This window comes from Ctenopharyngodon idella, chromosome 19 (assembly GCF_019924925.1).
Source record: "Ctenopharyngodon idella isolate HZGC_01 chromosome 19, HZGC01, whole genome shotgun sequence".
NCBI classification, from domain to species: domain Eukaryota; kingdom Metazoa; phylum Chordata; class Actinopteri; order Cypriniformes; family Xenocyprididae; genus Ctenopharyngodon; species Ctenopharyngodon idella.
In genome coordinates this window covers 18,743,765-19,016,562 of record NC_067238.1, presented here as the reverse complement: position 1 = coordinate 19,016,562, position 272,798 = coordinate 18,743,765, and the positions used below count along the sequence as shown (strand labels likewise).

The window sequence follows — 272,798 nt, the reverse complement described above, 5'->3', positions numbered from 1 at the left end:
AAATTATACTTTTTGTTCTTTTTTTTCCCCCCGCCTTTACTCTAACAAAAATAGGACACTACTGTATTAATCTGAAGGAATTTTCTGTACTTATCCGGTGTTTTACCTGTATTTTAAATTTTACACTGCATTGTGTTGTTTTAGATTTAATAGAAATGTCCGTAAAATTAATGGATAATGTCCTGGTATTGAGCTGCCAGTAGGTTATGCTGCCTTCACGTGCTCTCGGAATTATCGCAAATAGTATCCCAGGTAAAATTTGCACATGAACGCCCTCCCATTTCGTCATGACTTCATAATTGGGAATTATCAAATTTCTGATAGCACGTGAAGGAAGCATTAGTCTCAGCCTCAAACGTCATGCCCACAGACCTTCTGAAGCATATGGGACACTTATCTGGAAACACTTCAGGAGTTTCGAAGTCGTCATCTTGTTGGTTGGATTCTACAGGATATCCAGGAGACGTGTGTGTCGCGTTCTTTAACAGTCTGCCTGGAAACAAATGCAGTGACGTGAAGCCAAACCCCCTCATGGAAAAAGAATGCCGTCGTGTTTATAACTTTGACAATGAATGCTTACCAGGATCAACTAAACGCCAGGGTTGCCAGGTTTTCACAAACCCCCCTCCACCCAATTGCTACTCAAAACTAGCCCAAAACTAGCCCAATTGCTTTTCAGTGGGTGTCCCACAGTAAAAATCGCGTTCCAGGGGGTAAAATCCGTGTTTTTGGAGGGGCTTCTCAGGTAAAAGTCGCATTTCAGGGGCTAAATATCATGTTATTTGGGGTCACTTCAACCTGCGGACATGAAAAACAACCAGTGGCAACAGGGTAAAAGTAGCCCAATTCCACGGGAAAAACCACAGACTTGGCAACACTGCTAAACGCTGGATTTTCAAAAGATATGTGAAGTTTGCGGCTCCATCTTTTTTTCCTCTTTTTCTTTCACTTTGCACAGGTTCTGTATTTATTTTTGGAACTGATTGATCACACACTGCAAAAAATGATGTTCTTACTCAGTATTTCTGTGATGTTTTCCAGCACAAACGTGTAAACAGTTTGTACTATACATTTACTGGAGAAGCGAAATTAATTAATATAGGCTATTAAGTCTTGTTTACTAAAAATGGACAAAAATGAAGTGAGTTTATGCTTAAAACAAGAACAAATATCTGCTAATGGGGTCAGAAAAAAAAACTTGGTTTTTTTGAGTTAATATCTTCATTTTGCTTCTCAAGTCAATTGATGTATCTTGATTTAAGAATTTTTAGATATTTTTAATGGAAATCGACAAAGAAAATCTTTTTTTGTAGTGTGTGAACATGTGAATGTGTTGTTATTATATTGAAATATTACCTAGCTCAGGGGGACTCTGGGTCGGTTGTCAAAATTTGGGAATCCCTGAAATAAGTCATTAATCAACACCAGAATGTTACTGAAGTGCTTCAAAGTCTCTTAATATCTGAATTCACTTCTTTTGGTTGATCTGATCAGAAACGTGTGAGTTGAGATGCAGACAGCAGAGGGCAGCAGAGTGTCGCGAGACTCAACTGACTGAACCTGGTCAATCATTGATGAACATGAAACACAAACACCAGAGACTCAGTGAAAGTTCAGACAATACAGTTCCGCGCACTGCTTTATTAAAGTGCTTCTCATGCTGTAATTACATACTCTCATGAATCAATGGTTTTCATGATTTCGCTTCAGAAGCTCATCCGGTTGATCCGCGGGTTTGGCGTGACGTCTTAAAGCACCTGATGATGTCATGCAGGTGAACGTCTAAAACGTCTAGATTTTATCACTTTAATAAGAAAATCTTATTTTCCTAAATAATAACACTTTGGTAATTGATCAAGCAGACTTGCTGGAACATTATATCTCTAGAGAACCCTAACATGTCTTCTAAGTAAAGAGAAATTGCTGAATTTGTTAAGTTTCAGAGGGGGTGTACTCATTTATGCTGTGCACTGTTTGTAAAGTTTGTAAATAGGACGCATGTTAAAATGAACACGAGTCATGTGTCTGGCTATATCTTTAGACTTTTTATATTGACCGAGAGGAGTATTAATATGTACATATAAGCTTGTTTCAAGACTAAATGTATATGTATTCTGCGTCACAAAGCTTGGTTTAATAAAAAAGTCAAGAGTCGTCTTCAATGATAAATGAGTTGTTGCATGTTCTGATCAAATAAACAGCAGTAAAACTGAAATTATGTGTATGTGCAGTTTTTGTCAGAAAACCTGATCATTACCAATGCTAAACTTCATCACAGCTGTAAAAAATTCAGAGATGTTCTCACACTTTCATGGGAAAATGATTTGCGCAAAAGGATTTCATATCAATGACGTGCAAAGCACCATCAGTTTCCTGACTGACTGCATTATGTTTATGCAGCTAAAACCACAAAAATATGAGGTGAGGATGATAACAATCTGACTTGATGACACTAGAAGGGCAAGAGAACAATAATCCAGTCTGCATATAGAACAAGAGTTTGGACACAGAGTTGTGTCACGTGCTCTGATAGGAAGAGCCTGATCTTGGTAATGTTGTATAAGGCAGATTTGCAGGACCGGACTGTTCTATCAATGTGCTCTGTGAAGTTTAACTGATTAATAATCACAACTCCAATGTTCCTGGCTTTCCTAGAAGGAGTTATGGCAGACAAACCCAGTTGAATGGAGAGGTTGTGATGAAGCGTTGGGTTGGCAGAGACCACAAGCAGTTCTGTCTTTGAGAGGTTTAGTTGAAGGTGATGGTCCTTCATCCAGCCAGAAATGTCTGTCAGGGAGGCTGATGTGAGCAGCTACCATTGGATCATCTGGTTGAAATGAGAAGTAAAGCTGAGTGTCACAAGCCATGTTTACGAATGACAGATCCCAGTGTTGACGTGTAGATGGAGAAGAGAAGCGGTCCCAGCACTGAGCCCTGAGGCACGCCAGTAAAGAGATGTTGTGAGTAAGAAATCTCACCCCTCCTGAAGAACCTACTGAGAGGTAAGACTTGAACCACTGAAGAAGGTTCAGGAGGACTAAGAAGCAGGGAAAGATATTTATTACACATGTAAATATACAGACAATAGAATGAACAACTGTATACTGTAACATAAAATATTAATTTTCCCGAATTGAGTACTAGTATAGAATTTACTTTTTTTTATTCTTGCCTGAACTAATGGAGAAATTGCATTTGTTTTTCCATAGTATCTCACCAGAGAATCAAAACAAAGCCCTTCAAATGATGAAGCTGCATAAGCTTTGCTGAAGAAAGGAAGTGGAAGCTCTTTGTGGTTTAGTGTCTCTGCAGTGCATTGAAACCTTCAGTTTGATCAAAGCTGTTACGAATGAAAGACAATGGAGAAGATCTTGTTCTTTTGCGTTTTTTTGTACAGGATTCTTCAGATCACGTCTAGTGGTAAATTTATTCGACTTTACAATTTCACATCATTGACCTTTTTATCCTTAAACATAATTAATGTTTTTATCTAAATCGTTTCAAAGGATCAGTTTATGATTTTTTCCAGATGTTTCAGAACAAGATGCGACTCTGTTAAGATTCCAGCTGAATGGAGAAATCAGTCTGAAGTGCAACATGACCGGCAAATTCGAAATAATAGCCTGGTATCACCAGAATCCTGATTCTGGACAACTAAAGTTACTGATGTCTGTCATGGGCAACATATGGAAAAGCTATCAAATCGATCATCAGAGACTTAATGCAATGGACAAAGTCTCTCTAGTTATTAAAAATCTAACAGAGTCAGATTCAGGTCTTTATTTCTGTGGAACAAGATCAGGATATTCAGTGATGTACTTTGACAAACCCATCAGACTACAGCTCGAGGGTTAGTACTGCTGACAATTCACTTTCTCTCAAATCTTCATAATGTTTTTAATGCTGAGACTGATGAGAATTATTTTACTGCTTCTCAATTTATTTCAATCATCACTAGAATTTTTCACGGCGATGCCATTGAAGAATCATTTTTGTTTCCACAAAGAACCTTCTAGTGATCAGTTCTTAAAAGAAGCATGTTTTCTTAGTGTGAAGAACATTTATATCATCTATAGAACCATTTTCCACTATAAAGAACCTTTTTCCCAATGGAAAGATTCCATGGATGTTAAAGGTTCTAATTTTTATGTGGTGTTTGTGCTCCAGAAATGAATTATTCCTCAAATCATGTGTGTTGTTGAGAAGTTTGCTGCTATAATAATATTGAAACTCCTTGTGTTTGATGGTCATATATTTAAAATATTTTCAGACAAGCTGACAGACAGAGAGGACAAAGTTCATACTGTCACAGAACCGCCAGAAGATGTTGAGATCACAGGTGAGAGTGGAAATCAAGTTATAAGTTATGCCAATTTTAACAACCTAAAGAACATTTTGTCCAGTTGAAAGATTCTGTGGATGATAAAGGTTCATTATTGAACCATCAAAGTGAAATAAAAACCTTTATTTTAAGAGTGTAACTGTTCATAGTTACTGAGCAACATAACTACTATTCATATTATTACAGAATGTGCATCACAGATGTTCCTTTACCACCATTTTATCACAGTTTCAAACCCAGTCAGAATTAGTGTCTGATCTGTCTGTTTCTTTACTCTGTTGATGTAATTGGTTTATGAATGTTTTGTGTCTCTGTGTAGATGGGCTGACAATGCCAGAGCGTGTGCTGATATTCAGTGGTGTTGGACTGGCTGTGTTTGTGTTTTTTCTGGCTTCAGTCGTCACAGGAGGAATCATTTACTGTCACGGCTGGCAGAAAGGATGGGCCGCAGCCAAACTTGCTGGTCTGACTGATCAAAAATCAGCTAAATGACACATTTGTGTGCTTTATTTTACACTTTATCCCAATAATCAGCATTTTTGTATGTACAAACATCTAAACATTCTTAAATCATGGTACATTTACTGGAGAAGCAAAATGACATGCCTGGAGTTGTGTTTCCTGACATTTATATATGCCTGATTTCGATGCTGAGGAAATACATAAAGCAAATTTGCCTGTGAACACATCATAAATACAATATAAATGGGTATAAATCTGGGTTATATCAATATGCATCGATCAGGCATAACATTATGAGCACTGACAAGTGAAGTGAATAACATTGATTATGCCCATGCTGACCCCTGTCTACCGCCGAAAGAGCCAACAGTGGACACGTGAGCATCAGAACTGGACCACGGAGCAATGGAAGAAGGTGACCTGGTCTGATGAATCACGTTTTCTTTTACATCACATGGATGGCCGGGTGCGTGTGCGTTGTTTACCTGGAGAACACGTCACCAGGATGCACTATGGGAAGAAGTCAAGCCGGCAGAGGCAGTGTGATGCTTTGGGCAATGTTCTGCTGGGAAACCTTGGGTCCTGCCATCCATGTGGATGTTACTTTGACACGTACCACCTACCTAAGCATTGTTGCAGACCATGTACACCCTTTCATGGAAACAGTATTCCCTGGTGGCTGTGGCCTCTTTCAGCAGGATAATGCTCCTGCCACAAAGCAAAAATGGTTCAGGAATGGTTTGAGGAGCACAACAACGAGTTTGAGGTGTTGACTTGACCTCCAAATTCCCCAGATCTCAATCCAGTCGAGCATCTGTGGGATGTGCTGAACAAACAAGTCTGATCCATGGAGGCTCCACCTCACAACTTACAGGACTTAAAGGTGCCCTAGAATGTCGATTTCACAAGATGTAATATAAGTCTCTGGTGTCCCCAGAATGTGTCTGTGAAGTTTCAGCTCAAAATACCCCATAGATTTTTTATTATACCATGTTCATGTTAAAAGAGTATAAAATATGCCTTACTCATCGACAATAAAGGCCAGTGTCATGTATATCTGTGGTTTTGTGGGGTATTTTACAAAGGTTTAGAGGAAATTAAAAGTTAATATTTCTCATATTATAAAAGTTAACATTACTCATAAATACTGGTTTTTAAATGTTTTTCCCCAATTATTTCATACAGTATATGTAATTGATTTCACTGCTTTAAATTTCACTCAATATTTTTAAGTGTAAAAATGAGTAAATCATAGTAAAAGTTTTTAGTGTAGTATAGTTTTTTTTGTCAGTGTTTATTTAAAAACATCCAATTATGCAGAATTTAAGATGGTAAATATTAAATTGATGAGTTGTCAATACAATATATAGGGTATGATTTTACCTCAAAATTCAACATACTGACAAATTGATCCAGTTGTTTCTGTGAATTGCAGCGATCCATTGCTTCTCTTTTCTGTAGCTTTCGGCAGTCTGTAAAGATGTACCTCAGATTTCTTGTTAAATCTGTTTGCACAGTCAATCGCAAAGCTCTTGCCATTTTGGATGTGTTTTGTGTGTTTTTCATGGCATTCACACTGATAACCAATGCTGCCACTCTTGGTAACACTGGTTATTTGCCACTCAATGGGTGTAACCACAGTATTTTCGTCACAATCACAGTGTTTTTTTCCATATCGTACGATATCAATAATTTAGTCATTAAAGGGATAGTTCACCCAAAAATGAAAATTATCCCATGATTTACTCACCCTCAAGCCATCCTTGGTGTATATGACATTCTTCTTTCAGACGAATACAATCGGATTTATATTAAATAATGTCCAGGCTAATCCATATTTTATAATGGGAGTGGATGGTGCCCCAAATTCTTAAGACAGAAAAAATGCAGCCATCCATTATAAAAGAAGTTCACACGGCTCCGGGGAGTTAATAAAGGTCTTCTGAAGCAAAGCGATGCATTTGTATAAGAGAAATATCCATATTTAAAACTTTATAACCTGTAATAGCTTCCGCTAGCTGTCATACGCGCGTTCACAAAAGAGTGGCGTCCCAGCTTATGACGTAAGACGCAGGCGCAGCGTGAGCTCCGGTGAGAATATGCTAGTCTTCCGAGAACCAAGTTGTGTACAGCAAAGGAAATCCACGCAAATTGTTTGAGCTATACTCTACATTTTATTAGAGTTAAAATGCTGATTTCTTGTGAATACAAAACAAAGCTAAAGTCTTGTGATTACGTGCGCCGACATCAAAAGATGATGCACCATTTCACAAATTCCCTGTAACGGATCCTGAACGATTGAAGCTATGGCTGCTCGCTATTCGCTAGGATGAAAATACACCCGTGGAAAAATTATATAAATGCGTGCTGTGCATACTGTAATATGATTGCTATATAAAGTTAAGTAATCGCTCATGTAATTGTTGTAAAGTTTTTTTTTAATTATTATTATTTTTTTAATCTCTACACGCAATTTAACATTTAAAACTAGCACAGCTCGGTATTCCACCAACCTGACTGTAAAACAAATATTTACACACACACACAAAAATACTTACTCACAGACTGTGTACCACCAGGTCCTTCAGGCCTTGGTCGACGCCTCCAGTTTATACGAGGTAAGGAGAATACTACTTAGAGTACACTTTGGCGCAACAAATGCAGAAAGCCTTCATATTGTGTTACACAGCAGCGCTCAGTCCTCAAAAACTTTTGAAGCCTCGTTTACACTGCACGCGTCTGCGACGCGGCTACCGGAGCTGATACGCGGCCACTCTAATCAATGCTCGTGTTTACACCAGCCGCGCCGCGGTGCGATTTTAAGCCCCGGGTATACTTCGGCCGTCCGCGTTCGTGCACGAAAATTACTTCATGCGGAGGGCTCGCGGCCGGCCGCACACCCCGTCCGCGTGCAGCCCAAATTTCGAGACCGCGCGGACGGTGCGCGTGCAACAACGCAAGCGCAAGCAGGACAGAAGAGTCCACTAGGTGGCAATACGCACAGTACTGAGCACAATGTGTAGTCGTTGAAGAAGAGACTGTAAATCGCGATTCAAAAACAAGACGAGTAAACTCAGAAGCATGCCTTCTCCATCGTTTTTGTTTCTTGTTCTTTTGGTCTATCTTCTGAACTATGTTGCAATGGTGGATGCACTATTTTTCTTCTCCGATCCTGCCCAGCTAATGTCCCGTTGATGACACGATGTCTGGTAAAGAGTATAGAAAAAATTGTACTGCGCATGTGTCGAACTCGGTCATCTGCGCGCATCTGTGGTTTAGTATATTTTGAAGGATGCGCGGACGCGACTGCGCGCGAGACGCGTCCGGGCGCGGAAATTGAAGTATACCCTGGGCTTTAGAAGCGTCCCAGAAGCGGCTCGCCGCTGCGCTTCGCTAAAGATAGGCGCATCGCCTATTTTTGACAGTCCAAGACATGCAGCTCAAATACAAAATAAAGTCAAAATAATCACCCTGTGTAAACTCCCGCTCATATTTCACATCACTAGGAGGCCAGTAATTGAAGACAAGAGAATAGAAGTTGAAAAACTTGAAATTTTTTTGTTCTTGTCATCCATAACTGGACTTTTAAGTGTATTAACTTCGTCTGTAGGCTACAGCAAAATAAAGTATGGTATAGCAATAAACACAATTAAACCGGACAAAATATAACCATTTAGCCATTAAAAACACGAAAAAATCAAGGGAAAAAACGTCAGACAGGCAAATCTCGTGGTCTCGCAAATCCAGCCGCTTCACTTCTGAAATGCTTCTGGTGTGAGTTGTCACCGCGTAGAGGACGGAACAAAACCTTGCCGGAGCCGTAACGCGCCGCAAACGTGTGCAGTGTAAACGAGGCTTAAAGGTGGCATTCCAATCGCCCATTCGTGGCAGCAAACACTCTCAACCTCTGTTAGTATAGCTTCGCATATCCCGCATGAGCACCACCACGGCGGCGCGTTACGGCTGCGACACGGCTACCGGAGCTGATCCGTGGCCACTCTAGTCAGTGCTTGTGTTTACACCAGCTGCGGCACGTTTCAGAAGCGGCTCGCTTCGCTAAAGATAGACGGCAATTCTATTTTTGACAGATGCCGCAGACACGTGCAGTGTAAATAAGGGGTGAGGGATCATGAACCCTTCGTCTCCTCAGTTCTGTTGTTTGTGCCACTGTTCCGGCAGCCTCCTCCATCTCCCGGAGTTCCTGGTCCGTATTCCAGTTCAAACAAATATGGCTGGGGAAAAAACTCAGTCTCCTCTTGGCTTATATCGAAATCCTCCGACATTTTTCTTTGCAAATCCTAGTTTTGTACTTTTAATTCGTGACTGGTATTTTGTTTTGCTCTCTCCTCTGCACTTCCGCATTCGTCACCGGAGCTCACGCTGCGCCTGCGTCTTACGTCATAAGCTGGGACGCCACTCTCTCGTGAACGCGTATAACGGTTAGCGGAAGCTAGAGATTACAAGTTATAAAGTTTTAAATATGGATAATTTTCTTATACAAATGCATTGCTTTGCTTCAGAAGGCCTTTATTAACCCCCTGGAGCCGTGTGGACTTCTTTTATAATGGATGGGTGCAATTATTTGGACTTCAAATTTTGGGGCACCATCCACTCCCATTATAAAGCATGGATTACCCTGGACATTATTTAATATAACTCTGAATGTGTTCGTCTGAGAGAAGAATGTCATATACACCTAGGATGGCTTGAGGGTGAGTAAATCATGAGATAATTTTCATTTTTGGGTGAACTATCCCTTTAATGGGGAAAGAAATGTTTTCCACATATTTGTTAGACCTTGAGAATGAATGTAAACTTTGTTCACAATTAAACTCCACAGAGCAGCTACCTTTTAATTTAGGGCTCCATGAAATCCGTATTATTTGCACATAAATTCTCTGTTTTCCATTTTATTTTTTGGGGATTCTGTGTTTTATGATTTAATATAAATTTACATAAACTAACAATTTAATCAAGTTTTTAAAATGTAATCAAATGAAAATATAACAGTTAATATATAATAATAAAATATAGTAGGCCTATCGAGTTCGACTGGTAACCCAAAGGTTGCTGGTTCGATTCCAGCACCAACAGGAAATGACTGAGGTGCCCTTGAGCAAGACACCTAACCCCGTCGCTGCTTTGGGTGTGTATCACGGTTTGCAGTGTGTGTGTGTTCACTACTCCTAATGTGCGAGTACTAAGTTGGATGGGTAAATGTGGAGGATAAATTCAGAGTATGGGTTACTATACTTGGCCTTCACGTCACTTTTACATTCACTTTCAATTTAACAGAGATGTTAGAGCTGTTCCTATGCTTTCAAGGGAAAAATTGGGTTCACATCAATGACGTGCAAAGCACTATCAATTTCCTGACTGACTGCATTATGTTTATGCAGCTAAAACCACAAAAATATGAGGTGAGGATGATAACAATCTGACTTGATGACACTAGAAGGGCAAGAGAATAATAATCCAGTCTGCATATAGAACAAGAGTTTGGACACAGAGTTGTGTCCGTGCTCTGATAGGAAGAGCCTGATCTTGGTAATGTTGTATAAGGCAGATTTGCAGGACCGGACTGTTCTATCAATGTGCTCTGTGAAGTTTAACTGATTAATAATCACAACTCCAAGGTTCCTGGCTTTCCTGGAAGGAGTTATGGCAGACAAACCCAGTTGAATGGAGAGGTTGTGATGAAGCGTTGGGTTGGCAGAGACCACAAGCAGTTCTGTCTTTGAGAGGTTTAGTTGAAGGTGATGGTCCTTCATCCAGCCAGAAATGTCTGTCAGGGAGGCTGATGTGAGCAGCTACCATTGGATCATCTGGTTGGAATGAGAATTAGAGTTGAGTGTCATCAGTATAGCAGTGATAAGAAAAGCCATGTTTCTGAATGACAGATCCCAGTGTTGACTTTTAGATGAGGAAGAGAAGCGGTCCCAGCACTGAGCCCTGAGGCACCCCAGTAGAGAGATGATGTGACTTAGAAATCTCACCCCTCCAAGACACCCTGAAGGACCTACTGAGAGGTAAGACTTGAACCACTGAAGGAGGTTCAGGAGGACTACGAAGCAGGGAAAGATATTTATTAAGTTACACATGTATATATATAGACAATAGAATGAACAACTGTATACTGTAAAATATTAATTTTCCCGAATTGAGTACTAGTATAGAATTTACTTTTTTTTCAAATTCTTGCCTGAACTAATGTAGAAATTATGATCAAAATGATGAAGCTGCATAAGCTTTGCTGAAGAAAGGAAGTGGAAGCTCTTTGTGGTTTAGTGTCTCTGCAGTGCATTGAAACCTGCAGTTTGATCAAAGCTGTTACGAATGAAAGACAATGGAGAAGATCTTGTTCTTTTGCATTTTTTTGTACAGGATTCTTCAGATCACGTCTAGTGGTAAATTTATTTACGACTTTACAATTTCACATCATTGACCTTTTTAATCTTAAACATACCAATGTTTTTATTTAAATCATTTCAAAGGATCAGTTTATGATTTTTTTTTCCAGATGTTTCAGAACATAATGTGACTCTGTTAAGATTCCAGCTGAACGGAACAATCAGTCTGAAGTGCAACGTGACCGAGAATCATGAAATAACCTGGTATCACCAGAATCCTGATTCTGGACAAATAACGCTACTGATGTCTCCCAAGGACTACAGAAATCAGCATATGGGGAGCAACACAGTCTCTCTAGTTATTAATAAACTAAATGAGTCAAATTCGGGTCTTTATTTCTGTGGAAGAACATATTCAGGACATTCAGGATATTCAGCGATGTACTTTGACAAACCCATCAGACTACAGCTCGAGGGTTAGTACTGCTGACTTTTCAATTTGTCTCAAATCTTCATGTTTTTAATGCCGAGACTGATGAGAATTATTTTACTGCTTCTCAATTTATTTCAGTCATCACTACTACACTTTTTTTTCACAGCAATGCAAGAACCATTTTTGTTTCTGCAAAGAACCTTCTAGTGATCAGTTCTTAAAAGAAGCATGTTTTCTTAGTGTGAAGAACATTTATATCATCTATAGAACCATTTTCCACTATAAAGAACCTTTTGTGCAATGAAGATGTTAAAGGTTCTTATTTTGTGTTTGTGCTCCAGAAATGAATTATTCCTCAAATCATGTGTGTTGTTGAGAAGTTTGCTGCTATAATAATATTGAAACTCTTTGTGTTTGATGATCATATATTTAAAATATTTTCAGACAAGCTGACAGACAGAGAGGACAAAGTTCATAATGTCACAGAACCGCCAGAAGATGTTGAGATCACAGGTGAGAGTGGAAATCAAGTTAGAAGTTATGCCAATTTTAACAACCTAAAGAACCTTTTGTCCAGTTGAAAGATTCTGTGGATGATAAAGGTTCATCATTGAACCTTCAAAGTGAAATAAAAACTTTTATTTTAAGTGCAACTGTTCATAGTTACTGAGCAACATAACTACTACTCACATTATTACAGAATGTGCATTTTACTGCCATTTTATCACAGTTTCAAACCCAGTCAGAATTAGTGTCTAGTTTCTTTACTCTGTTGATGTAATTGGTTTATGAATGTTTTGTGTCTGTGTGTAGATGAGGTGATGATGACGGAGCGTGAGCTGATATTCAGTGGTGTTGGACTGGCTGTGTTTGTGTTTTTTCTGGCTTCAGTCGTCACAGGAGGAATCATTTACTGTCACGGCTGGCAGAAAGGATGGGCCGCAGCCAAACGTGCTGGTCTGACTGATCAAAAATCAGCTAAATGACACATTTGTGTGCTTTATTTTATGCTTTATCCCAATAATCAGCATTTTTGTATGTACAAACATCTAAACATTCTTAAATCATGGTACATTTACTGGAGAAAATTACTTCATTTATTAAAGGGTTAGTTCACCCAAAAATGAAAATTCTGTCATTAATTACTCACTCTCATGTCGTTCCACACCTGTAAGACCTTCGTTCATCTTCAGAACACAAATTAAGATATTTTTGATGAAATCCGAGAGTTATCTGAACCACACATAGGCAGCAATGTCACTGCACTTTTTAAGGTCCAGAAATGTACTAAATTCATCATTAAAACAGTCATGTGACTGCAGCGCTTCAACCTTAATGTTATGAAGAGACGAGAATACTTTTTATGCACAAAAACAAAACAAAAATAGTGACTTTATTCAACAGTTTCATCTCTTCCCTGTCATTCTCCTACACTGTTTACGTCGTATAGACTCAGTGCAGAGCTTCCAGGTTCTACGTCAGAACGCTGACTCAGTATAGAGGACGTCACTTTCCCGCCGGAACACGACCCCTCAGCCGGAATGAGTGGCAAAAGAGCTGCTGCATGACAAGATTTAATAGGGAAAACTGTGAAAATGCAAGTAAAACAAACAATTATCAGTTTAAACTAAAGGTTGGACTCGATATACTGTTCCTTACAACTTACCAAAGATCCAGTGATCCATGGATATTGACCTGCAGCCAGGAATCGTGTTTCCTGACATTTATGTGTGCCTGATTTCGATGCCGGGAAAATACATAAAGCAAATCTGCCTGTGAACGCTTTTTATAAATACAATATAGGTAGGTATAAATCCGGTTGATCACTTAAATCAATGTTATATATGCCATTCTACAGAACTGGCTCAAAGTCAGAGTTGGAAACGTCTTGAAAAATATGTATTTTTCCACAAATTTTGCAAATTGTATAAAATCAAAGGTACACTTTTCTAGTAATTGTGCAGTTAATTCTCATATTTAACTTTTCATATATAAACTTTTGGAATATTTTTCCTCTCCCCAAATTTGTCACTACCGAAACACAATAATAAATATTTTAATAAGAAGAGTCACATTGACCTATTAAGATTTTGTTTACATCCACCTTGAAAATATATTTTTTGCTATTTTTTTTTTTTTTAAGTTTTCACAGGTAAATTAATAACATTTAACAATTTTAACAATATTTCAAGTGTAATTTATGAGATTTGTTGTATTTTGAATCCAATCTTTCTTTGTAAAAGTCATAAAGTTTATCAAACTGATTTCAAAGTGAAGGATTCATTAGTTTGAAAAAACATTGAACCAAACACTATCATAACATCTTAGTTGATCATTCAATATACTTTATTTTTGACAGAACATCCCATGTTTCAGTCGTGACTGCACATTTTCGGTAGTGACAGTAATGTGTTGGTAGTGACCACATCACATTACACAATTTTAACTCACAAAACATTTTAAAATACTAATGACTGCAAAACTGTAGTAAAATTTCCCCCAAATAAATGATTATGTGTTCCAATGATGTTTCGGTAGTGACAATTTTCAATACTTTTGAGCCGCTCAAAGATGCTAATCAGCACATGGATAGTTAGCACACTTATGAACAGTAGTACACACATAAAAACTAAATATTATGGAATAACACCCAACAAAGTTTGCTTAATTGCAGAAAAAGGTGTTTCTTAGTGACGTTCCTTAAAGTTCCACACAGATTTTCAGACTTCTGAACACATTTAACTCAGAATGATGGACCTATCTACTGTGAAAGAGAGGCTATGAGAGGGAGGAACACAGGAATATTTCCTGATCAGAAATGTAGAAGTGTGTTAAAATCAGTCTCAGACAATGGACTCAAACACACACTGTTTCAGTAGTGATATGAAAATGCGGGACGCATTTTTTTTTTTTATATAAAGTTTCATGATTTAAAAATAAAATATAAAATAAATATATATTTTTTAACCTCACTTTAAAAAAAAAAATCTATATATTTTTAAAAACAACAATGGAAAAGAATTGCAAAAATTATTTCAGTATCATTTTCACAAGTTGAAATTTATGGGTTCGGGACAGCCACCTCCCAACTGAAAGTACTCAATAAATGAAGATTTTATTTATATTAAGCTTAATGATATTTTAAATATTATTGTGGGATTCAATAGATAATAAATGATCTTAGTAAACATCTAAAATGTATTGTTGTGGGACAGCAGTTTACACCAACTCTGTAGAATGGCCCACATCATATTGTCCAGCCCTAAAACTATACTCTCTAAAAAATAATTCAGTGGCCTATATCACAGTAATAATCAACTTTAATAACTTAATAAAATTGCTTGATATCATTTACTTGATAGTTTGGGTTGAACATACCAAAATAATTAACTAAAAATTCAACAGTTAATGTCTGAAAATTACATTTTTTTTCACTAAAAGAATTTAGTATTTGACTAATAAATTCCTTTTTAAAAAAATATACTTAATATATTTGTAAAATTTCTATCAAAATATTTGAGAATGGAGAATTAAACTGATCTGTTTCAAGAACCACAAATATTACTTAATTCAAATCAATATTATTAACAATCTTTAACACACAACGCAGCCCAGAGCAGTTCTCTCTTCTCAGCATTACAGAATTGGTGCATCTCCGCTGTGAAATTCAGGATTGTGTATGATTTATTTTATCTATAAATCATTATCGTGCTTTAAATCATTTTATTTAATGCAAAACAACATATAGGGACGCAATGTGAGTCACCTAAATGAGTGTCGTGTCTGTCTTTTTGCATGATTGAAACGCCTGATGCCTGTTGCATAAAAGGTTTATTTTTAAAGATAATGAATAGAATTAATTTAAATGATAAAATGTTCTCCAAACTGTGCACTGTGTGTTTATTGGCAGGTTATGCAGAAATGTTCAGTTATGAATGAAACGCTCCGGCGGTCTGAAGTTAGAATCCATCTCAGGCACGAGAACCAGCGCTGATACGGTGGAAACAGACCGGTTGATTACACTTGAATTACTTTTAAATGTATAATTTTTACTACTCAAATGTTTGTTACATGAGTTTAAATGTAGGCAATATTGTATACATGTTAAAAGAGTATAAAATATGCCTTACTCATTGACAATAAAGGTCAGTGTCATGTATATCTGTGGTTTTGTGGAGTATTTTACAAAAGGTTAGAGGAAATTAAAAGTTAATATTACTCATAAATACTGTTTTTTAAATGTTTTCCCCCAATTATTTCATTTGGTATATATGTAATTGATTTCACTGCTTTCAAATTTACTCAATATTTTTAAGTGTAAAAAAGTTTTCAATACAATATATAGGGTATGATTTTACCTCAAAATTCAACACATTGACAGTCTGTAAAAATGTACCTCAAATTTCTTGTCAAATCTATCTGTACAGTCAGTCGCAAAGCTCTTTCCTGTTTCAGATGTGTTTTTCACGACATTCACGCTGATAACTAATGCTGCCACTCAGTGAGTGTAACCGCAGTATTTTCTTCACAATCACAGTGTTCTTTTCCATATCACACGATATCAATAATTTAGTCAATAATGGGGAAAGAAACGTTTTCCACATATTTGTTAGACCTTGAGAATGAATGTAAACTTGTTTGTTCACAATTAAACTCCACAGAGCACACTGTAAAAAAGAATTGTTGGTTTAACTTAAAAAAGTAAGTTACCTTGTTGACTTAAAATTTTGAGTTCATTGAAATCAAAAATTTGAGTAAATACAATGAAGGCGATTGATTTAATCAACAGAAACTCAAAATATTATGTAATCTGAACTACATAAATTACTTAAGTTGATTTGACAAAAGAAAAAATGTTGTAATAAATCAGGAAAGGGCTCCATGAAATCCATTTTATTTGTACATAAATTCTCTGTTTTCCATTTTATTTTTTTGTGATTTTTGTGATTTAATATAAATTTACATAAACTAACAATTTAATCAAGTTTTAAAAATGTAATCAAATGAAAATATAACAGTTAATATATAATAATAAAATATAGTAGGCCTGTCGAGTCCGACTAGTAACCCAAAGGTTGCTGGATGAGTAAATGCAGAAGATAAATTCCGAGTATGGGTTACTATATTTGGCCTTCACGTCACTTTCACTTTAACAGAGATGATGTTAGAGCTGTTCCTACGCTTTCAGGTGAAAATGGGTTCACATCAATGACGTGCAAAGTTCCTGACTGACTGCATTATGGTGATGTAAGTTAAAACCACAAAAATATGGGGTGAGGATGATAATCTTGATGACACTAGAAGGGCAAGAGAATAATAATCCAGTCTGCATATAGAACAAGAGTTTGGACACAGAGTTGTGTCCGTGCTCTGATAGGAAGAGCCTGATCTTGGTAATGTTGTATAAGGCAGAGTCAAGAGTCGTCTTCAATGATAAATGAGTTGTTGCATGTTCTGATCAAATAAACAGCAGTAAAACTGAAATTATGTGTATGTGCAGTTTTTGTCAGAAAACCTGATCATTACCAATGCTAAACTTCATCACAGCTGTAAAAAATTCAGAGATGTTCTCACACTTTCATGGGAAAATGATTTGCGCAAAAGGATTTCATATCAATGACGTGCAAAGCACCATCAGTTTCCTGACTGACTGCATTATGTTTATGCAGCTAAAACCACAAAAATATGAGGTGAGGATGATAACAATCTGACTTGATGACACTAGAAGGGCAAGAGAATAATAATCCAGTCTGCATATAGAACAAGAGTTTGGACACAGAGTTGTGTCACATGCTCTGATAGGAAGAGCCTGATCTTGGTAATGTTGTATAAGGCAGATTTGCAGGACCGGACTGTTCTATCAATGTGCTCTGTGAAGTTTAACTGATTAATAATCACAACTCCAAGGTTCCTGGCTTTCCTGGAAGGAGTTATGGCAGACAAACCCAGTTGAATGGAGAGGTTGTGATGAAGCGTTGGGTTGGCAGAGACCACAAGCAGTTCTGTCTTTGAGAGGTTTAGTTGAAGGTGATGGTCCTTCATCCAGCCAGAAATGTCTGTCAGGGAGGCTGATGTGAGCAGCTACCATTGGATCATCTGGTTGGAATGAGAATTAGAGTTGAGTGTCATCAGTATAGCAGTGATAAGAAAAGCCATGTTTCTGAATGACAGATCCCAGTGTTGACTTTTAGATGAGAAAGAGAAGCGGTCCCAGCACTGAGCCCTGAGGCACCCCAGTAAAGAGATGTTGTGAGTGAGAAATCTCACCCCTCCTGAAGAACCTACTGAGAGGTAAGACTTGAACCAGTGAAGGAGGTTCAGGAGGACTAAGAAGAGAGGAAAAAGTTTTGAAAAACTGCAATTTTAGGCTTTTAACACCATCTAAAATGAAAGATGCTCAAAACTTTTAAAGCAGGGAAAGATATAAAGTTACACACGTAAATATACAGACAATAGAATGAACAACTGTATAATGTAATATAAAATATTAATATCCCCAAATTGAGTACTAGTATAGAATTTACTCTTTTTATTCTTGCATGAACTAAATTATTTAATGTAGAAATTACATTACTTCACCACAGGATCAAAACAAAGCCCTTCAAATGATGAAGCTGCATAAGCTTTGCTGAAGAAAGGAAGTGGAAGCTCTTTGTGGTTTAGTGTCTCTGCAGTGCATTGAAACCTTCAGTTTGATCAAAGCTGTTACGAATGAAAGACAATGGAGAAGATCTTGTTCTTTTGCGTTTTTTTGTACAGGATTCTTCAGATCACTTCTAGCGGTAAATTTATTCTACTCTACAATTTCACATCATTGACCTTTTTATCCTTAAACATAATCTTTTTTTTTTTTTATCTAAATCTTTTAAAATGATCAGTTTATGATTTTTTTTTTTTTCCCCCAGATGTTTCAGAACATAATGTGACTCTGTTAAGATTCCAGCTGAACGGAAACATCAGTATGAAGTGCAACGTGACCAGCAGACATGAAATAGCCTGGTATCGCCAGAATCCTGATTCTGGACGACTAAAGCTACTGTTGTTGTCGATCTTCAAAAACCTATGGTCAATACATCCAGACACTCCTATCAGAGTTAAATCAGAGAGGGGGAGCAACACTGCATCTCTAGTTATTGAAAATCTAACAGAGTCAGATTCGGGTCTTTATTTCTGTGGAACAAGATCAAGGGATCAAGATATGCACTTTCACAAACCCATCAGACTACAGCTCGAGGGTTAGTACTGCTGACTTTTCAATTCTCTCAAAGCTTTATTTTTAATGCTGAGACTGCTGAGAATTATTTTACTGTTTCTCAATTTATTTCATTCATCACTAGTACTACACTTTTTTTTTTTTTTTTTCACGGCAATGCCATAGAAGAACCATTTTCGTTTTCCACAAAGAACCTTCTAGTGATCAGTTCTTAAAAGAAGCATGTTTTCTTAGTGTGAAGAACATTTATATCATCTATAGAACCATTTTCCACTATAAAGAACCTTTTTCCCAATGGAAAGATTCCATGGATGTTAAAGGTTCTTATTTTTGCGTTTGTGCTCCAGAAATGAATTATTCCTCAAATCATGTGTGTTGTTGAGAAGTTTGCTGCTATAATAATATTGAAACTCTTTGTGTTTGATGATCATATATTTAAAATATTTTTGACAGACAGAGTTCATAATGTCACAGAACCGCCAGAAGATGTTGAGATCACAGGTAAGAGTGAAAATCAAGTTATAAGTTATGCAAATTTTAACAATCTAAAGAACTTTTTTCCACTATAAAGAACATTTTGTCCAAAGGACATATTTCTGTGGATGATAAAGGTTCATCATTGAACCATCAAAGTAAAATAACTTTTATTTTAAGAGTGTAACTGTTCATAGTTACTGAGCAACGTAACTACTAGTCATATTATTACAGAATGTGCATTTTACTGCCATTTTATCACAGTTTCAAACCCAGTCAGAATTACTGTCTGATCTGTCTGTGTTTCTTTATTCGGTTGTTGTAATTAGTTTATGAATGTTTTGTGTCTGTGTAGATGTATTGACGATGCCAGAGCGTGTGCTGATATTCAGTGGTGTTGGACTGGTTGTGTTTGTGTTTTTTCTGGCTTCAGTCGTCACAGGAGGAAACATTCACCATCACGGCTGGCAGAAAGGATGGGCCGCAGCCAAACGTGCTGGTCTGACTGATCAAAATTCACCTAAATGACACATTTGTGTGCTTTATTTTCACTCTATCCCAATAATCAGCATTTTTGTATGTTACCACCAATGTGGCTCACCAGTGTGACTCAGATGTGGTTCCGGTGGCAAGATCTTCTGTTGTGGCAAAACTCTAGAGCAGTACTAATATGTGCGTATAAGCGGAGTTCTGGAGAAAGTATAAATATCATCTGTTTTATGGCATATAAAACTTGTTCAAATAAAATGTCTTCAATGTAAATGTGTTGTTGAGAGTTCTGATTAAATAAACAGCAGTAAAACTAAGAAATCACATGTGTTGTGCATTTTCTGACAGAAAACCATCATAGCAATGCTAATGATGTCAGATCTGTTCTCACAGTTTTAGAGAAACTGATCATTATTAAGGGTGTCATGTGAAGGTTTCTTGCCTCCGGGAGTGTTGATTGTTTTTGATACAATGTTTCATTGAGGGTTGAACATCAATTGGCAGAATTCCACCACAAGAGATTAAGTCAAATGATGTAGATTAGTTGGCAGTCGGCCACCCTTACACAAAGATAATTATCTCTTGCATAAGCAGCACCTGCAGTTTAATTGGAGAAGTGACTGTAGTGACAATGTTGGAGTACGTGGGAGACTCCAGGAAGAGAAAGGGAGAAGAGCACCTGTAAATGAGATCATGGAAAAGAACTGTAGGGGTGGATCTTACTGTGCCCTGGCTAGAGAGATCCAGATGTGGAGCTGGCATCTCACTTTGTTGCTTGTCAATAAAGTTAAACTCCTGGGACTTGAAAATTTGACTCAGAGTTTTCTTTCAGACCAGAACTGAAGGAACATAGAATTTACCACAACAGTAGCAGCGAGGAGCGCTGGGGTCCAACCCGGGAAGCACAGCATCCCTGAGTAAAGGCGGTTAGTGTGGTGCACTGACCCGGCTCTGTGGGTCCCTGAGGGACTGGGCAGGGAGGAGTGAGGAGGAGTGTGGTCGAGAGTGAGGAAGCAGAGCATCTCTCACTGTCAGCACAGGCCCAGTTTGGCCCAGAGGTTTTGGAAACTGCTCTTTTATTGAGAATGTGGGTACCGCTGGAACAGAAAGAAAACGCTCTCCAGGGGAGCGGTTAAAATTGCTGTTTTCTCTTTTGCTCAGAAACTCTTCTCTTTGTTGAAGGTATTTGGAATGAGCGATCGCTTTCACAACCGCTCGGCTCTGAAGCACATTATGAACGAAGTGAGGATCGGTCCTATTTATTCCCGTATGTCCGGGTACGTGTGACTCGGCATGCAAATCTCACTGGCCAGTGTTCATTGGCTCGTTTTGTTACCACTTGGAGGTGATTGGGCTCCCAGACGAGACCCCATGACGTCAGTCTGATGTAACATCGAACATGACTGACTGAATGGGAACATTAGTTAAAATCACTGTAGAGAAAAATAGAGTTAAAATCACAGAATATATGGAAAGATGAAAGAAGCTGCTCCTTTATGGACACAGTAAAAAAAAAAAAACTCTCTGTCTGCTCACGCAATAAAATGTTTTCAAATCAAGTAAGTAATAGCATTATCAAACATGATAATGTGCAATCAGTTGCTGATCATCATAAAACGAACCTCTTCAGTGTGTTATAAAAGACCTCAGCGCTTCACGTCAGAGTTTATGCTGATTCACTGTATGTTATGCCTCACTTATTCCATGATTTAAACGCGACACGTTCTCTACTTAGTAAAATGATTACAACACAATTTATGTAGTGTTAATCACAAATGATTGACCAGATGAAACTCTTAATGCGAAAAACATGAAAACAGCATCTTGCATCTTATGCAAGCGGTTCAGACGAGTCAATAAGTTGCTTGAAAATGTCTCGATCTTCACAGCTGAGCTGCTCAAACACCATCAATGATTCCTTTCGCCTCAAATCAAAGCGTGACCTCGCATAACATTTACACTCAACAAGGTGTTTGTCATTTATTATAAACTGTGTTGGACTTAATGGAACGGGTATGGATTTATGATGCTATAGGCCATATCTGTAAGATAGGACACTCTTGACCTGTAAACCCACCCTTGTTAAACCATCAGTTCAATCGCTATCAGGTAAATATCACTGTCCTGCTGACAGAGCAGTTTCTCTTCACTCATTCCTGCACTAATGTCCTTGGAATAAACCGTCAGTCATTATATAACTGCATCTTAATCACTGTTTAGTATTAAAACACAACTAAGGTGCCAAAATGAATCTTAAAAAGGTCAAATTTTATGAATATGAATAAATATTTTGAACCCCAAATTCAAAATAAAGAAAAAATATAAATTTTGCATACAGAAAATTAAGTGTTCATTTTTTTTGTGACTTTATTTTCATGCCTATTTAACTGCAATTAACATTTTTCTATGTATTAGTAAAATAATTGAATAATAAATTACTTTCATAATCGGTAAAAACGAAAACAAATTTAGAAAATGAAAAATAAAAATCTATAATAAAATATTAAAATTTGCAGAAATTTAATTTAGCAAATTCAATCCTCCATAAGTACACAAACTTTAAAAAAAAGAATATTACAATATATACACTACTTTTCTAAAGTTTAGGGTCTCTTCTGCTCACCAAGGTTGCATCAATTTGATCAAAAATACAGTGAAAATTGTGAAACATTATTACAGTTTAAATCAGCTGTTTTCTATGTGAATATATTGTAAACTGTAATTTATTCCTGTGATCAAAGCTGAATTTTCAGCATTTATTTGAAATAGAATCTTTTGTAACATTATAAATGTCTTTACTGTCACTTTTGATCAATTTAATGCGTCCTTGATGAATAAAAGTTTTTTTTTTTTTTTTTTGCAAAACATTTTTTGTCTTCCAAAATGCAAGAAAGCACAGATACTAGAATGATTAATTATGACATCTACTAGGATATCTGCCCTTTCCAACCTGACAAACCTTGATCCTACACCTCTCGTCTAACCTGTCAAAATGCCATATGAGAGTGTGTGTGTGTGTGTGTGTGTGTGTGTGTGCGTGTGTGTGGGAGGGGATGTGAGTGCTAAAGGTCACCATGTGAATGTCGTAGCCAGTATTTATGGACATCTCCTGCCATCACTCCATCTCTTCTCTTCTCTTCCATCTCTGAGACCAAACACAGCAGGAATGAAGCTGAAGCTGAAGCTTCCCAACCCGGGTCTGGATGAGCGGATCCCCTCTCATGCCGAGCTGGAGAAGCTGGAGGCGGAGGAGGCTGGAGAGCGGCCGCAGTGGGACAACAAAGCCCAGTACATGCTGACCTGTGTGGGCTTCTGTGTGGGGCTGGGCAACGTCTGGAGGTTCCCCTACCTCTGCCAGAGCCACGGAGGAGGTGAGACTGACAAAATAAGACACCAACAAACATCTGAACATCAGATCGAGCGTCTGTGTCTGCAGGATCTTTAGACCTGCATTTAAGATGGAAGAACTTTAATTGCATATAAAACTTCCATCCATTTGTATCACACAGTTTTAACAAAAACTAACAAACGTAATGTGATGCAAATTTGTCAGTCAAGCTCAGAAAAAGCTAAAAAAAATCATTGTATAGTTTATTATTAACTATCTGCATCTATTTGATTGTATTCAAATAATCATATTTTTAAAATGCATGTATTCAAATTGCTTAGAATCATTATAAATGTGTTCATTGTGAAAACAATTACATGTATTCAGTGGTTAAAATGTATTTGAATGAAACAAAAATTTGATTTATTGATGATAAATATATAAACCTGGTTCTTGTGTATTTAAAACAAATTCAGTTTATTCGTACAATTTCAGAAACCTGTACAAATGTGCATCACATTAAGTTTATTAGTTTATGTTAAAACTGTGTAATTCAAACGGATGGATGCTTTATAGGCAATTCAAATACATAAATCTTAAATATTTCTTGAGTGCACTAAAGTCTCTTTTCTGACGTGTTTGAATCAGTGATTTTTAGTGCACGTATTAAGTTCACGAGCAGCATCATCCACTAACTAACCACAAACACAGACAGACTTCATGCTCAACACGACATCTGTCAGCATTTCAAAGCCAACAGAGGTTGTGTAAAGTGTGTTTGTGCTTCTTAATTTACCATCAAAGACATTTTGCATGATATTTTGCATGTGATATAATGACATTAAGACATGTTTATGATTGTTTTAAAGGAGCGGTGCATTAAAATAGTTGATTTAGAGAAAAAAAAATGGCATGCAATTTTTAAAAAATATACCAGTGTATTTAAAAGCAATTCGTCGAAAAGTGTTTCTGGGAATAATAAAATAATACAACCCATAAACATCATGTTTATTTGTTTTTTAAAGATCGAATGATGTAATTCTGTGTGTTTTCTTACGCATATGATACATCCACAGAAAGACCACCATAAACGCGCCTCATAAAACCCAAAAGCTCGTAATGGACTGAAAGCAGCCACTTAAAACGATTATAGTTAAACATTAATTCAGCTTCAGGAGAGCAACGGATGCTTTCACTGCTTACGAACGCCAGATTGATTACGCTATAAAAACTGGATGGAAGTTTCCATTCAGAAATGCAGCGAACGCATCTCCATGTGTCCGTTTGATAGTTTAATATAGATAAATAATTACTTTACAAGTGGCTTTTGTAGAGTGAGTACAATATATAAATCAAGAGACACTGATTCTATTATATTTTAATTAGTAAAGCTGTTTAAGATGATCCAGCCAGATAAAGTTCCCCCAATTGCATAAATGTAAATATGTTTAGAGGGTAGTTGAGAAACTGACATAACAAAATACTTCTGCGCAGCTGACTTTAACCATGAAATACGCAGGTCAAACTGACCCACAAACATTATAATCGTATGCACATTCCACGACACGTCAGAGTGTCGAAACTTTGCATGTATGTTCATGACCCTAAATGAGAAAACTTCACAAAACTTCAAGAAAAAACATCAGCTCAACAATCGATGCAGGTCAAATTGACCCACAACATAATTTAAGGGAAGACTATGTCTCAAACTGTGCTCAGATTTACTTAAAAACCAAAGTCTAAAATCAAAAGTTATATAGATGTCCATATGAACGCAAACATTTCTCATCAAATGATCTGAGCTTATCCACATTCATTTTATATCTCTGTAGGACAGCTATTGACTCATTCGTCTAGCCTTATTTCTCCCGATGATCTTAAGGAGAAACATATGAGCTATGAAAGCACAATCAATCTTATTTTCCACAAAAACATATTCATCATGACATATTCATTTCACCTTCACATCAGGTTATCGTCATGTGGACTTTCGAAGCGTTGGCCTGATAAGAGTCAAAGGCTCAGATAAAGACTCCGATGTTTGCTTACTTCACTTTGTTTCCAAAACAGCTGCTGCAGTATGACACAGCAAAATACTACGCATTCATTTACACTATATACTAACACTTTACAATAAGGTTCCAGTTGTTAGTTCATGTTAGTTAATGCATTAACTCACATTAACCAATGGGACCTTTTCATAGTGTTACCAAACATTTTAAAGTGAAGGAAAATTTGGTAACATTTTACAATAACATATTAGAATTTATTAATCTTAGTTAATTTCATTAACCACTCTGAGTATTCTAGCAAGCACCGAGATTGTCTGAATTTTTCTGAGACTTAAAACCTTATTAAAACTGATCCAAACTTAAAATTACTTCAAATTTAAATCCTTTAAATTTTTAAAATTGCTTCAGACTTAAAACCATCAAGCTTTTTAAACTCTTTCTGTCGCACTATATCTAAATTATTTCACACTTCAAACCTTCAGGCTATAGGCTTCCCAAGCAAACATCAAGGTTTGTTTACAAACTTCTCATTTCTCCTTATATAGAACCTTTCTGGCATAAAGGGTTCTTTAAAATGGAGTCAAAAACCCTTCAGTTTTATATAGAACCCCAAGAGCACCATAAAATGTAACTCTTTAAAATTGCTATAAAACTATTTAAAATGCTGTTTTAATAATAATTGTGTGCCATAAAATGATTAAACAGGAGTTTGTGTTGCTGAAAATAAATGATCTCACACTTTTCCAGGAGCGTTTATGATCCCGTTCCTGATCCTTCTGGTTCTGGAGGGAATTCCACTCCTGCACTTGGAGTTTGCCATCGGACAGAGACTGAGGAAGGGCAGCGTCGGCGTCTGGAGATCCATCAACCCGTATCTAGTCGGAGTCGGTGAGTGTTATTGCGGGACACTACAGGTTAACTAACAGATCTCACTGTTTCACCAGTTGATTAATCACAACTGTTTCATGTTACAAGTTATGTTTAAATATGCAAATGATGCATTCATTAAACATGAAGTAATTTGCATACCATTCCAGAACGATAACGACACAGAGGAACGATATCGTTGGAATCACTTTCAGAGCGATTTTACCAGCTGTAAACTTTGACAACCAATTAGCTTTAAAGATCTGGAGTATTTAAAGAGGCAGACGACAAAACTGCAGCGCACGATTATAATTAACAGAAGGACATCATGCATTGAGGTGGACGCTGATATAGTGATGGTTCTTGGTGTGAACAAGACTTAAAGGTGATTCTCACCCTCAGGTATCGCCTCCATGCTGGTGTCCTTCATGGTGGGGATGTACTACAACACCATCATCGCCTGGGTCATGTGGTACTTCTTCAACTCCTTTCAGGACCCTCTACCCTGGAGTCAGTGTCCCATCAATGAGAACAAGACAGGTACGGAGCGTCAGGATTCATGTCAATCCACTGTGACGTCACTCGTGTGGCTCTTTAGTCACACAGATCCAGCTGTGCTAATGACTCGCGTGTGTCTGTGAACAGGGTTCGTGTCTGAATGCGCGCGCAGCTCTCCAGTGGACTATTTCTGGTACAGAGAGACGCTCAACACGACGCCAGTGATCGGCGACACTGGCGGTCTGCAGTGGTGGATCGTCTTGTGTCTGTTCTGCGCCTGGACGCTGCTCTGGGTCTGCTGTCTGAGAGGCATCGAGACCACCGGGAAGGTAGAGCGCTCGTGTCCATCACACTTACACTTCAGCCTTCTGTCATCATTTACTGCTCTAAACCTGCAGGACTGTCTGTAGAGTGGAAGTCAGTGGGGTTCAATGGTGTTTTGGACCCCATTGACTTTCATTATATAAAAAAAAAGAGTTCTGGGAAATATTTTCCTTGTGTTTTATTATCAACAATCAGTATTTATCTTTATCAGTATTTTGACTTTTATCTTATAATTTCGACTTAGTATGTCATAATTATGGTGCTGAATGTCTTTGACTTTGAATGTCAGAATTATGACTTAGTATGTAATAATTATGCCATAATTTCAAATTATGATGTCAATTGTTATTTTGATTGTCATAAATTTGACTTTGAATGTCAGAATTATGACTTTGTATGTAATTGACTTTTTACATAATTTCGACTGTCATAATTTTGACTTCAAATATGAATTTGAATGTCAGTTTTGACTTAGCATGTCATAATCTTGACTTTTTGTCATAATTATGACTTTTTATGTCATAATTTCAACTTTTATACCATAATTATGACTTTGTATGTCAATTAAGATTTATTCATATTTTATGGTTAAAGGTAGTTGGCACATACCCAAAATAATTAAAAAAAATGATGTATTTTGTTATACAAATTTCTCAACTACTCTGAGGGAATTTACTTTCATGCATTTGACACTTTTTTTTCAACGAAATATACACTGCACGGAAGACAAACTTTTTATAGATTTATGCATGAACTTTGCTGAGAATCGAATCCATGATCTTGCCGTTACAAGAAACATCTACGGTTTTAACTTAAAGCACAAAAAAAACTTTATAAAAATGTAATAAAAAAATATTTAACATACTGTTTCTAATAATTAACATTTTAAAAAACAAATTTTTTTTTAAAAAAAAAAGAGTTGTTAAATATAATTTTTAAAATAATATGTTCTCATGTTTACTTTTTTGCAATGTGTGAGAAGTATTAATGTTAGAGGTTTACTGTTTTTTTATTATTATTATTATTATTATTTTTGAGTGTGATTTTTGGTGAACTGTTTAATAAATAAAATAAGTAATTAACGCATCACACAAAACTAATATGAATATATGAACTAATATGAACTAATTTGAATGGGAATTGTTGGTGTCAAACCCTCAAACACACTGTAATGTACAATGTCAATCAATGACGTCAAGTGTGTGAACTGGAGTCATGAAAATGCAGTTATTTATTAGAGGGCCGACGTAGCAACATAATAATAACCTCGTAAATGTATGCGAACATTAACCCAGGGTTTACGATGACAAATCTAGAAACCTGCCAACACAAAATCAATTACTAACCCTGAGTAACACATGACCAGTGTGACACATGAAATGAGATAACCTGAGGTTAATCCAAGGCCGGATATCTGGGTGTGGTTGTTCTGGTTAAGCATTAGCTAGCGCACTGACAGTATAGTTAGAAACAGACTGGTAGTTTTGACCAATGCTAAAAAAAAATACTCATAAAACTGATAATGGGAGGAAACTGATACAATGGCTGCACATGTTTTACACTATTATATAAAGAGCACAAAGGGCAGCGAGATTCGGGCTGCTGTAAAGATCCCAAAGGAGACTGATAGCTGTAATGGCATCACTGATAACAGACACTTTTCTGGTAAATTGCAGGATGCAACTGTAAGAACAGGAAGGGAAACTTCCCGGTTATATTTGATGCAAAATCTAAAGAAAATGAATATGAAGTTACAATTGCATAAAGAAAGAGAAATCTTCTTAAAACCGTCATATCTGGAAATCCAAATCTACCACCTGTCAGCTTGACCCTTTACCAACTCACTTAGTGAAAGCCTGTCTACCATATTTTTATTCTTTAGCTACTAAAATGGTTAATTCCTCACTTGTTTCTGGCCTTGTTTCCCCAAGTCTTAAATGAACCCTCTGGTTGAACTTAAACATTTCCAATCAAAATCATCAAAACTCACCACTGGTGTTCCTCAGGGTTCGGTCTTGGGCCCTCTTCTATTCATTATTTACTTGTGTCCTCTTGACTATATATTTTAGAAAATATGGTATCAATTTTCATCGGGCTGCTGTAAAGATCCCAAACGCGACTAATAGCTGTAATGGCATCATTGATAACAGACACTTTTCTGGTAAATTGCAGGATGCAACTGTAAGAACAGGAAGGGAAACTTCCCGGTTGTATTTGATGCCAAAATCTAAAGAAAATGAATATGAAGTTACAATTTGCATAAAGAAAGAGAAATCTGTTTAAAACCGTTAAGATTTTTTGCATTGCGAGATTATTTTCATGATACATTTACAACCAAAATCATTAGTATTGTTTAGAAAAATTGCATTTTCAAAAAAAGCATTTTTCATTAAAAGCAAAAATGTATTTTTATTAACGCATGAAACTTAGTAAAATAATTTCAAATAATTTTAATGACAAATTCTATGAGTACATTTTTTTTTTTTTTTTACATTAAAGTATAGGCAAAGATTTTGGGAGAAATATGGTTTGTGTTCAGGTTATTTTAACCTGTAGAAAATGCTAATTAATGTTATTTGCATTGGACTAAAACAAACTTTTTTTCTCCACCTTGTTACACTTGTGGTGTTATGGGTCAAGAATAACCACCTATAAAAAAAAACTGCTTATAAATCTCTCGTTATGCTCTCGTTTACACACACACCAGTAAGCTGATAACTCACAAATATCAGCTTATTGAAATAACCAGTTTTCCCCATTTACATGCAAACCAGTAAACTGACAACGCAAGTAAACAGCGTTTACATGATTTTATTAATAAATCGGGTTATTTCCCTGTAGGGATGTCAAAAAATAATAATTTTCGTATCTGACTGATAAAGCTTACAACATGTCAGCGGGAAACTTACGGCTCATATATTATTCTCTCATGCAGTTACAGATGCAGCGTTTTGACCGAACCACTTCTACTTCTGTTGCACGAGAGATGAGAACACATTTTTACAATTTTCTGGGTCTTGAAAGAGTCTGCGTTTGCGATATTTCTTTTTTCCTTTCCTGCAAAACGCTCACTCTGTCTGTATGAATTTAAATCTGCACTAAGGATGCATTTCTGTCACGTATCACATGTGTGCGCTTCAATAAGCCAACAGAAAGCAGGTTAATGCGTTTACATGCCGCGCGAAATCAGGGTAAGAGGCAAAAAAAAATACCTGTTCCGACCGGTTTATTCTTAAGCCGTTTATGATCTTACTCCGATAAAAGAAAACAGGTTACCGCGTTTACATGACCACGTTCGTTGTCGGCTGATTAAGCATAATCGGCTTAAGAACGTGCATTTTCATCAATGTTTTCTTTCAGTTAGCACAGCTTTTGTGCTTCTTTTTGGATCTGATTGATCGTAGGCCTCATTGATCTGAACTTCAGTGTTTTTAAGTTTAAGTGTTTTGAAGTTTTTTCACTCAAACACTGAGTGCGTTTACATGCACGTTCTTAAGCCGATTATGCTTAAAAGCCGACACTGAACGTGGTCAGGTAAACGCGGTAACCCATTTTCTTTTATCGGAGTAAGGTCATAAACAGATCTTATTTCCAGACAGGTTTTGGTCAGGTTTCAGATATTGAATGTGGCGTCTCTATCTCCTCAGGCCGTGTACATCACCTCCACTCTGCCATACCTGGTCCTGACCATCTTCCTGATCAGAGGACTGACGCTCAAAGGCTCTGTGAGCGGAATCAAGTTCCTCTTCACTCCAGATGTGAGTTTGACCCGACTACATTCAGTTCAGTTCACTTGTAAATAATTCAGGTTGTGATTCCTTCTATCTAGTTTCTCCTGTGCCTCCACATTCTGTCCTTTCTACTTTCACTCTATCAACTGTTGAGGAGATACTTTGTCATATCTGGAAATCCAAATAATACCACCTGTCAGCTCGACTCTTTACCAACTGACTTAGCTAAAGCCTGTCTACCATATTTGTCTTATTTAGATACTAAAATGGTAAATTCCTCACTTGTTTCTGGCCTTGTTCCCCCAACTCTTAAATTAACTCTCTTGTCGAACTCAGTTCGTTCAACTTAAACATTTCCAATCAAAATCATCTAAAGTCACCACTGGTGTTCCCCAGGGTTCGGTCTTGGGCCCTCTTCTATTCATCATTTACTTGCGTCCTCTTGGCTATGTTTTTTAGAAAATATGGTATCAATTTTCATCTGTCTTCAAAGCCCTCGTGTTCCTTTTCTTCCACCTTCTCTGTCCAGCTGTTTAGCTGAAATTAAAGACGGGCTTTCAGCTAATTTTTCAAAACTCAATAGCGGTAAAACAGGAGGACAACTCTTAAGAACATAATTTTTTGCAGTGTAAAACTGCTCATGAATGTGTTTTGATGCATGTGTGAACAGCAGAAAATGTAAGTGTAGTGAATGATGTGTTTCCTCACTGACCGTGTCTCGTTCAGCTGGACGAGCTGCTGAATCCGGCGACGTGGCTGGACGCAGGAGCGCAGGTGTTTTACTCCTTCTCTCTGGCGTTTGGAGGACTGATCTCATTCTCCAGCTACAACTCTGTGCAGTGAGTCTCAGCTCTTTATGCTTGACAGCTGCAAAGTAAAGCAGTGAGTTTGTGTCAATATAATGATGTCGCAGGGACGATCATTTTAATATAAGCAAAACATGTTCCCCTCTATCTCTGCAGTAATAACTGTGAGCAGGACGCCGTCATCATCTCTATAATAAATGGCTTCACGTCGATTTACGCTGCCATCGTCATTTACTCCATCATCGGCTTCAGGGCGACTGAGAGGTTTGACGACTGCCTCAACGGGTAAATATTCATAGTCCGTGATAATGACAGCAGGAACAGATCTGAAACTGACTTTAATGATATTTAAAAGAATAGTTCACCAAAAAATAATAATTGTCATTATTTTCTCACTCTCATTTCATTTCAAATTTGTACACTATTGTTTATCTCTGTGAAACAAAAGAAGAAAAGCTCCTATGAACAACAGTTTACAGTGACCACAGTTAAAAATAGTCCATATATTTATTTTTAAATTTAATTTAAATGATTTATTTCCTATTATAAAATGTAATATATATATATATATATATATATATATATATATATATATTTAAAAATATATTGAACAGATTACAACATATTTGATATTTTAATTTAACAATATATTTAAAAATAAATATAAAAAAGATATATTTAAATAACACATTTAATAAATATATTAATTATATTAATACATATGTTGTTATATTATTTAATATTATTATATTATATATACATATATATTTTAAACAAGTATATATAAAGCATATATAAATATATGAATTATTTATTATTATTATTATTATTATATTATATATATTAAATAAATATATTTAATACATATATAAAATTCATGTTAAAGCAATACATATATCTATATTTAATAAACATTAAATAGATTACAATATATTTGATATTTTATTTAATAATATATACTTAATATATTAAAAAATATATCTGAAACAAATTTAAATAAGTATATATTTACTAAATATATGAATTATTTTAATACATTATTTTGTTTATATATATATATATATATATATATATATTATATATATATATATATATATATATATATATATATATATATATATATAAAATGCATATAAAATTCATGTTAAATACATATATACAATATGCATGTTAATAAGCATATTAAATAGATTACAATATATTTGATATTTTAATATATTATTTGGTATATTTAATGTATTTTAAAATACACATTATAATCAATTATAATAAATCATATACATGAATATATATATATAATATATATATTATTTTTAAAAATAGATATTAAATACATATTAAAAATAAACAAGTAAATTAATATATTAAAATATGTAATTTTATATTTTTATTGTTTTCCCATTTTGCAAAGATAATTAGCTCAAACTCACAGTTTTTTTTTTTTGTTGTTCGCAGTAACATCCTGACGCTACTGAACGCGTTTGAGCTGCCGGAGGGAAACATCACAGAGAGCAACTATGACAGTGCTCTGCAGCATCTCAACAGCACGTCACCAGCAGTCTTTCAGGAGCTCCAGCTCAAGACCTGCGACATGCAGACGTTCCTCAGTCAGGTCTGTCTACACGACTCCAGCGTTTCTCTGAAAGGCTCTTCAGGATCTAATCTAAATGAGGGTCAAATAGCGAGTAGCTGACCGCATCCTATTATTTGTTGCAGGGCGTTGAGGGAACCGGTCTGGCCTTCATCGTGTTCACTGAGGCCATCACCAAGATGCCCATCGCTCCTCTCTGGTCAGTGCTGTTCTTCATCATGCTCTTCTGTCTGGGACTGTCCACCATGTTCGGCAGTGTTGAAGGTGTGGTCGCGCCACTCCAGGACCTCAACATCCTCCCCAAGACGTGGCCGAAGGAGGTCTATACAGGTACATTTGCACAGAATAAAGTCAGCATGAAATAGCTGTGCTAGTCTTTTCTTCTCTATTGTGCCGTATATCTGAGTGAAATGCTTCGCAAACAAGAACAAATGTAGGGTGGGGCTTGATTTTGTTCATGGGGAATTGATTCATCTTCTCCTTGTTTTTATTGTTTCAGGTCTGGTGTGTTCCGTCTCTTTTGGTTTTGCGATCATCTTCGCTCAGGGTTCTGGTGAATATTGGCTGGCTCTGTTCGACAGCTTCGCCGGATCCATTCCTTTACTGATCATTGCCTTCTGTGAGATGATGGCTGTATCTTACATTTATGGGATTGACAGGTGGGTCTACGGCAAGGATGCATGGAAAAATGTTTCTTTTTAAAAATGAGTTCACAATGTGATTCGTGATTAGGCTGTAGGTAATCACAGCGTGCTGATATAGAGCCATATCGCACGGCTACGAGTGTGATATAGCGTTTATACAACAGTTTGACGGCATGAGTGAGTAAATAAATAAGAACAACAATGGATTGTCTTTAAAAGTGAGGAACTACTTACTTCCGCCACGGATTCAAATCTCAAGTTGACAGTTTAACAGTTGAGCCCAAGATCCGTTACTAATTCTAAAACGTCACTTTAGAACTAGTAACGAAGGAACATTGAGTCGCTTCATTGAAACTCATTATAATATGTAGAGCATTATGAGCGAGTGTATTACCTGCATCTAGCTGATATTCTTCAGGTCAATCTTATATTCATAATCACAAAATCAGTTTGAATGTCCGCTGAGGAAAGCGATATCTTTGTCCTTTAACATTTAAGAGGATTTCCCATGACAGCGCTAGTCAATGCATTTGTCAGTTGAGTCTCGTAAGATGTTGTTTAAAGTAAAAACAATGTCCTTGTTTCCTTGTTTCAGTCCATTTCAATATAAAAGTCTTTGCGACTGACTGACGCACTCATAAAGACAGTCTTTGCTGCCATCTAATGGCGGATTAATGTAACTTTCACTGAAGTCGAAATAACTAACGGACTCTTTCTCAATACCAAAATAAATGGCATGTTATTTATATAAAATATTATTTATTGAACAATATTTAAATGAACAACAATAGCCATTATAACAGTATAAGAAGTAAAATAGGAAATAAACATAAGCAAACAGTTCAGTCAAACGCACAAAAGCAGCGCTTTAGTTAGTACAGGATTTAATTTCAATGTAAATATAAAGTTATGTAACTTAATATAGCCCTTAAGCCAAATCGCTTAGCTCTGGAACAAGTAATATATTAATAAGACCAAATCTTGCCCGACTGATATATCCAGAACGAATTATACCTCATGTTTAAACACTATCTACATAAGAGCCAGCAGCAGATTCCTGAAGGACTGGCCGAGATGAAGCTGTTCTCTGCGGGTACTCGAGCTCTGAACGGTCGCTGACGGCCTGGAGCTCACATCTCCGAACGCGTCTAAACAAATTTTCAGATAGGCGCTATATGTTTACATATAAATCGCATATATAATTGAGGTCTAAACAACTACATTCTCGCCTAAAAAAAAAAAAAAAAAAAAAACTCTAAAAACTACATTCAGTTACAAAATAACAGTAGTTATCTATAAAAATAAATTTATAAATACATTTAAATATTAAAATATAAAATATTTGCATGTTTATTAAATATTTCAATATATGTGTAATGTTTTTATTATAATCAATATATAAATAAAAACATATTTGAATTATTTAATATGTTTATTAAACAGAGTTGATATGGTGAGACTGACCTGTTCTCTGTACACAGGTTCAACGATGACATCAAGTTCATGATCGGTCACAAGCCCAACTTCTTCTGGCAGGCCACCTGGAGGGTGATCAGTCCTCTCATAGTGCTGGTCATCTTCCTGTTCTACTTCGTCACGACTGTGAGCAAAGAGCTGACCTACATCGCCTGGGACCCAGAGTCTGTACGTGCCGCCCACACCACACCGTATTCAGTCACATGTTCCTGAAAATAAGGGGATGTCTTGGTTATCATGGCAACCATTTCATGACTATGGTCAAACAAAAAGAAATAGATGTGCACGGGATCAAAAATATCAGTTTGTGTTACTAATTTCTGGAGAATCTCCAATAGTGTTGTCTATTTTAAGAAAGAAAGAAATGCATTACTTTTAGGTTTGCTTTCTTTCTAAAAACACATTAAATCACTGTGACCCAGTGACAGCTGATGAAAATCTGGCACATTTACATCACAAAATGTGTACTGTGCCTGATAAATAAATATGCATAAAACATAAATAAGAGTAATAAATAAATAATTCAATTGGAAATAAATAATTATAAATAATACATAAATGTGATGAATAAATGAGAAACCTAATAATAAATAAATAAATAAATTAGTAATGAGTAATATAATTTATAAATAAGTGTAATAAATAAATATGAATAATAAATACATGAGTAAAAAACAAATAAATAAATAAATATGAGCAGTAAAAATATCCCTAATAAATAGTCAAACAAATAAATAAAAAGTAACAAATATGTGATAAATATGAGTTATACATATGAATAAATAATAAAATGTGTAAATAAATGAGTAATAAATAAGAGTAATATTTAAATGTAATAAATATCTATAATAAATACATGAGTATAGTTAAATTGGTTATAAATAAATAAATAAACAAACAAGAGTAATAAATGGGTAATACAAAAATGTGATAAATATGAGTAATACATATAAATAATTAATTAATTAATAGAATGTGTAAATAAATTAGTGATAAATAAGTGAGTAATTCATAAGTAATAAATAATGAATAATAAATACATGAGGAATAAATTATGATAAATTAAATAAATTAGTGATAAATATGAGTAATTCATAAATTCATATGAATAATAAATACATGATCATGTATGTATGAGTAAATTAATTATAATAAATAAGTCATTTTATTTATTTGCAGACTATACAGGTGCTGGTCATATAATTAGAATATCGTGAAAAAGTTCATTTTTTTTATTGTAAATTATTTTAAAAAAATGAAACTTTCATATATTCTAGATTCCCTACATGTAAAGTAAAACATTTCAAAAGTTTTTTTTTTTTAAATTTGTTGATTAGAGCGTACAGCTAATGAAAGTCCAAAATCCAGTATCTCAAAATATTAGAATATTTACATTTGAGTTTCATTAAATGACAATCCCTACAGTATAAATTACGGGTATCTCTTGTTCTTTGAAACCACACTAATGGGGAAGACTGCTGACTTGGCAATGGTCCAGGAGACAATCATTGACACCCTCCACAAAGAGAGTAAGTCACAGAAGGTCATTACTGAATGGGGTGGCTGTTTACAGAGTGATGTATCAAAGCATATTAAATGCAAAGTTGACTGGAAGGAAGAAATTGGGTAGGCAAAGGTGCACAAGCAACAGGGATGACCGCAAGCTTGACAATACTGTCAAGTAAAGCCGATTCAAACACTTGGGAGAGCGTCACATTGAGTAGAATGAAGCCGGAGTCAGCGCATCAAGAGTCACCACACTCAGACATCTTCAGGAAAAGGACTACCAAGCCACTTCTGAACCAGAGACAACGTCAGAAGCATCTTACCTGGGCTAAGGAGAAAAAGAACTGGACAGTGAACAGTGGTCGAAAGTCCTCTTTTCAGATAAAAGTAAATTTTGCATTTCATGTTGAAATCATGGTCCCAGAGTATGAAGGAAGACTGGAGAGGCACAGAATCCAAGCTGCTTGAAGTCTAGTGTGAAGTTTCTGAAGTCAATAATGATTTGGGGGGGCCGTGACGTCTGCTGGTGTTGGTCCATTGTGTTTTATCAAGTGCAAAGTCAATGCAGCCATCTTCCAGGAGATTTTGGAGCACTTTATGCTTCTATCTGCTGACAAGCTTTATGGAGATGCTGATTTCCTTTTCCAGCAGGACTTTAGCACCTGCCCACAGTGCAAAAACCACTTCCAAGTGGTTTGCTGACCATGATATTACTGTGCTTTATTGGCCAGCCAATATGCCTGACCTGAATCTATGGGATATTTTCAAGAGAAAAATGAGAAACAGTCGATCCAACAATATACAGATGATCTGAAGGCTCAATAGTGCCTCAGCAGTGCCACAGGCTGATCACTTCCATGCCACACTTCACTGATGCAGTAATTTGTGCTAGGAGCAAGTCATTTGCTGTAATATGTCCTGCCGATCAAGTATTGAGTGCACAAAAGAACATACTTTAAAGAACTTTAACTTTTCTGTTTTGCAAATCCATTTTTTGATTGATCTTAGGAAATATTCTAATATTTTGAAATACTGGATTTTGGACTTTCATGAGCTGTACGCTCTAATCATCAAAATTTAAAAAAAAACTTTTGAAATGTTTTACTTTACATGTAGGGAATCTAGAATATATGAAAGTTTCATTTTTAAAAATAATTTATAATAAAAAAATGAACTTTTTGATGATATTCTAATTATATGACCAGCACCTGTATATAAAATAAAAAATAAATATTTATATAATATAATAATATAATATATTATATATATAGTTTTTTTGATAAAAAAAAAAAGTTGGCCATAGGAGTGTAAAATTTATTTTAAAGCTTGCACTGGTTGAAACTAGGCTACTGTACTGTGTATGTTTGATTTATGTTGAAGTACAGTACATGGCTTTTAATGTTGAGACTTGTGTTTGTAATCAGGCTCTCAATAATTTTACAAATTTAGATTTAGATTTATTGGCCAATATATCGGCTTTCAAACAAAGAATTATCGGTTATCGGTATCGGCCAAAATGTTCATATCGGTGCATCCCTAATAAATGAGTAAAAAATAAAAGAGTACAAAATAAACTTGTGTTGTAAAAAGTAAATATGAACAATGAATACATGAGTAATAAACAAATAAATGAGTAATACATAAGTAAATATGAATAATAAATAAATATGAGTAATAAATAATAACACATGCTGTTGCCTGATTAACATTGACAGGAGAACTTCCCTACGCTAGCGACGCGCTCCTACCCGGACTGGATTTACGTCATCATCTTCATCCTGTCGGGCGTTCCAGCGCTGGTCATCCCGGCCGTGGCTCTGTACAAACTCATCAAGAACCGCTGCTGCAAAACAGAGGAGAAACACGCCGCAGATCTCTACTCCATCTCAGACAAAATACAGATCGAGCCCGACGAGACGGACCGCTCCGTTCAGCCAATCACAGCTAAAACGCTTGACTAGCTCAGCCAATCAGCACACAGATCATTCAGCACTGGGACAGAAACACAATTCCTTCACATTGAAATGTGAAGGAAGAACTTACTGGGAATAATACGGACAGTAGATGTGATCACGATCATCTCTGCGTGAAAAAATAAGCATTGATACGCACTCGAGTTTACATGTGATTTGCACTGAGAGATAAATGATACTGATGTTTGTATGTATATACACAAAGCAGAGTTTATATGTATCTATTTTATTGTTTTATAATCAAGTCACCGAAGATAAAACCATTAACGACATCCACAGTCCTACACAACATCCATAAACAATAATGACCCAGAAAACAGATGTTTACCCAGATGTCTTTGCTGTGGCTTCATGCACATCGAACTGAAAGTCAAGAGCAAGCAAAATATTTTGTCTGATTTTTTTGCTTTTGTAAAAAACAATTTTCATCTATATATAAGCTCATATTTAATTATAAATACGCATTTTGGGGATTTGTACGCTTCATCTCATAATACTGTTGTTCATGTCAGTGTATAGTGACTATAATATATGAAATTGTAATGTCTTATAACCATTAGAGGTCCATGTCATTGTAAATGTATTATAATTATTTTTATGATGTGCTTTTGTTCTCAACAATGGCAGTTTAATAATAAACCAGATTTGATCAAGTACATTGATTAGCGTTTAAAGATGCAGTAAAGATATCCGCTCTGAGATAAGAAAAGCTCAATCTGTGCATTCAGACCATAACCTGTAATACTTATAGAAACCTGTGATGCTTTATAAAGCATGCATTAGTTAGAAATGTTCAAATATAATTCCTACATTAATGAATCTAACATTTCTAAACTAGAACATAAACACATGAATATGCTAGAAACACTATTTTCTGTAAATCGGGGTTATTACTGTTCACTAAAACCTAAAAAAAGTTTTTATTCTGTGAATATATATATATATACATATAAATGTATATATATTTATTAAGCTTATTTTATTTAATCTAAATTTTAATTTAGTAATAAGTACTAAAATAACAAACTAAAAAAAAACTATAGACTATATAAATAAATAATAAATAATTAAATAAATAAAAACAACAAAATGACTAAAACTTTGAAATTGAAAATGTAATAAAAACTTATTATATCAGAGACTAATATAACACAGCTGTGAATAAATTAAACCTATTTACACGACTCATTTTCAGATGGAGCAGACAACCTGAAACCATCCGGCCGTGAGTTAACATTACACATTAACCACCATTGAGAGAAGTTTAGCTTTCATCCAGCCTTTATCTTGCTGACAAAACACTTAAAACGTCCCGGAATAAGAGAGCGAGTATTAAAGGTCACTAATAGTGAGCCACCAGTCAGATCCTCTTTATCATCACACACAGAGAGACACTTATCTGAAGACTCTCAATCACTTCCCTGAAGACGCACCTTCCATTATCACTGCAGGAATGAAGCTGAAGCTTCCCAACCCGGGTCTGGATGAGCGGATCCCCTCTCATGCCGAGCTGGAGAAGCTGGAGGTGGAGGAGGCTGGAGAGCGGCCGCAGTGGGACAACAAAGCCCAGTACATGCTGACCTGTGTGGGCTTCTGTGTGGGGCTGGGCAACGTCTGGAGGTTCCCCTACCTCTGCCAGAGCCACGGAGGAGGTTGACCCTTCAAATTTATCATTTAGCCTGGTTCTTCTGACCTGTAAACATAGAACATTGTCTGGTATTGGTAAACCTACTGAAAAAATAGCCTGTTAACTGCCTCTTGGTGTGCTTTTTATTGCCTTTTTTCCCCTATCATATATAATTAGGTATCATTCAAAATGCTTCAAGACTTAAAATTCATCCTGAGAAAACTATTCTGAAATTGCATTACCATGAAAATGGTACTTTAAAACCTTTTAGCGGGCTTATTTTTTGTGACATTGGCTTCAAATTTGGTACATAACTTGGTTAGACATATGGCTTTGAATTACCAGCAATTTTACAGTCCAAATTATTTTGTAAAAATTTATTTTGGATTAAAAAAAAAAAAAAAAAAAGCCTTACAGTAAACAATTTGCTTTACAGCTCAATATTTGTGATATTGACTTCAAATTTGGCACACAACTTGGTTAAACATTTGGCTTTGATTTTCTAGCAATTTTGGAGTCCAAGTTATTTTGTAAAAATTTATTTTGGATTTAAAAAAAAAAAAGTTTAGTTCAGTACATTTGCCGTACAGAAAACAATTCACTTTACAGCTCAATTTTTGTTATCAGCTTCAAATTTGGTACACAACTTGATTAGACATATGGCTTTAATTTTCTAGCAATTTTAGAGTCCAAATTATTGGTAACACTATTTTACAGTGCCGTAGTTACACGTTACTACATGTACTTACTATAGTAATAACAGTAAATTATGCATAATTACAAGTAACTAACCCTAAACCAAATCCTAACCCTAACTGTAACTCTATAGTAAGTACATGTAGTTAATTAATAGTACTCAGTACTTAAGTAATTACAATGTAACTACGGCACTGTAAAATAAAGTGTAACCAAATTATTTTGTAAAACCTATATTTTGAATAAATAAAAATGTTTAATTCAGTACATTTGCTTTTCACTAAACTTAAACTTCTATAACTTTTTAAAACTTCCATTTTTTGATTTCAGCCTTCAATAATGATAATCTGCTGAGTGTCTTCTTGAAAGAGACCAGCTTTAGCTCTGTACTCTAAAGCATTCGTGAACTACACCCATTTAAGTTCAGATATGTGCTCAAAAAGGAGGTGAAGTTAACTGATTAAATCTGGAAAATCTACAAACATTTACAGAGACTCAAAAAGAGTGAAAAAGGGGAAAAACAAGAGAGAAATAAACTTCAGGGGCCACTTATATAAAAAGCCACTGTGTCTTAAGTCTAACCAACTAGCAATTAGTCAATGGATATGTTTTCAGTCTCAAATTAGACAAATGTAAAAAACATTCAGTCTTAAAGAAAATTCTTGCAAAACTAGTTTAAGCAGTTCATGCAACGGCCACATAAGAGTAATTAGTGTCAATGAGTAATAGGGTTAATGTATAGTGATTAAATATTCCTATAGTCAATCAATAACCTGAGAGGATCCACCGAAAATCACTTATTTCAGGAACAAACTAAAACCACCTACACAATTAATCTTAAAATCTTAAATTTTTGAGGGTTTATAACATTGTGAAAAAAAGTTTCAAAAAAGTAGTAAAGCTCAGTATTAAAAATAATATGTTCTTGTGTTCATTTTTATTTGTAATTTGTGAGATTAAATGTTGAAGATTTATTGTTTTTACTTGATTTTTTTGTTGTTGTTTTTGATAAATATTGAATCCAATTAGGATTAATTTGACCTGCACCATAAAGATTGCACCCAGAATGTGGTAAAGGCCCGTTCAAACCAAGAATGTAACGATATAACGATATAGTTTTAAAATTCCTTCTAAATTTAAATAGTCCACATCACGAACGATTTTTTCCAGCTGATGAACGTCAAAAAAAAAAAAAAAAAAAAAAAAAAAGACAGCCAACACAAATCCACCAGACTTTAACGAGCTCGAGCACTTCAGACGACAAAACTGCAGTGCGCACTTACAGAAAAAACAGAACAAAATATCGTACACTGGTGTGGACGCTAATATAGTTATTGTACTTGGTGTGAACGGGCCTTTGATATTTGTTTCTATTAATTGTCTGATTAGCAGGCTAGATTCATGTGACTCTTCCTTTGTTCCAGGAGCGTTTATGATCCCGTTCCTGATCCTTCTGGTTCTGGAGGGAATTCCGCTCCTGCACCTGGAGTTTGCCATCGGACAGAGACTGAGGAAGGGCAGCGTCGGCGTCTGGAGATCCATCAGCCCGTCTCTCACTGGAGTCGGTGAGTCAGAAACAGATAAGCAGTTCATCGCCTCATAATTGACTCCTGAATTATCTACGGGAGGAATTAAACTGCAAATGAGTTTAGACAAATCTTATATAACTCTTTGCAGAGAATACAGTGCTTCTTTTGTTTTCAAATGATCTGCTGCATCAAGTTGTATGGTATCTTTTGTGTGGTTCCTCAGGTATCGCCTCCATGCTGGCTTCCTTCATAGTGGGGATGTACTACAACACCATCATGGCCTGGGTCATGTGGTACTTCTTCAACTCGCTGCAAGATCCTCTGCCGTGGAGTCACTGTCCAGTTAATGCCAACAGAACAGGTACAAAGTGTACTAATTCTCAATACCAGTTTTGATTCCACAGCAAAAACTAAAACTAGGCAAACTAATGTAAGGTGTGAAGCCATGTTGGGCTGCTTTAGAGAAGAGGAAGAGTTGTTGTAGTAGAGTGTTGTTGTCATGCCGTCATTTTACGGTGGACTGTTTCACAAACGAGGGACAATTCAACGAACATGACGGCACATGCTAGTCGATGAGTTGAATCAACTCCACAGCAACTACACAGATTTATCCACTAACCATTCAGAAACGTCTAAAAGTTGTAACTTCTTCCTGAGTCTCTCCATCAGTGTCGACTCCGGTTTGAACAATGCAAGGCTGAACACTTTCGTCATTTTGGCTGCGTGAGATTCTCCAGCTTTGTTGTTGTTGAGCGACCAAAGCGTGAGCTGTTAAAGCTCCGCCCTCTTCTGGAAAGGGGGCGGGAGCAGCAGCTCATTTGCATTTAAAGGGACACATACAAAAACGGCGTGTTTTTGCTCACACCCAAATAGGGGCAAATTTAACAAGCTATTATTAAATGATATGTGGGGGATTTTGAGCTGAAACTTCACAGACACATTCTGGGGACACCAGAGACTTATATTACATCTTGTAAAAGGGGCTTTATAGGTCCCCTTTAAATCGATTCACACTTTATATAATCGCCATGATATATCGTCATAACACCCAGAGTGTTAAAATTACTACAACTAAAGATAACGCGAAATAGACCCTTGTATCTCCCAATAAGAACACCTCTGACATGGAGATGCTCTGAAGGGTGAACCTCGACCTGATCAAAAAAAATCTCCTCCATGGCTCGAGCTTTCCTAACATGAGCGCATGGCCACGTGTCTCCCCCTGCAGGCCTGGAGCCAGAATGTGCGCGCAGCTCTCCGGTGGATTATTTCTGGTACAGAGAGACTCTGAACAGCTCGACTGCGATCGAGGACTCCGGCGGGCTGCAGTGGTGGCTGGTGCTGTGTTTGTTCTGTGCTTGGACCGTGTTATACGTCTGCTGTATCAGAGGCATCGAAACAACAGGGAAGGTAATGACAAACTGACCTAAGAGACACTTAATATTCAGTAATATTATTGATTTAAATGCACTGACACTATCAACATGAGATCCAAACTTGAATACTGACACTATTGTCTTCTGTAGAGCTGCATTTGATTTAGTTTCATAATTGATGAACTGTACAGCATTGACACAGTTATTGAACTGTATTGAATCAACAAAAATTTGAAATTGATGAACATATTTTCCTGTATATTATTGTGAAGCTGCTTTGAAATGAGCTGTATGGTATGAAGCGCTATAGAAATAAAGTTGACTTGACATATATGGCAGTGAAATATCCTGTCTAAATTCTTCTTTCTCTAGGCTGTGTACGTAACATCTACGTTACCTTACCTGGTCCTCACCATCTTCCTGATAAGAGCTCTGACCCTTAAAGGTTCTGTAAGCGGAATTAAGTTCCTCTTCACTCCAGACGTACGTTCACCAGCTGAACCTCAGTGCATACATTAACTTACTAAACTCCAGGAGATCTGATGGATCTGCTTACCTTTTTCCAGGTGAATGAGTTGATGAATCCAACGACCTGGTTGGACGCAGGAGCTCAGGTGCTGTTCTCCTTCTCTCTGGCGTTTGGAGGCCTCATCTCCTTCTCCAGCTACAACTCTGTGCAGTAAGTGATCGAAAACACAAAGGAAAAGAGCTTTAGGAAAGAGCTCCTATACTGTAGCTTATGTTGTACATAATTTGAACAAAATGATTGTTATTCCATCAGCAATAACTGTGAGCAGGACGCGGTCACCATTTCCATCATCAACGGTCTCACCTCGGTTTACTCCGCAACCGTCATTTACTCCATCATCGGCTTCAGAGCCACGGAGAATTATGATGCATGTGTCAAGAGGTGCGTCCTTCACTAACCATATCACATGCACTCTCGTTTAAAAGTTTTGGGTCAGTAAGAGTTAAGAAATTAATACTTTTATTCAGCAAGGATGCATAAAACTGATCAGAACAAAGACATTTATAATGTTACAAAAGATTCTATTTCAAATAAATGCTGTTCTTTTGAACTTTTTTCTCTTCAAAGAATCCTGAGAAATAAAACGTATCACAGTTTCCACTAGGGGTGTAACAGTACATGTATTCATCCCCGATGTACATCACGGTTTCGTTGCATACAGTCAGACAATAAATACAGTCAGTCACAGGTGATTCACACTCCAATCCAGAAGGGGGCGCATGCGGTAATGCAACACTGTTTGCTAATCGCCACAACAACAAAAAAGCGCAGAAGATGAAGAACAGATGATCCATGCATAGATATATTTACATGTAATCTCTCAACCAGTGTTTCAACCGCAAAATAATATCTCACGTAGCATTACATTTACCTCAGGCAAGTCATTTAGTGTCCACAGCATGTTAGTTCACTAGAAAAATGAAGCATTTTACTAAATATATGCACTATATTAGCTTATACATTCATTATATTTACTTTACCTGTTAGTAATGTCTTAATTATTTAATATATGTTTTAAAAAATGTGTCATGAAAACAAGTTATGACAGCAACTGTGTAAATGATTATATTTCAAAAACGAATTGGATTAGAAAAATAACTGAAAAGCAATTTTATAATTAGATTTAGAAGTAATGCAAAACCTGCCTAGTGCAATTTACATGTCTTTTTTTAATTTGAGTGTTGATTATTATATCTAAAAATAAATAGCAAGTGAATCTAATAGTTTGGGTTCTGTTGTTAATTACAGCCTTTAATTTATAGTAATGTGCAAGAAAGGGCTCCCTGTATATAGTTTACAGCATAGATTTTTTTATCCTTAAAGGGTTAGTTCACCCAAAAATGAAAATAATGTAATTTATTACTCACCCTCATGTCATTCCACACCCGTAAGACCTTCATTCATCTTGAGAACACAAATTAAGATATTTTTGATTAAATCCGATGGCTCAACGAGGCCTGAATAGCCAGCAATGACATTTCCTCTCTCAAGATCCATAAAGGTACTAAAAACATATTTAAAAGTTCATGTGACTACAGTGGTTCTACCTTAATATTATAAAGCGACGAGAATATTTTTTGTGCGCCAAAAAAACAAAATATCTTTTTAACAATATCTAGTGATGGCCGATTTCAAAACACTGCTTCGGAGCGTTATGAATCTTTTGAGTCGAATCGGTGATTCGAATTGCGCATCAAACCGCCAAACTGCTGAAATCACGTGACTTTGGCGCTCCGAACCTCTGATTTGATTCGTAAAGCTCCGAAGCTTCATGAAGCAGTGTTTTGAAATCGGCCATCACTAGATATTGTTAAAAAGTCGTTATTTTTTTTTTTTTTTTGGTGCACAAAAAATATTCTCGTCGCTTTATAATATTAATATTGAACCACTGTACTCACATGAACTGATTTAAATATGTTTTTAGTACATTAATGGATCATGAGAGAGGAAATGTCATTGCTGGCTATGCAGGCCTCACTGAGCCATCGGATTTCAACAAAAATATCTTAATTTGTGTTCTGAAGATTAATGAAGGTCTTACGGGTGTGGAACGGCATGAGGGTGAGTAATAAATGACATTATTTTCATTTTTGGGTGAACTAAATGTTAATTATAATTGAATTTATTTAAAGAGAGAGACACAATTTCTTCAATAAACCACTGTTTAAGAAAAAAGAAGCAATTTTATGTTTAGTTTTCTCCCCCTGCTGTACCGAATCTGTACCGAAGCATAATGTTTCTGTACCATTACACCCCTAGTTTCCACAAAAATATGAAGCAGCACAACTGTTTTCAACATTGATAATAATCATAAATGTTTCTTGAGCAGCAAATCGGCATATCAGAATGATTTCTGAAGGATCATGTGACACTGAAGACTGGAGTAATGATGCTGAAAATTCAGCTTTGATCACAGGAATAAATTACACTTTACAATATATTCATATAGAAAACAGCTGATTTAAAATGTAATAATATTTCACATTTTTTACTGTATTTTTTGATCAAATAAATGCAGCCTTGGTTAGCAGGCTTAAAAAAACAAAAACAATCTTACCAACCCCAAACTTTTGAACCATAATGTAACCACACTGGATTATATCTGACCTTATGAGGGTTAAAGAACCGCACTTTCTTCACAGTAACATCCTGACGCTGCTGAACGCGTTTGAGCTGCCGGAGGGAAACATCACAGAGAGCAACTATGACAGTGCTCTGCAGCATCTCAACAGCACGTCACCAGCAGTCTTTCAGGAGCTCCAGCTCAAGACCTGCGACATGCAGACGCTCCTCAGCGAGGTACTAACACAACACAAATCACAGATGCATACTGATGTGTATTTCCATGTCGAACCTTTACTACGTGACTAAGATATTGTTCATTATCGAGACAAATTCGCCAAAATAACTCTTCAGATAGACGGCAAGCTTACTCATTTTTGTTGCAGGGCGTTGAGGGAACCGGTCTGGCCTTCATCGTGTTCACTGAGGCCATCACCAAGATGCCCATCGCTCCTCTGTGGTCAGTGCTGTTCTTCATCATGCTCTTCTGTCTGGGACTGTCCACCATGTTCGGGAACATCGAGGGTGTGGTGGTGCCGCTCCAGGACCTCAACATCCTCCCCAAAAAATGGCCTAAAGAACTGTTCACTGGTAAACACATCAACCATGAAGAGCTTTCAATGACAAACTGAACACTGCAGGTATATCATTTGACCGGCTTTTGTTTTTCAGGTCTTACGTGTGTAGTGTCCTTCGTGACAGCGCTCATATTCGTCCAGTCCTCCGGTAACTACTGGCTGGCTCTGTTTGACGGCTTCGCCGGCTCGATTCCTCTGCTGGTCATCGCCTTCTGCGAGATCATCGCTGTCGTTTACGTCTATGGGATTGACAGGTAAGAGTCAGCGTCAAAACTACATCCCTAAACTTACTTACCTATACATGTTTCAACAGTGCACATTATTTTTTTATAATCTTTTGACAGATGCACATAATAGCAGAAACTAGTTTGCTCCAACAGAAGTGTCAGATTTTTTCAACCATCGAGAAGAAAGATAACGCTGCTGTCCTTATTTTTCTTCCAGGTTTAACGAAGACATTAAGTTCATGGTGGGACACAAGCCCAACATCTTCTGGCAGGTGACGTGGCGGTTCCTCAGTCCCGTCATCCTCCTGGTCATTCTGATCTTCTACTTTGTCACGACAGTCAGCAAACAGCTGACCTACAACGTCTGGGACCCCGAATCGGTACGTCACGGTCTTTAGATGAATCAAACATATTTTTTCAGACTATTACTTCCAGCAAGTAAACTCCGAGTTTATAGCTTGCACTTCTGAAATTTGCGAGGAAAAAAGTCAGAATTTTTTATTTTCTAAAGCAGAAAGTTTGTTTGACTCTGAAATACATCACGTTACAGCAGTAAACGTTGACTTTAAAATCTAGAGAGCTGTTGTTCTACTAGTATGCAAAGACTAACCTCATCTCTCGCTCTGACTGAACACAGGATAATTTCCCAACGCTCAAAGAGGTGAACTACCCTAACTGGATCAGCGCCGTCATCTTCATACTAGCCGGGATTCCCTGTCTTTGCATCCCTGGAGTCGCCATCGTCCGAGCTTTGAGGAAATGCTGCTCAAAAGGAAAGAAAACAAAAGAAGAGAGCGTCATTTCTGAAAAAGGGCAAATAAGTGTGAAAACATTAGCGTAGTTTCCATATGGAACAGGTGACCAAATTAGCTTATTTTAATAGAAAAGATTTAGTAAAAGTGTCTTATGTAGCAGAGTACAGCGCACAACACACCAATTCTTATGTGGATAAAGACAGCATACAATATGCAAAAATTAACACAATGCAAACATACATTACATAGAAAATAGACTTACAAAACCACAAAAAGAAAGACTGCAGTATAAATATGTATAAAGTGTATACAGTGCAAAGTAATTGAAAATTACATTTAATAACAGACGTCAGCCATTGGGCTCTTATATTTGTATCCTACATGTATGTAATATACCCATGTATAATCATCAGTGATTGTTTTTCAATATTTTTCAATTTGTTTGCTTTTTTTTGTTTGTTTTTTTGTTTTTTAACGCCATGACAGCTTCTGTGGCTATTTTCATTGGCGAGAAAATCGATGGTAAAACTATCAATAAAGTTACAATCTATTTTTGATAAAATAAAAACAAATATAGTTTGAGTTTTTGCCATATGTGTACACGATTGTGAATGTGCGAGATTCATTAGCCGCTACAGGTATAACAAAGTGCAGTAAACCGTAAAACTATTTGCGCTACAAACCAGTGTGTTTATGATTAAGATAATAAATTAAAATAATATGATTTAAAGAAAGCCAGTTTGCTGCAATATCAAGGAGCATAACAGACTGTTTTTGTTCAGCTTCAATAACTGGAAGCCTGGTGTTGCACATTTAAGTTACAAATGGCCACGCGTAGCTATTACATTAAAATGAAAACCTATCCCGCCACATAAAAAAACAACCACACTTTGGTAAATCATAATTATGACATACTAGTCATAATTATAAGACGAAAAACTAGAAATTATGACACACTAAGTCATAATTATGACACAAAAAATAGAAATTATGACATAGCTAATAAGCCGAAACTAGATAAAACATTTTTTGTCAAGACAAACTTTGATGTTGGCTTGAGAAAGCCTGACCAGAAAGTTCAAAGAAGCTTTAAAACCTTAAAATTTGAAGGTTTTCAGCTTAACACATTGTTAGTATGTTTCTAGCATGAATTAACAAATTGTTAGCCTGTTTTACCATGTTGCTAACATGAATTAGCCATTGCTAATATGTTTTAACATACTGCTGGCATGTTTCTAGCATCAATTAGCACATACTATGTTTTAACATTTTCCTATCATGAATCAACACATTGCTAACATGTTTTAACATGTTGTTAGCATGAATTAACACATTGCTAACATGATGCTAGCATGAATGAACAAATTTGCTAACATGTTTCTAACATGAATTAACACATTACTAACATGTTTTAGCATGTTTCCAGCATGAATTAACACATTGTTAGCCTGTTTTATTCATGTTGCTAACATGTCTTAACATGTTGCTAGCATAAATTAACAAATTGCTAGTGTTTCTAACATGAATTAACACATTGCTAACATGTTTTAGCATGTTTCCAGCATGAATTAACACTTAGCATGTTGTTAGCATGAATTAACAAATTGCTAGCATGTTTCTTACATGAATTAACACATTACTAACATGTTTTAGCATGTTTCTTACATGAATTAACACATTACTAACATGTTTTAGCATGTTTCTTACATGAATTAACACATTACTAACATGTTTTAGCATGTTTCCAGCATGAATTAACACATTGTTAGCCTGTTTTATTCGTGTTGCTAACATGTTTTAACATACTGCTAACATGAATTAACACATTTCTAACATGTTTTAACATGTTGCTAGCATAAATTAACACATTTCTAGTGTTTCTAACATGAATTAACACATTGCTAACATGTTTTAGCATGTTGTTAACATGAATTAACAAATTTGCTAGCATGTTTCTTACATGAATTAACACATTGCTAACATGTTTTAGCATGTTTCCAGCATGAATTAACACTTAGCATGTTGTTAGCATGAATTAACAAATTGCTAGTGTTTCTAACATAAATTAACAAATTTGCTAGCATGTTTCTTACATGAATTAACACATTACTAACATGTTTTAGCATGTTTCCAGCATGAATTAACACATTGTTAGCCTGTTTTATTCGTGTTGCTAACATGTTTTAACATACTGCTAACATGAATTAACACATTTCTAACATGTTTTAACATGTTGCTAGCATAAATTAACACATTTCTAGTGTTTCTAACATGAATTAACACATTGCTAACATGTTTTAGCATGTTGTTAACATGAATTAACAAATTACTAGTGTTTCTAACATAAATTAACAATTTGCTAGCATGTTTCTTACATGAATTAACACATTGCTAACATGTTGCTAGCATGAATTAACAAATTTGCTAACATGTTTCTAACATGAATTAACACATTACTAACATGTTTTAGCATGTTTCCAGCATGAATGAACACATTGTTAGCCTGTTTTATTCATGTTGCTAACACGTTTTAACATATTGCTAACATGAATTAACACATTTATAACATGTTTTAACATGTTGCTAGCATAAATTAACAAATTGCTAGTGTTTCTAACATGAATTAACACATTGCTAACATGTTTAACATGTTTCCAGCATGAATTAACACATTGCTAACATGTTTTAACATGTTTCTAACATGAATTAACAAATTGCAAGCATGTTTACAACATGAATTAACACATTATTAGCCTGTTTTATTCATGCTGCTAACATGTTTTAACATACTGCTAACATGTTTCTAGCATCAATTAACACAGACCATGTTTTAACATGTTGCTAACATGAATTAACATATTGCTAGCATGTTTTAGTATGTTGTCCTAGGCTAGTTGCTAAGCTTTGCTAGTGATAGACAGCTTAAATACTCAGTTATTGTGTAAATGTTTTGACCCCCTCAATGAAAGTCTATGGGAATTTGGGATTGTTCGGAAGTCCGATACGCGGGTTTCCAAGGTCGGATCAGTTAGAAAAGACATAGCAATGTGAGTCAGAACAGTCTGAAGGTCTGAGCCGAGTTTGGTGGTTGTAGCTTGAACGTTTTAGGATGAATTAGTCAGAAATTTTACTCTCAGAATTTAAAATAGCATTTCAGTATGCTGCTTTCTCAAGCCAACATTATTATTACTTAAAAAGTCATAATCATGCCATTAAAAATGTAGTCAATTTTTACTTTTAATCTCATAATTAGGCTATGACTTAGTGTGTCATAACTTTGTCTTCCATACGTTAAAAATAAGGTGGATAGAAAGCAGATAAAGCTACTGTGCAGTAGCAGATTTCTATAACATTGTGTGTGTTATCTGTATCATTCCCACAGCGCTGGTTTCAAAGGTGCTGTAGTACTTTAAGAACAGTTTGTGCTAAAGATTTTATAGCTCTTATCTTTCATTGTTAAATTAATGACTATCAGATTTATCTGACATGTTGTGTTCGCTTTGTTTCTTATATAGACTTTATGTTTATTGGTCCGTGTCCCTGTGTTCAGCTTACAGCATAATCACTTTATAGTCCAGAAGAACTACAATTAATGCATCTTATTTCACACACACACACACACACACACACACACACACACAGCACAATACAATCCATTATAGCCTTATTGATTATAATAATGTATAAACTGTACAGTAAATTGCTTACTCTACAAACACTAGTTGAATTAATTTGCTTATTTATCACTCTCACACACACACACACACACACACACACACACACACACACTCCAAAGACAGAGGTCTTTTTAAGGCCATTGCTGTATCTTGGACGTCTTAGTAAAATGTGAAGGAAAACATGGCAGTGACTCACAGCCTCCAGCTGGTGGCGCTATCAGCACAACACTGAACCTGACGGCGACTGTCCTGAAATCTGTCAGAGGCGTACAGCTAATCTTTTTTTTCTCCACATAACTGTTCCAATTTATATATATATTTTTAAATGTTTATAATAGAAAACTAGAACAAACAAACAAAAAAACAAAACAAAGGAGAAAAATAACACTGCAGCTGAATTTCAGTCCAGGCATCATTTAAGGTCTCTAATATCTTATTCTTGTACTCAAGAATCTTCTACACCTTTTAAAGTTACTGGATGAACGGGACGTTTTTCCCGCAGTGGATCAAAGTTCCAGTAAAAACACCAGAATTATACAGTAACTCCATCTGTCCTGCAGAGGGGAAACAACACCGATAAAATATGAACATAAATATCTCATACGATGTCCAGATACATTCAGACTGATTCTGGATCAACTCAAATTTAACAGAATATTAATATTATTCAGAATAATAAATCCATTGATTAGCAGTTTGATCTCATAATGGTTAATCGTGCTCAGTTTCAGTTTCTCATCACTTTGATCACAGAGTCACAAATGTTCCCGGTTAAATATGGAAGTTTATGGACCAATAGTTAATTTATGCTTATGTATAATGTTCGGGGTCAGTCAATTTTTTTTTGGAGAGAAATAATACTTTTATTCAAGTCACAGTAAAGACATTTATAATGTTACAAAAGATTCTATTTCAATTGGCACGTGCAGATTACAAATCATCAGTACTCGTCTTGCTGCTTTTGACACAGTTAACCACCAGATCCTCCTGTCAACCCTCATGATAAAGGGAATCTCAGAAACCAAACTCCAGTGGTTCAAGTCTTACCTCTCAGTAGGTCCTTCAGGGTGTCTTGGAGGGGTGAGGTTTATAAGTCACAACATCTCTCTACTGGGGTGCCTCAGGGCTCAGTGCTGGGACCGCTTCTCTTCTCCATCTACATGTCAACACTGGGATCTGTCATTCAGAAACATGGATTTTCTTATCACTGCTATACTGATGACACTCAACTCTACCTCTCATTCCAGCCAGATGTTCTGACGGTTGCTGCACCGCATCCTTCTGGCTGGATGAAGGACCATCACCTTCAACTAAACCTCGCAAAGACAGAACTGCTTGTGGTCTCTGCCAACCCAAGGCTTCATCATAACCTGCAGATTTGTCTTATAGTACATTAGGAAGATAAGACACTTCCTATTGGAGCATTCCACACAAATTCTTGTCCAAGCTCTTGTTCTATCCACACTGGACTATTGTAAAGGCCCGTTCACACCAAGAATGATAACTATATTTGCGTCCACACCAACGAACGATAACGGTCTGTTTATTCTAAACTCACGCGCTGCGGTTTTAAAGTGTGTACAACATGTTTTTGCTGTTCTTGTTGCACTTACACATTTTTAACCAGCAGATGTCCTCAGCATGCCATGTTTCGAGTGAATAGCTAGTGTAATCGATCTAATCTAGCAGTGAATTTAGCTGACGAAGTCAATATAGTGGACGCGCTGCGTCCGAAATCGAATACTTTTCTACTATATAGTACAGTATGTGAACAGAGTAGTATGTCCGAATTCATAGTATGCAAAAAACAGTAGGCGAAAAGTACCCGGATGACTTACTACTTCCGGCGAGATTCTGAAGTGCGCATACGATGGACGCTTTACTATCCTATGATTTGTGAATGGAGTTGAAGGGATGTAACTGATGCTGGTAGGTCATGTGACACTAACAACATGGCGGATGTAGTATGTCTGAATTCATTCATACTCCACGCATTCATACTGTATAAAACATACTTTTTCAACGGTCGAGAAGTAAATTTAATTTCAAATGTAGTACCTACTCAACAGGTCGCGATTTCGGACACAGCTCTAGTCTTTTTCACTGCAACTTCAAAGGAAGCAAGACAATGTTGTCGAAACTAGCGCTGGATACCTGAGGTCATTTTATGTTACACTGTTTGCTAGAAGATCCTGAAGTCCTAATCCTGAAGAATAAAATTCATACATCAGTTATATCAGAAATATCAGTTTCCACAGGAATATGAACTGTTTTCAACATTGATAATAATCATAAATATTTCCTGAGCAGCAAATCGTCATATTAGAATGATTTCTGAAGGATCATGTGACACTGAAGACTGGAGTAATGATGCTGAAAATTCAGCTTTGATCACTGGATATAAATTACACTTTACTATATATTCACATAGAAAACAGCTGTTTTACATTATAATAATATTTCACTATTTTTACTGTATTTTTAAAGAAATAAATGCAGCCTTGGTGAGCAAAAGAGACTTCTTTCAAAAAATATAATAAAATCTTACCAATCCCAAACTTTTGAACTGAAGTGTGTATATAGATTCTAGTCTTCTTTACTCAAGCTGATAGTAGAGATTATAATTTACGAGCAGATAAATATTATTGAACTAAAAACAGACTGTTACCAGTGACCCATTGGACAACACAACACATCAGAGTCTGAAATCGATGATATCATGAGCAGCTGATCACCTAGCAACCAGCCAGAGCACCCTAGTTACCAGCTGAGATCACACTGATGTGTTATTCTTCTCTGACTTCATATGTTCACTATGATTGACCTCCTCGGTCTGCTCAAACACACTGATGATGAATCAAACTGAAGAACTCATTAAACTCTGCAGTAACTGAATTTATCAGTAACACTTTATTTCACAGCGTCCCTGTTGCACGTGTTCTCACTACACTAAAAACAGACTTTTATGCATAATTACAAGCAACGTGTACATGTAGTTAATTAACACACTGCGACAGGAACTCATTAAATAAAGTGCTTTTTTCTGTGCTTCTCGATTGCAAGAAAGGACTTTGTGTTGAGTCGAATGAAATAAAAACATAATGAGCACTATAAAGAAATTACAGCAGTGACTCACACGTAACCTTTGCATCTGCAGCGGTTTGTTTTCACGGTTAAAACATGGATTTGAGCAGCATTCCTGGCTCCAGCGGTTACACATTAAACTCTGACACTGCATCTGAAATCAAACGCCTCACACAACACACCCATCAGATCACCACACACACACAGACCATCAGGATGGACACAGCCAGCAAAGCCTCCAGCACTCAGGAACGGCCCAAATGGGACAATAAGGTCCAGTATCTGCTGACATGCATCGGATTCGCTGTGGGACTCGGGAACGTTTGGAGATTCCCGTATCTGTGCCAGATTTATGGAGGAGGTGAATTTATTTCAGCTTTTGTGCTGCAGTTTTTCATTACAGTGAGAATAAAACTGAAGATGATGTGGATTTGAGCGGTTTAGATGGATGTTAGTACATAAAAATGATGTTCTTCCTCTGTATTTCTGTCTTGTTTTCCAGTACAAATTTCTAATCATTCTTAAATCAAGATACATTTACTGGAAAACAAGACTTTTGATTAAATTTTGCAATTTCAGTGTCAAAAAATTTTTAAAAGTTGGACATCACTTTACAATAAGGGCTAATTAGTTAACATTAATGCAACTAACAACAAAAAATATATGTGATCCTGGACCACAAAACCAGTCATAAGTTGCAGGGGTATATTGGTAGCAATAGCCAACAATACATTGTATGAGTCAAAATCATTGATTTTTCTTTTATTATTATGATATTAAGTAAAGATCATGTGCCATGAAGATATTTTGTAAATTTCCTACTGTAAATATATCAAAGATTTATTTTTGTGAGTGGATATGCATTGCTAAGGACTTCATTTGGACAACTTTAAATGCATTTTCTCAATATTTTGATTTTTTTGCGCCCTCAGATTCCAGACTTTCAAATAGTTAGTTGTATCTCTGCCAAATATTGTCCTATCCTAACAAACCATGCATCAATGGAAAGCTTATTTATTCAGATTTCAGATGATGTATAAATGTCAATTTCAAAAAATGTCCCCTTATGACTGGTTTTGTGGTCCAGGGTCACATATTTATTTACAGAATGCATTTCTTTAATGTTCTTTAATAGAAATACAGTTGTTCATTGTTATTAACTAATGCTAAAAGATTCTTTTGATGTTAAAAATGTATTCGTAAAAGCTGAAATCACATTAATAAATGCTGTATTGTTCATTGTTAGGTCTGCTAACTAATGCAGTTAACTAATGAAACTGTTCTGTTATCAAAAATCATTTTAAAATAAGTGAAAAAGTTGATGAAAGCAATTATCTTTCCTTCCTGAAAATTAAAGTTAATAAATAATAAATCATGTTATGTAATAATCGAATTAATCACAGCAAGCGCTCTTATGTCAGTCTAACTTCATCTACAGCTACTTTTCTTTTAAATATAAACATGACGACAAAACACTGTTCCAGATTCACTCTTAAAAATAAAGGTTCTTGATGGTTCCATGAAGAATCTTTAACATCCATGGAATCTTTCCAAAGTTCTTTATAGTGAAAAAAGGTCCTTTAAATGATTAAAATGTTAGAAAGTAACAGTAAGAACTGATTACTGAAAGGTTCTTTGAGGAACCAAAAATGCTTCTTCTATGGCTTCACTGTGAAATATGTTTTAGAACCTTTATTTTTAAGGTTTTATCCAACTTAGGGCAATACTGGTACTGAACAATGCCAGGTTTATCTGACAACTAGATTAGGAGGAGAAATGCAGAGAAGAAAAATCAATATTTCTTTGCCTAAGTAACAAGTCGATCTCAGTATTTTAATACCCACATTTGGAGGTTGTGACCTGAGTGTGTGTGTGTGTGTGTGTGTGTGTGTGTCAGGTGCGTTCCTGATCCCGTACCTTATCGCGCTGGTCTTTGAGGGTTTGCCGCTGCTGTATCTGGAGCTGGCGATCGGTCAGAGTCTGAGGAAGGGCAGCATCGGCGTCTGGCACTCCATCTCTCCTCTGCTGGGTGGAGTGGGTGAGTGACCGCTGGAGTCACACGTTCCGCCATTCAAGAAGAGTTTATCTCAAACCCTGACAGACAGAAAGAGATTAAATCATATCCGTGCTCTTGATTTTTCTCTGAATAGACAAACGCTGGTGTTGAATATTACACAGATGTGCTGTGATGTTCACTACTGGTCAACAGTTCAGAATAATGAAGATTTCTAATGAAAATTCAGCTTTGATCACAGGAATAAATTACATTTTACAATATATTCCCATAGAAAACAGTTATTTTAAATTGTTATTTTTACTGTATTTTTGATCAAATAAATGCAGCTTTCTTTACAAAAAAATCAATTATTCCAAACTTTTGACTGATCTAACAGTCTGTGATTTTCCATGAGAAAATGTTTGATGCGTGTTACTGTATATCAACCACTTTATGAGTTCATAAAAGTGTTACACAGTTATTACAGTATAAACAGCAGCGATGTGTTGGCAGGTGTGGCGTCTATGATCCTCTCCTTCCTGGTGGGCTTGTTTTATAACATGATTCTGGCCTGGGTTCTGTGGTACTTCTTCCACTCGTTCCAGGAGCCGCTGCCCTGGAGTCGATGTCCCATCAACGACAACAACACGGGTACAGAGACAAAAGACAAAAACAGATTATCGTCACTAAACGCTCAATACTGTAATAATAAAAACTAAATGAAGAAGTATGATGTTCAGGAAGTAATGAAATATGCCCTGTCTGGATAAATACGATTTCTAAATCAGAATAAAAATGAAATAGAAGTCAAATAAATACAGAACAATTCTCACAAAGACTGTCAAGAATATATTTTTCACACCTCAATTGAGAAAACAAATAAATAAAAATGTAAAAAGTAAATAATATAAATAATTAAAAAAATAAATATAAATAAACAAAATTAGTAAATAAATGCATTAAAAATAAAAATAAAATACATAAATATAAAATATAAATATTCTTTAAAAATAAATGTAAATAAAAAAGCAATTATAAATACATCGAAAATAAATAAATACAATAAAAAGTAAATATATGTTAAAATAAATCAATATAAACAAAAATATAAACATTAAAAATAAACAAAAATATAAATAAACATTAAAAAATAAAAGTATAAATACATTGAAAATAAATAAATAAAAACTCAATAAAAACACTTTAAAATAAATAAAAATATTCATTAAAAATAAACTACAAATACAAATAACTGAAAATACATGAATAAAAAGTAAATAAATATACATTAAAAATAAATAAAAATAAAATTATAAATACACTGACAATACATCAAGTAAATATAAATAAAAAGTAAATATATATACACATTAAAAATATATAAAAATAAAATAAATCAATAATTATAAATACATTGAAAATAAATAACACAAAAATAAATAAATATACATTAAAATAAATCAATATAAAATAAGCAAAATATGAGTAAATAAAATAAAAGATAAAATAAATAAAAATAAAAGTATAAATACATTGAAAATAAATAATAATAAATAATAATAAATAAATAAATAGATATACATTAAAATAAATAAAAATACATTGAAAACACATAAGTACATAAAAATACATTGAAAAATAAACATATTATATAACAGTATGTAGTCACATCAGTGTGTGCAGTGCTGTAATATGCGGGCTGATGTCCTCAGGTTATGTAGAGGAGTGTGTGCTCAGCACACCGGTCAACTACTACTGGTACAGACAGACGCTGAACATCTCTCCAGACATCGAGCAGAGCGGCTCGCTGCAGTGGTGGCTCGTCCTGTGCCTGGCCTCGGCCTGGAGCATCGTCTACATCTGCTTCATAAGGGGCATCGAGACCATCGGGAAGGTGACAACACACGCTCTCTGAGCTTTATCATGTTCGTCTGTGGTTAGTGGATCATGTTGATGGTCAATGTGGTGATTGTGCAGGCCGTGTACGTGACCGCCACCTTCCCGTACCTGGTGCTGACCATCTTCCTAGTGAGGGCTCTCACGTTACCAGGGGCCACTGACGGTCTGCGGTACCTCTTTACACCAGACGTGAGTCTCACAGCACAGATTTGCCGTATATAAACACCAGCGGAAGTTTCAGGTATCATGTGACCTTCTCTCTGCAGTGGACGCTGCTGACCGACCCTCAGGTGTGGCTGGACGCGGCCACTCAGATCTTCTTCTCTCTGTCTCTGGCCTTCGGAGGACTCATCGCCTTCTCCAGCTACAACCCCAAAACGTACGAGTGTCAAATCAGTGTTTTATCAGTTCTTAATTGAATATATTTCATTCAAATCAGGTGTAAGTTCTCATGAATAATTAGAAGCATCATTATAATACATTATTAGACTTAGACACACATGTGCTTCCAACAGGAATAACTGTGAGCGAGACGCTGTGTTGGTTGGATGCATTAACAGCGCCACGTCTCTCTACGCTTCCATTCCCATATTCGCCATCTTGGGCTTCAAGGCCACGAGCAACTTCAACAGCTGCGTCAACGGGTGACACAAACTCACTGCAGTTACAACAATGTGCCGTTGAGCGTATTTAAACTCCTCTGAGGTTTGACTGACAGGGTTTGCGTTTGTTTGCAGTAACATCCTGGATCTGACCAACGCCTTCGACATCGGGGAAAAAAACATCACAAGTGAGAACTACGAGAACTGGCTGACCTATCTGAACACGAGCGATCCTGATAAAGTCTCCAGCCTGAACCTGAAGCACTGCGACCTCCAGAACTTTCTGGACCAGGTAAACCAAGACCAAGGCTTTTCTACTGAATGTAAAGTGTGTGAGGGCTGACGCACTGGCGACTCTCTCTTACCCAGAGTGCTTCAGGAACGGGTCTGGCGTTCATCGTGTTCACGGAGGCGGTTATCGAGATGCCGGGTTCTCAGGTGTGGGCCGTGCTCTTCTTCATCATGCTGTTCAGTCTGGGTCTGTCCTCCATGTTTGGGAATCTGGAGGGCGTCCTGACGCCGCTGCTCGACCTGCACATGGTGCCCAAGTGGATGCCCAAAGAACTCTTCACAGGTACTGAATCCTGAAACACAGGCCGTATGCAAATGAGGGAGGGCGTATGTTAATGATATGTTAATGCAGGTCTGATCTGTGTGGTGAGCTTCCTGGTGGCGTTGATCTTCACGCTGGGATCTGGGAACTACTGGCTGGAGATCTTCAACAGTTACGTGGGCTCCGTCCCGCTCCTCGTCATCGCCTTCTTTGAGATCATCGGAGTCGTTTGCTTCTATGGAATGAAACGGTAGGAAAATTCATTTATTTATTTTAAAGCCAGCAATGCAATCAGTAAAAGACATTAAAAGGAGGTCAAAGCAAAAGCTTGGTGGTCTTAAAAATACATTTAAAAAAAAAAAAAATTGGTTAGAGCAGGATTTGTTAAAACTAGTGTTTGAGAGTGGATGAACACAGTTAATAATAACATCATAAAAATGTAAAATATAAATATATCATTTAAAAAAAACAAGTCAAAATAAAACATTAAACCTTAAATGAAATCATAAAAATGCAAACTTAAAATAATTACATTTAAAATCAAAAATGTAAAATTAAAATAAATCACTCAAATAAAAACAAAACATTTGAATCATAAGAATGCAAAATTAAATTTTAAAACACTTTCTAAAATAAAATTAATTAAAATTAATAATTTTTTAAATAAAACAAAAATTAAATTAAATCATAAAAATGCAAACTTAAAATAATCGTAAAACACCAAAAAACGTACTAAAATTTAAAATAAATTTCAAATAAGAACAAAAAATGTATTAATGCAAAAATTAACTACAAAAAAAATTTGCTAAAAATAAAAAAAAATGTACAATTAAAATCAATTAAAACAACAAGAATAACAAAAACGAATTAAATGATAAAAATTTAAAATAATAATAATAATAATAATAAAAATCCTAAATTAAAATGTTTTAAAAACACACTAAAATAAAATCATAAATGTAAAATATAAATCATAAACAATCAAAATAAAACACTTACTAAAAGTAAAAAAATACAAATATTATAAAATAAAACAAAATTAAAACCTTTCTACATATTTAATCATATAAATAATTTAAAAATAAAAACAAAGTAAAACTTTTAAAATAAAAAAAAATAAAATCAAAATAAAACACTTACTAGAAAAGATAAAATATTTTATTTGTTTAGCTTTATGTCATTAACCGACATCAGAGAACCGTGAACAATTATTGAAATATGAACTTATTGAAATAAATGACTGAAATATGAACTAATATTGGGGCTCAAGGATTTCGGCTGTGAACCCTGTGCTTGAGTCTCAGTATCAGATGTTTGAGACTGACCGACGGCTGTCTGTGTTTCAGGTTCAGCGATGACATCGAGTACATGACGGGACGGAGGCCGAACCTGTACTGGCGCGTGTGCTGGATGGGCATCAGTCCCCTCATGCTGCTGGTGGTTCTGGTGGCGTACGTCGTCGTCCAGGTCCAGAAACACCCCACGTATCCCACCTGGAACCCCAATTATGTGAGTGAGAATTTTAAAATAAAAACAAAAATAAAACAAATTAAATTAAATCATAAAAATGCCAAATTAAAACAAATAATTTTAAAACACAAAAACTCACTTACTAAAATGAAAATCCAAGCTCATGTTTCTCCGACGTCTGTCACCCTGCAGGAAAACTTCCCGGAGCCGGAGGTGAAGCCGTATTCGGACTGGGTGTTTGCGATCTGTGTGCTGCTGAGCTCCGTTCCTGTGCTCTCCATCCCCATCGTGGCCGTGTACAGACTCATCCGACGGCAAACGCGCTCGCAGTCCGGCAGCAGTTACCCCAATCCCTACAGCAACCAGGGCTTCACACCCGACGCTCAGACCGAGACCTTCAAAGCGATCTAGAAGAGACGGCACTATACGGACGCGTCCCATCATTCCCTGCCGGATGCAGGAGACTGTTTTCTGAAACAAACCCTTCAAACTCCATCTCGGGATTTTAAGCACGTTTTTACTTTTAAACCAAAGTGTGCCTGAGGAAGAAACCGTTTTTAGTAATTCTCTGAAATTTGTCAGACTTCACTGCATCTGTAAATTATTTAAATTACTTATATATTAGTGACAAAAGTTTGTCCTTAAACTATGCGAAAAAAACTAAGCAAAACATCAATGACTCTTATTCTGGAAAATTATACTGAGAATATAAAACGCAAGATGTACTCGACAAATTTCCAAGGTGTAAATATCATGTTTACAAAACTCAAAATAGTGATTTTATTTTAGTGATTTTTTTTTTTATTTTTTTATTTAATTGTTGTTGTTTTTTTAAGATAAAAAATATTAAGTGCGATGTGTACATATACAGTGCTCGGTAGATTACTTACAAATTGTAGTCAGTTACTGATTCCAAATTACATGACAAAAATTGCAGTTAGTAACGTAATCCATTACACTACACATTTAAGGTCATATAATCGGATTACTTTTAGATTACTTTTAGATTACTTTTGACCGAGCTGGTTTATCACATTGATTTGAATAAGATAATCTTGTACCATATTGATGGAAAAATACAAAGAGAAAGAAAATATATTCCAATATTTGTCATTAACAACATTAAAGTGCATTAAATATTACATTACATTTCCCACTACAGGGGTTTCTGAGTTTATAATACATCATAAACATCTTAAATTAAAATAAATAATTTATAAAATAAAAACAATCAAAATAAAACACACAAAAAAAAATTAAAACATCTCATGTGACCATCAACCAACATCAGAGAATATGAACTTAAATTTATTATCTATTATTATTGACTCAATTTTATTATTGACCTAACTTATTAAAAGTTAAATTCTAAGGAGGAACTTCAAGTAAATATATCACGTCAAAGAGGTTCAGATGACAAAAACAGTTCCCCTGCATTGCAAATATGATATAAATGATGTGAATTTATACATTTTAATGTGTTTGAAAGACAAAAGCCTTCCAAAGAGAGTAATGAAAGGTTAAATAACTCACTGAATGATAATTCAAATAATATACGTAATCAATAAAAAAAAGTAACTTATCTGATTACGAGTATTTTAAAACATAATACAATCTTATTACAATTACTTAATTTTTAGAATCTGATTATCCAGATTACATGTAATCAGTTACTACCCAGAACTGTGTTGTGTGTGTGTGTGTGTGTGTATATATATATATATATATATAACATTTTTTTAAATGATATTTGAAATTTTTTCAGATGCTTGACTTGACACAGTAGCAGGAGTGATTCTAGTGCAGATCAATGTTTTACTACATAAAAAGTTGCTCCAAAACAAACGTCCAATTCTTTAACATTATATTTAAGCAGCTGCACAGAATTTCATCATCTGGTCACACATTACAGACGTCAGAGAGTTTGTACATTTCCATTAAAACGTGTTTCGCTCACCGATCACGCGGCAGATGAGATTCAGTTAGTTAGTAACCAGAATAACAAGCGCAGGCGTTTACAGCTGCATAAAACTGAGTGTCATCATGTGACTGAACACAAATCTGTCAATCAACTCATTCACTTCAGTGAAAATGTCATGCAACAAAGGGGGCGGGGCCATGTTGGGCTGCTTTAGAGAAGAGGAAGAGTTGTTGTAGTAGAGTGTTGTTGACATGCCGTCATTTTACGCCGGACTGCTTCACAAACGAGGGTCAATTCAACACTAAAGATTAACATGACGGCACATGCTAGTGGATGAGTTGAATCAACTCCACAGCAACTACATAAATTTATCCACTAAACATTCAGAAACGTCCAGTTTCATTCTAAAAGTTGTAACTTCTTCCTGAGTCTCTCCATCAGTGTCGACTCCGGTTTGAACAATGTAAGGCTGAACACAGTTACTGACAATCCTCATTTTGGCTGAGTGAGATTCTCCAGCTTTGTTGTTGTTGAGCGACCGAAGCGCGAGCTGTTAAAGCTCCGCCCTCTTCTGGAAAGGGGGTCGTGAGCAGCAGCTCATTTGCATTTAAAGGGACACACACATAAATGGTGTGTTTTTGCTCACACCCAAATAGGGGCAAATTTGACAAGCTATAATAAATGATCTGTGGGGTATTTTGAGCTGAAACTTCACAGACACATTCTGGACACACCAGAGACTTATATTACATCTTGTGAAAGGGGCATTATAGGTCATCTTTAAATGTGTGACCTGAGCTGTAATTACTGCAGCTGGAAACATCAAATTAAACTAAATATTTCATCGGTTTGCAGGAAATTAACTTTTTTTTGAATAACCTGAAAAACAGCTCACTTGTGCGAAGAACTTCATTTATTTTCTGTGTTGAAATATCTGATTCTTTTTACAATTTAAAGTACAAACAGACGCATGAACATGCAGATATCAGATAAACATGCAGCGTAACAACTGAAATGAATCACTGTGGCTTTAGTTTACGAGCGTCTCTTATCTCTCGCTGCGTTTAACGACAATCCATCAACAATTTACACACAAAGCAGATCTGTTTAGTCAGCTGCTGCAGGAGATGAATAAAAACAAAGCTGGAGTAGAATGTTTTCATGAGAAAACATGTGACAGCCGTTTACGATTCTACGTCCGGATGGTTTTAAAGTCCTGAGGGATTCTGGGAGTGGCCGCCTGGTGGACACGTGCCAGTCTGATGCCGCGGAGCACACGCTGAAGACGCCTCTTTCCTGAAGCACAGAGATCACACACTCCATTACGTTTCAGGACCTCATTTATGATGCAGAAAAAAAGACTATAGCCCGAATAAAAACCTGACAGAGCAAATCATTAGCAAAACTGTAATAGAAGACGTTAACGTTATGAAACGCTTGTATAAGGAAGACTTTTCCGGCAGTCCAAGTTCCTGGAAGTATTTTCCATTGTTTTTCTCCATAAGCATAAAATAAGTCAAATACACATTAACAAACATCATTAGTCATTTAAGAGTGTAAAGAGACTCAATCGTGTCATTCGTCTCTAAAAGCTCTGATTGGTGGATTGAGGGTTGTTTACGTCTTTTGCAGGAATATGGCTATTAAACAAGATTTTAAAAATATGACGTTGAAATCACACCCGGTTATTATCATTAACTAAAACTACAACTACTAAAAACATTTTTGCTAACTGAAATTAAGTTGAAATAATATATAAATCTTTTAGATGGAAATCTGAGAAATGTTCCTGACAATTAACTAAAATATGCTTACGTAGAATTAAAGCAATAAAATTACTAATTGGGAAATTAAATAATAAAATCTAAAACAAAAAATAAATTAAACCTAAATAGTAGTATTTAAACAAACAAAAACTAATAAAAATGACAAAAGAACATGACAAAATTAGTAAATAAATTTCACAAAAAATTAATGAAAATACAAAAATAAAAGCTAATTCAATATTAATAAAATTATCTATATATGTATATATATATATATATATATATATATATATATATATATATATATATATATATGTGTGTGTGTGTGTGTGTGTGTGTGTATATATATATATATATATATATATATATATTATATATATATATATATATATTAAAGAAGTTTTACTAAAGCAACTCGACCTCAAAGACCTTTATGTAAATAAGTTTGTTATCGTTAACGAAAAAATGTTTTCCTAAAAATTGTTAAAATGAATTTATTTCAGCTTTTGTTTAGTTTAAGTTGAAGTACTAAATTTACTAAAATAAAAACTAATAAAAAGTATTATAAAATAAAACATACTATTTTGTGAAATTAAAACAGAAAATACAAAAAAGTACTAATCAAAAATTAATAAATACTGTAATAGTATATTAATGACACTAAAATAGCACTGCTATTACAGCCTCAACACCCATAATGCAACTGTCTCCTCACTAAACAACAGCCTAAAACACCGAAGATTGCATCACATGAGTTTGACGCAGACGTACGTTTATGCAGTGGAGGAAGAAGACTGCGGTAAACCGATCGATGGCATGTGAAAACAACCTCAAACACCAGACAGAACAACAGCTGAACCGCCTCATACTGCAGAACGCCTCCGCCGTCCGGAGAACCCAGAACCAGACCTGAGGGACGACACCATGAGAACGTCACCAAATGGACAATTCTTGCTTTTTTTAATGGAATATTGCAGTGTTTATCATAAATGATTTATGCACATCATTATTGTTTTAAATTCATCCGTCTCGTAATCTTGAATCAGAATCTCTTCTCTTCTCTGATGACGAGGGCGGGGCAACCTGTCACTCACATGAGATCCACCAATAGCAAACCACAAGCATCCAATCAATTCCCCACAGACAAAATCAAGCCCCGCCCTACATTTTTTCTTGTTTGCAAAGCGTTTCACTCATATATACGACACAATAGAGAAGAAAAGACTAGTGCTGCTTCAGTTTTTAATGTTTCTAGCTCAGTCTGCTCGTGCTCTTGCCTGTGTTTGTGTGTCTGATGAGTTTATTCATGACTCGAGCCATCGCCCAGATCATCTTCAGGAAGAAAGACGGGTGTGTCTCTACATTCTGACCCAGAGGCAAACTCTTCACGCATGCATGAAACCTGCAAACACACACAGACACGAGCGTCACTCATTCTCGGTGGTTGATGGTTATTGTGGGTTGTTTTCTGCAGTGAATGGAATCTTTTACCACTCAGTTCACACAATCATTCACCACTAAACATTCAAACATCACAGTCTGAGTAACTCAGATGTGTGTTTGTGTTAAACTTTTGCCACCAAGACAAAGCAACTACACTAGTGTTTAAAAGTTGATTGTTTTTGTCTCATGGCGGCATTTATTTGATCAAAAATACAGTAAAAACAGTGAAATATTATTACAATCTAAAATATCTGTTTTCTATGTGAATATATAGTAAAGTGTAATTTATTCCTGTGATCAAAGCTGAATTTTTTAGTGTCTTAAGTGTCACATGATCCTTCAGAAATCATTCTAATATGATGATTTGCTGCTCAAGAAACATTTTTTTTTTTTTTTAGGATTCTTTGATGAACAGGAAGTTCAAAAGAACAGCATTTATGTGAAACAGAATCTTTTATAACATTATTATAAATGTCTTTACTGTCACTTTTGATCAATTTAATGTGTCCTCGCTAAATAAAAGTATACATTTTCTTTCAAAAAAAGCAAAAAATCTTACTGATGGCAAGCTTTTGAACAGTTTACCTGAGCGCCTGCAGCAGAATCAGCTTATACAAGCTTCTGTAAACGGCTTCCACTGAATTCATCTGGAGAAAGATCAGACACGTGATGAATAAACCCTCCTCAATAACCCTGATTCAGAAGATGCAACATCTGGATCAACACGCACATTCGCAAATTTCTATATATCCTAATTATTGTTAATATGTAATTCATTTTTCCAGGAGCTCTTTGCTTCTACCTTCAATTAAATTGCTAACAGTGATTGTAAATTAATTGCCTAAATTATTACATTATTAGCTAACTGCATTCTCCAAATTGTAATGTTGACATGCATTCTCTGTAAAGTTGCTTTGAAACGATATGTATTGTGAAAAGCGCTATACAAATAAATGTGAATTGAATTGAATCCTCTCATACTGACCCCACACATGAATATTAATGAGAGTCATATAGTAACGTTATTCATTTTTCTGTTCTTAAAAGATCACAACACCACTTTTTCAGTGACTTTGGTTCCAGAAGTATTTACCCCACATGTACATATTGATATGTATCAATTCCCTTATGGGAGTTTTACTCTGCTACACTCTATGAAAGTGAGAAAAATCACAGCCAATCAGAGCGTATTTGGTGTTTAATATGCGTAATTGCAGGCCAATGAGATTCCAGCGTTTCAGTGAAGGTCTCTCACCCTGAGGTCCAGAAAGATGTCGGTACACTTGAGACTGAGGACTGACAGCAGCTTCTTCATGACCGCGGCTGGCGAGTGGGCGGAGCCTAGAGTGAGGCTGTAGCGCAGTGATAGGCCGTCATACCTAAGAGGGCGGAGCAGAGATTATTTACATATGCTGCGTCAGAAATACTGTATAGTAGGTACTAGATTTGGTTTGAAACTTACTTTGCGACTTAAAACGGTACGTTCTATATAGTATGAATGATTTTCTGACATACTACATCCGTCATGTTGTCACTGTCATGTGACCTACGGCGTCAGTCAGTCAAATCATCTTCCGTGGTCTCATGGGATAGTAAAGCGCCCATCAAATGCGCACTTCAGAATCTCGCCGGAAGTAGTAGGTTATTCTGGAACTTTTCGCCAATTATTTTATGAATTCGGACACTACTCGGCTCACATACTGTTTTTCGCCTACTATATAGTATGTAAGTTGGCATATTCAGGCGCAGCGATGGTTTAGTCATCTAGTTTGTTAAAAGCTAAGAAATTTTTGATGTTAAATTAATTTTGATGCTAAAATACTTGCTGTGAAGCTTTTAAAACATCGATCTGTTTGATGTGTCCAGTTCTGACTCAACCAATGAAGATTTTTATCCATATTTATTAATATTTTTCCGTTTTTATTTTAGTTAAAGTTTTAGTAATTATATTGTATGTTCTTGTGATTTTTATTAGTTTAAAAAAAAAAAGAAAGTTGATATAGTGTTTATTAATTTTTAAGATATTTTAGTACATCAAGTTAAACTAAATGAAGATCAGAAATTTTTCCTTGGCAACTAGCTGAAATATAAAAAACATTAAACTTATTTTATTTCAGATGATGTTTATTATTTTTTAAGCAACAAAAATGTTTATGGCTGTAGTTCACTATAGTAATGAATGGGGGAAGTGTTTGGAAACCTATTCGGTAACAATTATTGATGTACTCATAGTGATGTGATTCGACCAGAAAACACCTTAGCAACCGCAATCCACCTCCCTGTCAATCATCCACGACATGTCACCTCAAATTGATCTTTTCACTGCAGGCTGGAATGATTATATAAAATATTATGGTGATAACACGCGTATGGGTTATGATCTTGGGAGCCTCAATCGCTGCAGTTTAAGCGCATCACAGATAAGATAGACGTCCCTCCCTGATTTACAGCCTGATAGCGTCAGGAGAGACACCTCACCGTGAGTAGTCCTTGTAGACGTCCAGCGTGTGTGTGTTGAGCAGCAGGCCGCACCAGGGGAACAGGCAGCAGGACGGGAACACGCTCACCCCCGAGCTCACCCACTCCTCACACACCGCGAAGTTCACCGCCACCTTCTGAGGGTTGATCTTACAGCCGTAATCGGGAACGCCGGCCAGCAGCGTCCTGACAGACAGACAGATGTGAGTGTGCGTGATGACATCATGTGTGGATCAGAGCTGTGGCGTGTGGACGTACGTCAGGAACTCTGTGGCTTTACTCAGATGAGGAGTGATGAGCAGAAAATCATCAACCAGCCTCATAAGACACCTGCAAACACACACACACACACACACACACGAAAACATGACACCTAGTGGATATTATCGTTTACTGAAAATATTAAAAACATTTTTTAACTGAAAGCTGAAATAAAATATAAATATTAGATTAAAGTAGATGCACTAAAATTACTAACTGGAAACTGAATTATAATTAATATTCAAATAAAAATAAATTAAAGTTAATAGTAATAATAAAAAAACTAATATGTGACTAATATATGACAAAAGCACAAATTTACTGGAAAAAAAACAACTTTAAAATGAAAATAAATGCCAATTCAGAATATTTATAAAAACTATAATAGTATATAAATAATACTGGTTTGGACTTTATTTTCAATCCATTTCACTGATTCATTTGCATGAACATTACATTTACCCTGAACACAATTTAATGTAACATGAATTATTAAAGATTATAAACTGATTATTAGGGTTTTTTGCGTGTTCTCACCCTCCTTTGGCGATGCCCTTCAGCAGAGAGTTCTCCATGTGTCCGTAACACAGATTACACAGCAGAGCCGACACCGAAGATCCCTGCGGAATCCCACACACCTGACGGAACATTCTGGAACACAGGAGCCGCTGATGATATCATCATCCGACAGAACCACAGGAAAAACTGATGACTGAATGAATGAGAGAGCAAACTCACTTATCGTCATGATGGATGACGTAGCTGCTCAACATCTTCTGGAAGAACTGAAACACGTCTCCTCCGCGGACCTCAGACGAGTGCTGAGAGACACACACACTTATAGTTCTGCTGCGACCATTCAGTCATCTGAACTAGAAAACTGATAAAACTGTCTGAACACTGATGTTGAGCTCAATACTGGCAAAAAACACAATCAGCATTATTTCTGACAGCATTGAGATTTATTGACTGGGGAAACATGCATTTATTGAACTTAAAAAAAAAAAAAGTGTGTGTGTTTTAATAGAATTATATTTGTGTTTTCAATTGTATTACATGAAATATAAAATAATAAATAAATAAATATACACATACATATATACTGTATATATAAAACAAAATAACAAATGAATTAAAAATTCATTTAATAAATTAAAACAAATAAATAACTAAATAACTTAAAACAAATACTTAAAACAAAATAAGTTAAAATAAACAAATAAGTTAAAATAAACACACAAACAAATAAGTTAAAATAAACACATAACATAACATATATATATGCATATATATATATATGTTATGTGTTTATTTTAACTTATTTGTTTTAAGTTATTTAGTTATTTATTTGTTTTAATTTATTTTTAATTTAATTTATTTTTTAAATTTATTTTTAATTTTAATTTATTTTTAATTCATCTATTTTGTTTTATATATGTATTTGTGTTTATTTATTATTTTTATTTAATTTATTTCTTTTTTGTGTGTGTATTTTTTTATTTTTTATTCATTTATTTCTATTTTTATGTGTGTGTGTGTATATATATGTTATGTGTTTATTTTAACTTATTTGTTTTAATTCATCTATTTTTTATTTTTTATATATATATATATATATATATATATATATATATATATATATATATATATATATATATATATATATATAAAAAAATAAAAAAATAGATGAATTAAAAATAATAAATAAAAATAAAAAACATAAAAAATAACAAATGAATTACAAATAAATACACACACTCACAAATATAAATAAAAAATCTATACAAATAGAAATAAATAAATTAAATACACACACATATATAATAAAAATATATATGAAAATAAGTAAACAAAAATACATTAAATAAAAATATAAATATAAATATATTACATACATTTTTTTTTTAAATGTAAAAAAATAAAATAAAATAAAATAAATATATATACTACACTACACAGTGAGTTTGGCTTTTAGTGGTGAAAACATCACCCGTTGTAAAGGAATGGAGTGCGTGTGATTTATAATACAAAACAAAACAAGAGAATCGTTGAGAAATTAAGTATGTAAACATTTAATCTTGATTAACATGTGTTCATAATCATTGGAAGCCAAATTTGCAATTAAAAATCAAACGTGATTAATTGCCCAGCCCTAATAAATTGCTTGCGATGCTCCTCGTTTCACAATGAATAAACACACGTGTGTCTCACCCGCTCCACCAGGATGGCGTCGCGCAGGGAACCGCTGGCCTGCTCGTCCACGACAAACCCCTTCATGTTGAGCGGCTCGGACATCTCAGCCTGAACACACACACATTAGCACATGGACACATTTATCTCATCTTCAGCGCTGGCGTTCACACACCTTCGTGCAGAAGTGTTTCCTGAGGCCCTGGTTGGGGTCGTTCCACACGCGAGCGTACTGACGCAGGAAGAAACTCTGCTCTGCAAACGGGCCCAACACTTCTCCCAACACCTCCACCAGCTTCTGGTGAGGGAGACTGTCGTACGCCCCGCTCACGTCCACCTGACACACACACAACACAGAGAATGATGGGAAACAGAACTGGTGCCTTATGAATGATTATTTATTTATGATTATTCTGACCTTGACGAAGTAGAGCGGGCGTGGCGAGCTCTTCTGCTGCGGGCTGAAGTTCTTCAGGACTCTGTGAATGTCCTGCCAACCCCAGACGGTGGAGCCCATGGGCCCCGGGGCCGCACGCACACACGCGTTCAGCACGTTCAGCAGGACCCGCACGCAACTCTGGAAATGCTGCTCAAAAAAACATAAACGAATCTATCATTTAACAACAATACACAACCACACTATTTTCACACACAAAAAACACAAATTTATTTTTATTAACAAACATTTTCAAATGTGAATCACACACTTTCTCTTATACATTCATATTGTACTAAACTTATTACTGAGTGAGAAACTCAATGTTCATCAACTCAAATAATGAATGAGCTGAAATTTGAATCCAGATGAACTGAATTCACCTCCAGAAGTCTAAACGCTCGTGAACACACCTGCAGAGACTCTCTGGTTCCTGTGAGTCGAGTGATGGGTCTCATGCTGCTGACCTTCGGGATGAACCGGATTCGGGATGTTACCGTGGTCTTTGGGAACTTTAAGGCCTGAGATGGAGACAGCGCCCTCCACTGGCCCTTAGACAGATGAACTCTGCAAACAAACAACCAGATATTCCTTTTATATATTCCTTACTGCACACCACACACTGCTAAACATTTATTAAAAACAAAAGTTATTAAACAGTTTTCAGTATATAACAATAAATATTAAACAAATATTTTTCATTACAGAAAAACAATCAGGTGCAGAAAGCTTTTTATCATAACCATAAATTAGATTCTGTAATATTTAGTATTCAGTCATATTTAGAAATATATCAGTAATATTTATTTATCAATGCAAGGAGATATATATATATTTTATGTGCATAAAAAAAACAAATATTATTAAAAAAACAGGTGCAGACAGTTTTTAATCATAACGATAAATTAGATTCTGTAATATTTAGTAATATTTGGAAATATATCAGTAATATTTATTATTCAAATGCAATATATATATATTTCATATATACTTATTCGTTTTATTCATATATCATATAATATCTTTTCTATTTGAATATATTTTATTTCAATTTGATATAACTGTCTTGAGAAATAAGTTGTAACATCTTATATGTGTTTACTATCACTTTTGTTCAATTTAATGTGTCCTTGATGAATAATGAACTTTTGAACCGTTGGTAATGCGTGTACATTTTATATTTGTGTGTGTGTAAAAATTGAAATATATATTTAAATTAATTTTAAATTACATAATTTTCAATTAAAAGCATCTTAAAAAAAAAAAATAAAACAAATAAATGTAAATAAAAAATAAATTTAAGTTCAAAAGAACATTTATCTTTGTATTTATTGTAATAAATAAATAGTATAAATGGTAAAGTACAATTTTTTTATTTAAAATAATAAGAAGTGAGCAAAAATATGCTTAATTATCATGAAAACAATGTCCTAAAATCAAGCTTAATTTAGGGTTTCTACTCAAATATGTGCAGGTATCGGGAGAGTCACATGACTGTTGTTTTGCGCACCTGAAGGCCATTTCCTGTAGTTTGTTCCACACTTCAGCCCTGTAGAAGCGCAGCGCGTGTTTCTGTCCCATACTCTCGGTGACGTAGAACTGCGCTCTGACCAGACCGACCACGAAACCGCTCAATGTCCAGGCCAGAAACTGACCGAAGATCCACTCTCTGTAGCGGTGCTCGCTCGCGCAGTGACCTGCAGCATCACATCTGGTCATTACACAGCCTGATAACTACAGCTTTCTGTTTAGTGTTGATTTAGCATCATTGATATACTATTATTAGTTTTTATTAATATTAGGAATTGACTTTTATTTGTATATTTTCTGCTTGGTTTCAAACAACCAAAGTTACGAAATAGGAGTGAAGAATAAAGACGTTAAAGACACACGTTTCTTGAGTCCCAGCCAATGGCAGGCCTTAACCTTCATCTTCCACATCAGCTGGACCAACGGGAGGCGCTCAAATTTCCCTAATCGCAGGAACTTCTTCACATTGGACAGGAAGTGGAGCCGGTTTTCCTGGGATCCCCAGAGTTCCTCAGGAATAACGTAGTGCAAACATTCCCTCACAAACAGATACACCCTGTAAGCGGAGAAGTGCGACTTCAGCAGCGACTCCATATCCTGCGTGTCTGGAGTCCCCGAGCACTTCCTCTGCAGGAACAGGGTGTACGGGCACTTCCTGTGCTGGCGTAAGAGTCGACTGAACAGGGGCACCATGGCGAAGAATCGCTTGGGAAGTTTCTTTGATTTTGGTTGCGTGTCGGACATGTTAATCTCCGATTGGAGGAATATCATCCGGACAAGATCCGCCCCCTGCAGGCGTCTAGCCCCGCCCACACCTTTCAGTTTCCTGTTGAGCAGGAAGCCCTTCATGCCCCGCCCATTATAGAGCATGCTCAGAACACGGATCGAGCAGTGTGACGGTCGAGGAGGTGTCTGATCTGCGGGTTTCCAGCTATGAGATCCATGACTTTCAGTCGAAGGTTCATCGGATTTGTCCGTAATGACCTTTCTCTTCTTTATTGCAGGCTGTTTATCATCCTTTGCTTCATCTCTCGCTCTCTTTTTCGAGACTATTTCCTTACCGTCTCTTGAGACCGTCTTCCGCGGGACAGTGTCTTTTTCTTCATCTCTCGCTCTCTTTTTCGAGACTATCTCCTTACCGTCTCTCGCAACCGCCTTCCGCGGCACAGCGGGATTTTTCCGCACCACGCCAAAGGACGTTTGAGGCGAGACATGGCTGAGGGAAAACCCGGACCAGGAGCGCGGAAGCAGCAAGTCGTACACAGGCTCGCCGCACACCTGCAGCAGACACGAGGGCGGGACGGTGGCGAACACGGCGCAGTCCTGCAGCAGGTGGCGCGTGACCTCCGTGCCCAGACGCTGGTTGATCCTCTTCCACAGCTCGCTGGTGCTGATGGAGGCGGCCGTCTGGGAAACATCTCCGTGGAATCGGAAGGGATCCGAACAGGCCGTCACGTCGTTGCACTGGTAGCCGAATCCCAGGACGTTCCTCAGCTTCTTCCGTTTAATGTGGTTTAGGGTGAACGCCAAAACCTCCGGAAGAGTGCTGAGCTGAAATAATACACATAACATGTCATTTCACAGGTTAATATGGTTCTTTTCATAATTTCCACTGAAATTTGACAAATAAAACATACATGTTCGACCTGAAACGTATAGGAAATATATGATAATGACAGAAATATTACATGTTTTCTGTGATTAACCATATAAAGCCTACTGTATTTGATACATTAATTTCACAGTCCTCTAAATTATCAAAACTTTGTTGAAAAATCTGTTCAAATTATAACATAAAATCAAAATTATGACATAAAAAGTCATTCTAAGTCATAGTTTTGACTTTTTAATGTCGTATTAATGATATAAAGAGTCGAAATCATGACAAAGTCATCATAATTATAAAAGAAAGTCTGAATTTCGACTTTTCAATCTCATAAAGGAATTAGCATGTCATACCCTTTCGACATTTTATAATTAATTTTAACCAATGCATGTTTTTTTCCTTATGTTGTGGAAACGGGCTTTTATAAGTATGAGATATATGACAGGAGGACATTTTCTAATAAGAGTCCTATATAATATTATCTAATAACAATCTCCAGTTATGAGCCCTATTTGTTTTGATGTGTAAACAAATGAACTGTCACAAACAGGTGAGTGAGGTACCTGTGCGGGAACGCGCAGCTGCTGTAGTGGCGTGAACGAGCATATCATCAGTCCTCTGACGAGATTTTTAAAACGCGGTCCGTCTCTTTCCTCCAGCAGAGCCGGTTTCCGGCCATCAGAGAACACGAGCCCATCTGTGAACTCCTCCAGAGTCTGCACGACTGGATATAACGAGCGCAGAATGCCGAATACATATTTGAAACCGCTATCTGTCGAGTCACGTCGAGACATGCGTGTTTGTGTTTCCCTCATCCGGTGCTTCGAGCTTCCCGCGCTGCGTCTCTGCCAATCATTCATCTGCCACAGGACCCGGATGTAAAGACGAAAAAAACGAGTATTTAAAGCTACGTAACTTTTTTTCACTTCGAAATTAACACAATTTAACTAATAAGAGAGTACATCATAAAACAATTTTCCAAACCCTGTTTTAACCCTAAATCACTACGGTAAGCCTAATAGTAAAATACCTTTAAGTGCTGTCGGGACGGATTTCCCGGGAAACTACACACTTCCATCATTCGTGCCAAGTCTTATCCGTGCGATTAATTAATTAATTGTAATTACTGTTTTTACATGCGTATTAAAATTATTTAAAGTGCAAACAGATCAAAACAGTATCACTAAATTATGACTTTACAACCATAAATAAAGCAAAATAAATGAGAACGATAAATGAAAACTATTTAACAAATATTTTTAACATTTTATAATTGTATTTCATATTTTCACAAACTGAATATGCAGTTACATTTTTGTTTTTACTCGTCAAATGTTATTTTATGATTAAGAGATCTTTACCATCCCTTATTAAGATTATTATTTTGCATTTTATGCTCATTTTGAGCACAAAGCTTGTGCTTTTAGCAAATGTACCATAACATCATGGTTTTTGGACATGGTACTGGCATAATTGCAAGTATCCTGCAAATATCTGTGTATATAAATAAGAGTAAATGTAAATTTACTTACTGACACTATCACTGTACTACATCACAGCAATAAGGGATTGTATGCAGCAAATGCTATTCGAATGCACTTTTTCATAGTTGGATAGATTAAATTGTATTTGTAAATATTACTTCATTTGCAATATTATTGACCATGATTTACCATCACTATACCATGGTACTACCACCGTAGTTTATAGTTGAAGGATGTGAAAACGTCTATTAAAGCATTTTTCAAGGATTACCCACAATGCAATTTCAGTAAAGTTTAACTAAAATACAAAAACTCACTGTCTTAGTCCATAAACATGTTTATTAATATTGTCTTAAAAAGATGAGCCCAGAGTCAGTGTTAGACCATGAGGAGGTCAGCAGGAGGAGGTTTGAGAGGGATCTGACCCAGCGTGAAGCGTCTGGCTGTGAACTCCTTCAGTTCTTCGGCGCTCAGGTCACTCTGGGCCGTAAACAGACTCCCTCCTGAATTCCCAGCAGCCTGTGCAGCTCCAGTGAACACGGCGCTGCTCTGACCGAAGCCACCGCTCGCGGGCGGTGCCGAGGACCCAAACCCGCTGCTTAATCCTGCCGAAGACGTATTGAAACTGAACCCGGCTGCAGAGCTGGATTTATTTTCCGCAGCTGGTGCTGCAAAAGAAAAGGAGGTGGCAGACGGAGCGGGACTGCTGAAACCTGGGCAGGGCTGAACGGGGGTCTGAGCAGGGCTGAACGCAGCGCTTCCAAAATCAGGTGCTGCTCCAAAGTCAGTTTTGGACTGGGCAAAGCTGAAGCTGTTGATACTCTGAGTACTGGAACCAAATCCTGAGAAAACAATACAGTTGTTACCAACCAAAACATACAGGATGAACTGGAGAGGATCAAACTCTAGTCACGCAGAGCCGAAGCACAACCAAAACAATGTTCTTCCACAAAATGCATGCAATTTTGTTTTTTAACCGCTAGGGGGCCAAAAGTTACATAGTGTACCTTTAACACTGTTTAATACTGTAAAGAAATCCAGAACAAACCTCCTGCTCCAAAGCCAGATGTTGTTGACGATGATGTGGCTCCAAACCCTGATGCTGTCGAACCGAACCCGGCGCTTGGCGTGCCAAGCCCATGTGATGGCGTCTGGGGACTGGAGTTATTCAGCTCTGAGATCTGAGGACATCAATAACACGATTCAAACTCCTCCTGTCCATCCGGTTCAATGCCGAATGAGAAACATCATCTTACCACACTGATCTGAGTAGGTCTGCTCATGGTTCGCAGCTCCTGAACCCTGTTCCTCCATTGGTTGGCCAGCAGCTGGACTGAGTTCACCTGAAACACCACACAGGATTGCATGAAATGCACAGATCATCATGGGAATGAAAGTGTCTATTGAATCTGTGTTGTCTTACATAAGGCTGTATATCACCAGATGCTCGGTAGGAGTAATATTCCTGTCTCAGCTCCTCAGGAGACCACTCAACAAACCCTGCAGAATATCAAGATTAGATTTATCACCGTGCAAAACTCATATTTACTCAAAAGGCAGGCAAAAGACTGAAAGCAGGTCAATTAATCACTGTGATGAGTCTGTGTGCTAAACTGACCTGAGATCTGTTTGTTGAGGACCGAATAACACGAAAATGGCCACTGGCCAGAAGTCTGCCAGACCTCCATGTCATTCTGGATTGTTTCGCTGAAATACAAATATGCAATAAAAACACAAAGTGCATCAATAATCTATTTATATACAGATGAACAAGCAGTCCCCCCAAAACTGCATGAGTGTAAACTGCACTTACACATGTTTTGCACTGTCATCCGCTGAGTTTTGTCCAGCTGTATCAAAGTTGCTCTGAGAGCCGAGTGCTGAGAATCTGTTCTGGTTGCTGAAGTCTCTGGACATCCCGCCACCTCTGCCCCAGTCATTACCGCCACCTCTGCTCCGGTCATTACCGCCACCGCCGCCTCTACTCCAGTCATTACCGCCACCTCTGCTGCCTCTACTCCAGTCATTACCGCCGCCTCTGCTTCCATCATTACCGCCGTGGGAGAACGAGGAGGGCTGGATGAACTCACCGCCACTCCGTTGAGCCGGGTTTATCCACACGCGGTTCCCATAGCCTGCAACAACACGTCACTTTGGTCACTACCGATAAAGTTCAGTTTAAAAATTGGTATAAAGTATACTGGGTGTTTGACATTTTGATATACACTACAGGTGAAACGTTTGGACACACTTTTAAAAACCTTCTGATCTCAAGGTATATACACTATATTGCCAAAAGTATTGGGACACCCCTCCAAATCATTGAATTCAGGTGTTCCAATCACTTCCATGGCCACAGGTGTATAAAATCAAGCACCTAGGTGTGCAGACTGCTTCTACAAACATTTGTGAAAGAATGGGTCGCTCTCAGGAGCTCAGTGAGCTCAAGCGTGGTACCGTGATAGGTTGCCACCTGTGCAATAAGTTCATTCCTGAAATTTCCTCACTACTAAATATTCCACGGTCAACTGTTAGTGATATCATAAAGTGGAAGCAATTGGGAACAACAGCAACTCAGCCATGAAGTGGTAGACCACGTAAAATCACAGAGCGGGGTCAGCGCATGCTGAGGCACACAGTGCGCAGAAGTCGCCAACTTTCTGCAGAGTCAATAGCTACAGACCTCCAAACTTCGTGTGACCTTCAGATTAGCTCAAGAACAGTGTGTAGAGAGCTTCATGGAATGGGTTTACATGGCCGAGCAGCTGCATCCAAGCCTTACATCACCAAGTGCAATGCAAAGCGTCGGATGCAGTGGTGTAAAGCACTCTGCCACTGGACTCTAGAGCAGTGGAGACGTGTTCTCTGGAGTGACGAATCACGCTTCTCCATCTGGCAATCCCATGGACGAGTCTGGGTTTGGCGGTTGCCAGGAGAACGGTACTTGCCTGACTGCATTGTGCCGAGTGTAAAGTTTGGTGGAGGGGGGATTATGGTGTGGGGTTGTTTTTCAGGGTTTGGGCTTGGACCCTTAGTTCCAGTGAAAGGAACTCTTAATGCTTCAGCATACCAAGACATTTTGGACAATTTCATGCTCCCAACTTTGTGGGAACAGTTTGGGAATGACCCCTTCCTGTTCCAACATGACTGCACACCAGTGCACAAAGCAAGGTCCATAAAGACATGGATGAGTGAGTTTGGTGTGGAGGAACTTGACCTGCCTGCACAGAGTCCTGACCTTAACCCGATAGAACACCTTTGGGAGGAATTAGAGCGGAGACTGTGAGCCAGGCCTTCTTGTCTAACATCACTGCCTGAAGAATGGTCAAAAATTCTCATAAACACACTCCTAAACCTTATGGAAAGCCTTCCCAGAAGAGTTGAGGCTGTTATAGCTGCAAAGGGTGAGGCAACTCCATATTAAACCCTACGGATTAAGAATGGGATGTCATTAAAGTTAATGTGCACGTAAAGGCAGGCGTCCCAAAACTTTTGGCAATATAGTGTATATTTAAAATATTTTTGTTGACAAACATAAATACTGCCTATGTATGAATTTTGCAAAAATACAATTGCATTATTTTTGGAGGTCATATATAGACATATACATAATAGACCATAGTATTTCCCTTGTGAAAGTACTTCAAATGAGTACTTATTACAGAATTAATTTAATTTTAAAGAATATACTATATAATGGTTTTCAGCCATTTAAGTGCATGTTATTTGCAAATTAAATGAGAATGTATTATATCTTAAATTTACATTAAATCCAGTTATTTGAACTTAAGAGTCCTTTATGACTCGCTTAAGTACATCTTTATATGTAATTTCATAATTACCTTTATAGTGTTTGAAATTTGTTTAAAGTGTACTGCCGAATAAACTGACAAGCATTTATGGTAAACTCAAATATATTCTCATAATAAAGTTGCAAATATAATATCAAATAACACTACAGTTAAAATTATAATCAAGTACTTTACATGTTCTTAAGTATGTCAGTCAACACATCAAAATAAGTTTACTTCTTTAAAACGTACTTAAGTGTGTTAAGAAACAGTCATGAAAGTACAGTTAAGTTGCCTTTCATTTCATTAATATTATATTATTTAAGATTTGAAGTACACTACATGTGCACAGTCAATACAATTAAACATTTCTTTTTCACAAGTGTTAAAGGCACAGTTCACCCAAAAATTATCCCATGATTTACTCACCCTCAAGCCATCCTAGGTGAATAACTATTTTCTTTCAGACGAACACAATCGGTGTTATATGTCAGGGAATCGATGCATACGGTTGTCTGGCGGAAGCTAGTTATTTTACTTTATAAAGTTTTAAATAGGATATTTTTCTTACAAAACCCACTACCATTATAAAGCTTAGAAGAGCTAGAATATTTTTTAAATATATCTCCGATTGTGTTCGTCTGAAAGAAGATAGTCATATACACCTAGGATAGCTTGAGGGAGAGTAAATCATGGGATAATTTTCATTTTTGGGTGAACTATCCCTTTAAGAGCATTATAGTGTCCAAAAATGATGTAATCACTGTGGTGATATAGTTGTTTTGTAAGAGACAGTTGAATCAGTCTATATCTGGATGCTATCTTGCTCATGAAAAACAAAATATAGTGAAATGAAAGTGTGTTTATGTTTGACCTCCTCTGCTGGGCTGCTGCTGGTTTCCTCGATATTCTCCTCCTCCTCCTCTTCCGTCTCTGGGATGTTCATTCCAGCACTTATCTCCGTATCTACAGCGACCTTGAAGAAAGAAACTACACACGGTCATTTTAAACTTTATAAACACAAATCATGTGCTCTTGTGGTACAGAAAGTTTGACGCAGCTTCTCTAACGACGGGCACCAGCGTGACGAAAGACGCACATTTTGGACGTAAACAAATTGTTTCAAAATAAAAGTCCTGGTGCGGCGCTTGACAATGAATCGTCTTCAATGTGTTAAAACAATTATCACATAAAATAAGGATCTGATTAAGGCTTTGATCAGTGGCAGTGGCATAAATGGCAGTTTTCTGTTTTTGGTACTTTTAAGTTAAAGTGATAAATTATATTTCTGAGAATAGCTCAGTTGTTCTCTAAAACGGTTGGCATGATGGCAATGAAAATAGAATACATTACAGGTTATTTTATTTAGAAAGTGGCTAAATGTGCACAAATGGATATTTGTGCAAAGTAAAAGGGTGCAAAGTAATTTATTGCTGATTTTGAACTTTTTTAATACCTTTTTTTAAATAAAAGTATTCAAAATATTTTAAACATTATTGCTAAACGTGGCACATCATTATTGATATAGAAGATAATATTTGTTTTTTCAGTGTTATTTTTACAGTTTGAGATTATACTACAATAATACAATAAACACTATGATAAACTTGTTATACAGCTGTGAGTTAGTTGAAATTTTGGTCTAAATGAAAGTTATATCGAGGTATATTAATTATAAATTACTCAATTTATGAATTGCACACATTTTGAAGTAAGTTAAAGCTATAAAAAAAATTCTCACTGGCATTTGGGGACTCAATTTTGAGGTATTTCAGCAATAAAACACATTTGTGATGCTTTCAGATGTACTACAGACTTACAGATGCACATTTGATCTACAATACTCTATTCAGATCAATTTTTTCAAAATTTATATACAACGCACTTCCTTATACATAAAGGTGTGCGTGAGAAAAGTTTTATCAGGAGCTCGTTGGACGCAAAATTTGACCAACAGCGACGCAGGTGACATCATATAGGCAGACATCAGTTCAGGCGGCATCCACCAATCAGCGTGCGAGACGGCGGAGCGGAGCATGGACTTACTTGATGGACACACCCAGATGACCAATGAGCGGCCTGTTCACATCAGGCGGGGGCGGAACCTTCTGCAGACGCCGCGGAGCTGAACGGAGATAGGCAGGTATTAAAGTTTTTAGGGATATCAGCGAGACGCCAGTGGAGCTCAGCGGTCTGTCGTTATCAACACCTGCAAAAACATCTTAATAAGCTCTTCACCTTTTTGCAGCATCTTCTGCATGCCTTATTTATAAAACTCTTATTTATTGTGGAGCGAATAACATCAGTAAGATGACGATCCTGGAGGTGAGCGGTCAGCTGATCGAGAACACCGTGCAGAAGATGAGTCTGACCTCTGTTCTCCTCGCCACCTCTGTGTTCACACTCACTCTGGCCTATCTGAGTAAAGTCATGTTCAGACAGCAGCACCGCGGGCATGAAGTAAGTGTTCATCAGCTGATTCACTGCGTTTGAAATGATTTACTGCACTGATGTATGAAGGTTTCTGTGAGGAGCGATAATGTTCCTGCACATGAACAAAATCTATAAAATCACACCATCTATCCGTCTGTTCTTTCTATACATCCATCATTCTGTCTGTCAACCATCTGTTTATCTATCCATCATTCTCTCCATAGTTCTTTTCTATCTGAATATGTCTATCATTATATCTTTCTATCCATTGTTCAATCTATCTATCTATCCTTCAATTGTTCTGTCTATCCTTACTTCTGTCTATCATGTATCCTTTCATCGTTCTATCATGTATCCTTTCATCGTTCTATCTATTCATCTATCCTTTCATCATTCTCTTTCCATTGTTCCTCCTATCTATCCTTCCATCTATCTATCTTTTCATCATTCTTTCTATCCTTCCATCGTTCTGTGAATCCTTCCATCTATCCGTTGTTCTATCTATCCTTCCATTGTTCTATCAATCCTTCCATCATTCTATCTGTGAATCCTTCCATCTATCCGTTGTTCTATCAATCCTTCCATCATTCTATCTATCCTTTCATCATTCTATCATTTTATCTGTTTCCTTCATTCTATCTATCCTTCCATCATTCTATCTATTCATCTATCCTTTCATCATTCTCTTTCCATTGTTCCTCCTATCTATCCTTCCATCTATCTATCTATCTATCTATCTATCTATCTATCTTTTCATCATTCTTTCTATCCTTCCATCGTTCTATCTGTGAATCCTTCCATCTATCCGTTGTTCTATCTATCTATCCTTCCATTGTTCTATTAATCCTTCCATCATTCTATCTATCCTTTCATCGTTCTATCATCATTTTATCTATTTCACTCATTCTATCTATCCTTTCCTTATTCTTTCATCATTCTATCTATCCTTCCATCATTCTATTATATTCCTCTATCCTTTCATCATTCTATCTATCCTTCCATCATTCTGTCTGTGAATCCTTCCATCTATCCCTTGTTCTGTCTATCCTCCCATTGTTCTATCAATCCTTCCATCATTCTATCTATCCTTTCATCGTTCTATCATCATTTTATCTATTTCCTTCATTCTATCTATCCTTTCATTATTCTTTCATCATTCTATCTATCCTTCCATCATTCTATTATATTCTATCCTATCCTTTCATCATTCTATCCTTCCATCATTCTATTATATTCTATCCTATCCTTTCATCATTCTATCCTTCCATCATTCTGTCTGTGAATCCTTCCATCTATCCCTTGTTCTATCAATCCTTCCATCATTCTATCTATCTTTCCATCGTTCTATCTGTCAATCCTTCCATCATTCTATCTATTCATCTATCCTTTCATCGTTCTATCTATCCTTCATTGTTCTTCCTGTCTATCTGCCTATCCTTCCATCATTCTATCTATCCTTTCATCATTCTATCCTTCCATCTATTTCCTTCCTCTATTTCCTTCGTTCTATCTATCTATCCTTCCATCTATCTGTTGTTCTATCTATCTATCACATATAAAGGTTAATTTCAGTTTCTCTCTCTTTCCCTCAGAAACTTCCTCCTCATATCCCGTCCAGTGTTCCCTTTCTTGGTCACGCTGTGGCTTTCGGCAAGAGTCCCATTGAGTTTCTGGAGCAGGCCTACGAGAAGGTCAGTTTCAGCAGAACATTAAATCATTCAGAGACACATTTGGAATAACAGGCTGGTCATCTGATCTCATGTTGTTGTTGTCTCGCAGTACGGCCCCGTGGTCAGCTTCACGATGGTCGGGAAAACCTTCACGTATCTGCTGGGCAGCGATGCGGCCGCGCTCATGTTCAACAGCAAGAACGACGACCTGAACGCCGAGGATGTTTACGCGCGCCTCACCACACCCGTGTTCGGCAAGGGCGTCGCATACGACGTGCCCAATGCGGTAAGATCCCACGGTCCTGCAAAACATGGAAATATCTGAGAATTTTAACATTTGGATTGACAAGCTTTTATATATTTATATATGTAATATAAAAAGATATATTTGGTTCAACTAGAATTTGCTCTTTGTGGGTACAATTTTTAAATCCTTAAAGCACCTACCTGGACGTCATTCTTTGGCATCCTTAGGCATGTACATTTCCCTTTCGTCTTGCATTCACTGTCGATGTGATTTGTGTTTGTTTATTCAGTTATTTCTGGAGCAGAAGAAAATGCTGAAGACCGGACTGAACATCGCACACTTCAAAGGACACGTTAAAATAATCGAAGAAGAAACCAAAGATTATTTCAAGCGATGGGGAGACAGTGGAGAGAGAAGTAAGCAGACGGATCCATCCTACATCCATCAGTTTCTTTCTTTAGAATATCGTGCACTGATGAATCGTTCACAATAAGACCAGGAACATGTATTAAAGAGGACCTGTTAATGTTCTCTCTTCAGATCTGTTCGATGCGTTATCCGAGCTGATCATCCTGACGGCCAGCCGCTGTCTGCACGGCTGTGAGATCCGTGGCATGTTGGACGAGAGAGTCGCTCAGCTCTACGCCGATCTGGACGGAGGCTTCACTCACGCCGCCTGGCTGCTGCCCGGATGGCTGCCTCTACCCAGCTTCAGGTACCACCGCCAGAAAACATGACTGAATACACACGAGGAAGAGCTCTGGGTTTCACATGACGCTGTGTTTCTGCTCTGCGATTTCAGACGGAGGGATCAGGCACACTTAGAGATCAAGAAAATCTTCTATAACGTCATCAAAAAGCGAAGAGAAGCCACAGAGAAAATCGACGACATCCTGCAGACGCTCATAGACGCCACGTACAAGTATGTCACCATCACTTACTGTGACAAAACCAGATAATTTAAACCCAATTTACACTGTTTACAGCAGGGTTTGGGTCAATTTTTCCATGGATAACATTTGATTTGAAACCAATTAAAATCTAAAATGTTAATTTTATAAAATAATAATATGTTTATATTATATAAAATATATAATTTATCATATTTAAAAAAAATATATATATGATATATATATATTCAATTATTTATAATTATTCAAATATAACAATTTATAAAAAATAATTTATAATAACTAATTTCCATGTTGCACACACACTTGTTTATATTGTAAAATAATTATATAATATACGCTTATATTATATACAAATAAAATTTAATATATTACAGTATAAACATGTATAATATAAAAACTATTAAATCCTATTAAATTATTAATTTATAGTAATATTATAATTATAAAAATATATAATTTTTAAAAAATATATATAATTATACAATTTTAAATAAAATTCAATTATTATTCTAATATAAAATGTATTTATAAAAATGTTTCACACGCTTGTTTATATCGTAAGAGAATTATATGTGTATATTATATTCAAATATCATTAAAATATAAAATGTATAAACTTTTAAAAATAATAATTGTAAAAATTATTAAAATATAAGTGAATATAATGTATATTACAATGTTTTCATAATATAAATTAATTATAATTATTTATTTTTTAATATAAAAAATCTATTTATAAAAAAATAAATATTTAATTTACATAAGACTCATTTCCATGTTGCACAAACACACTCCATCTTTGTGTTTTGGGTTCATTAAAATTCAACAGTGTTTCTCCAGTCAGGACTCAAATTCACAATTTACCTAAATACCTGTGCAGATCTCTATATAAAAACACATGTGAACTAAACATCTGTGAAGACACCGATATTCTTTGGTGGATCTGTGAAAAAAGCAAATGATTACGTACTAAGATTTCAAGTATGGAGAAATCAATGCGTGTGAATGTTTGACAGCAGCTTACTAAAGATCAATTCTCTGCCCTGTAGAGACGGCCGTCCTCTGAATGACGATGAGATAGCCGGGATGCTGATCGGTCTGTTGCTGGCGGGTCAGCACACGTCCTCCACCACCAGCGCGTGGATGGGCTTCTTCCTGGCGCGGGACAGAGCGCTGCAGGAACGCTGCCACAGCGAACAGAAAACCGTGTGCGGAGAAGATCTTCCTCCTCTCCAGTACGACCAGGTGATTTTACTGCATTGGTTTATTGCTTGTAATTTCTTTTTAATTATGTATTACAATAAATTAAAGGTACACTATGAAACTTTTTTTGTTAACAAAAATGTACATCTTCTGATCTGAATCACTACCGTACGTCTATAATAAGTATTTATATAAGCGCTAAAAGTAACATAGTGTACCTTTAAACATTGACCCAAATACTAAAGAACTGTTCTGGCATCTGACGCAGCTTAAAGACTTGAGTCTGCTGGATCGCTGTCTGAAGGAGACGCTCCGACTGCGACCGCCTATAATGACCATGATGAGGATGGCTAGGACACCTCAGGTATGAGGCAAAACGAAAAGTGGCTGCATTGCTGATTTTAAAGCCATAAAATACTTTGGACTGACCAACATCTTTCTGCTTCCTCAACAGAAAGTGGGCGAATACATCATCCCACCAGGACACCAGGTGTGTGTGTCTCCCACAGTGAACCACCGTCTTCGGGACACTTGGGATGAGCGTCTGGAGTTTAACCCTGACCGCTACCTACACGACAACCCTGCCGCCGGAGAGAAGTTCGCTTACATCCCATTTGGAGCAGGTGAGTTTGATTGAATGCTTTGATTGGGTAGTGTTTAGAGATGTTAAACCGGTGGAAATCTGACAAGCCAGGATTTTGCCGATAACCGATTGTTCCAGCAATTTGCCGATTAATCATCAAAACCAATCATCTTACTGTGCTTGAATGGTTTAAAATCGCTTGAGTGTTTCAAATGGCAAAGTTTAAAAATGCAACCAAATGAAAAACATTTGAGATGGCACTACAGCGTTACGTTTGTTTTCATTCAGTATCCATTTTAAAAACTATCGGTTGATTAATCAGTTATCAGCCATCATGGTCCAACCTAGTTATCGTTATCGGTAAAATCTAATATCGGTCGACTTCTAAAGGCCCGTTCACACCAAGAACGAAGATAACGATAAAGATATAATTCTAAAAATCGTTTAAAATATAAAAAGAATAGCACTGTCCACACCACAGCTATAACAATAACGATATCGCTGATCACTTTCAGAACGATTTTTTTCCAGCTGTTGAACAATAAAACACTGACAGCCAATCAGAATCCATTCTAATTTAAGGGCTTGCACATTTAAAATGGCAGACGACACTGCGGAGAAGTTAATCGCCGAGGTCCAGAAAAATCCACCACTGTTTGACAAGTCAAAGCCCCTTTTCAAGGATACTTTAAGAAAATAGATATATAGTTAAAACATTCAGTTGTACCCTCGGAATAAATAGGGAGTATTAACGATGAGATCATTATGTCAGGCTAGCAAACAGTGTAACAAAATGACCTCAGGTATCCAGCGCTAGTTTCGACAACATTGTCTTGCTTCCTTTGAAGTTTCAGTGTTTCACTATATTGACTTCGTCAGCTAAATTCACTGTTAGATTAGATCGATTACACTAGCTATTCACTCGAATCATGGCATGCTGATCTGCTGGTTAAAGTGTGTAAATGCAACAAGAACAGCGAAAACATGTTGTACACACTCTGAAACCGCAGCGAGTGAGCTTAGAATAAACAAACCGTTATCGTTCCTTGGTGTGGACACAAATATAGTTTTCGTTCTTGGTGTGAACGAGCCTTAATTCGGTGCTCGCGCACAAACACACAAAGCACTCGCACAGAAAGCCACCTGTAATACAGTGTGTGAGTACTGAATTGAGTTCTTTTTCATGTTTCATTGTACATAAACGGACAAAAACATACAAAAAATATGCCAAAATGCCCGAGTATTCATGTAAACGCAGTCAATTACGTCTTAAGTGAATGTAAACAGTAGTTTTTTATATGGGATAAGAGTGATATCAAAATTGGTGTCGAGAATTGTGAGATTTCAATGGTAATCTAAAATTATGATATCTAAACAACCTAAACTGAAATAAAATAACCTGTATCATGATATAAACCTAGTTAAGGCTTTTTCTTTAAGAGATGCTGTGCAGCCAAACAATGTACCAGTTATCAATGTAAAGCTGCTTTGACACGATCTACATTGTAAAAAGCGCTATATAAATAAAGGTGACTTGACTTGACTTGACTTTAGTGCCGTCACCAAATCCATCTCAGGGGCTGTTTACACGACATCATTTTCAACTAAAAACGGAAAACGTATGAATTTTGGCCGTATATTTACACAACAATGGCGTTTGAGGCCTGAAAATGCAAACTTTTGAAAACGGGTTTCAAAGTGCAAGTTTTTGAAAACGATACCATTATCATCTCCATGTAAACTGCAAAAACACAAATCTGTGGAAACGGTGACGTCATGCACATGCGTGTTACATGTTTACCCTATAATGAGAAAAATATCAAAGTGCAGTAAACTGTAAAAATAAGGTGGATAAGCATGCGCATTTGACGCAAGTGCTCTGTAAAAGAATGCGTATGCGCAGACGCGTAATCTTTCTGTACAAAGTGACATCGCCAACTACTTGTCTGGCATGCGTAATACAGCGTCTTTAGTCATTTTCGTGGATCAGTGTGTATAGTTTTGATAACGTTGTCATCTGTACAAAGAAAAAAACGTCACCGTTTTTAGTACATCGTTGTCGTGTAAACGTGCCCTAAAGTAGCTCCAGCTCGTCCAGCACAAGTCACAGTCCTAATAACTGTTGAGGATTGATGTGAAATAACCGTGTATCTTTACTGGTTGATCTTTTACAGGTCGTCATCGTTGTATCGGAGAAAATTTCGCCTATGTGCAGATTAAAACCATCTGGTCGACTTTGCTGAGGCTGTACGACTTTGAGCTGGTAGACGGACACTTTCCTCCTGTGAACTACACGACCATGATTCACACCCCGCACAACCCCATCATCAGATACACACGGAGGAAGACACAACCACAGAAGTGATGGGAATATTCTCTTTCTGCAGTTGATTGTAATCAGAACAGAACTATTGAGTGGCCTTTACAAACTACAAATGTTGGGTTGGTTAACATGCATTATTGTTGGCTGAATCACAATCTCTTACTCAGATTCCAACATCTTGTGTTTGTTATTTAAAAGGCAACCTATTTTAGTGACCTGCAGTGCCCAGAAATGACCTCTGGGGTCAAGAGTCAAATCACTGTTTTTAATTCCTCAAATCTTCTGATAGTATCATCCTCCCAGCAAAGCATGAAAATATTTTTATACGATTTAACATATTTGTTTTTGCAGAAAACAAAAACCTCTGATGTATAAAAAGCTTTAAACATTAAAATCACATCATATAAAAATGGCAGACTGATGTTTTATGTTGTGCTTTGGGCACCTAAAAGAGGTTGTGTTCTTCATACACAAGCAGTTTTAGTTTTTAATTTAGTTCAATAACTTCATTGTTTAGAATATGGAAAATCGTCTTCAGCTTTATGTAAAATATGGCTTACTTATAAGTGAGTGTGTTAACTTTGACACCTTAAATGTGTTTGGGCTATTAATTTTTATTTCATTATATGACAAACAAATGTTTATTTTATAGACGACATAATACATAAAAGTATATTGATAGCTGATGCAAATCATGTCAACATTAATGTTTATTTAAAAGATGTATATATGTACAAGGGAAAGTGTCCCTGGTCACCATATTTATTCACATTTTGTCTTTACTAGTTCATTTTAAATCATCCCACTTTGTGAAAAAACATTTTTTTCATGCAGCCACAATTCAAGGAGTGCCGTGACGAAGTTTTAATAATAATTTCAAGATAATGTCAGTTTGAAACAATTGCAGAAGGCAGTAATTAATTTTCAGTGACATTCCAGAAATTAAATGGAGGAAAAATGAATCTGCTTTTGTGTCCTTCTTGAGCATAAGCTTTCGATTCAGTGACTTCTTCATATCATAAAGATCAGAGCTGCCACCTAATTGCAGATTTCAGATCTAACCCTGATCACAGGGAACCCCGACATTGAAGACACTCGTTTGTTGCCACCTACCGGTCATCTGAAGGAACAACCATTGCACAAATTCTGATTAAAAGACAACTACCTGAGAAGACAAAAAAATTGCTCTAGGATTTACAATAAACTAAACAACAAGATCCTACTTCAATATTTATAATTTGTTTTTATGATTCTAATATTCACTACGTTTTTTCCCCGGTGGGGGTGCACCGTTCCTGGAAGTACTGCAATACCAGGTCGATGCGTGGAGTGGACGGAGCAAGCCCCTATTCCATCTCCCTGATCCAAAAATCAATTTAATATATGGTCCCCGGGTAGGGGACGTATCAGATATTAAACTGATAAGAACAGATACTACACTTGATCTTAGCCAAAAGGCCGAGAAGCGATACCGAGAAATGTTCCGCGCTAAAGGAGTCACTCAGCCCGCTACACATCTCGATGACGGTCACGCGGTCTGAGATCACGAGAAACCCTTCAAACTACAAACACACACTCGAGAAATAATGTCCCGCTCAGAGACTGAGAGAAACTCTGAGATTCTCACAAGTATGAAGCTGAAAACCTCCTCAAATCATGCGGATTCTTCTTCAACCGTTACCTCGAGTTTACCATCGTCCAATCAAACACGAGCTTATAGTCCATCGTCCAATCAAACACGAGCACAGATTTAGAGCACAATAAAGACTAATTTATCTCTGTTAATAGTCTCAGTTAATAACGAAACATTCATGAAAGTGCTTCTGCTCGAGTTCAGACACCAGATTCAGAAAATAACGCAGAAGAAACGAAGATTTTTACACTTTCATTCGCTTGATGCGCCTCGTGTGGTTAAAAGCGGTACTGCACGTTTACTGAGGCGTTTGTGGAGAACACTTAAAACCAACACAGCACAGATGACGATGAAAACAAATGATTTATCCATTTATATACCTAGAGCAATATTAAAAATGCAAACATATTCTGGCCTTCCTGCAAAAATAATTACTGCTATAATCCAAGAATGGCATGAGAAGACATCATAATACAAATGTGAATACGATATAGAAATAAACGTTCAGACTACCATGAAAAACTGTTCGTTATTAAAAATTATTATAATCTCCTGTCGTGTCAATAACGTGGGACATAAGACAATAGACTAAAGGTCCGTATGAAAATGATATTTAAACATTTCTGTGTTAATATGTTAAGGGCGAAACCTTCCGATAGTGGATTTAATCTTTGTTTATAAATGGTAATAAATATTTTTGTATTTATACGAAACAAAGCGAAGGACAACGTGTCAAACAAAGGATAAATATACATAAAAAACCCACCTGAACTCCCGCCAAATTCACGCAACGCCAATTTATCGTGTTTACGCTCCTTGACCTTTCTATGGCGAAAGATCTCATTTTCAAACAGCGCTGTCTGTGAGAAAGCGAAATAAGATAGGCCTATTTCGAGAAATCAGTTCCTTTTAGCAACGTTAATACCAATTCAGTTTGTGAATGCGCTCTGGGCAACAAAACTTCCGTATTCTGTAAAACAGGTTGCATCGCTTCCGGTTCGGGTCTTTAGCATGTGCTTCGTTAAATATAAATCTGCTTTACTAAAGATGCCTTCAAAGATGAGCAAAACCGATGTCCATCACATATGTATATTGATATCTAAATGTTTTTATTTTTCTTACTTACATTCGGATATATAAAACAGCAACGATAAAAATAGCTAGCTAGGTTAGCTGATTACCTCAAAAGTCCGTGGATATCTGCATCAATTCATACTGCTGTTAACACTTTCTCCGACAAGCGGAAGCGATGAGACCTGTTTTCCTGTTTGTTCATGTGACGTTTGACAAATCAAATGGAGAAAAAAAAAGTCTCATGTCTTAATTTTGTAAGTGTATATTTCCTTCATAATCAGATCACAGCAAAAACAGTCAACAGTCAATTAAACAAGTGTTCGATGAAGGTGCATGTCCATTCTGAATAATAACCGTTAACTTTCTTGGTTAACGGTTATTAAGGGTATAACAGGGATATTTGATAATTAAGCAATAATTTATATGAAGGAAAAATATTTTACTTCTAGACAGTTAAGCTCTAGAAAAGCAGGTTCGATGAGATTTACATATACAGAGACATGCACTTCTCACAGTCTTTCTTCTAAGTGTTTGTGCTGTTTTGAAGGGTTAGTGAGCTCATATCCCATAATTCCCCGAGGGAACATGCCGTGAACGCAGCTGAGCGACAGTCCATTCGCACATGACTGATAATCGGGGCTGATTGGGTCTCTGACCCGACTCTACAGAGGGAGGATGGACGAGCTTTCATTAGTCATCATCATCCGATGAAGAACGGGAATGGTCCAGGCGGTAGCAGTGCGCGAGGTTGAGGAGCTGCTCCAGGGATTCGGTGAGCTCGCCCAGTTCGGGCCCGTGAGAGAGGAAGCTGGGGGTCACACGACGCAGGTCCAGCGCAGCACACGCTTTCTGCAGCTCGGACAGCTGGAGACCCACAGCAGGACTGGACTGGAGAGACGTCAGGACTGGAAGACTACTGACCGACTGAGAGGGAGCTGGGAGAGACACAGAAAGAAGACAAGAACTGGAATTACACAGGGATGAACAGAGAGAGAGACCAAGAACAAGACAAGAAACCTGGATTCAATACAAATATTGACATTTACACAGAAGATCATTTTGTCTCATGATCCCTTAGTGATTTAAAGTCCTCATAAAATCACAAAATTTCGAATCAAAATCAAGTGTCGTTATTCAGTTCAACAACTGAATAACGCGTCAATTCATCAAAAGCCAAGGTATGGCGAACTCTGATGACATCAAATCTTACTCCCTCGACGTGACAAGCGTCCAAAGATTAATCATATATAGCTTTGATCATAATAACCCAGCAAATTAGATTGTTATAGACCACTGTTAGAGGAATTAAGGACTTTTAAGCACTTCAAAGCTCAAAAGTGTAACTATTATCCAATTTAAATGTTATTTTTTAATGCGATGACCAAAAACGTTTTTCAGTCATCCTTCAAAAATCATCCCCATTTGTAAAATTTTAAAAGTTTAACGAAGTAGGAAAACTAACATTTGGTGAAAAACAAACTCTTATTTTAAAATTTAAAATTAAATCAACACTATAACCAGTAGATGGCGGCAGAGGAGCATTTACTGGATTATTTACCATTTCCACTCCTTAAAGGGTTAGTTCACCCAAAAATGAAAATAATGTCATTTATTACTCACCCTCATGCCGTTCCACACCTGTAAGACCTTCATTAATCTTCAGAACACAAATTAAGATATTTTTGTTGAAATCCGATGGCTCAGTGAGGCCTGCATAGCCAGCAATGACATTTCCTCTCTCAAGATCCATTAATGTACTAAAAACATATTTAAATCAGTTCATGTGAGTACAGTGGTTCAATATTAATATTATAAAGCCACGAGAATATTTTTGGTGCGCCAAAAAAAAACAAAATAACAACTTATATAGTGATGGCTGATTTCAAAACACTGCTTCATGAAGCTTCGGAGTGTTATGAATCTTTTGTGTCGAATCAGCGGTTCAGAGCGCCAAAGTCACGTGATTTCAGCAGTTTGGCGGTTTGACACGCGATCCGAATCATGATTCGATACGCTGATTCGTTACGCTCCGAAGCTTCATGAAGCAGTGTTTTGAAATCGGCCATCACTATATAAGTCGTTATTTTGTTTTTTTGGCGCACCAAAAATATTCTCGTGGCTTTATAATATTAATATTGAACCACTGTACTCACATGAACTGATTTAAATATGTTTTTAATACATTGATGGATCTTGAGAGAGGAAATGTCATTGCTGGCTATGCAGGCCTCACTGAGTCATCGGATTTCAACAAAAATATCTTAATTTGTGTTCTGAAGATTAACGAAGGTCTTACGGGTGTGGAACGGCATGAGGGTGAGTAATTAATGACATTATTTTCATTTTTGGGTGAACTAACCCTTTAACATGTTTTTTTTCCCCCCCCCACACACAATTTGCTTTTTAATTTATTTTTAGAGATTATCAAATCACTATTATAACATTAAAAACACAATTTTTGCACTTTTTTTTGTACTGAAGTATGAAATATTTAATTGTAGGAACATTTAGTTTAATGAAAAACCAATCTTTTCTTCAAACTGCTAATGAAATTAACGAGTTAAAAACGCTTCCTTTATAATCACTTAAAATGTCAGTCAGTCAGTTCAGCGCAAACTCATTAAGTGCAAAACAACAAAGACTTCGACATAACCGGTCCTCTTTAAATCCACTCACTGTCAGGAGGAGTGGACTGGCTCTGGAGGAACCCCTGCGGACCCAGAGCCGGACTGAAGATCTGTGGGAACGGAGGGGTGAGTTTACTGGGGCTGGACAGCAGCTGCACCGCCCTGCAGAAACAGACATGTGACTCAGACCAATGACAGCAGTCTCAGAGCCGTACGGTTAGAGCCGTGCGTGTCGATCACTCACAGTGGGGATGATGGGTAACGTAACCTGACGTACGTCGCCAGCACGTCTTCTCCAGAGCGCTCGTAGTGCAGAGGACTGGGCGGCTCCACGCCCGGGAGAGGAGGACTGAGAAAATATAATACGAATATTAGACCAACAATATTCGCGGTGTTATTTTAGTATTATTGATTACACTTTACAATAAGGTTGATTTGTTAACATGAACTAACAATGAACAATATTTTTAAAGCATTTATTTATCTTTGTTAAAGTTAGTAAAAATCTAATTGTTCACAGTGCATTAACTAATGTTAACTTTTGATTTTAAAAATGTATTAGTAAATGTAGAAATTAACATAACTAATGAAACCTTATTGTACAGTGACTGTGTATTATTTATATGCCATTATAGTTTATTGATATTTTGAATTAGCTTTTATTTTTATATTTTCAGTTTTAATTTAAAATTTTAGTTTATTTTTTAGTCATTTTGTTATGTGCTTTTGTTATTTTTTTAATTAGTTGTAGATTTGTTTATACTATTTAGGTTAATTTATTTTTATTTTAGGTCAGTTTTAGTTTTTATTTAATTCCAAGTAATTTTAGTGCTTGTAGTTAAACTTATTTCATTTAGTTGAAAAGGCGACATTTAGTTTTTCATCAAATATTGTCATGTCAATTAACAGAAATGTTTTAGTTTCAGTTGAAGACAATAACACTAGTGGACAGGGTACAGCATTTTAAAATGGATTAAATTGCATTTTTAATTACAGTTCAATTCCTAAACTTTAAAAGGTAACAAACATGGTGCAAAATTTGAATTTTAAGAAGCAGAATTTAAATGAAATGACATTCACATAAATGAATATAACTGCTGTTGTTAAAGTTGGCATGAAATAAAAATTTTAAAAGTTGTTTTAACTGTTTATTGTCTGTCCCACTTTTTGAGCATAGACATGAAAACGACTTTTCCAACTTAAATTGTTAAAAAAAAAAAACGGAATACTTCAGAGCACAAACTTAAGTTTGGTATCTTTTTAAAGGGAACACATCACAGATTATTGTACAAGACATTTGTAAAAGTAACATTTAAAAAAGCTATAGAAGTTTAAGTTTTATGAATTGAAATATAAAAATATATATATATTTTACAAAACATGTTCAACTCTAAAACCTCAAGAAAATCAAAGTTAAATATATGAACAAGTTCTGTGCCAAATTTTAGGTCAGTATCTCAAGGTTTTTGTGCGCAGTACCAAACTCTTCCACTAGATGACATCCAGACTTCACCATATAAGGACTCTTTGATTTCATATATGGTTTGAGTGTTCAGAACCATATTTTTTCCACACTTTTCGAAATATTTATGAAGTAGACTTCCTATTCGGAAGAAGTTTGTGCAGTAATGTTAATATTTGATTTGAATTCAATCGCTAAAACACATTAAAAAACACTCGGAAAGAATCGGAGCGCGTTATAGTTTGGCACCACATCACAAATGAAGAATCTATCGCTATTTATCTATTGCTCAGTCATTTCTTTTTAAAAAAATCAGTCACCAAATATGAAAACTAGAGTCAGAAAGCTTTCAAATGATATATAGTTTGTCAAGATTACTTTAGGTTTAGACTAAGATATTATTGTTATAAATGTGTAAATGTCCCACAGTCTTAAAAATAGTGGTTAAAAACATTTTTATAAATCATAAATTCAGATATTTATTCTTTGTAATGTGTGAAAAATATTGACCATACAGGCAGTAATCAGAAATCGAACAGTGCACGATAGTTAATCAAAATGTCATAACTCAATCACTCAGTCTGTTGTAATGTTGTTGTGTAACATATAACAGTAAACACATGTATTAAGAGGATAAACAAACAAACCTCAGCTAAATATATCAATTTATCATCCTCTCACCTGACTAAACTCTGCCCGCCGAAACCTTTCAGAGTCACTGATTGGCCGAAACAGCGTCCATCGCCAAGCTCAGGACACGCTGACAGGGGTTTCCACGGTAACGCATCAGCAAAAGCATCCAGAGCCTCAGGGAGACAGCTGCCGTGCATCATGGGAAACGGAACAGAGCCATAAGCTGAAACCACCTGGAAAATACATTTGCATAAAGTCACAAGTTACAGACTGAAGGCCCATTCACACCAAATAACCATAACAATAGTCATGGTGATAATGTTCTGTTTATTACAAGTTTTGCACTGCAGTTTTGTCGTCTGTCGCTTTAAATGAGCTCTAATTGGATTCTAATAAGCTGTAATTCTAATCGAAAGCATCACTGACACTGTTTTTCATGTGAGTATATCTGGGCCTTTAGAGTAAGAACGAACTTTATATTTCCAGTTATCATGCGTGGTGTGAACAGACCTTTACACTGACAGAATAAATCTGCTTATGAAGCTTGTTTGGAGAATGTGTTTAGATTGAAATAATGAAGCTGTGTATTAAAACGGACTGAATCCCGCTGACCTTTCTTCCCGAGTCGGTCAGAGCGTCAGAGAGCTGCCACATGGGAGTGCTGACCTGTCCCAGTCTGTACGACACCGTCATGCTGTCCAGAGCCAGAGCCAGAACTGAGCTGGAGTGAAACCACAGTGTGGGCTGATGGAGAGAGAACATCAGATACTGAATAAATCAACAGATCAGTGCCATTTTAGTATCACTGACAAGTATTAATACTTTGAATTCATTTTTTATTTTAATATTTTCTGTTTTTATTTTGATTAAGGTTTAAGTAACCTTTTTAAAAAAAAAAAAAAAAAAGTCTAAATAGTTTTTATTAGGGATGCACTAAAATTTCAGCTACTAAAACAGCTCATTTTGATTTTTGACGGCCTTCAATATCATGTGACAGACTCTGCTGTAGTGTCTCAGTTCAAGCAGCAGCACGGATCAAGCGGCTCGTGAGCCAATCATCTCATCTCCTTTTTACTACTAGTTACAGCACCAAATCAACATGAATGAACATCAGAAGGTACAGGACAACTTATCAAAATGAATCATATCTCATGTAATCGCTCAATCAGTGTCTCAATTGCGGAAAAACGTCAATATAACAGCTTGTAGGCTACACAATATCACTTAATGTTACATAAACGTTCAATTCAATGTCCATAAACTCACTAATGCAAATTAACTAAAGTTAGTTATGCACTGTATTACATATTCATTGTATTTTTACTTAAAGGGTTAGTTCACCCAAATATGAAAATAATGTCATTTATTACTCACCCTCATGCCGTTCCACACCCGTAAGACCTTTGTTAATCTTCAGAACACAAATTAAGATATTTTTGATGAAATCTGATGGCTCAGTGAGGCCTGCATAGCCAGCAATGACATTTCCTCTCTCAAGATCCATTAATGTACTAAAAACATATTTAAATCAGTTCATGTGAGTACAGTGGTTCAATATTAATATTATAAAGCGTCGAGAATATTTTTGGTGCGCCAAAAAACAAAATAACGTGATAGCCGATTTCAAAACACTGCTTCATGAAGCTTCGGAGCGTAATGAATCTTTTGTGTCGAAAAAAGCTGTTTGGAGCGTCAAAGTCACGTGATTTCAGCAGTTTGGCGGTTTGACACGCGATCCGAATCATGATTCAACACGCTGATTCATAACGCTCCGAAGCTTCATGACGCAGTGTTTTGAAATCGGCCATCACTATATAAGTCGTTATTTTGTTTTTTTTGACGCACCAAAAATATTCTCGTGGCTTTATAATATTAATATTGAACCACTGTACTCACATGAACTGATTTAAATATGTTTTTAGTACATTAATGGATCTTGAGAGAGGAAATGTCATTGCTGGCTATGCAGGCCTCACTGAGCCATCGGATTTCAACAAAAATATCTTAATTTGCGTTCCGAAGATTAACGAAGGTCTTACGGGTGTGGAACGGCATGAGGGTGAGTAATAAATGACAGAAATTTCATTTTTGGGTGAACTAACCCTTTAAATAGTTTAATTTTTTGTCATTTATTTCAGTTAACATTTATTTTAAGCAATAAGAAATGTTTTTTAATGGATTTAGTTTTAGTAAATTGTAATTCTGTAACAGTTTCCAGTGAATGAAAGCTGCTTACATCATAATTGATCAGCGGGAAATATGTGGGCGAATGAGGACGTCTGCCCAGTCCACCTCTCAGGGTCAAAGGGCAGAAGAACGAGCTGTGATTGGCCATATGGAGCGTTCCTAACGCACAGTTCATCATGTGGTACAAGTCCTTTATAGGGCTCTGTCAGCAGGAGACAAAACAAAATTAGAGATGAATCACAGCAGTATGAACGACGAATCAACTGCGGTTCAGAAGTTGAATCCTCTCACCGAGTCTGGGTGATTGACGGGTGCCACGCCCCAAGTGAGGATGCCACGACCTCCGTAAGAGTCCTGCAACAGCTCTGTGACCTTTGATCCCAAGCCTGAAAAACCGTCAGCAAGGTCGCACAACACCTGAAAACCCTGAACAGCAGGAAACAGAAGCAGAAAGAAGGGTGCATATATTTACATTCATGCTCCTGACAGACGGTTTCACGCTTACATAAAAGATTATAATACGCAATATAATAGAAGATAATACATTAAATAAAATTTCAAAGTTTTTGCAGCACCTGAGAAACTTAAATTATGTTCTCAATGCCGTCAAAATAAAAGTCCCGCTTACCACACTTCGGCCGAATAGAAAAATGTTTTGGCTGATGCTGATATTAAAAATGCCAAATATCTTCCTCCCATCTCATTTCTTTAAACACCCGGTCCCTTTAGGGGCTCCAGAAATCTCAAAACCACATTCAGGTCACACTGGTGTTGGTGGGGATGTGATGGTTTGTTCAATTCAATATCTTAATGCTCCTAAAAACATGATTTCCTTTGATTTTGAGCTGGATGTGAAGCGGACAGGTTTTCTGAGTGGTGTTTGTCGTGTTGTGCTGTTTCGCAGAGGCTGATGTGTGTGTTACCTGCAGATAGTCACACTCCTCCACGAAGAAGTGCAGCCGATCCTCCAGATCCTCCAGCACTGGACCCTGTAAGAGCGCCTCCCCCTGGCCAAACGCTTCCAGACGCTCAGACTCACTGACCACAGACACACACACAATAAACACAATTACATCTCTCAAAGTAGTGATGCAGTGTCAAAAAGTTCTGGAGGGCCGAAATCATTGACCGAAACGGTTTAATTAGCGCTTCTCCGATAGTGTGTCTTTACTACGTCAGTGTTTTTGCTTTATGCTATTTTTAGCTGAACTAAAGAATGTAAACTGGTTTTCAGTCGTTGTATTACTCACCCGTCATGGTTGTACTGGTTAATGACGGAGATGGTTTGAGGATGTAGATGGATCCTCAGGAAATCTGACCACACCCTCACGCTTCCCTCCAGCCTATAGGATTTCTGTATCCGCTCCAGACTGCTGTTCACCGTCTCCAAGGCAACGCTCGCTCCTGCGCTGGTCACTTCAGGAAAATACACAAAATTCCAGGTTTACACCTTCTCAATGAATAGCTACAGTTAGGGCTGGACAATACACAATCAACAATTAACATATATTTTGACATTTTCATCCTTTTGAGAACCTCTTTTGCTTTTGTAATCAGATATCAGTGAAGCGGGATATTAAATGAGAAAAGAAAATGTAGGATGAGACTTATTTTTTGGATAGATGGTAAGAAATATGAGGGACTGATGATGTGAGCTGAAAGGGAAGTTGTTTCAGAGGTGGAGCGAGTTATTACAACGTTAAGGCAGTGCTATTTTAGTAGCACTGATATTCTATTATAGTTTTTGTTAATATTTTGAATTAATTAATATTTTGTTTATATTATACATTTTTATATTTTGTTTTCACTATAATTTTGTTGTGTTGAGCCGTTTTTATTAGTTTTATTTTTTTTAAATATGTAAATAGTTTTTATTCATTTTATTTATTAGTTTTAGTTATTTTAGTACTTTAAGTTTAAATTAGATTTTATTTTTATACTTTGTTTTTCGCTATAATTTTAGTTGAAGATTTAATCATTTTTTTTGTCATTTTTATTAGTTTTATTTTTTAAATATGTCAATATAGTTTTTATTATTTTATTTATTAGTTTTAGTTATTTTAGTACTTCAACTTTGAATTAGATTTTATATTTTGTTTTCGCTATAAATTTTGTTAAATTTGTAGTAGTTTTGCTGTGTTTTTGTCGTTTTTATTAGTTTTAATTTTTTTTTATTATGTCTATATAGTTTTTATTAATTTTATTTATTAGTTTTAGTATTTATTTATTAGTATTTTAGTACTTCAAGTTAAACTTAAAGAAAATGAGAAATGTTGCCTTGGCAACTAGCTTTTATTTACTTTTTACAAGCAAGTTTTTTTTAACATTTTATTTCAGTTAACTTTTTTTTTTTAAGTAGCTAAAATATTTTTTATGGTTTCAGTTAATGTTAATAACCGTGCATCAAGGTCATGGGTTTGATTCCCAGGGAACACATGAACTGATATACATACACTTTCAATGCAAGTCGCTTTGGATAAAAGCATCTGCCAAATGCATCAGTGTAAATGTTCACAATAAGAGCAGAAAGATGAATGAAGCCATTAAACAGAGCTGATTTTAAGTTCATACACACCTGAGCTGTGACCCACCGCAGAAGAACGACCCGTGAAACCTGGATCTGCTAGTAAACCTCCCGTCTAGACACACAGACAGACAGATATCAGTTATTACATGATTTCAAAAACCCTGTTGAGTTTCATTATTTCTCACTTACATCTAGAATGTCGAGATCCTGTAGGAAAGGGTTTTTGGTGGGAGGACTTTCTTTATGGGTCATAATCTGTCCTTGCCTATGAACGGAGAAAAAACTCAATCATTCAGCTTTTAATTAGAATTCATAAATACTGAAAAACAACAGTAAAAACAGTAAACACGTGTTTTACCATGTAAAGGTGGTGTTTTCATTCTCTGTGTCATACAGACTGCCCTGCTTCCTCAGCGTCTGAAGACTTCCTGAAGATATGAACAAAACAAAAACATTACACACATCAACAACCCAATACTGCATTCATAAATTACACATTATTGGTGTTTGTCAAATCAAACATTACTGTTGCTCATAATTAGAGTTTGAATGCCAAGAGCTCAGCCTGATTTATAAAGACGTGCGCAGAATGATCATGAATGTGGATGTATAAATGAGTTATAAAACATTTACATTAATTCAATTAGAGAGGAAGAGAGGAATTAGTCAAGGAGCCAACAATATTTGTGATATACAGTACCGGTTTATTTGAAGCAAACTAGAGAAGAGGAGAAATGCAGAAAAGAAAAGTAACTTTTTATTTTATCTTTGTTAGTTTTTTTGTGTAAGCGCATGTGTACAAAAAATATGTCCCTAAATGCATCCCTCTTTATAAATCGCAATTTATCTTAAATTCAAGTGCAATGTGAACTCCATAACTCATAGTTCATAAGTACAGCACTCATCATCAACAGCTATGTTTCCATCCAAAGTTGTGAATTTAACTTATTATCCAATCACAGCCTCTGCTGAGGCAAAGTCACCTGAGGTTTTGAGGGATTTATATGTTTCTATCATAGTTTATACGTATATGTATTCTTATCACAGAAAAAAAAAAAGATCAGTTTTTATGCATATTTTTAGATTTTATGTGCATCTTGGCGCTTCTATCCAGCGTTTTTTATGCCATATCCCAAAATGCATATACAAATAGGTGGATGGAAACACAGATAATGTCATCATCAAAATGCAATAGTGTAATCAGACTGTGTCCGTTACCTTTGAGGTCCATAGCGATGAGTCGGGGGGTGTATGTCACGTGACCCCCCAATGTCTGACCCTCTCTGAACATCACGTCACTCTGCAGCTCACCCTCCGGCACCACTGCATCATAAACCAGACCCGCATCCTACACAAACACAGAGACACGAGACGCATGTGATTTACTGCGGCAGAGACTGTGTAACCCCTCCTGTTCGAATCGCCCGCTCTTAAAGGGACTCGAACTCGGGTACGCTGCCATGGGAGGCGGGTGCTCTAACAAGTAGGCTAAAGACCGCAGTTCACACGCACAGCTCTTACTACTATTACAACTGTAATAAATGACTACTTTAAAATCATGAATTTAATAAAAAATAATGTGCACAGACAAATCACTAATAATAAATACTGCAATAATCCAAAATATAAAGGTATTACCATGCTACATGGTCAAAAACATTATACTAGCACCATGACAATGCACAAAATCATGCCACTTTTTCTAAGTGTTGTTACTACAGTTATTGTTTTTGCTGTAAAATCATAAATAACGAGTATGTAATCTCTGTCTCTTTTGACTGTACTAACTCTAACTGTACTTTTTTTTTGGTAGAAAATACTGTTACCATGGTAAAATCTACATCTTTTTCTTAACTAAAAACAAAGCCATTCTTCATTTTGGAAGCTAAAATCATTTGACAGCTCTTGCGTTACTGATCCACTGATCCTATAATTATTAAACTGTTTATAAACTGAATGTATTCGCTATTTAAAAACTCACCTGTAAATTCCACCAGTGCGTCCCGACAAAGTTGGAATAATGTCCCAGCTGGAGTGTGACCACCTCCCTGCACGTGCCGCTCATGATGCCCTTTAGATATTAAAACATCTTAATCATAAGTTTAGTGAAGCTGAACATGATATTTCTCATGATGTGCTCAGAAAACACAAGGCTGCAAGTTACAGAAAGAACTTCCGCGTGTGTGAACGCGTCCCTCTGGTAATCCTCCACCGTGATTGGCTGTTACGGCGCATGCAGCACTGTGATTGGCTGAGGGAGCTGTCACTCAGTTGCGGGGTAGTTCGGTTTCACTGCGCCTGACTCGCACACATGTGCAGCGCTAGTAAACAACACGCGTTTTAGAATACTTGTGTTTAAAATGTCATATATATTTATATGCTAGTTTTGATTCCTGTTAGTTGTTTTGATTCCTATTAGTTACACACAGATGCAAATAATGAGCTTTAGTTCAGTACAAACAGAATTTAATATTTAATCTCTAGTGCACTAAACACTGAGTTTCACTGCATTCATTTTTAAAATGATAAATTAAGTAAACATTGCCAAATTGAAAGTAAAATCCTATAAGATGCAAACGTCAGACGCACTGTAGTTTAAAATCAGCGCGAGGTGTTTCTATTTCTAGGCGTCGACACTAGTCACGTGATCCCGAGACAGAAATGATTTACCTGCGGACTGACCGTCGCACCTGAACGAGTGTCTGATCCTGATCGAGTCTCACACTCCTGATCTGTCATTATCACTTATAATATTCCATATACATTCATAATATTCCTCTCAATGGAGTGTCAGGTAAGAAACAACAGCGCTTTACTTTAATTCTCAGACTTGTTTGGAAAGTTTCGTGTGAAATAATCTCACGTCAGAGTTGGTGTTTAAGCCTCAGACTCTTAGGCGTTTTAATAGCAGCATGTAATTTGCTTTAAATTAATCATTTCCCTTTAATTAAAGTGCAGTGAAGGCGTGTTGTTATAATAGTGTTGTGTTTATTTCTGCTGTATCTGTGTTCATTTCCGTGAGTCAGGTCAAACTGGTGGAACTGCATTCATTACACACTGTCTGACAGCCTAACTAGTGTAATAATGTGCACACTAGAGTGAATCAGAGTAACACTTAACAGTGAAGTATTGTGTGTGTGCTGTATGTGACTAATGCATGAGGAATTCACAAGATGTAATATAAGTCTCTGGTGTCCCCATAATGTAAAGTTTCAGCTCAAAATACCCCACAGATCATTTATTATAGCTTGTCAAATTTGGGTGTGAGCAAAAACACGCCGTTTTTGTGTGTGTCCCTTTAAATGCAAAAGAGCTGCTGCTCCCGGCCCCTTTTTTCCAGAAGGGGGCAGAGCTTTAACAGCTCACGCTTCAGTCGCTCAACACCAACAAAGCTGGAGAATCTCACGAGGATTGTCAGTAACGGTGTTACATTGTTCAAACCGGAGTCGACACTGATAAATATTACACTAATAAGAGATATATTGCACTAAAAACTGTTCATTGCAAAGTGAAAAAGCCTGATTTTTAAACCCAGTGGTTGGGTTTGTTCATATTTGACCCAAACATGGGTTGAAACAAGCCAGCTTTTTTAGAGTGTAAGTTATGAGATAGTGATCGACTGATTCATCTGCATTATTTGGGCATTTTGAAATGATCTATATTTCCAGAAGTTTGAAATATCTCTCTCTCTCTCTGTGTGTTTTTAGGACAGTGGAAATGTGAACTCAAGCGCTCTGTTCTGAGTGTCATCGGTCTGTTTCATCGGTCAGTCCAGCTCAGAAACACAGACAGACTCCAACATGATGGAGGAGTTGATCTATAAACCTGAAACATCTGAAGAGATCAAACCTCTGAACCTCACTGATCTGACCCGATCCGATGGAGATGTTCGGGGAGCCGACAGCAGGACGGAGAGCGCTGAAGAGCTGGAGCGACGAGACGACTGGACGGAGACGGAGGAGAAGAAGTCACAGCACAGAGACGACGACGGTTCATTGGCTGACGATGAGGAGGAAGATGATGATGATGATGAAGTTGATGGGAACGAGTCGCAGGACTCCTGGCTGCCAGAGAAAGCGGTGCAGGCGTTCACTCCAAACGTGATGATCGTTAAGCCCACTGGACGTGAAGACGTTCAGATGCAGGAGATCCAGATGGAGAAGATCCCTCTGTATGTGCAGAATTTCCACACAAACCCTCCACAACACTTCCACCCGCCCTGGATCGACGATATAGACAAACCTGAAGGTAAATGATGCTTTTGAACAACTGTAATCTGTCAACTTTAATCTGTTTTCAGATTTGTGTTGGATAGACAACAAATCACTACTTGTATGTGATTTGTACTACTACTTGTATGTACTACTTGTACATACTCCTGTTTCACTTGTATGAAACAGGAGGATGTATTAGAGTAATTGTGTACTGCTTAGTGAATACTGTAGGCTATACTAGATTATTAGATTAAAAAACGGCATGCAGCAGTATGAAGTGCTCACAATTCAGCGTTCCTTTATCATTGTGGAACAAATGCATTCATTTCTAATTATAGTATCAAAGTCTAATCAAATAATTAGTTGAGACAAAACAATTGATTTCTGTTAAACTCTTTTCTGGTTCATTTATCGCATTGAAACTGATGTTATTTTAGTATCATTGATTATACTATATTCATATTTTGAATTAGATTTTATTTTAATATTTTCCATTTCCAATTACAGTTTTAGTAATTTTGTTGTTTTTGTTATTTTTATTAGTTTTTGTTTCTTTTAAATAAGTCTATTATTATTTTAGTTTTAGTTATTTTAGTACTTAAACTAAACTAAACAAAAATTAGAAATATTGCCTTGGCAAAAAGAGTAATTAAAATATAGTATTTTAGTGTATTTCAGATGTTTATTTTTTTAAATATTCTATATTATTTTAGTTAACTTTTTTATTTCAAGTAATTTTTAAAAAAATAAGTTTTGTATTATTGTTATCAATTAACAATTTCAAGTTGCAAAAATGTTTTTTTTATGGTTTTAGTTTCATTTCTAATTAAAGTAATCACATTTTGTGTAAAATACTTGAACTTTTGTTTAATGGCAGTCTAATCAAATAATTAGTTTAGATAAAACAATTGAAACTGATGTTATTTTACTGTCATTGATTATACTATTATACATTTTATTAATATTTTGAATTTTTTTTATTTCAATTTTTCCATTTTCAGTTTAATTTTAAAGTTTTAGTAATTTAGTTGTTTTTGTCATTTTTGTTCTTTTAGATATGTCTATAGTTTGTGTTTTAGTTATATTATTACTTCAAGTTAAAATAAACAAAAATTAGAAATGTTGCCTTGGCAAAAACATGAATTAAAAAAATGTTATTGTATTTCAGATGTTTATTTTTTTATATTTTATATTATTTCAGTTAACTTTTTTATTTCAAGTAATTTTTTTAAATACATTTTGTATTATTATTATTATCAATTAACGATTATTTCAAGTTGCAAAATGTTTTAGTTAACAATAATAACCCTGGGTCAAGTAGAGTGCATTGCATTGTGGGATACAGTATTGTGTCATGCACGTTTTGGCGAATAGCTCAAGTTCTTCTGTGCTGATTTGATGAAAGTGTTTGTTTTGATCGTCTCTCTCTCTCTCAGACAGTTATTGTGTGGAGGTTGTGCGGTTGTGTGCGTGTGTAACGGCTGCCGTGGTCATGTTCCCGTTACTGATGTGGGGTGGGTACAAGCTCCTCCCCTTTGACGCCCCGCCCCTCGACAGCACCCCCCTCAGGCTGGTCTACACACTGCGCTGTGCGTTTTTCGCCAGCATTCCCATCGTTCTGGGTGAGGATCTATAAAACATAAATATATACACAACCGTTCAAAGTTTGGGGTCGGTAAAGTTTTTAAAAAGCACCAAGGCTGCATTTATTTGTAAAAACAGTAAAATTGTGAAATATTATTCTAATTTAAAAATATCTGTTTTCTATGTGAATATATAGTAAACAGTAATGTCCGTCTCTCTCTGTTTCAGGTGTGCTGGTTCAGGGCGTGTCCCGTCTGAAGTTTGGGAAGCTGAAGCCTCTGTTTGACGGGACGTGGGAGAATCGTGAGGTCTCCGTTCACGGTCACTACGTCCGAGACTCACTCCACCTGTACCTGCTCTACTTCCTGCAGCTCGCTGTCATGGCAACATACACCCAACAGGAAATGCTCAAACTGGTGCCGCTCATCACCATCATCTTCGTGATTGGCAGGTGTGTGTCGGGGAAGGTTACTTTTAAGACTTTCAAATGTAACATTTACTATATTTCAGTACTGTCACTTTTAAATGGGAAAATGTTACTTCTAATACTTAAATGTAGCATTTACATTATTGCAGTACTGTTACTTTTAAATCAGAAAATGCTACTTTAAGACTTTAAAATGTAACATTTACATTATTGCAGTACTGTTATTTTTAAATGGGAAAAATGTTACTTTTAAATTGGGAAGTGTTACTTTTAATACTTAAATGTAACATTTACATTATTGCAATACTGTTACTCTACAATTGGAAAAATGTTACTTTTAAATCGGAAAATGTTAGTTTTAAGACTTAAATGTAACATTTGCATTACTACAATACTGTTACTTTTAAATCAGAAAATGTTACTTTAAGACTTTTAAATGTAACATTGACATTATTATAGTACTGTTACTTTAAAATTGGAAAAATGTTACTTTTAAATTGAAAAATGTTACATTTAAGTATTAAAAGTAACATTTTTCAATTTAAAAGTAACATTGTAACATTGACATTATTGCAGTACTGTTACTTTTAAATGGGAAAAATGTTAAAAGTAAAATTTTCCAGTTTAAAAGTAACATTTTTCCCATTTAAAAGTAACAGTACTGCAATAATGTCAATGTTACAATGTTACTTTTAAATTGAAAAATGTTACTTTTAAGACTTAAATGTAACATTGACATTATTGCAATGCTCTAAATATTTACTAATTTTCAACTGTATGTCTAAGTAATAGTAAATAAATAATTTAGGAAAAAAAAGTAATAATAAATTGAAATGTTACATGTTTCTTACTTGGAAAAACTTTTAAATGTAACATTTACATTGCAATACTCTAAATTGTTACATAGTGACATGGATATTATGTTGTGTATTCAAAAATTAACACTCAATGCATGTTACTTTATGAAATACAAACTGAACAAAAGTCGTTCATGAACCACTCTGAAATAAACTGTCACATTCAGTTCAGTGTGTTGTGTTGCTCATGGAAGCTTCTGTGTGTGTTGTTGATCCTCAGACTGATCTACTGGGTTTGCGTGGCGTTCGGCAGCAGCGTACGAGCGCTTGGTTTCACGCTCTCGTTCCTGCCTCTGCTTGTTCTGCTGGGAGCAAACCTCTACTTCATCGGCTCTGTGAGAGGACAGGAGGCGGTGTTTGACGTGGCCCCGCCCACCACAGCCCCACCCCCAAAACAAAGGTGGTGGGGGTGAACACAACGACACGTTCAGCATTCAGAATGATCACTTAAACAAATGTGGGTGTGACTTTGCTGCTGACGTCCCCCTCCGTCCAGCAAGACAATTAAACAATGACTGAAAGACTGTGGGAGAATCACTCAGTAAAGACTCACTCTTGCACTGAAACTCAATATGTGTCATGAGACTAAACCTGTCTAACTGCTGTAAACCCTGGTGGTTTGGGCTTTCAGGTCTGACCTCAATATTTACTCAGTTAGTAGTCGAGTGAATCTCACAAAGCCTTTTTACCTTGAAATCAAAAGAAAGAAATAAAAAAAATATATGGCAACTTAAAGCCTTTATATATAATGCATTATAAACTTATTTTAATACACCTTATAATGCATCGTATGACCTTGTGAATAATTGTTACCACAGTTATAATACATTATTATACTTATCTATTCATCAAACACACCTTTAGAAAGTATAATGCATTAAAACGCATGATAAACAACCAACTTCAGGTGGAATCTGCAAACATTATAATGCATTTTAACTTTGGTTACAGTTATTTATGAAAAGATAATGCATTAAAATGTACATTATACATAAAGGCTATATTTTGCTTGTTTTTAGGACTATTATGATGCCTTCCTTGTATTATTCCATGAGAATTAAACACATTTCTCTCCCAAATCATTGTTATTGCTGTAAAGTGAAAAATGATAGGGATATGTGTTTAATATTCATGCAGATGTCACAATGCAAGCGTAATGGGCCTTGAAATGTAATTTGTTATGTGTAAGCCGGATATGTTGGATAATAGAGTGTTTTACAGAGAAGTATTTTGATGTTTAATGTTTCAGACATGCATCATGTCATGATGTCATTATAATTGTTTTGTGCCATATTCCTCATGTTTACTAATGTTTGTCCTAATGCAGTCTTGTCTATGACTTCACAATCTGATGTTTCCGTCTTTATAGAAGGTTTATGAATAAATGATGCACAGGATGTTTGATTGACAGGTGTATGAACATCACCTAGAAGAAGCTTATATGGAGAAAAAGAAACAGCTGCAGTTTTTGAATCCATATTTACAGTTTTATAAGTCACTGGCGGTGGCAATAACAACAAAAACAGAAAGATTTCAGTGTTTAAACATGGTGCAAATCAATGTTTACAAAATGCAGTTTACAACAAAGCAGCAGAGTTCTCCTAAAATCATCTGATGAACAGGAAACACTAAACCTACTGAAGTCTGAATCCCTGAGAACCTCCATCAGTGCTTTCATTTCTCAAAACATCTGCATATATTTCAGGATTAAAGAGAAATTAATGTTTTTAAAATTGGCCAAATAACTGATTATACAAGCAGGGTTATTATTATTATTAGTATTATGGGACACAGAACAAACAAGCATCATGTCTAAAAAAAATTAACAAAATCAAATAATCACTCAATTTGTTCTGTGGCCAATCAGTTTGAAGTATAAAGATGTAAAAAATTCAATACGTAACATGTTTAAATCAAAAAAGACATCATGATATTTTCATCCAGAGAGAGTTTGTCTGTGCAAATGTTCAGGCACATTCAGACATCATCAGTAACGTGCGTGTGATCCTTCTTATCGTCCAATAAGGGGTCAGTGACCTCATCACTGATGGGCGAGTGTGTGCACATTGGGGCGGGGCTTGTACCATAATGTCTCAGTTGATTGGCTCGTAGCCTGACCCATGTGTCATCCTCTTGCGGGCCCAAACAAACACTCCACCCACGATGATGATGGCCAGCGGAGTACCAAGTCCAACGGCGATGATGATAATGATTAACGTGGAGAATGCATCGGCCGGAGGTTCACCCATGCCCATTAACACTGTCCTGGAGAGTAAAACAGACACAGAGAGAGTTCAGAGGTCAGACGAACACTATTCAAACAGATCAAACACTGTCATACTGAAAATACCGTGTTTAATATGAGGTACAGTTTGTTTAACGTGTTTTAAAGCTGTTGGCTGATGTTCAGATGTTCAGTTTCTGGTGTGTCATTGTAAAGTTACTGTAATTCAGTCATTTGTAGTTGCCTGTCAACCTCTGACTCAACCAGTCAGAGGTTGGGGGCAGGGCTATCTGTTTGACTGACAAGGGGCGTGTTCATGAAACTTACTTCACTTGTAAGCCATTTAAACATGAGCAGATGTATTTTACTCACTGGAAACTCAATGAAACAAACTGCACATATTTACAAAAAAAAAGGTGAAAATATGTGCTTTATTGTAATTAGTGCAAAACTACAGTCAAAGGTCACTCATGCAAAAAGATCATTAAAATATCAACTTAATATTTATTTAATGCACAGTTTTTTATATCTTCAAATACTTAAACTCAAGAGCAATTCATTAATATTTTTAATATATTTCTTAACAGATTAATATTTCCTAACAGATTCTAATCAGCAAGAATGGGGTAAAAATAAATGACGGAAAAAAAATTACAATCAATAAAATTTAAATGTAATATGTAGTATGTAGTAAAATGTAACATGTAATATGTATCAATTCAAATATTCAAAAGCAAAATAAATAAAATAAAATATTTTATTATTTCTTAGATATTAATCAGCAAGTATGGGAAAAAATAAAATTACAATTAATAAGATATCAATTATATATATATATATATATATATATATATATATATATAATTGATATATACAAAATCAATATTTTAATATTTATTTAATATATAGTATTTTTAATATCTTCAATTTAAATATTCAAAAACAATATTTTTGTCAATAGACAATAATTTAATTTTTATTTAAAACATAAAATTAAATATTTTTAATTCATATATTAAATAATTATACTAACAGATACTAATCAGCAAGTATAGGTAAAAAAAAAAAAGTAAATGATGAATTAAAAATAGCTTAATTAAAATAGCATATCCTGTAAAAATATATATATATTTTACAGTAATTTTCTGTTGCTGTCAGTCATTTGACTGTTTTTTAATTTATTTATTTTTACAGTGAAGGTGTTTGATCATAATAATAAAAAACTGTAAAATAACAGTTTTTTTGTAAAAAAAAATGTATTGAAAATTTCTGTAAAAGTTTTTGTATTTTATTTAAATTAGGATATTTTACTTTAATTTTACAGTAATTTTACAGTTTTTGTTTTGGCAGCCATTGCTGGCAGTCATTTGACCTTTTTTTTGTTTGTTTACAGTGTATTTACTGTATCAGTACTGTAAGTAGTGTCCACTCACCAGCTGATGTATTTGGTGTCTTTGTAAAAGACGGGGTCTTTATCGATGCCGAAGCTGATGTTGAGCCCGTGGATCTGAGGATCGTCTCTGAAATAGGCCTGAACCAGAGCGGACGGAGGGACGCGGCTCACGGACACCAGCGGAGAGTGTCTGCAGGGCGTGGCGTCCTCAAACAACGGCTCAGGCTTACGATACGCCACGGGTTTCCACTGAGAGAAACCCCACGCACCGCTGGAGTTGAGCGGGAACGAGACCCACTGAGACACCTGAGAGAAGACACGACCACGAGAGACAGGACATGAGCGTTTATAATGAATACTGCAGTGCTTATTATAAATGATTTATGTTCGTAATCTTGAATCAGAATAACTTCAGCGACATCTCTTCTCTTCTCTGATGACGAGGCTAAATTATCAGTCAAAAAGCTGAGAAAATGTTCATGTTTGTACCTTGAAGATAGAGGGAGTGTACTCATCATCTATGGAGCTGCGGACATCAACTCTTCCCTGGAATCCAGAGTCGCCGACCGACTGAAACTCCAGAGCGAATCTGGAGTCGTTCCCTCGCGGCGTGACTCCCTCCAGCCAGACGTGGAGCTGCGAGGAGTTGGCGTTATGAAGGAGACTCGGCCACGCTTGCTCCCGACCCACCGACTCAAACACTGAGAACTGATGAGGAGGAAGAAGAACAGACATCAATCATCTCTACATTCATCCTGTTACTGTCAGTCGTACTGCAGTTCCGCTTACTTTCAGACAGAGGGAGCCGTTGAGGAAACTCTCTGTTTTCGCTCCGCCGCATAACGTGATCATGTGATCCGACTGGTTAACGGTGCCGTTCAGCTCCGACCAGATGAAGTTCTGGAGCTCGTAAGGAGGGTAGAAACTGGACTCTGCCGTCTTCTGCGGGTCGGCGGTGTTGTTGACGTCATCGTACTCCCACAGCTGAGACACAAACACAGCAGAGTTCACTTCTTACATTCATTTCTCATTTTAAACAGTAGCAGAAGTCATGTGTTCAGTTCCCTGATAATGCATGACATGAATCTCACTCTGGTGAACACTAGTGCAGAGCTGTAGGTCACGCTGCTCTCTGGCTCCACCCTCAGGCTGCCTGAGGAACTGCGGTTGATGAACACGGGCCAGTCCACCCGCACTGCAGACTCTGTGCTGTTAGTGTGGACCAGCAGCAGCGCCGGAGCTCCATGATTACACAGTAAGAAGTGAAGCGTGTCGTTGAGTCCCAGTCCTCGCGCATGAACCAGAAGCACTCCAGGAGGAAGAGACGAGGGAGGATTCAGACCGGGGTTCAGCTCCAGAGACACCTGAGGAGAACAGAGGAGAGAGAGCATCACATCAGCCAATGATGTTAGTCTGATCACAGTAATGATTACTGCACATGCCCTCATGTTCCTGCTTTATGAATTTATAGTTACATAGAGTTGTACAACAACATATTATTTAAATAGATTTTTAATAAGGAAAACTTGATTGCACTGAGGAATATTAATTAACTACGTGTACTTACTGTAGGTTTAGCAGGATTAGGGTTTGATTTAGTTTAGTTGCATGTAATTATGCATAATTTATAGTTATTGTCATGTGACGTTTAACAAGGACACTAAAATAAAGTGTGACCCAAAACTTAAGATTAAATGAGACATATAAAATAAAATATATCACTTTTTCTGGTGCGACAAATTAAAACGTTGGAAGAACAAACGAACCAATCAGAAAGAAAAACATTATACTGATTTAATTAAATAATAATGTTGATCACTTTACAATTACACTTTTACAATTACAATATTAAGGTTATTTATTAATAACTTGTCAAATGTCTGTAACGCTGTGACTGTAAATGATTGTAAATCAGTTAAAATCAGTTCACATTCAGTTGTACAGCTGATCTAGACTGAGATTAATATTCATTTTAATTCAAAATATGATAATATGACAACCAAGAGCAGGTTATGAGTTTAAAGGGTCTTATGTATGAAACAACAGCACACATAAATCATTAATACACTAATTAATGTCACTAATTAAACTGAATTAAGATCTAGTTTCATCTAATCTTACAAAAACACACAAAGATGAACCTGATAATCAACAAAAATGAGCCAAAATGTTCAATTACACAACATGGTGTTTGAGACACAATACTATAGTAATGCTGTTGTTTTAGATATGTACTATGGTATTATTTAAAGTACCATGGTAAATAATTATGGTTAATCAAAGTACTATGATGTTATCTGACTGAATCACTGTAAAAGATCTCAAATAAACACAACCTCCATAGATTAGAATAAAAACTAACTATAAATAATAATGATTTTTCTAAACGTATTTGGCGGTTTTAAGGATTATTTGTTGTTGCATCTTCATGAAGTTTGTTCAGTTTTATCTCATTTGTTTATTTTTACCTTCCGTCGAAATGTGTCTCCATTCCCCAGGAATCCAAACGCAGCTCCAAACACAACAAACAACACCGAGCAGATCAAATTCACTCTGAATATCGACATTTTTACTCTCTGAACACAGAAGAGGAATGAAGAAATGACATTCTGCAGTGTTGTGGTTTCAGATCATGTGATCCGTGCGGCGCCTCATCCTGTCACGTGATCCAGACACAGCCATTCCTTCAAAATGAGAGTCTTTCACTTTTTCAATCAAAAGTCTTTAAAAAATTTTTTTTAAAGTTAATTGTTGAATTCATATGCGAATGATTAAATAAATAATTCAGTCACTGAACATCATGCAGTATTATGTTAATTTACCGATCGATCAATCTGCTTTGAAAGAATAACCAGTAGATATCAAATGTTTCATATTTCAGGAAGCTAAGGGTCACCTTCGATTGATAGTTTAGTTTCGCTTTTATTTTTTTTAATAAAACTCGCTGAAGAAGATGTCGTCCTGAGGTTTACAAAGTTTTGACGGCTGAACATGAAATTCATTAACTTTTACAATGTAAGTTTTCATGTTTTTTTTTTTTTTTTTTAAATATAAATTAAGCTTGTTTTTGTGTTATTATACCAATATTTGTGTTTCTGTTTCTGGAAAACAACCTGATAGTAACGCGGAAATAAAGCCGACATGATGAATCCATTAGTCCTACTGCGATTATGATGATGATTTGTTATTATTTATGGGTTTATTAAATATAATTATAAGATTGTTAGTGAGTTTCTAAAGCCTGTTGTTTGCGTTTCACTGATCTTGTTCAGTGTTACACTGGAATCATTTATAAAACCAAATTTCTTATTTGATATTTTTATCATGTCAGATCCTCATTTGTCAAATATTTCAGATTAAGTGAATGTTTAGTAATATTTTACCGCTTAGGAAAGTGTTTTATCTCTGTATTAATGTGTTTGTGGTTATTATCCTGAATCTGTGACATAATCCAGCTCTTCTGCTTCTCATCAGGTTCAGATGCTTGAATCTGCTGCTGCTGTTGTGTTTGATACATTATATCGGTCAGTATCATTTTTGTTGATAAATTGTAACAATCTTTGATTTTCAGTTCCATGTTGTCGATTGTTTCTATTTTGCACCAAGTGACTTTGCTTGAAATAATGAACCTGCATTTTGAAGAGTGTTTCTGTGTTCTCTGTCTTTTTCTTTCATATATGTGGTGTCAATATACAATATACTAAATCTGTTTATCTTCTTGCTATTATTCTTCTCATGCTCTCTCATGTCTCTGCCTTTACATGACGTTACAGATTCAAATTAAACAAATCAAATCTAGACAGAGATAAAGTCAGATTTTCAGTTCAAGTCAGAGTGAAAGATCTGATTGAACCGGGTCATTCGGTTCTTTCTGATTCGTTCATTTCGAAGCGGTTCTTAGGTTCAGTAACCCGTCTGGAGATGCTCATTGGTTCATTCAGTGAGTAAGGAGTGTGTGTGTGACTGTGAAACATCTTGAGCGAAAGAAAATCCAGTAAAATAACTCCAGAATATTGTATGGATGAAGGAAGGGGTTTGTGCTGGACAGTGTTTTGACTGTGGAAAAAGTTAAAAATCATGTTTTAGAGCTTCATTAAATGTTTGTGAGTTTGATTTCTTTTGTTTTGCAACTTGACAGAGAAAAGGAAAACTTTTACAGTGTTGATACTCAGTATTTTTCTGTCTGTTTGCAGAATCCTCTGGAAACACTCCTCGATGTGTGACGGGGGAACAAGGAGGCAGCGTCACCCTGCTGTGTGAATTTGAGGACAGAAACATTTTTGATGTCGCTTTAAGTAGATTTTCAAAAATTATCCCTATTTATCAGAATGAAGGAGATGGCAGGATATTCAAAAATGGATCATGTGACGTCGTCATCAAGGATCTGAGATTCAGTGATGCTGGGAAATACATTCTGAGTGTCTATTACAAAAATGATCAGAGAGAAGTGAAGCGACATATCCTGGAGTACCAACTTGATATTCATGGTAAAGTCAAAACATTTTTTATGGATTTCTTTTAGTAATTGTGTTGGTCTTACATGAGGGACTGTGATAGAGACACTGAATGAGACTCATTCTGCCTAATATATAAGATTAGTCTCCAATATGGGTTTTTCTAAACCTGATCATTAATGAGTTTACATCCACTGACACTGAGTTCTGGATTATGTAGGAGAAATCTTGATCACAGTGAGAGAAGATCAGTGGATGTTCAGAAATATTGAGCTTATTTTACAGCTGAGGTTTATTGATCATGATTTAAACAGCAAATACTAACATTTCAATCTCCTCTACAGAAAAACCACACACAGACGAAGAACAATGTAGTAAGTAAAACAGGAGTCATTGAGATCTTTACAAAATCTTTAAGCAGTGAGTTTAAAAAAGAAAAAACATTTAATAAAACTGTGTTCTCTTCCTGCTGTAGATTCTAGGATTATTGTGCTGTCTGTGATTGGAGCTCTGCTGGTTCTGCTGGTTCTGGTTATATCTGCTCTCATCTGGAAACACAGACATCAGAAAAGGAACACAGAACAAGATCACTACCAAAATGGGGTCCACATGCAAGCAAGTGTACCGGAGTCCAGAACATCTAGAGACGACACTGATTGTTTGTAATCTGCCTTCAGAGGCAAAAGATCCACAGAGGATTGTCAACATGTATGAATACACTCATGAACATTAGGGATGGACCTCTGTTCTTCATGTTGACAGTATCTGCAGTGGTTCAGAGGGTAACACTGTCTCCTCACAGCAGAAGATCCTCGGTTCATCTGAGTCTCTTCTGTGTGGAGTTCACATGTTCTCCTCGTGTCAGTGTGGGTTTACTGCACACAGTCCAAAGACACGCAGGTTAGCTGGACATGCCAAACTGACTGTGTGTGAGTGTGTGTGTGTGTGTGTGTGTGTGAGTGCCAGGCCATGTAACGGGGAGGGTTGAGGACAGATCTGGCAACTTATCCCGGAAAAAACACTGCCAAGAACATTAATGGACAGTCTCTCTCTGTCACGGGCGGCTGCTCATGGGAAGCACAACAAGGGAGAGTTCAGGAATAAATCCACTTTAATAATTCCACACAGGAGAAATCAGCAAGTGTCAGGTACGACTGGAAAAACATAATGAGAGATCTATATTTAGTTAAAGTGACCAAGATAAAGACCTGCTGAACTGGATACTGAAGAGTTACCAACTCTAATTCATGAACTACCGAATCCATCAAAAATCATGAAAGTATTCACAGTCACATTTTTTTTGTATATATTTTGGAACTAAACCATGTTTTTACCTGATTTTTGAATGTTTTCAATAACTTTCACGGTTCAAGCCATCTTTTACCTCAGTTACATCATGTGTACTGTATGGATTGTGGATGGATTATAAACTGAGAAATAAAGTAGTAACATGAAGTAAACATTCGTGGACTCTTAATGACAAACAGAAAAGGAAATATTGCATAACATTATATCAAAGTATGAACTAACATGTTCACACTCCCCTAAATTAATTAAAGATGTTCTGTCACAATCATCCAAATGTTACCAAAACTATTTCTTTGGCTCAGTTTACAGAAAAGTGTATGTCACACATCCTTTCATTATAATATAACACTGTTTCCTCCACAAATTGATCATCTTCAGTATTACAGAAATGTGTTGTTCTGATGTTTTTAATTTATGGCAATAAACCTTGCACAAGATGGAAACTCAAAAACTGTCACAATCACCCTTAATTCACCCTATTTAATGCATGAGAAAGAGTCTTCCTTTCTCTTCAAGTGTTTATCATCTACTACTACTGTTATATTACTCTCTTGGCAGGTCTTCAGCATGTAAACCTCTGAAACTGATCCAGAATTGTGCAGTGAGATCTTTATGGAGCTGAAGAGAGCGCATGTCACTCCTCTCTTCATCAGATTGCACTGACTGTCAATCATCGCTGACATCAAATTCAAGGCTCTGATGTTTGTCTACAGAACATCCACTGGATCTGCACCTCTATACCTGAACTCAGACCTGTGCTCTGTGCTCCAGAAGCTTGTGTTCTTCAGGTGTCATCTCAAAGAGGCACAAAATCACTTTCACTGACTTCTCTGTTCCCTGCTGGTGGAATGACCTTCCTAACTCAACCTGAGCTGCTGAATCTTTCTGGAAATAACATTTGAACTTTCTCTTGCAAAATTCACCCAAAAATCGGTATGATTTAATATGAACAATTAGTAACATATAAAAAGAACCATTTTTGAACCTGTCAGTGATCAGTTCTTGAAGAACCATATAGTGTGAAGAACACTTTAATCATCTAAAGAACCTTTTGTGGGACAGAAAGACTCCATGAATGTTAAAGGTTCTTCATGGAATCTGATCTATCTGGTCTCTTTATACTGTAAAATGTTGTTGTTTAAGTAGTTCATGAATGTTTTGTGTCTCTGTAGATGAGGTGACGGTGAGGGAGCGTGTGTTGATGTTCAGTGGTGTTGGACTCGCTGCTTTTGTGTTTTTTCTGGCTACATTCATCGCAGGAGGAATCATTCACTATCACGGCTGGCAGAAAGGATGGAAAGAAGCGAAACGTGCATCACTGATGAGTCAAAAATCAGCTAAATGACAGACTTGTGTGCTTTATTACAGTCTATCCATTAATCAGCATTTCTGTACGTCACTGATGGAGGTTCTCCAGTGTGGTTCAGATGTGGTTCTGTTGAACAGATCTTCAGTTGTGGCAAAGTTCAAAAAATCATAATCATTTGTAATATTCAGTAAAATAGCAATGCTGCTGCTTCTGCACTGTCTTTAATGCAGTACTTATTAATCCAATATCAATAAACTATATTCAAGCTTAGAGTTTAAGTAGCATGTTTTAATCAACTGCATATCAATAAGATAAGAATAAGAAAATAAGAAAAACACGAGTCAAGATCTGTCACAGCCAAAACAAGCGAACACATGCTTGAACATCATTAGACCTACAAGACTTTAGTTAGAAATGTACATCTAGACATTATATTTAGGAGCATTAATAAACTGATTTTAAGAGAAAATATAAAAGGCACATAAAGCTTGATTATAAATAAAGTGTCTTCAATGTTGAATGTTGTTGAGAGTTTTGATCAAATAAACAGCAGTAAACTAAGAAATCACACATGTGAGGTACAGAAAGAAGCATGAAAAAAGGAAAGTATATTAAATTAATATGTGACTAAAATGAGAGAATGTTTTTGAATGTACTTTATAGTATACATTACTCTTCCTATTGTGTGACGATTGATTTTCCTGGCCCAGTTCGACTGCTTTTCCCAAAGTTGTTCCAAACCTGTACGAGTTTCTTTCTTCTGCTGAACACAACAGAAGATATTTTGAAGAATGACTGTAAACAAACAGTTCATGGTCCCATTGAATTCCATAGTATTTGTTTTCTCCATACTGTAACAAACCCTGAATGAATCTCACTCTAGTGAACACTAGTGCAGAGCCCCCTAGTGTAGATCATTTTTTCGACTCTGAACACTGAAGAGGAATGAAGAAATGACATTTCCCTTTCGAGGGAACCGATAGGATCGCTTTGGGAATGCCCTCAGCGTGATAGCGTCTGATGCACGCCTGTCAACTAGTCCAATGGCGAGAGTGAACGTCATGGGTGGGTGACGTCACGACCAGGAAAGGATAAATACACATCCGGTGAGACCGGCTTCAGCTTTTCTGCCTCAGCGTTTTGTCTATTTATTGTTGTCTGTCCTGAAATAGTACAGCTCAATATAAGTTATTATGGCGAACACTCAAGCATTTAAATCATATGCTCCTCCCTGCCCTCATTTCCTTACGGGTGGGGATACACACGATTTGTGCGTGGTGTGTTTGGGAGCGGAGCATGCTCTTTCAGCCTTCGAGGGGGCTGAATGCAAGCATTGTGAAAAGCTTCCTCTAAGGAGGCTCCGCTCCCGCCTTGCACTTTTCGAGTGCTCTGGACCCGCGGCTGCTGAGGCATTGCAGAGAAAGATGTCGTTGGATCTGTCAGCAGGGCTTGAGACGGGCCTGAGTGCTCTTTCTCAGCCTTCACCTGGCAGATCCGCCGCCCCCTCTCTGGTGTTGGAAGCCCGCCCTGCGGTTTCTTCCGCCCAGGTAGAGGGCTCGTCGCATCAAAAGTTAAGCATTGAATGGCCAGCCGAGAAACAGGGGGCTCGTCCGAAAAGCAAACTGGATGAGCGCTTTTTAATCATCAAATAAAGCACCAAGGGGCCGTCCATACTTTCATGATCTTCACAATGAACTAGCGAGATCATGGAAGAAACCATATTCATCACGCTTATTCAGCCCTCACGTGAAACACTACTCTGATATAAGAGGGCTGAAAGAATATAGTTATGGGGCGATGCCCCGGGTTGAACAGACGCTTGCGAGCTATTTGTCCCCAGGTTCAGCATTGTCCCTGAAGGCCCCTACGCTTCCCACAAAGCCACTTAAAGCTACATCAGGGCTAGTGGGTAAAGCGTATACGGCAGCAGGTCAGGCTGGTGTGTGCTTGCACACGATGGCTATCTTGCAAGCGTACCAAGCAGATCTGCTGAAGGATCTGGATGGCGGGGAGGGGATTGGCCTGGATGCAGTTCGAGAACTGTGTCGAGCCACAGATCTGTCTCTAAGAGCCACCGTCTATGGCAGCCTTGGTGGCGACAGAGAGGCACCTGTGGCTCAATCTGTCTGAGCTAAAGAATAAAGACAGGGCCTTTCTTCTCGACGCCCCGTTTGCGCCATCTGGCCTGTTTGGCAACGCTGTCACATCAGTCGTCGACAGGTTCCAGGAAGCTAAGAAGCAGGCGGAGGCGTTCAAAAAGTATCTACCACGCCACCATCCATCCTCTGCTGGGCGTGAGCAGCCCCAGCCGTATAGCTCCTCATACCGAGCGCAGCAGAAAGAGAGTGTCGCCTCTCGTGCTCCACCTCAAAGACACGGTGGGCCGGGACGGCACTCTCAGCCCAAGCCTTCTAAGCCGAAGACAGACCTGAGGGTTTTGCTTCAGGCGAAGAAGGCTGGGCAGAAGAAGTCCTGATGCCAGTGGTGTCAGACTTCTGAGGGCAGCCCCGCACGGGGTGGTGCGGTACACACCTCAGTATGCGGTGCCCGTTCCACCTCGTGGCCCTCAGGAGGCCGTTCTGCCAACCCCGCCACCTCTGGTGATTCGGGGCGCAGCGGTTCCCACCGAATTAGTGACGCAGTGTTCAGAACAACACAACGCTGCGTCACATCCTCTGAGGAGGATAAATTTACATCAAAAATGTGCTGTGAACAAAACACCAGAGGCCAGCCTCGAGAGGCTGGTTCCCTTAGTAGATTTTCTGGTAGAGTGGAAATCTCTTCAAAATATCTCACGTTGGGTCCTGCAGATTGTAGACAAAGGTTACAAAATCCAGTTTTGGTGCCATCCACCTCTGTTCAAAGGAGTGCTGCAAACGTCAGTGCTTCCACAGCAGGCTCTGGTGTTGGAGCAAGAAATAAAAACCCTATTAGCAAAAGAGGCTATAGAGAGGGTTCCGGTTGCCGACAGGGAGTCGGGGTTTTACAGCTGGTATTTCTTGGTTCCAAAAAAGGATGGGGGGTTGCGCCCTATTTTAGATCTACGTCATCTGAATCGAGCAGTACGAAAGCTAAAATTCAAGATGCTGACGATAAGTCAAATCGTGACTCAAATCAAATCCGAGGATTGGTTTGTCACAATAGATCTCAAGGACGCATACTTCCATATCTCCATCCTTCCACAGCACAGGAAGTTCCTGAGGTTCGCTTTCAGGGGCGAAGCGTATCAATTTCGGGTTCTTCCGTTCGGCCTAGCTCTCTCACCCCGCACATTCACGAAATGCGTAGATGCAGCGCTGGCCCCGCTCAGGCTGCAGGGCATACGCATCCTGAATTATATTGACGACTGGCTAATATTAGCACAGTCAGAGGAGATGGCGGTTCGGCATCGAGATGTCGTTCTCGCCCACATTCAGAAGTTGGGGTTGAGACTGAATGCCAAGAAAAGCGTGCTTACTCCACGACAGAGGACCACTTTTCTTGGTGTGGTGTGGGATTCAGTGATAATGCGAGCATGTCTCTCACCAGTTCGCATCACTGCTATTCTATCAGCCGTAAAAGAATTGAAGCTAGGCCAGTCACGCACTGTAAAGCAGTTTCAGAGACTGCTGGGTCTGATGGCAGCAGCGTCCAACGTGATAACTTTTGGCCTGCTGTACATGAGACCCTTACAGTGGTGGCTCAGGACCAAAGGGTTCTCCCCGAAGGGGCAACCCACTTCGTATGATCAAGATCACGCGGCACTGTCTCCACGCCTTGATCATATGGAAGAAAAATTGGTTCCTGTCCCAGGGCCCTGTGTTAGGAGCTCGATGTCGTTGTGGTTCATGAATTCACTACATCTAGCAGTATTTTAGTATTTCTTCCGAAACTTGTATTTTTTTTTTCAGCTCTGAAAATCTAATAAGACACGATACTGTCCTCAAAGCTGAACAATAATCCATACTGTGTTTGTGATCTGTTGGGCAGCAGGCAAACTTTATCACATATTTACCAATTTTGGACTGTTACGTTGAATTATGTTGATTTAGTGAAAAGTTCTTAAAAGAACCTTTTTTTTTCTTAGCATGAAGAACATTTTAATAATCTAAAGAACCTTTTGTGGAATGGAAAGGTTTTGTAGATGTTAAAAATTCTTCATTGATATGACGCCAATTATGAACCTGTATTTTGAAGAGTGTTTCTGTGTTTTCTGTGTTCTTTAGTCTTTTTCTTTCATATATGTGGTGTCATTATACAATATACTAGACTGGTTTATATTGTTTTTATTATTATTAAAATATTAAGCTGCATTTGGATCGTGCTCTCTCATGTCTCTGTCTTTACATGACGTTACAGATTCAAATTAATCAAATCAAATCTACAGACAGAGATAAAGTCAGATTTTCAGGCTCATTCGGTTCTTTCTGATTCGTTCATTTCGGAGTGGTTTTTTGGTTCAGTAACCCGTCTGGAGATGCTCATTGGTTCATTCAGTGTAAGGAGTGTGTGTGTGACTGTGAAACATCTTGAGCGAAAGAAAATCCAGTAAAATAACTCCAGAATATTGTATGGATGAAGGAAGGGGTTTGTGCTGGACAGTGTTTTGACTGTGGAAAAGGTTAAAAATCATGTTTTAGAGTTTGATTAAATGTTTGTGAGTTTGATTTCTTTTGTTTTGCAACTTGACAAAGAAAAGGAAAACTTTTACAGTGTTGATACTCAGTACTGAATGAATATTTTTCTGTCTGTTTGCAGAATCCTCTGGAAACACTCCTCGATCTGTGACGGGGCAACAAGGAGGCAGCGTCACCCTGCTGTGTGACTTTGAGGCCAGAAACATTTCAGATATAGTTTTAAAGTCGATTTTCAAAAAACATCCTTGTTTGTCAGACTGAAGAATGTAAGAGTGAAAATGACAGAGTGTTTAAAGAAGGATCATGTGACATCATCATCAAGGATCTGATCTTCAGTGACGCTGGGAAATACCTTCTGAGAGTCTATTACACTAATGATCAGAGAGTAGAGAGGGAGTACCATCTTCATATTCATGGTAAAGTCAAAACTGAGTTCTCTTTTGACAGGGAACGAGACACTGTGTCCTGAGGCACTTTGGGGAACGACTCCACGTAACTGGTATCTGAAGCAACTGTAAAACCACGACAATCCTATTGGCCGACAACAGCCTATGACATCATACTAGTGCGACCAGGAAGTATATAAGGCATAGAGAACATATCATCCTCTTCTTCAACTTCAGGGACTATTTGATTTGAAGCACGCTGTTCAAATCTATGTAAAATGGCCTGTTAAAGCAAATGTTTCAAGCTGTGTGCATGATCCATGTCATAAATATATGACACTCGATTACACACTTGACTTGTGCGTTCTTTGTTCTCCAATGTGTCTCAGGGTTACAGTCGTAACATTTTTAGGATTTCCTTTAGTAATTGTGTTGGTCCTGCATGAGGGACTGTGATAGAGACACTGAATGAGACTCATTCTGCCTAATATATAAGATTAGTTGTCTTCAGTATGGGTTTTTGGTCTTGATTAAATGACACCATTATAATAATCATGAATGTCTTTCTGTTTCTCCTCAGATGAGATTTCTGTGAAAACAGGTGAGGAGCTGAAGATGGATGTTCTGTTGATCAATGCTGATAAAGTGGAGCATCAGAGCAACAACAACTCAGAGTGGACAGAGGTGTGGACGAGAAGAGGTAGAGTCAGGAGAGATCGAATAACCGTCAGAGATGAGACTCTGACTATTAGTAAGTCAGAGTCACTGACTCTGGAACATACAGAGTTCTGGACTCTGAAGGAGAAATCTTGATCACAGTCACAGTCACAGGTGAGAGAAGATCAGTGGATGATCAGAAATATTTCAGGTTATTTTACAGCTGGTTTATTAATCATGATTTGAACAGCAAATTGATGCTAAACTGTGTGATGAACCTTTTAATATCCTACAGAATATAATAAAGAATCAAAGGGAAAACTAGACACAGATGAAGACAAACCTAATGATACTGAAGAACAACGTAGTAAGTAAATCAGGAGTCATTGAGAACTTTACAAAATCTTTAAGCAGTGAGTTTAAAAAGAAAAAAACATTTAATAAATCTGTGTTCTCTTCCTTCCTCCTTCCTGCTGTAGAGTCTAGGATTATTGTGCCGCTTGTGATTGGAGCTCTGCTGGTTCTGCTGGTTATATTTGTCATCTGGATATACAGACGTCAGAACAGGAACACAGAACATGAGTCTGTCCCAATGGAAGAAAGAGTACAGTAGTCCAGAACATCTTGAGACGACACTGATTGTTTGTAATCTGCCTTCAGAGCCAAAAGATCCACAGAGGATTGTCAACATATTTATGCAATGTGTATTTAATTTTTCTACACTCATGAACATTAGGGATGGACCTCTATTCTTTATGTTGACAGTATCTGCAGTGGTTCAGAGGGTAACACTGTCTCCTCACAGCAGAAGATCCTCGGTTCAGCTGAGTCTGAGTCCTTTTGGACTCTGGAGTGTGGAGTTTACATGTTCTGTCTGTCCCAGGTGAAAAAAGTACACTTCCACAATGTTCTTAAAGTGCTCTATTTTCATACACTAATTTTGTACTTAATATACTAAAAATTGTTCTTTAGTACTTCTTGATATAATCTTAAGAACATCTAAGTGTACTCAACTGTGCTATTTTGAGACTCTATGAAAAATGAACTAAAATGTGCTATTAACTTATCTCTGTTTTATTAAAAAAAAGTATCTAGTTACCACTTGAAGTGCACTTAATAAAGCACAGTTGAGTACACTTAGATGTCCTTAAGATTATCTCAAGAAGTACTAAAGAACAATTTTTAGTATATTAAGTACAAAATTAGTGTGTGTAATTAGATCACTTTAAGTACATTATGGAAGCGTTTTGTTTTTCACCTGGGTGTCAGTGTGGGCTTCCTCCAGGTGCTCCGGGTTGCACACAGTCCAGAGACGTGCAGGTTAGCTGGACATGCCAAACTGACTATAGGTGTGAATGCTTATCTGTGTGTGAGTGCCAAGCCATGTAATGGGGAGAGTCAGATATGACTGGAAAAATGTAATGAGAGATCAGCATTTACTTAAAGAGATAAAGACCTGCTGCACTGGGAACTGAAAACTTACCAATTCTAATTCATGAACCACTGAATCATCAATTATCATTTCAAAAAACACAAACATGAAAGTATTTACAGTATAATCAGTGTATATCTCGGCTGTTACATCATTAAATGTTGCTGAAGGCCATCACAATCAGAAGGATCCTTGGCTGAATTTGAAGGATGCATCGGATGTATCCTTCGTGGCCTTAAAGGATTAGTTCACTTTCAAATAAAATTTTCCTGATAATTTACTCACCCCCATGTCATCCAAGATGTTCATGTCCTTCTTTCTTCAGTCAAAAAGAAATTAAGGATTTTGATGAAAACATTCCAGGATTATTCTCCTTATAATGGACTTCAATGGTCTCCAAATGGTTGAAGGTCAAAATTACAGTTTCAGTGCAGCTTCAAAGAGCTTTAAACGATACCAGGCGTAAGACATACAGCGTAAGCTTTTTGAAGAATACAGAAAGCGGAAGCACGTGCAAGGCGATAATTTGTTTATATAAAGCATATACATTTACATATTTTTCGAAAATGACCGATCGTTTCGCTAGATAAGACCCTTATTCCTTGTCTGGTATCGTTTAAAGCCCTTTGAAGCTGCACTGAAAGTGTAATTTGGAGGCCATTGAAGTCCACTATAAGGAGAAAAATCCTGGAATGTTTTCATCAAAAACCTTCATTTCTTTTCCACTGAAGAAAGAAAGACATGAACATCTTGGATGACATGGGGGTGAGTAAATTATCAGGAAAATTTTATTTGAAAGTGAACTAATCGTTTAAATCCCCCACAATCCTTTGCACACATTCCAATTCACAAAAAAATAAACTGGCTTGACCATGCAAGACCAAAGATCAAAGTCTGTAATGTGCTTGTCTGAGTTTATTATGAAGTGTAAGACAAAAAATAATGTTTTCAGACATGAGAGTATAGATATTATCTTTTGTTTTGCTGTAAATTAATTAATAAACTACAAACTGCCAATAATGTAATCCACTGGGAGACACAGATGGATGTCATTCACTGTATTGCATTAATAGAAAGCCAGTTAATATAAAGATTTGTATGATAGGTCTGAGCTTTACTTCCGTGACAACAAGTAACTGAAACTACTTTTTCTGGTATTGTGGCAAGCCATTTTAACATTTAATCCATAAAACAAACTAGTATGTATTTTCATGCTACTTTATTAGTATCTATTCCATTAGACCTCATTGAATAGCTAGACCTACTGCTAGTATCTAAACAAAATGAGTAGTAGCATGAAAGTAGATAGGCCTGTACGTTTTAGGGATTAAATGTTGAAACGGTTTGCCATACATGTTATGACGGTTCAGCTGATGAAATTGAGAGGGAGGAGCTGTTGTTTGATACTTGTGATTTTGAAGCCTGAACATAAAAGCCATGCAGAACTTTTACCATGTAAGTTTTCATATTTTTTTAAATATAACACCAGCTTGTGTTATTTTGTGTTATTATACCAAAAGTTTTGTCTGTTTGTGGAAAACTAAACCTGTTAGTGATGTTAAGGAGAGTCAGAGTCTATGCTGAACTTGGCAAGAGGATACAGTGATGACAATGATTATGTGTGTTTTTTATATAGTGGGGTTATTAATATAAACGTTCAAACCATGATAGTCTACTCCGATTGATTGGTAGAAGGAAAAATAACTTAAATCTGTTGCTTTTGTAATTTGGACTTTGTGTTTGAATGAAGATTCTGAATTTGAAGATTAAGTTACACTGAAATCCTTTATTACAGTCAAAGTTTTATTTCCTGATTGTAAATATTCACGTCATCCATCGCTCTTTTTGTTTTCAGTCTCATAAAATATCCCGTTACTATTTCGGTCTGAGAATCTGTGGCAAACTATTCAGTGCGTGAGCTGTCCGAATGAATCAAACTAAATGTTTCAGAAATTTTGTAAACACGTTCGCCCGGTTCAAAATGGCGAAACTGCAACTTCACTAACAATATTTGCTTGTGGCTGTGCTGAGCCTTTTTCCATGAAATCACGTGACGCGGGGTAAATTTATGGTGCGTTCAAGTCCTGGGAAGTTCGTATTTACGAGGTGGGAAGTCGTGGGTATGACGGTAGGTGCGTTCAAGTCACTTTCGTAGGAGTATGATGGCGGTGTGCCTTCTCTAAATTAATTACACAAAATAACACTTCTACTTTTTGAAAATGTAGAGCAAAGAATGTGCATTGGTTGTATGTTGCTTTTTTATGTTTTTTAATTAATTTCTGAAGCCATTGTAAACTTTGTTACATATTGCATTTTTATATTATGATACTATCGTATTTTTTGCTGGGAATCAGCTTACATCGTTGTAAATAGAAAAGCCTGACAATGTCACTGCTAAATACTTAAGTATCGTGGTATTTCACCATGTTTCTCACTGACACGCCCCCAACTCGTACAGATCGGGGCTAGAAAACCCCGAGCTCCCCACTCATATTTACGACATTGTGGTGGCGTTCATGTGCGTTCAGCTCGTAAATACGATCTTTCCGACATGACTTGAACGCACCATTAGTTTCGCTATGGGTCTACGGCTATTAGATTAATAGGCCTATGTTCTTTTCTCAAATATCGCTTCTTACATTTTCTTTTTTGTTTGTTTTCCAAATTGCTGCTGTATAATCAAGGACATTATTTTCTACTTTGTAGCTTAAACAGACACTCAGATTGTTGCTCGAATTTACCAGCGGTTTTTTTTATTTCACTAGATGTCATACAGTATAGGCTACGCAGGCTACTCATTCCCCTGCTAACATTATTTATATAATTTATTCATTAAAAAAACTAAACTCCCATTATATGCTTCAAAAGTCATGAGAGATACATAATATTGTTGTGAGTTATTAGATCTTAATTGTTCTTTAAAAAAAAAAAAACATTTTTATAGCCCATTTAAAGTGTTTATTACAAACAAATTATTAAATGATAAAAATTTGTGTTGCATTTACTGTCCTGTGAAAACACACTTCCCGCGCCTATGCCAGCACGTGGCGAAAAACACTCCCTGCATTCCAACATGCAGCCAACATTTCCATGTGGGCATGGGCCCCATGTGGGGTTTTGATGGGCTGTCACTTGGGCCCTGCATGAGCAACCCAAGTGGGGCCCATATTATTTTGTCCATCGGCTCCACATGGGCCCCATGTGTGTTAGCCCATATGATGGGTCCATAGTGGGCTCTAAGTGAGGCCCAATTGTGTGTTCATTATAGGGGCCCACATGGGTTCTAATAAATGGGTCCAATGTGGGCCACATACAGAACCCTTATGGGGCCCAAATGGGTCATAACACTGGACCCACAAATGGCCCCTCTATGGAGTTTTTGTGGGACCACAGTGGGTGAGAACTGGGCCCCATTTATATTTCTTTTTTATTCCTTAGTAAACTTGTACCTGTCCTAATATAATTTAAATTAAATGACAAAAATATTTCTACTGTGAAGAAAATGACTTTTAACTCTGAATTTGTAAATCACCTTTTTATTGATCATAAAAGAAAAGAAAAAACAGGATAAGAGCATTGAAAATTCTTCAGTCCATCACTCCTGGGTTGGGGCAGACCCATCAGCTTCATATCTAAAGAACAGTAACGAAAGAAAAGACAGAAAAGGCAATTATTTTAAAATACTATCAAAACATTAACATGAGCACACTCTTAAAAAGCATGCATGATTATGATCAAGCCATGCCAGTGCTTTACATTTCTGTCCAAATGACTAAACTGACACTTAAAGGGATTTCTACTACTAAAAGGAATATGAACAAGTTAAAGGTGACACTATTCAGTTAAGAAATGTAATTGTGTAATTATAAGTAATTATGTGCTGAATAATATTTAGATCATTGTTGCGTGAAAATTATTTTGAAGACCCCCTGTGGTGAAAATCAAGTTTTTAATATTGTTTATATGTTTATGTAGTGTTTTTAATATGCTTTAAGACAAACCATGTGCAAATTCATAAGTCAACACCATTGCTTGAGTATTTTATGTTTGAAACTGCAGTGAACCAAAAACCCATGGTTTGAAATCGTGGGTGTTTGTGACGTCACAGACTACCTTGTAACCAATCACAACAACGTGGCGGCAGGTTTTAGCATATCATTAACTATGACTGCTCTGAAGCAGGAAAGTCTCGAGAGAAGACAGCTTATCCCAGTAAATTTTCTGTTGATATGAAAAATTGTGTAGATTTATCAATATAGCGCGTCTATTACGATGTTATGATGAACTATAAGCCTTTCTCCACTGACGTTCTGAGTTGTTCAAAGCGTTTGACAGGATACTGATTGTTAGAAGGCAGCTGTCTGACTCGCGAATGGGAACATGGTTTGTGTAACATTAATAACACATTATTAGCTGTTTGATAACGTAGTCAAGCAAAAGGCTAATCATATTAATTCATATTAATGAATGACAGAACCTTCGCAAGGGCTGTGTACGAGCGCATAGGGGCTCGCACCAAAGTAAAATGACAGCTGACTTGAAGTAAAGCCAATAAAGTTCATGTTTTTGTCCAACAAAGTATTTTAATACTATAAAACATAGCTAAAACAATATTGCTCTGAGCGTGTGACCGTGATTCATGTGCATATTCAGTCAGTGTGGGGAAGAGAAGATTTCTGGCCATTAATGGGATTAATGTAAACACAAATATTTAATTTAATTTATAATTATTAATTAATAAAAGTTTTATTAAAAGTATAGTTTTTGGTGGACTCATTACCATTTGTATTACCTTAGTTTTACTAAAACGTCCATGGTTAAACTATGGTTAGTTTAGCAAAACCATGGTTTATTTGTGGTTACCATGGTTTAACTATAGTAACCATGGTTTTTGTTTTTATTCGCAGTATTACAATGACAATTGCCAAGCAACACACAGACGCACCAACACAGGCGCATGGCAGTCAGTGGCCACGTTCACACTGTCAGTTTTTGGGACTGACAACCGCATTTACTTACAGGTGTGAGTCTTGAAATGTCACACAGCAACTTACAGTAGCGTCTGGAACACTGTATGAACGTGCAACGAGAGTCAAGCCCGTATTCTCTCACAAGTAACCACAGCGACAGTGACCAACGTAATATTAAAGATGGCGACGTCCATAAAACTGAAAAGTCTCATCACTTTTGACATGACAAGAGACTAACTGAACCGCGAGTTCATCCATCAAAACTTCATTAACCAACAGCAGCATGTAAACAAGCTTGCCGGAGTCTTTAACCGCACACGTGTCACGTCCTTTGCGATGTCTCGCGCAGGACATGGCCTTTGAATTTGGAAAAGAAACACAAAACTGACATGAGCTGCTCCGGTGTAAAACAGTGCTTGGATTTAACACCTTCAGATTACACACAGCTCATATCTCTGTCGCTGTAAGTTACCGAAAGCGAGACCACACATAAAACACCGGCTCTCTCGCACTGTATGACGTGACAGACAACTAGTTGTCCAGTCCTGTTCCGTTCACACAGTGCGAATATTCTGAGAATGTGGTTGTGAGTTCTGAAAATTTACAGGTGTGAGTTCGGTTATAGAATGCGGTTGTACTCACTATTAACTGATTGACTGATGTGTCTTATGTCCCCTTTAAAATGAAGATTGATCAGGAAATCAATATTTTCAATCCAGATCTATTATGCTACTTGCACATCTGACTGTACTGACCTCCGCTCAAGGTCCCGCTGGGCTCTCAAGGCATGGTTGCCATCCCTGTCACTTGCGTTGACGAACCATTTGCCAAGGGCCGTCTCCACTTCTTTTCTGCTCACATTGTTTAGCAGAAGGTTCTGCTTCAGGCTAACTGTGAAACAAAAAATAGTTTTAAGTTGAGGATGCTACTGCATTCATCAGAGCATGACCTGTAATCTTTATGCATGAAAAATGCAAGTTACATTAGCATAGAGCGACACGCATCATAATCTGAAAACCACACCCACCAGGGGGGAAAATAATCCATCTGTCTTCATTGACTTTGTATTGCGTGAGGCTGCCTCCTTGTCATTTCTGACTTATAACAAAAAACAGAACAATGTCTAAAAGCTGCTATATGACAAGGTGTACAGAAAACAAGCTAAAAAAAAAAAACAGAACCAAAAACCCAGAAGTTTTTATAAGCTGTCGACCCAAAAAACGAGCGTTTAAGGACTAAAAAGTGGATACAGGCGATTGAGACAGAGTGCGACGTCATATTACTATGAGAACTACGCCCACCGGAGGTTAACGTAATCAGCGACAGGAAATATAATATATAAAACTGACATTTGGATATTTGACTTAACAGTGACTAAATGTTTACTGCACACGTAGGCTTACTGAGTGTCAGGATCCCAAAATTTACCCATTCTTCCTGTTGATGCTTCACGTCTTATTGCCTGTATCCACTTTTGTCTCCTTAAAGGCTGGCTTTTATGGTTCGGTAGCTTATAAAACTTAGTTCTGGGTTTTTTAGCTTGTTTTCTGTACACCTTGTCACACAGCAGCTTTTAGACATTGTTCTGTTTCTTGTTATAAGTCAGAAATGACAAGGAGGCAGCCTCACGCTATACAAAGTCAATGAAGACGGTTGGATTGTACCCACAGCACTGCATGTTTTGTATGTCTCTCTATCTGACACACCCACTTCAGGTCTTGCATTGTCCATTAATGGCCCAATGAGTTGAATCAGGTGTGATAGATGAGGGAGACATACAAAATGGGCTGAGCTGGGGGTCCTCCAGGAGAGGTTTTAAAACCACTGGCATAGGACAATCAGAAAAAAGAGCAACTATAAGTTACAAGGTTATAAGCACATTCTTATCTACCATTTCCCAAAACTTTAACTGAGATTGTAATTTATGCTGAAATGTCTTTATACCATGCACAATATCAAAAAGACATGGGCTACAGAAAGAGCGTTTGCCAGGGCACCCTGTCAGATTGAATTGACTGGCAATGGTCATTTGACATCACGATAGATAGATAGATAGATAGATAGATAGATAGATAGATAGTTAGTAAGTTAGTTAGTTAGTGCTGGGCATTATAAATTAATATTAATAAGTAGCTAGGCTACATTTTTACTGTGCAGTTTCTGTGATGGACGGAGGGACACCCCTTATCTGTTTAACTGACTCACATGTTAACCACCGAGAATCAGCTCCTCGTGACATCTGCTGTAGTTTATAGTTGTATCCCACTTTAAACAGAGCCCTCCTTATCACTGACATCTATCTCAACTTCCCATTAATATTTTTGCAGATACAATCCATGATCTCCTACACACAAACAGATACATAAAAACAAATATTGAGTTAAGAAAAGAGAACACCTGAAGAAAAGTAACATTTCCAACCTCACCGGTATTGCTGCTATCAGGGTGGATTTGAGAACAGAGCAATCTACCTTACCGCCACTCTTTATTTTACTGGACTGCACAGACAAGAGCACAGAGAAGATGGTATAATAGAGGAAAAGAGAGAGAGAGTGTGTGTGTTACCTGGTCTGTGAGTGTTTGTGGGGAGGAGTATCCAAAAACAAACAAACCATGAAATACTTCAAATTGAATAAATGTAATCAGTTTTTTAGGGTTAGGCTGTTACCCATAATTGTACAAAAACAAAATCAACTGCAAACAACACAACTTTACAATTCTAAATATAGCCCAAATGTGGCCCACATGGGACCCTCAAATAAACAATAATGGGCAACCTAACTGGGCCCACAACTTTATCCAATATGGGGCCCACATTCAGCCCATCAAAGTGCCCACTCTGAGCCCATGCCCAGATGACGCCCATATAGTCCAGATAAAACCCATGTGGGGCCCACATGGACATGTTGGCTGGGAATGTGCATACTATCCACCCTAAATAGTAGCTATTGAATATTACTAATATCATATAGCCTAGACACAGAACAGACACAGAGAATATAAGCAATTTAACCGCCATCACTTCGAATTAATTCTTAAATTTAGCTCTTAATGAGAACTTTGTAGTCTCACCAATAAATCACCAAGACCATTCAAACATTTTCATTGCATTTAATTCATAAAAACACTTTGATTTCCGAACTGGTTCTTAGGCTTGGCTATCTATCATTGTTAAGGCTGATTTATACTTCTGCATCAAGTGTATGCCGTAGCTACGTCGTAGGCTGTTTGTACACGCATAGCCTACGACGTAGCCTGATGTGCACCTCTTCAAAAATGTAACAACGGGTCAATTCTACACGGAATGCGAGCACTGTGATTGGTCTGCTAGAACCCCTCCCTCAGGTAAAAAAAAACTGGCGCGGAGGCAATCGGAGAAGAGCGAGCGTTTTCATCTTCCATAGGAATGAAAAACGCTCTGTTTCAGGGGACACATGCAGTCAAACTGCAACAAAAGTCGTTACCTATTTGCCGCTTCTCTGCCGCTTCTAGTTGTAAGCTTCTCTGACAACGTACATGACAAGCTGCTTCTTCTTCGGCTTTTGTTTTGATACTCAACATGACCGCGTACACTGCCTACTAGTGGTCTGCATGCACGTCGACGCAGACAACGACGCATAAGTATAAATGAAAACGGATGCATAGCCTACGGCGCAGAGGCTCCGGCGTAGGTCTGACACAGAAGTATAAAACAAAATCAGCCTTTACCAGAAAAACTTTTGCCCGGCGTGGGCCATTCCGGAAGCCAAAAACCCGGAAGTGTGAAAAAGGCTAATGGTGGAGCTAGACGGTCAAACCAGAAATTGTATATAATAGGGAGATAAGAGAGTCTGTATCTCTTACCATTGGGGAAAGCGTAACGGCTCTCAGCCTATCGTGTAATGGCAGTGACATCAATCGCAACATTCCCTAGTCTGCCTTCTCTTGAAAAAATGCATTTTTATCAAGCTAAAATCTACATATAGTTCCCAAAGAAAGTATTGTTTAGTGTAAAACATGCTGAAGATTAGCAAACAGGCTGATTTCGTGCCATAATTAAACAAACAAATCCAGCATTTTGCAAACAAACTCAATCTGCTTTGCAAAGGGAAAACTCGACTCGCAAACAAACAGAAAGCAATGTGCAAATACAAAGGCCAGTTTGAGCGAGAACGCAGAGGAGTAACAACTGACACAACACATTCCCGACAGTAAACGGATTCCCCTATTCTATGGACTCCCTTGTTGTAAATTCTATTTCTGACTTAGTCCAAGTGTTTTGCAACGGTCGGTTTGTCGCGTTCAGTGTAGACAGCTTTTACGCTGCATTCACACTGGGCGTCGGCGTTAACGCTTCTCATCTACTTTGAATGGGTGATGTCATGCGTTGCCGAACAGAACTGTGGGTTCAGTCGTGTTGCTTCACTCACGTTGCTCACGGCAGAAGTTGAACTTTTCAAGCGCCAACGCTGGCGTCAGCCAATCAGATCACAGGTGCTAGCAAATCGCATTCATGCAACACCGGAAAGTAATGTGATTGGCTGTTGTCACTATGACAGTCGCGTCAGCTCAAGCTTCAGACACGCCCTCCGTCAAGCGCTGACACCGACGCCCCATGTGAATGCAGCGTTAGCTATTGCGGTGCGGTGTGACGCGAAAAAGTTGCATCTGGTGTAGACACTGTGATAATATTAGACGGCTCCACGAGATGATCTATTTCAGAGCCAGCTGCTATCAAAATAATCTGGCTGCGGGCGCGGGCCAGATATTATTGCTGGTGGGCCAGTTTTGCCCTGCAGGCCACATGTTATATATATACACATACAGTGGTGTGAAAAAGTGTTGGATTTTTTATTTTTTTGCATGTTTGTCACACTTTTTCAGATCAAACAAATTTGAATATTAATCAAAGATAACACAAGTAAACACAACATGCACTTTTTAAATTAAGGTTTTTATTATGAAGGGAAAACAAAATCCAAACCCACATGGCCCTGTGTGAAAAAGTGCTTGCCCCCTAAACCTAATAACTGGTTGGGCCACCCTTAGCAGCAACAACTGCAATCAAGCGTTAGTGATAACTTGCAATGAGTCTGTTACAGCGCTGTGGAGGAATTTTGGCCCACTCACCTTTGCAGAATTGTTGTAATTCAGCCACATTGGAGGGTTTTCGAGCATGAACCGCCTTTTTAAGGTCATGCCACAGCATCTCAATAGGATTGAGTTCAGGACTTTGACTAGGCCACTCCAAAGTCTTCATTTTGTTTTTCTTCAGGAAGGGCGTCAACACTTTTTCACACCACTGTTTTTTATTCCCACTGTTGATTGCAATAATTTATTTCAATATGGATACTTTTGTCTCCCCAAAGGTAAACCAGCATGTGAGATGGACAAGTCTCATCCAGACTGGACTCCAACCCTGCACCTGAAGTCACAGCCACAGTGTCAGATCAGCATGGCCGCAGACAACATAGACACCGTTTGAGAGAATCTGAGGGACTTCCACGTTTTGCGATTTTGTTGTCAGTGTTTGCTACTGTTAAGACCTTCCTGCCAGTTTCAAAGAAAGGTAGCATAGAGGGCGTTTGACTGAGATGGGACTTTCATGTTTTGCCATTTTTTTTTTTTTGTCAGTGTTTGGTACTGTTAAAACCTTCCTGCCAGTTTCAAAGAAACTGGCAGAAAGGGCTTAAAGGGGATGGACGAGTCTCATCCAGACTCTGCTCCAACCCTGCACCTGGGTCACTCTGAAGTCACAGCCACAGTGTCTGATCGGCATGGCCGCAGACAACATAGAGACCATTTGACAGAGAATCTGAGGGACTTTCATGTTTTGCCATTTTGTTGTCAGTGTTTGGTACTGTTAAAACCTTCCTGCCAGTTTCAAAGAAACTGGCAGAAAGGGCTTAAAGGGGATGGACGAGTCTCATCCAGACTCTGCTCCAACCCTGCACCTGGGTCACTCTGAAGTCACAGCCACAGTGTCTGATCGGCATGGCCGCAGACAACATAGAGACCACTTGACAGAGAATCTGAGGGACTTTCATGTTTTGCCATTTTGTTGTCAGTGTTTGGTACTGTTAAAACCTTCCTGCCAGTTTCAAAGAAACTGGCAGAAAGGGCTTAAAGGGGATGGACGAGTCTCATCCAGACTCTGCTCCAACCCTGCACCTGGGTCACTCTGAAGTCACAGCCACAGTGTCTGATCGGCATGGCCGCAGACAACATAGAGACCATTTGACAGAGAATCTGAGGGACTTTCATGTTTTGCCATTTTGTTGTCAGTGTTTGGTACTGTTAAAACCTTCCTGCCAGTTTCAAAGAAACTGGCAGAAAGGGCTTAAAGGGGATGGACGAGTCTCATCCAGACTCTGCTCCAACCCTGCACCTGGGTCACTCTGAAGTCACAGCCACAGTGTCTGATCGGCATGGCCGCAGACAACATAGAGACCACTTGACAGAGAATCTGAGGGACTTTCATGTTTTGCCATTTTGTGTGTGTGTGTGTGTGTGTGGGGGGGGGGGGGATTTATTTCACTAATTCCATTCAAAAAGTGAAACTTGTATATTATATTCATTCATTACACACAGACTGATATATTTCAAATGTTTATTTCTTTTAATTTTGATGATTATAACTGACAACTAAGGAAAATCCCAAGTTCAGTATCTCAGAAAATTAGAATATTGTGAAAAGGTTCAATATTGAAGACACCTGGTGCCACACTCTAATCAGCTAATTAACTCAAAACACCTGCAAAGGCCTTTAAATGGTCTCTCAGTCTAGTTCTGTAGGCTACACAATCATGGGGAAGACTGCTGACTTGACAGTTGTCCAAAAGACGACCATTGACACCTTGCACAAGGAGGGCAAGACACAAAAGGTCATTGCAAAAGAGGCTGGCTGTTCACAGAGCTCTGTGTCCAAGCACATTAATAGAGAGGCGAAGGGAAGGAAAAGATGTGGTAGAAAAAAAGTGTACAAGCAATAGGGATAACCGCACCCTGGAGAGGATTGTGAAACAAAACCCATTCAAAAATGTGGGGGAGATTCACAAAGAATGGACTGCAGCTGGAGTCAGTGCTTCAAGAACCACTACGTACAGACGTATGCAAGACATGGGTTTCAGCTGTCGCATTCCTTGTGTCAAGCCACTCTTGAACAACAGACAGCGTCAGAAGCGTCTCGCCTGGGCTAAAGACAAAAAGGACTGGACTGCTGCTGAGTGGTCCAAAGTTATGTTCTCTGATGAAAGTAAATTTTGCATTTCCTTTGGAAATCAGGGTCCCAGAGTCTGGAGGAAGAGAGGAGAGGCACACAATCCACGTTGCTTGAGGTCCAGTGTAAAGTTTCCACAGTCAGTGATGGTTTGGGGTGCCATGTCATCTGCTGGTGTTGGTCCACTGTGTTTTCTGAGGTCCAAGGTCAACGCAGCCGTATACCAGGAAGTTTTAGAGCACTTTGTGCTTCCTGCTGCTGACCAACTTTATGGAGATGCAGATTTCATTTTCCAACAGGAATTGGCACCTGCACACAGTGCCAAAGCTACCAGTACCTGGTTTAAGGACCATGGTATCCCTGTTCTTAATTGGCCAGCAAACTTGCCTGACCTTAACCCCATAGAAAATCTATGGGGTATTGTGAAGAGAAGATGCGATATGCCAGACCCAACAATGCAGAAGAGCTGAAGGCCACTATCAGAGCAACCTGGGCTCTAATAACACCTGAGCAGTGCCACAGACTGATCGACTCCATGCCACGCCGCATTGCTGCAGTAATTCAGGCAAAAGGAGCCCCAACTAAGTATTGAGTGCTGTACATGCTCATACTTTTCATGTTCATACTTTTCAGTTGGCCAAGATTTCTAAAAATCCTTTCTTTGTATTGGTCTTAAGTAATATTCTAATTTTCTGAGATACTGAATTTGGGATTTTCCTTAGTTGTCAGTTATAATCATCAAAATTAAAAGAAATAAACATTTGAAATATATCAGTCTGTGTGTAATGAATGAATATAATATACAAGTTTCACTTTTTGAATGGAATCAACTTTTTGATGATATTCTAATTATATGACCAGCACCTGTATATGAATGCCGTGATAGGTGTTGTATTCCTACAGGTCGACGTGAGTCACCTGGGAGTCAGCTGATGCGAGCTTGACTGACGTGACCTGCCAGAACTGACGCTAATGCTGGATATGTGCTGTATGCACGCCTTTCTCCCTTGTTGTAAAACTAGAAATAACACAAAAACACTTACAGTATGTAGATCCTCCTGTTGCTTGACTGCTACTCTCTCTCTTAACAAACTGTTGCCTGGCTATTTTTTTTATAAGCTTTCTGGGGCTTACCTATTGCTCTTTCTTTATTTCTTTTTTTTCCCTCTTTCTCTTCTCTCTCTCTGCTTTCTTCTATCTTTTCTACTTTCTCTTCTTTGGATCCAGAGTGTATCCTATCAGATCAGTACCACAGCATTACTGGCTTCATCATGCAGTGAATGTTTTGGACTCTCAAGTCTGGTTTTTGTTCGTCTTTTGCAAAGTTAGTGACACTCGATAGCGAATGTCAGCTCATATATCGTTAAAATGACAATTGGTAGTTGATAAATATTGCACACCCCTATAGCCCAAATTGGCTCAGTATTATTTTGTGAGTGGAAAATGCAACTAAAACTCTTGCAATGCTGAACAAAATAAGTATTTTACAATTTTAAAATAGCTGCATACCTAATATTTATCTTTTCTGAGCGAGTGTAAATTCACCTTGAAATACAACAATACATAGCGTACCTTCACAACGGGCCTAAATGCACACCTTAAAGGGGACCTATTATGCCCCATTTTACAAGATGTAATATAAGTCTCTGATGTCCCCAGAGTGTGTATGTGAAGTTTTAGCTCAAAATACCCCACAGATCATTTTTTATAGCATGTTAAAATTGCCACTTGTAGTGGTTGAGCAAAAATGCGCTGTTTCAGTGTGGTCCCTTTAAATGCAAATGAGCTGCTGCGCTCGGCCTATGAGGGCGGAGCTTCGAGAGCTCGTTCTCCTGTCAGGATTCAGTCAGGACGCACTATAATGTCAGAAACTGCGAATATATGCTGCATGGAGATAGAACAGGTATAGTTTAGTTCAATTACAGTTATAACTTATATTGTCTTCTTGTTTTTATCCACTATATTACAACAAGCCTGTTGTACCGTCCGAATGATGGCCAAAACTATACAGATGAGTTTTATGACGTTTATCGTACTTCACACAAAAGATAAAGCATCCGTTTTTACTCTAGAAAATCACTGTAAGATCTTAATTAAACAGTTCAAGTGGCATTAAAATATTATCCATAAACTCTCTCTCTTTCCCTTGCATTATCATCAACATACACAGTGAAGAACACAGAAACACTCTTTACAACTAATAGTAAACAAATATTTAAAGACCTTATGCCTTTCGGGTGGTGCTTAATAAACTGGTAAACTTTATATCGGTAAATCAACTCTGATTGATGAAAGTGCTCTCACCTTCATTACTTCTATATCCAGTATCACTCTGGAGATTGTAAGCTGCATCACGAACAGTTTACTGATCTATCCTTGAGTAACACATTTTTAGCACAACCTCTGTTTTATATTGTCCCTTTGTATTGATATTCATTCATACAGCAGTCCGGTGTGAAATGATTCGCGCAGACATAAACGAATTTCGGCAGAACTGAGGGAGCATTTTCCTGGAAAACCAAGTTAATTCACCTCGTTTTCAGCGGCTCAGATTTAGGGAGTAAATGGAGAAAGCTCTGTGGATTAACCCATCCAGCTTTAGAACACCTAAAATGCTTGGGAGACATTCTCATCAGTGCAGCAATGGCGGACTGTGTACAGCTCGCTGTGAATACACTCGGGGCAGTTCTATGTTCAAACAACAGTGTCTGTCAACATTCGTGGGCGGATCCTGTGGCTTTTGTGACATCACACTGCCAGGGATCTGGAAACGGCTTGTTCTGAGACACTGCTTATGATTTCTGGGGATTAAAAAAAAAGGAGTGGGTGGAATTTTATCATTATAGGGTGGTTGTGTACACACACTGCCAACACACATTTATGTCCAAACACCATGCAAAAGTGAATTTTGAATAATAGGTCCCCTTTAAGAAAAATGTGCTTTTCAGTACTCCGATTTTAAAACAGTCAATTTAGCAATTTAAGTTTGTACTATATTTGGTTTATTTTGATACCTAGCCTACATAAAATAATTAATTTTTATTCATTTAAATGTTAATTTTGAATATACAGAAACTATATTATTACTCATATAGGCTACTATTATTTTACCCAAAATACATAGTTCGGTTAATTGAAAAAAAAAAACTTTAATTAGCCTACCTTGAACAAAGCTGAAAAACATTTACAAAATATATTCAATAATTTGATCATTCTCATTTGCTACATAAATCTTCAACATTTTTAAAAACATTACATATTAGATAAAATGAGTGCAGAATCAACTCTGCATTGCTGGGTGGCGTCAAGGATCAGCCAAATTAGTGCTGAATTTTTGTGCCAACTAGGGGTTTAAAAGAGAATAAAGTCAAACGTACCTTCAGCCCCGTTGTGTAAAAATGCAATTACGACGAGTAATGCTGGGAACAATTTAAGCTAAAATGGCTTGCCATACCAGTTGTTTTAGTTTTTATATATGCCCCTAATTAAGATAATGATGAGTTCTTTAAGTTTTTTCTTTAAGTCTTCCAAATGTGGATGATCACCACATAATTATTGGAGGTGACTTCAATTTGGTCCAAGACATCTCGCTTGATAGGTCTTCCGCTAAGCAGTCTGTTTTATCTAAATCGGCGAACTTGGTATTAAATTATGCCTCGCAGCTGGGACTATCTGACCCCTGGAGATTTAAGAATCCGCAAGATAAAGCTTTCTCATTCTTTTCTCATGTACATTGCACATTTTCAAGAATTGACTTTTTCTTGCTAGATAACAAGTTGTTAAACTGTATTAATGCATGTACATATCACAGAGTAGGGATTTCTGATCACGCCCCTGTTTCAATTGATATTGCTTTATCCCCCAGTAGATTCTCACCCTCCTTTTGGAGATTTGACTCTTCTAGACTATCAGATGACACATTTCAGAAATTTGTTGCATCACAGATTCATATATATTTTGAACTCAATCAGACCCCAGATGTCAGTAGTCTTACTCTTTGGGAGGCCTGTAAGACCTTTATCCATGGGCAGGTTATTTCCTATGTTTCTCATTTGAGGAAGGCAGAAAAATCTAGACTGTTGTTGAAGATCTGCATAAGCTATATGTGATCTATGCTGCCTCTCCATTAGGGATGCACCGATCCGGCTTTTTTTGCTTCCGATACCGATCCGATATTCAAGTAATAATAAAAAAAAGTGCTAAATTGCCTAATAAACTGTATGCCTCACTTAGGGCTATGACGGTCGGCATGACAAAAGCACCACCGCAGTCGTGGAGTGTCACCGGCGGTAGTGTGACGTGTATATATATATATATATATATATATATATAATATAATATATAATCTCAAAGGTCGCGTTAACCGAAAACTAAATATATTTATATATAAATATAGGCTATACTATAAAATTAAAAGACATTTCTTTTAAATTTATAGCGGAGTTTTTTTTTAATGAGGCAGCAACATATGATAGATAGGACAGAACAAAAAAAATGCTATTAACAATCTTTCATTGCGCAAAAGTATTATAATATGAACGGCTCCCATACAGAGCGGCACAAAGCGCTTATGTGCATCCCGTGTGCAGAATGATGCGCTTGAAGCACAGCGGCAGTGCTTCGCATTGAAAAGTTCAAAGCACAAAGTGAAGATATATTGATGCGTATTGCATTAACGGTATTGTTATCTACAGATGAAGTATAATAATAGAAACATGGAATCATCTTGGAGAGAGTTTCATTGTGTTGACTGTTGTAACCGAATGCGACACGCAGTTTGAATGCTGAATTGAGAATGATTGACAGCCGTAGCGGAGGGAGGCATTTACGTGAACTTTAATTTAACGACTTAAATATTTATCTGTACCTCAAATTAAACTATGGAATGGCTTCAGAACACTTGGAATATAGTGCACAGAAACTTTCTGGTGCTTTTTAATGTTTTTGTGCCTTTTGTGGAGCCTAACAATAACACAGACTATGTATTACAGCCATATACTGATACACACAGTATCGGATTTGGATCGGTCCCGTCCGGCCGATACCCGATCCGGCAAAAATGGCAGTATCGGAGCCGATACCCGATCTGAATATCGGATCGGTGCATCCCTACTCTCCATCCCCCTCCTGTTATACTAAACGGTTACAGTTACATGCAGAATATGATCTTTTGATGACAAATATAACAGTGAGGCAACTTGACAATGTAGACAACAATTCTTTGAACAGGGTGACAAGGCAGGGAAGCTCTTGGCTAGTGCTTCAAGGTGGATTTCAAGAGTTAGATCAGCAACAGGTGCACTGATATCAGATCAAGTTGGGATTAATTCTATCTTTTCAGATTATTATGCTATTTTGTATACTTCAGAGAACTCCCCAAATGTCTCAGCGAGCTTTGATTTTCTCAATTTATTAACCTTCCCTAAAATTGATGGAAGTCTTGCTAGAAGTTTGGGTAACCCAATCACTGAGCTAGAGATACTAGAGGCCATTAAATCTATGCAGTCTGGAAAGTCTCCTGGCCCTGATCGCTTTACAGCCACATTTTACAAATCTTTTGCTTCCTTGCTGATCCCCACCTTGACAAGGCTATACAATGATTCTTTTACGACAGGCCGCCTTCCTCCAACCTTATCCGAGGCTTCCATCTCTCTGCTCCTTAAAAAAGATAAGGACCAATAGTGGCAGTTATAGGCCAATATCACTCCTCAATGTTGATTTTAAAATTTTGGCCAAAGTTTTATGTTCTCGCCTTCAGATGGTGCTGCCGTCTTTAATCTCCCATGATCAGACAGGTTTCACACCAGGAAGACATTCATTTTTTAATACTAGGAAGCTTCTTAATATTCTTTTCTCACCCCCATCTGATTCACCGGAAATCATACTGTCTTTGGAAGCTGAAAAAGCATTCGACAGGGTAGAATGGGATTACCTTTTTTTTTGTTTTGGACAAATTTGGATTTGATTCTAACTTTATCTCTTGGATTTGACTTCTTTATTCATCCCGTCGCCTCTGTGCTCACTAATGGCTTGTGGTCACCCCTCTTTTCTCTTCATCGTGGGACACGTCAGGGTTGCCCTCTTTCCCCTTTACTCTTTAATCTTGCTATAGAGCCTCTTGCTATCTGGCTTCAATATGAGACAAGCTGTATTTTTTTTTCCTTCTCTTTTTGATTTAATAAATGTACAGCTGTTTTGTCTTGTTAAATACCAATAAAAAGATTGGGACAAAAGAAAATTCCTGCATTCACTAAAAGCAGATGTCAACTCAATGCTAAGGATGTGGAAGACACACGTGCTATAGCAGACCTTAGGATACACATAGAAAGGGTAATAGTTAGCTTGCACAATAAGTACACACTATTACATAACACAATGAGATTAAACATGTTTGTATTTGGTGTGGGTGTGTGTGTACCTTCCTTAGAATGAACATGGTATGCTATTTGTACTTTAAATACTTCAGATGAAAATGGATGACAATTTGATCATTAAAAACTTATATTTTAATAAAAAAAATTTTGTTTCTTGTGTTGAACTACTTTGAAACACTGAATTTCAAGTAACAAATTTCAAGTAACAGGCTAATACTCTGAGTCAAGTAAAACACTTTAAAACACTTAAAAAACCTTCTTAACTGAGTAGGCCTAAGTGCAATTCTTTCATAAACACAGTAAGAACAATCACTTAAAAAAAAAAAAAAAAAAGGAATTAAAGGAGAATGAGAAATTAGAAATGTAAAAATTGGTTTAAACAATTTAAGCAAATGGGCGACCTGAATAATCAGGGATGTCTGGGTTTCAGGGTGTAGGAGTCGAGGCGTGGCAACAGGGAATAAAGGGCACAACAAGGCCTCCACAGCAAAAATCACCGTTCCCTTACACATGTAAACACTCTCACACACCACGCAACACGGCACTCGTGAAGAACCCCCCCCCCCCCCCCCCCCCCCCCACACACACACAATAACCCACAAATCAACTTATAGATACGGAAATTTAGAATACCAAATAGACTAATATAAAGTAGAAAAAAATAATAATCACTTATTACAATACAAACAGAAAATAGAAAATGAAATAGAAACTCAAATTAACCAAAATTCACAATCACTAATATAACACAAAAAGAAAAACACCAATATCCTTAAACAATAAACCAATACAATAAAAAAAAAAAACCCAACCAACAAAACATGCACATTAACAAATGTTTACATGATAATACTAGTTGTAATGAAGAGGAAAAAAAAAAAACAGTTGAACCAGCCAACAAGCACACACACACACACACACACACACACACACACTCAATGAAACTTCAATCACAAATCAAAAACAAATTAAACCATAACACAAAACAGCAAAACCAAACAATCAGGCAGACAACGCATGCTGAGAAGCTGAGGGCTCGTCTAGTTCTAGTCTATCTGAAGGCAATGTGCACGTTGGAGAGATAAACCCTCGTCTGTACGGTAAAGCGATCACTCGTACTGGCCGTGCTTGAATCAGTCTCACCCAAACCTCCGACTATACACAAACAAAGATGCCACTACAATACAAGCGAATTCTTAAATATAGATAAAGAAAATAAAAATATGTTATATAATATTTGGGCAGTTACATACATTTGAAAAGGTTTAGAATTTCTGTTGTTTTTTAAAAATGAAAAATTAATTTACCAAATACATTAAATATACACTACCGTTCAAAAGTTTGGGATTGGTAAGATTTTTATCTTTATTTCCACATATTCTGAACTGTACAAGAATGATTTATATTTGCCATGTTCTTTTTTAACTGTATTTGACTGATCAAAATAAATCGCCCACACACACACACACACACACACACACGCCCATTGTGTTTTCTATGATAGGAGAAACAAAGATAAAAAAGATTATAGTTTGATGTTTCTTATTGGATATTTTGTTAACATGTGAGATCCACATGTGAATGAAAATCTTTAAATAAAGTGTGAGTTTAATGTAGTGTGTATTGTAGTCAGTTGTGTAATATCACTCTTCATCATCTGTCTCATCACAGCTCTTCTGTTTTCTCATCAGGTTGAATCTTCTGCTGCTGCTGTGTCTCGTCTATCATAGCGGTCAGTATAATTTATGTTCATAAAAACATTTTTGATTTTAAAGCTAGAGTTATTCTAGTCAATAGTTTTACTGTTGTGCCACTCAGCCAAGTGATCTGGTGGGTGTTTGTGAATTTATTACATAATATAATAATTATTACATCATATTACATAAATAACACTGTCACGATTGGATCCTCTGCACCAGATCTCTCGGGCCGCCAGAGGGAGTCCTCTCCCGGGTATTAGGTTCAATTGGACTACATTTCCCATACACCCACATACCTGGGACTGATCACACCCGCACCTGCCGCCAATCACCTCATTACCCATGCGCTATAAAACACACACTCACACACAGTTCCTTGTGAAGTCTTGATCAGCCATGGTTATCATTTCTGAGTGTTTATTCCTGATTGTTTGCCTGTTATCGATTGGGTTGTTATTCTGGACTGTGATTCTTGCTGCCTGCCTTCTTGACTGCCTGTTATTGTTTATCCCTGCCTGCCGCCTGCCTTGACCCTCTGCCTGTTACCTGGTTTATGATTTAGACTGCCCTTATTGTTGAATAAACTGTGTTTTTCGGTGTGTATTTTGATCTTAACACCTTTAACCTTATTATTTATTATTCTCGGTAAAGTAATTCTATTATTCTAGGTAAAGTAAGTCGAGTCTGGCCTAAATTATAAGCATTTAAAATTACTTACAATTTGGTCAGAAGACTTCTCTGTGGTGTGTTCTTGTTCAAAGTCTTAAAACACTATAAATCAAGCCAAGGTAGGCAGCTTTTGTAATCAGTTAAATTTCTTTTAATTGGTTACTTTTCTTTTTATAATAAACAAAAATGTAAAGGCAAATAAAACTTCATCATTAAGGTATAAGATACAATAATCACTCTTTTGAGTCAAAGGTATAGTCAGCTCTGGGCTTCCCATCTTCAGCTTGGGGTTTCTTGTCCTCAGCTCTGGGCTTCTAGGCGTCGGGGGTACTGACGTATCAGTATCCCAAGAGGCAATCAACTCATCATTCTTTTATACTCGTGTTGTTTATTGCAGACGTTGGGTTATCTTCTTGATTGACGTACGTTGTAACTTTCCCAAAGTTTCCAGATCCTTCTCAAGGCCTCGCAGGTGCGAGCTGTCTGGCTTTTGTGTCCTTGAACTCCAGTAAACTCATCCAAGATGGCTGATGTCCTTCTAAGGTTCTAGGAGTAGAACCACAGTTCTCTGTGTCCTTGAGCACACACACATAGAACCACACACACATATCCAACAATAACTGTACATCTCTGGCCATACAGTATAATACATTTCTTAGAAACAAACAAATATAAATAACAATAATATTGTAAGCAATGCCTAATATTTAATACACTGGCCAAATGTGTAGCAACAGACTTCCAAAATCTAAACAAGGAGGCAGGGTAATTGCATTTTCTCGATATAATACAACAACTGCAAATGGATCAATACCCTTCTGAGTCGTTACAAACACACTGACATCACTGGTTTATCAATGCAGTTTATTCCAGTTTATTGATTAATAAATGTTGTTCATGAGTTCACTATAACTGCACTGACACGTCTGATACTGATTTATACTGTCTTCAACATCTGAATCATTTATAATGTGCCACTTGTTGCTTTCATTTATTTATTTATTATTTTAATCCAGTGCACTAAAAATTGTTTTTCAGTATTAATACTTTGTATTGAATATTTACTGTCTGTATTTACAGGAACTGCCACTATACATGTGACAGGAAAAAAGGGAAACAGCATCACCCTGCCATGTGATTTTGAGGACAGAGAGATTTTGGTCATTAGTTTGAACAGTTTGTCAAAAAACATCCCTGTGTGTCAGGAGAAAAACTGTAGTGGTCGAGTGTTTAAAGAAGGATCATGTGACGTCATCATCAAGGATCTGATCTTCAGTGACGCTGGGAAATATATTCTGATAGTCTTTTACAATAATGATCAGAGAGAAGTGAAGCGACGAATCCTGAAGTATCATCTTCATATTCAGGGTAAAGTCAAAACTGATCAAACCATCATGAGATTTCTTCTTTTCCTTTAATAGTGTTGATATTGAGTGCAGGACTAAAACAACACAAACACTGAATGGGACACGTTTAATATTCTGATTGGATTGAGTTTTTCCAATGACTGATTTCATCAAAATGATAAATGATTATATGATTATTTTATGGTCTTGATTGATTGACACCATTATTATAATGATTGAGGATTAATGTCTCTGTTTCTCCTCAGATGAGATTTCTGTGAAGAGAGGAGAGGAGCTGAAGATGGATGTTCTGTTGATCAATGCTGATAAAGTGGAGAAAAACTCCAGTGGAGAGTGGACAGAGGTGTGGACGAGAGGTCACGGGGTCAGCAGTGATCGACTGAACGACAGAGATGGAAACCTGACCATTAATGTGTTTACAGTCAATGACACTGGAACATACAGAGTTCTGGACTCTGAAGGAGAAATCTTGATCACAGTCACAGTCACAGGTGAGAGAAGATCAGTGGATGATCAGAAATATCATTTAATCAGCAAATTAATAATAAACTGCATGACGAACCTTTCAATATTCTGTACAGAATCGAACAACACAGATGAAGACAAAACTGACTCTGAACATCACAGTGAGTAAAACAGGAGCATGAGAGATTTACAACATTCTTACACAGTGAATTATAAATATATAAAAAAATAAAAATATGTGCTCTCTTCCCACTTTTCTCTTCCAGCTGTAGATTATTGGATTTTGGCTTTTGGACTGACTGTGATTCTGGTTCTGACTGCTGTGGTGTTACACAAACATCTGCTCAGAGATTATATTCAGCGTGTCATTAGAAGGAGGAAAGAGGGACTGAGATCAGGAGATCCAGAAGCACTGAAGGTCTATGAAGATCTCTGTCGAGGGTCTGTGAAACATGATCAAACTCTGCAGGACACACAGTGACATCACTGGATAATACTGGAATCTGAACATATTTTATCACAGTATTGATCATCACACTCTTAGAGACTTTGAGATTAGAGATTAAAACATGGTATCTTATCTCAGGAATCTGTCTGTTACTGTATCTGCTCCTCAGGTGTGGTTAATGAAGAGATCTGTTCATTCACTCCATCTACATTTACTGCTGGTACTGAGACTCAAACCCACAACCTTCCTGTTACAAGTCCAACTGTCTAACCATTAGGCCACAACTGACCCTTAAACTAGGAACTATTGAAAAAAAAAGGGGAAAGTGTTCATAGTGTGAACAGTGAGAATGAATATCTGTGTCAAACTGACATCCACAGTGTGGATGTACATGTGAATATTTTGTACAGTTTTCTATTTAAAAATGTGATATTTATATGTTGCTTTTGATTGTTTAATCGGTCATATACACTGATCTTTGTACATCTGCAAGTCATATCTAATGCAAAAACTAAACCACTTTTGTAAGAAATCTTGTATGTTTTTGTATGAATGAAATATTTTTACTATGTTCAGAAAATGTTTTTTAATAATAATATATAGAGTGAAATATGAAGAGGATGTTTAGATAGTTTAGCTCTTGCTGCATCACAGATTCAGACACATTCAGGACTGAAATCAGACTGAAATGATCAGAGATCTTGTTCAAAATCAACTTCAGCCGCTCTAAACATCATATTCAGCCGTATGTGGAGCTGAACAGAAGAAGCTCAGTGTTTGATGGACTTTCTTGTCTTATTATTAGTGGTCATTAATGGACTGTACTGGACTCAGAAATCTCCACACTGTTCTGTTAGTCAAGTGTCTGATCAAACATCTTCAACAGCTCAATCTGCACTGAAGGAATCACCAGTAGAGGGCGATAAACACAGAGTCACTTTACTGTGGTCAGATCTGTGCTGTTTTACACTCACTAAAGTGCTTTATCTCTGTGTAAATGTGATTGTGATGTGTGTCTGTGTCTGTCACATTAAACAGCTGTCTGCTTTTGTTGACATTTGTGGATTGATTTATTAATTCAATATCAATAAACTATATTCAAGCTTAGAGTTTAAGTAGCATGTTTTAATCAACTGCAATTTTTACATGTAGATATCAATAAGAAAAACTTGAGTCAAGATCTGTCACAGCCAAAACAAGCAAACACATGCTTGAACATCATTAGACCTACAAGACTTTTGTTAGAAATTTACATCTTTAGACATTATATATTTCGGAGCATTATTAAGCTGAGTTTAAGAGAAAATATAAATGCTGTCTATTTTATAGCACATAAAGCTTGATTATAAATAAAGTGTCTTCAATGTTGAATGTTGTTGAGAGTTTTGAACAAATAAACAGCAGTAAACTAAGAAATCACACATGTGAGGTACAGAAAGAAGCATGAAAATGAAAAGTATATTAAATTAATATGTGACTAAAAAGAGAGAATGTTTTTGAATGTATAGTACACATTACTCTTCTTATTGTATGATGATTGATTTTCCCTTTTTCTTGAGTGTTCACCTGAAGGAATAGTTCACCAAAAATGAGAATTCTGTCATGATTTACTCTGTCATCAAACCTGTACGAGTTTCTTTCTTCTGCTGAACACAACAGAAGATATTTCGAAGAATGACTGTAAACAGAAGGTCCCACTGACTTCCATAGTTTTCTTTTTTCCATACTGTAACAAACCCTGAATGAATCTCACTCTGGTGAACACTAGTGCAGAGCTGTAGGTCAGCGCCCCCTATTGGTCAAGAGATATAATGAAATGTATGAATATGCTTATAACAAATGAAAAATTCAATATATTTTAATTTAACTTACATTTTTAGATTTGTTGTTTTATGCCAAGTCCTACGATAACAAATTTGCCATATTCTACCATACTTACTGTCCACCATATTGAATTTTATTCAAAACCTACTTTTCGAACTCCTCCTAAAGTGTTTGTCCAATTTGCACAGAATTTGGTATGTAGCATCTACTCACACTCCAGGCAAAAAGTTATTAAAAGATTTTTGATCGGCCAATCCGTTCTTGTACAGCACGTCAACGAATTTGATGGCGAGAAAGGAAAATGGCTCTAGCGTGTCCCAGTCCTCGCGCATGAACCAGAAGCACTCCAGGAGGAAGAGACGAGGGAGGATTCAGACCGGGGTTCAGCTCCAGAGACACCTGAGGAGAACAGAGGAGAGAGAGCATCACATCAGCCAATGATGTTAGTCTGATCACAGTAATGATTACTGCATATGCCCTCATGTTCCTGCGTTATGAATTTATAGTTACATAGAGTTGTACAACAACATATTATTTAAATAGATTTTTAATAAGGAAAACTTGATTGCACTGAGGAATATTAATTAACTTTGTGTACTTACTGTAGGTTTAGCAGGATTAGGGTTTGATTTAGAGTTTAGTTGCATGTAATTATGCATAATTTATAGTTATTACTATAGTAACGTCATGTGACAGGGACACTAAAATAAAGTGTGACCCAAAATTTAAGATTAAATTACATGTTTAAAATAAAATATATCACTTTTTCTGGTGCGACAAATTAAAACGTTGGAAGAACAAACGAACCAATCAGAAAGAAAAACATTATACTGATTTAATTAAATAATAATGTTGATCACTTTACAATTACACTTTTACAATTACAATATTAAGGTTATTTATTAATAACTTGTCAAATGTCTGTAACGCTGTGACTGTAAATGATTGTAAATCAGTTAAAATCAGTTCACATTCAGTTGTACAGCTGATCTAGACTGAGATTAATATTCATTTTAATTCAAAATATGATAACATGACAATCAAGAGCAGGTTATGATATTAAAGGTCTTATGTATGAAACAACAGCACACATAAATCATTAATACACTAATTAATGTCACTAATTAAACTGAATTAAGATCTAGTTTCATCTAATCTTACAAAAACACACAAAGATGAACCTGATAATCAACAAAAATGAGCCAAAATGTTCAATTACACAACATGGTGTGTGAGACACAATACTATAGTAATGTTATTTTAGATATGTACTATGGTATTATTTAAAGTACCATGGTAAATAATTATGGTAATCAAACAGTTAATCAAAGTACTATGATCTTATCTGACTGAATCACTGTAAAAGATCTCAAATAAACACAACCTCCATAGATTAGAATAAAAACTAACTATAAATAATAATGATTTTTCTAAACGTATTTGGCGGTTTTAAGGATTATTTGTTGTTGCATCTTCATGAAGTTTGTTCAGTTTTATCTCATTTGTTTATTTTTACCTTCCGTCGAAATGTGTCTCCATTCCCCAGGAATCCAAACGCAGCTCCAAACACAACAAACAACACCGAGCAGATCAAACTCACTCTGAACATCGACATTTTTACTCTCTGAACACAGAAGAGGAATGAAGAAATGACATTCTGCAGTGTTGTGGTTTCAGATCATGTGACCCGTGCGGCGCTTCATCTTGTCACGTGATCCAGACACGGAAACAGCCATTCCTTCAAAATGAGAGTCTTACAAGTCTTTTTTTTTTTTTTTTTTAAACTATTAGTTAATTGTTGAATTCATAAGCGAATGGTTAAATAAATAATGTCAGTCAGAACATCATGCAGTATTATGTTAATGTACCGATCGATCAATCTGCTTTGAAAGAATAACCAGTAGATGAAAATATCCAAACCAAACGCTTTTCCTTTAGTCGAGTCTCGATGAAGAAGATGTCGTCCGGTGGTTTACAAAGTTTTGACGGCTGAACATAAAATGAATGCGGAACAATTGCAATGTAAGTTTTCTTTTCTTTCTTTTTTTTTTTTTTTAATAAATCAAGCTTGTTTTTGTGTTTTACCAATATTTGTGTTTCTGTTTATGGAAAACTAAACCTGATAGCCTAATGACGCGGAAGTAAGTATGCTGAATGAATCCATAGGCCTACTGCGATTATGATGTTTTTTTTTTTAATTTATTTATGGGGTTATTAAACATAATTATTAGATTGTTCGTGAATTTCTGAAGCCTGTTGTTTGTTTTGAATTTGACTGATCATTTTCAGTGTTACACAGGAGTCATAAAACCAAACAGATTATAGTTTGATGTTTCTTATTTGACATTTTTATCATGTCAGATCCACATGTGTCAAATATTTCAGACTAAGTGAATGTTTAGTAATGTTTTACTGCTCAGGAACGTGTTTTATCTCTGTATAAATATCTGATTATTATCCTGAACATAATCCAGCTCTTCTGTTTCTCTTCAGGTTCAGATGCTTGAATCTTCTGCTGTTGTTGTGTTTGATACATTATATCGGTCAGTATCATTTTTGTTGATAAATTGTAACAATCTTTGATTTTCAGTTCCAGGTTGATCTAGTCGATTGTTTATATTTTGCTTGAAATAATGAACCTGTATTTTGAAGAGTGTTTCTGTGTTTTCTGTGTTCTTTAGTATTTTTCTTTCATGTATGTGGTGTCAATATACAATATACTAGATTGGTTTATCTTTTTATTTTTATTATTACTAAAATTAAATTAAAATTAAGTTGCATTAACATCCTGCTCTCTCATGTCTCTGCATTTACATGACGTTACAGATTCAAATTAAACAAATCAAATCTAGACAGAGATAAAGTCAGATTTTCAGGTCAAATCTGAGTCAGAAAGTGATTGAACGTAACCCGTCTGGAGATGCTCATTGGTTCATTCAGTGTAAGGAGTGTGTGTGTGACTGTGAAACATCTTGAGCGAAAGAAAATCCAGTACAATAACTCCAGAATATTGTATGGATGAAGGAAGGGGTTTGTGCTGGACAGTGTTTTGACTGTGAAAAAGGTTAAAAATCATGTTTTAGAGTTTCATTAAATGTTTGTGAGTTTGATTTCTTTTGTTTTGCAACTTGACAAAGAAAAGGAAAACTTTTACAGTTTTGATACTCAGTATTTTTCTGTCTGTTTGCAGAATCCTCTGGAAACACTCCTCGATCTGTGACGGGGGAACAAGGAGGCAGCGTCACCCTGCCATGTGAATTTGAGGACGGAGAGATTTCAGATATTGTTTTAAGTAGATTTTCAAAAATTATCCTTGTTTGTCATAATGAAGAATGTGAGAGTGAAAATGGCAGATTATTGAAAAAAGGATCATGTGACGTCATCATCAAGGATCTGAGATTCACTGACGCTGGGAAATATATTCTGAGACTCTATTACACTAATGATCAGAGAGAACCGAAGCAACAAACCCTGCAGTACCATCTTCATATTCATGGTAAAGTCAAAACTGTGTTTCTGGATTTCTTTTAGTAATTGTGTTGGTCCTGCATGAGGGACTGTAACCATCAGAGACACTGAATGGGACTTGTCCTGCCTAAATGATTGGTCTCGTCCAATATGGGTCTTTCCAAACCTGATCATTAATGAGTTTACATCCACTGACACTGGAACATACACACAGCAAAACATACACACTTCCAGTGTCACCCGGTGTATATATAATCCGGTGTGTTTGGCAATGTTAATTTAACACTAACAGTGTTCATTTAACACTGGAGGTTTTACTGTGCAGAGTTCTGGACTCTGAAGGAGAAATCTTGATCACAGAAGTTTATTCATCATGATTTGAACAGCAAATGCTAAACTGTGTGAGTAACCTGTGATATCCTCTACAGAATCAAAGGGAAAACCGGACACAGATGAAGACAAATCTAATGATACTGAAGAATGTAAGTAAATCAGGAGTCATTGAGAACTTTACAAAATCTTTAAGCAGTGAGATTAAAAAAGAAAAAACATTTAAACAAATCTGTGTTCTCTTCCTTCCTCCTTCCAGCTGTAGAGTCTTGGATTATTGTGCTGTCTCCTCTCATTGGAGCTCTGCTGGTTCTGCTGGTTCTGGTTATATGTGCTGTCATCTGGAAACACCAATGTCGGCACAGGGACACAGAATATGATCTCTACCAAAGAGGGGTCCCAATGCAAGACATTGTACAGTAGTCCAGAACATCTAGAGATGACACTGGTAACTTGTAATTTGCCTTCAGAGCCAAAACATCCACAGAGGGTTCTGTCAACATGTATGAATACACTCATGAACATTAGGGATGGACCTCTGTTCTTCATGTTGACAGTATCTGCAGTGGTTCAGAGGGTAACACTGTCTCCTCACAGCAGAAGATCCTCGGTTCATCTGAGTCTGAGTCTCTTCTGTGTGGAGTTCACATGTTCTCCTCGTGTCCGTGTGGGTTTACTGCACACAGTCCAAAGACACACAGGTTAGCTGGACATGCCAAATTGACTGTAGGTGTGATTGTGTGTGTGTGTGTGTGTGTGTGTGTGTGTGTGTGTGTGTGTTAGGGGTGGGAATCTTTAGGCACCTCACAATCCGATCCGATTCCGATTCTGAGAGTCACGATCTGATTCCACTTTTTTTCTTATTAATTAATTAATTAGTTTTTTTTATTTATTTAATACATAGTCTATATAATTAGTACTTTTTAAATTAGTACTTTTTTTTTTAAAAAATTACTAGTTTAAAATTTTTTTATAATTTTAAGATTTTTAAATATAGGCTATCAACAGCTTCAAAACATAAAAGCAAGTAGTCTATTAAATAATAATAAGAAGAATAAGAACAACAAAACATTACAAGCAATAAACAAAGAGTGTTTTCAGTATTTAAGAATATCTGAACGTTTTCCATTGAAAAGCTGTGAGTGATTTTTCTCTTTCTCAGCTTTACGGTTGTTTGATTATTACTGATATCATCATAGACATTGGAAGAATAAGCTGCATTCACAATAATCCACAGATCTCTTTTGAAATATAAGATGTTTTTGTCCTGTCTGTTTAATCCCTCAAGACATCTAACTGAGTTTACATTAATTTTGCATCATTAAAAGCGTTTCGAGATGCGAGTACGCTACATTTAAACACTTAAAGGAACACTCCACTTTTTTTGAAAATAGGCTCATTTTCCAACTCCCCTAGAGTTAAACAGTTGAGTTTTACCGTTTTCGAATCCATTCGGCCGATCTCCGGGTCTGGCGGTACCACTTTTAGCATAGCTTAGCATAGTTCATTGAATCTGATGAGACCGTTAGCATCTCGCTCAAAAATGACCAAAGAGTTTAGATATTTTTCCTATTTAAAACTTGACTCTTCTGTAGTTACATCGTGTACTAAGACCGACGGAAAATGAAAAGTTGTGATTTTCTAGGCCGATATAGCTAGGAACTATACTCTCATTCCGGCGTAATAATCAAGGAACTTTGCTGCCGTACCATTTACTGTTAGTTCATCTTGGTGGCTGTTACAGTAAAAACACAGTAAAAGTTTTCTTGAGAATTCCACATTTAATACTCATTTTATATGCAAAGTTGTTAACCCGTCACATCAGTGGGTGTTTACACTGAAGGGTACACTGTAAAAAATTAATGTGATTTTAACAGTAAAATATTGTAAAAACGCTACAGAAAAAAAATGTAAATAGGTTAACAGTAAGTTCCCGTACTATATACAGGGAAAAACTGTAAAAGCGCTTACCAGACATTTAATGTAATTTTCACAGTAAAATGCTGTAAATTTTACAATTTTTAGAAGTAAAAAAGAACAAATCAATGTATAAAAACTGTAAACTGAAGGAACATTTTTTAATAAACTTTTTTAATAAACTCAAAAACTGTAAACTGATATTCCCACAATTCCCTGTGTGACACTCCACATTTGAAAGTATTTTGTTTAAATAATCATGTTTCTTAATAGTTTTTGTTATCAGTTATGTACATTAGGGTTTTATGTTACATCTTCTGTTGTTTAATGAATGTTTATCGCATTATGTAAGTGTTGTGGGTTACCATGATGGTGTTTTGCGTTTGCGTGAATGACTCTTTGCACCCTCTTTACATTAGTATATACTTCAGCTCGTGGAAGATTATAAGTGCACCTCAGGAAACATTATATGAAATGATTTAAAAATGCATTTAATAGCTCCTTTAAGAAGTGAGATTTAATAAGAAGAAGGAAAAAAAAAACATTAACACCTTCAGCTGTTTGGTTTTGGTTTGCGATTGGACTGATTGGGGTTCCGCTGGTTCTGGCTCCGATTATGCTTGTCATCAAAAGGTGAAACATTGATTTCTGGATGGGAAGTTGTATAGGGAGCCCAGAACACCTAGAAACCTCTCAGGTCCTTTTCATTTTCCTTCAGAGCCAACAGATCTACAGAGGATTCTGTCAACACATTTCTGCAACATATATTTAATTACAATACATATGAACATTTGCACTGCACCCCTACACCAAGATTCTGTTTAACTGTATCTGCATTTAGTCAAAGCAAGCTAGAGAATGGTAACTGAATAACTGAATAATTTAACTATTTTTAGATATTTAGACAGATACACACACTGCAAAAAATGCTTCTCTTAGATTTTTTGTCTTGTTTCCTGTGTCAAACTGTGAAAGACAGTGTGTGTACACATGTATAAATTTTATATATTCAAAATTGTCTTTTTAAATATGTATATGTATGGCCTTTGGAAGAGTCTTAGCTTCTCCTATAGTGTCTTCATCATCATCATCATCATCATCATCTATTAGAGATTTTCCTTTCCACTGTTGATTTTGTGTGTTTAATAGGTCATCTGAACTATTCTTTGTAAGTCTTCCAGTTAAAACTACACAAATAAAACCACTTTTGTTGGAATTTTTTGTTTCGTTTTTTTTTTTTTTTTTTTTTGTGTGTGTGTGTGTGTGTACAGTATTTTTGTATGGATTAAATATTTTATTTTATTTTTTTTTTTTTACCAGTTTATGTTTTTTATAATATATATAATGAAATACAAAGACAATGTTTCAGGGTTCCTACGCAGTTTGGAAAAGTATGGAAATGTATGTAATTTGATTTGAGTAATTTCCAGGTCTGGAAAAGTATGGAAAAAAGAAATCAGAGTATGGAAAATATTTGTGACTATTGGCTCTATTCAGTTTTTTAATTTATCATACCTGTAAACTAGTCACTTTTTGGCGAAATTAGCCGTTTTGAATCAAAATCCGTCATTTATGTGAATCGTTTAGATCCGAAGAGTTTTTTTTCAGGGTGAGTGTGTGTGTGTGTGTGTTACAAGATTCTCATAAGAATCAAAAATGGGCTACTTTCCCATAGACTTGAATGAGTCGCGATCTTTCTTGGTGCTCTGTGGCGTGACAGATCGCTGTAGCGCTCGTGAATCAACCATCTCTTCCGCTTTAATAGTTACAACACAAAATAAACATGATTGAATATCCAAAGGTATGTTGAAAGATACAGTACAACTTACCGAAATCTGTATCATGTCACATGTAATCGATCAATCAATGTTTCAACCGCAGAAATCCGTCAATAAAACAGCTTGAAAAAAAAAGCCGTTCAATGTCCAAAAACTCATTATTTAGCTACAAAAATTAACTTCGAGAGGAGCATTTTGCTAAATATATGCACTATAGGCTATTGCATATTCATTGTATTTGTACTTAACATGTGCTTCGATATTGAATGTATAAATATGTTTTAAGACAGCCTTAAATGCTTAAATGTTTAGGCCTACATAAAAAAAAGAGTAGAAAAATAATTGTCATTCAAAATTATTATAAAAACTTCCTTATGTGTAATTTAGCCTATATGCAAGTAGCTTACAAATCAATTTTAACCTAATATTATAATGATGTACCAGCTGTGGTTCCCTGTATAGTTTACAGCATTAGTTGAGAGAGTTTATTAGTTTATTTCTTTGAGGAAATTTGTCATGTACTGTACCTGATAGGCCCCAAATTAATCAATACTGAATCAAAGGTAATCAAATCAAAATCAAATCGCAAGCTTCTGAATCAAAATCACATTCAGTTGTGAAATTTGTCAATGCTCAGCCCTAGTGCCAATATATATATTTTATATATAAGCAGTCTTTCAGAATGCTCTCAATTACATGTAGCCTAGATCAGATGCATACTACATGCATTAGTGAGTGTGGCGGTGCTTATGGGGTGTCACTCTGGGACAGGTGAGTATGAGGCTGGGAGGGAAAAATCACAGTATACTCACTACAAAAAATTAGACTACACCACTGATTTAATCCCTAACTAGTAGGCCGATCTACTTTCATGCTACTACTTCTTTTTTTAGATACTAGCAGAAGCTATTCCATTAGGTTCTGTTAGGCTACTGATTCATTAGTTATAGTGTTTATAGTAGCCTGTACCTTTTTAAAATATACTACTTATTCATTATAGTTCTTAATCATTAGATGGTACTCATTCACTAGATAGGCTACATATTCATTGGATACTAATATAGATATTAGTACTTAATCATTAGCTATTAGCACTTATTTCAATAGTGACTAACTAATCTATTGTTACTATCAAGCAAGTTTATTTATAGCACATTTCATACACAATGGTAATTCAAAGTGCTTTACATAAAAAAAGACAGTAAAATAATCATAAAATAATCTCAACAGATGCATAAAAATAACTATAAAAGCGAAGATTATAAATGTATTTAAAATGTATTAAGAAATAAAAAGAATAAAAGAGAAGGATGCAGATAAGATAAAGTGTAATCAGTTCGTTCATATCGAAGTGCTTCATGTATTGAGATCCTCCATTGAGTGATTTATAAACAAGTAACAGAACTTTAAAATCAATCCTAACAGAAGTCAGTGTAAGGACTGGTGTGATATGATCATATCTTCTGCTTCTGCTCAGTGTTGTGTACGAGCTGCTGATGTCTTATGGTGTTTTTGGGAAGGCCGGTGAGGAGTCCATTACAGTCCGACAAAGTCCGACTCCAAAATCACAAGATTCCTGACTTGATTTTTAGCTGTTTGACTTCAAGAGTCAAGGAATGAATTCACCTTGAGAACTTCATCTTTGTTTCCAAATGTAATGTCTTCAGTTTTCTCTTTAACTGAAGGAAGTTTTGGCTCATCCAATAGTTAATAGTAACATATTTCAAATGTTTGCCATTGACTTCTATGAGGATCTGTCATTCAGATGAGAACTTATTCAACAGATACTAGTGCTCATTTATTAGATTCTAGTACTTACTCCAAATGTTACTAAGATTTTTTTGTTTGTTTGTTTACTAGTAAGATTTTTAAGTGAACATACAGTGGTCATTCTGACTAGTCATATCATAGGATGAGTAATAAAGCTGAGCAGCAGTTATCAGGGTTCAAGAGCTTTAAGGCCTTTAAGTACATGTGTAAAACTGTATTATGTTTTACTTAGCAAGCCTGTACCCATCGAGATCATAGATGGAAAAGACCACTTACAGCCATTAAATCACATAATATAAAATACAACCTTTTTTGTTTACATGTACGCCTCAGTCTGCCTGGAACGCTATAGCCTTCTACAAACACAGCACACATCAGATCTACACTCGAAGCGAACGATGCGCCGGCGCCACATAGGAGTTTTGTGACCGTCAAACTAATGTGTGACCAGGGCTGAAACACAACGCGACATCGCTGTCATGTGATAAAGTTTCCATGAGCTCCACTGACTATAACAGAAGCGCTGTTGATCTAGTGCTCTACCGTTACAGCTGTGGTCACTGTGTTTTATGATTGAAACTTAAATGCCTGACAGATGAGATGGCACAAGGTAACGCTGTTTTTATGCAACTTTTCAAAAATGAATATATAAGATTGTCACATCTCTGGTCTAAAAAGTTACCAAAAAAAATAACTAGTTCCAATTTCTCTTAACAAGTAAAGTATGATTAAATACTAGTCACTATTGGAATAAGCACTAGTGTCTAATAAAAAGAACTAGTATCTAATGAATAAGCTGTAGTATCTTTATAAAGGTACTAATATTTAAAGAATGAACACTAGTATCTAATGGAATATATAAGGACTAGTAGCGTGAGAATACATACCTGTATGTTTTAAGGATTAAATGTAAAAGTGGCTTTCCATATTACAGAAATAGAGTCAAGTAGCTCCGCATCATGGTCTCTCATGTATGGCAAGAGATGGCCATAGAATCACCAAGAGTCAGTTACGACTGGAAAAGTGTAATGAGAGATCAACATTTAGTAAAAGTGAACTAGATAAAGACCTGCTGCACTGGAAACTGAAGAGTTACCAACTCTAATTCATGAACTACTAAATCCATCTGTTATTGTTTCAAAAATTATGAAAATATTCACAGTATAAACAGTGAGCAAGCATATCTATGCTAAACTATGAAAGACAAAGTGTGTATTTATGTATATTTTGTAGCCTACAGTTGTCTTTTTTAAATATGTATGATTAAATAACATGTATAGGGTGATTGGGACATAACGTCATATGAAACAGTATAACTATGTATAGTTTAATTTCTCTCATTGAGTGAAAATAAAACTTTTTTTGCTGAGCCTTAGCTGTGAGACCACATAATTAAAATGGGATGCCCTCATTGGTGTGACATCATGTAGGTGGGCGGGACAGGAATCATACAGGAAGTTGACCATGAAATGCATGAACTGAGGAAAATGACATAAGCTTTTACCAGTTTTCATAAGAAGGTCTGTTACGCCTGATGTCTTATTTGTAAATACTCAGTTTAAGGGAATTAGGGAGTGTGACACCATTTCTTTTGCACATATAGTTTGTTCTGTGTTTTGGGTTAAGGGAGTTAGGGAAGTTGACTTGTATTTTTCTTTTTGATGCGTTTTCTTATTTTTAGGAAATTTAGAGGGTTATTAAAACTATTTTTTGTTGTTATGGCTTCGTCCACTCCTGAATTTGATCTCTTTGTTACTGGTTTTCACTATAATTTTGCTAATAAATCTATGTTTGTTTGATATTATCTTTGTGAGTGAGCGCGCATTCATGTTACGGCCAGCCCTAGACGGTCATAACAGGTCAACATAACAGAACATCCACTGGATCTGCTCCACTATACCTGAACTCTCTACTTCAGACTGTGTGCTCCAGAAGCTTGTGTTCTTCAGGTGAACAGGTGTCTTGTGGTGTCATCTCAAAGAGGCACAAAATCACTTTCACTGACTTTTAACTTCACTGTCCATTTTTGTCTTTCCTATTACAAATGTACGTACTCTTTTATTTATCTTTTCCAAAAAAGATCTGCGAGGTATTGAGCTTGTTTCCACCTTCTTCTTACATACTGATCTGATTTCTCAAAAAGAACAGGAGGATAGATTGGTTTTCTCTTCTTTGTAAGACGATTGGGGGAAAGTGCTTCAAGATCATTTGGATCTTCAGACATTTTGGTGATGGGTCGGTCATTGAGAATTGCCTCAGCTTGTGTAATCCTTCTTTTCAGAACGGAGGACCATTCGGGTGATGCACTTCCATGATGTGAAGCTGCAGATGGATTAAAACTCTATTTAATTCCTTTGTGCGCTAAAACCTTTGCGATTCTATTTTGATTCAACTCTGCAAGAGCTCTTTTCAATTCTTTTTTTGTGCTAGTAAAATTTGTTCCATTGTCTGACCTCAAATGACAAATTCACACAAGTGTGACCTCTTTTTACATCAATTGGACCAAAGTAATCTACTCCTACATTAGAAAATGGAGGTAGATCAAATAGGTTCAAATGAATGATTCAGCATTATTAATAATTTGCAATAAAATATTAAATATAATTATATTGCCATTTCACATTCAGGTGTACAGCTGATCTAAATTGAGATTATTATTCATTTTAATTCAAAATACGATAACATGACAATGAGTTAATAAATCATTAATACACTAATTCATGTCACTAATTATACTGAAAAAAGATCTAGTTTCATCCAACCTTACAAAACACACAGAGGAACCTGATAATCAACAGAACAAACAAAAATTAGCCAAAACATACAATTACACAACATGGTGTTTGAGACACAATACTATAGTAATGTTGTTGTTTTAGATACACTATATTGCCAAAAGTTTTGGGACGCCTGCCTTTACGTGCACATGAACTTTAATGACATCCCATTCTTAATCCGTAGGGTTTAACATGGAGTTGGCCCACCCTTTGCAGCCTCAACTCTTCTGGGAAGGCTTTCCACAACGTTTAGAGTGTGTTTATGGGAATTCTTGACTATTCTTATAGAAGCACATTTGTGAGGTCAGGCAGTGATGTTGGTGAGAAGGCCTGGCTCACAGTCTCCGCTCTAATTCATCCCAAAGGTGGTTGAGGTCAGGACTCTGTGCAGGCCAGTTAAGTTCCTTCACACCAAACTTACTCATCCATGTCTTTATGGACCTTGCTTTGTGCACTGGTGTGCAGTCATGTTGGAACAGGAAGGGGTCATCCCCAAACTGTTCCCACAAAGTTGGGAGCATGAAAATGTCCAAAATGTCTTGGTATGCTGAAGCATTAAGAGTTCCTTTCACTGGAACTAAGGGTCCAAGCCCAACCCCTGAAAAACAACCCCACACCATAATCCCCCTCCACCAAACTTTACACTTGGCACAATGCAGTCAGGCAAGTACCGTTCTCCTGGCAACCACCAAACCCAGACTCGTCCATTGGATTACCAGACAGAGAAGAGTGATTCGTCACTCCAGAGAACACGTCTCCACTGCTCTAGAGTCCAGTGGTGGCGTGCTTTACACCACTGCATCCGACGCTTTGCATTGCACTTGGTGATGCAAGGCTTGGATGCAGCTGCTCGGCCATGGAAACCCATTCCATGAAGCTCTCTACGCACTGTTCTTGAGCTAATCTGAAGGCCACACGAAGTTTGGAGGTCTGTAGCTATTGACTCTGCAGAAAGTTGGCGACTTCTGCGCACTGTGTGCCTCAGCATGCGCTGACCCCGCTCTGTGATTTTACGTGGTCTACCACTTCGTGGCTGAGTTGCTGTTGTTCCCAATTGCTTCCACTTTGTTATGATTCCACTAACAATTGACCATGGAATATTTAGTAGTGAGGAAATTTCAGGAATGGACTTATTGCACAGGTGGCAACCTATCACGGTACCACGCATGCCTAGGTGCTTGATTTTATACACCTGTGGCCATGGAAGTGATTGGAACACCTGAATTCAATGATTTGGAGGGGTGTCCCAATACTTTTGGCAATATAATGTATCAAGAATTTTAGTAGGACACATTTTAGTAGGAATTTCTGAGACAAAGGTGAGTTAAATCATCTCTGAGCAACCACTGAGCTCAGCAAATATGGGTTGTGGCCTATATCTGTGGTTTGTCTGAAGTCAAATTATTTGTCATTTTTAGACCACGTTTCATGTAGAAATACAGATAATTCCAATGGATTCACATTGGATTCACACAGATATAGACCCCCAAGATATTCTCCTTTACCATTACCACAGAATATTTTTTTGAGCAGATCCTTCATTTCTCGTGGAATTTAAATTATTTTATAGTTCTACATTTCTTTCAACCTTTTATCTCAGATGTTTCTCTTGAAATGTCTTGTATAAATTTGTCAATTCTTTGTCAACACATTTGACATTACTTTTCGCTCCATCTAATCTAATTTCTGTCTATTGACAAACACTGACACGTCAAAGACATCCAGTCAGCGTACAGAGGTAGGACATGAATGTGGACAGCAGCTCAGATCATAGAGGTGATGTTGAGATGTTTGCTATTTTAGAGAATCTGGACACAATTGGATTGTAATGTGAGATTACAGTGGATTCGTTATTGGCATTGATGTTTCCATGAAGAACCTTTAACATCCATGGAATCTTTCCATTGGACAAAAGATTATTTAAGGTTCTTTTTAAGATTTCTATTTAAAATTTTTTAACTTTTTCTGAAAGGTTCTTCAGGGAACCAAAATGGTTCTTCTGTGAACCTTCTTTTTTAAAAGTCCAGGAGAAATATTTGTTCTCATTAGAGAAACAATTTTGATATTAAAGGTTTATTGAGTACATTATAATTCCTATGAGCAGAGAAAGAGATTCACTCCAGTCTCTGGGTCAGGGCTGGATGGCTGTTCAGTGTTTGTAAACAATCGCGTCAGAGGCTCCGCCCCCATTTCCCTCCAGCTGATGCAACATAAAACTTTCCGCAGCATCTGAACTGCAGTGATACTGGAAGCGCTCAAAGGACATCTCAGTCAATAAATAATATTAGCATTATAATTAACAAGTACTACAGTATTTTTTCCCCCCACAATATTTATGTTATATTATATTTAGGGGTGAATTCAGGCTGATTGGGACACTTTTTCCAAGTCATCTCAAAAGGTGTCCGAATCGCGTTGAATTGACCCCAACATTTCTGAAGGATCAATCGTTATCGGTTCTGTAATTGATCACTCGAACATTCTTCACGACTGGGAGGGTTTGGGCATTTTTCCCCTCATTCATACCGGAGCTGAAGAAACGGATTTTTCTTCTTTAATTCATAAGGTAAGATTTCAGACCGGTTTGACATTATTTTGTTTCAGAACCGCCGTGATTCTCTTATGATTTTCTTTCATTATTATTATTTTTAAACTAGATCACACTGTTCTCGCGTTTATTTTATCGTTTTTCATTTAGCTACGGTTTGTCTTGTGCTGCTCCACATCCGTGTTTGTGACGTAACTACTCATTCATGTTTCATCAGCTTCTTTCGACACACTTTAAAATAAATTAATTCATTCATCAAACACACGGATGCTGGCGCAAAACTAATGACTTAAACACTAATATTTTGTAAAACTGTCAAATGATGCATATATTAAATTACATGATTTATTGTTGTTGTTGTTGTTGTTTTGGTGATGTCGTTTAATTTGCCCGGTGGTTATTGATAAATGCGGGAGCGTCTCTTCACACACCGAGCGTTTAAATCAGGAGTGTCCAAACTCTGTCCAGGAGGGTCACTGTCCTGCAGAGCTGAGCTCCAGACAGCCCCAAACACCTGCCTGGAAGTTTCTATATGCCTACTTAGATCTCGATTAGCTGCTTCAGGAGTGTTTAATTGGGGTTGGAGCTGAACTCTGCAGGACAGTGACCCTCCAGGACTGTGTTTGGACACCCCTGATTTAAATGGAAAAATCCACATTTTAGTTTCTGTTCCACGGTCTGACTGGCCGTCAGAAACTCTTTAAATACGTTAAACGAGTCACACGACCAGAATAAATACCTTAATTGTGGTGTTTAATCATTTTGTTCCTTATATACAACTTTACATTGATCAGACGTCGGTATTAATAGCTGATCTGTTGTCGGTGCAGGTTTGTTATTTTCCACTCAGCTGTGGTGGGTCACGTGACCTGATGCTTGCGGCGCGGCTCCGCTGAGCCACACGGGGACGCGCATTTTACGAGAAAGTGGCGTGCATTGACGGGGACACAAGTTTTCCTGTGAACACTATTGTTTGTAATGGTGTTTATTGGGTGCTGTTCTAATATATTGGTGTGACATTTATCAGTAGATATAATATTTAAAGAAGCAATAACCAACTACAAGTGTGAATGTTCCTTAAAGGGTTAGTTCACCCAAAAATGAAAATAATGTCATTAATTACTCACCCTCATGTTGTTCCAAACCCGTAAGACCTTCATTAATCTTCAGAACACAAATTAAGATATTTTTGATGAAATCCGATGGCTCAGTGAGGCCTGCATAGCCAGCAATGACATTTCCTCTCTCAAGATCCATTAATGTACTAAAAACATATTTAAATCAGTTCATGTGAGTACAGTGGTTCAATATTAATATTATAAAGCCACGAGAATATTTTTGGTGCGCCAAAAAGCAAAATAACGACTTATATAGTGATGGCCGATTTCAAAACACTGCTTCATGAAGCTTCGAAGCGTTATGAATCTTTTGTGTCGAATCATCAGATCGCATGTCAAACCGCCAAACTGCTGAAATCACGTGACTTTGGCGCTCTGAACCGCTGATTTGACACGCTGATTCATAACACTCTGAAGCTTCATGAAGCAGTGTTTTGAAATCGGCCATCACTATATAAGTCGTTATTTTGCTTTTTTGGCGCATGAACGCATGAACGAAAGTCTTGCAGGTGTGGAACGGCATGAGGGTGAGTAATAAATGACATTATTTTCATTTTTGGGTGAACTAACCCTTTAACATTATCAGTCAAACCAGTTACCTGAGAATTTCTTAATAAAAAAACCCAATTTAAAGCCTCTTCATGGGTGGGATTCCCAGCCCACCTAAATTCTTACAAAATAAGGAGACTGTTTCATTGTTTTTAATTACAGACTGAAGCCCCTGCAAATACAAAGACCACGCTCCAGACATGGACACCAGTTCCAACAGCAATGAGTACAAACATTATCAGGACTGTCCCACCAAAGTCCCCTTCAACAGGTAAAACCTTCATCTGACCTAGACAAGTCACTGTTAGCTCATAAGTCATCCCTTAGATGAAATAAACAATAGAACATAATAAAAAACACAGGAATGCGCATTTTACGGGTGTGCATTGAGGGTCGTTTTGTTTCCTGTTTTGTCAAGGTGTTTCTGTAATGGTGTTTATTGGGTGCTGTTCTAATATATATAATATGCACATGTATCTGCCAGTATAAATAGCATCTAATTACTATTTACACTTATTGCAAAGAATTGCTACTTTTACATGGTAAATAGAATATGTCATTATTTTCACTTACTCTAAATAGCATCTATTGCTAAGAAAGTATGCATCACTGGACAGACAGAGATATAGTGAAGCTCAGACCAGTGTCGATTTAAGTCATCATACACAGAACTCATAACTTTTGTTTTAGGCAATAAGCTGAGATTATTTAATTAATATTAAGTATCGGCTGACTAACTGATGGCACAGAATGGTTATTTTCTCTAACTTCTGAAGCAAATAAAGTCACAGAACTGTTGTGTGACTGTTCTGAAACCTAAAATGATGAATGTGACACTCTACAGTCTCGTAAGTCCACAAGACTGAAAGTGCATAGAAGTGTGCCATTTGGGATTCAGCCAAAGCGGATTACATCACAAAGTGCGGACTCAGAGGAAAACCATGAGGGTTTAGGGACATTTGGGACAGGGCCGTTGAGCTCTGCATCTGGGGAACCATTTTGAGGAGCTGATGATGTCACTAACCCATGAGGATTTCCTGTTTGTCTCAAACTATTTACAGCAGGAAAAACTCAATAATTTATGTTTATGTTTTTATTAGCATGTTCTGTGCAGTTGTCCATGATTGAGTGAAATTCACTTCAAATAACGCTGAGATACAGCAGAGCAGCCTTCAGCTGTCGTCTAATTGATTTCAGTTCGTCGTGCTCTTCATCTGTAACGTTACCTTGTGATAAACCTGTATGAATTTTTCTGTGGACTTAATGGTGTGATGATGTTCTGACCGTTCTGTTTGACTATCTGCTGTCTGGTCGTAAATTATGAAAGTGTCATACATTTCTGGAAAACATGTGAGTATCTTCTGTAGCTTCTGAAGGGCAGTACAAAATGGAGAAACTATGATCTTTAAACAAAATAAGAAAAATTTACACATCTTCATCCTGTTCAAGAGTGTTAATGCATCATGTTTCCTTCTGGAGCATCAGATGTTTGAACCTTTTGTAATAGTTGTGTTTGAGTATCAGTGAGATCCACATGTGAATGAAAATCTTAAATAAAATGAAAGTGAACGTTTAGAGTTGTCTGTATTGTAGTTGTGTAATATCACTCTTCATCATCTGTCTCATCACAGCTCTTCTGTTTTCTCATCAGGTTGAATCTTCTTCTTCTGCTGTGTCTCGTCTATCACAGCGGTCAGTATAATTTATGTTCATAAAAACATTTTTGATTTTTAGTTCAAGCTAGAGTTATTCTAGTCAATAGTTTTTCTGTTGTGTCACTCAGCCAACTGATCTGGTGTGTATTTGTGAATTTATAGTTGAAGTTTCCCATCATATGACAGACACACTGACATATCATTGCAGTTTATTGATTAATAAATGTTGTTCATGAGTTCACTATAACTGCACTGACACGTCTGATGCTGATTTATACTGTCTTCAACATCTGAATCATTTATAATGTGTCACTGCTAATATTGTTGCTACTTGTTGTCTTTATTTATTATAATCCAGTTCACTAAAATAACTCTACTGTAACATTTATGATCATATTGATTTAAGAAAATAGACAGAAACACATTTATTTTTCAGTATTGATACTTTGTATTGAATATTTACTGTCTGTATTTGCAGAATCCAGCTCTATATCTGTGTCAGGAATAAAGGGAGGCAGCGTGACCCTGTCATGTGACTTTGAGGACAGAGAGATTTTGGTCATTAGTTTAAACAGTCAGTCAGAAAACATCCCTGTGTGTCAGGAGAAAAACTGTAGTGGTCGAGTGTTTAAAGAAGGATCATGTGACGTCATCATCAAGGATCTGATCTTCAGTGACGCTGGGAAATATATTCTGATAGTCTATTATAATAATGATCAGAGAGAACCGAAGCGAGAAATCCTGAAGTATCATCTTCATATTCAGGGTAAAGTCAAAACTGATCAAACCATCATGAGATTTCTTCTTTTCCTTTAATAGTGTTGATATTGAGTGCAGGACTAAAACAACACAAACACTGAATGGGACACGTTTAATATTCTGATTGGATTGAGTTTTTCCAATGACTGATTTCATCTAAATGATAAATGATTATATTTGTTTCCCTTGATCCTATATCTGAGTCTTGATTGATTGACACCATTATTATAATGATTGAGGATTAATGTCTTTGTTTCTCCTCAGATGAGATTTCTGTGAAGAGAGGAGAGGAGCTGAAGATGGATGTTCTGTTGATCAATGCTGATAAAGTGCAGCACTGGACCAACAGAAGCACAGGGCAGAAGGAGGTGTGGACGAGAGGTCACGGGGTCAGGAGTGATCGACTGAACATCAGCGATGAGACTCTGATTATTAATAGGTTTACAGTCACTGACACTGGAACATACAGAGTTCTGGACTCTGAAGGAGAAATCTTGATCACAGTCACAGTCACAGGTGAGAGAAGATCAGTGGATGATCAGAAATATCTGTTTAATCAGCAAATTAATAATAACTGCATGACGAACCTTTCAATATTCTGTACAGAATCGAAGGGGAATCTGAAGAACACAGATGAAGACAAAACTGATGACTCTGAACATCACAGTGAGTAAAACAGGAGCATGAGAGCTTCACACAATTCTGAATTTTGTGAATTAAACATTTTTATATTCTGAATTAAATTAAAAAAAAAAAAAAAACATTATAAATAAAAATATGTGCCCTCTTCCCACTTTTCCCCTCCACCTGTAGGTTATTGGATTGTGGCAGTTGGACTGACTGTGATTCTGGTTCTGACTGCTGTGGTGTTACACAAACATCTGCTCAGAGATTATATTCAGGGTGTCATTAGAAGGAGGAAAGAGGGACTGAGATCAGGAGATCCAGAAGCACTGAAGGTCTATGAAGATCTCTGTCGAGGGCCTGTGAAACATGATCAAACTCTGCAGGACACACAGTGACATCACTGGATAATACTGGAATTCACCATTCAACTTTTAAAATGTGAACAGACACTGTAAACTATTTCTGTTGTTTTCACAGTATTATACTGTGTTCTCAACAGTTCCCTACTGTAGAATCTGAGTACAGCACATTACTGTAGATTTTGTCGTTTTCACAGCTTGTATTCTTAACAGTTTCCAACTGTATAAGCTGTGTACAGTATGTTACTATAGATTTTCAATGCATTCTGGGAAAATATTATCCTACTGTATATCTAAATACAGTACTAAATGACAAAACAACCACACCTCCTCACGCATGACAGACTCATCATGAAGATGAAAGCCCACAAGAGGATGGTAGGTTAACTTTTCTTCTTCTGTTTTCACTTTATATGTTTATTCTGATGTTATTTGCAAGATATAAAGCTACGTTTTAGTTAATACGTTTCCATAAAAATACATGAGCAAGCATTCATTTTCTGGCCTTTTCCTCCTGCAGCGTGGTGAAGATGAAAGTCCGAGGACGGTGAATGTGAAATTGGTGGGTGTGTATACTTTAAAACACATGTGATTGCCTTATTTGTTTTATACAAATGTTATTTGCAAAGTATAAATACGTTTGAGTTAATAAATATTTGTGTGAGCATTTCTTATTTAAGCCGCACTAACTAGAATCTTCCTCCCGCAGGCAGACCGGCGGGACCATCGCGAGAGAGGCGGGAAGAGCCGTTGTGAAGACAAAAAGCCTACTACGTGAAATTGGTAGGTCAGCTTTAAAACGCATTTAATCACCTTTTTTGTTTTGTACTAATATTGTTTGCAAGGTATAAATACGTTTGAGTTTATAAATGTCCGTAAGAACATTGAAGCAGGTGCTCATTTCCCTGTTAAGCCACACCAAAGAGTATAGGACCCAAGAAGCAAAACTGATGCTTTTTGGGTAAAGCCGGGTGCACACTGTGATTTTGGCCACGATTTAGTCGTCTGAGACAAATTTTGAGAATCCTAAAAGATTCCTGTAATCCTAGGCCTAAAATCTGTAGTCTTTGATCGTTAGTTTGACATGTTCACAGACAGCCGATTAATGACCGTTGCGATAAAATTTTTCCTCCGACAAAATTCTGGCAGTGTCAGAAGATTTGGCGCACAGTCCTGCAGTGTGACTTCTCCTACGACGAACGTCAAATTATCTTTGTTTTTCAAGACAAGCTGTGATCAAAATTAACACTAGAGATGTCTTTGTTAGCCACCATTTCAGTCCCGTGTGTAATGCAGCTCACAGTCACCGAACGTAGATTATACTATATCCCACAGTGACATGAGGATCATGTTCGTACAGTCTGACAAGCAACAATCGTAAAGGACTGTTATAAATTGCACCTAGTCTCAGCCTCAGACGTCACGCCCATGGACCGTTGACTGAACGTCTGATGCATATGGCACACTTATCTGAAAAAATTCAGGAGTATCGAAGTCGTCATCTGGTTGGTTGAATTCTACAGGATGTCCGGGAGACGTGTGTGTCGTGTTCTTTAACGGTCCGCCTGGAAACAAATGCCGTGATGCCAAACCCTCGTAGAAGAAGAACGCCGCCATGTTTACAACTGTGACAACGAGCGCTTATCAGGATCAGCTAAACGCTGGATTTTCAAAAGTATGTGAAGTACGCGGCTCCATTGTTGCATAATGTTCTTGAATGAATCATTTATTAGATGCACGGCAGTCTGTTATTGTTGGTACATCGACTTTCATTTTCACGCCCCTAAAACTGACGCGGAACAAAATGAACTGGATTGGTTGCATTACATATCAGTCAAACGTCTTCTTGGGCGGTGCCTTGGCCAATGAAAGCTGAGATTCTGATACCGTCAGTCTGAAGCTCTGGCTACATGAGACTAGTGTGCACCCGGCTGAACAGCCACTAGGTGGCGCTTCAGTAGCGCGGCAGCCATTTTGGAGTCTAAATGCCAAGTGGACAATAGAATCCATCACATCTTACGCACCCAAAATCTGTGAATCTCACAGCCAAATCAGGAACGCAATAGAACATTTCTGAAATGCAGTAAATTTTATGACACCTACAGTAAATGTTGTATTGTCTTATCCCAGTGGTTCCCAAACCTGTCCTGGAGGAGCCCCAGCCCTGCACACTTTGTATGTCTCCCTCATCTATCACACCCGATTCAACTCATGTGCTCATTAGTAGAGACAGAAAGACCTGAAATGGTTGTGTTAGAAATAGGGAGACATACAGGGCTGGGGCTCCTCCAGGACAGGTTTGGGAACCACTGCCTGTATATGTTAGACAAAACTGACGACACTGAACATCACAGTGAGTAAAACAGGAGCATGAGAGATTTACAACATTCTTACACAGTGAATTAAAAAAAGACATTTTAAAAATAAAAATATGTGCTCTCTTCCCACTTTTCTCTTCCAGCTGTAGATTATTGAATTGTGGCAGTTGGACTGACTGTGATTCTGCTGGTTCTGATTCTAAACATCTGCTCAGAGATCATGTTCAGTGTGTCGCTTGGAGGAGGAAAGAGGAATTGAGTTCAGGAGATCCAGAAGCACTGAAGGTCTATGAAGATCTCTGTCGAGGGCCTGTGAAACATGATCAAACTCTACAGGACACACAGCGACATCACTGGATAATACTGGAATCTGAACATATTTTATCACAGTATTGATCATCACACTCTTAGAGACTTTGAGATTAGAGATTAAAACATGGTATCTTATCTCAGGAATCTGTCTGTTACTGTATCTGCTCCTCAGGTGTGGTTAATGAAGAGATCTGTTCATTCACTCCATCTACATTTACTGCTGGTACTGAGACTCAAACCCACAACCTTCCTGTTACAAGTCCAACTGTCTAACCATTAGGCCACAACTGACCCTTAAACTAGGAATTATTGGTTTTATTTTATCCATCAACTGGGGAAAGTGTTCATAGTGTGAACAGTGAGAATGAATATCTGTGTCTGTGAAAGACAGTGTGGATGTACATGTGAATATTTTGTACAGTTTTCTATTTAAAAAAGATATTTATATGTTGCTTTTGATTGTTTAATCGGTCATCTGCACTGATCTTTGCAAATCTGCAAGTCATATCTATTGTGAAAAACTAAACCACTTTTGTAAGAAATTTTGTTGGAATGTATATTTGTATGAATAATATATTTTTACTATGTTCAGAAAATGTTTTTTAATAATATATACTGGACTTAATCTACACACTGTTCTGTTAGTCAAGTGTCTGATCAAACTAATTCAACAGCTTTGATGAAAGTAAATGGTGCTCTAATTATTTTATGGTTTTTATACTGTTTACATTGATTGATATATGATCATGTAATAGGCCTATATATATATATATATATATATATATATATATATATATATATAATTAGTTAGTGCAGGGGTTTCCTAAAAATACATGCAAACAAAAAAAACAGTAACACTTTATAATTTAATTAACATGAACTAATAATGAACTGTACTTACAGCATTTATTAATCTTTAATATTGATTTCAACATTTACTAATACATTATTAAAATCAATGCTGTGAACTAATATGTAGTAACAAGTACTGTAACAAATGAATTGCGCATAGTTCATGTCAATTAATACATTAACTAATGTTAACTAATGAACCTTATTGTAAAGTGTTTTGTTAGACAAACATATATGGCTGATAAAACACTCACCACAGAATTATAAAATTAACAAATTAGATGAACTGTTTAGTGACCTTCTGTAAAGTGACATTAACCAATATAACAGACAGATTTATCCACTAAAACATTTATTCAGTTTTCAATTTCAGCAACACTCTCCACATCCGCATCTGAGGAACAGAGGAACGTTCCACTCCCTGTTTCAAACACAGTCCAGGCACAGCTACATGACCCAATTCCTGCAATATGGAAAGCCACTTTTACATTTAATCCTTAAAACATACAGGTATGTATTCTCATGCTACTAGTCCTTATATATTCCATTAGATACTAGTGTTCATTCTTTAAATATTAGTACCTTTATAAAGATACTACAGCTTATTCATTAGATACTAGTTCTTTTTATTAGACACTAGTGCTTATTCCAATAGTGACTAGTATTTAATTATACTTTACTTGTTAAGAGAAATTGGAACTAGTTTTTTTTTTTTTTTTTGGTAACTTTTTAGACCAGAGATATCCTTAACTTAATAGGGACTAGTACTTTTAAATGTACAGTATGCTCAGTATGCTAATACTCAAAGGGCCATACTCATAAACATAAATTCACAAACTGTAAAGCAGTTTTTAGTATTCAAAAAGCTGAAACATATTTTGAGTATATTCTAAAAAATTCTGGGTTAAAAACAACCCAATTTGGGTTATTTGGCAAATATTGGACAGAAAACTGGTTTCAGGCTGTTCCAGTTCATTAAATGTGACAATCTTATATATTCATTTTTGAAAAGTTGCATAAAAACAGCGTTACCTTGTGCCATCTCATCTGTCAGGCATTTAAGTTTCAATCATAAAACACAGTGACCACAGCTGTAACGGTAGAGCACTAGATCAACAGCGCTTCTGTTATAGTCAGTGGAGCTCATGGAAACTTTATCACATGACAGCGATGTCGCGTTGTGTTTCAGCCCTGGTCACACATTAGTTTGACGGTCACAAAACTCCTATGTGGCGCCGGCGCATCGTTCGCTTCGAGTGTAGATCTGATGTGTGCTGTGTTTGTAGAAGGCTATAGCGTTCCAGGCAGACTGAGGCGTACATGTAAACAAAAAAGGTTGTATTTTATATTATGTGATTTAATGGCTGTAAATGGTCTTTTCCATCTATGATCTCGATGGGTACAGGCTTGCTAAATAAAACATAATACAGTTTTACACATGTACTTAAAGGCCTTAAAGCTCTTGAACCCTGATAACTGCTGCTCAGCTTTATTACTCATCCTATGATATGACTAGTCAGAATGACCACTGTATGTTCACTTAAAAATCTTACTAGTAAACAAACAAACAAAAAAATCTTAGTAACATTTGGAGTAAGTACTAGAATCTAATAAATGAGCACTAGTATCTGTTGAATAAGTTCTCATCTGAATGACAGATCCTCATAGAAGTCAATGGCAAACATTTGAAATATGTTACTATTAACTGTTGGATGAGCCAAAACTTCCTTCAGTTAAAGAGAAAACTGAAGACATTACATTTGGAAACAAAGATGAAGTTCTCAAGGTGAATTCATTCCTTGACTCTTGAAGTCAAACAGCTAAAAATCAAGTCAGGAATCTTGTGATTTTGGAGTCGGACTTTGTCGGACCGTAATGGACTCCTCACCGACCTTCCCAAAAACACCATAAGACATCAGCAGCTCGTACACAACACTGAGCAGAAGCAGAAGATATGATCATATCACACCAGTCCTTACACTGACTTCTGTTAGGATTGATTTTAAAGTTCTGTTACTTGTTTATAAATCACTCAATGGAGGATCTCAATACATGAAGCACTTCGATATGAACGAACTGATTACACTTTATCTTATCTGCATCCTTCTCTTTTATTCTTTTTATTTCTTAATACATTTTAAATACATTTATAATCTTTTATAGTTATTTTTATGCATCTGTTGAGATTATTTTATGATTATTTTACTGTCTTTTATATGTAAAGCACTTTGAATTACCATTGTGTATGAAATGTGCTATAAATAAACTTGCTTGATAGTAACAATAGATTAGTTAGTCACTATTGAAATAAGTGCTAATAGCTAATGATTAAGTACTAATATCTATATTAGTATCCATATGTAGCCTATCTAGTGAATGAGTACCATCTAATGATTAAGAACTATAATGAATAAGTAGTATATTTTAAAAAGGTACAGGCTACTATAAACACTATAACTAATGAATCAGTAGCCTAACAGAACCTAATGGAATAGCTACTGCTAGTATCTAAAAAATTAGTAGTAGCATAAAAATAGATCGGCCTACTAGTTAGGGATTAAATGTTAAAACCGTTTGCCATAAATGTTAAGAGGTGTGCTGTGGGAGGAGCTGTTCTGTAGTCTAAACTTTACAGCAGCATCAGTCGCTTCGTGGTCCACTCTTCTGTGATGCTTGTGGTTTTGAAGCTGAACACAAGACATGAAGAAATTTTACCATGTAAGTTTTTCATATTTTTTAAATATAACGCCAGCTTGAGTGTTTTTTGTGTTATTATGCCAATAGTTTTGTCTGCTTGTACTACTCGAACTTATATTAATAGGGTTATTAATACAAGTTCGAATGTTCTACCATTAGATTAGCCTACTCTGAAAAGGTAAACAACTTATTTAGGCAAAAGGCAGCAGTGCGCTTTAAGCACAACTAATGTTCTTGAAGTAGAAGTGGGAGGAATTCCCAGGAACAACACCAAACAAATCAGGGCATGTTTTAAACTGGCAAAGTCACTTGACTGTTTCGAAGGCTGTTTCTGTCTGCTGGGTGGCGATGATTGTCTGCTTCATTATCCTTATAGGGACTCTCCATAGACATAATGGTTTTTATACTGTACAAACTGTACATTCTCTCCCCCTACCCCTACCCATCACAGGAAACTGTCTGCACTTTTACATTTTTAATAAAACATTGTTTAGTATGTTTTTAAAGCTATTTTAAATAAGAGGACTCAACAAAAGTCCTCATAAAACATGTTTACGTCGTAATACCAGTGTAATACCCATGACATTATACACATTTGTGTCCTCATAAATCACACACGCACACACACACACACACACACACCATGTTTTCTATGATAGGAGAAACAAAGATCAAAAAGATTATAGTTTGATGTTTCTTATTGGATATTTTGTTAACATGTGAGATCCACATGTGAATGAAAATCTTTAAATAAAGTGCGAGTTTAATGTAGTGTGTATTGTAGTCAGTTGTGTAATATCACTCTTCATCATCTGTCTCATCACAGCTCTTCTGTTTTCTCATCAGGTTGAATCTTCTTCTTCTGCTGTGTCTCGTCTATCACAGCGGTCAGTATAATTTATGTTCATAAAAACATTTTTGATTTTTAGTTCAAGCTAGAATTATTCTGGTCAATTTTTCTGTTGTGTCGCTCAGCCAACTGATTTGGTGTGTATTTGTGGATTCATGGTGGAAATTTCCCATCATAAATAACACACACTGACCATCATCTCTATGCAGTTCCTTCTGGTTCATTGATTAATAATTGTTCAGATGTTCACTACTGACAGATCTCCTCTAGATTTATACTGTCATCAACATCTGAATCATTTATAATGTGTCACTGCTAATATTGTTGCTACTTGTCGACTTTATTTATTTATTATTTTAATCCAGTACACTAAAATAACTCTACTGTAACATTTATGATCATATTGATTTAAGAAAATAGACAGAAACACATTTATTTTTCAGTATTGATACTTTGTATTGAATATTTACTGTCTGTATTTGCAGAATCCAGCTCTATATCTGTGTCAGGAATAAAGGGAGGCAGCGTGACCCTGTCATGTGACTTTGAGGACAGAGAGATTTTGGTCATTAGTTTAATTAGTCGGTCAGAAAACATCCCTGTGTGTCAGGAGAAAAACTGTAGTGGTCGAGTGTTTAAAGAAGGATCATGTGACATCATCATCAAGGATCTGATCTTCAGTGATGCTGGGAAATATATTCTGATAGTCTATTATAATAATGATCAGAGAGAAGTGGAGCGACGAATCCTGGAGTATCATCTTCATATTCAGGGTAAAGTCAAAACTGATCAAACCATCATGAGATTTCTTCTTTTCCTTTAATAGTGTTGATATTGAGTGCAGGACTAAAACAACACAAACACTGAATGGGACACGTTTAATATTCTGATTGGATTGAGTTTTTCCAATGGCTGATTTCATCTAAATGATAAATGATTATATTTGGTCCCCTTGATCCTAAATCTGAGTTTATGGTCTTGATTGATTGACACCATTATTATAATGATTGAGGATTAATGTCTTTGTTTCTCCTCAGATGAGATTTCTGTGAAGAGAGGAGAGGAGCTGAAGATGGATGTTCTGTTGATCAATGCTGATAAAGTGCAGCACTGGACCAACAGAAGCACAGGGCAGAAGGAGGTGTGGAGCAGAAGAGATGGAGTCAGGAGTGATCGACTGAACATCAGCGATGAGACTCTGATCATTAATAGGTTTACAGTCACTGACACTGGAACATACAGAGTTCTGGACTCTGAAGGAGAAATCTTGATCACAGTCACAGTCACAGGTGAGAGAAGATCAGTGGATGATCAGAAATATCATTTAATCAGCAAATTAATAATAAACTGCATGACGAACCTTTCAATATTCTGTACAGAATCGAAGGGGAATCTGAACAACACAGATGAAGACAAAACTGATGACTCTGAACATCACAGTGAGTAAAACAGGAGCATGAGAGATTTACAACATTCTGAATTTAGTGAATTAAACATTTTTATATTCTGAATTAAATTTTTTTTTAAAACATTTTAAAAATAAAAATATGTGCCCTCTTTCCACTTTTCCCCTCCACCTGTAGGTTATTGGATTGTGGCAGTTGGACTGACTGTGATTCTGGTTCTGACTGCTGTGGTGTTACACAAACATCTGCTCAGAGATCATGTTCAGTGTGTCACTAGAAGGAGGAAAGAGGGACTGAGATCAGGAGATCCAGAAGCACTGGAGGTCTATGAAGATCTCTGTCGAGGGTCTGTGTAACATGATCAAACTCTGCAGGACACACAGTGACATCACTGGATAATACTGGAATCTGAACATATTTTATCACAGTATTGATCATCACACTCTTAGAGACTTTGAGATTAGAGATTAAAACCTCTTACGTTAAATGACTGATGATCACACTATCATTCTGAACACAAACTGAAGTATTCATAATGTGAACAGTGAGAATGAATATCTGTGTCAAACTGAAAGATAGTGTGGATGTACATGTGAATATTTTGTACAGTTTTCTATTTAAAAATATGAAATTTATATGTTGCTTTTGTCTGTTTAATCAGTCATCTGTTTTGTAAGAAATTTTGTTGCATGTATTTTTGTATGAATGAAATATTTTTACTATGTTCAGAAAATGTTTTTTAATAATAATATATAGAGTGAAATATGAAGAGGATGTTTAGATAGTTTAGCTCTTGCTGCATCACAGATTCAGACACATTCAGGACTGAAATCAGACTGAAATGATCAGAGATCTTGTTCAAAATCAACTTCAGCCACTCTAAACATCATATTCAGCCGTATGTGGAGCTGAACAGAAGAAGCTCAGTGTTTGATGGACTTTCTTGTCTTATTATTAGTGGTCATTAATGGACTGTACTGGACTCAGAAATCTCCACACTGTTCTGTTAGTCAAGTGTCTGATCAAACATCTTCAACAGCTCAATCTGCACTGAAGGAATCACCAGTAGAGGGCGATAAACACAGTCACTTTACTGTGGTCAGATCTGTGCTGTTTTTACACTCACTAAAGCACTTTATCTCTGTGTAACTGTGATTGTGATGTGTGTCTGTGTCTGTCACATTAAACAGCCGTCTGCTTTTGTTGACATTTGTGGATTGATGGTGAAAATTTCTCAGAATATATTACACCATCACACACCCATGACATCACTGACTTATGATCTATCTGTTTTCTGTGTGCTGCAAAATGTTTAAGTTCATGAATGTTTTGTGTCTCTGTAGATGAGGTGACGGTGACGGAGCGTGAGCTGATATTCAGTGGTGTTGGACTGGCTGTGTTTGTGTTTTTTCTGGCTACAGTCATCACAGGAGGAAAAGGATGGAAAGCAGCGAAACGTGCATCTCTGATGAGTCAAAAATCAGCTAAATGACAATCTTGTGTGCTTTATTTTACACTCTATCCCATTAATCAGCATTTCTGTACGTCACTGATGGAGGTTCTCCAGTGTGGTTCAGATGTGGTTCTGTTGAACAGATCTTCAGTCGTGGCAAAGTTCAAAAAATCATAATCATTTGTAATATTCAGTAAAATAGCAATGCTGCTGCTTCTGCACTGTCTTTAATGCAGTACTTATTAATCCAATATCAATAAACTATATTCAAGCTTAGAGTTTAAGTAGCATGTTTTAATCAGCTGCAGTTTTTATGTATATCAATAAGATCATTAAGTCAGTATCCTGCATTAGTGGGCTATAGATGTATTTTTATAGGCTATTGCTTTTTAGTTATTTTCCAACAAGTGGCAATAGTGCATAATAATTGTAAGTTTGTTTTGTTTGATAACGTTTGTGTTTATAGCTGTTACAATGGAGTTGAAGTGAAGCACAGCAAATTAAACATGTTCAGAGTTCAGACCATCAGTCAAGGCCTACTGTTTTCACTTGGACGCTACAGAAAGAGAAGCCAGTGTTGCCCTGTTATAAGGAGGCTATATATGTCAACTTATTTTATCATCATAGCCCATCATTTCACAAAATATTAAGCTGTATCTCACGATATTAAAGAACAATTCAATATGATTTCAAACTACTTCAACTAAGTGTCCTTATTTGACTTTCAGTCCTGCATATCTCTGTGTCTCAACATCAAACGAGTGATTTTTGAGGCTTAAATAACAGAGAATGAATGAACAAATGCATGAATGAAAATTCACAACTTCTGACAAACATACAGGTTTTATGCACAATAATTTGGGCCCAATAATTAGAAATATCCCAACTGAAATCTGAAAATTGTCTCAAAGGGGAGACCTGGAGTAAGCGTTTTCTTGCATTTATTTCAAATATCAGTAAATTATAGCATATTTTCAATTCAAAATGGCGAGATTTAATAAAAAAAAGAATAGTTGCGTCATTGGATATTACTGTCGGTCATTTAACATTAGACATTGGCCTATATGAAATATCTATACAACAAAATGTCTGGGAAAGCTGAAAACTGTATTATAAAGTGAAGACTTAAATTTAGATTTAAATGATCTATGTCTTCAACACAAAGTGTGTGTGTGTGTGTGTGTGTGTGTGTGTGTGTGTGTGTGTGTGTGTAATGTTGCTGTTTGGGGTCCGGGTGACCTCAATGGACTTTCCCTTCATCTCAATTTTGTGATTTTTTCTACATTATCTATCTATCTATGCACACACACACAAAAACCTCGGCTTGATTTGGTTGTTCTGAAGGTGTGTAAGAAAAAAAAAGTCACACTCGTCGTGTTTGGGGTCAATATGATATTGAAAATTGAAAATGAATGGGAAAAGCAAAAGTTTTTTTTAATTATTATTATTTTTTTATTCTAAAATCAACAACAACAAAAACCATCCAGCATAAATCTGAAAATTTCCCCACATAAATGAAGCCTAGAGCACAAATGCAACGTGTAACAAACATGATCACACACACACACACACACACACACAGGTGTATGTCCACTCTTCACTCCTGTTCACATCTGCTTATTGATTTTTTTGTTGGTTTTATTTACTTAATTTACTTAAAACAAAAATAACATGATTTAATGTATTTTATAATGTTTAAATGTATATATTCACATAATATTTATGACAACAGCTGTTATAGAAGCAGTTGGCCACATCCAGAGAAATGAATGGATCTCTATGGACCTCTGCTGGACAGAAATGGAAATGACCCCTTTCTCTCTAGAGTTCTGCATCTAACACCAGATCAATATCCAGAAACAACTTATGTTTAATCTTGATCATCATTAGTGGGTTTTTTTTCATATGCATGCTAATGGTGTAGTTGAGGAATTTTGCAGTAAAAAATGATATATCATTTGTATATTAAAAATCTATATATTTTATACAATCCCTCTATACATTTTTGAAGTCATATTGACCACAAACCGGAAATGAAAAGAACACGAGGGTTAACGGAGTTAAATGTCCCTTGCGTTATTTCTGGTGGAAAATATAAACATAAATTTACCATAATAACCAGTAGATGGCAGCAGAGGAACACTTATTGGCTCATAATACTCCGTAATATTCTTTTGCTTTTTGATTCATGTTTAGACGTTATAAAATCACTAATATAGTATTTAAAATAACATTTAGTCAAAGTTTACCACTTGGTTTGTACTGAGTTATCAGTTTTCAGAGTCAGATTTATTGTCAAGTATGCTTTTATAGGAATTTGTCTTGGTGACAGAAGCTCCACAGACAGAATGACAACAACAAGACACAGATGTGGCCTGGATGAGAAGGGTCCAAAGGGATTTCCTGGGTCCTTTTCCTCATTCTGGATGAGTACAGTTCTTGGAGAGTGAAGAAGAGTACCAATATATCTGTCAATATACCCCCCCCCCATTTGATACTGCTTTATACTATATATACTATATACTATAAGTTTAATCCAGTTGACTAAAATAAGAATAGTTTATGATGAATAGAGAAACAACACATGTATTAGTCAGCATTGATACTTTGTATTGGATTAATTTTATGCTGTCTGTACTTGCAGGATCCGTCCCTGCATCTGTGACAGGACAAAAAGGAGGCAGCGTCACCCTGTCATGTGAATTTGAGGACAGAAAGATTTCTGATATTGTTTTAAGCAGCTGGTCAAAAGATATCCTTGTTTGTCAGAATGAAGAATGTGAGAGTGAAAATGGTCGAGTGTTTAAAGAAGGATCATGTGACGTCATCATCAAGGATCTGATCTTCAGTGATGCTGGGAAATACTTTCTGAGTGTCTATTACTATAATGATCAGAGAGAAGTGGAGCGACAAATCAGAAAGCATCAACTTCATATTCATGGTAAAGTTAAAACTGATCAAATCATCATCATGAGCTTTCTGGATTTCCTTTAATTGTGTTGGTCTTACATAAAGGCCTGTAACCAGCAGAGACTCTGAATGGGACACGTCCTGTTTAATATTCAGATTAGTCGTCTCTAAGATTGGGGTTTTCAATGGCTGATTTTTAAATTACATTTGGTCCCCTTGATCCTAAATCTGTGTTTATGGTCTTGATTGATTGACACATTATAATGATATAATGAGGATTAATGTCTCTCTGTTTCTCCTCAGATGAGATTTCTGTGAAAACAGGAGAGAAGCTGAAGATGGATGATGTGGTTCTGTTGAACAGATCTTCAGTCGTGGCAAAGTTCAATCAATCATAATCATTTGTAATATTCAGTAAAATAGCAATGCTGCTGCTTCTGCCACTGTCTTTAATGCAGTATTTATTAATTCAATATTAATAAACAATATTCAAGTTTAGAGTTTAAGTAGCATGTTTTTACATGTAGATATCAATAAGAAAATCATTGAGTCAGTATCTTTATTCACAGCCAAAACAAGCAAACACATGCTTGAACATCATTAGACCTACAAGACTTTAGTTAGAAATGTACATCTTTAGACATTATATATTTATCTAGAGGATAATTATATACATACAATCTGAGTTTATAAGAAAATATAACTGATATGTTTTATGATGCATATGAAGCTTTATTACATAAAAATGTCTTCAGTGTTGAATGAGTTTGTTGAGAGTTATGATCAAATAAACAGCAGTAAAACGAAGTGTTTGTGTATTTTCAGACAAAAACCGTGTCATTACAAATGATGCTAAAACTATTCAAACACTGTATAAAGTCAATAAGATCCAACACTTTCAGAAAAACTAAAAATGTGCAATATAATGAGTTCCAGATTGATGACATTATGATGATGCAAGTAAAACCACAAGAAATAAGATGATAAAGAGTTAAAATCATTGAATATATGGGAAGTAAAGGAAGATGCTTCCTTTAAGAACAGTGTGTTATTATTATTTATTATGTAACTATTAAGATAATTAAATGAAAGATTGCTGATTTAAAGCACAACACTGAAGGTCATGAAACATTTCTGCCAACTGGTGGTCGTACGGCACCGAAGAAGTTTCGTGCTATACTCTTCGACTATAAATTTTGTGTGTGAGAGGGAAACTAAAAAAATGCATATACAGTCTGTGCAAAAACAACTCAGTCCACGCCTTTTCACTGCAATTCTGACAGTAGTTTTTTAATGCCAAAAGTGGGTTTGCACTGGCGAAAGCTGTTAGTAAATCTGGCCCTAAACCTCTTATGCTCTGTTTCATTGTGTTTTCCTGTGATCTAGTTTCTCTGTGTTGTTAATTATTAATTTCATTCACCTGTGCTTTAATTATCTCATCAGTTTCCTTTGTTTGCTCGTTATCTTGTTAGTCCCTGTGTATTTATACCTTGTGTTCTCCCTCATTCTCTGTCCATTCTCGTCTGTTTTATGTCGTTGTGTTCTCCTGTGTTTGGGTTTGATAATTAAATACTATTAACTTAGATTATTCATGTTGTGCGCATCATTCAACACACACGTTCTGTGTAGTGATGCAAAGTCCGATTCATTTCCGCGAACCGGTTCTTTTCGGACAGTTCGGCTCAATGAACCGGTTCAAAAAGCCGATTCATAGATTCCTGATGTCACCATGCATTTCTTGTCTTACAACTCAGTGTCATGTTATATCACTGAAACGTTCAAGTCATTCGTGTGAACGCATATTGCTGATTATTGCCTTTCATTCACTTTCACACAAGTTTGTGGTCACAGTTTCACTGAATCACGGATCCTTTATGAACGGATATGACTGACCAATATTGATTAGCCTACATCTTGGATAAGATTCGTAACTACAACACACATATTTATGCACAAACGCAGATATGTTCTACATGTCCAATGTATAGAAAGAATAAACTCATTAATTCCCTTAACTTAAAATATAATCTGCATGTATAATAAACCATAGTGAAATTTATTTACATCTCTCGACAAAAAGGTTTTTGCTGGTTTTAATAAAATGGTATTTAATATCAGTAATCATCAACTAAAGTTTGATTCAGTTCGATAAGTGAACCGGCTCGACCGGGTGCTGCTGGGAGTAACAAAAATAAGCAAATACAACCAAAAACACATACAATTTACAACATAAGGAAAGCTAAGGAAAATAAGTTTTTAACACCCTCTGAAATGACCTCAGAGTAGATGTTTTTAAAGGATTAGTTCACTTTGAAATGAAAATTAGCCCAAGCTTTACTCACCCTTAAGCTATCTTAGGTGTATATGACTTTCTTCTTTCTGATGAACACAATCGGAGAAATATTAATAAATATCCTGATGCATCCGAGCTTTATAATGGCAGTAGGCCTATGTGTTACCAAACGAGTATGAGCTGAAGAAAGTGTCTGAAGCAAAGTGATGCGTTTGTGTAAAAAAAAAAAAAAAAAATCCATAGGCCTATTTAACAAGTTATGAAGTAAAATATCCAGACTGCCTTCCGTATTCAAGTTACGAAGAACTGGTGATAGCTGATAGTGTGAAAATGTGCTTTTATAGGCCGATAGTTTGATTGACAGATATATCCTGTCAATCAAAAGAGGGCAGGAAAATGCACTGAATTTGTGCTTTGTATAAAGAAAATGTTAAGAAACCAGTTTGATGTTCAATATTAACAGTAATTATATGAATTAATAACATTCAGAAAGTATAGGAAATTTTTATTTAATTATCAGAATTTAGTTAATGTGTGTTAATATTTATTTGAGTAATGTGTTCATAACTGATACCAGTTACTCTGAAACAAGTTGATGAAATGGAGAGAATAAAGTTTTTACTTGCATTTCTTTCAAAATATAATAATTAGAAATATATTGATTCATTATTAATTATAATGAAATTATCATTAATTTAAAAGAAGGTATAAAAGGCAGAACCCCCAAACTATAAGCAGATATCACTCTGAATAATCGGCTATCAGTATCGGTGGAGAAATGTAGTATCGGTGCATCTCTAATTTATTTATTTCATAAGAACATGCATGTGGAAAATAGAAAACATGTCAGTAACTTTAGCAGATTTATGAGTTTCCCAAAGTTGTGAGGAAAAAGAAATAATGTCTGTGTCATTGTTTTGCAGCAGGTTGCAGCTAACAGAAAACACCCAATACTCACAGTTATCCACAAAAGAAATGGAAACATCTCCACCAACTCTCTTTATTTTTCATATCACATATTATAAAGACACTTAATATTTAATGGTATTAGATGATTGATTAATCGCATTAATCGCAACATTTGCAATTGATTTGTAAAAGGTGTTTTTATATAATCTAAGTGTGTTTTATGCATGTTTGGCCTGAGTTTTTGTTGTATTTACACTGTTCAGGAGTCACCAGCGTATGGAGATTCGAAACATAATGAATCATTTTCAAATGAATCAATTGATTCAAAGCTTCGCTTCTGTCAACATATGATAAGACCGTGTGTCTGGAGAGAGAGAGAGAGAGAGAGAGAGAGAGAGAGAGAGAGAGAGAGAGAGAGAGAGAGAGAGAGAGAGAGAGAGAGAGAGAGAGAGAGAGAGAGAGAGAGAGAGAGAGAGAGAGAGAGAGAGAGAGAGAGAGAGGATTTTGCAGTAAATACTTTTATTTTTGTTTACGAGCGTTTGACGCCTGAACAACATCCAAGAACTCAAGAGAGAGCAGAACTTTGACCATGTAAGTATAAATATGAATATTAAATATGAATCCAGCTGGCGTGTTTTTGTAATTAGCATATAAGAATAGTTGTTTATGTTTTTTTCAAAAACGAAACCTGCTGCGGATATACGGAAATCAACATGGCTTACAATAGTGGTTAAAATGATTATTTTGCTTAAAAATTATAATCACGATTATTAATCACGATTATTCTCTGTTGAGACATCTCTTTTAACATTTCAATAGAATTATTAGGCTACACTATCGATAGATTATTTTGCAAATAGCCTAAACAAAACGTTATTTGTAGCGTTAGTATCATTATTAGATTGTGTTGTTTCTCCGGTCTCTGTTCACATGTTGTCCATTTCACACAGTTTCAACGTGTTATGTCGCATTTTTAAAGACCGTGTTTGTAAACAACGATCACGTGTTGTGAAATTATACGGAAGTTTGTCTCCGCAACGGAAATAAATAAATTACGTAATTGTGACTTTCTCAGATTTGATGTAATCTCGCGAAATGCGAGTTATAAAGTCCGAATTGCGAAATAAAAAACATTGTCAGAGATTTTGGGAATATTCTCACTTAGGCCAATTTATAGCAATTTATATATCATTTATATAATATTATATATTTCTGCTCCCAAAATGGCCTTAAAACAGTGTTTCTGTGGAAAGTGATCATGATACTTTAAATAAATCTGATGGCATTAATAAAAGTTTATTTATTTAATAATAATAATAATAATGTAATATTTAATATAAACATGATATCTAATCAGAGTAGCTATTTTATACATATTCATGGCTTATTTACGGGACGAAAGTAGGCTATCAAAGCGATTTTCTCAGAGCTCTGACTACATTTGCATTCCAAGTTATGACAGCACGTTCAGCACGCAACCCTTGACGGAGCTGCCAGATATCACGTGATTTCGTCATTGTTTCCCTGCGGTTAGGTCCGGAAAGCAGTTTTCGAGTTCGGTAAATAAATTGCTGAAGCGGTACTGTAGTTGTGTTTCTCATTTCATGTGTCACAATAATGATCAATCTACAGGTTATTTAGTGCTGTAACACATCCTGAAGTTTGCCTTGTCAGAAATGTTCATTATGAAATTAAATCGGGTTTAAATATCAGGAGTTGGTACTTTCGTCCCGCTGCAGTGACAACAAGTGTTTCTTTTAATGTGGTGGCTTTAAAACATATTAAAACATGTTTATGTCGTATTATACTAGCAGAATATGTCAAGAGTGAGGGTCAGAATGACAGACAGAGGGCGTTTCTGGACACATCTGTTACTGATTTCTGTCACCATTTATTCACTCAATCTGCTTACATTTACCATAGTCACATTTAGTTTTTAGCCATGCCTCAGCTTTTCCACATCCACCTGAATTTGCAGTGTTTCCATTCAGATGTTTTTATGCATATTTGGAATTTATGCATAAAAACAGCTGGATTGGAAACATGACTACTGTTACATTATGTTGAGAATTTATAGTATGCTAATTTAATTTAATTTTCATATTGTTCATACTGGTGAAAAAATAAATTGACATTGCCATAAAAAAAATAAAAATATTCTAAACAATTCAAGTTTGTACTGTCGGGTTACTTTTGAAACATTTGATGAAACTGAAATTCTCAATTTAAAATGAAATTGTAATTTAATTTTTTTTTTTTTTGCAAAGATAAAGGACAAAATATGTTTGCAGTTACATATTAACAAGGTCATAGTCAGGTATGTTTAATAAAAACAAGACTAACACAAAAAAATCTAGCTTGTATTGTTGTGTTACTTTCGTCTCACCTGACGGGGTCGAAAGTAACAATGTGCAATTTATGTTCAAAGTGAAATTATACTGAAGCCGTTCTACATTTGTACAGAATACCACCTGGTATTGATAGACCACACCTGTGAGTTACTGACCACAGCAAAAATATATCGCTGTCTAAAACATTATCTTTTAAAATGACATTTTTGTGAAAAATGGTATTTTCGTCCCTGCTCTCCTATGTTTTGATTTGATCAGCATCTGGTTATAAATGTATTAAAGGCACAATATGTAAGATTTTTAGATTAAAATACTCAAAAACTACTAGAACAATGTTATATTTTTTGACTTGTGTAGGCCTACAGTATCCCAAACGTTTCCAAAAATGTTTAAATCCAGAGAAATCAGCTATTTTAACCAGGACAAGGAGCGTGTCATTTTGTCGCCTGTTACCCTTGATTTCGAGTTTTATGCTGCGTTCCAGACAGCTCCGAATTTTGATTTTTCAAACCTCTCTCTTGGAAATAACGTCTGGAACGCCACTCAAAGTCAGACATTCGACCTGTGAACTCGGGGTACATCGATCAACCGTAGGGTTGACAGGTTTTCACAGCAAAACATGTTTCAAACAAAGTGATTTTATGTTATTTTTAACATGTTTTTGCCATAATTGACACAAAAACATGATATGTTCTCATTGTGTCACGGCGACATCATGTGGTCAACATGTGAACGTGATTTCTGATTGCCTGGAACTCTACAACAAGTTTATGCTGAATGTGTCCATTACTTGCAATGAAGACCATTCTTTTATGAGTGGGGTTATTAGTATAATTATTAGATTCAACATTGATTACTCTGAGAACATTGGTTGGTCGCAGCTGGTTATTGAATTTCAAACACTTTCTGTTTGTGTCCACTTTGACTCATTTATGAAACCAAACATTCAGATTGATGTTTCTTATTGAAGTTTTTTTTTTTTTTTCATGTGATATTCACATGTGTTAATTGAATTGAAAAGTTTAGAGTTGGAAGTATTGGAAGTACAGCAAAGCATTAAATCCCTGGATACTGTAAAAGTCTTTGTCATTTGTAGCCTTAATAAAGCTTTTCTGTTTTCTCAACAGGTTCAGATGCTTGAATCTGCTGCTGCTGTTTTACTTTGTCAATTATAGCGGTCAGTATTATTTTGATTTTCAGTTCTAGGTAGAGATGATTATTTCAGTATTGTGTCACTCAGCCAAGTGACTTTGGTGGACATTTGATGATTGATGATGGAGATTCCCCACCATATCCTCACACATCATGACATCACTCACTTATCTATGCGGTTCATTCCAGTTACTAACAATAGTTCAACAAATCACTACAGCTGCACGGACACATCTGTCGTCATCGACATTTGAAATATTAACATGTGGCACAGCTAATAATGTGGGCTCCATATTGCCTTCATTTATATATATATATTTTTAATCCAGTTAACTAAAATAATCATATTTAATGATGACCTTGATTACGGATTGATGATGTATTGACACTTACAGTAGTATTGAATTAATTTTATTCTGTCTGTGTTTGCAGGAACTGCCCCTGTAGAAACCAATCTTATATCTGTGACGGGGAACAGAGGAGGCAGCGTCATCCTGCCGTGTGAATTTGAGGCCAGAGGGATTTCTGATATTGTTTTAAGCAGTTGGTCAAAAAACATCCTTGTTTGTGACAATGAAGAATGTAAGAGTGACAGAGTGTTTAAAGAAGGATCATGTGACGTCATCATCAAGGATCTGATCTTCAGTGACGCTGGGAAATACTTTCTGAGTGTCTATTACAGTAATGATCAGAGAGAAGTGGAGGGACTAATCAGGAAGTACCAACTTCATATTCAGGGTAAAGTCAAAACTGATCAAACCATCATCATGGATCAACTTTCTGGATTTTCTAATAATGTTAACAATCTAATAATGTTGGTATTGCATGCTGAATGTGACACGGCCAGATTAGTCGTCTCCAATATAGGCTCTTCAGTGGCTGATTTTTAAATGATTAGATTTGGTCCCTTTAATCCTTAATATGTGATAGACACATTATTATAATGATTGAGGATTATAATGTCTTTCTGTTTCTCCTCAGATGAGATTTCTGTGAAAACAGGAGAGGAGCTGAAGATGGATGTTCTGATGATCAACGCTGATAAAGTGGAGCATCAGACTATCAACAGCACAGAGTGGACAGAGGTGTGGACGAGAGGTCACGGGGTCAGCAGTGATCGACTGACCGACAGTGATGGAAACCTGACCATTAATAGGTTTACAGTCACTGACTCTGGAACATACAGAGTTCTGGATTATGAAGGAGAAATCTTGATCACAGTCACAGTCACAGGTGAGAGAAGATCAGTGGATGATCAGAAATATTATTTTTCAGGACTGCAGTCTGTAACTTTTTTGGTTAAAAAATGATCCTCCTGATCTCCTTACCTTTAGCCCGATTCACAACATTAAGCTTGTAATAATGTTTTCTAATTTGAGTAGTTTGGGTCAGTTTCTGTGGGAAATACGAGTTTGTCTTTGCGTCATTACGTCACGTCTGTATACATAAATGCTGCATTTCATTTCAAAGGCTGTGTCCTCCAGAGGTCACATTTGAAGGCTGCATACGTCATCGAGTCTCATTTAAGAAAAGTAACCGTTAGATTGCAAAGTAGAAAAGAAATTACAGTATTTTACACCTTATGAGCAGAAACAGTCAATTTTATTACAGTTACTTTTCTTAAATGAGACATCCTTGATGACGTATGCAGCCTTCAGATGTGACCTCCGGAGGATGCAGCCTCCGAAATGAGTCGCAGCCAAAGATTATTGAGATATATAAAGATGGTTCACTCCTATTAGTTATGAATGGGAGAAACTCCAATACATGGTGGAATACGTCCCGACTTCTGAGTAAAAGAGCCAATCACTGATTGATAAAGTCATTGCATCACTGCAGCTGCTGTTAGATGCTCCGGAAACTGAAACCTGAGACTCGCACTCAAGTCTGCACATGCGCATTGACTCGTTGTCAAGTATTGGATCTGAATCAGATCAGTAAAGTGAATTTTGATGTTTGCGGAAGAGACATTTTCTGCTTATACTTCCTATATTTGGCTTCCAAGACTTGGTAGCCTATCTGTAATTCCAAAGTACAGTGAAGATCCTCACCGATACGTTGATAAGACAACCCACACATTCGGCACAAAACAGATTCATCCGTGCTAAGGAGCCGTGCAGATGAAGATAGCGCCGCAAATCACTGCAATTGCAGGTTTCAAACAGAGATGGCAACAAAGAGGCAAAAGTTATAGACTGCAGCTTTAAAGTGGACAGCTGAGGTTAAATCATCATGATTTGAACATCAAGTTGATGCTAAACTGTGTGACAAACCTCTGATATCCTCTACAGAATCTGGTACAGACTTGAAGGAAAAACTGGACACAGATGATATCAAACCTTATGACACTGAACAATTTAGTAAGTAAAACAGGAGACATTGAGAGATTTACAAAATATTTAAGAAGTGAGTTTAGAAAAGAAGACTTATAAAAAATGTGTGTTCTCTTCCCACCTTCCCCTTTCAGCTGTAGCGCACTGGATTTTGTCTGTTGGAATGGTTGTTTATGCGGTTCTGCTGACTCTGGTTCTGATTATACTTGTCCTCAGGAAACACCAATTTCTGAACAGGAAAGCGGATCATGATTCCTTCCAAGGGATCCCAATGCAATCAGTTGCCCAGATCACCTGACGTCACTGGTTAATTGTAATTCACCTTCAGAAACAACAATCTGCAGAAGATTCTGTCAACATATGAATGCAATATGCATTTAATTTACAATGCATATTAACATTCGGACTGCATTCCTGCACCAAAATGATTTTTGTTGACACTGCATTTAGTGACAGTGACCTAGAGAAAGATCTGTGGCTGTTTGCATAAACTCCTTAGAAGTTAGTCTTCAACTTTTTTAAAAGTCAGCTACAAAAATAGGTATATTGGTCTAATTTGAATACAAAAAAAAATAAGACTGATTACTGCTTCTTAAGATTACCTCGCTTCTTAAGTCTCTGACTTATCATGGTTATGTGTTTATGCAGCTGACCTCTGAACTGGTAACAGAAAGGTTACCAATCCTGATTCATGAACTAGGAATTATTGTTCCTATTGCATCGATCAACTACTGTTTCTTTTAGCTGCTGCAATGATGACTGAACAACAACATCATGGTGTCCACATTCTAAAACAATGCTCAGTTTTCACAGCTGAAGCACATGCTTTACTTTAAGCTTGGGAATATATTGGAAATGCACAACAAAAGAATTTTATAATTTTCACAGATTCAAAATCATGTCTGCAAGCAATGGAAGCTTCAAAAACTGACCCTCCTGTGGTAGACTCCAAGTGGACCATTTATCAGTTCTTTAGTATTATCTTCTGCTGGGTTCAAAATCCTCTTTCAGACCTCAAACCTACTGTGAAAACAACAGATTACATAAAATCAATCCTAAAATGGATCCTCAGCAGACTTTTATTCCATTTTAAAGCAAGATTTGATCAAGTGGTGTTGACCAGGTGTCGTATTGGACCTTCAAGACGGACTCATTTCTGCTGAAAGATGAAGACCAGAATTTATGTATGTTCTGCAAAATCTGTCTTTCTAACATGTCTCACTGGACTGTCCTGCTTTGAATGTAAAGAAGACGACGTGTTTATTTAAGAAGCTCATTTAAGGACTTGTGTAGTAAGATTTTTTATGTCTATGTGGTGCTTTAATGTGCTTTTAAGACAAAACATGTGCAAATTCATAAGTCAACACCATTGCTGAGTATTTTCTCGATTAAAACTTTAGTGATCTAAAGACAGTTTCAAAAACGCAGTTTGAAATCACTGGTGTTTCTTATGTCACAAATATGTAACCGATCACATCAGCATGCGAGGCGGACGTTAGTATATCAGTAAGTGAGTGTCAAAAAGCCAGTTTATCCCGGTATATTTTTCTGTTAATATGAAAAATCGGGTACATTTAGCAATATAGCAGGTGTATTATGTATATGATGTATATTACGATGTTATAATGAACTTTCTCCACTGATGTTCTGAGTTGTTCAAAGCATTTCAAAGGATACTGATTGTTAGAAGTCAGCTGTCTGACTCTGAGATGGCGAACGGGAAAATGGTTTGTGTAACATTAACACAATATAAGCTGTTTGATAACAGGTTTAGACATTAATGACTGTGTGTTGAGTTATTTTGAGGGGAAACAGCTAATTTACACTGTTATACAAGCTGTACACTCACTGCTTTACATTGTAGCAAAGTGTCATTTCTTCAGTGTTGTCACATGAAAAGATATAAAATATTTACAAAAATGTGAGTGGTGTACTCACTTCTGTGAGATACTGTAGATAATGTAAGTGTATTTTCTAATTGTGTCATCTGTAGCCTGTGTAACTGTAATTATTTCAGACACAAGGGTGATTTGAAACATGTATATCTTGCATTGTTTGCTATTGAATGAACTGATTGTTATAAAAGTATTACATTAAAAGAAGATCATAGTGTTTCTGTGATTAAACCAAATGTTCTCATTACATATCACAATGATCTTGTGTTTTTAAACCGTGATTATGTGATCTAGAATGAAAACATGAGAGTTTTGTAGAGTTTTGAAAATATACACCTTGTGAAAATAGTACCAAAGCAAAAAAAAAAAAAAAAAAAAAAAAAACTGTAGTGATGGGAGAAACAAAACTTTTCGAAACTTTTCGAAACGCCACATGCCACACAAAGTGTTTGAATGCAGCAAAAACTCAGCAAAAACCATGCATAAAAACAATAGACTGTATAGATAAAAACACCTTTTACCAACCAAATGTTTTATTTAAATTGAAATCTATTGAATGCAATTAACAAATCATCTAATACCATTAAATATGAAGTGTCTGTATAATATGTGTTATTTTATTAAATTGTAGGGCTTGTTTAATGAAGAGCTTGGGTAATCAGACCAATAAAATATTCAAAATCTTCCTTTTCATTACACAAATGTGTCATAAAAAAACACATTGGTTCATGGGTTCACTGTGATCATCGCCCTCTAGTGTAGAGGACAATAATGATCAGTCACCTCAAGGCACCAGTTTAAAAAAAAAAAAAGAAAAGGCTCCAATTTGAGGAAGTGCGTCATTTGTGGGTCATTTCTCACTTTACTTTACTCTCACCAATCGTTAAATGCAGTAATTTATTACGTTTTGACGCCAGACTCGTGCAGAAATTTTACCATGTAAGTTTTTATGTTTTTAAATATAAATCCAGCTTGTTTTTGTTGTTATACCAATATTTGTGTTTCTGTTTTTGGAAAACTAAACCTGCTAATGATGCAGAAATAAGTCAACATGTTTATCCTGAATCCATTACTGTGATTACGATGATGGTTATTAATATCATTATTATTTCTAAAGCCTGTTGTTTGTGTTTTGAGTTTGACTGATAATGATTGATGTTTCTTATTGTACATTTTTATCATATAACTTCCACATGTGTGAAATATTCAGGCAGAATGAAAGTTAATATTTTACCAATCAGGAAAGTGTTTAATCTCTGTATTAATGTGTTTGTGGTTATTATCCTGAATCTGTGACATAATCCAGCTCTTCTGTTTCTCATCAGGTTCAGATGCTTGAATCTTCTGCTGCTGTTTTGCTTTGCATATAGCGGTCAGTATCATTTTTGTTGATAAATTTTAACAATCTTTGATTTTAGTTCCTGGTTGATCTAGTCGATTGTCTCTACTATAGGTTAATGATGGAAATTTCCCAGCATGACATCACTGACACATCCAGACTTATCAATGCAGTTCATTTCAGTTTATTAATTAATAAATATTGTTCAGGAATTCACCACGACCTCACTGACACATCTGATACAGCTTTATACTATAATCATCTGATACTACTTTATACTATTTAAAATGTTAAAATTTGTCACAGCTAATATTGGTGGCTCCTTATTACCTTCAATTATATATATATAATTTGAATAAATTATATTTTATGATGACCTTGATTACAGAGAATAAACAGAAACACATTTATTTTTCAGTATTGATACTTAGTTTTGAATTGATTTTATACTGTCTGTATTTGCAGAAATTCCTGTGGCAGGGAAAAGGGGAGGCAGCGTCACCCTGTCATGTCAGTTAGAGGCCAGAAAGATTTCTCAAATTTATTTAATCAGTCCGCCAAAAAAAATCCTTATTTGTCGGAATGAAGAATGTGAGAGTGAAAATGACAGAGTGTTTAAAGAAGGATCATGTGACGTCATCATCAAGGATCTGATCTTCAGTGATGCTGGGAAATATTTTCTGAGAGTTTATTACACTAATTATCAGAGAGAAGTGAAGTATCATCTTCATATTCATGGTACCAGCAAAACATTAAATGTCACACATCCCATCCAATATTCAGATTAGATGATTCCAATAGAGGCTTTTCAGTGGCTGTTCTTTAAATGATCACATTTGGTCCCTTTAATCTTTAATATATGCTAATGGGCTTGATTGATAGACACCATTATAACCATGATTGAGGATTAATGTCTCTCTGTTTCTCCTCAGATGAGATTTCTGTGAAAACAGGAGAGGAGCTGAAGATGGATGTTCTGTTGATCAATGCTGATAAAGTGGAGACAAACTCCAGTGGAGAGTGGACAGAGGTGTGGACGAGAGGTCACGGGGTCAGGAGTGATCGACTGACCGACAGTGATGGAAATCTGACCATTAATGATTTTACATCCACTGACACTGGAACATACAGAGTTCTGGACTCTGAAGGAGAAATCTTGATCACAGTCACAGTCACAGGTGAGAGAAGATCAGTGGATGATCAGAAATATTATGTTTAAAGTGCACAGCTGAGGATTATTCCTCATGATTTGAACAGGAAAATTGATGCTAAACTGTGTGTCAATATCATTTATAGAATCTAGTACAAGATCAAAGGGAAAACTGGATACAGATGAAGATAAACCTGATGAAAAATATAGTAAGTAAAACAGGAGTCATTGAGAGATTTACAAAATCTCTAAGCAGTGAGTTAAAGGGTTAGTTCACCCAAAAATGAAATTTCTGTCATTAATTACTCACTCTCATGTCGTTCCACACCAGTAAGACCTTCGTTCATCTTCAGAACACAAATATTTTTGATAAAATCCAATGGCTCAGTGAGGCCTCCATTCACAGCAAGTTCATTTGCACTTTCAATGCCCAGAAAGCTACTAAAGACATATTTAAAACAGATCATGTGACTACAGTGGTTCAACCTTAATGTTATGAAGTGACAAGAATACTTTTTGTGCACCAAAAAAAAAAAATAAAATAACGACTTTATTTAACAATATCTAGTGATGGGCAATTTCAAAACACTGCTTCATGAAGCTTCAAAGCTTTACAAATAATTTGTTTCGAATCAGTGGTTCAGAGCGAAAGTCACATGATTTCAGTAAACGAGGCTTCATTACATCATAACTATCCAATACACCAAATACTCAAATATAGCTTATATCTCAAATTGGCTGTCAAAGTACAACATTCCTACAAATGTATCATCAGTGCAAGAACAAAACCTATGCACCTTAAATTAAATACTCAGGAGTAGTCTAAGGTTAAACTCACAGCACATGCAGTGATGGAGCAACATTTATATTGAACAGAGCCGCTCTGAGATGCTCACATGAACACAGTGCACTTTGCTTGAAATCCTACCGCAACTAGCCTTTGGCATGTGATAAGTGCACTAATATATCGCGATTTTAATTTCTGTTCAATTAGTGATCTTTAGGTTCACTACAAAACTGGCGGGAGAGATTAACCATGGCGGGTTATCTTTGAATTAAATCAGAAATAGACATTTGATATAGAGTGCAATAAAGCAGGATAAGCAGAGTGTGAATTACGAGGGGGTTTGAGGGGGTCTGAACCCCTAATGAAGGCTTAATGCCCCTGAAGGACAATAAAATAAGATGTTTTGGGGGGTCAAAGAAAGTCTACCCTTAATATGAAGCGTTACCTATAAATATGAAAATTGCTGCATTACATTTACAGTAGATTTGTTCATGTTACATCATATTTATAGTCATATTCGGTAACACTTTAGTATAGGGAACACATATAAACTATTAACTATGACTTTCCCTCAATAAACTTCTAATTTACTGCTTATTAATATTTAGTAAGGTAGTTGTTAAGTTTAGGTATTGGGTAGGATTACGAATGTAGAATAAGGTCATGCAGAATAAGGCATTAATATGTGCTTAATAAACAGCCAATATTCTATTAATATGCATGCTAATAAGCAACTTGTTAAAAGACCCTAAAATAAAGTGTTACCTCATTTTCTTTTATGCATGTAGTTTGTAGTGTTGAGCATTATAACCAGTCATACGTATTTTTGTTGAGTTTAGGAATGCAATGTCCATCAGTTGTGTTGTGATTAATCTCTGTGCAAAAGCTGCACGCGCTCACTGAATTCTCAAAATGAACTCACACAAATTCTCTTTTATCATCATAAACAACGAAATGCAGAATTTTTGCATTTTGCAGTATAGACAGTTTCAGAGGTTACATCAGGAGTTTTTGCGAAAGTGCAAACGAAAATCATAAGATTTGACAATGTCATGTTGGACTAATTTAAACACTTTTTGCATCATGACGTAATTATAATACATCATCATAACGCATTAATTATGCATGGTGCACAGAGTTAAAATAGCTTTGCCATTTATGTGCTCTGAAAGTATCATTTCTAAAAAAAAAAATTAGTGAAAAAAAGAAAATTATCAGGGGCACAAGACAGCATGCGAAGAAAACAAAATAGAGGTAAGTTAATCACTGTGTATTAGCCCATGATGTTTATGCAGTATTTTGAAATAGCCTTTTTAGAACATCTTAACTGGCAACACTGACACTGAAGCGTTTTTGCTTGAGTTAACAGCTTATTTAATTTGACTTTCTTTAAAATAAATATAAGCTTCTGTAATGTTGTTTTAATTTCAGTAACATTACTGCTTGCTTTTAATTCACCAAAAAGTGCACTAAATGTCTTTTGAAAAAGACCATGACTAGGACTATAATCAAGCATTTATTAATTAAAATAACTTAAGTTTAAGAACGCCATTTTCCACTGTATTCACAAAATGGAAATTAAATAGGTATGATAATTAGATTAACTAGCTAGCTTGCTGGCTAACATCTACAAATAAATTACAACATGTAGACTTTATTTTGTTGCCTTCAGGCGTGTTCAGTTTTGAATCTGTTCTGTAATTCTGAAAATATAATAGTTTTTTGCACTTTTTTGTTGATTTGCACTTTAAATTCTAATTACATTTTTGTGTTATTCTTTGAGTGACTGTAAGTCAAATTTGTTTATTTTCACAATTTACTTACTACTTATTTATGTTAATATCAGTATGTTATGTTATGTTATATTATAGTAAAGTTTTGAAAAATCTGCATTTTCTTTTTTAATGGGGGGAATCTAAAATCTCGCCTAGTGCACCAACAAAGCCTGGGCCGGCCCTGCCCTGAGGATAAGTGATCAATTTAAAAAAGTATATTATTCACCTCTGATATGTGCTTTAAGTCTTCAAAGTAGACAGCGTTTTAATCTCTAGTTTGCATAACTTACAGTTGACTCAAGTGAAATGTCCACTCATGTACGTCCTTTCAGACGATTTCCTGTCGGTTGACGAGTGTAAACTAGCAAGATGCGTTATATAACAAAAAATGGCAAATTTAGTTTGTGATCTAGTAAGAAGATGAGGCCGCACTGCTTCACTGACTCATCAGAATGTAGCTTTTGGTCATGCTGCACTGCTACTTGCTGGAAAAAGTAGTTAACTACTGGTATAATAGAAAGCGCAAAGGTGGTGCTGAAAACACCAGAATAAAAGTAAGGGTAAGCTAGTTAGGAGCAGTGCAAGATGCTAGCAGCTGTGCAAAACAATGTTGTCTGCAAATCTCTGTTCATGTTTATGTATCAAACTTGTTCTTGTAGCTCTTCAGCAGCAGCCTCCAACGTTAGTCCAGTTTGCTGCTGACAGTGAGCCAGGCCCAGCAACGTTACCAAGCACCAGTCATGAGCCCAACACACCAGAATGGGCAGGTAGGATTTTCATTGAGTGAATATATGAATTATAATTAATATTAATAAATGAAGAGCATGGTGTACACCTGCTCAATGAAAAATGCTAAAGATAAAAATGAAGATAATTAATGATACCAGATGATTCAGCACTACATTAATGAAACTGACTTGACTTGATCAGAAAGCTTTTGAGATCATTTTTAAAATTTCATTTAGTGTCAGAAGCAGAGCCAGGACACAGTTGTATCATGCAAGAGACTGATGCAGGTAAGCTGTTGTACCACAGTGTGTGAATAAGCAAACATGATCACATTAGTTACAGTATAACAACTTTCTATGCCCAAGTGTTACTAGTTACCCGTTATGTTTTTAATCAAAAGATAGTAAATCTACAAAGCCCACAACTAAAAGGGATAGGATACAAGTTATATGAAATAAGCCTGCATATTTTGCCATTTGAAAATTTTAATTTGCTTTGATTTAATTTAAGTTGAACGTGCTACAGGTGCACTCCAGTCTAGGGATACAGAAGGAAGTGTGAAAGGGAGAGCAGGGTCTACTCAAGGACAGATAACACAACCACAAGCTATAGGAACAAGGCAGAAGAAGATGATTTTGTTGATAGTTTTGATTACTTTGCTCAACCTAAGTCACAGGATATGCATAATTTTTTTTCTTATCATCCTCAACAAACCCCAAATGTTCCTATACCAAAGGCTTTCAATAGCAAAGATGGAACAAACCACAAGTGGCTGACTTATTGTGAAAAAAAAAAACACAATCTCTGTTCTGTTTGTTTGGCATTTGCACCTTTGGTAAGTGATGGTTCTTTCACAAAGGGAGGCATGAAAGACTGGAAACACATTCACCAAAAGATAGTGGAACACAAAGAAAGTAAGACACACAGAGATAGTGCAGATGCTTACTGTCACTGAACAATAGTAAGTAAAACAGGAGTCATTGAGAGATTTACAAAATCTTTAAGCAGTGAGTTGAAGTGTTAGTTCACCCAAAAATGTAAATTCTGTCATTAATTACTCTCCCTCATGTTGTTCCACACCCATAAGACTTTCGTTCATCTTCGGAACACAAATTAATATATTTTTGATGACAGAATGCTGTCAGATTATCTTCCATCCACTGCCTTTGTTACTGAAACTTTGACACTTCACAAACTTCATCAAGAGATTGGAAAACTAATCCATATGAATCAAGCAGTTTAGTCCAAATTTTATGAAGAGAATCGATCGCTTGTTATGATGAACAGAATTAATTTAGGCTTTTACTCGCATGTAAACATTGATCAGTGAACATAAACAGAAGCTCAACCTAACCTTCTTCCTCTTGTTAGTTTTATGGCGGATTGCAACCATGGCTCATCACTCAACCTAACCTGAATGACGCACAAGAACAAAGCTCTTCCAGAAGCTCAGTGTAACACATGAGAATGAACCTCACTGGTTATGCAGCAGGTTTGAGTTTCCAGAAGAAGTTTGTTCTTGTGCATCATTCAGCTTAGGTTGAGCTGCTTTTACATCTGAGAACTAATTCTCATTTTTCTCATTTATTTTTCTTTATTTCCAGATTCATCTCGTTCTTACGTACCAGAGCACATACGCACTCTTGAATGATAAAATAACTGGTTAATGGCCATTTCAAATTGCCGTTTCTGTTCAGAACGATTAAATTTGATTTCGTTTTGGTTTCTGGTACGTTCCTGTCAAAATTTTGTTCGTTTCCGGTTTTCATTTTTATTCCTTGAACTGGTTCAGAGCCCTGCTTTACAGTATGTACAATCGCTGAGCTCCGGAAGCCTTCAGTTATGGTAAAGGGCGTTTCAATTCTGCACGCGCTGTAAGCAGCAGACCAATCACAACAGACTGGGCAATCTGACGAATCAGAGCAGAGCAGGCTCACGGAAAGGGGGGATTTAGGGAGACTGAAGCATCGGATGAGTCGTTTGAGAATCACTGAAAAATGTGGTGATGTGCAATGTATATTTTGAGAAAATGAAAGTGTTTTTTGACCTTGCATGCATGTAAACATGTTGTAGGAGACCTCCAAAACAGAACTAAGAACCTTTAAAATAGCATAATAGGGGCACTTTAAAGAGCTAATTTAACCCATAAAGTTTTGTTGGTGTAAATTAATGCATTTAGGTTGATTCAGTGTTGCTAAATAATATTTTTTTTATAGAACCCATTTTTTTTTTTTTTTGTCCCTTTCAGTATCAGAATACATTTTCAGATCACAAACATACAATGCTAATCAAAAGTTTGGACACACTGAATTATTGTATTCTAAAGGCCCTGAAAAAAATTCCATTATGTATCATTTCTATTGCATAAAGTACAACTTAAAACTACAGAAGCTCATCTTAATCCACTCTCCCATACACAACTAACAACTAAAATAGCTTTGTGTGTGTTTGATAAACTAATCATGTAAAGAAGTAGACATCACAGTTAACATATTGATTGTTATTTTGGTTGTTCATTACATTTTTCATAGTGACAACTGGAGATCCAGCACTAATTCTAGTTATGAGTTAATACTATCTGGTTGTATGAATTTGAGTATCTCTTCTGTCTCTCTGTAGATGGTGTGACCCCAAAAGAGCGTGTGCTGATGTTCGGTAGTGTTGGTCTGGCTGTGTTTGTGTTTTTTCTGGCTACAGTCATCGCAGGAGGAATCATTTACCATTGTGGTTGGCAGAGAGGATGGAAAGAAGCGAAACATGGAGCTCTGAATAATTAAAAATCAACCAAATGGCATTTTTTTTCTTTTTTTTTCTTTTTACAATCTAACTCAATAATCGGTTACAATTTCTGTCTCATTTCCCCTGTTTTGTGTTATGTTTCTGTTCCCGTTGTTCCTGTGTTTGGCTTGTTCTGTTTTGTCCACCTTGCCCATGTCTATAGATTACTCTGTTTCTGCCTGGAATTATGTTCATTGTGCTTGTTTATGTAAATATATCTGGTTCCTCCTCTCTCTCATCTCTGAAACAGCCACTGTTACAATATCCCTGAGCTTTGCTTTGCCAGTTAAATAAGCATTGATGTAGTTACCATAAATTAAAATAGCAAATTGAGGCTCAGATGTCTTTTCCTGTTGGCCTGATTTCACTTTCATTTCAGAGAAACTGAGATGTTGTGGCAAATCTAGCCATTTTTAAAACAGTAAAGCAGTCATTAATAGTTGTGGTGGTTATTCAGGTTTGTGTGCTTGTCAATAATATTCAGTTAAATAGCAAGTACTGCTTCTGCCGCTGTCTTTAATGCAATGTTTATTAATTCAGCATATATAAAAAATATACAAAGTACATTTAAATTCACATTAAATATGACCTTAGGAATAGTCTTTCTTCTCCTAAAGTGTCTTCATCTAATAAAGAGTTATTCCTTTCTACTGTTGTTTTTGTCTGCTTTATTACATTTTACATACAAATACAAATCATCCCCTCGATATGTTTTGATGGATTGGATCACAAGTAGATATGAGAGACACATACCCGTTTCCACCTGGTGTTTTAATCCATCTCTTTTGTCCACTTTCAGCCACTTCTGTCCTGATTTCTTTGAAGGGAGGGTCTACAGGTGGATAAATGTATGGAGTTTTTCAGATCTTTCACTCTAATGGACAAAATAAGCTCACGTAAATTTACATATGAACGCCCAGAGACAACGGAAAAACACACAGAGAGCATCAGCTTTTGTTTCCGCTCTGACAGCCATAAGACTGGCCAAATGCTGTGAGTGTGTGTTAGAAATCAGGAATGGCGAGAGAACATTGTGCTTGGTACATTTTTCATCTTCAAACCAAACTTGGGTCTTCATCTGACAAAGTTTAAATCCCGTCCGTCTAGCGCTTCCCATAATGTTTACGCATTAATTGAGTAAGTGGAGAATAGGCGATCTTTAGGTGGCTGTTCAAACACATTCGATCACATGAGCGTTTACACTATGAAAGCAATCCAGATTTTCACTTGTCACACGTGTTCCTTTGTTCTAGTTTCCCACCACTCATCAGTCATCATGATCGTCTTTTAGTTTAGGTGCAACAGGTGTTAGTATTTATCGGAAGGCTGGAAGGGATGGGTATCGTTAAGGTTTTAACAGTATTACTACTCTTACCGATACTCCTTATCGATCCGGTACTTTAACGGTATTCTTATCGGTACTTTGCGTTGTGTTTTTAATGAAAAGAAGAAACAAATTGAGAACAGAATTAACATTGCTTTATTTTTTTGAAATGTAAAATAAAATTATTTGTAGTAAAAGAAACAGTCATGTTTGAACAAATAACTCTTATACACAAAACAAATGAACGTAAAACAAATTAAATGAACAATATTTTCCTGTAAAAGAACATACAGTGGTATAGAGCAACATGGGTGGGGCATGCAGGAAGGCTGCAAAAGGACAAACAGTTTTAACCATTCTTCTGGAGAAAGATTAACATATTTGCCTTTTCTGGCAGAAGACGGGACCTCTCCTGGCTTAATGTGTTTGCAGCAGTTGAAAACACCCTCTCACTAGGGGTGGAAGAGGCTTGAGCACAGAGGTAGCTTGTTGCAATTTTTGTGAGAAGGGGCAGAATATTTCTCTTCTCCACCACCACATCACAGGATCTTCAGCCATAGGAATGGGAGGCAGGCTTTTGTAGAGCTCAACCTCCAGGTCAACGCGTTCTCTGAGGGTGAGGGCCAGGTATCCAGTTGGATTGTCAACCTCAATTTCCTGTCCACCTCTGAGAACGGCTCCTCCAAGGCACTCCTGGTTTTGTACAATGGAGGAACTGTCTCCTCCATTTCTCATCTTCTCTTTCAGACTCCTCCTTCTTTTGCTGGTTTTCTATGTCTGGCTGTTCCTCGCCTGTTGTTGGTCCTGTCACATTGTCAACAACTTTCTTCCTCAATCTGTCCCAAGTTGCATCACTGACTGACCTCGCTTTAAATCTGGGGTCCACTGCTGTGGCTTCATGCAGGAAGGCTTGAATGTCATCATTCTGATATCGCTGGGAGAGGTTCTCCCACACCTTCTCTTTTATAGATGCCACAAAAATTGTATCCTCATCCTTCACAGTAAAATGGTCTTCCAGTTTTTGAAGGATGGGTAAGATCTGTCCACAGGTGGCATTCTTCTTACATGACACACACAGAGTGGTTGTATAGAGGATTCTCATGAGCTGGACAAACTCCTTAGCCTTATGGGAGTCCTCATCTTTCAGACGGTCCAGGTTGTCTTTGGACAATGCTTTTCGCAGTCGTGGGTCCAAGGCTGCAGCTTGGAGCGCTGGATACTGCTCCATGAACCTCTCTATCATTAGATAGAGAGAGCTCCACCTGGTCTTGACATCCAGGATGAGTGAGTGCTGTGGAAGGCCTGAAACAACAACAACAAAACAACACACATTTAAATTGTTAGATGTGTGAATTTCAAAATAACACGTATAATAATAGATTGAACTGACTTACCAAGGAGCTGCTGCTTTTCCGTCAACACTGTTTTGGACATAGAGGATCTCTTGAACCACACGACCACTGCTCTGATTCGGGATGCCCATTTATCAATGAATGCAATTTTGTAAATTTTCTGTACTGCCAGATTCAATGTATGTGCAAAACATCCTATTTTTAGGATCTGTAGCTTCTTGATGGCAATATCCATATTGCCAGCATTATCAACAGTCACAGCTACAATCTTGCTCAACTCAATCTCAAACTCTTCCAGAATATCAGAGATCTCTTCTGCCACTACTTCACCAGTTTGTGATTTGTACACTGCCCTGGTGTGGAGGACCGTCTGTTTGACACTGCTCTAGATTGTGTAGTGCACTGTAACAGTGAGATAGTGATCCTGGTGGAGGCTGGTCCACCCATCTGTTGTAATGGCCAGCTTTGGCACGTCCTTCAGCTCACTGATCACATTGGCCTTTTCAACACCATACCGAGAAGGAACTAATGTGTCACTGAGATAACTTCTAGAGGGAGGGGTATATTTCAGGTTGAGGGCCTTGCACATATCCCTATGGTAAAAATCAATGATAGTTTTAATTTGTTATATTATCATTATTAAATTATTGTGTTGCTGTTTATTGTATTGTGGAGTGATGGGACTAATAGACAAACCTTTTATAATACTACTATATCCAAAGTCCCTCTTTGGTTTAAAGCTTCTTTCGTGTCACAAGCATCAGCGGAACGTAAATAGCACGTGTTTTCGCTGCCCATATCAATGAATGAGAGCTTCACATCGGAAGTGTGATGACGACCCTCTCATTCATTGACAAAATATGTGCTGCTCACGCTCCGTTGAGTCTGACGCTTGTGACGAGAAACAGCCACGGTAATAGACACTTAGCGGAATCGTCATAAATTAGAAATACAATAACGTGGGTGTTTGAATTGAAATCGTGCCAGTTTAATACTGGGTTTTGGTACCCATCCCTAGTCCAGTGTAGGTTTTACATCCAACTTTTTCATGTCCAGCTGGTGCAACAGATCATTAACTATATACACTCTAAAAAATACGAAACAAATTTACACAGTAAAATACCGTTTTCCATTGTAACAGTATTATACTGTAAAAACAATGTATTCTGGGTAATATTATGTCGTTGTATTGCCTAGACAAATATTACCCAGAATGCATTGTTTTTACAGTATATTACAATGCATTCTGGGTAATATTTGTTGTTTTGAGAAAGTAGTCTATAGTCCTCTTTTCTTAAAATCACAGATACAGTATTACACAGAATGGATTGTTTTTATTACTTTTTCAATGGAAAATTAGGAAATATTCATTGTACAAAGAGTGATCTTGTATATCAGTGCTATAAACTCAAGGTCAGAAAATATACATACACTAATATGTATATTTTGTACATTTAATATGAATGTTTAATATTTATTTTTAACATGTTAGCTTCATCTAATGTGTCTTTACGTTCTCATTTATGCCTTTGCCACTGTTGTTTTGGGGATTTCGACTATATTCTTTGTAAATCTGCTTTGAAAGAATGTGTATTGTGAAAAACTAAATAAAAATAAACTTTTGTAAGAAACATTTTTGTTGGTATGGTTTTTCTGGTATGTACTTTTGTATGAATTAAATATTTTAACTTGCATGGTATAGTCATGTGTTTCTGTATCCTGGTTAATGAGGTCAGTAACTGTTTTTGTAGTTTAGTTTCAGCAAATGCTTTTTTGTACTATAGAAATCTGAAACTCATACTCTTACAAAATCATATAATTATCACACTAATCTGAAAGTTTAACCACAAAGCTATAATGTGTGCATGTCTTTTTTAGCGCTCCTGTGAAGTTTACTTAATTTTTTGGAATTTAGTTTAAATTTTACTTTAGCTGTGCTTAATCTGACTCCAGTTTCAAATGATTATCTAGATTGCATTTTTAAACTATTGGTTATGCATTAATTTAGATATTTGATTATTCTGGGTATCCCGTATTTTCAATTATTCCCTCATTAGGGACCCGATGTCATCTAGAGAACTTGCGCCGGCCAGAACGTAGTCTCATGGACACAAACTCGTCAGTTCTGATCTCAGACAGAGGATGCAGGGTGAATATTTACCTTTAAGTCGGTCGCGCTCTGCATGCTCATAACAAAAAGCATAATTTTAATATATTCACGAAAACTGCAACTTACTAAGGCAGTGATAGTCAGAAATCGAAAAGGTCTCAAATGATGTGCCTCATGCTCCATTCATTGAGCCTTCCGTATGACGTCACGGTGCTCTGAGACTTAAGATCCAATAGCAGCTTTATTTAGGGATATCCAAAATCAAAATCATATGCCAGGCAAAGGGTCAAAATCCAAGAAACAGTCCACCAAAAACAAGAAAACAAAACCAGCAGAGTGCTCAGAAATACAAAGTAACAATAACACAAAACCTCGATGAAGATGACTGAAAACCACCGGGTATAAAAAGACAGACACTAATAACAAAAGTGATAACAGCTGTGATGACTGGAACAAAGGATTATGGGAGATGGAGTCCATGATCGTGAGACAATAGTCCGAGGTGGGGTGCCCTCTAGTGGCTAACCAGGGCACTCCAGCAGGCGATCATGACATATGATCTATCCTGAACACAGATTTGCGTTAACGCCACTTTAATCCACTAGAAATAATGATTTAAGAGAATTTACAGAATGAATCAGAAAGAAGATTTTATTTGTCAGGTAAAAATGCATTATGCCGATTACACAATTAGAAGCCAATTCAGAAATAATAAATACATAACCTTAATTGCTCAAAGATGAGTAAGAAATGCATACACACAGTGGTGTGTGAGTGTTTTTAATACATTCACTCATCACTGCATGGGTATTTCTGGCTAAAGATTTCCCCAAATATCTGGTCTGCCCAGGCCAGAACAGAACAAAAGGACTGTAAATATTTACTACACCAACACCTGGTTTTGGGGAGAGGAGAAGGTTATCAGATATCTTGAAGAGACACCACCCATAAAGGATCTTTCAATCTTTCTCATAATACATGTGACATACTGAGACATTTAAAATGATACCAAACCTGAAAGGGAAAAAACAATTGATTCACAAGATACTTAATATGTAGTATATAGACTGTAACGAAGCGAGACTCCATTTGCAAGCTTTATTAAATAAGAGTGTGGTCGTACAGGCAGGGTCAGACAGGAGCAAACAGGAACAGCAAGGGACAGGCAGAATCGTGGTCAGGATACAGGCAGTAGATCAGGGCAGGCAGAAAACGTTCACAGTCCAGATAACAATAAACAGTCCAAAGGCAGGCAGCAGGGAATCATAAACAGGTAACCAGACAGGATCGATAACAGGAAGACAATAAACACAGGAAACCGCTCAGAATTGAACACAGGGTGAATCAAGACTTCGCAATGAGGTGGTGTGTGAGTGAGTCTTAAATAGTCCAGATAATGTGCTAAGCTGTATGTGGCAACAGGTGATTGGTGTGGCGTGTGCATGTGATTGGCAGGGAGGATTATGGGAAATGGAGTCCAGGAACTGACAGGAACAGATGGTGATCGTGACATAGACATTCTTAGTGAACTTTCAGTGGCTTGAGTCAGGGGAAAAGGAAGGAAGTGGGCTGGGTGTTGTGTTAGTTCCTTGAGATCTTCTCTCTTCTCTCTTTTATTGTTTTATTGCAGTGTTTAATCTCAGCTTTTGTCTTAGCAGGACAATACAATATGTACTCTTTTATATCATGTTATGACATGTAAACCAGGAAGTGAAATTATTATTTTTTTGAATGTAATAAGGAATTTATGAAATATGGTCAAAATGATTAATTAAAAGCATTTCTCAGAATCTATTAATAGAGCTTAACTTGTATAAAACCTGGAATATTTATGATCATGAACTCACAAATCAAACTGTTTTGTTAACCAAGTGTCAATGTAAACTAGACCACATCCAGCAGGCTGTTAAAACTACATTGAGATCATGAGGATATTTAATAGAGGTTTGAGTGGAAAGACTGTGGTTTAGTATCTCTGCATTGTGGTCTAATGATAACAATAAAATGATTAACATGTTTAAACTTCTGAACACAAGTGGAATGGAGAAATTACATTTGCTGTGTTGTGGTTTGATCAGTCAAGTTGTTACAGCTGATCTGAGGTCAGGTTTCACCACTCATCATACCACATTATCATGGAGCTTTCAAGAAAACAGACATTCTTTCAAATTACAAGTATATTATATATGTAAATAATATGCAAAAACAATTAGTCACTGAACACCATGCAATACAAATCTTTGTCTTTTTAAAGAACAACCAGCAGAGGACAATAAAGAGCAGTCAGACTCCTCTGGGAGGCTCCATATTTCCATACTCCACACTTTCACTTTCATTTTTTTTATAACTCTCACTAAACATGCGGTGCTCTACAATGTTTTGACACCAGAACAAAAGACTCATCCACAACTTTTACCATGTAAGTTTTATGTTTAAATATAAATCCAGCCTGTGTGTTTTTGTGTTATCAAACTAATAGTTTAGTTTATTAGTGTAAAACTAAACTGGCTAGAGACGATGAGGAAATGAATCCGTGATTACGACAGCCATGATTATGAAGTTTGTGAAGATTACTCAGATGAGAGGATTGTTTGGTAGCAGGAAAAAGAATTTAGTAAACTTTCTGTTTGTGTTTATACGGTTTGGTTTGATGATTTGGTTTGACGGATCATTTTGAGTCTGAGGATTACACTGGAATCATTTATAAAATCAAAGATTCAGATTCTAGTTTGATGTTTCTTACATGTGGACATTTTTATCATGTTCAATATTCATGTGGTAAATCTTTAAATAAAAATAAAAAAAGTGAACATTTAGAGTTGACAGTATAGCATTAACACATTGAAATGAATTTTCCCCATTTATAAATGAATTTCTGATGTATAACCAACTCTTGTGTTGTTTTGTCATCAGGATCAGATGGTTGGATTTCCTACTGGTTTTGTACTTGGTCTATCAAAGTGGTCAGTATCATTTTTTGTATACAAATTGTAACTATTTTTGATTTTCAGTTCCATGTAGAGTTTTTCAAATTGTTTCTTTGTCGTGTCACACAGCCAAGAGACCAAGAAACTACATTTGTGTATTGACCATATTACAAACACACACCATGACATCACTGACTTACCTTTGCAGTTCATTGTAGTTTAAGTTTTTTTTTTTTTTTATAATAATAATAAATTTTGTTCAGGAATTCACTGCAACTGTATTGACACATCACCTGATGCCAAATATCAAGAGGCATTTATTTGTCATTTGCACAGTTAACACTGGGGAAAACGTCTCGGTTACGTATGTAACCCTCGTTCCCTGAAGGAGGGAACGGAGACGTACGTCAGTAGTGACCGACGAATTGGGATATCGCTAGAGAGCCCTATCAGCTTCGAGTGAACTACAACAGGCCAATGGAGTTAGCGTGCGATATTTGCATAATGCGCACCGCCCCCGCCAGGTGGTATAAATAGGGGAGCAGATGCAATCGCACTCTGTTTTTCGCTGAGGAGACAATCTAGTCCGCACTACAGCGAGGGTACAGCAACTGTGGCGACGGGACGTACGTCTCCGTTCCCTCCTTCAGGGAACGAGGGTTACATACGTAACCGAGACGTTCCCTTTCAGTCGGTCACGTTCGACGTACGTCAGTAGTGACCGACGAATTGGGATCCCAAATAAAGCGCCACAGTACGAACCCCTTCCAGTGCCCAGCGCAAGCTCTAGCCACCCGGCGCACCAGTGGGACGGGGAAGGGGGCGAGCTTACGCCGAGAGAGTCTACTGCTGTTCCGATATACCCACTAAGTAAACTAGACTACACTGGGGAAGCGAACCCGTAGGGGACGCTGCGGAGACCACTACCCACCCGTAGGGGAGGAATTTACGTGGAGAGTACACATATGGACTGGCCGTGGGCAGTACGCATATGGAGTCCCTGGGATGGCTCCACCTGGGTAGGGGGAGACTCATCTGACAGGTGACAGCAGAGCTGGCTCTGCTAGGGAAAGACACGGGCTCGCCGTAGGGAGTTGACCGTGGACAAATACACACATGGGACCGCTCACGTGGAGGGGTCACGACATGTGGAACCCAGCCAAACGTCAACGTCGGAGACGGAGGTTGGCCTGGCATCAGACACTCCGCAATGTCCGAGCCGAAGGGGGAGGCGGAGGAACTCGACAGGGTTCGCCAACCGGGGAACTCGACTGGAGTAAAAAGGATGCACGTATCCGGCCCAGGGGGCGGGAGTGGCATTGCAAGCCGACACTAGAACGGGCTCTTCGCGTCTACCGGCTGGTGGAAGCGAGTACACGGGAAGATACTGGTTCTACACGAAGGCTATAGAATCTAGCGAACGTGTTACGTGTCGCCCAGCCCGCAGCTCTACAGATATTTGTCAGCAAGGCGCCGTGCGCCAGCGCCCAGGAAGAGGCCACTCCTCTGGTGTAGTGGGCTCTCAACCTGAGCGGGCAAGGCACGCCCTGGGACTCATACGCCAGGGCGATGGCGTCCACTATCCAGTGGGCCATCCTCTGCTTGGAGACAGCCTTTCCCTTCTGCTGGCCTCCGTAACAGACAAAGAGCTGATCTGAGGTCCTAAAGCTTCGCGTTCTGTCCACGTACAGGCGCAGAGCGCGGACGGGACAGAGCAAAGCTAGGGCTGGGTCTGCCTCCTCCGAAGGCAGCGCTTGCAGGTTCACTACCTGATCTCGAAAGGGAGTGGTAGGAACCTTGGGCACATATCCAGGCCGGGGTCTCAGGATAACGTGAGAGTCACCGGGCCCGAATTCCAGGCACGATTCGTCAACCGAAAATGCGTGCAGGTCCCCTACCCTCTTGAGCGAGGCCAATGCAACCAGGAGGACGGTCTTTAGGGACAGTACTTTTAACTCGACTGATTGCAAAGGCTCGAAGGGACGACCCCGGAGAGATGTAAGAACCAGGGTCAGATCCCAAGAGGGTACAGAGGGGGGCCGGGGAGGATTAGTCTCCTCGCCCCCCTCAAGAACCTGACGATCAGATCGTGCTTCCCTAGCGATTTACCATCAACTGCATAGTGATGTGCGGCGACAGCGGCAACATACACCTTGAGGGTGGAGGGAGACAGCCTTCGCTCCAGGCCCTCTTGCAGAAAGGAAAGCACGGTTCTGACCGAACATGATCGGGGGTCCTCTCGCTCTGGTTGAGAGGAACACCATTCGACGAATAGGTTCCACTTCAGCGCATAGAGGTTCCTCGTAGAAGGAGCTCTAGCGGAAGTGATGGTGTCTGCGACCGCTTGCGGGAGATCACTCAGAACCTCCGCGTCCCGTCCAGGGACCACACATGGAGTTTCCACAGGTGGGGACGCGGGTGCCAGAGGGTGCCCTGTCTCTGAGTCAGGAGGTCCTTCCTCTGAGGAATGGGCCAGGGAGGTGCTGTCGCGAGGAGCGTGAGGTCCGAGAACCAGGTCCGAGTGGGCCAGTATGGAGCCACTAACAAGACCTGCTCCTCGTCCTCCCTGACTTTGCACAGGAGCTGTGCGAGAAGGCTCACTGGGGGAAACGCATATTTGCGTAGGCCCCGGGGCCAGCTGATTGCCAGGGCATCCATGCCGAGCGTGCCGCCGGTCAGGGAATAGAACTGGCAGTGGGCAGTCTCCGGGAGGCGAACAGATCTATCTGTGCCTCGCCGAAGCGCTGCCAGATCAGCTGGACCACCTGGGGATGGAGCCGCCATTCGCCCAGAAGCGGAGGCTGCCGTGAGAGCTCGTCGGCTGCACGGTTGAGCACGCCTGGGACGTGAATGGCACGAAGCGACCTCAGATGCTTCTGACTCCATAGCAAGAGATGGCGGGCGAGTTGCGACATACGGCGGGAGCGTAGACCACCCTGATGGTTGATGTACGCAACGGCCGCAGTGCTGTCCGAGCGGACCAGTACGTGCTTGTCTGTCAACAGCTCCTGGAAGCGGCCCAGTGCAAGACGTACTGCTAGCAACTCGAGGCAATTGATATGCCAATGCAGTTGGGGCCCCGTCCACAGACCCGATGCTGCATGCCCGTTGTACGTGGCCCCCCACACCGTGGCAGAGGCATCTGTGTGGACCACAGCATGCCTGGACACTTGTTCGAGGGGAACTCCAGCCCGCAGGAACGAAGAGTCTGACCACTTGGTGAGGGTGCGACGGCAGTTCGGTGTCACGGGGACACGGAACGTACCGCGCTGCCACGCCCATCTCGGGACCCGGCCGCGGAGCCAGTGTTGAAGCGGCCTCATATGAAGCAATCCGAGCGGCATGACTGTGGCTGCGGATGCCATATGCCCCAGGAGCCTCTGAAAGAGTTTCAGTGGGGCCGCCGTCCTGCGCTTGAGCGTACTCAGGCAGGTCAACACTGACTGGACGCGCTCCTCAGAGAGGCGCGCGGTCCAGGCGACCGAATCCAGTTCCCTACTGAGATAAGAGATCCTCTGCCCGGGGGAGAGTCTGCTCTTGTCCCAGTTGACCCGAAGACCCAACCGACTGAGGTGAGCTAACACCATGTCCCTGTGTTCGCACAACTGCTCCCGCGAGCTGGCCAGGATGAGCCAGTCGTCGAGGTAGTTGAGGATGCGAACGCCCTGTTCCTTGAGCGGAACAATGGCCGCCTCCGCAACCTTCGTGAAGACGCGGGGCGACAGGGCCAGCCCGAAGGGTAGGACTTTGTACTGATATGCCCGACCCTCGAACGCAAACCGTAGGAAGGGTCTGTGACGAGGCAGAATCGAGACATGAAAGTACGCGTCCTTCAGGTCGATCGCTGCAAACCAATCCTGGGGACGGACGCATTCGAAAATGCGCTTCTGCGTAAGCATCTTGAACGGCAGCCTGTGAAGGGACCGGTTCAGGACACGCAGATCCAGGATTGGCCGTAGCCCACCGCCCTTCTTTGGTACAATGAAGTAGGGGCTGTAGAACCCTGACTTCATATCGGCTGGAGGGACCGGCTCGATTGCATCCTTCGCCAGGAGGACAGCAATCTCCGCCCGGAGAACAGGAGCATTGTCCAGGGACACCTGAGTGTAGTGGACACCCCTGAAGACCGGGGGACGCCGGGCGAACTGAATCGCATAGCCGAGTCTGATAGTGCGAATGAGCCAGCGGGACGGGCTGGGGAGCGCTATCCAGGCTTCCAGACACCGAGCCAGCGGGACCAAAGGCACCACAGACGCACCGGGGGTGGGGCAGCGAAGCAGAGTGCTGGAACCCGACTCGGACGGCGCAGCGGCCCGAAGTGGGGTCAGACTCTGCGAGGTGACAGTGTGAATGGGAGACGGCTGGGGGGCGGCCTCGACCATCACACTGGGACCTGCTGGCGAAGTGAGAGTGGGCTGCGAGTGGCAAGGCGGAGCCTCGCGCGCTGACAGCCACAGTCTCTTGTGACCTGGAGGATTGGGAAACTGCTCTTTTTGTGATGAAGTGGGTACCGCTGGACTCCGGAGAGCCAGCGGCGGGACAGACAATTTCACAAACTCCCCCCGGCCCTCCTCCGGGGGTGGGAGAGACGATGGAGTCCTCTCCCGAAGAGCAGGAACCTTCCCCTCCAGGTCGCCCGTCTCAGGGTCGTGTCTTCCTCGACCTCTTGCCACCTGGCTTGGCCTGAGCGGGCTGGGCGCCGCGTCCGCGACCGGCACCCTGCTGTTTGGCTGGTGTAGGCTGCTGCTTTGCCAACTTAGCAGGGGCGGAGGACGACGCAGGCGGGCGCCCTCGGCGACGAGCGGGCTGAGGCTGTGCTGCCGGCGGCGGGGTGGAGGCAGCAGCGGACCGCCGGGGCAGGACGTGTTTGATAGCCTCAGCCTGCTTCTGGGCGGCAGAGAACTGCTGGGCGAAGCTCTCTACCGCGTCGCCGAAAAGGCCGACCTGTGATATGGGGGAGTCCAGGAACGCAGCTCCCCAAGCAGCTGCTGGTCAAGACCTCCCTGGGGCATTTCCATCAACGCTTTTGCCTGATGAACTTGCAAAAGGGCCATGGCATGCAAGGCGGAGGCAGCCTGTCCGCAGGCTCTGTAAGCTTTCTCTGTCAAGCCTGACGAGAATTTACAGGCCCGGGATGGGAGACGCGGCTCACCGCGCCAGCCAGAGGCCATTGGACACAGTTGCATCGCAACAGACCTCTCGACTGGGGGAATCCGCGTATATCCCCTAGCCTCCCCGCCATCCAGGTTGGTGAAGGCGGACGAGGGACCAGGTCTCGCACGAACGCTATAGGGCGTCCGCCAGGACCTGGTCACCTCATCATGCACCTCCGGGAAGAATGGCATCGGGGCGGGGCACTGGGGACCAGCACGGGCCGCCCCGAGGTACCAATCATCGAGCCGAGAAGGTTTGGGACACGGTGGAGGGTTCCAGACGAGCCCGACCTTCTCGGCAGCCCGGGAAAGCATAGCCGTCAACTCAGGATCAGGCTCGGACAACGCTACGGTCCCGGAGGGAGGTAACGCAGCCGAGTCCTCATCTCCCGAGGACTCTTGCTCACCTTCCGATGCCGCGATCGGCTGGTCGCTCCGTAGAGGGACCAGCACGCTCAGTCGGCAACACCACCAGTTGCAGTGAGGTAGAGGGGAGATGGGCCCGCGGAGCGGCGCTCGGCGGGGAAGCCCTGACCGTGATCCTCAGATCACCCTGCCTACACGCCGGCGCACCGTCACCCCGGCCGAAGCCAGAGAAAACGGCGGCACGGGGCATAGGGGAGGGGACCCCCGCTCCCTGAGAACCAAGGAACGAGAGTCTCGATCTCAACACTGCAATAGTCATGTTCCCACAGTGAGAACATGAACTATCCACAAAAGCTGCTTCAGCGTGCTGAACGCCCAGGCACGTGATGAAGCGATTGTGGCCGTCAGCGGGGACCAATGAACGACCGCATCCAGTAACGCACAGACGAAATGACATCTTGAAAAAGACGCAGGGTTCGTCTGTGAAGCTCTTTTAGGAGGGGAAAAATTCAGCTCTCTTGTGCTGAAGCACACAGGGAGTGTCACGATGTGTTCGGGTACACCACTCCCCGAACACAACGGGGGAACCGGCCCAAATCGCAACAGACACAATGCTGGGAATTGGAAATTGTGTGCTGTAAAAACAGCGGTTGAGAGCTTTAAGCTCAGGCTCCTCGGGAAGCTCGCGACCTCGCTGAAGTGCCGTCACACCAACACAAGAAGAAGAAATTTTCCTTTCTTTTTTAGCTTGAGAATTCACTGAAGTCTGAGGCTGGAAACACACTAGATGGCTCCGAAGCGAAAGACAGAGTGCGATTGCATCTGCTCCCCTATTTATACCACCTGGTGGGGGCGGTGCGCATTATGCAAATATCGCACGCCAACTCCATTGGCCTGTTGTAGTTCACTCGAAGCTGATAGGGCTCTCTAGCGATATCCCAATTCGTCGGTCACTACTGACGTACGTTGAATGTGACCGACTGAAAGGGAACTGGGCATTGACATGCTTGTGACGAGGCTCAGACATACAGTGACAATAACAGTAATGAGTGAAGCTGGTAATGCTGTTTTTTGAGTTGTTTAATCAGATCTTGAGAGATTTAATATTTTTTACCTTCAGTTGATTTCATCTAAAGCTGGGTGCACACTGTGTGATTTATATTAGTCCTTTACGACTGTTGCTTGTCAGACTGTACGATCATGATACTCATGTCACTGTGGGATCTCAGCTGTCATTTATGTCAGACTCTACGACAGTCAAGACACGTTAAAAACAGAAAACTTGTCTGGAGTTTTACATTCGGTGACTGTGAGCTGCATTACACACGGGACTGAAATGGTGGCTAACAAAGACATCTCTAGTGTTAATTTTGATCACGGCTTGTCTTGAAAAACGAAGACAATTTGACGTTCATCGTAGGAGAAGTCAGACTGCAGGACTGTGTGCCAAATCTTCTGACACTGCCAGAATTTCGTCGGAGGAAAAATTTGATCGCAACAGTCATTAACCGGCTGTCTGTGAACATGTCAAACTAGTGATCAAAGACTACAGATTTTAGCCTAGGATTATAGGAATCTATTAGGATTCTCGAAATTTGTCTCAGACGACCAAATCGTGGCCAAAATTGCACAGTGTGCACCTGCCATAGGCTGTGGCTGAAGTCAGTTGTAGTTCTTGTGTTTCTCTTTCCTTCAGATTCTGCTTGTTATCATCAGTTGTCTTCAATAATGCTCAGTCATCACTTAATTAATCACTTAATTACCTAATCAACTTCAACACTGCTGTTACTCATAACGCTCTGAGTGTGGACTCATAAACCCTGAGCAGTGTTAATTTAACACTGCTGTGTAGTCCTGAGGTACTGAGAGAATACTGGGGTAGATCAGTGCCCGAAATGTCAAAGTGTCACAGAGCCACATGAAAGAATATAAAAAGTGTCAGCAAAAATGCAATAATAGTAAACCTAGCAGTAAGTAGTCCTGAGTAAGAAGTCTCAGTGTCAGAAGTGGCAGTAAGTGACTGCAGGTCTAGATGAAGGACAGCTGGCTGTTAAGCAGTCTGATGGCTTGAAGATAAGAGCTGTTCTTCAGTCAGGTTGTCTGTGATCGGATTGATGATGCTGTGAGCCTTTCTCAAGCAGCGTGTCTGATAAATGTCCTGTAAGGCCAGTGATGAGCTCTGCTGTTCTCACCACCCTCTGAAGAGCTTTGCGGTCGGAAGAAGAGCAGTTGCCATACCATATAGTGATGCAGCCGGTCAGAATGTCACATGCCTTTGTTCTGATTCCTGCCACTCGTTTGTCTCCTTGGTTACCATGATGATTAGTTCATTCAGTTCAGCTGTGTTCACCCCATTACCTTCAGTATTTATGTCACTCTGTTTTAGTTCTCAGTTGTCCGGTCTTGTGTCATGTTATGTGTGTGAACCCCTCCGCCTGTTCTGATCTGTACCTGTTTGGATTATTATATTAAACTGTGTGTTGGAACTTTATTTGTCTTTGTCCTCATCTGCCTGCCTATACACACACTGTTACAGTTACATTATTGTTACAAATATTGGTGAATTACAATTAGAAATTACAGTTACAAATATTGGAGAAATGCAACCATCAGTTCCGTTATTGTTTGTTGAAATGTCTTGAGCAGAAGAAAATCATAAATTAACTCTACTAGAATATTTTATAATGACCTCAGTTACAAAGAATAGACAGAAACACCATGTGTATTTTTCAATATTGATACTTTGTATTTAATGAATATTATTAATATATTTGCAGGAATCCTCCCTGTAGGAAACGACCATATAACTGAGACAGGAGAAAAGGGAGGCAACGTCACCCTAACGTGTGAATTTAAGGACCATAACATTTCACAATTTGAATTACACAATCAGATAGGAGACATTGTTTGTGAGAATGAAGAATGTACTAGCAAATTTGTTAAAAAAGGATCATGTGATGTGATCATCAAGAATCTGAGCTTCAGTGATGCTGGGAGATATACTCTGACTGTCTATTACGATGAAGGTCAGACAGAGGTGGAGAAAAAAATTAAGGAGTACCATCTTCATATTCATGGTAAAGTAAAACTGATCCGACCATCAGCTAAATTGAACTGTATTAAATTAACTTATATAAGTTTGTATTATAAATGTATTCATAAATATTTTTATCACTTATTGTTGATCAGAATGTGTTACAAATGTTGTAAAAAGCATTGCCAAACAAGAATTCAGTTTTCAATTAATTTATACCTCCAAAATGGCGACGTATCCAGGGGGATAGAAACATTAAAATCAACTTAAAAGTCATATTTTGGGAAAAAAAGATCAAGTTGTATTATTTGTGTCCTAATAAGATGGAAAATCACAATAAATTAATTTTCTGATGTCTCTTTATGGTCTTGCCATTTTTAGGGTTAAAAGATTATGTCTGGTCTCCCAATCCTAAATATGTGCTTATTGCCTTGATTGCATGATACACTAATAATAATGATTAATGTCTTCGTGTTTCTCCTCAGGTAATATTTCTGCGAAAATAGACAAGCCGTTGAAATTGGATGTTCTGTTGATCAATGCTGATAAAGTGGAAAAAAACTCCAATGGAGAGTGGACAGAGGTGTGGAAGTCACAAAAAGGGGTCAGCAGTGATCGACTGATCGACAGTGATGGAAATCTGATCATTAATAATTTTACAGCCACTGACGCTGGAACATACAGAGTTCTGGACTCTGATGGAGAAATCTGGATCACATTGACAATCACAGGTGAGAGAAGATCAGTGGATGTTCAGAAATATTATAGCATTTTGACAGCCGAGGTTTATTCATCATGATATGAACAACAAATTAATGCTAAACTGTATGATTAGCATTTCAATCTCCTCTACAGAATCTAGTCCAGAATCTGGCTCAAAGGGAGGTCAGAGGGACACAAAGAATGACCATGAACAACTGAGTAAGTAAAACATGAGGTATTAAGAGCTTTAAGGGATATTTAAGCAGTGATTTTAAAACATTTTGAGTGCTGTTGAACCGCTGTAGATCTTAGAGGTGTGATTGGTGCAGTGGGACTGTTTGTGTTGGTTCTGGTGGTTTGGATTCTGGTTACTGCTCGAACCAAGATAAACTCTAACCTTTCAATATCCTCTACAGAACCAAATCTGAACAGCACAGATGATCACGGAACTAATGGCAGTGAGTAAAACAAGGCATTGAGAGATTTACAAAATCTTTAAACAGTGAGTTTAAAAATGAAAAAATATTTAAAAAAAATAAAATTAAATTGTGCTCTCTTCTCACTTTCCCTCCTTTCAGCTGTAGAGAACTGGCCTTTGATAGTTGGTTTATCTGTAGGGGTTGGGGTGCCAGTTGTGGCTGCTGTGGCTCTGATCATATATTGTGTCATGAAACACAAACGTCAACCAGAGCAACACAATTACGAACTGGCCGCGGTGGGAGATTCTGTACAAAACTAGCGAGCACTGGTTAGATCCAACAGATCTACAGAAGATTCTTTCAACATATTTCTGCAGCTAGGTGTGTAATATGTATCATCTATGATAATACCATAATTGTTGTTTAACAATGTGTGAGATGACATTATTGAGTATGTCATTCACTTTGCAAAAACAAATGTACAAAAAACAACTGTGAAAGACTTGAATACACACAGTGTACAGATGGGTGACAAACTGATGGAAAAACCAAACACTAAGTGTCTCAGGTGCTGCAGCACATGCCAAAGAAGCTGCCATTTCAGTTTTCAGCTGGGTTGAAATTCAGTGACTGAAGGCCATAGTATATTATTCACATAATTCTTATATTCATCAAGAATGAAATCAATATAAATGTTTAATAATAGGATAAAGGTGATTAATACACAGACCAACTTTATGTTAATTTGTAATGACTCTTCCCTTTAAGGCCAGCAGAATATGATCACCACAAAATGATAATATTGCTATTATCGCTGCCTGTTCTGGTATTATATTATTGTGTTATATTGCTATGGATATGTGTGTTATTATGATGTTGCACCTGTGCAAACCACAGTTCCTAATGGATAAAAATAAACCTGTAACAGAATAACAGAGCTACCAGATACCCCAATATTCCTGTAGTCAGTTTAACTTTCAGTTTGTTTGTTTGTAATTTATAATATGATGAAGAGGGTGTCCAAAACTGAGTCTGTCTTCCAGTTTTTTTTTCTTGCCGGCTCTTGCCATTGATGACTTAATAGGGGATTTTTAAGGTTTTATTCTTTGTAAAGCTGCATTGAAATAAAGTAGTATATTGAGAAAAACACTATACACAATATGACTTTTGATACAGCATTATTTTTCAAATTTTCTAGTTATATGGTGGTAAGTTTCTAATGGTATGTTTTGATATGGTGTTTGTTCATATTCTTGTGTTAATTCATGTGTTATTTAACGTAAAAATCTTGGAGCTGCTCAATTTTTGTTCATTATGGATCCAAATGGATTAAAGGTGCAGTAAGCGATTTTTGAGAAACACTGTTGAAAGTGGACCTTACCAAGAGCCAAAACACACTTGTAGCCAATCAGCAGCATGGGCATTGGGGGCGGAGCTATAAAGATCTGTGTATCCTTTTGGGGAGGGGTGTGTTTATATTGGTCATTTTAAATAACAGCATTTCTCTGAGGTTTAGGATTACAAATATCTTTCTTAAGTCCACCTTACCTCACTGTGACTGTGAAGTTTTTCATCATAAAATATGTCCAATTGTGAGTAGTTTTGTTCACTCATTCTTTTGTTTTTTTGGTACTGTTTGTGACAGCAATTAAGGAATGTTGCAAATCAAACTCTGTGGCATCTGTGAAAAGTTAATTAACGTAGGGCTGATTGAATATGGGTGAAGATACTTTCTTTTCCTAATATTTACAGTATAAAAATGTTTATAGTACCTGGTGCAAGGGATTCCTCATTGCTTATTGAGGACAATCTTAGGTTTATGGCCTTTTGTTTTCTTTCAGTTGTATGTGTCGTGAATATGGCTCCCACGGCTCATCCTCCGGACCGCCGGAGGGAGCCGTCTCCGGAATATTGACTCTCTGCCATTTGGACTCCATTTCCCATAGGCCCTCATTCCTGGGACTGATTGCACTTTCACCTGCACCACATCACACACACACTATTTAAGACACGCACACACACCACGTCTTTGCGAAGTCTTGATTTGCTTGATTAAAGCTGCTTATGGATCCACACGCTGTTGACCCATCATTACAGTATGTTTAATATTAACAGGTTTTCTTGAGGTATAAGAGGGAAAAATTAACTTAACATTTTCAATACAGTATGTAATTCCATTCTGCTGCCTGTATATTTAAATATATATCTTAATAAATACTTTTACCTGCTTTAAATCTTTTGAGAATCTTTCTTTTATCTTTCCTTTATCTTTCCTTGGATAAAGGAAATCTTTATCTTTCCTTGGTGTTGAAAGCAAAAGTGACTGACTTTTTCAAAATTGCAGCGTAAGCTTCCTGTCTTACATTACCTTCAAAGAGATGGACTTCCTCCTTCAGTTTAAATAAAAACCAATAGAAAGTCCAATACAAACTACATTGAGATTTGAGGTTTACATTGAGTACATTGGTACATTGAGGTTTGATGCAATAAACAAATAAAGGTGAGGATGGAACAATTAAACTGATGGAGACTATTATTCAATGTTTTATAATTCTCTGGAAGGAAGTGTGTGGTTTCCTCTGCATCATGCTGAAACCTATAGTTTGATGACCCACTTGACAAACAAGAAACAATGGAGAAAGTCATTTTCATCTTCTGTGTATTTTCTTATTGGATTATGCAAATCATGTCCAATGGTAAATATATTCTTTTTCTCAAACATTCATGAATTTAACATGTCAAACTCAAATAGAATAATTATCATTATTATCAATGGTCTAAAAGGGTCTGTGTTTATCAATGCATCAGCACCAGAATCTTCTGATCTTTTAAAAGTTCAGACGGGAGAAAACATCATTCTGAACTGCAGCATGATAGACAGATATGAAATCACCTGGTTTCACCTCAATTCTGAAAAACTCAAACTACTGATTTCTGCAAAAAAAGACAAAACTGGAAGAAAACTCCTGATAATCTACAAGCAAAACTGTACTCGTCTGAGCATTACTGCAGACAGTTGGGTCACCACGGTCTCTCTTATTATTTCTGGAGCAACAGAGTCAGATTTGGGTTTTTATTTTTGTGGAACAAAGTCTAACTCTCCAGAGATGCTCTTCGACAAAACCATCAAACTGGAGATTGACGGTAACAGATTTTTTAGTTTTTCACATCATATTTATGGCTGGTGAAATGCTTTTATATGCTAAACATATTTTAAGTGCTTAAAACCACTGTAAACGTTGCCATCACTGTAAAAAGTGATGCAATGCTTATAAAGATCAATATTTATCTGACTGATCCCATTAATAAATGTTTTATTGGTATAAATTAATGTATTTAGGTTGATTCAGTGATGCTAAATATTTTTTTGATGTCAGAGTATTTTTTATACACTGCTAATCAAAGGTTTGGACACTAAATTATTGTTATGCACCATTTATATTGTATAAAGTACAACTTACAGAAGCTCATTTTAACCTCCCATACACAACTGACAATCACAACAGTTTTTGTGTGTTTGATAAACTGATCATTTACATTTATAGGACTTTTTGTAACAGAAGAGTCGAAAGAAGTTGTTGACATCACAGGTAACATTTGGATTGTGTGGATGTTCACTTAATTTTTCATAGTGACAAGTTTTGAGTTGTATAAATCTGAGTAACTCTTCTGTTTCTGTGTAGATGAGGTGACCACAAAAGAGCGTGTGCTGATGTTCGGTGGTGTTGGTCTGGCTGTGTTTGTGTTTTTTCTGACTACAGTCATCGCAGGAGGAATCATTTACCATCGCGGCTGGCAGAAAGGATTGAAAGAAGCAAAACATGAAGGTCTAGTTAATTAAAAATCAACTAAATAGCATTAATTTCAGCTTTTTTATACCATCTAACTCAATATATCTGTTAAAATTACTGTCTCATTTCCCCTATTTTGTGTTTTAGAATACTTATGTTGATATATATTTTCTGTTCCCATTGTTCTTGTGTTTTACTTCCTGTTTTTGCCTCATTTCCTTAGTTCCTGGTTTGCTTCCAGAGTTACCCTCATTATTCTCCATAGCAACCCAGTTTTTTCCCATATTCTTTGTCTGGTATTGTCATTGATTTAATTGAATGGTTATTAATTCAGCATACATAAACAATATTCAAGCTAAGAGTTGTATGTTTTACACAACTGCAGTTTTTACATGTAGAGAATGAGCTGAAAAAGAACAGCACACATATGCTTTAATATCATTAGGCTGTATCTTTAGACATTAAGGGCCCTATTTTAACGATCTAAGCTCATGGTCTAAAGCGCACAGCTCAGGTGCACTTAGGCCGTGTTCGAATCCGCTTTTGCTAGTTTAACGGCGGGAAAAATGGTTGCCGCATGGTCCAAGAGGGTTGTCCCTATTTTCTTAATGAGTCATGGGTGTATGTTTGGGCGTAACGTGCAATAAACCAACCAGAGTCCCATCTCCCATTCCCTTTAAAAGCCAGGTGTGCTTGCACCATGGCGGATTCGCTATTTACATGGAGGAATTTGCAAGCAGAAAAACTGAATGCTACTCTAGCAAGGAATCCTTTTATTTTTAATATTTGGCATGTTTGTGTGCTGCTGCGCATCCCTGTTTGTGTAATAATCAGAGTGTACGCATGTTGTGCACCCGTCTATAGGCACATATTACTAATGCACCCTTTAAATTAAAAAAAAATACTGCGCCATTGACTTTAGACCAGGTTTTTGTTGGTCAGTGGTGCAGTCATTTTCAGTTCCTCAAAATAGCAACATGCCAACAATTCGCCTGAACACACCTCGTTTTCAGACCAGCATGGCCATGGACAAACAGATCGGCATGAGTGCATTTGCTATTTAAAGAATGTGGCGCTGGACGTGAAAATGATAACTGTGTTGGGCTGAAACTAGCAAAAAACACTTGTGTCATGTCTGGCGTGTATGATAGGGCCCTATATATTTATCTGGACTGAGAAGCATTAAACCTGTTTTCAGGAGAAAATATAAATGCAAACTGTTTTATGACACATGTAAGCTTGATTAAAATGTCAACAGATGTCTTCAATGATGAATGTGTTGTTGAGTGATCTGATCAAATAAACAGAAATAAAACTAAGAAATTATATGTCTAAGTGCAATTTCTGGCAGAAACCATGATCATCACCAAAGCTAAACCTCTTCAAACTCAACTTTATAAATTCTGAGACATCAGAGCTGTCTTCACACTTTCAGGAAAAAAAAAACACCTCATTGTCGTGCAATGCACAAGCATGATTTCCTGACTGACTGCATTATGATAATGCAACTAAACCACAATCTGACTTGTTGACACTATAAAGGGCAAATGAACAAATTAGCCATAGTGTGTGTGCGTAAGGCTAACAGAATGAAAACATTAATAAGACTAAAAATCAAGTTTTAAATAAAAGAATGAAATCCATTCTGCTGTTTGATATTCATTTCATTTAGACTAGAATCTAGGTCACACAGGCAAGCAGGGATCAAGCAAAAGCGCAAAGAAACATAGCATACATGTTACAGCATGCCCATCACCCCTTGGAGGGGGACGTGCAAAAGAGAGAGAAAAACAATCTGTGGCAAACAAAACAGACCTTGAGGAAGTGAAGGAAGGGAGGAGCCAGGAGCATAAAGGGCCAGATAATAACCCAGCAAGCAGCCATGATGATAGCCCATGGTGGAGTTGACGGCGGGAAGAGCCATGGTGGAGACTTGGCTGACGACACCAGGGGACGACCAATGAGGATGAAGCCACTGGAGATGGAGACCGAGGTGGAGATGAGGAGCAGAAGAGCCTATGCCATGCGACCTCAATGGCACTGGAGACTGAGGCAGAGCTGCAGTAATGAGTGTCTGAGGTTAAACCAGGGAACTGAGGCGGAGCCAGTGGGACGAGGGAGCCTAGTGGAGCCATAAGGACAATGGTTTTTGGTGGAGCCGAGGGAGGGAGGAGTCAAGGTGGAGCCGATAGGTTGACAGGCTGAGGTGGAGCAATGGGTTCAGAGGCTGGATGTGGAACCAAGGCATCCTCTGGGCTATGTGGAGCTGTTGGCCTGAAGAACCGAGGTAGATCCTTACAGCGATATGCAGGAGGAGATATAGAGGGGCTAAAGAGAACCAGTGAAGGCAGGGCTGAGGAACTGGCTGATTTTGGAAGAGGAGGTGGTAGAGGGAGGCTGGGCTGGAACTCTGGAGACGCAAGAGACTTAAGGCCTGTTCACACCATGAACGATATCTATAAAAGATAATTATATTTGTGTCCACACCAATGAACAATAACAGTCTGTTTATTCTAAGCTCACACGCTGTGGCTTCAGAGTGTGTACAACATGTTTTCGCTGTTCTTGTTGCATTTACACGGTTTTAACCAGCAGATGTCCTCAGCATGCTATGATTCGAGTGAATAGCTAGTGTAATCGATCTAATCTAACAGTGAATTTAGCTGAAGAAGTCAATATAGTGGAATAAAAACAACACCTAGTCTTTTTCACTGCAACTTCAAAGGAAGACAATGTTGTCGAAACTAGTGCTGGATACCTGAGGTCATTTTGTTACACTGTTTGCTAGCCTGGCATAATGATCTCATCGTTAATACTTCTCACCATTTATTCCGAGGGTATGACCGATTGTTTTCCATATATCCATTTCCTTTTTAAGTATTCTTGAAATGGGGGTTTGACTTGTCGAACAGTGGTGGATTTTTCTGGACCTCGCCGATTAACGTCTTCTCAATGTCCTCTACAATTTTAAATGTGCAAGCCCTTAAATTAGAACGGATTCTGATTGGCTGTCAGTGTTTTATCATTCAACAGCTGGAAAAAAAGTGATCCCAACTATATCATTCCTCTATATTGTTATAGCTGTGGTGTGAACAGTGCTATTCTTTTATATTTAGAATGATTTTTAGAACTATATCTTTATTGTTATCTTTATAGTCATTGTTCTTGGTATGAACGAGCCTTTAGAGCTGGACTGGACCAGCTAGGACATTGGAGAGTTCATACCGAATGGAATCAGTGGGAACAGGAGAAAAAGGGAAACTTCCTCATCCAGTAGAGGTCAGCACCAGCTCACCCAGTGTTGGGAGTGTGTGCGGGGCCTTCCTCATATTCCCTCATACTCCACTAAATTTCCCAATGTAGCCAGCTCACACACCTGGTCAGATGTTTCTTAAGGTACAAAGCTCCAGAGCGATGTATGGCACAGTACTCTACTCAGGCTCTGGCTCGTTCATTGCAGCACAGAAGGCTGAATTTCTCCATCTGCTGTGGGCTATGATGTCGTTACCGTACAGCGGAGTGATGGCTGGCTGTTCTCTGGTTCACAGGCTGTAAATGAAACTTCTCTGTGTTGGAGCATCCAGCCCAAATACTCCAGAAACAGTCTTTGATCTGGGAGGAGGAGGAGGTTCACCACTGGTAAATCCATTATACTCAAAGTGAGGGTCCTGTCTTCTGTCATGGTTGGCTGTGATATATGGCGACATGGCGACAGAGAGTCTAAAGCAACACTTTATTATAATACAAAAAAACAAATCACGGGAAACCAACCGCTTTACATCAAAGAGACGAGATAGGACAAGGTGTCACGATTCCTGTCAGTTCCTGGACTACACTTCCCATAATCCTCCCTGCCTGTCACATGCACACTCCACACCAATCATCATTTGCCACATACACCTGTAGCCTATTATCTGGACTATTCAAGACTCACTCACACACTACCTCATTGCGAAGTCTTGTTTAACCTGTGTTGCAATTCTGAGCGTTTATATCCTGTCTGTCTGTCTGTTACCGATCCTGTCTGTTACCCGTTTACGATTCTCTGCCGCCTGGCTTTGGACTGTTTATTGTATCCTGACCTGTGAGTGATATCTGCCTGTCCTGACCATTGCCTGTACCCTGACCTCAATTCTGCCTATCCCTTGCTGTTCCTGTTTGCCCCTGCTTTGACCCTGCCTGTACGACCACGCTCATATTTAATAAAGCTTGCAAATGGATCTCTGCCTGAGTCCCGCCTCGTTACAGAAGACTTCGCCACAACAACGATCCAGCAGCTTTTCTGGTGAACACTGGTCTGGTAGGAACATTGCATTATTGTTATTAGGGCTCAAGCAGGGCTCACGATCGCTGGAGGAATATGTTGCGGAATACTTGGACATTGCATATACTGGCCTGACCGTGCACTGATAGACCTTTTCTGTGATGGCGTTAACCAACCTCTCCAGAACAAACTAAGACAAGAAGGACCGCGTTCATCACTTAGTAGCTTTATGGATTATGCTTTGTTGTCTGTTGGATCTCTATTTACTGTGGGTGTCGTGGAGAAATGCGACACCTCGCTGAATCACGTAATGGCCGCCGCGCCAAAGGACACTCACAAGATGGCGGCCACCATTACAACAACAGCAAGTCAAGTCTCCGCTGATCCTCCAGAGCCACGTCACGTCTCCGCTAATCTTCCAGAGCAACGTCACATTTCCGTTGATCTTCCAGAGCCAAGTCAAGTCTTCGCTGATATTCCAGAGCCACTTCACGTCTCCGCTAATCTTCTAGAGCAACGTCACGTCTCCGTTGATCTTCCAGAGCCAAGTCAAGTCTCCGCTGATCTTCCAGAACCCCGCTACATCTCCGCTAACCTTCTAGAGTCACGTCACGTCTCTGAACCTGTCCGAGAGCGGAGAGGGTTGCTGTCCAGTGTAGACGATCCACCGTTAACTTCAGTACGAACAGCTAGCATTCCGAAACCCCTGCCGGTCGCTTCGCACTCAAGCCCGACGGCTGCTTCGCACTCTAGTTCGTCGGTTGCTACGCACTCTAGTTCGCCGGTTGCAACGCACTCTAGTTCGCCGGTTGCAACGCACTCTAGTTTGCCGGTTGCAACACACTCTATTTCGCTGGTTGCTATGCACGAGATGGTCGCTTCATCAGTGTCCATGGACAAGATGGCTGCTTCGCCGGTGTCTATGGACAAGATAGCCGCTTCACCTGTGTCTATGGACAAGATGGCGGCATCGCCAGTGTCTACGGACAAGATGGCCTCTCCGCCAGCATCTTCGGACCAGATGGTTGCCCTACTGGTGTCGCTCAAGCTCCTTGCCCTGCCAGAGCCGCCCAAGCTCCTAGCCCTGCCGGCGCCACCCGAGCTCCTTGCCCACGAACCCGCCACGGCCACCGTTGAATTCCCCAAGAAGGGGGGAGGGGGGGGGGGCATATACCTGAGGGTGGGGAGCTTGTGGGTGGGGACCTTGCACAACCACGGCCATCAACGGCCTCTGAACTGCCTTGGCCACCTATAGACTCTAGCTCACCGTGGTCATCTACGGACTCTGTCCTGTCGTGGCTGCCCGAGCCACCTGACCTGCCGTGGCTGCCCGAGCCACCTGACCTGCTGTGGCTGCACGACTCTCCTGATCCGCCTTGGTGTCCCAAGGCTCCCGAACTGCTATGGCCGCCCACGGCCTCTGACCCACCGTGGCTGGCCGACACTCCTGACCTGCCGTGGCTGCCCGTGGCACCTGACCCACCGTGGCTGGCCGACACTCCTGACCCGCCATGGCTGCCCGTGGCACCTGTCCCGCCGTGGCTGCCCGAGTTCCTGGACCTGCATTGGAGACCCCGTTCCCGTCTGCCAACAGGTCTCCAATGCACCCCCCCCCCATCCATGCCATTTACGTTGCGAGGACGCGCCTTCCGGAAGGGGGGCGTTATGTCACGATTCCTGTCAGTTCCTGGACTACACTTCCCATAATCCTCCCTGCCTGTCACATGCACACTCCACACCAGTCATCATTTGCCACATACACCTGTAGCCTATTATCTGGACTATTTAAGACTCACTCACACACTACATCATTGCGAAGTCTTGTTTAACCTGTGTTGCAATTCTGAGCGTTTATATCCTGTCTGCCTGTCTGTTACCGATCCTGTCTGTTACCCGTTTACGATTCTCTGCCGCCTGCCTTTGGACTGTTTATTGTATCCTGACCTGTGAGTGATATCTGCCTGTCCTGACCATTGCCTGTATCCTGACCTCGATTCTGCCTATCCCTTGCTGTTCCTGTTTGCCCCTGCTTTGACCCTGCCTGTGCGACCACGCTCATATTTAATAAAGCTTGCAAATGGATCTCTGCCTGAGTCCCGCCTCGTTACACAAGGACTGCAACAACACAGGAAGTATATGAATATTTCAGATGCAAAAGCACATAGTATACGTTCATCAAATACTTAAATTTCAAATCTGCTAAATCCTAGCCTCGGCCCTTTCAGAAATACCAGAAACCAAATCATTTTTCAAGATGAATGATGGCGTGTGTGTAAAGAAAATTGTTGCAGTGGCAATGACAGAATTTTGTGAGTAGCATGTGCTGCTGTAACTCTGACAGAAACTGACATAACCTAACCTACATTAAAGAACAGCTGTAATATAACACAAACATGACAGCCACTTGCATCACAGCTCCCCCTGTGTGGATCAGTTTCTTCACTGTTACATTTTGAATTCTGCTTCCATCATTTGCAATGTTTCCAGTTGCATCTTTAGTGGTTTTGCAACTGTTTACTATGTCTTGTTGTCCAAAGAGGTGGATTTAGGTGTTTTTTAAAAAAAAAAAAAAAGTATTTGAATGAATGAATGAATTTGTCTGATTTTGCAGCAAAAGACAATCAAATTTGTTAAATACCAATGAACTGACTAAAGTGACATTTCTGAAAATAAGGCATTTCAATAACTGACTAATAACCTTTTCATTGCCATAAAAGTGAAATGACTGAACCTAAATTTAAAATTTAAAAGAAAATATGTCAGATGGAACTAATGAGCTAATTAACAAACAACAGGTAAGACAAAAACTGAGATCACGCGCCCTGCAATAAAGCAATAAAACTCATCTGGAGAGAAGATCTCAAAGAAATAGCATAGGACAACGCCTTGCCCTAAACTGTCCTCACACGTCTACAGGATGCAACCCCCCACCTCCTTCCACTCCCCCTGACTCAAGTAACTGAAAGTTCTTCAAGAGGTATAATGTAACTTGTGTATCTATTGTTTTTTCTTTTCATATTTGGTATCATTTTAAATGTCTCAGTGCGATTGGTAAAATGGTCTCAGTTTCACAGCAGTCACTGATATTATGAAGAAGATTGAAAACTAAAGGCAATTCTGTCCTCTTTTTGGGTGGTGTCTCTTGTGAAAACCCACTCCTCTCCCCCCAAAACAGGTGTTGGTGTAATAAAAATTTACAATCCTTTTGTTGTGGTCTTGGTATATAAGGTAAAGTGCAAAGCAGTCAGGGGAGATCTTCTGTAGCCAGAAACCCCCATACAGAGATGGTTGAATGTCTGAAGACATTCACACATCACTGTGTGTATATGCATTTCTTTGAGTAATTGATGTTATGCATTTATTATTTCTGAATTGGCTTCTAATTGTCCAACTATGTAATTGGCATGATACATTTTTACTTGACAAATAAAATGTTATATTTGATTTACTCTGGATTCTTCTGAAATCATTATGACCAGTAGATTATTGGAGTCCATATTTCCGCAAATCTGCGTCAGGATAGATTCAAACTAAAGGCCCATGAAAGGAGCATGTTAGCACATCATGGGACTTTTTGATTTTTATCTATCAACTGGCGTAGCAAATTGCAGTATCATGACTAAGAAAACTGTGTTTTTGTATGAACAAGCATGTGACGGTTTGACTCAAATGCATTAGTAAACTCTGCACCCTCTGACTAAGATCAGAACTGGCGAATTTGTGATCGTAAAGGGCGTTCAATCGGCCAAAGTGACTTTTCTAAGTGATATGGGTCTGTAATGAACGAATAATTGAAAATATGGGAAACCCAGAATAATCAAATATCTAAATTAATACATAACAAATGATTAATTTCTAATTGGAAACACAACCTAAGAATAATAATCATTTGAAATTGGAGTCAGATTAAACGAATGAAATTAAGTGAACTTCACAGATGCGCTGAAAAGACATACACGCGTTAACCTTCGCCCAGGCCGTCGGAATCCGTATACACCAAAAACAACAAACACAACATGGAAGGGTTTGCAATACAGATGCTGTGTTATTTACAACATGACAATGTGTATCCATGCGCTAACGTCTCCACCAGTCTCAAAACATGTCTATGGCACTTTGCAACAACACAACCTTGTTTCTGCAGCGATTTTCAGGATGTTTCCTATAGGAACATCTGATGTTTACCTTTTACGTGGCGAGAGAAAGTCACATAAACCACACAAAATAAGATCAGAACAGTCAGACTGAAAACAGGTTTCCAGAAAAGCGATTTCGATAGGATTTCAAACCTTATTTGAATGTAGCTTTAAACGGATTTGTAAAAGTCGCATTTCATAATTTTTCATGATTTTCATGTGACTTGCTAAATCTGATCAGATATGCACAAACATTTTTGGACTGACAGTGTGAATGTAGCCATAGTGAAGCAGGGATCATACAGAAAACAAAAAGAAACATATCACACTATACAATAAGTGTCATCAGTTATCATGTGGGGGCTGGTCTTGGGCATTAAAATCCCAGGAAAATGGGCCCTACTCCAACCCTGACGAAGAAACCACAGAAAGGTGTTTATCTTGTTATAGTTGAAACATTAGCCAACTGTGAAACATTTATGTGTATTACATGTGCTTTATAAGTCTTGGTTTAGGATAGATATGATTTTGTCCTAAATGCGTAATAATTAATTTAAAATGAACCATGAGACTGTAAAGTCCACCAAACATTTAAGTTAAAAAGTAACAACCAAAAAATGGCCGGTAAAAAAATATTTATGGCCGGTAAATTTTCTTAAGTAACCGGCCATTGGCAGGTAAAAGTTAGTTTTAGGCCCTGGATACACTTGATTCACATACAGCATTACAACACCTAAATTATCATTTTGAGCCTAAAAACTATAACATTTCTCAGATCAGGCCTTTATGACCAAAAGTGCATTAAATTGGCAATTGTTATTTCTAGAGCATTCTGCTATAGTATAAACTACAAGGTTTTGTTTCACATTTCATATTTGTATACTAAATCTGACCAAGTTACACTGCCACTTTATAATGTGAAATATGCTGTATGTCTTAAATATATACATATTTAATATACAGTCAAACCAAAAACTATTTAGATATTTTTGATATATTTTTACTAGTGGGAGCAGGACACTATAGTTCATTTATGTAAGTGAGGATAGCAAAATAAAGTAAACTGTGACATATTTACCTAAAAATTCTTCATACAGTGGACTTCTTGTCTTATTATTAGTGGTCATTAATGGACTGTACTGGACTCAGAAATCTCCACACTGTTCTGTTAGTCAAGTGTCTGATCAAACATCTTCAACAGCTCAATCTGCACTGAAGGAATCACCAGTAGAGGGCGATAAACACAGCAGAGTCACTTTACTGTGGTCAGATCTGTGCTGTTTTTACACTCACTAAAGTGCTTTATCTCTGTGTAACTGTGATTGTGATGTGTGTCTGTGTCTGTCACATTAAAAAGCTGTCTGCTTTTGTTGACATTTGTGGATTGATGGTGAAAATTTCTCAGAATATATTACATCATCACACACCATGAGTACATGATTGCTTGAAAACCGAAACTGTAAGACCAATCTGTTAGATACGGCCCTAGAAGAGGAGGATAGTCTATATGTTGACGGTTCATGTTCTAAACCATCAGATGGTGTATATTTATGTGGCTATGCAGTTGTTAGACTCCCTGACGAAACAGAATCATTACCATACCATCCAGAGGATAATTATATACATACAATCTGAGTTTAAGAGAAAATGTAACTGACATCTGCTTTATGATGCATATGAAGCTTTATTACATAAAAATGTCTTCAGTGTTAAATGTGTTTGTTGAGAGTTATGATCAAATAAACAGCAGTAAAACTAGGAAATCACAAGTGTTTGTGTATATTCAAACAGAAAACCTGATCATTACAAATGATAAACCTATTCAAACACTGTATAAAGTCAATGAGATACCACACTTTCAGAAAAAACAAAAATGTGCAATATAATGAGTTCCAGATTGATGACATTATGATGATGCAAGTAAAACCACAAGAAATAATGTGATAAGTTAAAGTCACTGAATGGGAAGTAAAGGAAAATGCTTCCTTTATTAAGATAATTAAATTGCAAGATTGCTGATTTAAAGCACAACATTGAAAATCATGAAACATTTCCACCAACTGTTGGTCATGACTCCCCCTTCCCCCTTTTTTTCTTTTCTTTTCTTTTCTTTTGGTCGGTGTAGGGTTTGTGTATACACTGTTCACCACGAATAAACTTTTCATAATTAATTTCTCTTGCCCTTGCGGGATGTAGGCTAATGTTTTATTGTCTGCTTTACAGTGAAGACAATTCTGAACACATTTCCTATTATGCATATGAAAGACGACCTATCCCCACCACATTCTGCAAGGTACAACCACTTCCTCTGACTTTAATTTCCGTCACAATCACCTTAACACCCCATTCTGCCTTGTCATTCATCTCACTGGTTTACGAAGTGTTGACAGCTGAATGCACATGCAGAACATTTACAATGTAAGTTTTCGTGTTTTAAATATAAATCCGGCCTATGTGTTTTTGTGTTGCTATTATACCAATTGTTGTGCTTCTGTTTTTGGAAAACTAAACCTGCTAGTGATACTAAGGAAATGAGTGAGAAAATGTTTTCTGTATTTTGGTACTTTTGGTTTGGCTTATCATTTTGAGTGTAAGGATTACACTGAAATCATTTATGTAGCGAAGCCCCACTACAATTAAGTTTTTAGCTGATTGAGGCGGCCAAATATGGATCAGATTCCGGTCAGAGAATCAGGAGTGAAGAAGAGATTCTTGATAATGAGGCGTTTATTTACAATCTTGAATATGCATCTGAGGTATGCAGCTGTGATATTATATGGTCTACAAAGGAAATAAAGAGAAATAAATTTACAATAATATTCATCTAACATGTATGTCTCACTGCACTAATTACAGAAATCAGTAACACAGTACCAAAATATATTCAACATGTGTCTATTAATAATCACAATAAAGTTAACAAAAATACAGTACTACACTGAATATTATGCTGCTGTAAGCAATTGTATAAACAAGCATTCGCTCTATCTGCTCGTAACACTAGAGAGGATGGTGATGACCCAGCAGATTTAGATCGACAAATTACGGCCGAAATAAATGGTAAACTCGAACAATATAAACATCAGTAATCACCAATCACATGCACAACATATACTAACAAGATATATAGGTATAACAGTACTTACAGTTATTGCATGAACGCATTACACAGAGCATAACAGCAGCATAAACATGGATTAACAGTCATCTTCTACCGGTGTGCGTCGCTAATGAAACAACAACTAAAACATTAGCTCCTAGGACAGGCTTTCTGACATTTTATAAAAACCAAAGCTTTTCATGGTAGCTCTAAATTCCAAGCATGTATGTGCATCTGAGTCTGGACCTGAAAGCTGAGCAGTGCAGCGTTGCAACTTGATCATGCATTAATTGACATTGCTTTATCTGATGCTAAATTCAAGTGGAGAAGAAAAGTTAACCCTGGTTACTGGAATTGCTCTTATTTACTATCTGACAGGAGATTAAGAAAATCGCAGCGTGTTAAATCTAAATCTAAAGGCTAATATCTTGGCCATTTTTAAATGGGAACTATTTAAAGGTGCAGAGTGTAAATTTTAGCGGCCGAGCTCACCAACTCACCAACCGAGCTCACCAACTCACATAGTAACCTCTCCCTTCTACAGTAAGCATGACCTGAACCATTTTAGGACCATCCCAGAAATCCTGACCCAGTTTTCCAGCCTGTCAAGAAGTATTCTGTGAATGACAGTGTCAAACGCAGCACTGAGGTCGAGTAATACCAGCACTGACAATTTGCCTGTATCAGTATTTAAGCGAATGTCATTTATTATCTTTACGAGCGCTGTCTCTGTGCTGTGATGCGGTCGGAAACCAGATTGAAAGTTGTCAAAGCATCCATTCAAGCTTAAGAATTTGTTCATCTGATTGAAAACAACTTTTTCTATGATCTTGCCTATGAAAGGAAGATTTGAGATTGGTCTGTAGTTGCTCAATATGGTGTTATCCAGATTGCTCTTTTTCAGGAGGGGCTTAACAACTGCAGTTTTCATGGATTTTGGAAAAGTCCCAGAAAGAAGTGAAGCATTTACCACTTCTAGTAGATCTGCTTCTAAACAGTTAAACACGCTTTTAAAAAAAGATGTGGGAAGTGTGTCAAGGGCGCAAGTTGATGTTTTAAGGTGCTGTACTGTTTCTTCCTAAATTTTACCATCAATTGCTTCGAAATCAGACATAATAGCTACTTTCTGAGGTTGTGATCTGATCTGTTTTACCCCAGTGCAGCTCAAGGATGTGCTGATCGCCTTTCTGATATTACTGATTTTCTCAGAGAAGAAGGAAGCAAACTCACAGCATTTGCTGACTGAGAGCATTTCACTGGGAATCTGACTTGGGGGGTTTGTTAGTCTCTCTACAGTAGCAAAAAGAGTGCGGGTGTTGTTTAAGTTTCTGTTTATAATATTTGAGATGAAGGTCTGTCTAGCTTTGCCTAATTCCACATTGAAAGCATGAAGGTTATCTTTATAGATGTTATAGTGGATTTCAAGTTTTGTCTTTCGCCACATGCGATCAGCTTTTCTGCATTGTATTTTCATATTTTGCACTGCTGTTGAGTTTCTCCACGGTGCTTTTTGTTTGCCACTCTTCTTCCTGACTTTCACAGGAGCAATGTTATCAATAACACTCTTTACTTTTGAGTTAAATGAATCAAGGAGAAAATCAACAGAGTCTGCAGATATGCTTGTTATGTTAAAGATATAGCCTTCATAAACAGTAAACTAGTGTTCTCATTTAAGCATCGCTTTTTGACCGAGATAGATCTAGCTTCAACAGTAGGAGAGATCAATATATCAAAGAAAATACAGAAATGATCAGATAGCTCTACATCCTTAATGACAATGGATGAAATGTTTAGACTGATAATTAAATGTAGAGTGTGTCCACGATTGTGTGTGGGTCCATGTACATGCTGAGTCAGATCAGAAGTATTCAAAACTGTTATGATTTCTTTTGCCATATTGGATTCTGCATTTTCTATGTGGATATTAAAGTCCCCAGTAATAGCAAAACAGTCAAACTCTGAGGAAACTGCTGATAACAGTTCTGTAAAGTCCTCCACAAAGGCTGGAGAGTATTTTGGAGGCCTGTAAATAACTATAAGTAGAATGCGAGGAGCACCTTTTAACACAATACCCAGATATTCGAAAGACAAGTAATCACCAAATGACACTTGCTAGACATCTTTAAATAGAGCAGCTACACCTCCACCTCTCTGTAGACACTCATAAAAGTAAAGTTAGGAGGGGTTGTTTCATTCATTGTTGCACTGCAGCTGTCTTCAAGCCATGTTTCATTTAGAAACATAGTTTCTAGGTTGTTTGTGGTTATTAAGTCATTGACTAGAAGTGATTTATTTTTAAGTGAGCGGATGTTTAAAAGTGCTAACTTAACAGTCTTACTTTCTGTCTCTACAGTAATCTTAGTTTGATGTGTAATAGGCAGCAGATTAAATGGGTTTGCCAAACAGTTTGAGAAGGCCTCAGGCTTTCTATCACGTAATAAAACAGAAATAGAGAAAGCAACAGGCACACTGGGTTCCCGCTTGTTCTGTAAACATTTGACAAAGTCACTGTTATCATAGCGGGGACCCGACACACATCACTGAGAGCTGTTATCGGTTGTTTTTGGTTCACCTAGAGCAGATGGAGGAGGATGTGGGCCCTGGTGTTGTGGCAGAGGACAGAGAGCTCTCGCAGGAGGCGGCTGAATGGCTCTGGTGTTACCGGAGGCTGTATGTTGTCCTGGCTTCCCTGGCTGTTTTTGCGAAAGTCGTCCTTGGGTGCTGAATCTTGGAGCAGTTCTAACACGTCACAGTCTATCTGCGGTCAGCTCTGTGGGCAGGACTCAGTCAGGATTGTTTCCATGAGCAGTGGTTGTTGTGGCTGCGTGGTGTTATCATTGTCCTTGTGGGATGTGTCAACCGCATGTCCATTCAGGTGTTGAAATGAAGTCCTGTGGTCAGTTGTACTCTGTCCAGGTGTGTTTGTGCTATTCAGGTTGAGTGGAATTGCACACACTGCCAAAAGATGATGGAGGGAGAATTAGATATTGTCCTTTAGCACTCTTGAGCCCAGTTTAGGATGATAACATGTGGCAGTTGTTTTTATGAGTTCACACTTACAAAAGATTGAATAGAGTAAACGAGTAAAAAAAAAAAGAGTATTTGGCGTGCTGTCCAAGGGGATTGAGTACTCCTCCATTATTTGAATATGGCAACATGATACGTCATTCAACAATCTTCCTATGATTAAATCGCTGAAAATTAGCCCAAGCTTTACTCACCCTCAAGTCATCCTAGGCGTATATGACTTTCTTCTATGTATTTTCTTTTTGTTCCTATATTAAATATATGTATGTCCTATATTATGTCCACAATCTCTATTTTTTTTTTTTTTTTTTATTCTAAGGATGTTAATCTCTCACACAGCTCTTCTGTTTTCTCATCAGGATGAATCTTCTTCTTCTGCTGTGTCTTGTCTATCACAGCGGTCAGTATAATTTATGTTCATAAAAACATTTTTGACTTTTAGTTCAAGCCAGAGTTATTCTAGTCAATAGTTTTTCAGTTATGCCACTCAGATTTGTTGGGTATTTGTGGAATAATGGTGGAAATTTCCCATAATATTACATGAATAACACACACTGAAACACCACATTTATTTTTTGGTATTGATACTTGTCTTGTATGAATATTATTCTGTCTGTATTCACAGGAACTCCCTCTGAAGAAATCACTGTATCTGTGTCAGGAATAAAGGGAGGCAGCGTGATCCTGCCATGTGAATATAAGGCCAATGAGATTTCTGATTTTAGTTTATACAGTCAGTCAGAAAACATCCCTGTTTGTCAGACTGAAGAATGCAGTGGTCGAGTGTTTAAAGAAGGAAACTGTGACATCATCATCAAGGATCTGATCTTCAGTGATGCTGGGAAATACTTTTTACATCTCTATTACCGCAATGATCAGGCAGAGTTGGAGCGGCAAATCAGGGAGTTTCGTCTTCATATTCATGGTAAAGACAAAACTGATCAGCAGCATGTGTTTTCTGCTTTTCCTTTAATTGTGATGGTATTGTGTGTAACTAGAAAATGTGTTTATGGCCTTGATTGATTGACACAATTATTATAATTATTAATGTTTCTGTTTCTCCTCAGATGAGATTTCTGTGAAAACAGGAGAGGAGCTGAAGATGGATGTTCTGTTGATCAATGCTGATAAAGTGGAGACAAGCTCCAGTGGAGAGTGGACAGAGGTGTGGACGAGAGGTCACGGGGTCAGCAGTGATCGACTGACCGACAGTGATGGAAAACTGACCATTAATGAGTTTACAGTCACTGACACTGGAACATACAGAGTTCTGGACTCTGAAGGAGAAATCTTGATCACAGTCACAGTCACAGGTGAGAGAAGATCAGTGGATGATCAGAAATATTATTTTTTAAAACATTTGGATAGTTGAAGTTTATTCATCATGATCTGAATGGCAAATTGATGCTAAACCGTGTGACGAACCTTTCATTATCCTCTACAGAATCAAAGGAAAAACTGGATCACAAGACTGATGACACAAAACAACCTAGTAAGTAAAACAGGAGTCATTGAGAGCTTTACAAAACCTTTAAGCAGTGAGTTAAAAAAAAAAAAAAAAACTTTTTCAGAAATTTGTCTTCTCTCCCCAACTTGCTCCTTCCAGCTGTATGGCACTGGATTATGCTTGTTGGACCGAATGTGTTTGGGGCTCTGCTGGCTCTGGCTCTGAATATATATCCTTTAATCATGAACACGATTCCTACCTAGGGTTCCCAACTCATTTAACTGTACAGGGGCCCAGAAAATCTAGACTTAAGCAAGGAACCTGTTTGTGGATTTCAGCTCTGCCTTCATCACCATCATCCCAAACCCAAACCTCCTCCTGTCCAAATAAGTCCAGCTCTCTGTACCCACCTCCATCGGTCAGTGGATCCTGTGAGGCTGGGAAAACTCACATCCAACACTATCAGCAGTGGTGCTCCACAGGGATGTGTGCTCTCCTCACTGCTCTTCTCCCTGTACTCCAACAACTACACCACAAAACACACTCATCGGCCTCATCCAGGACTGTGACGAGTCTGCTTACGGACTGGAGATTGAGACTGTACTTCCTTCACCGGCTGAAGAAGTTCAACCAGCCACAGGAGCTGCTGACACAGTTATACTCAGCTGTCACTGAACCCGTCCTCTGCACGTCTATAACTGTCTCAGGTTCAGGCTACCTCATGAACACTAAATGCCCCCCTGAGCCAAAACATGTGCAATAAACAACAATATTTATATATATTTCTTTAACACTCCATTGGCCAGATTTACAAAATGGTAAATTAGCGTGAGAGCACAATTCCATAAAAACACTGATGTCCACGCCTTTTCACTGCAATTCTGTTAGTAAATCTGGCCCCAAGCTTCTTATTGTCACACGTATGCTCTGTTTCATTGTGTTTTCCTGTGATCTAGTTTCTCTGTGTTGTTAATTAGTCATTTCATTCACCTGTGCTTTAATTATCTCATCAGTTTCCTTTGTTTGCTCGTTAGTTATCACGTTAGTACCTGTGTATTTTTACCTTGTACTCTCCGTCCTTGTGTTCTCTCTCCATTCTCGTCTATGTTTTATGTGGTTGTGTTCTTCTGTGTTTGGCTTTGATAATTAAATACTAACCTGGACTATTCCTGTTTATTCTAAAGCTAAAGATCGTAGCCTAGTTTCACTGGATGTTTAGACATTTAGACATTTTTATTATGTTCAAGATTCACATGTTGATCTTTAAATTTTTTTTTTTTTATGGTTTTATTTTCATTTATAATGCATGAAAAAATACATATACACATAATATTACAACCTTAATTTTTCTTATACAAAAAAAAAAAAAAAAAAAAAGGCAACAGATGACATTGCATTTAGTTTGCAGTAAGAGAAGGTAAATGCTCCAAAAAGGAGCCCAATTTTTTTCAAAAGTCCTCGGATTTCCTAACATTGAAAAGGATTTTCCCAGGGGTGCAGTATGGAATTAGATTATTGATCCATTGTCATCTGGATGGGGAGTGAATTGACTTCCAATTCACTAATTTACGTTTTTTTCCCCGCAGTTCCTGCTAACAGTGAAAAATAATTGATCTGTTTTTTATATATTTTGTTTTGATCAATGTAGTTGATGTAGTAGTATAGATAATATTCACTTCATGTTCATTTTGTAACAGATACTTAACGACAGAGTATGGACATGTAATGTCAAATATATAATATAATATATAATTTTTAATTTTAAAATTCTAAATAAAGCCTGTTGAAAAAAACAGCATATGCTGGTTAGGTATGTTTTGAAGCATGGAAGCTGGTTTATGCTGGTCCTGAGCTGGTCATCATGAGCTGGTTTAAGCTGGTCAAGTGCTGGTCCTAAGCTGGTCCTGAGCAACTAGCTCCAGCTCAGGACCAGCCCTTGACAAGCTTAAACAAGCTCATGACCAGCTATGTAAGATTTTAGGATTAAAATATCCAAAACCACTAGAACAGTGTTATATATTTTGTTGACTTGTGTACTTACATTATCCCAAATGATTCCAAGAATGTTTAAATCCAGAGAAATAAGCAATTTTAACCAGGACACAGGTTGTGTCCGTGTGTCACCTATCAATGACATCATACCCGCTTTACCCTCAATTTCTGGTTTTATTTTGTAGAAACCATGGAAACACCAAAGACGCTTTAATTATGTGTTTTATTAGACAGGTGAGCAACTGTTTGGATACATTCATCGACAGAAAACTAATCATGTTATAACTAAACACAGTAAGTACTATTGTTAAAATCTCATTTTCTTGATTATTTTAATATGATATTCTAATATCGATCTAGCTTACTTCAGTGTGCAACAAGTGTCTCCTAGTGAACGCACAGTAGCATTATAACAACTTTCAACACACAAATGTATGTAATATGATAAACAGCGCTGCTTTAACACAAACACGCTTGACCGGGTGAAGCAGCGGTGGCGACTGTGGCATAATAAAATCTCCATTGCTCTTGAGCCGTGTCGCGCTCATCTCTCTTTAGCAATCACTCCAGCGGCCTTGTTCAGCTCCGCACCCAGCTTCATACTACAGTAATGTTAATAATTTCATCCATGAACATTTCTGCCTGAGTCCCATCGGATTCTTTTCCACCGGCTGTGAGGTCCAGAAAGCTACTAAAGATATTGTTAAAATAGTCAACATGACTACAGTGGTTCAACCTTAAAGGGATAGTTCACCCAAAAATGAAAATTATCCCATGTTTTACTCACCCACAAGTCATCCTAGGTGAAATCTTCTTTCTGATGAACACAGTTGGAGATATATTTAAAAATATCCTTAGTCCTCCAAAGTTTATAATGGCAGTGAATGGCAGCCCAAATTTTGAAGACAAAAAAAATAAAAAAATAAATAAAAATAAACCATCCATCCATAAAAAAGTAATCCATACAACTCCAGAGGGTTAATAAAGGTCTTCTGAAGTGAAGCGATGCATTTTTGTATCGCACATTGTGTTACAAAGACATTTCAAAAACAAATGATAGAACTAAAATTATAATTTAGAAATGAAACAGAAGTATAATTGTAATATATAATAATAATAAATAAGAAATGTATCAACACTCTTGAAAAGAACAGTTTACTTTTCAGCATTATTTCTTTGAATTATTACAAAAAAGACTCCATGTCTCCATGTTCCCTAAATTTAATGAAATGTAAAGGGCTCTTTGGAATCTTCCAACTGTGCCATGAGATTTTGGAGGGCCATTCTTCATCCTCCTCTTCCATTATGAGGAAAAGAAGCTCTTCCACAGGGCGCCTGAGTGTATCCATTTCACAGCCAATTTCATGTCTGAACATTGGGAGTTCTTTCATTAAAAAAAATGTCAGAATAATTTTTTAATAATTGTAATATTTCATATAAATGTAATATTTGCAACAACACATACATACTGCTGCTGGATGTAGATTGTTATTCAAGTCTCCTTGGTTATAGCTTGTTGGCAGTGTGTTTTTGGAGGTTTCCTGTAACATACATTTTTTGGTTGATTTAGGACTGGTTGGGATAGGGTGTGGTGTGTGAGTTGGAGGTGAAGGAGTGGATTCTGGAATCCACTGCTGCTTCAATATATATCTTTTAAGTTATTAATCAACATTTATTTTTCAGTTAAATTATTTGAATGACTTCTTCAACGTATGTTAAAGCATTTATTTTCCTTTTCAAACACTAGAAAATAATTTTGGATATTGTCTGTACCTCTCACTGAGAGAAAAGAACATGTTATCAGTATGTTTTGGGAAAGTTTCCTGCTCAGAGCAGAGCTCAGATCAACTTCAGCCTTGAAGAAGCTGAGAATGATGTGTATCTGTGTATGTGTGCCGGTCCTGTGTACTGGTGGACAACTGACACTCTGCTAGAGAACAGACAGACGCCATGTCATGACCCAACAGGACATCCAGTACCTAAATCCAGGGTCCCCTCGTCAGCATCCTGACGAATGGAGATATGCTTCTGACTATCTGTCCATGTGTGGAAGATTACCAAATTTGTCTATTTTTCTTAGCCAATCAGAATCATTCAACCTGAAGTAATCATGTAGTTAGTTGACTCTGTTAGAGTATAATTGTTATGGAAATGTGAATGTACGCAGAGCGGCCTACGAACTCTTGTGAGACATGAAGCTGACTTCTGCTGATGAAACTGCACACTATTCTTCAGTAAAATTTTCTTCATTTTTATTATTTTTTTAAACTTTGACTCCGGGTCTTTATTCAACACATCTGGTCTTTTGGGTCTTTAACTGTAAAATTCCCCTACAGAGGGAAATAGGGAGATACCTTTCAGAGAAAACTCCAAAGTTAGAAAATTAGTGACCACCATCTCCTTATATTTGGAAAGTGCTTTAAGTCAGAAATATAGAGAAAACTGCAACATGAAATCTGCATGCAATTAATTGAGCTGGTAATTATTTACAGATTTAAAATCAAAGGAATCTCCCAACAAAACATGTAGAACATACTGAAAAACAATAAACTCAGGAAAAATGTATAGTTAAAATGGGGCATTTTTTTCTTACTCAGAAATATAATAATATAAATATAACATAATTAGGACAAAGTATTATCTGTGTATGCATGTATCTATCTATCTTTACATCTGTAAATTGCATTTGTATGACATTGTTTATTAATGATGGAATGATCTTTTTTTTTTTTTTTTTTACATCGTGAACTTTGGAGACACTCCCTAAATAAAAACAACTTCTCATGTCGCACCACTCACCTGAGGAGACTTTCAGTTTTATTTCTTATAAATCTCAGCAAACATGCTGTGGTTTACAAAGTCTTGACACCTGAACATCAGACTCATGCAGAACTTTAACAATGTAAGTTTTCATGTTTTTAAGCCTAAATACAATCGGTGAGTTTTTGTGTTATTATAACTGCTATATTGTGTTTCTGTTTGTGGGAGACTAACAGAAACTAACTAACATGTTCATGATGAATGTGTGATTATGATGATAGTTTATATTAGCAAAGTTATTAATATATGATAATTCAATTTATATAATTTAATTTTTAGATTGTCAATATTTATTAAACCAAAGATTAAGATTATAGTTTTCTTTTTGGACAGTTGACTAAAATAAGAATATTTAATGATGACCTTGATTACAGAATAGACAGAAACACATTTTCAGTATCGATTGTTTGTATTGAATGAATTTTATTCTGTCTGTGTTTGCAGGAACTGCCACTGTAGGAAACACTCTTATATCTGTGACGGGGAACAGAGGAGGCAGCGTCACCCTGTCATGTGATTTTGAGGCCAGAGAGATTTCAGATATTGATTTAAGCAGTTGGTCAAAAAACATTATTGTTTGTCAGAATGAAGAATGTAAGAGTGACAATGGCAGAGTGTTTAAAACAGGATCATGTGACGTCATCATCAAGGATCTGAAACTGACTGATGCTGGGAAATACATTCTGAGTGTCTATTACAAAAATACTCAGGCAGAAGTGGAGCGACAAATCAGAAAGTATCAAGTTCATATTCAGGGTAAAGACAAAACTGATCAAACCATCAACATGAGCTTTCTAGATTTCCTGATAATGTTAACAATGTAATAATGTTGGTATGGGCCGTATAACCAGCAAAGAAGTGACATGTCTTATTCAGATTACTTGATACCAATAGAGTTTTTTCAATGGCTGATTTTTAAAATGATTACATTTTGTCCCCTAATTTGTCCCTCCATAATGATTGAGGATAAAGTGTCTTTCTGTTTCTCCTCAGATGAGATTTCTGTGAAAACAGGAGAGCAGCTGAAGATGGATGTTCTGTTGATCAATGCTGATAAAGTGGAGCATCAGAGCAGAAGAAGCACAGAGTGGACAGAGGTGTGGACGAGAAGTGAAGGGGTTCAGAGTGATCGACTGACTGACAGTGATAAAAGCCTGACCATTAGTAATTTCACAGTCACTGACTCTGGAACATACAGAGTTCTGGACTCTGAAGGAGAAATCTTGATCACAGTCACAGTCACAGGTGAGAGAAGATCAGTGGATATGTGAAATATTATTTTTAATGTGTACAGAAGTTTATTCATCATGATTTTAACAGCAAATTGATGCGTAACTGTGTGACCCTCCTGGAGGGCCAACGTCCTGCAGTTTTGAGCTCCAACACACTTGTCAGGACGTTTCTAGTGAGTCTGAAGACCTTGGCCCCTATACTCTCTTCCACTATTCTGAATCTGTACATTAGTCCACTAATATAGTTCAATATAGAGTGAATGAAAGCGAGTGAGTGAATTCAGACACTGAGTGCACCGGAAGGGCTGTCGCTTTTGCATTAGTTTGTGCTTTCTGTTTAATAATCATTTGAAACTTAGCAAACTGGCAGCTCCAGTAGTAATGAAAAGATTTATATTGAACTCTGTCATAACTATGTATAAACCTTAATTAAAAAAAATAATAATCAATTAAAAAGGGATTTATATCTGTGTGATATTACACTGTAGCCACATAAGGCCAGCAGCTTGTAAAATGGATAGATGGATTCAGTTGCGGGCGCCATCTTCTGACAAGGGAAATCATTATTCTCTGGTATTTTCTTTGCAATCAGCATACATCGATTGTACACTTGTTATTGCCCAATAACTCGTCATTGGATTGAATGAGTGCACTCGATAATGTCCACTATGTTTTCATACACCACTACAAATGGCTGTCCCCTCAAATATTGCCCTATTTAATGATATAGGGGGCGATTTCAGACACAGCCTTTGATTAGCTGGTTCAGGTGTGTTTAATTGGAGTTGGAGCTGAACTCTGCAGGACAGTGACCCTCCAGGAACAGGTTTGAAGACCCCTAGACTAACTTTTCAATATCCTCTACAGAATCTAGTACAGAATCAAAAGAAAAACTGGACAACACCAGTGATATCAAACTTAAGGGCACAGAACAACCCAGTAAGTAAAACAGGAGGCATTGAGAGCTTTATAAAATCTTCAAACAATAAGTTTAAAAATTGATTTGTTTTACGTTCTTTCTACCTTCATTGGAGTATGGGATTATGATTGTTGGACTGACTGTGTGTGTGGTTCTGGTGGCTCTGGCTCTGATTGCATTTTCTGCCATCAAGAGATAACAGTTTCTGAACATGAAAGCAGAACATGTTTTGTACCAAGGGGTCCCAATGCAATCACCTGTACGGGGGCTCAGCAAACCTAGCAACGCCACTGGTTACTTGTAATTTGTTTTCAGACCCAACAGATCCACAGAGGATTCTGTCTACATATTTCTACAACATATATGTAATTTACAATACATATGAACATTTGGGCTGGACCTCTACATCAGGATTCTGTTTGTTAACAGTATCTGCGTTTAGTTAAAGTGACTTAGGCTACGTTCACACTGTGAGCCTTAGTGCTCAATTCTGATTTATTGCTCAGATCAGATTTTTTTATATAGCTGTTCACATTGTTGTTTAAAATGTGGCCTGAACTGATCAACATGTGCAAAAGAACGATAAAAAAGACACACAGCACACTGTCATACCGAAGGAAAACAGAAAAAGACAGATGGTGTGCATATGTATATTTTGTGCAATTATCTTTGTAAACAAGTGTTGTTTAATATGTATATTTGTGTTTAATATATTTAATGTGGCAAGAGGAAGAGTCTTAGCTTCTTCTGATGTGTCTTCATCATGTAGGAAGTTTTTCCTTTCTATTGTTTTTTATATGTCATTGTGTGTGTATGTGTATATATATGTGTGTGTGTGTGTGTGTATATATGTATATATATATATATATGTGTGTCTATATACTATATAAAATATATATAGTATATATGTGTATAAATAAAACTATATATATATATAAATAAATAAATTAAATAAAAAAACTCTCTCTCTCTCTCTCTCTCTCTCTCTCTTTCTCACTCTCTCTCTCTCTCTCTCTCTATATATATATGTATAAAGAAGTTTAATTTGTCTAGACTCACAAATCAGCGCACAGTTTTGTTGTCCAAATATATATGTCATCCAGCTCAATCTGCTTTTAAAAACTAACCAATGAACAATCAGACTCCTCCTTTGTGGGAGGAACCATATTCCCAGATCCTGCCATAATCACCTGTGTGGGATACTTCCTCTTTAGTTTGCACGTAAACCTCCCTAAACATGCTGCAGTTTACGAAGTTTTGACACCCAGATCATAAGATTCATGCAGAACTCTCACCATGTAAGTTTTCATGCTTTTATACATAAAGTTTGTTTGTCTTTGAATTATTATTATAATAATAGTTTTGTTTCTGTTTGTGAAAAACCAAACCTGTTAGTGGATAAGGAAATGAATCAGCATTTTTATGCCTAATGTGTCCACTACTGCGATTGTGATGATGACGATGATTATGATTATTCATTAATGGGGTTATTAAAATAATTATTAAATTGCTCTACATTGATTACTCTGATTAGAGGATTGGTCACAGGTTACTGAATGTAAAAATGTTCTGTTCATATCCGTTGAGCCTTTGAGTTTAAGTGATCATTCTGAATCTTGAGTATTAAAATGAAATCATTTCTAAAACCAAAGCTTCAGATTATAGTTTGGTGTGTTTTATTGGACATTTTTATCATGTAAGATCCACATGTGTTGATTATTTAGACAAAATGAAAGTGAAAGTTTAGACTGAGCTGTATTAGGTATAGTATTTTTCCACTCTGCAAAGTGTTTTACATAACAAATGTCATTGGAATGTGTGTCTGTATCTGTTTCCTCATAAGGTCAAAATGGTTGAATCTTTGGCTGCTGCTGTTTTGCCTCGTCTGCCATAGTGGTCAGTATAAATTTTGTTTATAAATTGTAACTATTTTTGATTTTCAGTTTTGTTTTTTATATAACTTTTACTATAACTGCACTGACACATCTGATGCAGCTTTATACTATTGTCAACATTGGAAATGTTAAAGGGGTCCTATCATGCCCCTTTTTACAAGATGTAATACAAGTCTCTGGTGTCTCCAGAATGTGTCTGTGAACTTTCAGCTCAAAATACCCCTCTGATCATTTTATTCCATGCTGTAAATGCCCCTTTTTGGGTTGAAGCAATAACAAGCTGTTTTTCCATGTGTGTCACTTTAAATGCAAATGAGCTGTTGCTGCCTGCCCACCTTTCCAGAAGAGGGCTGTGCCTTTACAGCTCTCGCCTTGATTCTAAAGGCAACAACAAACAAAACATCTGGTTTTTTTTCATTATCTTCTCTATCGTTCTCGCGCTCGGATGACATTGCAGTTCTTTGTCATCATGTAAGTTTATTATGTGCAAGCTTTGTCAGTCTAAACTTCTGATATATAGTTTTCTCACGTGTGCCGCATGAGTAATAAACCAAGTTCTATTTTGTGTCTTATTGCACTTGAACTTTTGAATACGCACATGCTAACTCACTCAAGGGAAGAATCAATTCCGTAGCTATGGGGCCCTGGTGTGGGTTGCTGCTGTAGGCCCCCTTCGGTTAAAATCGCAGGGGGCTCCTAAACACCAGGAGCCCCTAGGATTGTGACATTCTACAAAACAACAAGCTTTAAAACGTACTTTTTTTTTCTTAGCACTGAAAATTAGATAATTTACAGTAAAATCCATTTTCTTTCAGGTACATCACCAGTGTAAGCTTCACTGTAAATACCTAGACATCACTCTTGTCAATGTAGTCCATAGTTGCAACTTGCAACAAAAATGTATCTTGACTTTATCTAGTGGTTATTTTGGGAAAAACAGTAGGGGAGGGGGTGTTTTCCCCTACTCTACCCTAAAATATTTAAAAATGAAGACAAAAATAGTGTTACATGTAATATTCATAAGGTTTTATCCTTTATTGTGTACATATATTGCACAAACATGTTCCCATGTAAATGTATATATACACACACACACACACACACACATATATATATATACACGCATTCACAGAATGAGTTACAATCAGTGGTTACAACTGACTTCTAGTTCCCAGCATGCTTTGCTTCTGACTGTTAAAGGAGAGTAAAGGTTAAAATGAAGTGTTATTTCATGTGTTTTGCTAAATATTAATATAGGAGGAGATCTGTTAGTGTTTGGTGTTATTTTTTAATTTAAAAGGTTTTCTGGTATGTGTGAGTTTTTGTGCTGAAGAGTAAATAAGTTAAAAATCCTAAATAAGTTAAATCAACTCTTAAAGTAACACTGAAGCAGAGTTAAAGTTATTGAGATATTTGAGTGACTAATTAAGTGCTGATTGAGCATTAGTGATGAACACCTGTTGTTAACAAGCAGAATCACTGAAGAAAGGAGAAACACAATAACTGACTTCAGCCACAGCCTTAGATGAAATCAATTGAAGAACAAAAGAAGACACTAAATCTCTCAAGATCTGATTAAACAACTCCACAAACAGCATTACCAGCTTCACTTATTACTAACCAGACTAACTTTAATTTCTGTCAGGTGTCTGCATAAGTTCTTATTGAGAATTAACAGAGGTTTGGATATCAATGTTTTATTGGCCAAAAAATGATGCCACCATCATGGTAGTCAGCATTTGCTTTAGTTGCGCTCTTGACCCTTTTATGTTTTTAGAATAATTTGCTTTTAAGCAATTGCAACAGTGTTTCACAGCAAACACTTACACATTGCTAAATCAAAAGTTTGAAAGAGCAGATAAGCTTGAATTTTCTGTTGGAAAGCCATTTGAAATAAACATCACACAGAGGTTTCTCTCTCTGTTTTTCTTTGGTTTCTTGACCAAGATTTGGCTATTATTTCAAAACCAAAACAACATCAAAAAAAAGAAAAAAAAAAACCCATTACACAAATGCCACTGTAATGTTTTAGTGCTGAAGATGAATGACTCTTAACGCACAGGCTTAGACATGAACACTTAGCATACAATCCTCAACAGTGGTGACAATAATTATTTATACTGCAATAATTATTTATATGGGAGTTTTGTACTATGGTGATACCCACCATGCATTGCAACGTTAAGCATTTTTTGCATATGCTGATTCTTGATGTCTGTGGGTCAAAATAATAGAGTAGTTCAAAAAATATATGAACTACATGTACAGTTTTTGGTGATTTAAATATCAACAGTTTCTCAGAAATCGCTTACTGCACCTTTAATTGGGTTTAGGATTAAACAAATATATATCTAAGGTCCTCATTACCTCACTGTGAATGTGAAGTTTTTGATCATAAAATATGTCAAAATGTGAGAAGTCGTGTCTTGCGAGTTCACATTTGTGGGTTTTGTACTGTTTGTGACTGCAATGAAGGAATAGCCTATTGCAACTGAAGTTCTGTGGCATCTATGAAATGTTGATTATTGAAGGGCTGAGTGAATATGGTGAAACTCTATACAGCCGTCCAGTACAACAGTATTGATAGTATATATGACAGTATATAACAGAATTAAACATGAGACAATGTTCTTCATATTTACAGTATGATAATGCCAGTACCTGGTGCAAGGGATTTATGAATTATATGTATATGCAATTTTAGGTTTATGGTCTTTTTGTTTTCTTTCAGTTGTTTGTTTAACATTGGTTTTCTCAGGGTATAAGAATGAAAATTATGTTAATATTTTCTATGTCATTCTGCTGTCTCTATATTAACAATATGTCTTACTAAATAAATAAATAGTGACTGACTTTTTTAAAACTGCAGGGTATGCTTCCTGTCTTACATTACCTTCAAAAAGATGGAATTCCTCCTTCAGATTAAAGAAAAACCTACAGAAAACATTTATGGCATGTAAACCAGGAAGAGGCATGATTTGTACTTGTAAATCTTTAACTCTTAATATGGTCGAAATTAATCATTTAAAAAACAAAATCATGTCCCAGTATAAACTACACTGGGAAATCATGAGCATTTTCATTATGTAGAGGTTTGATTTAATAAATCTAAGTGAGAATGGAAAACTTAAACTGATATAAGACTATTTTTCAATGTATAATTTTGCTCTGGAAAGGAAGTGGAAACACTTTGTAGTTTTAGTCTCTGCATTGAGCTGAAACCTTTAGTTTGATTGACTCAGTTAATGAATGACAGACACAATGGAGAAAGTCATTTTCTTCTTCTGTGTATTTTCTTATTGGATTATGAAAATCATGTCCAGTGGTAAATATCTTCTTTCTCATACATTCATAAAATTAACATGTCAACCTTAAATAGAATAATTATCATTATGAACAGTTTGATAGCATCTGTGATTTTATCAATGTCTCTCCAGATGTGTCAGTACGAGGATCTTCTGATCTGTTAAAAGTACAGATGGGAGAAGACATCACTCTGAACTGCAGCATGATAGACAGATATGTAGTGTCCTGGTATCATCTCAGATCTGAAGAGCTCGTTCTACTGATTTCTGGAGTTAAGGACAAAACTGGAAGAAAACTTCTGATCAATTACAATCAAAACAGCACTCGTCTGAAAATGACAGCAGACAGTTTGATCACCAGAGTCTCTCTAGTTATTTCTGGAGTATCAGAGTCAGATTCAGGCCTTTATTTCTGTGGAACAAAATCTGACACTCCAGAGATGCACTTCGACAAACCCTTCAGACTGAAGATTGAGGGTAACAGATTTTTAGTTCCTAATGGCTGGTAAAATGCTTTTATATGCTAAACATATTCTATGTGCTTAAGGCCACTGTAACCACTGCCATCACTGTAAAAAGGGTTACCTTAAAGATCAGTTTTTTATCTGATTTAATCATTTAAAAACAGATTTGTGGGTATAAATGAATGTTTTTAAGTTAAGTCAGTAATGCTAAATAATATATATATTTTTTATTTTAATAAAACCAGTTCATTTAGATCTTACCATTTTTAGGTTACCATTTATCAGACTACAGATCACAAATATATACTGCTAATCAAAAGTTTGGAAACATGATCTGAAAAATTCTAAAGGCCCTGAAATGTCATTATACACTATTTATATTGCATAAAGCACTACTTAAAAACTACAGAAGCTCATCTTAACCCACTCTTCCATACAACTAACAACTAAAACCGTTTTTGTGTGTTTGATAAACTGATTATATATTTACACGTCTTTTTGTAACAGAAAAGCCAGAAGAAGTTGTGGACATCACAGGTAACATGTTGATTGTTATCTTGGATGTTAATTTTTCATAGTCACAATTGGAGATCCAGCATAATTGTAAGTTAATACTTTCAGGTTGTTTGAATGTGATTAACTCTTTCTGTCTCTGTAGATGGAGTGATGGCGAAGAATCGTGTGTTGATGTTCGTTGGTGTTGGACTAGCTGTGTTTTTTCTGGTTTCATTCATCACTGGAGGGATCTATTACCATTGCAGACAGCAGAAAGGATGGAAAGCAGCAAAACTGATCGATCAAAAATCAACTGAATGACATCTATTACTGCTTTATTTTACAATCTAACTCAATATAGGCCTATCCCTGAGCTTTGCATTGCCAGTTACCAGGTTACAGAAATTAAAATAGCAAATTGTGTCTCGGATGTCTTTGCCTGTTAGCTTGATTTCACTTTCATTTCAGAGAAACTGAGATGTTGTGGCAAATGTAGCCTTTTTCACTAATATTAAGTTAAATATGAATACTACTGCTTCTGCCACTGTCTTTAATGCAATGTTTATTGATTCAGCATATATAAAAAATATTCAGTCTTGGAGTTCAAGCAGTATGTTTTACACAAATGCAATTTTTATATAAGTAATTCTATGTTTTGCATGTTTGTATCATTAGGCTGTATCTTTAGACATTATATATTTATCTATAGGAGCATTAAAGCTGTTTTCAAGACAAAATATTAATGTATATAAACTGTTTTATGGCACATAAATCTTGATTAAATACAAAAGTCAACAGATGTCTTCAATGATAAATTGTTGAGAGATCTGATCAAATGAACAACAGTAAAACAAATTATGTTTATATATGGATTTCCTGCCAGAAAACCTCATCATTACCAAAGATAAACCTTTTCATCACAACTGTATAAATCCGGTCAGACCTGTTCTCATATTGTCAGAGAAAAGGTTTCACCTCATTGTCAATCAATGCACAATCATGATTTCCTGACTGACTGCATTATGATGATGCAGGTAAACCACAAAGTATGGGGTGAGGTTGAAAACAATCTGACTTGCTGACATTAAAGAGCAAATAAACAAACTAGCTAAGCAAGTTAACTAAAGCTAATAGAATGAAAACATTGGTAACTTAAAATCATGTCATAAATAACTGAATATAGGGGAAGAGAATGAAGATGCTCCCTTAAAGGAGTCATGAATAATTAACCAAGGAGAATGGTTAATTATACATTTTATTATACGTTTATATTCTTTAAATTATATATATTTATATATATTATACACCTCAATCCCATTTCACCTTCTTTTATCCAGTCTAAAGAATTTTTCCCTCAGTTCAACAAAAACCCTGCCCAGTTTCAAAATTATGAAACATTATGAACAACACTGAGCATAAAAACATAAATACTCAAAGAATGAATGAATGAATGAATTTATTTATTTAACACGTGTTTATGTGTGTATTTGTTAATGTATAAAGCCGTAAAGCCATTTTGGCGTTCTTACAACATATTTCCATTGACCAGCAGGTGTCGCTGCGTGCAGTCGAAGCCTCGACGAAAAGAACCACTTTTCAACATCTGACTGGAAAGCTTCAAAGCTTCATCTCGCCACCACTAATCACTGCATTGTGTGGTCTAATGAAAATATTCAAACGTTGACATCTTTTAAACTCTGAACAAGCAGAATGAAGAAGTGACATTTCTGATGTGATGTAGCTTCAGATCAGTCATGTGAAACATGCCTTCCCTCAGATTAAAAGTCAGAGTGTTAAAGTTAATTATTGAATTTGTATGTGAATTATTCGATAAATAATTCAGACAAAAATCAAATCAAAGTAATTTTCTGACAGGTCAATCTGCTTTGAAAGAACAACAGACCAGTCAGACTCCTCCTCTGGGAGGCTTCATATTTCCATAGTCCTAAAAACCTCACCTGTGGAATATGGCTGAACTCTCGGTCTTGAGTTTGAATTCTCGCTAAACGCGCTGTAGTTTCAAAGTTTTGACAGCAGAACAAAAGACCCACTCAGAACTTTTACCATGTAAGTTTTCATTTTTTTTGAAATATAAAGCCAGCGTGTGTGTTTTTATGTTCTTATAGTTTTGTTTGTTTGTGGAAAACTAGCCTAAACCTGCTAGTGATGATGAGGAAATGAATCATCGTCTTTATGATGAATGTTTCCAGTTGTGTGATTATAACGACGATTATTACGAATTTTTTTTTTTTTTTAATTTGTGGGGTTATTAATATTATTATTAGATTGTTCTACATTGATTAGCCTATTCAGATGAGGATTGTTTTGAAGCAGGAAAATTAATTTAGAAAACCTTTTGTTTGTGTCCATTTGTGCCTTTTGGTTTGACTGATCATTTTGAGTATTAGGCTACACTGGAATAATTTTAAAAAACTAAGATTCAGATTGTAGTTTGATGTTTCTTACATGGACATATTTATCAGGTTCAAGATTCACATGTGTTAAATCTGTAAATAAAAATAAAAAAAGTGAAAGTTTAGAGTCAGCTGTATTGTGTATTTTCCACTCAGCAAAGCAGTTTCCCTTCTGTATAAATGTGTTTGTGATGTGTGTCTGAATCTGTCACATAATCCAGCTCTTCTGTTTTCTCATCAGGTTCAGATGCTTGAATCTGCTGGTGCTGTTTTGCTTGGTCTGTTTTAGCGGTCAGTATGATTTTTCTGAATCTTCATCATCAAACAAACACACACACACACACAACATGAGATCATTTAAGTTTAGTTAAGTTTTATTTATTTAAGTTAAGTTTTTTAATAAACATTCAGGAATTCACTGTAACTGCCGCCTATCCGTGGACGCTGCAGATAATCCGTGGGTCAGGCGGGACAAGTCAAGTAGGCCTAGGCTAATAAAAAACAACATTCCAATTAATTGCAGGGACACGGGTGGAAGAGATAAATATTTAATTTATATTTATATTTAATGTGTTGATTTTAATGTTTAATTTTTTTAATATAAAAAAAACATATAATATCACCTGCCATGTCTGTTCAGTGAAATGATGGGCTGAAGTGGGTGTAGCCTATTGTTTGGGGGTGGAGCAGTCATTTTAGGAAGCAAAACTGCATGGAACACAGTGCCACCAATTGGTAAGATAGCACTGATGACCCAGTTAAAGGGGACCTATTATACAAAAATCACTTTTATAAGGTGTTTGAACACAGATGTGTGTCCACAGTGTGTGTAAACAACCAGCCTATCCCCATTTATCATTTTCAATCTCTCAGAAAACGCTGTTTTATATTCCCCCTACTCCTACGTAAGAGTAGAGAAACCCGCCGATGACTGATGATCTGTCCTGTTAGCATAGACACACCCCTGAGTGAGAACAGAGTCCGCCATTTCTGTTTACTCACTCTATCAGCTAGAGATATACAATGTCTGTGCCAAAAAAACATTACAAATGTTCTGCTGTTGATGTACCAACGAACTGAGGACACCGATCGCTGGATCAGTACAAACTGTTCGTGATCCTCTCTGGAGCGATACTGGTCACAGCAGAAAGGGAGAGCGTGCATTTTATTATAGGTCCATCAGAGTTTTTTTATGGATATAAAGTTTACCAGTTTATTGGGCACCCCCGAAAAGCATAAGGTCTGTATACATTTGTTTACTGTTAGTTGTCACGAGTGTTTTTGTGTAATTTGCTGTGTATGTTGATGATAATACAAGGGAGAGAGAGTTTATAGATAAAAGACCTTAATGCGCACTTCTTGTACTGTTTTATTCAGCTCTTGTGGTGATTTTCTGGAGTGAAAACGGACACTTCATGTTTTGTGCGATGTACAATAAACTTCATAAAACTCATCAGTAAAGATTTGGCCATCATTCTGATGGGGTTCGCTTCAACAGGCTTGTACTAATAGTGGATAAAAGCAAGATGACAACATGAGTTATAACTGCAATTAAACTGAACTATACCTGTTCTATATTCTCTGGCTCTGTAGGCATCATTGTCTGACTCCGGTTTGAACTGAACACCGCTGCGGAGAGTTTCTGAAATTATTAGATTGTATGAGATTGTTCTGTCACTGGAGCATCAGCTCTTGAAGCTCCGCCCTCTTAGGCCAAGAGAAACAGCTCATTTGCATTTAAAGGGACACATACTAAAATGGTGCGTTTTGCTTAACCCCAAAAAGTGGCAATTTTAACATGTTAAAATAAATGATCTGTGGGGTATTTTGAGCTGAAACTTCACAGACACACTCTGGGGACACCAGAGACTTATATTACATCTCTTAAAAAGAAGCATAATAGGTCCCCTTTGAGAAAATGAGAAACAATTGGAGAAAGACATTTTCTTCTTCTGTGTATTTTCTTGTTTGTTTATGCAAATCACCTCTAATATATTCTATTTCTCATACATTCATGAAATTAACATGTCAACCTCAAATAGAATAGTTGTAATGAACAGTTTAATAGCATTTGTGATTTTATCAATGTCTCTCCAGATGTGTCAGTACAAAGATCTTTTGATCTGTTCAGAGTTCGGATGAGAGAAGACATCAGGCTGAACTGCAGAATGAGAAACCAATATGAAGTGGCCTGGTATCATCTCAGATCTGAAGAGCTCGTTCTACTGATTTCTGGAGTGAAGGACAAAACTGGAAGAAATCTCCTGATCAACTACAATCAGGACAGCAATCGTCTGAACATTACTGCAGACAGTTGGATCACCAGAGTCTCTCTAGTTATTTCTGGAGTATCAGAGTCAGATTCTGGTCTTTATTTCTGTGGAACAAAGTCTGACACTCCAGAGATGCACTTCAACAGAACCATCAGACTGGAGATTGAGGGTAACAGATTTCAGTTTTTCCCATCATATTTATGGCTGGTGAAATGCTTTTATATGCTAAACATATTTTAAGTGCTTAAAACCACTGTAAATGTTGCCATCACTGTAAAAACTGGTGGCAATGGTTACCTTAAAGATCAATATTTATCTGATTGATCCCATTAATAACTGTTTTGTTGGTATAAATGAATGTATTTAGGTTGATTCAGTAATGCTAAATATTTTTTTTTTTTGATATCAGAGTCATTTTTTTATTTGATCGAAAGGCCATATTAGATGGGAGCAGTAAGTACACAAAAAGAGGCTTGATTCTTTGGCTAAATGCTCCATCATTTTATATTAATTTAAAAGAGTTTTCTGCCTACATTTAAAAGTCAGGTTATTTCTCTCATAATGCGACTATAATGAGATATTGCTATTTAAGTTAAATTAGTTTTATAGCATATTAATATGCTAATATGCTGTGAATTGGGATTTGTGAATAATTGAGGTAAAAATAACCACAATTCTTAACGAATAATCAGAATAATGAAAATGGCAAGTAAATGGGAGTGAAGAGGTTTGCTCCTGTCATGTAAACAACTTGTAGTCATTAAGTCTTTAATTGGATTATTGGAAATGATCCACATTATTGGTGCACATGCGAACAGTCATTATTAGTGTTGAATGAGCAGGGATTTGGTGCAGGAATTCATGTAAATTCTGTTTCTTTTTCAGAGCCAGATGGTGCTGATTGGAATCTCTCTAACAAACTCCTGATCCTGCTGGCTGCTTTGCTTTTGCATCTTTTACATCATCTTCTTCTTGAGGGACCAAGATAATGGCACATATAAACACAATCACCAGCTACTCCGATGACAAAGAGATCCTGCTGTTTTTTATTGTAAATCTATGTAAATGTAAATCTATTGTAAATGTTTGCTATTAACAACATGATTTTATATCAAATATCATATTATCCCTTTCTCTGCATTCTCGTACCCATTTGTCCCTACACAGGGTTTCCACAGGGCATTAAAAAGAATTAAAAGTCATTAAATAAATTTTGTGAAAATTAAGGCTTTAATTGGCATTACAAATCATTACATTTTATTCCTACAGGCATTAAAAATGTTAGATCATTTTGAAGAAAAATAATTCTACCAGTTTATTTTGAATATAGCCTTCCTAATTAATAACTTTAATTTGCAGTCACAAAATACGTACATTGGTATGATACACACACGGAACCAGTTTGGTAATTGCTGCTGACCGGTGCAAAATTTTAATTTTTTTTTTTTTTTTTTGAAATTTTGTACTTCATTGGAATGGTACGAAACCATTTTGGCACTTGCTATGTGAACACACACACACACACACACACACACACACACACACACACACACACACACAAAAACATGGACATGATTTGAAAAGATTGCTCCTGAAAAAAATAGTCACACTTGTAGGCCTACTCCTCACGGTCTAAAATGAGCGCATTGGAAATGAATGGGAGATGTAAAGAGTAAATCGTGTTTTTGAATATATATTTCATGTAAAAATTGAAAATAGTATTTTTGTGCATTTTTTTAAAACAACAAATGTAAAATTCTGTAACTTTTTTAAACTTTCACTTCAGCAATAATTTGTCAAGTGTCTTTGAAAAGAGATCAAAATTAAGGTCTGTGCTCTAAAGCATTCAAAATTTATGATAGTTTAAGATGGAAATGTGATTTTCAGGTCTATGCTCAAAAAGTAAATAAATGGATTATAACTACAGTGTAAATATACTTTAGTACCATAAAATCCCCTAAAAATACAAAATATTAAATAAAAAAAAACATTATCAAACTAAAATATATACCTTCATTTCATTGAAATAATTTTTTTTTTTTTTTTTTTTTGTAATTTTTGACTGACAGAGAGTACGCAGTGAGCCTAAAGCTGTGGGCCTCGCCTGGGCAAGCCCGCACTGGACCTGTTTAGGTTTACTGTGGGCTGGCCCTAGGCCACTGTGCCCGCAAAAAGCCAGCATGGGCCCCGCAGGGGCATGTTTGCAGTGAAACCTTGCACAAGGTGTAAATTCAAAAACTGTCCCAATCACCCTTAATTCAGCCCTATTTAATACGGCATGAGTAAGAGTCTTAGTTTCTCCTGAAGTGTTCATCATCTACTACTACTATTATATATTGTTCTACTTGTTCTATCCAGGGATGATTTGTCTTGGTCTGAGTATTTAAAGAAATGTTGCAAAAGGCTCAGGGCAATTTGTAGTCAGATCCTCCACGTAGCCCCTCCAGTTCGCACCTGCCCGCTCCAAGTGGGACACGAACCAGAGACCGTCCGCATGGGAGTCGGACGCTCTAACAAGGAGGCTAAAGGCTGCAATCTAGTGTCAGTCACTAGAGCATCTCTTGAGATCAGGGGAGTGAGGTTTACACCATAGACTGTGGTTTACACGCACAGCGACTACTAACCTATGTCTCTTACCTCCAGCCAGAACAAGCATATTCCCCTGAGGGCAATCGAAATAATAAGATAAAGATAAAAGTTAAAATGAAAATTATAATAATAATAATACTATAAAAAACTCACAATGAAACCTACAGATACTTATGATAATAAAATGCAATTAAAAACTATTGGCAGGCTTATCTTAATGTTTGTCAGCGATGGATCCATCAAACGGCCTTCATTAACTTCTCAGGTGACAACATAACAGAGTTGACCAATGAAATCGAGCTAGAGACATGAGTCATGGCTGCGGGGTGGGGTTTTAACATAAGGGGCGTGGTTTGCGCTTGACTGGTTTGGGGGGGAAAAAATCACTCCTGCTGGTCAAAATGATGTAAATGCAACAAATGCTCAGGCCAAACATGCATAAAAACAGCTTTTACAAACCCATTGCAAATGTTTTATTGAAAGTAAAATCTATCAAATGCAATTAACTAGTCATCTAATAAGATTAAATATTAAGTGTCTGTGTAATATGTGTTCTTTTATCAATTTCCAAGGCTTGTTTTGTTTGTTCTATGGATGGCTCAGCTGAACAGGCCAATAAGAGACTATTAAATATTATTCCTTTCAATGTTTCATTAAAACGTCTACAAATGTGACCATTCTGTGGTCGCGTGAAAAAGGATGTGGCGGCTGAAAGTGGTCCTCTTCCTGCCTGATTGGTGTAGAACTTCACAAAATTGGGTGAGCATGCATCACATGATTCTAAAGAAGCATGGAAACTTTTGTAGACATCAGCCCATAGGTGGGGCTATAACTGTAACAAAGGTGAAAAAGCTTTAAAAACCATGTATTTCCTTAGTAAATTGCCTGTATTGGCTGTAAATGGTCTTTTCCATCTATGATCAAAGTACTTATACATGCTTGCTAAATAAAATATAATACCTTTTTATGCATGAGCTTAAAGGACTTAAAAGCTCTTGAACCCCAATATATTTGTTTTTATATATCTGTTTAATGGATAGTGAGGTAGTAAGGGAAATATGCTTTATTTTGTTTTGATTTAATTTGCTATTATTTCTGTGTACACTTTGGGTAAGACAGCATTTGTTTGTTATATTTTGTTATCCCACTTTTGGTTTTGAAAAAAAAAAAAAAAAAAAAAAAAAAACTCAAAACCTTTCATTTGTCAGCTATAGAATAAAAAAAAACATCTACTTGTTTTGCCAAGCTCTTGTGGATAAACTGGGACCTGGAAATGGGAGTGCTCCTGTGTTCTTTCCTTAATTATTTTGTTGCCGACCTTCTTTAACCCCTAGACTTTTAAGGGCGCTCGTAACAACTGTAATAAACTTGATCTGTGATGAAATCTCTATTGATGTGATGAATGTTAAAGTACTATACATTATGTTCCCTTTCAGTCGGTCACGTTCGACGTACGTCAGTAGTGACCGACAAATTGGGATATCGCTAGAGAGCCCTATCAGCTTCGAGTGAACAGGCCAATGAAGTTGGCGTGCGATATTTGCATAATGCGCACCGCCCCCGCCAGGTGGTATAAATAGGGGAGCAGATGCAATCGCACTCTGTCTTTCGCTTCGGAGCCAACCTGTGTGTTCCTGCTATTAGTCTGAGAGTGACTTCGCAAGCCTTTGAAGAGCTTTTGTTCTACAGTGCTGGCTTTATGGCACTTTACAGCGAGGCCGCGAGCTTCCCAGAGTGAGCTTCTCGAGCTGTTATACAGCTCTCAACTGCTGTTTTCACAGCATTATTTGCCCCGTTGGTTTGCGATTTGGGCCGGTTCCTCTGTGTGTGTGACTCAGGGAGTGAAAAGTGTACCTGCAGTCACATCGCGGCTGTTCCCTGTGTGCTTCGGCACAAAGAACAAGAGCTTCTAAAAGAGCTTCACAGACAGACACTGCGTCTTTTTCAAGACGTCATTCTGTCTGTGCGTTTCTGGAGGCGGTCGTTTCCTATCCTCACTGACGGCCACAATCACTTTCTCTCATGTCTGCTTAGCGTGCTGAGACTGTGTTTGTGGGTGGTTCATATTCTCTTGTAAAAAAAAGAGAGCATGCCCACGTCGGCGCGTTGTTCGTCTTGCCTTTCTCGTAAGGGCTTGAGCGCTCAGCGCGCCGTGTGCCGTCGAGCTGCCGGCTGACAGCGCGCGTTGCCATGGCAACCCAGCGCGTTGTTCGGCGCTCTAGATGCGTGGTCGAGACTCGAGTGCCTCAAACGAGGTGGAGTCCCCTCACCTATTCCCCGATCTAGTTTCTCTTTCTGAATCAGAAAAGTACTACTTTTGGTGAATAAGCCAGGGTGACCAGAGGATCACAGTGGGGCATTACCTGCCGAGCCAATCTCCGTGGGCCCCCCACTCCTCTAGCGCATCGCAAACATGCTGTGACTGTGTTCGTGGGTGGTTTATGTTTGGTAAAAACATGGCCACGTCGGCGCTCAGCGCCGTGTGTCGTTCAGTTAGACGACCACGTTCACTCTCTCACATGGCTGGTAGCTTCTGGGTGGATTGCTGGTCCTTCTCATGGGGGACCTAGCATCTTAGTCAGGGCTCCAGCAGAGGATCAGATGTCGACTGCTACATTGGAGAGAGGGTTGTTGGGCTCTGGACATGAAGATGAGGCTGAGCGTCCCACGGTTGTGATATGCTCATGCTGAATCAGATTCAGAGTTAACGACCATGCTTTCCCGGGCCCCTGGGGGCGTGGTGTGACGCGTACTTGCCTTGCCCCGCCCCCTGTCTTAGCCTGGACGTGCATGAAAAACTTGGCAGTTTAGAAGCCTTTCTTGGTGCCAAATATGGAACACCAAAAGGGTCATATCTGCATTAAGTTTTTTCTCTCTCACTACCCTCTGTGGTGGGGTGGCAGTGCTACGGGCACACCACCTCTGCCCTGCATGGGTCTTGGCCCCCGGCAAGTCTGTGGAAGGCCAAAGCACTCATTGCATATGGGTAGTTCTGAGTCGGGGTTGAGCTACGCATGATGCAAGTCATAGCGCAGGCCCCTGGCCAGACAATGTCTACCATGGTGGTCCGGAAACACCCCTGGCTAGCCTTGCAGAGGTGTGTCATCGTCTAAGTACGCTTTCTCGATGCTCTCATCTCACAAGCTGGCCTAAAATCCAGCCCGCTCAGCCCGCAGCCAAGCCACTTGGCTAGCGAGAAGCGGTCCTGGAGAAACTGGTGACCTGGAGCTGAGGTAAACAGTTCTTCGGGAGACGATGCCCGCATCGCTCCCTCCCCGGAGGAGGGCCGGGTGGAGAATTTTGGTTTGTTCCGCCGCTGGCTCTCCGGAGACCAGCGGTGCCCACGGAGTAGAACTGTTTTCTGACCCTCCAGGTCCCAAGAGGGCGCGGCTGGCAGTGCGCGAGGCCCCACCTCGCCACTCTCAGCCCCCTCTCACTTCGCCAGCAGGTCCCAGTGTGTTGGTTGAGGCCGCCTCCCATGTGCCGTCTCCCATTCACACTGCCACCTTGCAGAGTCTGACCACACTACGGGCCGCTATGCCGTCCGAGTCGGGTCCAGCACTCTACCTCGCTGCCCCACGCCCGGTACGTCTGTGGTCCATTTGGTCCCGCTGGTTCGGTGTCTGGAAGCCTGGCTAGCGCTTTCCAGCCCGTCCCGCTGGCTCATTTGTACCATCAGACTCGGCTATGCGATTCAGTTCGCCCGGCGTCCCCCGGTGTTCAGGGGTGTCCATTACACTCGTGTGTCCCTGGACAATGCACCTGTTCTCTGGGCGGAGATTGCTGTCCTCCTGGCGAAGGATGCAGTCGAGCCGGTCCCTCCAGCCGATTTGAAGTCAGGGTTCTCCAGCCCCTACTTCATTGTACCCAAGAAGGGCGGTGGGCTACGGCCAATCCTGGATCTGCGTGTCCTGAATCGGTCCCTTCTCAGGCTGCCGTTCAAGATGCTTATGCAGAAGTGCATTTTCAAATGCATCCGTCCCCAGGATTGGTTTGCAGCGATCGACCTGAAGGACGCGTACTTTCATGTCTCGATTCTGCCTCGTCACAGACTCCTACGGTTTGCGTTCGAGGGTCGGGCATATCAGTACAAAGTCCTACCCTTCGGGCTGGCCCTGTCGCCCCGCGTCTTTACGAAGGTTGCGGAGGCGGCCATTGTTCCGCTCAAGGAACAGGGCGTTCGCATCTCAACTACCTCGACGACTGGCTCATCCTGGCCAGCTCGTGGGAGCAGTTGTGCGAACACAGGGACATGGTGTTAGCTCACCTCAGTCGGTTGGGTCTTCGGGTCAACTGGGACAAGAGCAAACTCTCCCCCGGGCAGAGGATCTCTTATCTCAGTAGGGAACTGGATTCGGTCGCCTGGACCGCGCGCCTCTCCGAGGAGCGCGTCCAGTCAGTGTTGACCTGCCTGAGTACGCTCAAGCGCAGGACGGCGGCCCCACTGAAACTCTTTCAGAGGCTCCTGGGGCATATGGCATCCGCAGCCGCAGTCATGCCGCTCGGATTGCTTCATATGAGGCCGCTTCAACACTGGCTCCGCGGCCGGGTCCCGAGATGGGCGTGGCAGCGCGGTACGTTCCGTGTCCCCGTGACACCGAACTGCTGTCGCACCCTCACCAAGTGGTCAGACTCTTCGTTCCTGCGGGCTGGAGTTCCCCTCGAACAAGTGTCCAGGCATGCTGTGGTCCACACAGATGCCTCTGCCACGGTGTGGGGGGCCACGTACAACGGGCATGCAGCATCGGGTCTGTGGACGGGGCCCCAACTGCATTGGCATATCAATTGCCTCGAGTTGCTGGCAGTACGTCTTGCACTGGGCCGCTTCCAGGAGCTGTTGACAGACAAACGTGTACTGGTCCGCTCGGACAACACTGCGGCCGTTGCGTACATCAACCATCAGGGTGGTCTACGCTCCCGCCGTATGTCGCAACTCGCCCGCCATCTCTTGCTATGGAGTCAGAAGCATCTGAGGTCGCTTCGTGCCATTCACGCCCCAGGCGTGCTCAACCGTGCAGCCGACGAGCTCTCACGGCAGCCTCCGCTTCCGGGCGAATGGCGACTCCGTCCCCAGGTGGTCCAGCTGATCTGGCAGCGCTTTGGCGAGGCACAGATAGATCTGTTCGCCTCCCGGAGACTGCCCACTGCCAGTTCTATTCCCTGACCGGCGGCACGCTCGGCATGGATGCCCTGGCAATCAGCTGGCCCCGGGGCCTACGCAAATATGCGTTTCCCCCAGTGAGCCTTCTCGCACAGCTCCTGTGCAAAGTCAGGGAGGACGAGGAGCAGGTCTTGTTAGTGGCTCCATACTGGCCCACTCGGACCTGGTTCTCGGACCTTACGCTCCTCGCGACAGCACCTCCCTGGCCCATTCCTCTGAGGAAGGTCCTCCTGACTCAGAGACGGGGCATCCTCTGGCACCCGCGTCCCCACCTGTGGAAACTCCATGTGTGGTCCCTGGACGGGACGCGGAGGTTCTGAGTGATCTCCCGCAAGCGGTCGCAGACACCATCACTTCCGCTAGAGCTCCTTCTATGAGGAACCTCTATGCGCTGAAGTGGAACCTATTCGTCGAATGGTGTTCCTCTCAACCAGAGCGAGAGGACCCCCGATCATGTTCGGTCAGAACCGTGCTTTCCTTTCTGCAAGAGGGCCTGGAGCGAAGGCTGTCTCCCTCCAGCCCTCAAGGTGTATGTTGCCGCTGTCGCCGCACATCACTATGCAGTTGATGGTAAATCGCTAGGGAAGCACGATCTGATCGTCAGGTTCTTGAGGGGGGCGAGGAGACTAATCCTCCCTGGCCCCCCTCTGTACCCTCTTGGGATCTGACCCTGGTTCTTACATCTCTCCGGGGTCGTCCCTTCGAGCCTTTGCAATCAGTCGAGTTAAAAGTACTGTCCTAAAGACCGTCCTCCTGGTTGCATTGGCCTCGCTCAAGAGGGTAGGGGACCTGCACGCATTTTCGGTTGACGAATCGTGCCTGGAATTCGGGCCCAGTGACTCTCACGTTATCCTGAGACCCCGGCCTGGATATGTGCCCAAGGTTCCTACCACTCCCTTTCGAGATCAGGTAGTGAACCTGCAAGCGCTGCCTTCGGAGGAGGCAGACCCAGCCCTAGCTTTGCTCTCTCCCGTCCACGCTCTGCGCCTGTACGTGGACAGAACGCGAAGCTTTAGGACCTCAGATCAGCTCTTTGTCTGTTACGGAGGCCAGCAGAAGGGAAAGGCTGTCTCCAAGCAGAGGATGGCCCACTGGATAGTGGACGCCATCGCCCTGGCGTATGAGTCCCAGGGCGTGCCTTGCCCGCTCAGGTTGAGAGCCCACTACACCAGAGGAGTGGCCTCTTCCTGGGCGCTGGCGCACGGCTCCTCGCTGACAGATATCTGTAGAGCTGCGGGCTGGGCGACACCTAACACGTTCGCTAGATTCTATAGCCTTCGTGTAGAACCGGTATCTTCCCGTGTACTCGCTTCCACCAGCCGGTAGACGCGAAGAGCCCGTTCTAGTGTCGGCTTGCAATGCCACTCCCGCCCCCTGGGCCGGATACGTGCATCCTTTTTACTCCAGTCGAGTTCCCCGCTTGGCGAACCCTGTCGAGTTCCTCCGCCTCCCCCTTCGGCTCGGACATTGCGGAGTGTCTGATGCCAGGCCAAACCTCCGTCACCGACGTTGACGTTTGGCTGGGTTCCACATGTCGTGACCCCTCCACGTGAGCGGTCCCATGTGTGTATTTGTCCACGGTCAACTCCCTACGGCGAGCCCGTGTCTTTCCCTAGCAGAGCCAGCTCTGCTGTCACCTGTCAGATGAGTCTCCCCCCTACCCAGGTGGAGCCATCCCAGGGACTCCATATGCGTACTGCCCACGGCCAGTCCATATGTGTACTCTCCACGTAAATTCCTCCCCTACAGGTGGGTAGTGGTCTCCGCAGCGTCCCCTACGGGTTCGCTTCCCCAGTGTAGTCTAGTTTACTTAGTGGGTATATCGGAACAGCAGTAGACTCTCTCGGCGTAAGCTCGCCCCCTTCCCCGTCCCACTAGTGCGCCGGGTGGCTAGAGCTTGCGCTGGGCACTGGAAGGGGTTCATACTGTGGCGCTTTATTTGGGATCCCAATTCGTCGGTCACTACTGACGTACGTCGAACGTGACCGACTGAAAGGGAACGTCTCGGTTACGTATGTAACCCTCGTTCCCTGAAGGAGGGAACGGAGACGTACGTCCCGTCGCCACAGTTGCTGTACCCTCGCTGTAGTGCAGACTAGGTTGTCTCCTCAGCGAAAAACAGAGTGCGATTGCATCTGCTCCCCTATTTATACCACCTGGCGGGGGCGGTGCGCATTATGCAAATATCGCACGCCAACTTCATTGGCCTGTTGTAGTTCACTCGAAGCTGATAGGGCTCTCTAGCGATATCCCAATTCGTCGGTCACTACTGACGTACGTCTCCGTTCCCTCCTTCAGGGAACGAGGGTTACATACGTAACCGAGACGTTCCTGTTTCTGTTCAGTATGTGGTCGGGTGTTGTTCGTGTCTACATTGGTGTATGTTCCTGTTGGATTTTCAAGTAAAAGACTTATTTGATTCTTATCTCCTCGTTCATGTGCTTTACACACTGGTGGTACTGTAACAGAACACCCGACCGAAACAGTAAGCGACGTATTTGTCTGTAGGATTTTCTTTTTTTTGTTTTCGTGTTCAGTGTTTTGTTTCCGTTTCTCATTCCTGCTTGTACCATGGACCCATCTGTCAAACTCATGTGCCTTGAGCAGGGAGAAAGCTCCCTCGAGACATTTACTACAATTTTTGGATCTCGCGCATCAGACCACCTTCCCGGACTACTGTCTGTGCTCGTTCCTATACGTTGGACTCAAGGGAGCTTCGAGTCCTATGTGGAGTGGGTGCTGGCGTCCTGTGGATCACCATTCACTGTTGGAGTTGCCGCCAGCCCCACTCCCCAGCCAGAACCACCCAGACGGCGAGGATTTACGACCTGAGCCCACCGCAGGTAGAACGACGGAGACTGCTGTGATTGAGCCGCCCACGCCCACAAGAGTGATCGGGTGTCACATCGCCACGGAGCCCGAGCAGCGTGTACCTGACCAGGTGTGTGAGCCGGTCGAGTCTTCCAACGCCGAGGGAGTGTTGGTGGACCTCGAGGGTTCGGAAGTGAGAGCTACTGAGAGTGAGTTCGCTGAGACACTGTTGGATTTAAGGTGTGGAGAGGACAATTTTCCTACCCCAGTACTGTCTCCTGCCCAGCTGGTCCCGTCCAGCGTACCTCTCCCACCATATCAACAACCTTCCTGTGACTCACCACTGCTTCTGGACTTTTGCATGGAACTTCAGTCTGTTTTGCAGTCCACAGCCATCCGTGCCATCCAGTCATCTCCGTCTCCCTTCAGTCCCTTGGTACCACCTCCTCTCAGTAGCGTGGCACCATCTCAGGCCTGCCGGGATCCATCTCCTCCTGGGCACGAGGAGCCTGAAGCTCCGCTTCCAGCTTCAGAAGGTCTCGAGCTGCCTCCATCCATCGCCCTGACTCCTGTGCCTGCGCTCCTTCCACCCTCGACCTCGGAGTTGACCATCAGCCTTTCGACCATGCCGGACTCCCTCGGCATGTCGCCTCCGCTGTGGACTTACGGACCGTCCGCTGCTCTCTGGTCCTCCACCCCTTCCACTACGGCTTGCTCCACCCTACCTCAGGCTATGTCTCCGCCCTCGGTCGCTCCAGCGCGTATGTTTCATATACAGCAACCATATATCTTCCTTACTCAAATCAGCCAGAATTACCTTATGTGTTTCATATAAGTCCAATACATGTCATATTCAAAATCAGACCGATTACGGCCACTTTCATACTAAAAATCACACAAACTTTTATGGGATTTTTTTTATTTTTTTTTTTAGGTCATGAATACTGTAAAAGTCTTATGAGTTTTACATAACAGTATGCAATAGTATATTTTAGTAGAAAATGTGTAAGAATATCAGTAATTTCCTATACAAATCATTTAAAATTCTTGATTGAATCATATGCGAGTCATATAGGATTTATTTAAATTTTGCATCATTTGCTCATATGAATTCTATACAGATTTTGTTTTTAATAGGTAAATTGGGTGCCTGTTCTTCAAGCTTTACATGTTTCCACCTAATTCCTCATATCTTTAGATATAATTATCTTATATGATTTCAGTCAATATTACAATATCTCTGCATATACAAATCATACATGATTTCAGTCAATTACTTGCACAAATTTTCATTAGAAATACTCTTATTTCAACACAATCAAATTATATTCCACAAGAGTAATTTAGAATCACAACTTGATATCAAACTGAACTTTGCAAAGGCAAAACACACACCCACAGCCGTGTGGAGTACATTTATGATGGATGGAGGCACTTTCTTCAGCCTTATACTCATTGATCCCGTTCGCTGCCATTATAAAGCTTGGATGCGTCAGAATATTTATATTTCTCAGATTGTGTTCATCAGAAAGAAGAAAGTCATATACACATACGACAGCTTGAGGGTGAGTAAAGCTTGGGCTAATTTTCATTTCATACTGAACTAATCCTTTAACCTAAACTTACTCCAACTGGATCACTTTGAATATAGTAATAACAACAACAGGGTTTCAGCACTTCATTGACTAGATAAACTAGTACACTACCTGTTCTGTTGGAAGGGCTCTATAATTACTCTGTGGCAAATCCTGTCCCATCTTCCAAGTCAGAGCTGACTGATGCTGACGAACACTGAGACTTTAGGGCCATCTTCACTTCATTTATCAGATTTGGTAACTCTAGCAACAAAAATATAGCAAAATAAAATATGATAAAGCAATCTCTTACACCTATTTACCAACTCGACTACCTCCTATGTGTACATATGGTCATCTAAGCTGATGAATTTAATGTTAATGATGCATTTTGCAAAGCCATCATGCCAGATGTTAGAGGTTGGATAACTTTCAGGTTTCTTGTAATATACTTGATGCAATTAATTACCAATATTTATTAAATTCTTTGTCTTAACTTTACATAGCATAAATAAACAAAAATAAGCTAGTAATTAATGATTGAATTAATTCACAAATCAACTGAATGTACAGTAAACGCCTTTTATCCATTATTTAGCAAACCATATTTTTGACTCAGTCCATTTTATACCATAAGCATAGGGAAATTTACATCCCTCTCAAACTTATGTTTTGTTCTAATGAGAAAAGGTCAAATGGATTTACCCATTATGTCATAGACTGGTCAAGTGTCAAAATAGATAAATAGATATAGGGGATGTTTTGACCCCCTTAAGGGAATTTTGCAGATCTTACATTATCACATGTCAGCAGAAATAGAAATGGACATATTTTGATATAAAAGTACATCAAGTTCAAATGAGCAACTAATTCTGAAAACACCATCGCTTCTGCTGTACTTGGCAGGTGTCCAATATCTAACGACAAATGTGTCAACATGACCTGTCACACTGGAACACTTGAAGAACAATTGAACATAACAAGCATACATACTCTTAAAGATAAAAGAATAACCATAAGGGTACAATAACAAGTGAATACTTGAAAATATGATGGGAATTAATATATAAAGTAGGAGTACATAAATATATGAAATCAAAAGTAAAATTGATAAATCATAAGCCATAAGTGATTAACATAAATATGAATAAAATGCATGAATATGAATATTGACCATTTTGGATCCACCATTAGTGCTGGTTTTATTTATAAATTGCTAAAAGTGTGTAACAAAATTTGACCCCCTGTTGTAAAGTTAAAGTTAGATTTAGGTTTATTGACCAGAATAAACAATAATTATCACGTTCACACACATAGAAAGAAAGACAGGCCTTGCAAAACAATTAACTTTTGATTCAGACATTTCCATAAATCATATGAATATTGACACAATCAAATTAAACATTAATAGGCAGTAATTAAACACACTGACACTCATATTTACTCGTGTTAGCTTTAGCCCATGTGCTAATCAGTTCAGCTCGCGCTGTGTGCACGCGGCCTACTCAAAACGGCTCAGAATTAATCATTTTAGAAACTTCGACATGTTATTTACATTATATTCAGATAAATATCTGAAATTTCACTCACTAAAGCAAAACAAAATCATATCTTTATTCACACAAGGAAGATTACTCACAGTGCTGATACACTCCGGGATCCGCTCCGTCTCTCTCTTCTCTCTCTCCGACGACAACACTTCAGGCTGACGCATCGACTTTAAAAGCTCCACTTTCAATCACATTTCCGGTTAGATCAATGGATTTTCTGGAGAAACGGTC

At 37.8% G+C, this 272,798-nt stretch overlaps 14 protein-coding genes, 7 long non-coding RNA genes and 1 other non-coding gene across 65 annotated transcripts; 16 read left to right on the top strand and 6 right to left on the bottom strand.

Moving 5' to 3' along the window:
- The first annotated feature begins 2,539 nt into the window (after nucleotides 1-2,539).
- On the top strand, nucleotides 2,540-6,167 carry LOC127501514 (uncharacterized). Of its 2 annotated transcripts, XM_051873514.1 has the most exons (5): nucleotides 2,540-3,002; nucleotides 3,210-3,420; nucleotides 3,530-3,850; nucleotides 4,271-4,339; nucleotides 4,662-6,167. In XM_051873514.1, exons 2-5 carry the CDS (start codon nucleotides 3,360-3,362, stop codon nucleotides 4,832-4,834), a joined length of 624 nt encoding a protein of 207 aa, XP_051729474.1. In that variant the 5' UTR covers nucleotides 2,540-3,002; nucleotides 3,210-3,359; the 3' UTR covers nucleotides 4,835-6,167. The 2 variants fall into 2 exon arrangements, with proteins under 2 accessions (XP_051729474.1, XP_051729475.1); XM_051873515.1 differs by lacking the exon at nucleotides 2,540-3,002 and having other exon boundaries at nucleotides 3,203-3,420.
- Nucleotides 6,168-10,285: 4,118 nt separating this feature from the next.
- Nucleotides 10,286-15,746, top strand: LOC127501516 (uncharacterized). Its single transcript, XM_051873519.1, has 4 exons — nucleotides 10,286-11,211; nucleotides 11,325-11,630; nucleotides 12,032-12,100; nucleotides 12,401-15,746. The coding sequence occupies exons 1-4, from the start codon at nucleotides 11,151-11,153 to the stop codon at nucleotides 12,571-12,573; spliced, it is 609 nt and encodes a 202-aa protein (XP_051729479.1). The 5' UTR covers nucleotides 10,286-11,150; the 3' UTR covers nucleotides 12,574-15,746.
- A 2,451-nt stretch (nucleotides 15,747-18,197) lies between these two features.
- LOC127501515 (uncharacterized) lies at nucleotides 18,198-20,084 on the top strand. Of its 3 annotated transcripts, none has more exons than XM_051873518.1 (4): nucleotides 18,198-18,369; nucleotides 18,493-18,822; nucleotides 19,258-19,301; nucleotides 19,708-20,084. In XM_051873518.1, exons 1-4 carry the CDS (start codon nucleotides 18,309-18,311, stop codon nucleotides 19,777-19,779), a joined length of 507 nt encoding a protein of 168 aa, XP_051729478.1. In that variant the 5' UTR covers nucleotides 18,198-18,308; the 3' UTR covers nucleotides 19,780-20,084. The 3 variants fall into 3 exon arrangements, with proteins under 3 accessions (XP_051729478.1, XP_051729477.1, XP_051729476.1); XM_051873517.1 differs by having other exon boundaries at nucleotides 18,202-18,369; nucleotides 19,254-19,301; XM_051873516.1 differs by having other exon boundaries at nucleotides 18,212-18,369; nucleotides 19,254-19,301; nucleotides 19,630-20,084.
- A 2,242-nt stretch (nucleotides 20,085-22,326) lies between these two features.
- Nucleotides 22,327-39,175, top strand: LOC127501556 (sodium-dependent neutral amino acid transporter B(0)AT1-like). Its single transcript, XM_051873585.1, has 12 exons — nucleotides 22,327-23,134; nucleotides 25,851-25,991; nucleotides 26,373-26,510; nucleotides 26,616-26,797; nucleotides 30,440-30,550; nucleotides 31,250-31,362; nucleotides 31,486-31,614; nucleotides 32,785-32,941; nucleotides 33,046-33,250; nucleotides 33,420-33,579; nucleotides 35,046-35,208; nucleotides 38,262-39,175. The coding sequence occupies exons 1-12, from the start codon at nucleotides 22,756-22,758 to the stop codon at nucleotides 38,505-38,507; spliced, it is 2,124 nt and encodes a 707-aa protein (XP_051729545.1). The 5' UTR covers nucleotides 22,327-22,755; the 3' UTR covers nucleotides 38,508-39,175.
- On the bottom strand, nucleotides 30,558-35,176 carry LOC127501558 (uncharacterized). Its single transcript, XR_007926634.1, has 3 exons — nucleotides 35,029-35,176; nucleotides 31,236-31,390; nucleotides 30,558-31,060 (listed from the first exon to the last, which is right to left on the bottom strand). It is a non-coding gene; the product is annotated as an uncharacterized LOC127501558 (long non-coding RNA).
- A 391-nt stretch (nucleotides 39,176-39,566) lies between the features above and the next one.
- On the top strand, nucleotides 39,567-48,970 carry slc6a19a.1 (solute carrier family 6 member 19a, tandem duplicate 1). Its single transcript, XM_051873586.1, has 12 exons — nucleotides 39,567-40,171; nucleotides 42,267-42,407; nucleotides 42,595-42,732; nucleotides 43,600-43,781; nucleotides 44,120-44,230; nucleotides 44,314-44,426; nucleotides 44,529-44,657; nucleotides 46,919-47,075; nucleotides 47,225-47,429; nucleotides 47,511-47,670; nucleotides 47,861-48,023; nucleotides 48,281-48,970. Exons 1-12 carry the CDS (start codon nucleotides 39,973-39,975, stop codon nucleotides 48,482-48,484), a joined length of 1,902 nt encoding a protein of 633 aa, XP_051729546.1. The 5' UTR covers nucleotides 39,567-39,972; the 3' UTR covers nucleotides 48,485-48,970.
- Nucleotides 48,971-55,347: 6,377 nt separating this feature from the next.
- On the top strand, nucleotides 55,348-62,836 carry slc6a18 (solute carrier family 6 member 18). Its single transcript, XM_051872032.1, has 12 exons — nucleotides 55,348-55,520; nucleotides 57,057-57,197; nucleotides 57,669-57,806; nucleotides 58,868-59,049; nucleotides 59,133-59,243; nucleotides 59,321-59,433; nucleotides 59,570-59,698; nucleotides 59,792-59,948; nucleotides 60,026-60,230; nucleotides 60,300-60,459; nucleotides 61,556-61,718; nucleotides 61,872-62,836. The coding sequence occupies exons 1-12, from the start codon at nucleotides 55,376-55,378 to the stop codon at nucleotides 62,088-62,090; spliced, it is 1,863 nt and encodes a 620-aa protein (XP_051727992.1). The 5' UTR covers nucleotides 55,348-55,375; the 3' UTR covers nucleotides 62,091-62,836.
- A 1,659-nt stretch (nucleotides 62,837-64,495) lies between these two features.
- On the bottom strand, nucleotides 64,496-76,082 carry tert (telomerase reverse transcriptase). The gene is given in 17 exon segments (XM_051872031.1): nucleotides 64,496-64,896; nucleotides 66,138-66,275; nucleotides 66,644-66,768; nucleotides 67,395-67,456; nucleotides 68,065-68,188; nucleotides 69,288-69,473; nucleotides 69,546-69,617; nucleotides 70,086-70,199; nucleotides 70,287-70,369; nucleotides 71,760-71,849; nucleotides 71,914-72,075; nucleotides 72,157-72,324; nucleotides 72,588-72,741; nucleotides 73,685-73,871; nucleotides 74,067-75,255; nucleotides 75,874-76,031; nucleotides 76,034-76,082. Coding segments are annotated over 17 exon segments (3,150 nt in total). The 5' UTR covers nucleotides 76,068-76,082; the 3' UTR covers nucleotides 64,496-64,792.
- Nucleotides 76,083-77,113: 1,031 nt separating this feature from the next.
- Nucleotides 77,114-81,704, bottom strand: nup42 (nucleoporin 42). The gene is made up of 7 exons (XM_051872035.1): nucleotides 81,460-81,704; nucleotides 78,608-78,929; nucleotides 78,413-78,501; nucleotides 78,218-78,294; nucleotides 78,051-78,137; nucleotides 77,843-77,975; nucleotides 77,114-77,636 (listed from the first exon to the last, which is right to left on the bottom strand). The coding sequence occupies exons 1-7, from the start codon at nucleotides 81,587-81,589 to the stop codon at nucleotides 77,173-77,175; spliced, it is 1,302 nt and encodes a 433-aa protein (XP_051727995.1). The 5' UTR covers nucleotides 81,590-81,704; the 3' UTR covers nucleotides 77,114-77,172.
- A 1,018-nt stretch (nucleotides 81,705-82,722) lies between these two features.
- Nucleotides 82,723-90,920, top strand: LOC127500689 (lanosterol 14-alpha demethylase). Its single transcript, XM_051872034.1, has 10 exons — nucleotides 82,723-83,045; nucleotides 84,611-84,709; nucleotides 84,798-84,974; nucleotides 85,225-85,351; nucleotides 85,476-85,650; nucleotides 85,738-85,857; nucleotides 86,899-87,094; nucleotides 87,321-87,416; nucleotides 87,507-87,675; nucleotides 89,810-90,920. The coding sequence occupies exons 1-10, from the start codon at nucleotides 82,896-82,898 to the stop codon at nucleotides 89,998-90,000; spliced, it is 1,500 nt and encodes a 499-aa protein (XP_051727994.1). The 5' UTR covers nucleotides 82,723-82,895; the 3' UTR covers nucleotides 90,001-90,920.
- Nucleotides 90,921-91,237: 317 nt separating this feature from the next.
- LOC127501705 (U2 spliceosomal RNA) lies at nucleotides 91,238-91,428 on the bottom strand. The gene has a single exon (XR_007926686.1). It is a non-coding gene; the product is annotated as a U2 spliceosomal RNA (small nuclear RNA).
- msto1 (misato mitochondrial distribution and morphology regulator 1) lies at nucleotides 91,242-104,308 on the bottom strand. The gene is made up of 14 exons (XM_051872033.1): nucleotides 104,083-104,308; nucleotides 103,320-103,449; nucleotides 102,460-102,529; nucleotides 102,291-102,366; nucleotides 102,150-102,213; nucleotides 100,825-100,990; nucleotides 100,498-100,612; nucleotides 99,866-100,000; nucleotides 99,624-99,776; nucleotides 98,000-98,131; nucleotides 97,436-97,620; nucleotides 95,537-95,641; nucleotides 95,342-95,454; nucleotides 91,242-93,600 (listed from the first exon to the last, which is right to left on the bottom strand). Exons 1-14 carry the CDS (start codon nucleotides 104,164-104,166, stop codon nucleotides 93,356-93,358), a joined length of 1,773 nt encoding a protein of 590 aa, XP_051727993.1. The 5' UTR covers nucleotides 104,167-104,308; the 3' UTR covers nucleotides 91,242-93,355.
- Nucleotides 104,309-104,447: 139 nt separating this feature from the next.
- On the top strand, nucleotides 104,448-110,580 carry tmem79a (transmembrane protein 79a). Its single transcript, XM_051872039.1, has 5 exons — nucleotides 104,448-104,895; nucleotides 105,809-106,349; nucleotides 107,752-107,937; nucleotides 108,128-108,350; nucleotides 109,404-110,580. Exons 2-5 carry the CDS (start codon nucleotides 105,902-105,904, stop codon nucleotides 109,594-109,596), a joined length of 1,050 nt encoding a protein of 349 aa, XP_051727999.1. The 5' UTR covers nucleotides 104,448-104,895; nucleotides 105,809-105,901; the 3' UTR covers nucleotides 109,597-110,580.
- Nucleotides 110,581-110,648: 68 nt separating this feature from the next.
- Nucleotides 110,649-153,733, bottom strand: glmp (glycosylated lysosomal membrane protein). 2 transcript variants are annotated; one of them, XM_051872038.1, is made up of 6 exons: nucleotides 153,494-153,733; nucleotides 113,892-114,164; nucleotides 113,590-113,784; nucleotides 113,290-113,508; nucleotides 112,841-113,106; nucleotides 110,649-111,448 (listed from the first exon to the last, which is right to left on the bottom strand). In XM_051872038.1, exons 1-6 carry the CDS (start codon nucleotides 153,590-153,592, stop codon nucleotides 111,277-111,279), a joined length of 1,224 nt encoding a protein of 407 aa, XP_051727998.1. In that variant the 5' UTR covers nucleotides 153,593-153,733; the 3' UTR covers nucleotides 110,649-111,276. The 2 variants fall into 2 exon arrangements, with proteins under 2 accessions (XP_051727998.1, XP_051727997.1); XM_051872037.1 differs by lacking the exon at nucleotides 153,494-153,733 and adding an exon at nucleotides 115,269-115,492.
- LOC127500706 (uncharacterized) lies at nucleotides 111,367-113,023 on the top strand. Its single transcript, XR_007926403.1, has 2 exons — nucleotides 111,367-111,483; nucleotides 112,801-113,023. It is a non-coding gene; the product is annotated as an uncharacterized LOC127500706 (long non-coding RNA).
- Nucleotides 115,590-124,882, top strand: LOC127500704 (uncharacterized). The gene is made up of 3 exons (XR_007926401.1): nucleotides 115,590-115,815; nucleotides 116,275-116,324; nucleotides 124,609-124,882. It is a non-coding gene; the product is annotated as an uncharacterized LOC127500704 (long non-coding RNA).
- LOC127500705 (uncharacterized) lies at nucleotides 125,463-126,268 on the top strand. The gene is made up of 3 exons (XR_007926402.1): nucleotides 125,463-125,704; nucleotides 125,826-125,897; nucleotides 126,010-126,268. It is a non-coding gene; the product is annotated as an uncharacterized LOC127500705 (long non-coding RNA).
- Nucleotides 128,318-242,376, top strand: LOC127500693 (uncharacterized). Of its 39 annotated transcripts, none has more exons than XR_007926382.1 (16): nucleotides 166,229-166,583; nucleotides 168,395-168,503; nucleotides 169,884-169,924; nucleotides 170,366-170,653; nucleotides 170,911-171,162; nucleotides 171,253-171,312; nucleotides 171,460-172,010; nucleotides 172,153-172,194; nucleotides 172,342-172,415; nucleotides 174,094-175,624; nucleotides 178,658-178,698; nucleotides 179,147-179,434; nucleotides 179,699-179,802; nucleotides 192,221-192,368; nucleotides 193,427-193,495; nucleotides 193,603-195,570. XR_007926382.1 is itself a non-coding variant. In XM_051872048.1 (13 exons), coding segments are annotated over exons 6-13 (948 nt in total). In that variant the 5' UTR covers nucleotides 169,589-169,924; nucleotides 179,147-179,434; nucleotides 179,699-179,802; nucleotides 192,221-192,368; nucleotides 193,427-193,495; nucleotides 193,603-196,300; the 3' UTR covers nucleotides 203,921-204,571. The 39 variants fall into 39 exon arrangements, 31 of the variants coding, with proteins under 31 accessions (XP_051728021.1, XP_051728022.1, XP_051728019.1 ...); XR_007926379.1 differs by having other exon boundaries at nucleotides 171,454-172,010; XR_007926388.1 differs by lacking the exons at nucleotides 171,253-171,312; nucleotides 171,460-172,010; nucleotides 172,153-172,194; ... (5 more) ...; nucleotides 192,221-192,368; nucleotides 193,603-195,570 and adding exons at nucleotides 196,689-196,735; nucleotides 197,168-197,440; nucleotides 197,635-197,880; ... (2 more) ...; nucleotides 201,380-201,430; nucleotides 203,763-204,571 and having other exon boundaries at nucleotides 166,226-166,583.
- Nucleotides 153,749-158,908, top strand: LOC127500698 (uncharacterized). The gene is made up of 5 exons (XR_007926396.1): nucleotides 153,749-153,999; nucleotides 154,471-154,520; nucleotides 155,168-155,473; nucleotides 155,874-155,927; nucleotides 156,035-158,908. It is a non-coding gene; the product is annotated as an uncharacterized LOC127500698 (long non-coding RNA).
- Nucleotides 210,990-223,542, top strand: LOC127500696 (uncharacterized). 2 transcript variants are annotated; one of them, XR_007926393.1, is made up of 8 exons: nucleotides 210,990-211,126; nucleotides 211,621-211,670; nucleotides 219,931-220,230; nucleotides 220,673-220,918; nucleotides 221,043-221,108; nucleotides 221,306-221,347; nucleotides 221,468-221,689; nucleotides 223,150-223,542. XR_007926393.1 is itself a non-coding variant. In XM_051872073.1 (7 exons), coding segments are annotated over exons 1-7 (867 nt in total). In that variant the 5' UTR covers nucleotides 210,991-211,124; the 3' UTR covers nucleotides 221,629-222,467. The 2 variants fall into 2 exon arrangements, 1 of the variants encoding a protein (XP_051728033.1); XM_051872073.1 differs by lacking the exon at nucleotides 223,150-223,542 and having other exon boundaries at nucleotides 210,991-211,126; nucleotides 221,468-222,467.
- LOC127500701 (uncharacterized) lies at nucleotides 223,761-226,427 on the top strand. Its single transcript, XR_007926399.1, has 4 exons — nucleotides 223,761-224,004; nucleotides 224,117-224,452; nucleotides 224,854-224,898; nucleotides 224,992-226,427. It is a non-coding gene; the product is annotated as an uncharacterized LOC127500701 (long non-coding RNA).
- Nucleotides 242,377-256,129: 13,753 nt separating the features above from the next.
- Nucleotides 256,130-260,108, top strand: LOC127500700 (uncharacterized). Its single transcript, XR_007926398.1, has 4 exons — nucleotides 256,130-256,262; nucleotides 256,851-256,900; nucleotides 258,707-259,051; nucleotides 259,768-260,108. It is a non-coding gene; the product is annotated as an uncharacterized LOC127500700 (long non-coding RNA).
- Nucleotides 260,109-272,798: the final 12,690 nt, after the last annotated feature.

Excerpts from the sequence above, each read along its gene's own strand:
- LOC127500689 (XM_051872034.1), top strand. The coding sequence starts at position 82,896 with ATGACGATCCTGGAGGTGAGCGGTCAGCTGATCGAGAACACCGTGCAG. Across the intron at positions 84,975-85,224 it reads CATACGACGTGCCCAATGCG|TTATTTCTGGAGCAGAAGAA; the intron begins GTAAGATCCCAC and ends TTGTTTATTCAG. Across the intron at positions 87,095-87,320 it reads CTCCTCTCCAGTACGACCAG|CTTAAAGACTTGAGTCTGCT; the intron begins GTGATTTTACTG and ends CATCTGACGCAG.
- LOC127501514 (XM_051873514.1), top strand. The coding sequence starts at position 3,360 with ATGGAGAAGATCTTGTTCTTTTGCGTTTTTTTGTACAGGATTCTTCAG. Across the intron at positions 3,421-3,529 it reads TCTTCAGATCACGTCTAGTG|ATGTTTCAGAACAAGATGCG; the intron begins GTAAATTTATTC and ends GATTTTTTCCAG. Across the intron at positions 4,340-4,661 it reads AGAAGATGTTGAGATCACAG|ATGGGCTGACAATGCCAGAG; the intron begins GTGAGAGTGGAA and ends GTCTCTGTGTAG.
- LOC127501556 (XM_051873585.1), top strand. The coding sequence starts at position 22,756 with ATGCCATATGAGAGTGTGTGTGTGTGTGTGTGTGTGTGTGTGTGCGTG. Across the intron at positions 30,551-31,249 it reads AGTTCCTCTTCACTCCAGAT|CTGGACGAGCTGCTGAATCC; the intron begins GTGAGTTTGACC and ends TGTCTCGTTCAG. Across the intron at positions 35,209-38,261 it reads TCGCCTGGGACCCAGAGTCT|GAGAACTTCCCTACGCTAGC; the intron begins GTACGTGCCGCC and ends TAACATTGACAG.
- LOC127501515 (XM_051873516.1), top strand. The coding sequence starts at position 18,309 with ATGGAGAAGATCTTGTTCTTTTGCGTTTTTTTGTACAGGATTCTTCAG. Across the intron at positions 18,823-19,253 it reads CATCAGACTACAGCTCGAGG|ACAGAGTTCATAATGTCACA; the intron begins GTTAGTACTGCT and ends TATTTTTGACAG. Across the intron at positions 19,302-19,629 it reads AGAAGATGTTGAGATCACAG|ATGTATTGACGATGCCAGAG; the intron begins GTAAGAGTGAAA and ends GTGTCTGTGTAG.
- tmem79a (XM_051872039.1), top strand. The coding sequence starts at position 105,902 with ATGATGGAGGAGTTGATCTATAAACCTGAAACATCTGAAGAGATCAAA. Across the intron at positions 106,350-107,751 it reads CGATATAGACAAACCTGAAG|ACAGTTATTGTGTGGAGGTT; the intron begins GTAAATGATGCT and ends TCTCTCTCTCAG. Across the intron at positions 107,938-108,127 it reads CAGCATTCCCATCGTTCTGG|GTGTGCTGGTTCAGGGCGTG; the intron begins GTGAGGATCTAT and ends TCTCTGTTTCAG.
- slc6a19a.1 (XM_051873586.1), top strand. The coding sequence starts at position 39,973 with ATGAAGCTGAAGCTTCCCAACCCGGGTCTGGATGAGCGGATCCCCTCT. Across the intron at positions 43,782-44,119 it reads GCATCGAAACAACAGGGAAG|GCTGTGTACGTAACATCTAC; the intron begins GTAATGACAAAC and ends TTCTTTCTCTAG. Across the intron at positions 47,430-47,510 it reads GCCTAAAGAACTGTTCACTG|GTCTTACGTGTGTAGTGTCC; the intron begins GTAAACACATCA and ends TTTGTTTTTCAG.
- slc6a18 (XM_051872032.1), top strand. The coding sequence starts at position 55,376 with ATGGACACAGCCAGCAAAGCCTCCAGCACTCAGGAACGGCCCAAATGG. Across the intron at positions 57,807-58,867 it reads CATCAACGACAACAACACGG|GTTATGTAGAGGAGTGTGTG; the intron begins GTACAGAGACAA and ends TGATGTCCTCAG. Across the intron at positions 59,434-59,569 it reads TCCAGCTACAACCCCAAAAC|GAATAACTGTGAGCGAGACG; the intron begins GTACGAGTGTCA and ends TGCTTCCAACAG.
- nup42 (XM_051872035.1), bottom strand. The coding sequence starts at position 81,589 with ATGACCGTGTGTAGTTTCTTTCTTCAAGGTCGCTGTAGATACGGAGAT. Across the intron at positions 78,138-78,217 it reads CTGGTGATATACAGCCTTAT|GTGAACTCAGTCCAGCTGCT; the intron begins GTAAGACAACAC and ends GTGGTGTTTCAG. Across the intron at positions 77,637-77,842 it reads ATCTGGCTTTGGAGCAGGAG|GATTTGGTTCCAGTACTCAG; the intron begins GTTTGTTCTGGA and ends TTGTTTTCTCAG.
- msto1 (XM_051872033.1), bottom strand. The coding sequence starts at position 104,166 with ATGAGCGGCACGTGCAGGGAGGTGGTCACACTCCAGCTGGGACATTAT. Across the intron at positions 100,991-102,149 it reads TGCGGTGGGTCACAGCTCAG|TGACCAGCGCAGGAGCGAGC; the intron begins GTGTGTATGAAC and ends ATTTTCCTGAAG. Across the intron at positions 97,621-97,999 it reads TGACCGACTCGGGAAGAAAG|GTGGTTTCAGCTTATGGCTC; the intron begins GTCAGCGGGATT and ends TGTATTTTCCAG.
- glmp (XM_051872038.1), bottom strand. The coding sequence starts at position 153,592 with ATGTCGATGTTCAGAGTGAGTTTGATCTGCTCGGTGTTGTTTGTTGTG. Across the intron at positions 114,165-153,493 it reads GAGACACATTTCGACGGAAG|GTGTCTCTGGAGCTGAACCC; the intron begins GTAAAAATAAAC and ends TGTTCTCCTCAG. Across the intron at positions 113,785-113,891 it reads CTGCACTAGTGTTCACCAGA|CTGTGGGAGTACGATGACGT; the intron begins GTGAGATTCATG and ends TTTGTGTCTCAG.
- LOC127501516 (XM_051873519.1), top strand. The coding sequence starts at position 11,151 with ATGGAGAAGATCTTGTTCTTTTGCATTTTTTTGTACAGGATTCTTCAG. Across the intron at positions 11,631-12,031 it reads CATCAGACTACAGCTCGAGG|ACAAGCTGACAGACAGAGAG; the intron begins GTTAGTACTGCT and ends AAATATTTTCAG. Across the intron at positions 12,101-12,400 it reads AGAAGATGTTGAGATCACAG|ATGAGGTGATGATGACGGAG; the intron begins GTGAGAGTGGAA and ends GTCTGTGTGTAG.
- LOC127500693 (XM_051872040.1), top strand. The coding sequence starts at position 168,433 with ATGGACACCAGTTCCAACAGCAATGAGTACAAACATTATCAGGACTGT. Across the intron at positions 169,925-179,146 it reads GTGTCTCGTCTATCACAGCG|AATCCAGCTCTATATCTGTG; the intron begins GTCAGTATAATT and ends CTGTATTTGCAG. Across the intron at positions 201,182-201,379 it reads CAACACACCAGAATGGGCAG|TGTCAGAAGCAGAGCCAGGA; the intron begins GTAGGATTTTCA and ends AATTTCATTTAG.
- LOC127500696 (XM_051872073.1), top strand. Across the intron at positions 211,671-219,930 it reads GTACTTGGTCTATCAAAGTG|GAATCCTCCCTGTAGGAAAC; the intron begins GTCAGTATCATT and ends ATATATTTGCAG. Across the intron at positions 221,109-221,305 it reads GAATGACCATGAACAACTGA|AACCAAATCTGAACAGCACA; the intron begins GTAAGTAAAACA and ends TATCCTCTACAG.